Genomic DNA, 284,620 nt, shown 5'->3' on the forward strand with positions numbered 1-284,620 from the left:
TGACTATAACGTTAACATGGTATGAAGGTTTGGCTTGTAGAGGTTTTTGTGACTGGTCACAGACCGCTGTTGTCTTGTGCACTGAAGTCTACAAGCGAAGGGAAAAGGTGAGAGGAGAACGTGTAGGTGCGAGAAGGATTATGCTGTATGTGTCTGCTATGAAAGTGAATTGTGTGTGCGGGTGATCAGAGGTTTATTCATTCCTCCAATTCTGTTGCAAAACATTTCTTAAATGGAAGCAAACTGAATGAAACTGGGAGAGATGTACCTGAATTTGTCCAATAGAAACTCAAATTTTAGTTGCAACTGTGGACTAATGATTAGACCCTAGATCAGCTAGATTCAGGCAAGAGTGTGCAAGGCGATATTGAATGTCTGTCTCACCTTGATTACTCCAATTTGCCTCTCGACCTGTTTATTTATTTTACTAGGCAAGTCAGTTAAGAACAAATTCTTATTTTCAATGACAGCCTAGGAACAGTGGGTTAACTGCCTGTTCAGGGGCAGAACAACAGATTTGTATAACCCTTCCGGGTTGGAGCGAGCGGTCGCATCGCACTTCGCTCCGCAGGTAGTATAACTTTTTCATTACATTTCATTACATTTCATTATAGTACAACGGTTGATTTGTCTAATCTTAGCAATTTCTTCTTAGCTAGCTACATAGCCGTCCTTGTACCAGAGATAATTGCATAATTATCGTATTTCGTCGCCCTAACGTAGCCTTCACTGCTATTCGCCCAGCAGCTAGCCAGCTAGCACACGCTAGCAAACGCCCACAGATTAGCAGCACTGTAGTACTATCACACTCAACTGAACGACTTGATTAGTTTAGTGTTAGCTAGCTACATAGCTGTCTTTGTATCCAAGATAATTGTGTAGTTTAGAGTGTGTAGTCTTGGAGTGATTATCTTAATTTACCGAGGTTAGCTAGCCAGCTATTTGTCGTCCTTAACGTAGGAGACTCTGCTAGCTAGCCAACAGCTAACAGCTAGCCAACGTCTACTGAATTGAACTCAACAATCCGGTCGCACTCACAGGTAGTATCACATTTTCATTTCATTTCATTACAGTACAACGGTTTGATTTGTTTGATCGTAGCTAGCTACATAGCTAGCTACATAGCCGTCTTTGTATCAAAGATAATTGTGTAGTCTAGAGCGATTTTCTAGGTTAGCTAGCCAGCTATTGTCGTTCTTTTAACGCAACGTAACGTTAACAACACTGCTAGCTAGCCAGCTAGCCCCCGAATAGCAGCACTGCAGAAACTATTACACTCAACGGAACGACTTGATTAGTGTAGTGTCAACAACGCAGCTACTGCCAGCTAGCCTACTTCAGCAGTACTGTATCATTTTAATAATTTTAGTCAATAAGATTCTTGCTACGTAAGCTTAACTTTCTGAACATTCGAGACGTGTAGTCCACTTGTCATTCCAATCTCCTTTGCATTAGCGTAGCCTCTTCTGTAGCCTGTCAACTATGTGTCTGTCTATCCCTGTTCTCTCCTCTCTGCACAGACCATACAAACGCTCCACACCGCGTGGCCGCGGCCACCCTAATCTGGTGGTCCCAGCGCGCACGACCCACGTGGAGTTCCAGGTCTCCGGTAGCCTCTGGAACTGCCGATCTGTGGCCAACAAGGCAGAGTTCATCTCAGCCTATGCCTCCCTCCAGTCCCTCGACTTCTTGGCACTGACGGAAACATGGATCACCACAGACAACACTGCTACTCCTACTGCTCTCTCTTCGTCCGCCCACGTGTTCTCGCACACCCCGAGAGCTTCTGGTCAGCGGGGTGGTGGCACCGGGATCCTCATCTCTCCCAAGTGGTCATTCTCTCTTTCTCCCCTCACCCATCTGTCTATCGCCTCCTTTGAATTCCATGCTGTCACAGTTACCAGCCCTTTCAAGCTTAACATCCTTATCATTTATCGCCCTCCAGGTTCCCTCGGAGAGTTCATCAATGAGCTTGATACCTTGATAAGCTCCTTTCCTGAGGACGGCTCACCTCTCACAGTGCTGGGCGACTTTAACCTCCCCACGTCTACCTTTGACTCATTCCTCTCTGCCTCCTTCTTTCCACTCCTCTCCTCTTTTGACCTCACCCTCTCACCTTCCCCCTACTCACAAGGCAGGCAATACGCTCGACCTCATCTTTACTAGATGCTGTTCTTCCACTAACCTCATTGCAACTCCCCTCCAAGTCTCCGACCACTACCTTGTATCCTTTTCCCTCTCGCTCTCATCTAACACCTCCCACACTGCCCCTACTCGGATGGTATCGCGCCGTCCCAACCTTCGCTCTCTCTCCCCGCTACTCTCTCCTCTTCCATCCTATCATCTCTTCCCTCTGCTCATACCTTCTCCAACCTATCTCCTGATTCTGCCTCCTCAACCCTCCTCTCCTCCCTTTCTGCATCCTTTGACTCTCTATGTCCCTATCCTCCAGACCGGCGCGGTCCTCCCCTCCCGCCCCATGGCTCGACGACTCATTGCGAGCTCACAGAACAGGGCTCCGGGCAGCTGAGTGGAAATGGAGGAAAACTCGCCTCCCTGCGGACCTGGCATCCTTTCACTCCCTCCTCTCTACATTTTCCTCCTCTGTCTCTGCTGCTAAAGCCATTTTCTACCACTCTAAATTCCAAGCATCTGCCTCTAACCCTAGGAAGCTCTTTGCCACCTTCTCCTCCCTCCTGAATCCCCCCCCTCCTCCCTCTCTGCAGATGACTTTGTCAACCATTTTGAAAAGAAGGTCGACGACATCCGATCCTCGTTTGCTAAGTCAAACGGCACCGCTGGTTCTGCTCACACTGCCCTACCTTGTGCTCTGACCTCTTTCTCCCCTCTCTCTCCAGATGAAATCTCGCGTCTTGTGACGGCCGGCCGCCCAACAACCTGCCCGCTTGACCCTATCCCCTCCTCTCTTCTCCAGACCATTTCCGGAGACCTTCTCCCTTACCTCACCTCGCTCATCAACTCATCCCTGACCGCTGGCTACGTCCCTTCCGTCCTCAAGAGAGCGAGAGTTGCACCCCTTCTGAAAAAACCTACACTCAATCCCTCCGATGTCAACAACTACAGACCAGTATCCCTTCTTTCTTTTCTCTCCAAAACTCTTGAACGTGCCGTCCTTGGCCAGCTCTCCCGCTATCTCTCTCTGAATGACCTTCTTGATCCAAATCAGTCAGGTTTCAAGACTAGTCATTCAACTGAGACTGCTCTTCTCTGTATCACGGAGGCGCTCCGCACCGCTAAAGCTAACTCTCTCTCCTCTGCTCTCATCCTTCTAGACCTATCGGCTGCCTTCGATACTGTGAACCATCAGATCCTCCTCTCCACCCTCTCCGAGTTGGGCATCTCCGGCGCGGCCCACGCTTGGATTGCGTCCTACCTGACAGGTCGCTCCTACCAGGTGGCGTGGCGAGAATCTGTCTCCTCACCACGCTCTCACCACTGGTGTCCCCAGGGCTCTGTTCTAGGCCCTCTCCTATTCTCGCTATACACCAAGTCACTTGGCTCTGTCATAACCTCACATGGTCTCTCCTATCATTGCTATGCAGACGACACACAATTAATCTTCTCCTTTCCCCCTTCTGATGACCAGGTGGCGAATCGCATCTCTGCATGTCTGGCAGACATATCAGTGTGGATGACGGATCACCACCTCAAGCTGAACCTCGGCAAGACGGAGCTGCTCTTCCTCCCGGGAAGGACTGCCCGTTCCATGATCTCGCCATCACGGTTGACAACTCCATTGTGTCCTCCTCCCAGAGCGCTAAGAACCTTGGCGTGATCCTGGACAACACCCTGTCGTTCTCAACTAACATCAAGGCGGTGGCCCGTTCCTGTAGGTTCATGCTCTACAACATCCGCAGAGTACGACCCTGCCTCACACAGGAAGCGGCACAGGTCCTAATCCAGGCACTTGTCATCTCCCGTCTGGACTACTGCAACTCGCTGTTGGCTGGGCTCCCTGCCTGTGCCATTAAACCCCTACAACTCATCCAGAACGCCGCAGCCCGTCTGGTGTTCAACCTTCCCAAGTTCTCTCACGTCACCCCGCTCCTCCGCTCTCTCCACTGGCTTCCAGTTGAAGCTCGCATCCGCTACAAGACCATGGTGCTTGCCTACGGAGCTGTGAGGGGAACGGCACCTCAGTACCTCCAGGCTCTGATCAGGCCCTACACCCAAACAAGGGCACTGCGTTCATCCACCTCTGGCCTGCTCGCCTCCCTACCACTGAGGAAGTACAGTTCCCGCTCAGCCCAGTCAAAACTGTTCGCTGCTCTGGCCCCCCAATGGTGGAACAAACTCCCTCACGACGCCAGGACAGCGGAGTCAATCACCACTATTCTACTGGATGTCATAAGGTGAATGCACCAATTTGTAAGTCGCTCTGGATAAGAGCGTCTGCTAAATGACTTAAATGTAAATGTAATGTTGTCAGCTCGGGGATTCGAACTTGCAACCTTTCGGTTACTAGTCCAACGCTCTAACCACTAGGCTACCCTGCCGCCCCATGTGCACCTACATTTTAAACTTTAATTTGTAGGTTAGGTTGTAGCAACCTCGTGATAGGTATTATATAGAGAAAATTCAATTACCATGTAGTAACCGAAACCTATTGATGTTACATTTAGCTAAGTGAATAGAATATGAATGACAGTCATCTAATATGCTGCAATAGAAATAAGGCCATGCTTATATAAAAAAATACTTCCTCCCTAATCTTGAATGGCATGAGCCGCAGCTGTAGTCCAATAGGCCAGAAATGAGTCTTGAATATGTAGCTACAGTGTGTGTGTGTGCATAGGTGGAAGTTTGTGATTATGTCAGTGTGTGTGATTATGGGTAGAGGAGTGTGTGAATGTTTCTTTGGTAAGGTTTCTTTTTGAGCATGTAAGGTTTGTCTTTGGTGGTGTCCATGTTCTCTTCTCTGTGGTGGGTGGTCTGTGCATTTGCATTAGTAAAGAGCTCCGTCTTCAGTCTTATTTGTCCCTCATTGCTGCCCTAAATTAGGCTGATGAGAGGCCCTCCTATCAGGTGACATATTAATTGGGTCATACTGCATCCCATACGAAATCCAAACAATGGCCTCCCAACACTAAACCTTTCTCTTCGGGCTGGTTGCTCTCCTCCTCTCTCTCTTCCACCAATTAGACTCAGAATGAATCTGTTTCCTGTCCCCCCACCCCACCCCCATCCCAAGATTCAGGGCACCACCAGGCAGTCACTGACCTCCTAAGCTCATTTTATGTAAGCCAATACAGGCATGTGGATGAGTTAGGAGCTGGATAATGCTTTTCAATTAAGGTGTGGCAGTGGGCTAGTGGTAGCCAGAGATAAGGAGAAATTACAACCAATCAGCTGTGAATTTCGTAAGCTAAATAAATGATTTATTGTACAAAATAAGACAGAAAATAAAACAAAATAACAATGGAACAGTTATTCATATATGCAAAACCATTAAACTACAACATTGGGTTGAATTTTATCTACATAACGTGAACAAATGAAAGAGAAATAAAAGTGGGCAAAAACATTAGAAGCGGAGAACCTGTCCAAAACATTATAAAATGTTAACATTTGGGTATTTATTTACATAGATTTTTTCCTCTCATATTTAAATATATGAAAACACTTTCTCATACAGAGCCTTCAGAAAGTATTCACACCCCTTGACTTTTTTCCACATTTTGTTACAGCCTGAATTTAAAATTGATCAAATTGAGTGTCATTGGCCTATACGCAATACCCGTTTTTTTTGTAGAAATTAATTAAAAATGAAAAGTTGAAATGTCTTCAGTCAATAAGTATTCAACCCCTTTCATGGTATGCCTAAATAAGTTCAGGAGTAAAAAAGTCACATAAGTTGCATGGGTTTTACATGATTTTTGAACGACCACCTAATTTCTGTACCCCACATACAATTAATTATCTGTGAAGTACCTCAGTCGAACAGTAAATGTCAAACACAGATTCAACCATGAAGACCATGGAGGTTTTCCAATGCCTTGCAAAGAAGGACACCTATTGGTAGATGGGTAAAAATTTAAAAAGGCAGACATTGAATGTCCATTTCAGTATGGTGAAGTTATTAATTACACTGGGTGGTGTATCAATATACCCAGTCATTACAAAGATGCAGGCGTCCTTTCTAACTCAGTTGCCGGAGAGGAAGGAACCCGCTCAGGGATTTCACCATGATCAACAACTGTAGTTACTCCACAACACTAACCTAAAGGACAGAGTGAAAAGAAGGGAAGCCTGTACAGATTTTTTTTTAAACAATCCAAAACATGCATCCTGTTTGCAATAAGGCACTAAAGTAAAACTGCAGAAAATATGGCAAAGAAATTAACTTTATGTCCTGAATAAAGTGTTATGTTTGCTGAAAACAAAACATTTTCAAGCATTGGCGGTGGCTGCATCATGTTATGGGTATGCTTGTAATCGGCAAAGACTAGGGAGTTTTTTTCCCCAATAGACACTGGGAGACAAATTCACCTTTCAGCAGAACAATAAACTTAAACACAAGGCCAAATATACACTGGAGTTGCTTACCAAGACAACATTGAATGTTCCTGAGTGGCCTAGTTAGTTTTGACTTAAATCAGCTTGAAAATCTATGGCAAGACTTGAAAATGGCTGTCAAGCAATAATCAACAAACTTGACAGAGCTTGAAGAATTTAAAAACAGAATGTGCAAATATTGTGCAATCCAGGTGTGCGAAGCGCTCACTCACAGCTGTAATCGCTGCCAAAGGTGATTCTAACATGTATTGACTCTGGGGTGTGAAATACTATGTAAATTAGATATTTCTGCTTTTCATTTTCAATAAACATTTTTTCACTTTGTCATTATGGTGTATTGTGTGTAGATGGGCGAGGAAAAATAGATTTGATATATTTTGAATTCAGGTTCTAACAATGAAATGTGGTATAAGTCAAGCGGTGTGAAGACTTTCTGAAGGCACTGTACATACCAGTATACATACACAAAGTCAAGATGCAACTTTATCCACTGCATTAACCAGAGTTAACCAATGGTCCTGGGCACAGATATTTATTATTCATTTGTCAGCACAAATTACCTTTAGTTATTTGCTTCAGTCACTCTTTTGAACTCCACTGTAAATGTCTCAATCTGGATCTGAGATCAAGGTGACCCTGTGGCTTTAGTCTATGTTTTGGGGTTTACTATTCTGGTTACATGTTTGTACATATTAACTCATAACAAAACCTAACTGTCAATTTTTTTAAGCAAGGTTTCACAATGCTAAAGTGAGGTAGACATACTTTGAAATTCATTGATTTGATCTGAATAAATATACACTTGACCAGTTGAATTGTTTCCAACCACTGCCCATACCACATTTTTTTCTCCCTTTGAAATTGTTTAGCATATTCCTGCAGTTACAAAAGTTACAGCACACAACATGTCATCCTCTACTTTGGCTAACGATCCCTGGATACCTTTTCCCATTCTAATATGGGCACTCTCACTCAAAACACACAAAGGCAAAACGTGTCTGTGTTAGACAGTCAACACAAAAAGTAGCTCAAATTCAAAAGGACAAAAGTCTGTCAAAGTTGATAACAAATTGATTGAAGTTGATGGAGGGGCATTTCCAGTTTAAAGCGTTCTATGTTCATCAGTCCAGACACTTGTTACACACATGACTTATCACCTCGGTAGGGCGATGAGGCCTTTTGGCCGCTGGTCAGTCCAGGTTTCTGGGTGTAGGAAGAGCGTGAGAATATGGACAGGCCTCCGCTTCAGACAAAAAGGAAGTCAGGAAAGCGTGATGGTAACAAAAGAAGTGAGAGGCTGACTAGTTTATCCACACGGTGCCAGAAGCTTGAACAGTTCTTTTTTCAATTGTAAACGCTCGTGCTTGATTAGGTAAAATACAAACACAAACAACAACATGACTCCTCACGCTATGAACGTCCCATAGTGCAAAATTTATTGTTGGTAAGGTAGTGCCCAGAAAGGATTTTTTGTATCCCTTTTAATTATATACATATATTATTTATGTCAAAAGGCTCTTCCTTTTCCCAACAGCGTAGTGCTTTCGTTTACAACAAAGGGATATATTCACATCCAGGAAACAAGACAGACTTCAAGCTTCTTATCTACAGTCTTTCAAGCACGTTCAATATTTACTGCATATTACAGGTGGGGATAGGGGCTCTGGGATATTCAATCAAAATATGTTCTCTAAACTAGAAATGGCATTTCAGCTGTATTATCTGTATCAGTGTTTTCCTTATCTTTATGATGCACAACCTAGCTCTTCTTCCCTTAGTAGCACAAAGGCCTATATCAATCAAGCAGTTTAGTTTCTTTCCAACACAAGGTTGTCTTCTTTGTCACAACCATCATAACATTCCCACCATAGCAACTTGGCAGAATACATTTGGTCCTCTACTCATTGGGTTTGTTTGTGTAAATTAATGTGAGAGGATAGTAGTGGGAATGGTAATTGCACAGTGTGCAGAGTGAAAATGACAAAAGTATATAAGTAGGCTATATTCATGTGGACCACATTTGTCAAGGTACTTGTGGGGTTCCCTTTCACTCGGAATTTACTCCATACAAAATAATCTGACAATTACAGTAGTGTAAACTGGCACCCTTGCATGACTCACATGTTGTTGATTTTAAAATGCTCTTGGATTTAGTCTATTACATATAAAAGATGATCTATACAAAGATCTAACAAGCCAAAACCTGATTTTTTTTGTGTGTTCTTAATCTAGACCACACACAGTTTTAAGAGTTACTTTGACATGTCTTAGTTCATCTAAACTTTGTGCACAGGTTGATATTGGAGGTCATCTAAACTGTTATGTGAGCTTCTGCAGTAAAACATAGGGAGAAAGTGTAAACAAACCCTTTGCTGTTCACTTTACGGTAGTGAAAACTATTTTCGTATGTTAACGTTTTACAAGATTACAGGTAAAATAAGATCAAAGTAACTGTGAAAGGGTTCTTGGATTCTCAAGAATGTCACACTGGGGTGGTAGTTACATCTACAGAGGGCACAGAGTTTGCTTTTGGATTTCAACACAATCTCTAGAACATTACTATTTTTTTTAAAACAACATTTTGGATTCATTTCATGAACTTTTAGTCTAAAAGTAGACAAGGGATTTTTTTGTTGTAATGATGCTAAAAGTGAAAGTTGTGGAAAAATGATAATATACTGTAACTGCTTAGAAATGTCTCCCTCCATCAGTCTGGATCCACTATTCAGGACATCTCAATAAAGACACCATCTTTTCAAAGAAAAAAAGAAAAACTAACAAAAACATAGTTGTCTTATTTACCATCAATTTCTTAAGCTGCTCCACAGATAGACCCCCTTCATAATCGTCAATATATATATATTTCTACCACTCAGCCTCACTCCTATCTTCATTTCATATGAACTTTTTACATGTTTGACTAAAATCAATAACTAAGAGAATGTAGGTCCAGTGGGATGTTTTGTGGCGGAGTGAGAGGGGAGTGAGAGTCTGGGGAGAGGGGATTGAGAGGGGAGGGGGTGAGAGGGGAGGGGAGTGAGAGTCTGGGGAGAGGGGAGTGAGAGTCTGGGGAGAGGGGAGTGAGAGTCGGGGGAGAGGGGATTGAGAGGGGAGGGGGTGAGAGGGGAGGGGAGTGAGAGTCTGGGGAGAGGGGAGTGAGAGTCTGGGGAGAGGGGAGTCTGGGGAGAGGGGAGGGGAGTGAGAGTCTGGGGAGAGGAGAGGGGAGTGAGAGTCTGGGGAGAGGAGAGGGGAGTGAGAGTCTGGGGAGAGGGGAGTGAGAGTCTGGGGAGAGGGGAGTGAGAGTCTGCTGCCAGAGGAGGTCTCAGTCAGGGTTCTGGGTGGAAATAATGCAGAGTTGGGTGTGCATGAGTATGCATGACTTCCGTTGGACCTAAGAGCAGCCACACCTGTCTACCACCATACCAGGGATCTTGCCGTGGATGATCTGCTGCTTGTCGTTGAAATAGAGCATGTTGATGGGTGACATCTTGGTGGGGGTGCAGCAGGGCCCTGCTGAGCCTCTGGGGTTGGCGTGTTGTACCAGGTGGGTGTGTGGGTACTTCTGCATGAACATGTATTCACACTGGCCCGAGCAGTAGTTGGCCTTATAGCGCTTAGGAGCAATGATCCAGTCCCAGCCGAAGGCCTCAAAGTCCACCGTCAGCGGGTAGCGGCAGCAGCGGGACTCGGTGGAGTGCTCGTCACAGTCCAGTCCCAGGTTACGTCGGGAACGTTTGGTCGTCTCGAGAACCTTAACCTCCAGGAACGGCTGCTGGAGTCAGGGGAGGGGGGAGAGGGGGGAACAGGAGGAGAATGGAGGTGATTAAAAGAGAAATCAAAACAGTGAGGCGAGTAATGCTTCTAAAAAAAATATTGAGGTACTGTGACCAATTAACATCACTGGAGGGAAAAAAAGAAGATGCACTCTAAATACCCCTTACTAACTTTGGTTTCAAAGCAGAGTACTGAGAGGAAGATGTGAGTAGTATCGGTTGATGCAAAGCTGACCTTTTAACATCAATGGAAATGCCAACATTCTATATGGTTAGCTTGATCTATGACTTCTGAGGTGATCCGCAAGTTACCATAACCTTGACCCTTGTGCACTGCAAGAGCAGTGAATATTTTACTCCAGCATTGTAACGTGTACGCTGGCAGCCGGGAAGCAAGTTCAGGGAGTGACTTTAATAATAAAAGGAACAAAACAAGAAACACGCGTACAGACATGAAACAGAACAGAAACAATAAATCCTAGGGAAAGAACCAAAAGTGACATATGTAGGGAAGGTTTACCATCAATTTCTTAAGCTGCTCCACAGATACACCCCCTTCATAATCGTCTATATACACACACACACACATATATTTCTACCACTCAGCCTCACTCCTATCTTCATTTCATATCACCGTTTTACATGTTTGACTAAAATTAATAACTAAGAGATGGAGGTCCAGTGGGATGTTTTGTGGCGGAGTGAGAGTCTGGGGAGAGGGGAGTGAGAGTCTGGGGAGAGGGGAGTCTGGGGAGAGGGGAGTGAGAGTCTGGGGAGAGGGGAGTGAGAGTCTGGGGAGAGGGGAGTGAGAGTCTGGGGAGAAGGGAGTAGTGAGAGTCTGGGGAGAGGGGAGTGAGAGTCTGGGGAGAAGGGAGTGAGAGTCTGGGGAGAGGGGAGTGAGAGTCTGGGGAGTGAGAGTCTGGGGAGTGAGAGTCTGGGGAGTGAGAGTCTGGGGAGTGAGAGTCTGGGGAGAGGGGAGTGAGAGTCTGGGGAGAGTCTGGGGAGTGAGAGTCCGGGGAGAGTCTGGGGAGTGAGAGTCCAGGGAGAGTCTGGGGAGTGAGAGTCCGGGGAGAGTCTGGGGAGTGAGAGTCCGGGGAGAGGGGAGTGAGAGTCCGGGGAGAGGGGAGTGAGAGTCCGGGGAGAGGGGAGTGAGAGTCTGGGGAGGGGAGAGGAGAGTGAGAGTCTGGGGAGGGGAGAGGAGAGTGAGAGTCTGGGGAGGGGAGAGGAGAGTGAGAGTCTGGGGAGGGGAGAGGAGAGTGAGAGTCTGGGGAGGGGAGAGGAGAGTGAGAGTCTGGGGAGGGGAGAGGAGAGTGAGAGTCTGGGGAGGGGAGAGGAGAGTGAGAGTCTGGGGAGGGGAGAGGAGAGTGAGAGTCTGGGGAGGGGAGAGGAGAGTGAGAGTCTGGGGAGAGGGGAGAGGAGAGTGAGAGTCTGGGGAGAGTCTGGGGAGAGTCTGGGGAGTGAGAGTCTGGGGAGAGTCTGGGGAGTGAGAGTCTGGGGAGAGTCTGGGGAGAGGGGAGAGGAGAGTGAGAGTCTGGGGAGAGTGAGAGTCTGGGGAGAGTGAGAGTCTGGGGAGAGGAGAGTGAGAGTCTGGGGAGAGGAGAGTGAGAGTCTGGGGAGAGGAGAGTGAGAGTCTGGGGAGAGGAGAGTGAGAGTCTGGGGAGAGGAGAGTGAGAGTCTGGAGAGGGGAGAGGAGAGTGAGAGTCTGGAGAGGGGAGAGTCTGGGGAGTGTCTGGGGAGTGAGAGTCTGGGGAGAGTCTGGGTAGTGAGAGTCTGGGGAGAGTCTGGGTAGTGAGAGTCTGGGGAGAGTCTGGGTAGTGAGAGTCTGGGGAGAGTCTGGGGAGTGAGAGTCTGGGGAGAGTCTGGGGAGTGAGAGTCTGGGGAGTGAGAGTCTGGGGAGAGTCTGGGGAGTGAGAGTCTGGGGAGAGTCTGGGGAGTGAGAGTCTGGGGAGAGTCTGGGGAGTGAGAGTCTGGGGAGAGTCTGGGGAGTGAGAGTCTGGGGAGAGTCTGGGGAGTGAGAGTCTGGGGAGAGTCTGGGGAGTGAGAGTCTGGGGAGTGAGAGTCTGGGGAGAGGGGAGTGAGAGTCTGGGGAGAGTCTGGGGAGTGAGAGTCTGGGGAGGGAGAGGGAGTGAGAGTCTGGGGAGAGGGGAGTGAGAGTCTGGGGAGGTCTGGGAGAGTGAGAGTCTGGGGAGAGGAGGGGAGTGAGAGTCTGGGGAGAGGGAGGGAGAGTGAGAGTCTGGGGAGGGGAGAGGAGAGTGAGAGTCTGGGGAGGGGGGAGAGTGAGAGTCTGGGGGGAGAGGAGAGTGAGAGTCTGGGGGGAGAGGAGAGTGAGAGTCTGGGGAGAGGGGAGAGGAGAGTGAGAGTCTGGGGAGAGTCTGGGGGGAGAGTCTGGGGAGTGAGAGTCTGGGGGAGAGTCTGGGGAGTGAGAGTCTGGGGAGAGTCTGGGGAGAGTCTGGGGGAGAGTCTGGGGAGTGAGAGTCTGGGGAGAGTCTGAGAGTCTGGGGAGAGGGAGTGAGAGTCTGGGGAGAGTCTGGGGAGTGAGAGTCTGGGGGGGAGTCTGAGAGTCTGGGGGAGGAGAGTCTGGGGAGTGAGAGTCTGGGGAGTGAGAGTCTGGGGAGGGAGAGTCTGGGGAGTGAGAGTCTGGGGAGTGAGAGTCTGGGGAGTGAGAGTCTGGGGAGTGAGAGTCTGGGGAGAGAGAGTCTGGGGAGTGAGAGTCTGGGGAGAGTCTGGGAGTGAGAGTCTGGGGAGAGTCTGGGGAGTGAGAGTCTGGGGAGAGTCTGGGGAGTGAGAGTCTGGGGGGAGAGTCTGGGGAGTGAGAGTCTGGGGAGAGTCTGGGGAGTGAGAGTCTGGGGAGAGTCTGGGGAGTGAGAGTCTGGGGAGAGTCTGGGGAGTGAGAGTCTGGGGAGAGTCTGGGGAGTGAGAGTCTGGGGAGAGTCTGGGGAGTGAGAGTCTGGGGAGAGTCTGGGGAGTGAGAGTCTGGGGAGTGAGAGTCTGGGGAGAGGGGAGAGGAGAGTGAGAGTCTGGGGAGAGTCTGGGGAGTGAGAGTCTGGGGAGAGGGGAGGGGAGAGTGAGAGTCTGGGGAGAGTCTGGGGAGTGAGAGTCTGGGGAGAGTCTGGGGAGTGAGAGTCTGGGGAGAGTCTGGGGAGTGAGAGTCTGGGGAGAGGAGAGTGAGAGTCTGGGGAGAGGTCTGAGAGTCTGGGGAGAGTCTGGGGAGTGAGAGTCTGGGGAGAGGGGAGTGAGAGTCTGGGGAGAGTCTGGGGAGTGAGAGTCTGGGAGAGTCTGGGGAGTGAGAGTCTGGGGAGAGTCTGGGGAGTGAGAGTCTGGGGGAGTCTGGGGAGAGTCTGGGGAGTGAGAGTCTGGGGAGTGAGAGTCTGGGGAGAGTCTGGGGAGTGAGAGTCTGGGGAGGGGTGAGGGGAGTGAGAGTCTGGGGGGGGAGGGGAGTGAGAGTCTGGGGAGAGTCTGGGGAGTGAGAGTCTGGGGAGAGTCTGGGGAGTGAGAGTCTGGGGAGAGTCTGGGGAGTGAGAGTCTGGGGAGAGTCTGGGGAGTGAGAGTCTGGGGAGAGAGTCTGGGGAGTGAGAGTCTGGGGAGAGTCTGGGGAGTGAGAGTCTGGGGGAGAGGGGTGAGGGGAGTGAGAGTCTGGGGAGAGAGTCTGGGGAGTGAGAGTCTGGGGAGAGGAGAGTGAGAGTCTGGGGAGAGGGGGGTGAGAGTCTGGGGAGAGGGGAGTGAGAGTCTGGGGGAGAGGGGAGTGAGAGTCTGGGGAGAGGGAGTGAGAGTCTGGGGGAGAGTCTGGGGAGTGAGTCTGGGGAGAGTCTGGGTGAGAGTCTGGGGAGAGTCTGGGGAGAGAGTCTGGGGAGAGTCTGGGGAGTGAGAGTCTGGGGAGAGTCTGGGGAGTGAGAGTCTGGGGAGAGTCTGGGGAGTGAGAGTCTGGGGAGAGGTCTGGGAGGGGTGAGAGTCTGGGGAGAGTCTGGGGAGAGTCTGGGGAGGGGTGAGAGTCTGGGGGGAGAGTCTGGGGAGTGAGAGTCTGGGGAGAGTCTGGGGAGTGAGAGTCTGGGGAGAGTCTGGGGAGTGAGAGTCTGGGGAGAGTCTGGGGAGAGTCTGGGGAGTGAGAGTCTGGGGAGTGAGAGTCTGGGGGAGAGTCTGGGGAGTGAGAGTCTGGGGAGTGAGAGTCTGGGGGAGGGAGGAGGGGAGTGAGAGTCTGGGGAGAGGGGAGTGAGAGTCTGGGGAGAGTCTGGGGGTGAGAGTCTGGGGAGAGTCTGGGGGAGTGAGAGTCTGGGGAGAGTCTGGGGAGTGAGAGTCTGGGGAGAGTCTGGGGTGAGAGTCTGGGGAGAGTCTGAGGAGTGAGAGTCTGGGGAGAGTCTGGGGGGGAGAGTCTGGGGAGTGAGAGTCTGGGGAGAGGGTGGGGGGGAGTGAGAGTCTGGGGAGAGGGGAGTGAGAGTCTGGGGAGAGGGGAGTGAGAGTCTGGGGAGAGGGGAGTGAGAGTCTGGGGAGAGGGGAGTGAGAGTCTGGGGAGAGTCTGGGGAGTGAGAGTCTGGGGAGAGTCTGGGGAGTGAGAGTCTGGGGGGAGAGTCTGGGGAGTGAGAGTCTGGGGAGAGTCTGGGGAGTGAGAGTCTGGGGAGAGTCTGGGGAGTGAGAGTCTGGGGAGAGGGGTGAGGGGAGTGAGAGTCTGGGGAGAGAGTCTGGGGAGTGAGAGTCTGGGGGTGAGAGTCTGGGGGTGAGAGTCTGGGGGGGAGTGAGAGTCTGGGGAGAGGGGGGAGTGAGAGTCTGGGGAGAGGGGGAGTGAGAGTCTGGGGAGAGGGGAGTGAGAGTCTGGGGAGAGTCTGGGGAGTGAGAGTCTGGGGAGAGGGGAGTGAGAGTCTGGGGAGATGAGGGGGGTGAGAGTCTGGGGAGAGTCTGGGGAGTGAGAGTCTGGGGGAGAGTCTGGGGAGTGAGAGTCTGGGGAGAGGGGGTGAGAGTCTGGGGGAGTGAGAGTCTGGGGGAGTCTGGGGAGTGAGAGTCTGGGGAGAGTCTGGGGAGTGAGAGTCTGGGGGAGGGGAGTGAGAGTCTGGGGAGAGGGGAGTGAGAGTCTGGGGAGAGTCTGGGGAGTGAGAGTCTGGGGAGAGTCTGGGGAGTGAGAGTCTGGGGGAGGAGTGAGGGAGTGAGAGTGGGGGGGGAGAGGGGGAGTGAGAGTCTGGGGAGAGGGGGAGTGAGAGTCTGGGGAGAGGGGAGTGAGAGTCTGGGGAGAGGGGGAGTGAGAGTCTGGGGAGAGTCTGGGGAGTGAGAGTCTGGGGAGAGGGGAGTGAGAGTCTGGGGGAGGGGAGAGTGGGGAGTGAGAGTCTGGGGAGAGTCTGGGGAGTGAGAGTCTGGGGAGAGTCTGGGGAGTGAGAGTCTGGGGAGAGTCTGGGGGGAGAGTCTGGGGAGAGTCTGGGGAGTGAGAGTCTGGGGAGAGGGGGGAGTGAGAGTCTGGGGAGAGTCTGGGGAGTGAGAGTCTGGGGAGAGTCTGGGGAGTCTGAGAGTCTGGGGAGAGTCTGGGGAGTGAGAGTCTGGGGAGAGTCTGGGGAGTGAGAGTCTGGGGAGAGTCTGGGGGGAGAGTCTGGGGGGTGAGAGTCTGGGGAGTGAGAGTCTGGGGAGAGTCTGGGGAGTGAGAGTCTGGGGAGTGAGAGTCTGGGGAGAGAGGGGGGAGTGAGAGTCTGGGGAGAGGGGAGTGAGAGTCTGGGGAGAGTCTGGGGAGTGAGAGTCTGGGGAGTGAGAGTCTGGGGAGTGAGAGTCTGGGGAGAGTCTGGGGAGTGAGAGTCTGGGGAGAGTCTGGGGAGTGAGAGTCTGGGGAGAGTCTGGGGAGTGAGAGTCTGGGGAGAGTCTGGGGAGTGAGAGTCTGGGGGGAGAGAGTCTGGGGAGTGAGAGTCTGGGGAGAGGGGGGGAGAGAGGGGGTGAGAGTCTGGGGAGAGGGGGTGAGAGGGGGAGGGGGAGTGAGAGTCTGGGGGAGAGGGGAGTGAGAGTCTGGGGAGAGTCTGGGGAGTGAGAGTCTGGGGAGAGTCTGGGGAGTGAGAGTCTGGGGAGAGTCTGGGGAGTGAGAGTCTGGGGAGAGTCTGGGGAGTGAGAGTCTGGGGAGAGTCTGGGGAGTGAGAGTCTGGGGAGAGTCTGGGGAGTGAGAGTCTGGGAGAGTCTGGGGAGTGAGAGTCTGGGGAGAGTGAGAGTCTGGGGAGGGGGGGTGAGAGTCTGGGGAGAGGGGGAGGAGAGTCTGGGGGAGAGGGGAGTGAGAGTCTGGGGAGAGTCTGGGGAGTGAGAGTCTGGGGAGAGGAGAGTCTGGGGAGAGGGGGAGTCTGGGGAGTGAGAGTCTGGGGAGAGGGGAGTGAGAGTCTGGGGAGAGAGGGGGTGAGAGTCTGGGGAGAGAGGGGAGTGAGAGTCTGGGGAGAGGGGGGGTGAGAGTCTGGGGAGAGTCTGGGGAGTGAGAGTCTGGGGAGAGGGGGGGAGAGTCTGGGGGTGAGAGTCTGGGGAGAGTCTGGGGAGTGAGAGTCTGGGGAGAGGGGAGTGAGAGTCTGGGGAGAGGGGGAGGAGAGTCTGGGGAGAGGGAGGGGAGAGGGGGGAGAGTCTGGGAGAGGGGGAGGAGAGTCTGGGGAGAGGGGGAGTGAGAGTCTGGGGAGAGGGGAGTGAGAGTCTGGGGAGAGGGGGAGGAGAGTCTGGGGAGAGGGGAGTGAGAGTCTGGGGGAGAGTCTGGGGGAGTGAGAGTCTGGGGGGAGAGTCTGGGGAGTCTGAGAGTCTGGGGAGAGTCTGGGGAGTGAGAGTCTGGGGAGAGTCTGGGGAGTGAGAGTCTGGGGAGTCTGGGGAGTGAGAGTCTGGGGAGAGTCTGGGGAGTGAGAGTCTGGGGAGAGGGGAGTGAGAGTCTGGGGAGAGGGGGGTGAGAGTCTGGGGAGAGGGGGAGAGAGTCTGGGGGAGAGGGGGGAGTGAGAGTCTGGGGGGGGGGAGGAGAGTCTGGGGAGGGGAGTCTGAGAGTGAGAGTCTGGGGAGAGGGTGGGGGAGTGAGAGTCTGGGGAGATGGGGGAGTGAGAGTCTGGGTGGGGGAGTGAGAGTCTGGGGGGGAGAGGGGGAGGAGAGTCTGGGGGAGAGTCTGGGGAGGAGAGTCTGGGGAGAGTCTGGGGAGTGAGAGTCTGGGGAGAGGGGGAGTGAGAGTCTGGGGAGAGGGGGAGTGAGAGTCTGGGGAGAGGGGGGTGAGAGTCTGGGAGAGAGGGGGAGTGAGAGTCTGGGGGAGAGGGGGGTGAGAGTCTGGGGAGAGGGGGTGAGGGGGGAGTGAGAGTCTGGGGAGAGGGGGTGAGAGTCTGGGGAGAGGGGGAGTGAGAGTCTGGGGAGAGGGGGGGTGAGAGTCTGGGGAGAGGGGGAGTGAGAGTCTGGGGAGAGGGGGAGTGAGAGTCTGGGGAGAGGGGGGAGTGAGAGTCTGGGAAGAGGGGGAGTGAGAGTCTGGGGAGAGGGGGAGTGAGAGTCTGGGGAGAGTCTGGGGAGTGAGAGTCTGGGGGAGAGTGGAGGGGAGTGAGAGTCTGGGGAGAGGGGGGAGTCTGAGGGAGTGAGAGTCTGGGGAGTGAGAGTCTGGGGAGAGTCTGAGAGTCTGGGGAGTGAGAGTCTGGGGAGAGTCTGGGGAGTGAGAGTCTGGGGAGAGGGGAGTGAGAGTCTGGGGTGAGAGTCTGGGGAGTGAGAGTCTGGGGAGAGGGGAGTGAGAGTCTGGGGAGAGGGGGGGGGGGAGAGGGGAGTGAGAGTCTGGGGAGAGGGGAGTGAGAGTCTGGGGAGAGGGGAGTGAGAGTCTGGGGAGAGGGGGTGAGAGTCTGGGGAGAGGGGGGGAGTGAGAGTCTGGGGAGAGGGGGGGTGAGAGTCTGGGGGGAGGGGGGGGGTGAGAGTCTGGGGAGAGGGGGAGTGAGAGTCTGGGGAGAGGGGGGGGTGAGAGTCTGGGGAGAGGGGGGGTGAGAGTCTGGGGGAGGGGGGAGTGAGAGTCTGGGGAGAGGGGGAGTGAGAGTCTGGGGAGAGGGGAGTGAGAGTCTGGGGAGAGGGGGGGAGTCTGAGAGTCTGGGGAGGAGAGTCTGGGGAGAGGGGAGTGAGAGTCTGGGGAGAGGGGAGTGAGAGTCTGGGGGGAGAGGGGAGTGAGAGTCTGGGGAGAGGGGAGTGAGAGTCTGGGGAGAGTCTGGGGAGTGAGAGTCTGGGGAGAGTCTGGGGGGGAGTGAGAGTCTGGGGGGAGAGGGGAGTGAGAGTCTGGGGGAGAGGGGAGTGAGAGTCTGGGGAGTGAGAGTCTGGGGAGAGGGAGTGAGAGTCTGGGGAGAGGGGAGTGAGAGTCTGGGGAGAGGGGAGTGAGAGTCTGGGGAGGGGGAGTGAGAGTCTGGGGAGAGGGGGAGTGAGAGTCTGGGGAGAGGGGAGTGAGAGTCTGGGGAGAGGGGAGTGAGAGTCTGGGGAGGGGTGAGAGTCTGGGAGGAGGGGGAGTGAGAGTCTGGGGAGAGGGGGAGAGAGTCTGGGGAGGGGGAGAGAGTCTGGGGAGAGGGGGGGGGAGGAGAGTCTGGGGGGGGGGAGAGTCTGGGGGAGTGAGAGTCTGGGGAGGGTGGGGGAGTGAGAGTCTGGGGAGAGGGGGGGAGGAGAGTCTGGGGAGAGGGGGAGGAGAGTCTGGGGAGGGGGGAGTGAGAGTCTGGGGAGAGGGGGAGTGAGAGTCTGGGGAGAGGGGGAGTGAGAGTCTGGGGAGAAGGGGGAGTGAGAGTCTGGGGAGAGGGGGAGTGAGAGTCTGGGGAGAGAGGGGGAGGAGAGTCTGGGGAGGGGGAGTGAGAGTCTGGGGAGAGGGGAGTGAGAGTCTGGGGAGAGGGGGGTGAGAGTCTGGGGAGAGGGGGGAGTGAGAGTCTGGGGAGAGGGGGAGTGAGAGTCTGGGGAGTGAGAGTCTGGGGAGAGGGGGGAGTGAGAGTCTGGGGAGAGGGGGGGTGAGAGTCTGGGGAGAGGGGGAGTGAGAGTCTGGGGAGAGGGGGAGGAGAGTCTGGGGAGAGGGGGAGTGAGAGGCTGGGGAGAGTCTGGGGAGTGAGAGTCTGGGGAGAGTCTGGGGAGTGAGAGTCTGGGGAGGAGAGTCTGGGGAGAGTCTGGGGGAGTGAGAGTCTGGGGAGAGTCTGGGGAGTGAGAGTCTGGGGAGTGAGAGTCTGGGGAGTGAGAGTCTGGGGAGTGAGAGTCTGGGGAGAGGGGAGTGAGAGTCCGGGGAGAGGGGGGTGAGAGTCTGGGGAGAGGGGGGAGTGAGAGTCTGGGGAGAAGGGGGGAGTGAGAGTCTGGGGAGAGGGGGGGAGTGAGAGTCTGGGGAGAGGGGGGTGAGAGTCTGGGGGAGGGGGAGTGAGAGTCTGGGGAGAGTCTGGGGAGTGAGAGTCTGGGGAGAGGAGTCTGGGGAGTGAGAGTCTGGGGAGTGAGAGTCTGGGGAGTGAGAGTCTGGGGGTGAGAGTCTGGGGAGTGAGAGTCTGGGGGAGAGAGGGGGAGAGTCTGGGGGAGTGAGAGTCTGGGGGGAGAGTCTGGGGAGTGAGAGTCTGGGGGGGAGAGTCTGGGGAGTGAGAGTCTGGGGAGAGTCTGGGGAGTGAGAGTCTGGGGAGAGGGGGGGAGTGAGAGTCTGGGGGAGAGGGGGTGAGAGTCTGGGGAGAGTCTGGGGGGGTGAGAGTCTGGGGAGAGAGGGGGGAGTGAGAGTCTGGGGAGAGGGGGAGTGAGAGTCTGGGGAGGGGGAGTCTGGGGAGTGAGAGTCTGGGGGAGAGGGGGGAGTGAGAGTCTGGGGAGAGGGGGGAGTGAGAGTCTGGGGAGAGGGGGGGAGTGAGAGTCTGGGGAGAGTCTGGGGAGTGAGAGTCTGGGGAGAGGGGGGAGTGAGAGTCTGGGGGGGAGAGTCTGGGGAGAGTCTGGGGAGAGGGGGAGTGAGAGTCTGGGGAGTGAGAGTCTGGGGAGTGAGAGTCTGGGGGGGAGAGTCTGGGGAGAGTCTGGGGAGAGGGGAGTGAGAGTCTGGGGAGAGTCTGGGGAGTGAGAGTCTGGGGAGAGTCTGGGGAGTGAGAGTCTGGGGAGAGTCTGGGGAGTGAGAGTCTGGGGAGAGTCTGGGGAGTGAGAGTCTGGGGAGAGTCTGGGGAGTGAGAGTCTGGGGAGAGGGGGGGAGAGTCTGGGGAGAGTCTGGGGGTGAGAGTCTGGGGAGAGGGGGGGAGTGAGAGTCTGGGGGGAGAGGGGAGTGAGAGTCTGGGGGAGGGGGGAGTGAGGGGGAGGAGAGAGTCTGGGGAGAGTCTGGGGAGTGAGAGTCTGGGGAGAGGGGGAGTGAGAGTCTGGGGAGAGGGGGTGAGAGTCTGGGGAGAGGGGGAGTGAGAGTCTGGGGAGGGGGGAGTGAGAGTCTGGGGAGAGGGGGAGTGAGAGTCTGGGGAGAGGGGGGAGGAGAGTCTGGGGGAGGGGAGTGAGAGTCTGGGGAGAGGGGGAGTGAGAGTCTGGGGAGAGTCTGGGGAGTGAGAGTCTGGGGAGAGGGGAGTGAGAGTCTGGGGAGAGGGGGAGTGAGAGTCTGGGGAGAGGGGAGTGAGAGTCTGGGGAGAGTGAGAGTCTGGGGAGAGGGGAGTGAGAGTCTGGGGAGAGGGGAGTGAGAGTCTGGGGAGAGGGGAGTGAGAGTCTGGGGAGAGGGGGAGTGAGAGTCTGGGGAGAGGGGGGAGTGAGAGTCTGGGGAGAGGGGGTGAGAGTCTGGGGAGAGGGGGGTGAGAGTCTGGGGAGAGTCTGGGGGGGAGTGGGGGAGGAGAGTCTGGGGAGAGGGGATTGAGAGTCTGGGGGAGAGGGGGATTGAGAGTCTGGGGAGAGGGGGAGTGAGAGTCTGGGGAGAGGGGGAGTGAGAGTCTGGGGGGGAGAGTCTGGGAGAGTCTGGGGAGTGAGAGTCTGGGGAGAGTCTGGGGAGTGAGAGTCTGGGGAGAGTGGGGGGAGTGAGAGTCTGGGGAGAGTCTGGGGAGTGAGAGTCTGGGGAGAGTCTGGGGAGTGAGAGTCTGGGGAGAGGGGGGAGGAGAGTCTGGGGAGAGGGGGAGTGAGAGTCTGGGGAGAGGGGGTGAGAGTGGAGGAGAGTCTGGGGGAGGGGAGTGAGAGTCTGGGGAGAGGGGGGAGTGAGAGTCTGGGGAGAGGGGAGTGAGAGTCTGGGGAGAGGGGGAGTGAGAGTCTGGGGAGAGTCTGGGGGGGGAGTGAGAGTCTGGGGAGAGGGGGGAGTGAGAGTCTGGGGAGAGGGGAGGAGTGAGAGTCTGGGGAGGGGGGTGAGAGTCTGGGGGGGGTGAGAGTCTGGGGAGTGAGAGTCTGGGGAGGGGGGTGAGAGTCTGGGGAGAGGGGGGGAGTCTGGGGGAGTCTGGGAGAGTCTGGGGGAGGGGGTGAGAGTCTGGGGAGAGGGGAGTGAGAGTCTGGGGGGGAGTCTAGGGGGATTGAGAGTCTGGGGAGGGGGGAGAGTCTGGGGAGAGGGGGAGTGAGAGTCTGGGGAGAGTCTGGGGAGTGAGAGTCTGGGGAGAGTCTGGGGAGTGAGAGTCTGGGGAGAGTCTGGGGTGTGAGAGTCTGGGGAGAGTCTGGGGTTGGAGAGTCTGGGGAGTGAGAGTGTGGGGAGTGAGAGTCTGGGGAGTGAGAGTCTGGGGAGAGGGGGTGAGAGTCTGGGGAGAGTCTGGGGAGTGAGAGTCTGGGGAGAGTGAGAGTCTGGGGGAGGGAGTGAGAGTCTGGGGAGAGGGGGGTGAGAGTCTGGGGAGAGGGGGGGGAGAGTCTGGGGGAGGGGGGTGAGAGTCTGGGGAGAGGGGAGTGAGAGTCTGGGGAGAGGGGGAGTGAGAGTCTGGGGAGAGGGGGGGAGAGTCTGGGGAGGGGGAGTGAGAGTCTGGGGAGAGGGGGGAGGAGAGTCTGGGGAGAGGGGGGAGTGAGAGTCTGGGGAGAAGGGGGGAGTGAGAGTCTGGGGAGAGGGGGGGAGTGAGAGTCTGGGGAGAGGGGGGGAGTGAGAGTCTGGGGAGAGGGGGAGTGAGAGTCTGGGGAGAGGGGGAGTGAGAGTCTGGGGAGAGGGGGAGTGAGAGTCTGGGGAGAGGGGGAGTGAGAGTCTGGGGAGGGGGGGAGAGTCTGGGGAGAGAGTCTGGGGAGAGTGAGAGTCTGGGGGGAGGGGGAGTGAGAGTCTGGGGAGGGGGGGAGGAGTGAGAGTCTGGGGAGAGGGGGAGTGAGAGTCTGGGGAGAGGGGGGGGTGAGAGTCTGGGGAGAGGGGGGGGTGAGAGTCTGGGGGGAGGGGGGGAGTGAGAGTCTGGGGAGAGGGGGAGTGAGAGTCTGGGGAGAGGGGGGTGAGAGTCTGGGGAGAGGGGGAGTGAGAGTCTGGGGAGAGGGGGGAGTCTGGGGAGAGTCTGGGGAGAGGGGAGGAGAGTCTGGGGAGAGTCTGGGGAGTGAGAGTCTGGGGAGAGTCTGGGGAGGAGAGTCTGGGGAGAGTCTGGGGAGTGAGAGTCTGGGGAGAGTCTGGGGAGGAGAGTCTGGGGAGAGGGGGGGTGAGGGGGGGGGGGGGGGGTGAGAGTCTGGGGAGAGGGGAGTGAGAGTCTGGGGAGAGTCTGGGGAGTGAGAGTCTGGGGAGAGTCTGGGAGTGAGAGTCTGGGGAGAGTCTGGGGAGTGAGAGTCTGGGGAGAGTCTGGGGAGTGAGAGTCTGGGGAGAGTCTGGGGAGTGAGAGTCTGGGGAGAGTCTGGGGAGTGAGAGTCTGGGGGAGGGGGGAGAGTCTGGGGAGAGGGGTGGGGGAGAGAGTCTGGGGAGAGGGGAGTGAGAGTCTGGGGAGAGGGGAGTGAGAGTCTGGGGAGAGGGGAGTGAGAGTCTGGGGAGAGGGGGAGTGAGAGTCTGGGGAGAGGGGGAGTGAGAGTCTGGGGGAGAGGGGGAGGAGAGTCTGGGAGAGTCTGGGGGAGAGGGGAGTCTGGGGAGAGGGGGGTGAGAGTCTGGGGAGAGGGGGGTGAGAGTCTGGGGAGAGTCTGGGGGGTCTGAGAGTCTGGGGAGGGGGAGAGGAGAGGGGAGTGAGAGTCTGGGGAGAGGGGGAGTGAGAGTCTGGGGAGAGGGGGTGAGAGTCTGGGGAGAGGGGGAGTGAGAGTCTGGGGAGAGGGGAGTGAGAGTCTGGGGAGAGTCTGGGGGAGTGAGAGTCTGGGGGAGAGTCTGGGGAGTGAGAGTCTGGGGAGAGTCTGGGGAGTGAGAGTCTGGGGAGAGTCTGGGGAGTGAGAGTCTGGGGAGAGTCTGGGGAGTGAGAGTCTGGGGAGTGAGAGTCTGGGGGTGAGAGTCTGGGGAGTGAGAGTCTGGGGGAGGGGGAGAGTCTGGGGAGAGGGGAGTGAGAGTCTGGGGGGAGAGGAGTGAGAGTCTGGGGAGAGGGGGGAGTGAGAGTCTGGGGAGAGGGGGGGAGAGTCTGGGGAGAGGGGAGTGAGAGTCTGGGGAGAGGGGGGAGAGTCTGGGGAGAGGGGGGAGAGAGAGTCTGGGGAGAGGGGGAGGAGAGTCTGGGGGTGGAGTCTGAGAGTCTGGGGGAGTGAGAGTCTGGGGAGAGGGGGAGGGGGGAGAGTCTGGGGAGAGGGGGAGTCTGGGGGAGAGTGAGAGTCTGGGGAGAGGGGGGGTGAGAGTCTGGGGAGAGGGGGAGTGAGAGTCTGGGGGAGAGGGGGGAGTGAGAGTCTGGGGAGAGGGGGAGTGAGAGTCTGGGGAGAGGGGGGAGGGGGAGAGTCTGGGGAGAGGGGGAGTGAGAGTCTGGGGAGAGGGGGGTGAGAGTCTGGGGGGAGGGGGGTGAGAGTCTGGGGAGAGGGGGAGGGGTGAGAGTCTGGGGAGAGGGGGAGGAGAGTCTGGGGGAGGGGGGGAGTGAGAGTCTGGGAGGAGAGTCTGGGGGGAGAGTCTGGGGAGAGGGGGAGTGAGAGTCTGGGGGGGAGGGGGAGAGAGAGTCTGGGGAGAGAGGGAGTGAGAGTCTGGGGGAGGGGAGTGAGAGTCTGGGGAGAGGGGGAGAGTCTGGGGAGAGTCTGGGGAGTGAGAGTCTGGGGATGAGAGTCTGGGGAGGAGGGGGAGTGAGAGTCTGGGGAGAGGGGGAGGGGGGGAGTGAGAGTCTGGGGAGAGGGGGAGTGAGAGTCTGGGGAGGGAGAGGGGGAGGAGAGTCTGGGGAGAGGGGGAGTGAGAGTCTGGGGAGAGTCTGGGGAGGGAGAGTCTGGGGGAGAGTCTGGGGAGGAGAGTCTGGGGAGAGGGGAGTGAGAGTCTGGGGGGAGGGGGTGAGAGTCTGGGGAGAGGGGGAGTGAGAGTCTGGGGGAGAGGGAGTGGGGAGTGAGAGTCTGGGGAGAGGGGGGGGAAGAGGGGGGTGAGAGTCTGGGGAGAGGGGGATTGAGAGTCTGGGGAGAGGGGGGAGTGAGAGTCTGGGGAGAGGGGAGGAGAGTCTGGGGAGAGGGGGGAGTGAGAGTCTGGGGAGAGGGGAGTGAGAGTCTGGGGAGAGAGTCTGGGGGGAGTCTGAGAGTCTGGGGAGAGGGGGGTGAGAGTCTGGGGAGAGGGGGTGAGAGTCTGGGGAGAGGGGGGAGAGAGTCTGGGGAGAGGGGAGTGAGAGTCTGGGGAGAGGGGGTGAGAGTCTGGGGGAGAGGGGGTGAGAGTCTGGGGAGAGGGGGTGAGAGTCTGGGGAGAGGGGAGTGAGAGTCTGGGGAGAGGGGGAGTGAGAGTCTGGGGAGAGGGGGGAGTGAGAGTCTGGGGGGGAGGGGAGTGAGAGTCTGGGGAGGGGGGGGAGGAGAGTCTGGGGAGAGAGTGAGAGTCTGGGGAGAGGGGGGAGAGTCTGGGGAGAGTCTGGAGTCTGGGGAGAGGGGGAGTGAGAGTCTGGGGAGAGGGGGGAGTGAGAGTCTGGGGAGAGGGGGGTGAGAGTCTGGGGAGAGGGGGAGTGAGAGTCTGGGGAGATGGGGGGGGTGAGAGTCTGGGGAGAGGGGGAGGAGAGTCTGGGGAGAGGGGGAGAGTGAGAGTCTGGGGAGAGGGGGTGAGAGTCTGGGGAGAGGGGAGTGAGAGTCTGGGGAGAGTCAGATGGGAGAGGGTGAGAGTCTGGGGAGAGGGGAGTGAGAGTCTGGGGAGAGGGGGGGTGAGAGTCTGGATGGGGGAGTGAGAGTCTGGGGAGAGGGGGGTGAGAGTCTGGGGGAGGGGGGGTGAGAGTCTGGGGAGAGGGGGAGTGAGAGTCTGGGGAGAGGGGGAGTGAGAGTCTGGGGAGAGGGGGAGTGAGAGTCTGGGGAGAGGGGGAGTGAGAGTCTGGGGAGAGGGGGAGTGAGAGTCTGGGGAGAGGGGGGAGTGAGAGTCTGGGGAGAGGGGGAGTGAGAGTCTGGGGAGAGGGGGGGGTGAGAGTCTGGGGAGAGGGATGGGAGAGTCTGGGGAGAGGGGGAGTCCGGGAGAGTCTGGGGGAGAGGGGGAGTGAGAGTCTGGGGAGAGAGGGGTGAGAGTCTGGGGAGAGGGGGAGTGAGAGTCTGGGGAGAGTCTGGGGGGAGTGAGAGTCTGGGGAGAGGGGGTGAGAGTCTGGGAGAAGGGGGAGAGTCTGGGGGAGGGGGGGGAGAGTCTGGGGAGGAGGGGGGAGAGTCTGGGGAGGAGAGGGGGAGTGAGAGTCTGGGGAGAGGGGGAGTGAGAGTCTGGGGAGAGGGGGGAGTGAGAGTCTGGGGAGAGGGGGAGTGAGAGTCTGGGGAGAGAGGGGGGTGAGAGTCTGGGGAGAGGGGATGAGAGTCTGGGAGATGGAGGGGTGAGAGTCTGGGGAGAGGGGAGTGAGAGAGTCTGGGGAGAGGGGGAGTGAGAGTCTGGGAGAGTCTGGGGAGTGAGAGTCAGGGGAGAGGGGGAGTGAGAGTCTGGGGAGAGGGGAGTGAGAGTCTGGGGAGTCTGGGGGGGGTGAGAGTCTGGGGAGAGGGGGGGGTGAGAGTCTGGGGAGAGGGGGGTGAGAGTCTGGGGGGAGAGGGGGAGTGAGAGTCTGGGAGAGGGGTGGGGGAGTGAGAGTCTGGGGAGAGAGAGTCAGGGGGAGGGGGGTGAGAGTCAGGGGGAGGGAGAGGAGAGTCTGGGGAAGGGGTGAGAGTCTGGGGAGAGGGGAGTGAGAGTCTGGGGAGAGGGGAGTGAGAGTCTGGGGAGAGGGGGGAGGAGAGTCTGGGGGAGAGGGTGAGAGTCTGGGAGAGTCTGGGGGAGTGAGAGTCTGGGGGGGAGGGGTGAGAGTCTGGGGAGAGGGGGTGAGAGTCAGGGGAGAGGGGGGTGAGAGTCTGGGAGAGGGGGGAGTGAGAGTCTGGGGGAGGGGGGGTGAGAGTCTGGGGAGAGGGGGGTGAGAGTCTGGGGAGAGGGGTGAGAGTCTGGGGGAGGGGAGAGGGTGAGAGTCTGGGGAGAGGGGAGTGAGAGTCAGGGGAGAGGGGTGAGAGTCTGGGGGAGAGGGGAGAGGGTGAGAGTCTGGGGAGAGGGGGTGAGAGTCTGGGGAGAGGGGTGAGAGTCTGGGGAGGGGTGAGAGTCAGATGGGAGGGGTGAGAGTCAGGGGAGAGGGGGGGTGAGAGTCAGATGGGAGAGGGGTGAGAGTCAGATGGGAGAGGGGGTGAGAGTCAGGGGAGAGGGGAGTGAGAGTCTGGGGAGAGGGGGGTGAGAGTCAGATGGGAGAGGGGGGTGAGAGTCTGGGGGAGAGGGGGGAGTGAGAGTCTGGGGAGAGGGGGGTGAGAGTCTGGGGAGAGGGGAGTGAGAGTCAGGGGAGAGGGGGAGTGAGAGTCAGGGGAGGGTGAGAGTCGGGAGGGGGTGAGAGTCAGATGGGAGAGGGGTGAGAGTCAGATGGGAGGGGGGTGAGAGTCTGGGGAGAGGGGGGTGAGAGTCTGGGGGAGGGGGGTGAGAGTCAGATGGGAGAGGGGGTGAGAGTCAGATGGGGAGGGGTGAGAGTCTGAGATGGGAGAGGGGAGAGGGGTGAGAGTCTGGGAGAGGGGGGTGAGAGTCTGGGGAGAGGGGTGAGAGTCAGGGGAGAGGGGTGAGAGTCAGGGGGAGAGGGTGAGAGTCAGGGGAGAGGGTGGGAGTCAGATGGGGAGAGGGGTGAGAGTCAGATGGGAGAGGGGTGAGAGTCTGGGAGAGGGGTGAGAGTCAGATGGGAGAGGAGTGAGAGTCTGGGGATGGAGGGAGAGGGGAGAGGTGAGGGAGAGGGGGGTGAGAGTCTGGGGAGAGGGGGGTGAGAGTCAGGGGAGAGGGGGGTGAGAGTCTGGGGAGAGGGGGTGAGAGTCAGATGGGAGAGGGGTGAGAGTCTGGGGAGAGGGGGGTGAGAGTCTGGGGATGGGAGAGGGGTGAGAGTCAGATGGGAGAGGGGGGTGAGAGTCAGATGGGAGAGGGGGAGTGAGAGTCTGGGGAGAGGGGGTGAGAGTCAGATGGGGAGAGGGGTGAGAGTCAGATGGGAGAGGGATGAGAGTCAGATGGGAGAGGGTGAGAGGGATGGGAGGGGGGTGAGAGTCAGATGGGGAGGGGGTGAGAGTCAGATGGGAGAGGGGTGAGAGTCAGATGGGAGAGGGATGAGAGTCAGATGGGAGAGGGGTGAGAGTCAGATGGGAGAGGGGTGAGAGTCAGATGGGAGAGGGAGTGAGAGTCAGATGGGAGAGGGGTGAGAGTCAGATGGGAGAGGGGTGAGAGTCAGATGGGAGAGGGGTGAGAGTCAGATGGGAGAGGGGTGAGAGTCAGATGGGAGAGGGGTGAGAGTCAGATGGGAGAGGGTGAGAGTCAGATGGGAGAGGGGTGAGAGTCAGATGGGAGAGGGGTGAGAGTCAGATGGGAGAGGGGTGAGAGTCAGATGGGAGAGGGGTGAGAGTCAGATGGGAGAGGGGTGAGAGTCAGATGGGAGAGGGGTGAGAGTCAGATGGGAGAGGGTGAGAGTCAGAGTCTGGGGAGAGGGGTGAGAGTCAGATGGGAGAGGGGTGAGAGTCAGGTGGGAGAGGGGTGAGAGTCAGGGGAGAGGGGTGAGAGTCAGATGGGAGAGGGGTGGGTCAGATGGGGAGAGGGGGTGAGAGTCAGATGGGAGAGGGGTGAGAGTCAGGGGAGAGGGGTGAGAGTCAGATGGGAGAGGGAGAGTCAGATGGGAGAGGGGTGAGAGTCAGAGATGGGGAGATGGGGTGAGAGTCAGATGGGGAGAGGGGGTGAGAGTCTGGGAGAGAGTGGGAGTGAGAGTCTGGGGAGAGGGGTGAGAGTCAGGGGAGAGGGGGTGAGAGTCTGATGGGAGAGGGGGTGAGAGTCAGATGGGAGAGTCTGGGGGGTGAGAGTCAGATGGGAGAGGGGGTGAGAGTCTGGGAGAGGGGGAGAGGAGAGTCTGGGGAGTGAGAGTCAGGAGAGGGGTGAGAGTCAGATGGGAGGGGAGAGTCAGATGGGGAGGGTGAGAGTCAGATGGGAGAGGGGTGAGAGTCTGGGGAGAGAGGGAGAGAGGGAGGAGAGGGAGAGAGTCAGATGGGAGAGGGGGATGAGAGTCAGGGGAGAGGGGGAGTGAGAGTCTGGGGAGAGTCATTTTTGGGGGGGTGAGAGTCTGGGGAGAGGGGTGAGAGTCTGGGAGAGGGGGAGTGAGAGTCTGGGGAGAGGGGGGTGAGAGTCAGATGGGAGAGGGGGGTGAGAGGGATGGGAGAGGGGGTGAGAGTCAGGGGAGAGGGGTGAGAGTCAGGGGAGAGGGGTGAGAGTCTGGGGAGAGGGGGTGAGAGTCTGGGGAGATGGGGGGGTGAGAGTCAGATGGGAGAGGGGGGAGTGAGAGTCAGATGGGAGGGGGGGTGATGGGAGAGGGGTGAGAGAGGGAGGGGTGAGAGTCAGGGGAGAGGGGGGTGAGAGAGTCTGGGGAGAGGGGATGAGAGTCTGGGAGAGGGGGAGAGTCAGATGGGAGAGGGGGGTGAGAGTCAGATGGGGGATGAGAGAGATGGGAGAGGGGTGAGAGTCTGGGGAGAGGGGGTGAGAGTCTGGGGAGAGGGGGGGTGAGAGTCTGGGGAGAGGGGGGTGAGAGTCTGGGGAGAGGGAGTGAGAGGGGGGGAGGGGGATGAGAGTCTGGGGAGAGAGGGGAGTGAGAGTCTGGGGAGAGGGTGAGAGTCTGGGGAGAGGGGGGGGGGAGAGGGGGTGAGAGTCTGGGGAGAGGGGTGGTCAGATGGAGAGGGGGAGTGAGAGTCAGGGGAGAGGGGTGAGAGTCTGGGGAGAGGGGGTGAGAGTCTGGGGGAGAGTCTGGGGGAGGTGAGAGTCTGGGGAGAGGGGGGGAGAGAGGGAGAGGGGGAGTGAGAGTCTGGGGAGAGGGGAGTGAGAGTCTGGGGATGAGTCTGGGGGAGGGGTGAGAGTCTGGGGAGGGGGTGAGAGTCTGGGGAGAGAGGGAGTGAGAGTCTGGGGGAGAGGGGGTGAGAGTCAGATGGAGAGAGGGGTGAGAGTCTGGGGAGAGAGAGGGGTGAGAGTCTGGGGAGGGGGGGTGAGAGTCTGGGGAGAGGGGGGTGAGAGTCTGGGGGGGAGAGGGGTGAGAGTCTGGGGAGGGGGGGTGAGAGTCTGGGGAGAGGGGGGTGAGAGTCTGGGGAGAGGGGGGGTGAGAGTCTGATGGGAGAGGGGGTGAGAGTCAGGGGAGAGGGGTGAGAGTCAGATGGGAGAGGGGTGAGAGTCTGGGGGAGAGGGGAGAGAGTCTGGGGGGGGGGGTGAGAGTCTGGGGAGAGGGGGAGTGAGAGTCTGGGGAGAGGGGGAGTGAGAGTCTGGGGAGAGGGGGGAGTGAGAGTCTGGGGAGAGGGGGGAGTGAGAGTCTGGGGGAGAGGGGGAGTGAGAGTCTGGGAGAGGGGAGTGAGAGTCTGGGGAGAGGGGGTGAGAGTCTGGGGAGAGGGGGTGAGAGTCTGGGGAGAGGGGGTGAGAGTCTGGGGAGAGGGGGGGGTGAGAGTCTGGGGAGAGGGAGGAGAGTCAGAGGGAGAGGGGGGTGAGAGTCTGGGAGAGGGGTGAGAGGGGAGAGGGGGGGGGTGAGAGTCTGGGGAGAGGGGTGAGAGTCTGGGGAGAGGGGTGAGAGTCTGGGGAGAGGGGGGTGAGAGTCAGATGGGGAGAGGGGTGAGAGTCTGGGGAGAGGGGGGTGAGAGTCAGATGGGAGAGGGGGAGAGGGGATGGGAGAGTCTGGGGGGAGAAGGGGTGAGAGTCTGGGGGAGGGGGAGAGAGGGGGAGTGAGAGTCTGGGGAGAGGGGGGTGAGAGTCTGGGGAGAGGGGATGAGAGTCTGGGGAGGGAGGAGAGTCTGGGGGAGGGGAGTGAGAGGAGAGGGAGGGGAGAGGAGGGGGGAGAGAGGGGAGAGGGGGAGTGAGAGTCTGGGGAGAGGGGAGAGTGAGAGTCTGGGGAGAGGGGAGAGAGTCTGGGGGAGAGAGGGGTGAGAGTCTGGGGAGAGGGGGAGTGAGAGTCTGGGGAGAGGGGGGAGGAGAGTCTGGGGAGGGGGGGAGAGGGGGGAGGAGAGTCTGGGGAGGGGGGTGAGAGTCTGGGGAGAGGGGAGGGTGAGAGTCTGGGGAGAGGGGGAGTGAGAGTCTGGGGAGAGGGGAGTGAGAGTCTGGGGAGAGGGAGAGGGGAGGAGAGTCTGGGGGAGAGGGAGAGGGGAGTGAGAGTCTGGAGAGAGGAGGGGGAGAGGGGGAGGAGAGTCTGGGGGGAGAGAGTCTGGGGAGAGGGAGTGAGAGGAGGGAGAGAGGGGAGTGAGAGTCTGGGGAGAGGGGGAGTGAGAGTCTGGGGAGAGAGGAGTGAGAGGAGAGGGAGTGAGAGTCTGGGGGAGAGGGGAAGAGAGGAGGGAGGAGGAGGGGAGAGGGGAGAGGGGGGAGTGAGAGTCTGGGGAGAGAGGAGGTTGGGGAGAGGGGGGATGAGAGTCTGGGGAGAGGGGGGTGAGAGTCTGGGGAGAGTCTGGGGGAGAGTGAGAGTCTGGGGAGAGAGGGAGGGGTGAGAGTCTGGGGGAGAGAGGGTGAGAGTCTGGGGAGAGAAGGGGGTGAGAGTCTGGGGGAGAGGGGGGTGAGAGTCTGGGGAGAGGGGAGTGAGAGTCTGGGGAGAGGGGGGGAGTGAGAGTCTGGGGAGGAGGGGGAGTGAGAGTCTGGGGGGGGGGGAGAGTCTGGGGAGAGTCTAGGGGGGAGTGAGAGTCTGGGGGAGAGGGGGGTGTGAGAGTCTGGGGGAGAGAGAGGGTGTGAGAGTCTGGGGGAGAGAGAGGGTGTGAGAGTCTGGGGAGAGAGAGAGTCTGGGGAGAGGGGGGAAAGTCTGGGGAGGGGGGGAGTGAGAGTCTGGGGAGAGGGGGAGTGAGAGTCTGGGGAGAGGGGGGAGTGAGAGTCTGGGGGAGAGGGGGAGTGATAGTCTGGGGAGAGGGGGAGTGAGAGTCTGGGGGAGGGAGTGAGAGTCTGGGGAGAGGGGAGTGAGAGTCTGGGGAGAGGGGAGTGAGAGTCTGGGGGGAGAGGGGAGTGAGAGTCTGGGGAGAGGGGAGTGAGAGTCTGGGGAGAGGGGGGTGAGAGTCTGGGGAGGGGGGAGTGAGAGTCTGGGGAGGGGGGGAGTGAGAGTCTGGGGAGAGGGGGTGAGAGGGGAGTGAGAGTCTGGGGAGAGGGGGGGGGGGTGAGAGTCTGGGGAGAGGGGGTGAGAATCTGGGGAGGGGGGGTGTGAGAGTCTGGGGAGAGGGGGTGTGAGAGTCTGGGGGGGGAGGGGGGAGAGTCTGGGGAGAGGGGGAGAGTGAGAGTCTGGGGGAGAGAGGGGAGGAGAGGGGAGTGAGAGTCTGGGGAGAGGGGTGTGAGAGTCTGGGAGAGGGGAGTGAGAGTCTGGGGAGAGGGGGAGTGAGAGTCTGGGGAGAGGGGGGTGAGAGTCTGGGGGAGAGGGGGAGTGAGAGTCTGGGGAGAGGGAGTGAGAGTCTGGGGAGAGGGAGTGAGAGTCTGGGGAGAGGGGAGTGAGAGTCTGGGGAGAGGGGAGAGAGTCTGGGGAGAGGGGAGTGAGAGGGGAGTGAGAGTCTGGGGAGAGGGGAGTGAGTGGAGAGGGGAGGGGAGTGAGAGGAGAGGAGAGGGAGGGAGTGAGAGGAGAGGGAGAGGAGAGTCTGGGGAGAGGAGAGTCTGGGGAGAGGGGAAGGAGTCTGGTGAGAGGGGAGTGAGAGTCTGGTGAGAGGGGAGTGAGAGTCTGGGGAGGGGGGGGTGAGAGTCTGGGGAGGGGGGGGGGAGCGAGAGTCTGGGGAAAGGGGAGTGAGTCTGGGGAGAGGGGAGTGAGAGTCTGCTGCCAGAGGAGGTCTCAGTCAGGGTTCTGGGTGGAAATAATGCAGAGTTGGGTGTGCGTGAGTATGCATGACTTCCGTTGGGCCTAAGAGCAGCCACACCTGTCTTCCACCATACCAGGGATCTTGCCGTGGATGATCATCTTCCTCTATTCAGCCAGGTGATTGAGTCCAGGTGAGTCTGATGAGACGCTGATGCATATAACGATGTTGACAGGTGTGCGTAATAATGAGCAGCCTGATGACCTTGAGCGTCGGGAGGGGGAGTATACGTGACAGTACCCCCTCCCTGACGCATGGCTCCAGCTGCAGGACGCCGACCAGAGAGATGATCCCGGGGACCTGGCGAGGTGACCTGGCGAGGCCGGCCAAGGCGCGGGGACCTGGCGAGCCAACCGAGTCTTGGGAAGCCTGTCGTGCCAGCCAAGGCATGGGAGCCTGACCAGCTAGCTGAGGAGTCCTCAGTAAACACGGCAACAGACACTTGACAGGGCAACCGAGTCTTGTAAATCTGATGAACTAGCTGAGGCATGGAAGCCAGCTGAGGCATCCATGGTTGCGGCATTCGGACCCAACATCACCTACAGTCACAGAAAAAAAATAACTCCCTGATGCTCCCCTTTGGTGAGGCGTTATTCTGTAATGTGTACGCTGGGAGCCGGGAAGCAAGTTCAGGGAGTGATTTTAATAATAAATAAAACAAGAAACACGAGTAGTGTACAGACATGAAACAACGGAACAGAAACAATAACGCCTTGGGAAAGAACCAAAGGGAGTGACATATATAAGGAAGGTAATCAGGCAGGTGATTGAGTCCAGGTGAGTCTGATGAGGCGCGTAACGATGGTGACTCGTGTGCGTAATAATTAGCAGCCTGATGACCTCGAGAGTTGGAGAGGGAGTATACGTGACAAGCATGTTCATTTTACAAAATCCTCATCTCTCCACAGAAAACCCAGCTGGACTTGAGCACAGTTTTTTGTGACGCTTTCAACAGAAGAAATAAGCTTAGAGGCCAGAAGGGTCAACCCACGTCAGCTTAGGGCTTTCTTTGGGGGGCAAAGGATCGGGGGGTTAACCTTGTTCTTAGATTTGTGTTTTGTTTTATTTTTGTACACGGGCCTCTGTATCTCTGATCTTTTCTTTCTTCTCCTGAAGGAAAACAGAGCTTGCTGCTGTGCAAGGATTCATTGGCCGACAGGCCAGAGTCAACCCCTGGGCCGTGCTGTGAAGAACTGACCCAAATGAAATGACCAGTGGGATACCATTTCGTAATGCTTAATGGGAACAATCATGTGGCCTATAAAGTGGGGTTTTAGAAAGGTTTCTGATTGACACTCGGGGGTGTCCACTGAAAGTTGACTAGCAACAACAACTGGGATCTAAGACACCCACCATGAGTGTCTTTCAGAAACCTTTCTAAAACCCCACCTATTTCATTTTGGTTGTTGTCAGTGACTCTTTGCTAGTTCCCCCTTTGCCCAAGAAGATGCAAACTAAATAAAAACCCACACCAAACTTAAAGACAGGACGTGGAGCAAAACAAAACAGGGAACATCATATAAAGGATTATTTATCTAGAAATCAACTAGGGAGAGCCAACTAAAAGCGTTAACCCTCCGCATCTCTCAAGCCAACTGGAGCGCTGGGCCAGCCCCTGTTAAATATCACCTGGGACAGCACAGGTGAAAAAGCTTCCGAATAACAAGGTTCTAAATAACAAGCTGAGGCGTCCTCAGTAAACACGGCAACAGCTTCCGAATAACAAGGTGATACCCACGTGCACATGTCCAACCTCGAAATAGAAATGAAAAAAACGGAAGCCTGTTATTTTTTGTTGGACAATTAAATACAAGACAAAACTGCCACTTATTTTATATATACATTTTATTTTTACAATCTTACTGCCTAAAACTCTAAAGTTGAGAAACATAGGTAAAATCACATACATTTCTATAACTCTCATCCCCTTGGAGCAAGCCCAACCAAAATGGCAAAGCGTGCAGTCAAAATAAATTGTGAGCCAGGGTTACACACTGGCTGAATACAAAACGTAATGACTGCCCACCCTCGAAAGACAATCAGCAATGAAGTTGTCCTTACCACAGACATGTCTGATTTCAAGGGGAAACTCCTGCATTATCCACAGTAACTTTCCCCTCGTGATTTTTCTCAGTGGATTGGCCTCAAGGAAATGATTGGCAGCACACATGATGGTTAAGAGAATCTGGTTACCACTCTTGGCTTTGGGTGAAGGACCAACGCAGACCACCAGAACCCTGCGGAAAGGATTGTCAAAAGCAGGAATAGGCTGCAAAGGTGCAACCAGTGCAGTTTGGTTCAGTTTACACATCCGCTGGTAAACGTGACAGGATTTACAGTAAGACACAACATCATGTTTTAGACCAGGCCAGAAGAAGTTACGCAAGATACGGTCATACGTCTTTTTGACCCCAAGATGACCTGCCATACTACCATTGTGAGCCAACCTCAGTATCTCTTGTCTAAGCATAACTGGAACGACAATTTGAGGTACACTGGGCCAATCGTCTTGCCCAGAAGTGGTGCGAGAACACCATTTCCTCATTAGAACACCATCTCTGTCAAAGTAACCCCCACAAACTTCATCAAGCTCCTCCTCTGGATGTATCTCAGCAAAAAGAGAGGAGAGGGAAACTGCGTTTCTCTGTTCAGCAATCAGCTGCTTCCTAGACGTAAGTGTCAACTGTACAAACTCACTCACCTTTAGAGTTTTCAAAGGAGAGGTCAGGAGAAACTCAGGAAACTCAGGAGTTTTACTGAAATCAGGATCACACATAAATGTCTCAGAGAGATCAACCATGGTGGGATCGTTGACAACCTCCTCAATACTAAACTTTCTCCCAGCAACTTTCTTAGACATAACGAGTGTAACGGCACACGCTGGGATCATGCTAGGGTACTTTCCTGATAACCCATTAGGTTCCTCTACTTTGTGTTCCTTACAAATGACAGGTTTTGGCACAACCTTCCCTCCAGCCAAATTATTTCTCAAAATGAATGAGACCCCTTCACCGGTAGGCTAGAACTCACTCCAACGGAACCAGAAATAAGATCCGACTTGAATTCCACATTATACAAAGGACCTTCCATGCAACCAATCTCCGCACCTTGTCCTAACACACTGTAACCAGTTGCTGAAGTATCAGACAAAGGCAAAACACCCTCCAAAATGAAGGACTGGGCTGTCAAAGTATCTTCACTGGCTGCTTAACAGCATTGCTACTCGACAGAGTCAGGAACACATCTGAAACAAAGGGTTTCACATCTGATCCAAAATCTTGTTAAGGAGATACACCAGTCCCAACTGATCTAGCTCTTAGTTGAATGGCATGCTCACATTCCTGGTCCCTTTCCTTATGCTTAAACTCATATTTCTGTTGCTCCAATCTCTTCACAGTCACTTTCATTTTCCTTATGCTCAAGCTCTCAAGCCCCCATTTTGCTTTTAGTTCTACCTCTTGCAGGTGCACATCTATGGGGTGTACTCTACCATCTTTAGGACATATTTCATCATCCCCCCTCTCCGGACAGATTTCCTCCTCCACCAAAGCGGATTACTGCTTTTGAATCAGCATGTGCAACTTTTATGTCATAATGCTTTGCAATGACGAGCTGATTCGCCTTCGTACATTTACCTAGCATCTCCCATGTAGAGTTTTCCACAAACACTTCCAACTTAAAGTCCATGGCTATTTTTTTAATAATCTTGTGTGTTTATGCAACTTTCAAAATTATTCCATCAATCTTAACCCTTCGGGGTTACCCCTCAGTGACACTTAAATATCTGGACACAGCAGAGCTTAAGAGTAGGTGATTAGAGAGACTACCATACTCATGGGAAACAATATCCTGGATGAGCCCACATTTTGTTACTTTCCCCAGCAAGGAAATCAAAAATTGAATTGTCACTCAAACTGAAAGGGGAGCTAACAGAGTCACTAACAACCAAAACAAAACAGGTGGGGTTTTAGGAGGGGTTCAGAAAGACACTCATGGGGGTGTCCACTGAAGTTGACTCGCAACAACAACTGGGATCTAAGACACGCACCATGAGCGCCCACAAAGAAGAGGCAAACCCACACCAAACTTAGTCAGGAAGCAAAAGGAACACAGGGAAGATCAGATAAAGGATTGTTTTTCTAGAAATCAAGTCAGGAGCTCCAACTAATGGTGTTAACCCTCCACATCTCTCAAGCCAACTGGAGCACTGGGCCTTACATATCACCTGGGACAGCACAAGTGAAACGCGCTCCAGCAGGTGTATCTCACTGATCATCCCTAAAGCCAACACCTCATTCGGCCGCCTTTCGTTCCAGTACTCTGCTGCCTGTGACTGGAACGAATTGCAAAAATCGCTGAAGTTGGAGACTTTGATCTCCCTCACCAACTTGAAACATCAGCTATCTGAGCAACTAACCGATCGCTGCTGCTGTACATAGTCTATTGGTAAATAGCCCACCCATTTTCACCTACCTCATCCCCACAGTTTTTATTTATTTACTTACTTTTCTGCTCTTTTGCACACCAATATCTCTACCTGTACATGATCATCTGATCATTTATCACTCCAGTGTTAATCTGCAATATTGTAATTATTCGCCTACCTCCTCATGCCTTTTGCACACATTGTATATAGACTCCCCTTTTTTTCTACTGTGTTATTGACTTGTTAATTGTTTACTCCATGTGTAACTCTGTGTTGTCTGTTCACACTGCTATGCTTTATCTTGGCCAGGTCGCAGTTGCAAATGAGAACTTGTTCTCAACTAGCCTACCTGGTTAAATAAAGGTGAAATAAAAAAATAAAAAAATTTAAAATATAAAAAACAGCTTCCGACTAACGAGGTGACACCAATCTGTGGGCCCCACGTGCTAATGTCCAACCTCTAAAAAATACATGGATAAACCAAAGCCTGTAACAGACAGTTCATGTGTTTGTATTGCTAGCATAAACTTTACATACTGTATGTAGTAATTTGGGTTTGAGATTGGCTAGCTCATATCAAATAAAATTGTATTGGTCGTGTAAGCATATTTTTAATATGGAATCGCAGGTGAAGCAAAATTAAAGAATGAGCAATGTCCAGAATATATACATTGAAAAAAAATATAAACACAACATGTAAAGTGTTGGTCCCATGTTTCATGAGCTGAAATAAAAGTGTATTTCTCAATTTTTGTGCACAAATTTGTTTACATCCCTGTTAGTTAGCAGTTCTCCTTTGCCAAGATAATCCATGCCACACTTGACAGGTGTTGCATATCAAGAAGATGACTAAACAGCATTATCATTACTGAGGTGTGGCATGGTAGCCTAGTGGTTGGGCTAGTAACCAGAAGGTTGCAAGTTCAAATCCCTGAGCTGACAAGGTACAATCTGTCATTCTGCCCCTGAACAGGCAGTTAATCCACTGTTCCAAGGCCGTCATTGAAAATAAGAATTAGTTCTTAACTGACTTGCCAAGTTAAATAAATAAAAAGGTGCAGCTTGTGCTGTGGACACAAAAATGTGAAGTTTTGTCACACAACACAACGCCACAGATGTTTTGAAGGAGCGTGCAATTGGCATGCTGACTGCAGGAATGTCCACCAGAGCTGTTGCCAGAGAATTGAATGTTAATTTCTCTACCATAAGCCGCCTCCAACGTCATTTTAGAGAATTTGGCAGTACGTCCAACCAGAGTCACAACTGCAGACCATGTGTATGGCGTCATGTGGGCGAGCGGGTTTCTGATGTCAACGTTGTGAACAGAGGTGGGGTTATGGTATGAGCAGGCATAAGCTATAACCAACTCAATTGCATTTTGTCGATGGCAATTTGAACACACAAAAGTACCGTGACGAGATCCTGAGGCCCATTGTGAGCCCCATTTCAAGGTTTCTGTGACCAACAGATGCGTATCTGTATTCCCAGTCATGTGAAATCCATAGATTAGCGGCTAATGAATTTATTTAAATTGACTGATTTCCTCATATGAACTATAACTCAGTAAAATCAATGAAATTGTTGCGTTTATATTTTTGTTCTGTGCATTCAGAAAGTATTCAGACCCCTTGACTTTTTCCACATTTTGTTACATTACATCCTTATTCTAAAATAGATTCAATAAATACAAATCCTGAGCAACCTACACACAATACCCCATAATGACAAAGTGAAAACAGGTTTAGAAATGTTTGCTAATTTATTACAAATAAAAAAATGAAATACCTTATTTACATAAGTATTCAGACCCTTTGCTGTAAGACTGGAAATTGATCTCAGGGGCATCCTGTTTCCATTGATTATCCTTGAGATGTTTATACAACTTGGAGTCCACCTGGGGTAAATTCAATTGATTGGGACATGATTTAGAAAGGCACTTTTCTAAACTCAGCAAAAAAGAAACGTCCTCTCACTGTCAACTGCTTTTATGTTCAGCAAACTTAACATGTGTAAATATTTGTATGAACATAAGATTCAACAACTGAGACAAACTGAACAAGTTCCACAGACATGTGGCTAACAGAAATGTAATATGTGTCCCTGAACAAAGGGGGGGTGGGGGTCAAAATCAAAAGTCAGTATCTGGTGTGGCCACCATCTGCATTAAGTACTGCAGTGCATCTCCTCCTCATGGACTGCACCAGATTTGCCAGTTCTTGCTGTGAGATGTTACTCCACTCTTCCACCAAGGCACCTGCAAGTTCCCAGACATTTCTGGGGGGAATGGCCCTAGCCCTCACCTTACATTTAAGTAATTTAGCAGACGCTCTTATCCAGAGCGACTTACAAATTGGTGCATTCACCTTATGACATCCAGTAGAATAGTCACTTTACAATAGTGCAACTAAATCTTAAAGGGGGGTGAGAAGGATTACTTATCCTATCCTAGGTATTCCTTAAAGAGGTGGGGTTTCAGGTGTCTCCGGAAGGTGGTGATTGACTCCGCTGTCCTGGCGTCGTGAGGGAGTTTGTTCCACCATTGGGGGGCCAGAGCAGCGAACAGTTTTGACTGGGCTGAGCGGGAACTGTACTTCCTCAGTGGTAGGGAGGCGAGCAGGCCAGAGGTGGATGAATGCAGTGCCCTTGTTTGGGTGTAGGGCCTGATCAGAGCCTGGAGGTACTGAGGTGCCGTTCCCCTCACAGCTCCGTAGGCAAGCACCATGGTCTTGTAGCAGATGCAAGCTTCAACTGGAAGCCAGTGGAGAGAGCGGAGGAGCAGGGTGACGTGAGAGAACTTGGGAAGGTTGAACACCAGACGGACTGCGGCGTTCTGGATGAGTTGTAGGGGTTTAATGGCACAGGCAGGGAGCCCAGCCAACAGCGAGTTGCAGTAGTCCAGACGGGAGATGACAAGTGCCTGGATTAGGACCTGCGCCGCTTCCTGTGTGAGGCAGGGTCGTACTCTGCGGATGTTGTAGAGCATGAACCTACAGGAACGGGCCACCGCCTTGATGTTAGTTGAGAACGACAGGGTGTTGTCCAGGATCACGACAAGGTTCTTAGCGCTCTGGGAGGAGGACACAGTGGAGTTGTCAACCGTGATGGCGAGATCATGGAACGGGCAGTCCTTCCCCGGGAGGAAGAGCAGCTCCGTCTTGCCGAGGTTCAGCTTGAGGTGGTGATCCGTCATCCACACTGATATGTCTGCCAGACATGCAGAGATGCGATTCGCCACCTGGTCATCAGAAGGGGGAAAGGAGAAGATTAATTGTGTGTCGTCTGCATAGCAATGATAGGAGAGACCATGTGAGGTTATGACAGAGCCAAGTGACTTGGTGTATAGCGAGAATAGGAGAGGGCCTAGAACAGAGCCCTGGGGGACACCAGTGGTGAGAGCGCGTGGTGAGGAGAGAGATTCTCGCCACGCCACCTGGTAGGAGCGACCTGTCAGGTAGGACGCAATCCAAGCGTGGGCCGCGCCGGAGATGCCCAACTCGGAGAGGGTGGAGAGGAGGATCTGATGGTTCACAGTATCGAAGGCAGCCGATAGGTCTAGAAGGATGAGAGCAGAGGAGAGAGAGTTAGCTTTAGCGGTGCGGAGCGCCTCCGTGATACAGAGAAGAGCAGTCTCAGTTGAATGACTAGTCTTGAAACCTGACTGATTTGGATCAAGAAGGTCATTCAGAGAGAGATAGCGGGAGAGCTGGCCAAGGACGGCACGTTCAAGAGTTTGAGAGAAAAGAAAGAAGGGATACTGGTCTGTAGATGTTGACATCGGAGGGATTGAGTGTAGGTTTTTTCAGAAGGGGTGCAACTCTCGCTCTCTTGAGGACGGAAGGGACGTAGCCAGCGGTCAGGGATGAGTTGATGAGCGAGGTGAGGTAAGGGAGAAGGTCTCCGGAAATGGTCTGGAGAAGAGAGGAGGGGATAGGGTCAAGCGGGCAGGTTGTTGGGCGGCCGGCCGTCACAAGACGCAAGATTTCATCTGGAGAGAGAGGGGAGAAAGAGGTCAGAGCACAGGGTAGGGCAGTGTGAGCAGAACCAGCGGTGCCGTTTGACTTAGCAAACGAGGATCGGATGTCGTCGACCTTCTTTTCAAAATGGTTGAAGAAGTCATCTGCAGAGAGGGAGGAGGGGGGGAGGGGGAGGAGGATTCAGGAGTGAGGAGAAGGTGGCAAAGAGCTTCCTAGGGTTAGAGGCAGATGCTTGGAATTTAGAGTGGTAGAAAATGGCTTTAGCAGCAGAGACAGAGGAGGAAAATGTAGAGAGGAGGGAGTGAAAGGATGCCAGGTCCGCAGGGAGGCGAGTTTTCCTCCATTTCCGCTCAGCTGCCCGGAGCCCTGTTCTGTGAGCTCGCAATGAGTCGTCGAGCCATGGGGCGGGAGGGAGGACCACGCCGGCCTGGAGGATAGGGGACATAGAGAGTCAAAGGATGCAGAAAGGGAGGAGAGGAGGGTTGAGGAGGCAGAATCAGGAGATAGGTTGGAGAAGGTATGAGCAGAGGGAAGAGATGATAGGATGGAAGAGGAGAGAGTAGCGGGGGAGAGAGAGCGAAGGTTGGGACGGCGCGATACCATCCGAGTAGGGGCAGTGTGGGAGGTGTTAGATGAGAGCGAGAGGGAAAAGGATACAAGGTAGTGGTCGGAGACTTGGAGGAGTTGCAATGAGGTTAGTGGAAGAACAGCATCTAGTAAAGATGAGGTCGAGCGTATTGCCTGCCTTGTGAGTAGGGGGAAGGTGAGAGGGTGAGGTCAAAAGAGGAGAGGAGTGGAAAGAAGGAGGCAGAGAGGAATGAGTCAAAGGTAGACGTGGGGAGGTTAAAGTCGCCCAGCACTGTGAGAGGTGAGCCGTCCTCAGGAAAGGAGCTTATCAAGGTATCAAGCTCATTGATGAACTCTCCGAGGGAACCTGGAGGGCGATAAATGATAAGGATGTTAAGCTTGAAAGGGCTGGTAACTGTGACAGCATGGAATTCAAAGGAGGCGATAGACAGATGGGTGAGATGTGCTCAATGGGATTGAGATCCGGGCTCTTCGCTGGCAGAGCACGGACATTCCGGTCCTGCAGGAAATCACGCACAGAACGAGCAATATGGCTGGTGGCATTGTCATGCTGGAGGGTCATGTCAGGATGAGCCTGCAGGAAGGGTACCACATGAGGGTAGAGGATGTCTTCCCTGTAATGCACAGCGTTGAGATTGCCTGCAATGACAACAAGCTCAGTCCGATGATGCTGTGACACACCGCCCCAGACCATGACGGACCCTCAACCTCCAAATCGATCCCGCTCCAGAGTACAGGCCTCAGTGTAACGAGCAGTCCTTCTACAATAAACGCGAATCCAACCATCACCCCTGGTGAGACAAAACCACGGCTTGTCAGTGAAGAGCACTTTTTGCCAGTCCTGTCTGTTCCAGCGACGGTGGGTTTGTGCCCATAGGCGACGTTGTTGCTGGTGATGTCTGGTGAGGACCTGCCTTACAACAGGCCTACAAGCACTCAGTCCAGCCTCTCTCAGCCTATAGCGGACAGTCTGAGCACTGATGGAGGGATTGTGCATTGCTGGTGTAACTCAGGCAGTTGTTGTCATCCTGTACCTGTCCCGCATGTGTGATGTTTGGATGTACCAATCCTGTGTAGGTGTTGTTACACGTGGTCTGCCACTGCGAGGATGAACAGCTGTCCGTCCTGTCTCCCTGTAGCGCTGTCTTAGGCGTCTCACAGTACGGACATTGCAATTTATTGCCCTGGCCACATCTGCAGTCCTAATGCCTCCTTGCAGCATGCCTAAGGCACGTTCACGCAGATGAGCAGGGACCCTGGGCATATTTCTTTTGGTGTTTTTCAGAGTCAGTGGAAAGGCCTCTTTCGTGTCCTAAGTTGTCATAACTTTGACCTTAATTGCCTACCGTCTGTAAACTGTTATTGTCTTAATGACCGTTCCACAGGTGCATGTTCATTAATTGTTAATGTTCATTGAACAAGCATGGGAAACACTCCATGAATATCCTTGAGTGGCCAAGTCAGAGACTGGACTTGAACCTGATCGAACATCTCTGGAGAGACCTGAAAATACCTGACAGCGCTTGAGAGGATCTGCAGAGAAGAATGGGAGAAACTCCCCACATACAGGTGTGCCAAGATTGTAGTGTTGTACCCAAGAAGACTATGCTGTATTTGCTGCCAAAGGTGCTTCAAAAATGTACTGAGTAAAGGGTCTGAATACTTATGTAAATGTATTTCATTTTTTTTGTAATAAGATTTGAGATTTGAGATTTGTAATAAATTAGCACACATTTCTAAACCTGTTTTTGCTTTGTCATTATGGGGTATAATTTAATACATTTTAGAATAAGGCTGTAACGTAACACCTGCAAGCCAGGCCTAATCGCCCACCATCAGGGCCCGACCTCACCAATGCACTTGTGGCTGAATGGAAGCAAGTCCCCGCAGCAATGTTCTAACATCTAGTGGACTCCTTCCCAGAAGAGTGAAACCTATTAATGGCAGCAAACTGAATGGACAGTTTATGAACAGTAAAGCTGACTTCAGATGCATAATGCACATCAGATAATGAAAAATGTTTTGCATTGATAAAAGGATTGGGTATTATAGAGAGCAATCGTAATGGTTTTTGTAGGCACTATGCCATGGTTCGTTGAACAAAGCCTATGGGGAAATTAATGTCATTTTTGTAGGGTTATTTGATAAACGCCGAAAATAAGGTCCGTGGTAAACATGGGCTTCTTTATACGTTTTGTTCTATGAGATAATCTTCAACAGCTAATGTCACTTTTTGTGAATTTTGAATATTTTATGTAATAAAATAAACATGCACATAAAGGCTTCATAATGCATAAAGGTCATGTTAAGCCTGTTATTCGCAGACCTTTTCGGCAATTATTCCAAAACCCTATTCTTTCCCCATTAATTTTGCCAATGTGAATGGCTGAACAACCAGAGAAAAATTATTTGTTTTTTTAGGACTACAAGGTGGCGAGTTCTATAAAGACAGTTTGCAGGCTGGATTTTGCATCATTCAAGTAAACTGTTACTTTAAATTGTCATGTAAAATAACTTGTTTGCTGGCATTGGCTTGTGTTGCCCTTAACAATGCTAATGCTAAGCTATATTTGAGTAGACAATACCAAGTCTTGGATACTTTTTTATCCAAGAAAAGAGGTGAATTTGTTGTTTGTTTTAATAGTTAGAAACAACCATTGGATGGGTCAATCTAATTTTAACAAACCAAATCACTCCATCAACACACTGTGTTGTTGATGAAACGTGTTTTGCTAACCTGAGTTATAAAACTCTAAACTGCCATTCATTTTTCACATCGTCAATGTAAAAACAAATTATATTAATTGTGTAGGCTTACCTTGGCCTGACGTTTTTAATAGGAGTGTGGTTCTCTCTCGGATAAGTTGAGAATTCCCTGTCAAGACGAGAGACATGTAGGCCCGGGTGGCTTAACTAGCCTAGCTAGCCTGGAGCCTCAAATGGAGGATACTAACAAACATTTTAAAAGCTGCAGGATCTGTGTTTATTTTGCTTTATTCTGAGACAATGTGGACTGCCGTGACTTACAATGTAGCAACTGTTTGCTGGCAGAGAACTACAGGGGTAAAGTGGATACTCTCAGCAAACAAGTAGCGAACCTACACAAGCTACAGGAGAATCCACACCTGCCTACCTTTCTTTTCCACCCCAGTAGCCAGACGCCGCTCTGGCCTCGTGGAAGTGTTGCCACCGTGTCAGATCTCCGCAGCCAACTGGCCGGTACTCTGCATGTATCCCTCCCCGAAGGGGTCCCCCCTTCCCTGGAGAACGGAGCTAGTAGGATGTTCCTTGATGACTTGGTGTATGTTCCTGTTCTCGATCCTACCAATCAGCCATGGAAATATGTCACCTGCCGTGGAAGTCGAAAACAGCGTCCTCTGGCAACGGAGGCCTCCTTGGAGATGTTAAGCCCGGAGTGGACACAGACCAGAAATAGCTTCTCCGTCCTGGATCCTGAGGTTCCAGCACCTTCTTCCCTGGGTGCTTCCGATTCGAGATCGTATCCAGAGGTACCTGCGCCTTCGTCATCTGTTCTGTTCCCCTCTCCGGTGGCTTCTACCTCGGGTTCAGATCCTCAGAGCTTTCACCCTCATCAGACCGTGAGGCTGTCCAAGACTCTGGCCAATTCACCATCCATGGTGGATACTACAGCTGGCCCAGGTCCATCTGGCCCCACCGCCCTTCGGTCCTCGAGGGGTTTTCGAAACCACTTGAGGCGAAACAACGGCTGGACCTCCTCTGCCATTGCACCAGCTGTCATCATTGGCAGTTCTATGGTAAGAAACATCATGGTTCCTGGGGCAAAAATCCTGTGCTATCCTAGAGCACAAGTACAGGATATTACAAGGCTGCTTTCGACCGTTCTATGACTTATGCCGGGAGCTGATGCTGTCGTAGTCTATGTGGTGTCAAACGATATTAGGAGGACTAGCTCGGAACTTAATTTTTTATTTTTTTTAACCTTTATTTAACCAGGCAAGTCAGTTAAGAACACATTCTTATTTTCAATGACGGCCTGGGAACAGTGGGTTAACTGCCTGTTCAGGGGCAGAACGACAGATGTGTACCTTGAAAATTGATTTTAAAGTACTGATTCTAGCAGTGAAAGATTTTTAAAAAGCGGCCAATTATTTCAGGTCCGGTACCATCGTTGGGCCGTGGGTGTGAAATATTTACTGGCTACTGGCATTACACACCTGGCTAAAAGATTACGCTAGCTCTGTTGGAATCACTTTCATAGATCACTTTGACAGTTTCTGAAAACAGAAGATGCTCTACAGGAATGACGGAGTCCATCCAAATCATCTTGGCTCCTGTCCACACATTTCAAGGCTGCGTTGAGACAAATGACCCAAGCCCAGCTCAGATGATCCCTACCGTTGTGTCGCTAGGTTGTTGTAGTGCTGCTGCTAATGTACATTGTCCCAGGAGTGTTGGCAGACACAATGTAAGTAACTTCATTTATGTCCCTCTAACTGCCCTGAATGCCTCTGTTGATCCTACAGCTATTGTACGCAGTAATCATGTGCCTATAAACCAGAGTTTTACTAATACCACGGATGTGGTGTGCCCTACTAGGAAGTCCACTGTGTGCCGCTCACCCTGCACTATCAGCTCGAATATAAATAACATTGTCATGTCTACTTCTGATAAGCTTCCCAGTAAAGCAATAAAAACAAGCATCCCAGAAAAATTCTAAAAATAGGCTACATCTGTTAACGTGGGCTATGAAATCGATAACTTGCTCGTAAAATATGACATTAATATATATTTCTGAAACTCACTTGGATAATACCTTTGATACAGTGGTAGCAATACATGGCTTTAACATCTACAGACAAGACAGAAATGCCAATGGGTGAAGTGTTGCAGTCTATATTCAGAACCACATTCCTGTAAAGATTAGAGAGAATCTCATGTTAAATACTGTTGAAGTAATATGTTCATCTGCCTCACCTAAAACCCATTCTTGCTATAGACCACCAAGTGCTAACAGTTAGTATCTGGATAATATGTTTGAAATGCTTGATATGTGATTTCAACGAAAGTACATTTTCTGGGTGATTTTAAATATTTACTGGATTTCATCACGCTGCCCACTCAAGAAAAAGCTTCAAAATGTAACCAGTGCCTGCAACCTGGTTCAGGTTCAGTCAACCTACAAGCGTAGTTACAAACCGCACAGGAATGAAATCATCAACATGTAATCATCAACATCTTTACTAATGCTGCTGAAATTTGCTTTAAAGCCATCGGCTGTAGCAATCACAATATAGTAGCCATATCAAAGTTCCAAAGGCTGAGCCTAATATTGTCAGATCCTGATCTGTTTCACCAGTCTTTGTGATTGTCTCCACCCCCTCCATGTGTCACCCATCTTCCCCATTATCCCCTGTGTATTTATACAGTGCCTTGCGAAAGTATTCGGCCCCCTTGAACTTTGCAACCTTTTGCCACATTTCAGGCTTCAAAAAAAAAAAAAGATATAAAACTGTTTTTGAAATGTTAAAAGAGTTTGAAATATCCAATAAATGTCGTTCCACTTCATGATTGTGTCCCACTTGTTGTTGATTCTTCAGAAAAAAATACAGTTTTATATCTTTATGTTTGAAGCCTGAAATGTGGCAAAAGGTCGCAAAGTTCAAGGGGGGCGAATACTTTCGCAAGGCACTGTACTTGTGTTTTCTGTCTGTCTGTGCCAATTTGTCTTGTTTGTTCAAGTCAACCAGCAGTTTGTATTTCTGTGCCTGCTTTTTTCCCCAGTCTCTTTTCTTGCCCTCCCGGTTATGGCCCGGAGCCTGCCTGCCTGACCACTCTGCCTGCCTGCCTGACCACTCTGCCTGCCTGACCACTCTGCCTGCCTGCCTGCCTGACCACTCTGCCTGCCGACAGGTACCTCTGCCCCCCTCTGGATTACCGATCTCTGCCTTACCCTGAGCCTGCCTGCTGTCCCACCTCTGGTTCTGACCCCTGCCTGCCTTGACCTGTCTATTGCATGCCCCTGTTTGGAACATTAAACTATTGTTGATCTGGGTCTTCCCTTCATACCTGATAAATATAGTGTATAAGAGAGAATTCAATACATTTTGTAGTGATTTCTATGTTGATGTAAGTAATATTTTCTGCTCTGATGTCATGAGGTGCAACCAGATGCTGCACTTGACATTTATGAAATTGCTTATTCCAGTTACTAATAAGCATGCACCCATTTAAGAAAATGACTGCAAACTGTTAAATACCCTTGGATTTATGAGGAATTGAGAAATTGTATGGTTGAAAGGGAAGAGGCAAAAGGAATGGCAAATAAGTCTGGCTGCACAACCGATTGGGAAAACACTGCAAATCGAGAAATCGTGTGACTAAACTGACTAAAACAAAAATTATACTATGAAGCAAATGATAGCAAAAAGCTTTGGAGCACCTTCAATTACATTTTGGGCAAACTCAGCTGCATCATTCATTGAATTAGATGGCTCATCCATCACACAACCCATTGATATTGCCAACTACTTAAATTGGCAAGATTAGCAAACTTCCACTCCTGAGTGGGGCAGCGCATCAGTGCTGCGGTGTCACTACAGCCTCTGGCTACAGGAGACCCATGAAGTGGTGCACAATTGGCCCAGCATCGTCCGGGTTAGGGGAGGGTTTGTCACATCGTACTCTAGCAACTCCTTGTGGCGGGCCAGGCACCTGCAAGCTAAACTCTGTCATCAGTTGGATAGTGTATCCTCCGACACATTGGTGCGGCTGGCTTCTGCGTCAGCTTATGTCAAAAGTAGCGTGGCATCGCAGTGTCGTGTTTCAGAGGACGCATGGCTCTCAACCTTCGCCTCTCCCAAGTCCGTAGGGGAGTTGCAGCGATGAGAGACTAACTATCAAATGGATACCACGAAATTGAGAAAAGGGGTAAAAGTAATAAACAAATATTTGCAAACTTAGGCATGACATGCCAGCAACAAACGCACACACTATACATCCAAGTATAACTGACCATATTATGAAAGACAAGCATCGTAATTTTGAATTCTGTGTGGAAGAGGTGAAGAAATTGTCTACCAACAATGACAAGCCACCGGGGTCTGACAACTTGGATGGAATATTGCTGCGGATAATAGTGGACGATATTGCAACTCATACTTGTCATATCTTCAATTTAAACTTACTAGAAAGTGTGCCCTCAGGCTTGGAGGGAAGCAAAAGTAATTATGCTACCTAAGAATAGTAAAGCCCCTTTACTGGCTTAAATAGCCATCCAATCAACCAGTTACCAACCCGTAGTAAACTTTTGGGAAGGACATTCAACAAGCACAACACTTACACTGATTGGCTGAGACAAATTGATGAAAAGATTTAGACTTCAGTGCGGCTTTTGACATCAGTCTGCTGCTGGAAAAACATATGTTATGGATTTACACCCATCCACTATATTGTGGATAAAGAGTTACCTGTCTAACAGAACACAGAGGATGTTATTTAACGGAAGCCTCTCCAACATAATCCAGGTCGAATCAGGAATTCCCCAGGGCAGCTGTTTAGGCCCCTTTTTTCAATCTTTAATGACATGCCACTTGCTTTGAGGAATTATAAGTATTTGGGACAAAATATTTCCCTAAACCTCAACTAAATCTTGTAATGAATAATGTGTAAATTTAGCACGTTGAGGTGACTAAACTGCTTGGAGTAACCCTGGATTGTAAACTGTCATGGTCAAAACATGTTAATACAACAGTAGCTAAAATGTCTGTTCACCACAGAGGGATGGTGAATTGGCTTACACTTGGCACAGAAGAGGGTAGCACAGCTGGCCCTTAAATGTAAACAGGGAGCTAACATTAAGACATGCATGTCAATCTCTCATGGCTGGAGTGGAGAGATTGATTTCATCTCTACTTGTTTTGTAAAAAGTGTTGACAAGCTGAATGCACTGAGCTTTCTGTTTAAACTAATAGCACACAGCTCAGACACCTATGCGTACCCCACAAGACATGCCAGACATGTCTCTTCACAATCCCCAAGTCCAGAACAGACTATGGGAGGTGCACAGTACTACATAGAGCCATGACTACATGGAACTCTATTCCACATCAGGTAAAAACAGATACAAATGGAACAGTGGGGACTGTGAAGAGACACACACACAGGTACAAACACACACATACATAAGCTAGCACACACGTACATTGAAATATTGTATGGTGGTATTATACACTTTATGTAGTGGTGTAATAATGTTATATGATGTACTGTTATCTTTTGTTTTATGTGTGATGTAAGTGCCTAAATGTTTTTGGACCCCAGGAAGAGTATCAGCTAATGGGGATCCCTAATAAACACAAACGTCAATAACTACAGTTGAAGTCGGAAGTTTACATACACTTAGGTTGGAGTCATTAAAACTCGTTTTTCAACCACTCCACAAATGTCTTGTTAACAAACCATAGTTTTGGCAAATCGGTTAGGACATCAAGTAATATTTACAACAATTGTTTACAGGCAGATTATTTCACTGTATCACAATTCCAGTGGGTCAAAAGTTTACATACACTAAATTGGCTGTGCCTTTAAACAGCTTGGAAAATTCCAGAAAATGGTATCATGGCTTTAGAAGCTTCTGATAGGCTAATTGGAGGTGTACCTGTGGATGTATTTCAAGGCCTACCTTCAAACTCAGTGCCTCTTTGCTTGACATCATGGGAAATCTAAGGGAATCAGCCAAGTCCTCAGAAAAAAAATTGTAGACCTCCACAAGTCTGGTTCATCCATAGGAGCAATTTCCAAACACATGAAGGTACCAAGTTCATCTGTACAAACAATAGTACGGAAGTATAAACACAATGGGACCACGCAGCCTCCATACCACTCAGGAAGGAGACGCGTTCTGTCTCCTAGAGATAAACATACTTTGGTGTGAAAAGTGCAAATCAATCCCTGAACAACAGTAAAGGACCAAGTGAAGATGCTGGAGGAAACAGGTACAAATGTATCTAGATCCACAGTAAAACGAGTCCTATAAATGACATACCACTCAGCAAGGAAGAAGCCACTAATCCAAAACCATCATTAAAAAAAGCCAGACTACGGTTTGCAACTGCACATGGGGACAAAGATTGTACTTTTTGGAGAAATGTCCTCTGGTCTGATGAAACACAAATAGAACTGTTTGGCCATAATGACCATCGTTATGTTTGGAGGAAAAAGAGGGAGGCTTGCAAGCCGGATAACACTTTCCCAACCGTGAAGCACTGGGATGGCAGCATCATGTTGTGGGGGGGCTTTGCTGCAGGAGGGACTGGTGCACTTCACAAAATAGATAGCATCATGAGGCAGGAAAAGTATGTGGATATATTGAAGCAACATCTCAAGACCTCAGTCAGAAAATCAAAGCTTGGTCGCAAATGGGTCTTCCAAATGGACAATGACCCCAAGCCTACTTCCAAAGTTGTGGTAATATGGCTTAAGGACAACAAGGTCAAGGTATTGGAGTGGCCATCACAAAGCTCTGACATCAATCCCATAGAAAATTTGTGGGCAGAACTGAAAAAGCGTGTACAAGCAAGGAGGCCTACAAACCTGACTCAGTTACACCAGCTCTGTCAGGAGGAATGGGCCAAAATTCACCCAACTTATTGTGGGAAGCTTGTGGAAGGCTACCAAAAACATTTGACCCAAGATAAACAATTCATAGGCAATGCTACCAAATACTAATTGAGTGTATGTAAACTTCTGACCCACTGGGAATGTGATGAAATAAATCAGATGAAATAAATCATTCTCTCTACTATTATTCTGACATTTCACATTCGAAAAATAAAGTGGTGATCCTAACTGTCCTAAGACAGGGAATCTTTACTATGATGAAATGTCAGGAATTGTGAAAAACTGAGTTTAAATGTATTTGGCTAAGGTGTATGTAAACTTCAACTGTATCTCAAGTGGTCTTTCCTCAATTCCTTGCATCCTATCTCCCTGCATAATTCTCAACCGTATTGGAGGAGAAGGTCCAAGGTCCCTCCCTTTGGACCGACTTCTCCAATGCATTTTGAATAGGAGGTGTGGAGAGAGGATGCCAGGAATCGAGGACAGATTAGTTGACAAAGTGTCTGTGTGTGATGCGACAGGTCTGAGGGTCCTTACCAGCCCTTCCTCTCCTGGTCTCAGCGAGGTCACTGCCAGGTCGTTGCCGCTCTCGTCGAAGGCATTGATGTCGATTCCCCAGTTGGTGTGCGGCTGCTTGAACCAGTTCTGCAGCACGTGCTTGAAGTCGATACTCTGCCAGTGGCCCACACGTGAATTGAGCTCGATCTTCAATGAGCGGATGCGGATGTGGCGGCTGCCCTGCTCCGTGACAGGCTTCAGCCTGAGGATCTGCAGGTAGACGGTGGAAGTCTGCTGCAGCGGCCGAAGGTACACCCACAGCTGAGCCTTCAGCACCTTGGTGAACATGAGTTTGGGGCTGAACTTAAAGAAGCAGCAGCTGGGCTTGCCGTCCACCTGCACCAAGGGCTCCGCTGTGGGATAGAGAAAGAGAGACAGGGTTTCTACATTAATAAAGGTTTAAAACCTCTACAGGATCAGTGTCCCCCCACGGGACGGATGTGCTAACGTAGGCTAATATGATTAGCATGAGGTTGTAAGCAACAAGAACATTTCCCAGGACATAGACATATCTGATATGGACAGAAAGCTTAAATTCTTGTTAATCTAACGGCAAAAAGCATTGTCCAATTTACAGTAGCTATTACAGTGAAATAATACCATGCTATTGTTTGAGGAGAGTGCACAGTTATGAACTTGAAAATGTATCAATAAACCAATTAGGCACATTTGGGCAGACTTGATACAACATTTCAAACAGAAATGAAATGGTTCATTGGATCAGTCTAAAACTTTGCACATACACTGCTGCCATCTAGTGGCCAAAACCAAAATTATGCCTAACCTGGAATAATACATTGTGACCTTTCTCTTGCATTTTTTTCCATATTGTATCAAGACTATGCATATCCTTGCTTCATGTCCTGAGCTACAGGCAGTTAGATTTGGATATGTAATTTTAGGTGAAAAATTAAAAAGATATCTGATCCTTAATATCTGTAGAAATATAGCTCTACATAAGAGATCAAACAAGTTGTCAATACAAAGGATGATCAATGGGGCAGCAGGTAGCCTAGTTGTTAGAGCGCTGGACTAGTAACCGAAAGGTTGCAAGATTAAATCCCGAGCTGACAAGGTGAAAATCTGTCGTTCTGCCCCTGAACAGGCATTTAACCCACTGTTTCTAGGCCGTCATTGAAAATAAGAAATTGTTCATAACTGACGTGCCTAGTTAAATAAAGGTAAAACATGTTTTTTCAAATGACACTGGACTGGAGCATGACTTTACAAATATATCATTATAGCATTGTATGCTTCAATTGTAAATTACCTCAATAAGAAACAATATTGTTGCTTTGATCACATCAGAAGACATCCGTCTCGTAATCTCCAAAATACAACAACTTTGTTTGGATGTTGTAAAGGACCATTCACCGAAACTGAAGAGATATAGCTAGCTAACTAACTCCTTTTGCATGTGGAAAAAACAGTGGACAGAGACTTGCTAGCATGGAATCTGCCTCCAGAAAAAAGCTTCTCCCAAGTGGGTGTGACACCTACTCCCGTTGCCTGCTGCACTGCTGCTTGGATTCCACCTGGCGATCTGACCACCGCCTGCCTTGGCTTGTCTGATACAGATACCCCGCCACCCTCCTTTCCCGCCTACTGATCAGAATTTTATGTAGGCTAATTAACTTGAAGCTTATTATGTGAGCTTACTCAGAAATGCTTGAATTAACTAGTATAGGCCTACTATTTATTTTATCGCATACTTTTATAGCCTACTGGACTCAGAGAGCTACTCTCTCAAGTTATCTTGTTGGGGCGAGTGACTCTTTGAACTTACAATGGCTAGCCCCAAGTCATTATATTTTTTATTGTTTTATGCTATTTGCCTCATGACTCCTGCGTGCCTTGTTGACTATGAACGTGCTTGTTTACCCAACCGTGGCACAGACTGTTTGGTCCCATCCTCGGGACTCTGACTCTATTGGTTACACAGACTCTTGCCCTCCCATCCCATTCTAACCACCTCTCACCGGCTTTGTATTCATGTTACCTGATGAAATTGCTGTACAATATGATATTGTTGCCATCTGATGCACATTCAAATGTCATTAAAAAACACTGCAGTGCTCTCCTTGTCCTTTGCCGTAGCCTGATTGCATTACTGCTGATTATATCTTCAAATGTGCATATACACTCTGGCCCCAATTCTGACTTGTCCTCTGAATCTGTTTCACAGATTTCTGCTCTCGTAAAAGCCTGAGTTTTCTGCACGTTAACACTAGAAGCTTATTACCTAAAATGTATCAATTGAAAGTGTGGGTCCACAGCTCCAATCCAAATGTGTTGGTCATTACTGAGATGTGGTTAAGGAAGAGTGTTTTGAACACTGATGTTAACCTTTCTGGTTATAACCTTTTTCGGCAAGAGTGATCATCCAAAAGTGGTGGAGTGGCAAACTTTATCAAGGAACACTTTCACTGCTCGGTTGTCTCTGCCAAGTCTGTCCCCAAACAACTTGATTTGCTGGTTTTAAGCACTAAACTTTCAAATAGCTTTTTGTTGGCTGGGTGTTATCATCACTGGCCTGTACCCTAAATTCTCTCCTGGCCCCTTACACTAAGTCTGAATTTGTCCCGCTAGGTGACCTGAACTGGGACATGCTTAAACCCCTGACCAAGTCCTAAAGCAATGGGACTCCCTAAAATTCTCAGATTATTACCAATCCCACAAGGTACGACTCCAAACACCCAGAAAAGGATACTCTCCTTGACGTTATCCTCACAAATAATCCTGATAGGTATCAGTCTGGTGTTTTCTGTAATGACCTTAGTGATCACTGTTTTACAGCCTGTGTTCGTAATGGCTGCTCAGTGAAACGACTTGTCCTGATTTGTCATAAGCGCTTGTTAAAAAACTTTAATGAGCAAGGCTTCCTTCATGACCTGGTTTAGAATTGGTATAGAAGCTTGATCCCCTCTGTCGAAGACGCTTGGACCTTCTTTTTTTGCTATTTTCACTGGTATTGTTAACAAACACACCCCCATAAAGAAAATGAGAATTAAAAACAGGTTCAGCCCCTGGTTCGACTGTGATTTGGCAGAGTTACTCCACCTCAAGAATTCTATTTGGCGAAAGGCTCAGCACACGCATACTCAGGCTGACTGGATCCGGAAGGCCAAAGTTAGTTACTTAAAGACATGGAGAATAAACCCTCTTCCTCACAGCTGCCCATGTCCCTTAATGTTGATGATGTGGTTGTTACTAACAAGGAGCACATGGCTGAGCTCTTTAATCACCACGTCATTAAGTCAGGATTCCTATTTGACTCAGCCATGCCTCCAACATTTCCTCATCTCCCACCCCTTCTAATGCGACTGACTACCTCTTTTTCCCCTGTCCCGCTACAAAGCTTCTCTCTGCAGGCATTCACTTAGTCTGAGGTGCTAAAGGAGCTCCTTAAACTTAACCCCCAAAAAACATCTGGGTCAGATGGTTTAGATCCTTTCTTCTTTAAGTTTGCTGCCCCTATCATCACCAAGCCTGTCTCTCCTCTCTGGGGAGGTTCCCACTGCTTGGAAGGCAGCCTCAGTGCATCCTTTGTCAATAATCAACTGACTGGCTTTCTTGATGTCTATACTGTTCTCTCTGGTATGCAATCTGGTTTTCGCTCAGGTTATGGATGTGTCACTGAAACCTTAAAGCTCTTAAATTATGTCACCATTGCTTTTGATTCTAAGCAGTGTTGTGCTCTATTTTTATTGATTTGGCCAAAGCTTTTTATATGGAAGTCCATTCCATTCTTGTGGGCTGGCTAAGGAGTATTGGTGTCTCTGAGGGGTGCAATGTATAAAGTCAGAACATCTGCTGTCTCAGCCACTGCCTGTCATCAAGGGAGTACCCCAAGGCTCGATCCTAGGACCCACACTTCTCAATTTACATCAACAACATAGCTCAGGCAGTAGGAAGCTCTCTCATCCATTTATATGCAGATGACACAGTCTTATACTCACCTGGTCCCTCCCTGTATTTTGTGTTAAACGCTCTACAACAAAGCTTTCTTCTTTGTGTCCAACAAGCTCTCTGCCCTTAACCTTGTTCTGAACACCTCCAAAACAAAAGTCATGTGGTTTGGTAAGAAGAATGCCCCTCTCCCCACCGGTGTGGTTATTACCTCTGAGGGTTTAGAGCTTGAGGTAGTCACCTCATAGAAGTATTTGGGATTATGACTAGACGGTACACTGTCCTTCTCCCAGCACATATCAAATCTGCAGGCTAAGGTTACATTTAGACTTAGTTTAATCTATTGTAATTGCTTCTCTACAACCCCAGATGCCAAACTAACCCTGATTCAGATGACTATCCTACCCATGCTTGATTACGTATACGTAATTTATACGTCTGCAGGTATGGGTTCTCTTGAGCGGCTAGATGCGCTTTACCATTTGGCTATTCGATTTGCCACCAATGCTCCTTATAGGACACATCACTGCACTCTATACCGTCGCAAGACCCACTGGTTGATGCTTATTTATAAAAGCCTCTTAGTAAGGCCTCACTCCCCCCTATCTGAGATACTTACTGCAGCCCTCATCCTCCACTGCAGTCCTCATCCTCCACATACAACACTCACACTCTGTTAAAGGTTAAAGGTCCCCATAGTACACACATCCCTGGGCCACTCCTCTTTTCAGTTTGCTGCAGCTAGCGACTGGAACTAGCTGCAAAAAACACTCGAACTGGACAGTTTTATCTCTGGACAGTTCTCTCTTCATTCAAAGACTCAATCATGTTCACTTACTGACAGTTGTGGCTCCTTCGCTTGATGTCTCTACCTCTGTCTTTGTGCTGTTGTCTATGCCCAATAATGTTTGCACCATGTTTAGTGCTGCTACCATGTTGTGCTGTTAGCATGGCAGCAACACATGACATATTGTCTTAGGTCTCTCTTTATGTAGTGTTGTGGTGTCTCTCTTGTCGTGATGTGCATTATGTCCTATTCGTTTTTATTTTTAATCCCAGGCCCAGTCCCAGTAGGAGGCTTTTTACCTTTTGGTAGGCCATCATTGCCAATAAGAATTTGTTCTTAACTGACTTGCCTAGTTAAATAAGGGTTAAACCTTTTTTGTCTATGTTGTCAATATCTTTTATACTTTAAGATGAAAAAACAGTATAAAAAAAAACAGCTTCAACGAAACATTTGAGAGACTACAAAATGTAGTAAATGTTACAACTAACTAAGAGGACTGGTCAAACGAAGCCTCTAAATCTAATGAGTGGATTTGCCAGAAGTCATAATGAAGATATCAGATATCATTGTGGAGCACGGGAGATATTATCGCATTGCTTTATACCTATCCAATCCTTTCAGTTCTACACGGTGCCTAGGGAGAATTGGCTAGGGTCGATTTAACATTTTGCAACTGACTTATATCACCGAATGATATAAGTTCTCCACTCTCCAAACCCAAGAGCTGCCATTGGTTTACATCAGTAAATGTCTGATGCAGCATGGAGATCCAGCCTAATGTGGGGTTCACAGGTCAAAACCGATCTCTGCACAGCTGCCACCAAAATCACAGGCAGGAGGAGTGGGGGGGAGTTAGCTATTTTCCTGCCTCTTCTGACTCTCATCTAAGCAGCACTAACCATAAAATGGTTACTAGATCCCCTGAGCAAACTCATGATGGAGCCATCAGTTCGAAATAATTCGCCGTTTTGGAGCCACTACCAGTCTAGATTAACTAACATTTGTGGAGATTTTAAATGGGCTCTGTAGAGCTGAGCTGTATGATAAAGTCCTTTGGGGACATTACATACTCTCTGTAACACCCAAATGACAAGTTATGGTTATTGTTGCAGTCTCAGACGCAAAAAACAAAAAAAATTTGAAAGAAGAGTGAGAAGCTTTTAAACCATTGGATATCCATTGACTATTCATATCTTAGTATTTGGCCTTCATTCAGAGTATTTTACTGATGTAGGCTACCACTTATGTGACTGGCTGTGGCTGTGTACAACATATGTCATTCGCATTCTGACTTATTTGCATAGACTGCCCATCAAGAATAATGACATGCACCGAATGCCTATTTCAATGTAAAGCATTCTATCTATCATGAATTAGGTGAAAATGTATGTGTCAAGATTTATTAGCAGATAATCTTGTTTTTAACAACACCGGGGCGGCAGGGTAGCCTAGTGGTTAGAGCGTTGGACTAGTAACCGAAAGGTTGCAACTTCATCATTCATCATTGGCCGTCATTGAAAATAAGAATTTGTTCTTAACTGACTTGCCTAGTTAAATAAAGATAAAATACCAGATAACGTATTTTTTATTTTATCTTTATTTAAGTAGGCACACCAGTTAAGAACAAATTCCTATTTTCAATGGTGGCCTAGGAACAGTGGGTTAACTGCCTTCTTCAGGGTCAGAACAACAGATTTGTACCTTGTCAGCTCGGGATAATCGATCTTGCAACCTTTCGGTTACTAGTCCAGCACTCTAACCACTAGGGTACCCGCCGTCCATAAATGGAAGCACGTTGTTTTTAAGAGGCATGCATATTTTAAAAAATGCATTTATTCTGTTGACATATTTATTTCAATGCATTGAAGGGCCCCTTCCTAAATCCAGTACTTACATTTAAATGGAGCCAAATATTATCAATGAGGTACTATACATTCAACATTAACAGCAACTTTCCACTGAATTCACCAGTTGGTAGACTGCCGATAGTTTGGTTTTGAAGCAGACAGCCGAGAGTGTTAATGATCTAGACTGAGCTGAATGGAGGCTTGTGTTCCCGCTCATTGTTCTCTGCTGAGAAGTGTGTTGCTGCCTCATTTTAAACAGAAAGCGCAGGGACCTGTCAATCATTGTTAAATCGGAGGTTGCTCAGGCAACCTGCAAAGGCTTCCTGGGTCAAAAGGTCATTTTGGCACCTCGGCCTAGTTAAGAAATGGGATCAGGGGTCAAAACCGTCAGCCTTTTACATCCCGGGGTGCTGGGGAGGGGCAGTCCTAATAGCCAAATTGAGTTTGAAGGTCAAGGTCGACCCTATGGCGATGGTAATATATGTTTTTCTCCACAACAGTCCTTTCACCTATTCACACCCATTTGATATTTCAAAGATATACAACTCAGCTTACTCAGCCGTAATTTGTTTTTGTTGTGTTTGGGGCAGGGTTTTAGCAGCCAATGGTGATTTGTTTACCAAAGTGTTGTAATTGATTTAGCCGGCATGCATAGAGGGATATGAATTCAATGAGGTAAAGATAAAACCATATCCATTAGAAGAGTCCAGAGGAACATTGAATGAGTGCCAAGGTCCTTCAGCCTGTATTATGAGGGCCAGTCATTAGTGAGTGTAAATTAAACAGTGTCTCACGCTGGACAAACAATATGTCAATGTTCCTTTTGGTAGGTTGCTGGGGTCACAGCAATTAACGTGTTGTTGTGTTTGCTCATCAGCACCAAACCGGGAATGAATGATTCTGCACTTTTCTCCGGGTTGAGATGACTATTTGTTGTTGTTTTTCTGCTGCATAGTGAATGATGAAACTATGACAATGCCTTTCCGCACTTTCTTTTATCCACATGAACAACTAACCAACAGCTGAATTGAAAGACTCACTTGAAGCAACCAGTTTGAGATGCTTTGGCAAATCACTTTCTCTAATATGTTGCCTGCAATAAGACCTACAGTTTCCTACGTAATCTGAGATGCAGGTTTCTGCTGGTCATGCTAAATATAGTGCCATATAACAGTTATAAGTTATTAAACACACATGCACAACATCATGCTAAACAATGAGAGCATCGATGGGTAATATCAATGTGCCTTCATAGAGAGTGAATGGGAATAAACTGGAGGGGAACTCAGTGGAACGTGCATACCTGCAGCCTAATTATGCCATATATCTTGGCAGAACTTTCCACCCATATTAAATGGGGGAGGCTTGTAAAGATCACTCAAAACCAAGGGGATTTTAAGCCCTGACCTGAAATGGCTCAATCCCCGTTGCCAGGAAATATTACTGATGAAAAGAGTTTAGTATTTTCCTGCCCGTGGGGTGTAGTAACATTTATGTGTCTTCATTTCCTGTACCCATTTCTTTAACACAGAAGACCCCTCCCCAATCCCCCAGTACCTTTACCCCTTTATCCAAACCTGGGGGTACAAGCGCAGGTTTTGCATACAGCACCACCTACTGGTGCAATGACAACCCCTCTCTCATCAGGTCCCTCCTACCTACCTCCTCTCAGAAACACAATTCAATTGCTGACTGAGATATCAACCTTCACCTACTTCTGGTTACAAAGACAACCAAGAAGGATTCATACATGTGAGTGTGAGCAAATGTTTTTCCTATCGGACATGTGCCTGTTTTGTTCTTCTCTCCTGTTTCCACTACTGCAGTGTGGAGTGCTGCTCTGCTTCATTACTGTCACAGCTTATTTCCCTACGGTGTGATGGGAGCATATGTAGCACATGAGTTTTAACTGCCAAGGCACAGCAGGTCTGCAGGTGGGACTACTGAACATCTGGCCCACTCCCTGGGTACATGTTTTCCAATGCTAGCTTGAGGCGCCCTATGTGTTCATGTAAGGGAACAATTATTAAGTGTAAGGGTTTATTCACCATTGTCATCTGTTCATTCAAATACCTCTGAGGCCATTTCAAAGCATGCCATGTTTTAATGGTTGGCAGTAATACTACCAGGTGGTGCTGCGTGAATATGGCAAGAGAAGAATGAATGTGATGACCACACACAATATATATGTTTTACACAGAGTGTAAGCTATATTATTCACACCATATGCTGTGTTGCAAAACACAACAACACATCAGAACATTTCACCATATGAGCTGACCTCAGAGAGAGTGTCCCCGAACCAGACACAAAACAACGAGGCTGACATTAGATTGAAAGATGGCAAACAGACAATCCCATTGCTTTGTTATGCACAGTTCACAATGGAGCCTTCTGCTTGGTCTGATAGGAGGCACATTGAGAATGTAAATTAAGTTGATGGAATATTTGATGGAGACACCACATCCAACCTCTTCAGTCCTATTTGTATGAAGGCACTCTGGGCTGTGTGAGAGTGTGTCCATGTCCACACATGCAGTAAAAAAGGAACAGCATGCCAATCAGGTTCAATAGATAGACTGCCAAAAAAATTGTGAAAAAATAAAGAAAAACGGTCATCCATTGTGAATGTCCGAAACGATAGAGCATAATGGCATAAACCAAGACGGGGATTGCATTTGCATATATATATCTGTATTTTCTTTTCTTAATGGGAAATGCAAATGTGCCATTTTGTGGCGAGTTTGCGTTTGGGAGCCCTGGCGTTAGATAAATGTGACTCTAGGGTATCCCTGCGCACCTCAGCAAATTAATCATTGTGACACGTTCACGACCCTTCTAATAAGACAGAGGCCACAGTGCACCCCCTCAACCATCCCAGCCTCACTCCCTCTTTGTCTCTCAGCCTGTCCCAAAGGGGGAGGAGAGTGGGGGGTGGGGGGGTGGGGTGAAGTTGGACCCCTCATTCAGACCCCCTCCCCTGGGACAACGGCAGGCACAAGACTCCTATTAGGACTGAGCACAGAAGCCCCCCAGGAGCAACAAAAGACACCTCCTAATACTCCCTGTTCCAACCCAGTGAGGGCACACACACACACACACCACACACACACACACACAAACACAACACACACAGAGGCCCCAAACAGACTCTCTCCTCAAGACAGCGATAGGAGTCTTACAATAATAATATAACCCTTACACAGAAAAGAACTGAACCATAGAAATGCATGTAGAACTGCAGGAGGGAGAAAGAGAGAGAGAAAGCAGTGAGCTGAAATAAGCCGGACAGCTGGACAGCAGGAAACAACCAGGGTTTTGTGTGCGTGCGCGCGTGCGCATGTGTGTTCTAATATATTCTGACTGAGAAGGGATATTATGATCAATTCTGCAAAGCAACTGATTACAAAGAAAAATAGCTTGGGTTTTTACTGCCAAATCCTTTAACACCACAATGTCCATTCATTTCAGCTACATTCTGTCTCCTGACAGAAGCGTGGTGTCCTGAATGACATCTTTTTAATCTCTCCTACATTATACCCTGCATTATGTCGTCATGGCGTCCTCTATGGTGTTAGTAAGATTAGCTGTTGAATGTAACCCATAAACTCCTGCATGGAGATTCTCACCTAAGTGAATCACACCAGTAGTGTAGTGTCACTAATGAAATGAACACTTTGAGCCCACAGGCAATCTGCGTCATATACAGCATCATACTTAGAATTAGAAAGTATTCTGCAACAAAATCCATAATTCATTAAATTGTATTAATTTAGCAGACACTCTTATCCAGAGTGACTTACAGGAGCAATTAGGGTTAAGTGCCTTGCTCAAGGGCACGTCGACAGATGTTTCACCTAGTCAGCTCTGGGAGTTGAACCAGCAACCTTTTGATAACTGACCCAATGCTCTTAAACTAGACTACCTGCCACCCTACTGCATGAGATGATATATCAGTTAAAGTCCCTTACATTTACATTTAAGTCATTTAGCAGACGCTCTTATCCAGAGCGACTTACAAATTGTGAGTGCATGAGGTGAGCTAAGTCAGTGTACAACACAAACAGCACAGAGAAGGACTGATGACATAGACAAAGCTTTGCTTTAGTGTGTGTCCTTTGACCCCTTTGCTCTCTCCCCACATCCCTCTATCAATCCCTCTCCCCATCCCTCTCTCCTGCACCCAAATGGGCTGAGGGGGTGCAGAGGGACCCACAAAGGGCAAGATGTTTTGATGCACTCCCTCCTTGCCCCGTCTTTGGGTGATGATGCGAGTTTGGCCTCTCTGTTTGCCTCCCTGAAACACACTCAAAGCCCAAAGCCTCGGCCAAGAATTTTCACTGTGGACAAAGTCAGTGTGACCAGGCCTTGTCAGCCAGAGTGACGTTCCCCCCCTCCTTTGAATCCCTTTTCGGTCCATACTATTCACTCGACAATGTCCGTACAATGTGGGAGTATCTGTTATCCCATTTCAAATCTGTCACAGCTCTTTTTTTCTCTACCAGCACTGTACATTAATAGAATCAAACTTGGCTCCAGGCCTAAAGAACATTTTGACGTTTGGACAATGTGCTGCTTAAATATAATGAACTTCCTGAGTTGATCTCGGCTCTTAGCATACTGAAACTGATGTGCAGGCAGCCATAGGCGATGGATGAATATAGTAACTCTCAGGGCCACTTAGAAGGGCTCTAATTAACATTTAATTTAAATATTCATCAGCTGTGGTGCCGGCGATCCACTCAATGCACACCGTCCAAACCTCTTTCAGGCACATCGGAATCCTGGTGGGATCCGACGTTGTGTCCACAATGTATTTCCTCTGATCAGAGACTCCTTCATTTAGGATTAATGGGCTCCTCCATAAACGTCTCCGCAACACAGCCCGACTCGCCAGCCAGTAATTTCCCCTCAATGCTCTCCATTTTATATTTTCTCTCCTCCTCTCCTTTCTTCCCTCATGTCCCTCCTGTACACAGTGCTTAATTACTGGTGGGAAGTAATTATTTCCTTTATTAGTGAGACATAACATCTGTTTCAGGTCTTTTTAAGTGTACCTATAAAAGCCCCTCCGTGATTTTGTCCCTTAAGAATAGGACTAGGCTGCTTGTTGCTCCCTGTGGACCCCCTCCCCATCACTCCTCCATCACTGCATACCCACGCACTATGGGGCACATACAGCGCAGCAAGCTGGATGCTAGCTCCCTGAATCCCTTTTAACAGGCACTCAGCAGCATTCCAGCTCACTACACACACACACGGCAGGAGGAATTTATGCATTTATTGGTCCATAATTGTGACAATGATCCAGGATCTCATAAAAATGTCCCTTTTTATACTGCTATGCACATCGAACTCTTAATGTATAGTTGATATTGGTGCAATGTACTGTAACATGTTATCTGCTGAGGTAAGGAAGGTGTATTATAAATGTGATTCCTGAATGTATAGTGTGTGTACATGTGTGCATGCATGCACATGTGCGTGTGTGTGTGTGCATGGGAACCACGTTTTAAGATAAGTCTCTCAGAGAAAGGGTGGGCACTAGTTGGTGTGGTGGGGACATGGGAGCGTGGGAATACGGAATGAAAGGTGGAGAAAGTGAGATTCCTGAAAGTGCTGGTGAAATTTCGCCCCTCGTATTAAGACTTTGGCCCTTTGTAATTTTATTAGCCATATAATTGACAGCGTGTTGTGCTATTTCAACAGGCCTAGACATTTTTATTTTCTTCTTAAACAAACCAGTAATGACCAGGCGTCCCAACAAGTCATCACCAAAGTTTCTTTCCCTTCTGTGGCTCCCTCAGTGGTATGTCTTTCCCTTCTGTGGCTCCCTCAGTGGTATGTCTTTCCCTTCTGTGGCTCCCTCAGTGGTATGTCTTTCCCTTCTGTGGCTCCCTCAGTGGTATGTCTTTCCCTTCTGTGGCTCCCTCAGTGGTATGTCTTTCCCTTCTGTGGCTCCCTCAGTGGTATGTCTTTCCCTTCTGTGGCTCCCTCAGTGGTATGTCTTTCCCTTCTGTGGCTCCCTCAGTGGTATGTCTTTCCCTTCCGTGGCTCCGTCAGTGGTATGTATTTCCCTTCTGTGGCTCCCTCAGTGGTATGTCTTTCCCTTCTGTGGCTCCCTCGGTGGTATGTATTTCCCTTCTGTGGCTCCCTCAGTGGTATGTCTTTCCCTTCTGTGGCTCCCACAGTGGTATGTCTTTCCCTTCTGTGGCTCCCTCAGTGGTATGTCTTTCCCTTCTGTGACATGTCTTTCCCTTCTGTGGCATGTCTTTCCCTTCTGTGGCTCCCTCAGTGGACGGGAACAGGTGTCACCATCAAATATAGTCTTCCATGGAATGGATAAAAACCTCACATACTCATCGACTTCCCGCAATCACTGGCCAGTAGGCTGAAGGCAGTCCAGCTTCTGCTGGCCTGTTCTTTTAGCGCTCTCCCTCTTAATGTTTATGGTTCCTGCACCTTCAGGAAATGACCCTTTTATAGGGTCAACACTATAAAAGACTTGGGTTTTTGGTGGGAGTGGTTGGTGTGTGTGTGTGCATGGGGGTGGGGGTAAATGCTGTGTAAGCTACTACCAGGTTCCTTTGCTGCCAAAGAAAGAGGCCCGGTGAGGTTAATTGGCTTCTCGTCCAATATATCACATAGCTGTGAACTCTGATCCTTTTTGTCAAAAGGGAGACAGTTGTCCAGTGTGTGTGTGTGTGTGTGTGTGGGGGGCATATGTTTACCTGCATGTGCCCACACGTGTGTAGACCAGATTACCAATTTTCTTATGTTTCTCCATTGTTAATACTCACTGAACAAAAGTATAAAACACAACCATTTCAAAGATTTTACTGAATTACAGTTCATATTAATTTATTTTATTGAACCTTTATTTAACTAGGCAAGTCAGTTAAGAACAAATTCTTATTTACAATAACAGCCTACCCCGACCAAACCAGGACGATGCTGGGCCAAATGTGCGCCGCCCTATGGGACTCCCAATCACAGCCTGATGTGATGCAGCCTGGATTTGAACCAGGGACTGCAGTGACACCTATTGCACTGAGATGCAGTGTTTTAGATTATATGGGCTCCCGAGTAGCGCAGCAAAGAAATCAGTCAATTTAAATCTACGGATTTCACATGACTGGGAATACAGATATGAATCTGCTGGTCACAGATACCTTTAAAAAACGGTAGGGGCATGGATCAGAAAACCAACCAGTATCTGGTGTGACCACCATTTGCCTCATGCAGCGTGGCACGTCTCCTTCACATAGAGTTGATCAGGTTGTTTATTGTGACCTGTGGAATGTTGTCCCACTCCTCCTCAATGGCTGTGTGAAGTTACTGGAAGTTCGTGGGAACTGGAACATGCTATCCTACATGTTGATCCAGAGCATCCCAAACATGCTCAATGATCATGCTGAAACATGAGGAGAAGGTGCCTGAATGGCACGACAATGGGCCTCAGGAGCTTGTCACAGTATCTCTGCGCATTCAAATGGCCACCTTTAAAATGCAATTGTGTTCGTTGTCCATAGCTTATGCCTGCACATACCCCACCATCACCATGGGGCACTTTGTTCACAATGTTGACATCAGTAAACTCGCACATATGATGCCATACAAGCTGTACAGTTGAAACCAGGATTCCATCGTGAAGAGCACCCTTCTCCAGCATGCCAGTGGCCATCGAAGGTGAGCAATTGCCCACTGAAGTCGGTTATGACGCTGAACTGGTCAAGACCCAGGCGAGGACGACGAGCACGCAGATGACCTTCCCTGAGATTGTTTATGCAGAAATTCTTCGGTTGTGCAAACCAACAGTTTCAGCAGCTGTCAGGTGGCTGGTCTCAGATGATCCTGCAGGTGAAGAAGCCGAATGTGGCGGTCCTGGGCTGGCGTGGTTACACGTGGTCTGAGGTTGTGAGGCTGGTTGGACGTACTTCCAAATTCTCTAAAATGACATTGGAAGTGGCTTATGATAGAACAATTAGCATGAAATTCTCTGGCAACAGCTCTGGTGGACATTCCTGCAGTCAGCATGCCAATTGCACGCTCCCTCAAAACTTTGGACATCTGTGGCATTGTGTTGTGTGACAAAATTGCACATTTTAGAGTGGCCTTTTATTGTCCACAGCACAAGGTGCACCTATGTAATGATCGTGCTGTTTAATCAGCTGCTTGATATGCCACCCCTGTCAGGTGGATGTATCATCTTGGCAAAGGAGAAATGCTCACTAACAGGGATGTAAACAAATTTGTGCAATCTTCTGTTTCAGCTCATGAAACATGGGACCAACACTTTACATGTTGCGTTTATATTTTTGTTCAGTGTACAAAAATTTAAAGAACTTAACATTACTAATACGGCAACTGAAAATGCAAGTGTCAAATGAGAGAGAGCGAGAGAAGTTCTGCACTGCTGGATCCCCTGTCAAAAAGCTCTGATGAAACTTGTGTCATGGCACTGAGGATAACTCCATTCAAATAACTCCATTCAAATGTTTGATGCACAGATGCTAATGAAAAGAATGAAGAGGATTGTTCGTCATATCCACACATACTCTCTACACGCGCACACTCTTTCCATAACAGACTGACCAGGTAAAAGCTATGATCCCTTATTGATGTCACCTGTTAAATCAACTTCAGTCAGTGTAGATGAATGGGAGAAGACAGGTTAAATAAGGATTTTTAAGCCATGAGACATGGGTTGTGTAGACCGAGTGTACAAAACATTAGGAACACCTTCCTAATATTGAGTTGGACCTCCTTTTGCCCTCAGAAGTGCCTCAATTCGTCAGGGCCTGGACTCTACAAGATGTGAAAAGCAATCCACAGGGATGCTGCCCCATGTTGACTTCAATGCTTCCCACAATTGGCTGAATGTCCTTTGGGTGGTGAACCATTCTTGATACACACAGGAAAGTGTTGAGCGTGAAAAACCCAGAAGCATTGCAGTTCTTGACACCTGACACCTGCGCCTGGCACCTACTACCATACCCCATTCAAAGGCACTTAATAAATAAATAAAACTTTGATTTGATTGTTCTGGAGTCAAAGGAGAGAACCTGTTTAAAACGCAAACGGTTTGCTCTGTGGTTGTGAACCCTGCTTAAGACTAGCGCTAGAATCGCAACTTAAACAGATGTTGGACTTAAGTGTTCAAATTGCAGTAAGATGGGCCAATTACTAAAACAATTCAGATACGGGGAATGACAAATTATCAACAAATATTTTCCAAATGTACACAGTTTTAGAGCGACAGAGAGATCTTGTCTCAATGCCATGGACAGGCAACAAATGAGGGCCTATTGGGGTCAAACCTTACCCCTCCTTGGCCCAGGCAGACCACACACACACACACACACACACACACACACACACCCTGTTTTTACAGGCCTCAGCTCAAGTACAAAATCAGACAGCTTTCTGTGTATCAAACAAACATATACAAACAGTTTCAAATCCTTTGCACTGTGATTCGCAATTTTGTGATACAAATGAACCACACAGGACCAATGCAGCTTCTATGTGTGCAGCTTCGCTCCACGTACATGGGTAGTGCACTGCATCGATATTCTTTCCAACACACGGTATGCGGAGGGAATGCTACAATACGTTACAGTGCCGCACTGGGATATAAATAGCTTTTCCATTAAATTTCAGTGTAATTAGCGACCAGAAAGCATGGACCCTCTCAACCCCCACTGCGGCACCCACGTACCTTGAGCGAATACTAAGAAGCAACTCTGGCACCGGTCCAGTTAAGCATGTACTGTGTGAACCTACACGGCCCATCAAAGGCAGTGTGCACGCCCATGTGAGGGTGATTGGGTTCGAGGTGCGCAGGGAATAGCGTTTGAAGTCCTCCCTGGCTTTATCTGAGACGGAAAAGGGGCTTTTCATCTTGTGGGATTGCTGAAGCGCCACAGGCAAGAGAGACGCAGTCCTTCTCCTCTCAATGTGAACACCAGAGGAGAAGTGATGATGGAGGGAGTTCAGAGGGAGAGGTAAAGAGATGAGGAATAAAGAAAGAAGAGAGCGAAGTGAGAAATGAGAAAGGATAAAATGCAGAGTGGGAGGAAGAGGAGAAAACCGAGGAGAAAAAAAAGAGGGGGAAAGATGCTAATGTAGCCCCATGGCATCCTGCTAACTGTGCAGAGCAGAGCAGCACAGTACATGTTTCTTGCACCAGTGTCAGTGAGTGCACTCCCATTCATTCAAAACAAAGCAGCAGCTCCCACGCCTGACATTTTAATAGAGATATCTTATGGACCTATCAATAACCATGGCCCACAACTGTCTAAAAAACAAGCCATTGAGAAACAGAAACATGGGGTTTACATCCATCCCGCTCAAAGCCCATTCCCCAGCAAAATAAAAGCCTCTGCTAAATGCCCAGTCCCATCATATCATATCTCTCTTCTAACGGGCAGGAGCAGCTGTGTCATGTCATCCGACCCGAGGAAGAGTGCAGAGACAGGTTCAAAACGTCCATACACAAAAAGAGAACAACCCTGGATAGAAAATACTGGAAGGGAGCTATCTAACACAGCTATCTAACCCTCAAACACAAGATACAATGTTACGCAGGTTCGGTCATGAGAAGAGGGGAAAAAAACCTTGGCGGTTTGTCTCACTAACAACATACATGCAGAGTGATGGGGAAAACAGCTATGTTGTCAACTGGTTGAGACAGCTGGACATACTAATCCCGGAGGAGAGCCTACATTGACCATTCTACATCACATTATTGACCTCAAAAACCTGAGCCATGACAATCACATAAGTCATATCATTATATCGATAAATGCTTCTATCCTACAACTTTGATGCTCTGCATGAGGATCAGTCTGTGTAAATGGTAATGCATAGGATTTGATAAAGGCTTCAAAATGTGATACCGCTCTACAATTGTGCATGTTTCCTCCACATCTCCATTCTCTAACATAAACTATAGGCACTACTTGTTTAAACAAAAAACATTGCCCTTGATCATAGGAATCATTTTCCACAATGGTGAGCTGCCTGCCAGCATGCAACAGCAGTCAAGATCTCATGCCTGGCAAGAACATCTATGCATCCCTCAGAGGACCAAACCAAAGGCTGAACTTGCTTAGAGGGTTGTCAATAGCAACTGACACTGAGATATTCATTACCATGGGCCACAGTTGTTTTGGTAGCAGATATTCAAGAATAGGTCATTCATCACAAAGTAGGCTTATGTGCATAACGAGGATCATTCATGAACGATCAGCTACCATCACAAGGAGTTTTGATGAGTAAAATTGGCGATTAATTGGAGGGGACAGTCTTTACCCTAACGGATAAGGGCGATTAGAAGTAATTTCTTGACGTTTAAACCACTGCTTATTTGAAGAACGAACATCTGACAATAATAGGCCACAGAAAAATCATCTCACATGCGTTTGGCGCTCACCAAGCAGCAGTTAAACTGGTGAAGTTCATTACGAAAAGAAAGGGCACGGCGTGGGCTGTATGACAATTGACGGAGAGGTTAGTTAAGGCAACACAAACATATATTTGGCTGCGTCGACACAGGCAGCCCAATTCTGATATTTTTCCACTAATTGGTATTTTGACCAATCACATCAGATAGTTCACATCAGCTCTCGTTCAGAGCTGATCTGATTGGTAAAAAGGCCAATTAGTGAAAAAAAATAGCAGAATTGGGCTGCCTGTGTAAACGCATCCTTTGTTCCCTCTTGGAAAAAAACGGATTATTTGCACGGCTTTTCGTCCGCCTTGTGCGGAATACATTACGTGTGTAAATGTTGTTGAACCCTAGCAATTCGCAGCGAAAAGGTCACACACTCCCCTCGACCCCAACTGTTTCTCTGGCTTTGTGTTCTCACAGAGAAAAACGAGCTGTGCCTATAAACCTCGCATTTAAAAAGGCAAGTGCGGTCGTGGGGGATTGCTGCATGCGGGACACAATGGCAGCTTTTTGGACACACTTTTTCTCACTGCGATGAACAGCAGGGAATCCGATGGAGCCCTCATATAAAGGACCGATAGAGAACAGCTGCTGTGGCTCTATAATTTTAGGGAATGTTGTTAGGGTTTGTTCAGTGGGCTAGAGGCCTGCCTTCCTGTCCACATTGAACGTGATATTTAATACTTATTTAATAGGGCATATTAGGCCTTAACGGTCCCTCTGCTATGTAAACCATATAGGCCTATTAGGATTGCCTATACTTTGGCCATACAAATGCAGGATATGTAAAGGGATCATGTGCATAGGCTCGGTGCAATGCATCTGCCTACCAAATGTTACATTATCATTATTGATTTATGCACTCCAAACGCTTAATAAGTGAAATCACAAAACATGACTGAAATTTCAAATAGAAGTCACCGAAATATACGAACATGATACAGAGTTACTTAAAAGTATACCACAAGAAGTATGGCCCTGAAATAATACGAAAAGTAAGAACATATGCTATCATTTCGGGTCGGCTATACTTCCGCGGTCTATGTTCATGGGCACACCGTGGGCTAAAGCCGCGTACGAACTGTCAGTGCAGGCTATCACAGCTGTAGCCTAGAAGTCCATCCTCCAACAAATCACCCTCTTCGTGCACATAGGACTAGATAGAATGAGCAAGAGAGTTGCATTCATGCATCATATCAATAATAATAACAATAATAATGGCTTGACTTACTCAAAGTGAATTACTCTGGTTCTGTCATATAGTGACGAGGCCTTTTATTGACTTGAGTGATTTATCAAATTCACACTTAATCCATTGGGATATTTTGACAGCCGTAACAAACAGCTGACACTGCATCATTTGTCCTATTTAAACGGTTCTGTGGGTGGATTGTCATATTTTACTTGAGTAAAAAGATGGTCATAAAATCATCAGCAGTATGTTCAGAAGTCCAAAGTGCCGATGTTACCAGGATATCCTCTGTCCAAGCATGTCAATAACCATAACAATCACCACACATTTGACAGCAACTTTCTGCTCACTCTCAGTATTGGTTTACAAACGAATTAATAATTTTCAGCAGCTATGGGGCAAAGTTGCATTACTCACGCTCCGAGGCCATAGTGATGACGGACTCTGTAGTGGCGTGATATTCGTCCTCCTCCATAAACTCATCCTGGGAGGACGCGTCTCCCTGGAAGTCGTGATGGTCCAGAAGCTGCTGGAGCGGGGGCGCCTTTGGGAGCAGCTGGTTCACCACCTCCCGACTAATGTTAGGAGCCTGCTTGAGCCGCAGCTTGCTCAGGATCTGAGATTTGATGGTTTCCAGCCTCAGGACTTTACTTTGCTCTCTCCAAACACATGCTGAACATTCGTGAGCGCCTGCCTCCTCATCAAGGAGCGACAGCCCAGCGTCGGTGGGCATCTCGCTCGTTGGTGGCAGAAAAAGGTTAGGTTCGTCACTCCCAGACAGTCCCAGACAAACATAAACCATCAAACACATAAAAAACTTATACCTCGGCATAATGATGACTGGTGAGGCTATAGAACTTTCTGCTCGCGTTATCCCCTCCCCTGAAATGTTGCTTGTCTTAACCTGTGTTTCCTTACCTTGCAAAGGTACCAATGATATGCAACTACTCAAATAGTCGCCTCTTAAAACGGTTGTAATTGCAGGACAGCAGTAAACGTAGGAAGGTGCGTCCGTCCTAGTGGGTTTTCTCAGTATTTTACTTTAGCCTATCTATCGATTTTAAGCATACCCCGTTTTTATGCTATGGTTGTTGTTTTGGTTGCCATATCTGATAACAATTAAGTCCATAGGTGCGAATGAGAAGATGTGTCATTGAAAAGTGTGCAAGTACGTCCTAAAAGAGCTCTTTATATATCTCTGCTCCTCCGTGTCGTAATCTATCTCCATTGGCTAAGATTGCAACAAAAGGCTTTTAGGTCTGTCACCAAGTCAAGAGAGAGAGGGAGCAAGAGGGAGGGCACAAGGGAGAATGCAGAATGGACTGGAGTGTAGTTTGTCCAGTTTGCATTTTATTACTATATTCAGACAAGGTTTCGAACCTGTAAGAGGCCATTTCAAGTCATTACATATCATTAGTGATATGGAGCTTACATTTATTTTTTATTTTGATGGTGTTGTTGATAAGCAGTGAATGGACATTTCCACAAGGAATTATCCTCCCTTTTCTCTTCTCTCACTTCTAATATGCCCCTATTTTATATTATGCGTAAAAGGAGTCAGATGTATGCATAAAAGGATCAATGGAATCTGTCCTGCACCCATAGAATTGTGAAACCTTCAAAATTGACTGATGAGTGACAGGTTATCCTAAATGACATTGGCAGGGGTGGACATTTCGGGCAAATGCCAGATGGGCTGGTCCATGTTTAACCCGGCGTTCCTGTGTAACTAGGGTATTTTGCACAAAATGATCATTATCTGGCAAAAAATGGGGTTCTCAAGAAAAAAAAAATTCCGGTGTAGGGGCCTTGAGGGAAAAAAATGGGCTAGTGTGGGGGCCTGGGCCAGTGTGGGCTGGTGTGTTAGAAGTGCCAGGGCCAATTTCTGGTCCCAGTCCGCCCCTGGGCATTGGGGTCCGTCTTTGGAATTTAAGAAGCATTCATTTGACAATAGTGACACTCAATTTGTGTTAGAATCCCTGGACTTTTAACGGAATGATTTTCACATCCAGATGTACAAATGTAGCAGCAACAACATGCAAGGCAATGCATAATTTATCATTTAGACTGTCAAACATACAGGCACTTATGATAAAACAGTGGAATATTTCAACAAAAGAAAACAATGGAGCAAATGCATCCCATAACATTTTCAATTGCACCTAAAAAGTTGACATTATGGGAGTAATGACATTAAGGGAGTAATATGCCATTAGTGCTTTTGTTATTGAGATAACTGGAAATATCTGTGGTTTTAACAAAATGAATGGTCAAGTAATGTGGGTCTGGCTATTAGTGATCTATCACTGACTTTTGTTGTAGCCTAAAAATGATTTGCTGTCAAGCCTTACCATATCCAATAAGACAATCTATGATTACTTGAACCATTATGTGCATGGTCAGTACAATAGGAACAACTGTTAGATTTAAATACAGGATCTCAATTTGAGTGAAAAATGCCTGTTGTCAATGTTTTGGTCTTTCTAAAGAATAATCCAAACTAGCAATGGCGCTAATCAACCAAACCACATCAATCAATAAGTCAATCAATCTATATACTTTATGCATCATTGTTTTTAAATGAATCCCTTTCATTATTTCTAAAGTCCTAATTTTCTCAATAAACATTAAAGTTATATTGTTACTCAATCCTGGAATACACAACTGATAGTTGTGAGTGAGGGCTCTATGTGAAGCCACACAATTGAACGTCTACAGCAGGCTAACTTCAATTCACTTGTAAATTAAGAGCATTACCTCTGCCTGCCATAAAGAACCCCCAGCTATTACATGCTAAATTATCTGAATCAATGTAATGACTCTTAATTAAGTTTGTAATTATCTCTGGCTAATTCCTAATGGTAAGTATTGCACCACTTATGGTAATGACTTGTTCATCAGTTGAGTCGTCAAGCATGTAGTATAGTGCAGAACTAGCTTACTACTGTCACCTACTGGTTGAATATACAGTTGCAGTTGAAGGTTCAGTTGAACAAGGTATATTCACAACTTAGTAAGATTCCATATGCAAACGTATCCTTGGTAGAGCATATTCACCATAAGTCTTCTGTAGAATTTTGGATTTCTGACACTTTAAAGAATTGTACACAATAGGTAGAATTCTACATGTAATGGGGCCTAGTGGCACTTGTTTTAATGAATCCTAAATTAACCAACAAGTAATTGATAGATTAATACGGTAATTTTACCATGTACATTACATTTACATTACATTTAAGTCATTTAGCAGACGCTCTTATCCAGAGCGACTTACAAATTGGTGCATACACCTTATGACATCCATACATCCATACATTCTTATTAAATACATGGCCATTTCAATATCATGACATAAAGTGCTATCCAATTATTTTCCTCAAAACGGTCTCTGGTAATGTATTTATTGGTTTGCATGTGAAAGTAGTAAAGGAGTCACTGTATTTCAGACTTCCTTAAAAATTGTCACAGGTGAACTGCACTGAGTGTACAAAAGATAAAGAACGCCTGCTCTTTCCATGACATAGACTGGCACCTACTACCATACCTTGTTCAAAGGCACTTAAATATTTTGTCTTGCCCATTCACCCTCTGAATGGCACACATACACAATCCATGTCTTGAGGCTTGAATCCACTTCAATCACTGTAGATGAAAGGGAGGAGATAGGTTAATGAAGGATTTTTAAGCATAGAGACAGTTGAGGCATGATTTGTGTATGTACGTCATTCAGAGGGTGAATGGGCAAGACAAAAGATTTTAAGTGCCTTTGAACAAGGTATGGTAGTAGGTGCCAGGTGCACCAGCTTGTGTCAAGAACTTCAATGCTGCTGGGTTTGCTCAACAGTTTCCTGTGTGTATCAAGAATGGTCCACCACCCAGACAACTTGACAAGCAATGGAGTCAACATGGGCCAGCATCCCTGTAGAACGCTTTCGAACACCTTGTAGAGTCCATTCTCTGGCAAATTGAGGCTGTTCTGAGGGCAAAAGGGGGGTGCAACTCAATATTAGGAAGGTGTTCCTAATGTTTGATATACTCAGTGTATAGTGGTGATTGAAAGTATCTACCTGCTCATTTAATCGCCTACATGATCAAACTAGTAACTACACCAGTGCTGATACTGGTGTAGTTGATACAGTGCAGATACTGCTGCTGCGCAATTCCATGGTAACCGAATGATGCAGAGACTCAGATTTCTCACTTTAAAATGTCAAACAAAAACCAATGACTGCAAAGTTAAACCATACAACTCTATGAAGAAGCACTACTTTTAACAATTTCCACAGTGCCATAGGGCGGTGCACAATTGGCCCAGTGCTGTTAGGGTCTGGCCAGGGTAGGCTGTCATTGTAAATAAGAATTTGTTCTTAACTGACTTGCCTAGTTAAATAAAACATTTGGAAGCTATAGAAATTAATTTACTAATGTCTACATTTGTTTTTGCCATGTTTATTATATTACAGACACCTTAATGCATACTTATACATTATATTATGTGAGCTAACATTAAACAAATATGAAACATTTTCCTTCAAGTATAATTTTACTGTCTCCACTACAACAACAAAAATACTTGCATACATGTAATTTTGTCCTTGAAACATTAAAATGAAATACTGTAGAATTCCATTCATTTCTATGGAAGACTGCTTTTCCGAAGAGTGCCAATACAGCCGACCATTGGTTTCATAGCCTCAATGTCCTAAACATGCCGTGGGGAATAGCAATCCAAGATTTATGTACGTCATTGGGAGGCAACCCAGAGAGAAAAAAACATTCCGCTCACATTACAGTTAGTCCTCCGCCCACAACCTGGGCGTCAGTTCATTCTGTCGCGATCCCTTCATCCGCACAAAACAAAACATTACTCGTTGACTACAGTACTCATGTCACCTAGTTCTAATAAAAGGATTTATATTTTTTGTGTATCGTAGGTTACTATAAAAATGCATTCCGGGACTTTGGAAAGAATCGGGTCGCCGATAAAAAGGACGCTTTCTCGGGGTGTGAGTGAGGACGAGTCACTTCGAAATATTATCAAAGAGGTGAGCGTCGAGCAATCATGTCGTTATTGTATATTGCGACATTTACAAGAGTCATGCAGTCTATTATCTGTAGGCTATTATCTACTTTTATAGAGTCTAATTTGACATTACTAGGCTACAGTCGAGAAGATTCATCCTCGAGCGTTACAGTAAGCCACTACATATGTTTTATATTTTTAAGATGTTTACTTTGTTTTTACTGTTGTGTAGCCTACTCATTTTCATTTAGACTCTCACCTCAATGTTACTGTAGCATGCGGTTTTACATTGTTTCAAGTTCACTTTCGAGCAGTGTTACATTGTAGCCACTCTACCCACAACTGAATTGCCTTCAAATGACTTTACTTTTAGCTAGTTACTTAAAACACCAGAGAAAAGTGGCTTCTAATCTCTGACAAACCTTAGTGTCTCCCGTTAGGGCACAAGTAAAACAGAATGGATACTTCGTTACAGTGTGCATAGAATATGGACATTGCATGACTAATGTAGTTAGAATTCAGTCATCAGTGGTTCATCATAAGTTAATAAAAAAAATTGGTAGAGTACAGTAAACTTTACAGTCCATGAGAACCTAGAGGTTTGCCAAATTGTGTTGATATGTAGCCTAAGGGTAGGCCTAAATCCATTTTTAATTCAATTTAAACAAAACTTTCCATACATGTCTGTCCATGGAAGTGGTTAGAAAGTCCCTTTTTTGGACCTGAATGTCAAAACATTCACGAAATAAATGTGCTCAAAGCATACCCCTCCATACCATAGTCATCCATGTCTTCATCACTGGAAAATATAAATGTTTGATATAAATGTTTTCAAACTGTTTTATTTGAAAAAATGAATTTTAAACCTTTAATGTCAATTAACTAAACTGATTTCTGATTGTTTTCATATTCACATGTTGTAGCTTAGACCCTATTTCACATCATTTGAGTTTGTTATGCCATTGGTTGAGACGCATGCTCTTGAATACAGGGTGGGTGACATTTCAATCATAGAAATATAATTTATAGAATGGGCCTATCCCTTCAGACCACTGCAATTTAGCTAGTACACAATTGAAATTCAATTAAGATTGTAACTTTGAATTATTACCACAAAGATGACTGTTTCAGTATGATATGTTAGATCAAGGAATAACGACAGACACCAATGTCAGGTTCAATAGCCTTGTTTGTGCATTGTACGAATGGCTACAACTGGAGTCCGGGGAACAGTCCGGCTAGTCGATTACCTATCAACTAGACTCCATAACATTATCCTTTTCAATAGAAAGTGCAAACATAAAGGCATAACATTAAGTTCTTAACAGTCAGGTCATAACAATAGAAAAAGCATTACATTTTCTTTTTTACTTCAGTTGTCATCTTCCTTTTTTAATTTCAATTTAATTATTTAAGAACAAATATATATTTTAATTAACCGAGGGCAAGTTAACTGTCCCTTGCTTACAGAGTAAGCCTGTCCGGTGGCTTGCACAGCCCACCCACCCGTGAGTAAGTATTGGCTCTGACAGGGGTAGGATTAGGGGCACGAGCTGGAGAGCTTGGTGGGGTAGAAGCCTCACCTTCAGTTGGCCCATGTCTCAATTCTGCACCCCTTACCCTTAGGGCTGGACTGTGATCCAGCTCATCTAGGTGAGTGTATGGCGTGTTCTGGTTTGTCTGCTCTGCTACGCGCAGATCCACCCGATTGCAAAGATAGAGGGAGCCACCAACATCCACCAGGTAAGAACGTGGTGCAACTCTCTACAGGCATGTGCCCAGCCTCCAAAGTCCTGTGTGGTCTCCCGGCAGCGGTTTCATCCTTATCGTTTCACCCACCTCCAGCTCTGGTAGGTCCCGAGCAGTCCGGTCGTAGAAGCACTTAGCGAGCTGCTTTCTGTGACGCAGTTTGTCCGTGACGCCAACCATGACGCAGGGCTCAAGTAGCTTGTTAGCTACGGGGATGGTAGTCTTCAGACGTCTGGACAGAAGCCGTTGTGCTGGGCTGCTGTCCATGTTTTCAGTGGGTGTGTTCCTCCACTGTAAGATCGCTTTCCATGAGTCGTTGCTGTCGCACAAGGCCCTGCTTAACAGTTTTTTTGCAATCTTGACAGCTGATTCTGCCTTGCCATTTGCTTTTGGGTGTCTTGGAGAGGAGGTCACGTGGTCAAACTCCCATTCTCAGGCGAAACACTTGAACTGTGCAGTGAATTGTGGGCCATTGTCCGTGATTACCTTGTCAGGCTGACCTTGCCTTGCAAACTGCGCCTTCCATCGCTTTATGACCGTCTCTGCAGACAAGTCAGGGAGCAGTTCAATTTCCCAACGATGAGAAGATATTCAGCCACAGACAAAAGGACTAAGTCCATGCTGACGATTTGCCAGGCCCTTGTGGACAGTTCGTGTGACATCATGGTTTCCTTTTGCTGTTCATGAGTGTACTCCTTGCATGTGGTACAGTTGTTGACAAAGTCTTTAATTTCTGCTTGCATGTTTGGCCAGTATAATGTTTCACGAGCCTGGCGGTAGCATGCATCACCTCCAACGTGACTGGAGTGTATGTGGGTAAGCATCTCTGGACGTAGTGATTTGGGAATAATGACCTTCTGACCTCTGAACAAGACGCCATTTTGCACGCTGATCTCATCTCGAAAGGTCCAGTATTCTCTCACTGTGAAAGGTGTCTCCTCTTTCAGGTATGGCCAACCTGCGAGAGCCATGGACTTCAGTGACTGTAGGCATTTGTCCTTGTCAGTGTGTTGCCTTACCTGGGCTAGGCGGTGATCTGTGACGTTTAAGTAGTCTGCCTGATTGATCTGTTGAACATCTTGTTGTTCCTGCTGTAGCGAACAGATGGCCTGCCGCTGATAGACAGTGCCTCTGCCTGTACATTGTGTTGTTGCCCTGCTCAGTGTGTCGCTGATGTACATCTCTGGTCCTGGCTTGTAAATGACCTTCAGGCTGTAGTTTTGCAGAGTCGGGAGCATGCTTTGAAGCCTCTTGGGCGCGTTGAGGAGAGGTTTACTGAATATGGCAATGAGTGGTTTGTGGTCAGTTTCAGCGATGACCAGGTCTAGCCCATATAAGTAGTGATGGAATCGCTGGCAGGAGAAGACTATGCTGAGGCACTCTTTCTCAATTTGTGCATAGTTTTGTTCGGTGGGGGTGAGTGCTCTGGAGGCAAACGCAACGGGCTGGCCTTCCTGCATAAGGCAGCATCCAAGTCCCCTTTGGCTGGAGTCGCTCTGGATTGTGACAGGCTTCATGACGTCGTAGTAGCGCAACACTGGCATGGATGAAGCCAGAGATTTCATCTCCTGCACTGCAGCCTCGTGCTTGGGTAGCCAGTGCCATGGTGGGTCTTTGTCCAGCAACCGGCGCAGAGGCTCACAGACTGCTGATCGGTGTGGCATGAACTTTGCAAGATAGTTTGCAAAGCCGATGAGACGCTGTACTCCTTTTGCATCAGACGGGTTTGGCATGTCGAGGATCGCTCTGACCTTGTCTGGGTCCGGCTTCAGGCCTTTTGCAGAGAGAATGTGGCCATGGAAGTGGACGTCTTTCACCTTGAACTGCAGCTTCTTCAGGCCAAGGCGAAGCTTAACTGATCGGCAGCGCTCCATCAGTGCCAGGAGCTTCACATCGTGGTCGCGTACTGCTTCTTCGTCTGTGTCACCACAGCCTACGATCAGGACATCATCTGCGATGGGTTCAATGCCCTTGAGCCCAGCCAGTAACTTGTGCTGCTTATGTTGGTATATCTCAGGCGCCACCGAGACACCAAACGGGAGCTTGAGCCAGCGTTTCCGACCCCAGGGGGTCCAGAAGGTAGTCATGAGGCTGCTTTCTTCATCCAGCTTGCATTGAAGGAATGCATCTCGGGCATCCACCAAGGTGAAAATCCTGGCCGTGGGAAGCTTTATAGAGGACATCCTCTAGTGTCGGCATGATGTAGTGGGATCGTTTCAGTGCTTGGTTCAGATGCTTTGGGTCGATGCAGACCCTCAGCTTCTCTGGTTTTTTCACTATGACCATATTGCTGATCCAGTCAGTTGGTTCAGTCACAGATGTCATGTGGCCATCGGCCTCATACTTGTCCAGCTGGGCCTTCACAGCCACTTTCATTGCAATGGGCACATTGCGAGGAGCACACTGGACTGGATTGATGCTCTCATCCACTTCAAAGTGTAAATCCCCAGGCACAGATTCAACGGGCATGTTGAATACATCATCATATCTGCTAAGCAGTTGTTCTTTGGACAGGGGTCCATGCTGGACATGATCCACAATGTGCAGGTCATTTGGTACAGTGAACTGCATCAGTCCCAGGCGTTCACATGTAGAGCCTGAGAGGAGAGGATGTTGACTGGTTTTTACAATCTCAAACTCCAGCTTGTGTTTGCGTCCCCGAATAACACATTCAGTCTCAAAGGAGCCCATAGAGCTCATGAGCTCTCCTGAGTAGAGCTTTAGTCTAGTATCGCTGGGCAATAGATGTGTGTCAGGTGCCAAATTGATTTTGTCTTTGTAGCTCATTACGTTGCATGTAGCACCAGAATCCAGTTGACATTGTTGTTGCTTGTTGTGTAATCGTAGTGTCACAAACCATTTCTTCCCTCTTGAGTGTACAGCCCCAATGGATTCATGCATGTAAATGTCACTTTTCAGCTCTGAACATTGAATGACATCATCAACACAGTGAATCTTGCCCTCACTCACCCTTCTTTTGCTTTTGAGACACACTTTTGCAAAATGATTATTAGTTCCACAAGCTCTGTATGGTTTTCCGTAGGCAGGGCAGTGCTCTTTGCCACGTGTGTGTGTATTCCCACAATATTTACATGCTACGGGGCTCTCTGTGTTCACCGTTCGTGGTGAATTGCTCTGCCTCGATTGGTTTAGTCTGAATGTCTGCCTAGCAACAGCGTGAACGGTATCAACGTCTGAGCGTGGGGTTTCGATTTCCATTGCTCTCATTCTCATGTCAGTGACTTCAGCAGTGCGGCACATTTCAATGGCAGTTACTAATGTTAAGTCTCTCTCTCTCAGTAGACGCCGGCTTGTATCCTCATTTGCAATTCCCAGCACTATTTTGTCACGAATCAATTCATCTTTCAATCCCCCGTATTCACAAGTGGCGGATTTCTCTCTCAAACGGGTTACAAAGTTGTGTACTGACTCACACTCTTCCTGTTTACAGCTTCCGAAAACGAACCGCTCATAAATGACGTTTCTGGCGGGTTTGAAGTAATTCTCCAATGCATCCAATATAGCCTTTGCATCACACTGTTGACGTGCTGTGAGGGTGAGATTGTGCCGGTAGATATGCCTGCATTCGCTGCCCATTAAACTCCTCAGAGTTGCCGCTTGTACCTCGTTGGGTTTATCATGTAGACCGGTCGCCAGCGCATAGTCCTCGAATTCATCCCTGAAGTTGTCCCAATTAGTATTCCAGTCCCCTGTGAGAACCATGGGATTTGGTGGTGGAATGTTCGCTGCCATAGCAATGGAATATGAGATTTCTTTGCCTTCAGTCATTGACGTAGGTAGTGATGCTAGCTAGCCAGCTAACAACGAGTTGATCAGTGTTGTGAGTAGGAAAGGGCGTGTGTTCGCATATGGAACGTAACTGCGCCTATACTGTACTTAGCTACAAAAATAACAAACGTGTGTTTTCCGAGCCACTTCTGATACCATGTTTCAGTATGATATGTTACATAAAGGAATAACGACAGACACCAATGTCAGGTTCAATAGCCTTGTTTGTGCATTGTACGAATGGCTACAACTGGAGTCCGGGGAACAGTCCGGCTAGTCGATTATCTATCAACTAGACTCCGTAACAATGACCGCCAGTCCAGCTTCTGTTGAATGTTAACTTAAATGGTAAGGTCTATTCTATTATTTATATTTCTATGATTGCATTAGGTTTCCTATGGAGGGTTGCCAGTATGATTTAAAACAAATATTCCCATTTAAAAGTCAACATTCTCATCTTTGCGGTACCATTTGAAAGTTTACATTTAAATTGTATTTATGAATCCCCATTAGCTGCTGCCAAAGCTGCAGCTGCTCTTCCTGGGGTCCAGAAATTAAGGCAGTTTATACTATTTTGAAAACATTACAATACATTCACAGATTTCACAACACACTGTGTGCCCTCAGGCCCCTACTCCACCACTACCACATATCTACAGTACTAAATCCATGTCTATGTATGTTAGTGTCTGTGCCTATGTTTGTGTTGCTTCACAGTCCCTGCTGTTCTATAAGGTGTTTCTTGTATCTGTTTTTTTTTAAACTAATTGTACTGCTTGCATCAGTTACATGATGTGGAATAGAGTTCCATGTAGTCATGGCTCTGACCACACGACTGAACAGTCGTCAAGGTGCGATCAGCCCGACTAACCGGTGTCGGTATGTAGCCTCGCTACTTTTATAGCCTCGTTACTGTACATAGCCTGTCTTTTTACTGTTTTATAACTTTACCTACCTATTGCTCACCTAATACCCTTTTTGCGCTATTGTATTCAGCACACGTGGCAACTTGGATTTGAATTATATGAAAAAAAGAAGACTTTACACGTTTTTTTGATAATTGAGTTTAAGGTATATAAAAACAAAAATACCCTTTTCAGCCGTTTATCTTTTCCAGTGATGAAGACATGGATGTCTCATAGTATGGTGGGGTATGCAAAATGGGTCAACTTTAAGCATCTTTATCTCTTGAATGTTTGGCATTCAGGTCCAAAAAGTCATTTTCTGAGCACTTCTACAATGGGAACTCTTCGTTCAACTCAAAAGGGGTGCTGTCAACCTGATTTTAATTCAAATTGATTTACCCATAGGCTATTAACCCACTCATTTGATTGCGCTTCATTCATGAATCCATCTGTAAAACAATCATCCGGCATCGTTATCAAGCCTTTCTCCGAAATGCTAATATTCTGTAACAGTGGGTAGGCCACTCATTAGATTGACCATCACGGAAGACTTCATACCTTAGCAAGTGATAATTCCACATCAATCAGTGTAGATGAAGGGGAGGAGACAGGTTAAAGAAGGATTTTTAAGCCTTGAGACAGATTGTGTACAGTATGTGTGCCATTGAGGTTGAATGGATAAGACAAAATATTTAATTGCCTTTGATCGGGGTATGGCAGTAGGTGCCAGGAGCACTGGTTTGTGTCAATCACTGCAACGCTGCTGGGTTTTTCATGCTCAAATTTTCCATGTTATTCAATAAGGGTCCACCAACGAAAGGACATCCAGCCAACTTGTCACAACTGTGGGAAGCATTAGAGTCCACATGGGCTAGCATCAAGGTTTCCGTTAGGAAAATACGGCACCGGGCAACGTGACTGGACAGATTTTAATTTGCCAGACATTTGAGAAATTAGCCAGATACCCATATGCATAACGCATTAGGGCGTCCACCCACTGTGCTCAAAATCACATTTAGGTTATTGTAATTCATTTTAACAGAATATAATTTAGTCTGTAAAGTTGAACGTTCTTGTACCAAAATTAAGTCTTATTGAAAACGTTACCCGTTGCGGCGTCATCCCTGCTATAAATGATATATTTGTATAATATAATTTGCGAGAATTAACGTAGCAGGTTAGGAAAATTAGGTTATGGTTAGCTAAAATGCAAAAAAAATAAATGGGTCCCTTCTAGCCATGACTGGGCTGGCCTGCCCCTCTCCCCCTTCCCCCTGCGATTCAGCACCAAAGCAGTGGAAAGAGGACACTCTTTGGTGGCTACAAAATTAAGAAATTATAGAACTGATGTTGGACAATCAAATTCGATATGTAAATTAACTAAATTCAGCTGGTTCATTGAGAGAGAGCTTATTTTACAATGCTCCTGTGAAACGGGGCTGCACAGTGCATTTATGAAAGCACGTGCCTCTTGTCATGTGTGATGTACATAACTTATTGATAACAACTCTGTGTCCTACTATAGGCAGTTGGCTGCCAAGTGCTTGGTAACTGTCTGACGTAAATAGTTGGCAATGCAGTTTAGAAGCTCAACTAAAATGCACATCATTACTCTACTCTATCAATCCATTCCATATCTAGATACTATACATGACACATGGGCAGCATTTTGGTGATCTTGCCTAGGGCTGTAGCATAGCTGCTTGGACCATGCGAGATGAACACAATTTGCCTCGAATTTACTTGCGTCTGCGGCGGACCTTGGTCTGCTCAAAGTGAGCTGTCAGGAAGTCAAAACTGTCCAACTCCTTGGAGCAGCTTGTTATGCGCATCAGCCTTGTCACTTTGTCTTCGAGGCCGTCTTTACTCTGTTTTGGAGAAAGAATCCCCTTCTGGCAGGCACACTGGAAACTGGAATAATCAACACAATCTTTGCCAATTTTCACAACTTAGCTGTAGTCCCTTACATGCTAACCAGACCGGACACGTCGCAAAATAAATGTAGAAATCCATGTTATTAATTTATTGCACCCACACTGCTCGCACGCGCCAACGACCGTTTGCGTTGCCAAGGGCTAAAATAGAAGTCATTCCTATTTCTGACGCAGATCGTGCTGCAAGTCCTGCCTCTCCCATCTCCTCATTGGTTTATAGAAGCAGGTACCCATGTACCATCTCCTCATTGGTTATACCCACGTGGGTGAATGAAAGATGAAATGTTTTGCCGGTTGTTGTGGTAAAAGTGTAGATGCCAATCACAATATAAGTTCAAAGATGAAAAAGTCTGGAAGGCGAGATGACTAGCAACGATTCGGTTGGCCGTTTTATGTGTGGATTAATTGTCGGAGTAGAAGACCTTGTGCATTCCATGTAAAAAAACAACTCCATGTTTATATCCAGGACAAATTAGCTAGCAACAGCAAGCTAGCTAAATAGGACAAATTAGCTAGCAAGCTAACTAGCTAAATTGCCATACATGTTTACTGCTTTTCGACCTGTCCCCGAATTGTCATTGGTTCAGAGTTTGTTTTGATATTTTAACCTGCGTGTGGTGATAGTGTTTGGTGTAGGTGGACAAAATAAATTTGTGCACAATGGCGCACACGCACAGCCGGTTTGGGTTCTGTGTTATAAGGACCTCGTGTCTTTTGCGTGAGTAAAAATAAACACACATCCGACACTAATTTTCAAGCAGCTTGAAGTATATTTGCCTTTGAAGTTGGAGCACATTGACTTGTATTTCCAGCAATGAATAAAAACATGATTTTGCCAATTGGCTGGAAATAGTTTTATTTATTGGCTTTTCATTTTTTATCGGCCAAAAGCCATCGTTTTTCGTCACCTTGTAGAGTCAATGCCCCGATGAATTGAGGCTGTAACTTTTCCTAATGTTTGGTACACTCTGCGTGTACCAGCTGACTATGGGATGTGGGAACCATGTAAAAGGCATGCAAACAGTTATTCCCACATGTTTTGTAGACATTATTATGGCTCTGTCTTTGTTATTTTGTTAGACGGAGAGTTCGGCCAGGCGTCTGACACGCAGTGAGAGCAGAGGGGGGACCCTCAAGAGGAGAAGTGGGAGTCAGGTATAATAAGAGCAATGGATGAAGCTACTGGTATATTTAGTATGTGTCCTAAATGGCACCATATTCCCCACAGGGCAGCCCTACACTACTGATCTGACATTTAAACATGATTACCTCTGATTCTATGGACCATACTAAGAGTATGCTAGAACTTCTTATTATATTACTTGCTTGAGTGTTGTTGACCTTTGTCTTGTTCCCTCCAGCAGTCTGAGGATCAGGAACTAATATTGGAACTCCCTGAGATGGTGATTATCTGCGCAAGCTTTTTTTAAAAATTTCAGAATAGCTTTTCTCATATTTGAGCAGTATAACCAGTTCTACTGGATGTCAACCTTCTCACTGCCTGTGCTGCATATTCAGAGGGTGCATACTCTTTATGAAACTCACACAAAATAACCCAGGAAGAAAGAATTTAGCTCCAGTGCAATTATGGGTTGTCATGCCAGTAACTTGTTGCTTTATAAAGAACCTGGTATGACTCAAATAAGGACCATAGACAAGCAATAGCTATCAAAAACATTACATCTCCATGAAGCAATATCCAACAGTTGAATTTCAAATTACATGTTAATTAAACCAGTATTGTTGTTTGTGTGACTAGATGAAACTGCCATGTCTGTGTTTGTTGGGAGCGTGATGACTAATTGGATCTTCCCACGGATATGCCTGTGTTTGTCAGCTTGATCTGCAGGCGAGCTACGACGATGTGTTGCGAGAGCTCCGTGGGCTGGAGCTGCAGCGGGAGACTGTGTTGTTCCAGGTGGACGTTCTGCATGACGCCCTGGAGGGGGCTGAGGAGATGCTGGCCGAGGCTCAGAGAGAGGCCAGCCATGCCACCATGGTACAGTCATACACACTTGCAATGACTGAGATATGTGGTTATGACCTACCTTAGTGAAATGCACTGACTGTAAGTCACTCTGGATAAGAGTGTCTACTAAATAAACAAAATCTAATGAACATGTAAAAATATCCTGGAGGAGCAAAACAATGTTTATAGTAGGAATGTGTTATTAACTGTGACCCAAATGTGGTTCTCCTACTGTTGAAGAATCACTGCTCTAAAACAATTCACAACCCTCAGCTGCATTGAGTCATAAATGGATGTGTCTTTCTGTATTTGTAGGAGTTGGAGCAAGAGAGAGAAGCCAAGAGGAAGTTGGAGGACATGGTCAGCTCTCTGATGCAGGAGGTGGAGAGGCTAAAAGAGGTAATGAAGTATGAGGAGGGGCTTACATAATCATACAGAGAGAGGCACAAGTACAGCATGATTCCTGGTTTTGGACATCCACGGCAGGTAGCGTAGCAGTTAAGAGTGTTGGGTCAATAACCTAAATGTCGCTTGATCTAATCCCTGAGCTGACTTGGTGAAAAAATAGTATGTCCTCTTGCGCAACCCTAATTGCTCTGGATAAGAGTGTCTGATAAATTACTCAAATGTAAAAATAAAGAGTGACTAATAGATTGTAGCTTCATGCCAGCTCTGGTTTATTGCGTATCTCTGTCCTTTGTCAGGGGAGTGTTCTCTCTTTCTCTCGGCTCTGTGCTTTGCTGAACTTGACAGAATGAAGTGTTTCCACTGCTGGGAAACTTCAGCCTGGGGGACAACCTCTCACCATGCATGTTATTCTCAGTGTGTGTTGTGTACATTACCTTTCCTAAAATAGGGCATGTAAATGATTGATAGATATTTGTTCTGTCCCAAATGATATGTTTGATAAAGGTGTTATGCTTGCTACATGTTGACTAATGTCATGTGGAGTACATTTTGTGTTCTAATGAGAACAGCACATTTCACTCGGTTACATTTACATTACATTTTAACATTTACATTTTAGTAATTTAGCAGACACTCTTATCCAGAGCGACTTAGTTCGTGCATTCATCTTAAAACAGCTAAGTGGGACAACCACATCACAGGCATAGTAAATACACTTTTCCTCAGAATAGCTATCAGCAAAGTCAGAGCTATCTGCAACTGAGGCTTGTGGCAGGTTAGAAGGGAGTCGTTTGTTTGCAATTAAATGGGATAATCCACCTCAAACCTACGAAAGTCCAGAGGGCATATGGAAGAAAAATGTATTCCCTTGTTATGTCGAGCACAATTTATTTATCTCATGGTCACTTCATAACAAAAGTTGTTTTGTTGACCATGAGATGATTGTCTCATGGTCATGACATTTAGGGCTCCCAAGTGGCGCAGCGGTCTAAGGCACTGCATCTGTGTCACTGGTTCGATTCCAGGCTGTGTCATAGGGTGGTGCACAATTGGCCCAGCATCGTTAGGGTTTGGCCGGGGTATGCCTTCATTGTAAGTAAGAATTTGTTCTTAACTGACTTGCCTAGGTAAATAAAGGTTCAAATAAAACAAAGTTGTTTTGTCTAGGTCAACTATATAAATAGGAATGTACTTACTAAAGAGAATGACAGTGGTTGAGGCAGCAGAGCTCACGGTGGATCAGTTCATACATTTTTATTGATTGCCACATTTCATGCTTTCATTTGTGTTTGGAGCTCATTATCAGTTTATAAATTAGAATGTTAAATGTCCATTACCTAGCGCTAAGAGTTTGTGGGGGATTTAAGCCCTGAATGATGCCTGACAAGCAACTTGATCGCTCAGGCTGTATGCCACCCCCAGGACCACAGCCAATCGCATGCAAGCAACAACGCAGGTAACTTTGCTGGCTAGGTAGATAGTCTTGCTAGTTGTCTTTGCTGGTTGTTAGTTTGCATAACTGATATGTGTATAATTGCAAGGGACACTTCATGTTTTATGGATAATATAAAAATGTACAGAGTTCCTGACAGGCTGATCAGATTCAATAGCAGCCTCTGAGGTTGATATGTTAGGATTCTGCCTTGTAGGCTGTTTCATAAGTAAAGCTCCTTGCAGGCAGATTAGCAGTCCGTGCATCATGTAGATGATCATGAGTGGGTGAGCTCTATTCCTGACAGGCTGCTCAGATTCAATAGCAGCATCAGAGGCTGATGTCAGAATGCTCTATATATTGATAAACGTCACATTGTATTTACCCCTCCCAAAAAGGAAATGCTTATGTGGCTATCCTACAGAACTACAAATGCCCGTCTCAAGCTTCACGTCATTTGCCATGATGATCTGGACGAGACTGACGAATCGAGGCAAAAGTAAGTTTATCCAATGTTGGCTAAATATGGTCATTTATAATTTGTTTAAACGAAGAAGTCTGAACTGTATTGGGCAAGTAAAAAATAAAAACACACCTGATAAATGCATGAGAAGTTCATAACTAGTTAAGCTTGCTACTGAACTAGCTAGCTAACTTAGTTTCACCATATAACATTCTAGATTATGTTTGTGTCTGTGGGTAATAATTGACTTGCAGCTATCCTAGGCTAGCAGTATTATTTTGGTCTGGCTTTTTAGAGGTTTCAGAGATGGACTGATTAGCATCCTAATCATTAGCAAGTGTATGTACTTTACTGCGAGGAAACCTGTTTGCTGTTCCACCTCTAGACAGCATATCATTAGTATAGCTAGTAGGGAAGGTTATGTAACTCTATTTAGTCCTACCAACTATGGTGGGTTTTAAATGAATATTTTTTTTTTCAAGTGTGTGTGTGTGTATATACTTTCTACCCCTTTTACTCCCCAATTTTGTAATATCCAATTGGTAGTTAAAGTCTTGTCCCATCGCTGCAACTCCCGTACAGACTCAGGAGAGGCGACGGTTGAGAGCCATGCATCCTCGAAACACGATCCCGCCAAACCGCACTACTTCTTGACACACTGCCCGCGTAACTTTGAAGCCAGCCGCACCAATGTGTCTGATGAAACACCGTACAGCTGGCAACCAAAGTCGGCGTGCACTGCGCCTGGCCGCCTCAACGAGTCGCTAGAGCAAGACGGAACAAGGACATCCCAACCGGCCAAACCCTCTTCTAACCCGGACGATGCTGGACCAATTGTGCACTGCCTCATCAGTCTCCCTGTCACGGCCGGCTGCGACACAGCTCGGGATCGAACATTGATCTGTAGTGACGCCTCTAGCACTGTTAGACCGCTGCTCCACTCTGGAGGCCCCTAAGTATAATTATTAACCTTATTTGCACCTTCTGTATTCCAGAATCAGTAGGTCTTATCACCTCTCAACTAGGCAAGCTGTTTCGACCTGCTTTGGTCTGTTTCAGTCATTGCAGCAATTCCTGAAGAGCAGGAGTGTGTGTGTGTGTGAAGGGTTTTGTTCCAGCCCGGCCCTAACACCTGACTTAAATGATCAACATGACGAATCACAGCGATAGGCTATGATTTGTAATCAGGCATGAGCTGGGCTGGAACAAAAACTTATACACCCTCTTAAGTCATTATTCAGTACGGGTACAATCGGGGAGGGGGGTTCAATTTCCCGGTATTGATATATAACGCATACTCCACCCTCAACTTTTTGACTAATGCCAACGCGGCGGCTGCTAAGAAGAAGGTAGCAGCTGTGGACCAGAAGACTACAGTCAAGGCAGCACTGGTCCACACCTGCCCTGTCTATTGGGAAAGTAGTATTGGTTGGTACTGTATGTGCCTTTAGGTTCCTCTCCATGTGTATGCTGTTGTACTGACCTGTGTGGTGCAGTCTTTCATATGTGTAGTAGTGTGGCATCAAATTGCTTAGTTTATCATTTGTGTCGACTTTGAATTCAATCTAAACCACAGATTAACTTCCTCCATTTTGTCTTTCACCTTTTTATAGACGCAGACCTGAAGACATTCAAGCAGCACTTTGAGAACAAGCATCCCAAGTCTCCAAAGTTCCCCGTACTGGTTGATGTGCAGGCCTAAGTGACCACACACTCAAATGGACCTACAGCTGGGATAAGATTCGTCCATCGTTCACAGACAGTAGACATAGTATAACCCATGTTGTCAACAGTGTTGTCCTCAATGCATAAGTTGTATTGTGTATGGCTCAATTGGTGGAAATGCTGTGATCACTCATTGTCTTTAATTGTGATTCACAGACACAAATTGACCACGATTTGAAATCTGCAACTGAGACAGAATGATGTCGAGGCACCCGCTGAGACCCCATGTGTAACTGGACCTGGGCCGGATATTTGTGGCAACAACCTATAAGTGATGCAGAAGCACACCAGCACCCAATTTTATATTTATTCCATGGCCAACCATCCCTCTAGCAACCCCTTATTCCACACTGCCTTTTATGCCCCATGGTCCCTCAACTTTGGACACTTTGGAACTCTCCATCTCATCTACCTTCATCCATTTTCCCTATGCTGCTTCCTTCACTCCTCCTGATTTGATCACATCTAGACTCGGTAACACGTTTAAAAGTGTTGTTGTGTACTGTTTTTGGCAGCTTTTTTTTACTCTGATGCTGTCTTCCTGCTTATTCTGAGGTTCAGATTGAATGCAGTGGTAAATGTGCTGCTCACAATTGATAGCAGCAACATTGACTTGTTAAATTGACAAGAAAGCTGTTGATATAGTTGCGTTTCGGCATGTCTTCCTTGTTTTGAGTGTGTTTCTCATTCTGCTGGAGTTGACCTAGTATTTATATTAAACCTGCCTTATGCATTCAGTTGGTTCTCCGTTTGTAACTCACCCACCAAAAATCACTGCTGTTTTACATGTTTTGCTGATCTAATTTCTAAAATAGAAAAGCAGAAGAATCTGTGTGCGCTCTGGTTGAAGAGCACCATATGAACTATTATTACTATGTCCCAGGTTTGTGGCATTGCTTAATATAATTATATCAAGTCAGCTGTCTATATGTTGTGTTTACAAGGCATTGTTTGCTATTTTGATTTCTTTAAAACTATGTGATTGCTGGAGTTCGGGTGATTGATGGAGGACTAGGTGCGTTCTTGTCAAATAAATATGCTTATTCATTCATGATTGTGGATATATTCTGCAATTAGTTAATCTGGCTTTGAATCTGCAACTGAAGATGTCAACAAGTTCTGAATTGCTTTAATACAGCAGTGCATTCTGACATCATACATTTAAATAGGTTTCACCACATTCATCTAGTTGGCAGAAATTACAAGGTATTAAATATATCCCTTCACTGTCTGTAGGAGAAGCGCATCTGGCAAAGTAAGGGTATGTTGCTAATATCAACTAGCCTGGTATTCATGGCACATCGCAAATATCTGACTGCTACTAGGATAGTATTTTGTACAAGACACCACCAGATGCATAAATAAGCCACAAATATTAGTTAAAATATGGAAATGAAATGTTAATTATATCTTGTTTTGGATCAAGGTAGCTATAGCTAGCTAGCTGACAGCAAAGGTGTCAGCTAGAGATGAAATTAGGAGATTTAAAAAAAAAAATGTATTTCACCTTTATTTAACCAGGTAAGCTAGTTGAGAACAAGTTATCATTTACAACTGCAACCTGGCCAAGATAAAGCAAAGCTGTGTTACACATGGAATAAACAAGCGTACAGTCAATAACACAACAGGAAAAAGTCTATATACAGTGTGTGCAAATGGCGTGAAGAGGTAAGGCAATAAATAGGCCATAGTAGGGAAGTAATTACAGTTTAGCAAATTAACACTGAAGTGATAGATGAGCAGATGATGATGTGCAAGTAGAAATACTGGTGTGCAAAAGAGCAGAAAAGTAAATAAAAACAATATGGGGATGAGGTAGGTAGTTGGGTGGGCTATTTACAGATAGGCTATGTACAGCAGCAGCAATCGTTTAGCTGCTCAGATAGCTGATGTTTAAAGTTCGTGAGGGAAATATAAGTCACCAGCTTCAGCGATTTATAATTGTTTTTGTATTTTTTTAGTATGTATTTTTTGCAATTCGTTCCAGTCATTGGCAGCAGAGTACTGTAAGAGAAGGCGGCCAAAGCAGGTGTTGACTTTGGGGACGACCAGTGAGATATATCTGCTGGAGCTCGTGCTACGGGTGGGTGTTGTTATCGTGACCGGTGAGCTGAGATAAGGCGGAGCTTTACCTAGCATAGACTTATAGATGCCCTGGAGCATACAGGTCGCAGTGGTGGGTGGTATAAGGGGCTTTGGTGACAAAACGGATGTCACTGTGATAGACTGCATTCAGTTTGCTAGAGTAGAGTATTTTGTAAATGACATCGTCAAGGATCGGTAGGATAGTCAGTTTTACGAGGGTATGTTTGGCGGCATGAGTGAAGGAGGCTTTGTTGCGAAATAGGAAGCCGATTCTAGATTTAATTTTGGATTGGAGATGTTGAAAATGAGTATGGAAGGAGAGTTTACAGTCTAGCCAGACACCTAGATATTTGTAGTTGTCCACATATTCTAAGTCCGAACCGTCCAGAGTAGTGATACTAGTCGGGCGGGCATGTGCAGGCAGAGAACGGTTGAAAAGCATGCATTTGGTTTTACTAGCGTTTAAGATCAGTTGGAGGCCACGGAAGGAGAGTTGTATGGCTTTGAAGCTCGTTTGGAGGTTAGTTAACACAGTGTCCAAAGGAGGGCCAGATGTATACAGAATGGTGTTGTCTGCGTAGCAAGAGCGACATCGTTGATGTATAAAGACAAAGGAGTCGGCCCTAGAATTGAACCCTGTGTTACCCCCATAGAGACTGCCAGAGGTCCGGACAACAGGCCCTCCGATTTGACACACTGAACTCTGAGAAGTAGTTGGTGAACCAGGCGAGGCAGTCATTTGAGAAACCAAGGCTGTTGAGTCTGCCGATAAGGATATGGTGATTGACAGAGTCGAACGCCTTGGCAAGGTCGATGGCGGTTATGATATCGTTTAGTAGCATGGCTGAGGTGCACCCGTGATCAGCTCGGAAACCAGATTGTACAGCGGAGAAGGTACGGAGGGATTCAAAATGGTCAGTGATCTGTTTATTAACTTTGCTTTCAAAGACTTTAAAAAGACAGGGCAAAGGGGCTGCACTGCAGCGCTAGCTGTGCCACCAGAGACTCTGGGTTCACGCCCAGGCTCTGTCGCAACCGGCCGTGACCGGGAGGTCCGTGAGGCGATGCACAATTGGCTTAGCGTCATGCGAGTTAGGGAGGGTTTGGCCGATAGGGATATCCTTGTCTCATCGCGCACCATCGACTCCTGTGGCGGGCTGGACGCAGTGCACGCTAACCAAGGTCGCCAGGTGCACGGTGTTTCCTCCGACACATTGGTGCGGCTGGCTTCCTGGTTGGATGTGCGCTGTGTTAAGAAGCAGTGCTGCTTGGTTGGGTTGTGTTTTGGAGGACGCATGACTTTTGACCTTCGTCTCTCCCAAGCCCGTACGGGAGTTGTAGCGATGAGACAAGATAGTAGCTACTAACAATTGGATACCACGAAAAAGGGGGTAAAAAAGAAAGGCAGGATGGATATAGGTCTCTGACAGTTTGGGTCTAGAGTGTCTGACCGCGGCAGCTTTCCAATCTTTAGGGATCTCAGACGATACGAGAGGTTGAACAGACTGGTAATAGGGGTTGCAACAATGGCGGCGGATAATTTTAGAAAGAGAGGGCCCAGATTGTCTAGCAAAGCTGATTTGTACTGGTCCAGGTTTTGTAGCTCTTTCAGAACATCAGCTGTCTGGATTTGGGTGAAGGAGAAGCGGGGAGGCTTGGGCAAGTAGCTGCGGGGGGTGTGGGGCTGTTGGTTGGGGTAGCCAGGAGGGAAGCATGGCCAGCTATAGAGAAATGCTTTTTGAAATTCTCGATTATTGTGGATTTATCAGTGGTGACAGTGTTACCTAGCCTCAGTGCATTGGGCAGCTGGGAGGAGGTGTTCTTATTCTCTATGGACTTTACAGTGTCCCAAAACGTTTTGGAGTTAGAGCTACAGGATGCACATTTCTGTTTGAAAAAGCTAGCCTTTGCTTTCCTGACTGACTGCGTGTATTGGTTCTTGATTTCCCTGAAAAGTTGCATATCGCGGGGACTATTCGATGCTAGTGCAGTTTGCCACAGGATGTTTTTTGTGCTGGTCGAGGGCAGTCAGGTCTGGAGTGAGCCGAGGGCTATATCTGTTCTTTGTTCTACATTTTTCGAAAGGGGCTTGCTTATTTAAGATGGTGAGGAAATTCCTTTTAAAGAACGACCATGCCAACAACACATTTTTTCAGATACCTCCAAATCAGGAATTCCGTAAGGACACATATCCCACAGTATGGCATGAAGCCAAATAGTCCTACATTAGATAGCTTGATCCTTGTCAAACCCCATTCAAAAGGGTCGGTCTCTAGACTGTATGATGTGCTACAGGCCCACATAGAGGTATCCACAGACACCATTAAAAGGGCTTGGGAACAAGAACTTGGGTCAGAAATCTCAGATGAGAACTGGGTAGAAGCTCTCAGGAATATAAACCACAGTTCAGTGAATGCCAGACACAACCTTGTACAGTTTAAGGTGATACACAGGTTACATTACTCAAAAGTGAAACTGCATAAAATATTCCCGGACACCTCACCACTGTGTGAGAGGTGCAAGCAGGATGAGGGGACGTTGACCCACTTATTCTGGACATGTCCCAAGTTACATGTTTACTGGGCTCTCATTTTTGATTACTTATCTAGAGCCTTTGATAGAGTTCTAGCCCCAAACCCATTGACCGCTCTGTTTGGTACAGTTGATGGGAATAACCACGAAGGGAAAGCTATCTCTCTTTGTACTCTATTAGCCAAAAGGCTCATATTGCAATTTTGGAAACTGGAGACTGTAACTACCTTTGAAATGTGGTTACGGGATTTAGGGAACGTAATACATATGGAAAATATTCGATACAATACCTCCAATAGAAGTTCAATGTTTTACAAAATATGGCAGCCGATACTGGATAAATGGTCTAGTCCCGCTTCATAACTGGGTTGTCGATCTGCTGCTCCTCTATTCAACAGTACAATGAATGTCATTGTTAGTATTGCTGTCTTTTTTATTTGATTTTTTTATTGTAAAATAATAAACATAATATAAAAAATAAATTAAAAAAAGAACGACCAGGCTTCCTCGACTGGTCAGGATAATATCTATGAGGGTGCCCATGTTTACGGATTTAGGGTTGTACCTGGTGGGTTCCTTGATAATTTGTGTGAGATTGAGGGCATCGAGCTTAGACTGTAGGGCTTCCGGGATGTTAAGCATATCCCAGTTTAGGTCACCTAGCAGAATGAACTCTGAAGATAGATGGGGTGCTTGCAAGGATTTGTAGTCTTGCATGATGTCTACTTTGATAATTACAATTTTCTAATCTGCGTTAATAGAGATTAATATATTTATAAAAGTTATGTTGTTCGATAAGTGTAAATCTCTATGAAAACATCATGGCAGGGAAAGCCTACATGAAACACAGACCTTGTTTGAAGTGGTTCTGAAATCCCCTATGGAAAAAACGTTTGGAACCATTCCTGTGTTTCACCGCTATGTTTTATGGTTATTATGACACATCCACTGTGGAGCTCCATTGAGATAACCCCCTGGATCAGGTATGCATCTGCCTATAAAGCACTTTGACAGCTAATCTGCCTGCAAGGAGCCTTGCCTATAAAATGGCATGCAAGGCAGCATCCTGATTTATCAGAAATTGAATCTGATAAGCCTGTCAGGAATGGAGGTCACTCACTTCAAATTGTTATATCCACAACACATGAAGTGTCCCTTAATTATACACATATCAGTTATGCAACGCAGCTAACAACCAGCATTGATAACGAGATCGCTTGCTTGCCAGCTAGCTAACAAGACTACCTAGCTCACGAGACTAGCCCAGTTAGCTGCATTGATTCTTGCGTGAGATTGGCTGTAGTCTTGCGGGAGGCACACAGCCTGGGAGACCGCACTGCCTGTCAAGCATTGTTTAGGGATTAAATGCCCCACAAGCGCATGTGTTTATTTTTTTTTTTTATTTTACCTTTATTTAACCAGGCAAGTCAGTTAAGAACAAATTCTTATTTTCAATGACTGCCTAGGAACAGTGGGTTGCAACCTTCCGGTTACTAGTCTAGCGCTCTAACCACTCTAGGCTACCCTGTGTGATCAACGCAGCCACAGCGTCTCTTAACAAATTAATGGATGATCCGTGGTGCTTAGATTTTCTTGAAATCTTGACAAAACTTTTATGTAGTGATCATGAGATAAATAAATTGTAATCTCGACATAACAGATTTCCATATAAACCACATTGTTATGATTAATAATGTTAAACAGTGTTAAATAACCATAAGAAACTGTCAACTGCATATATTTTCAGCAAACTTAACATGTGTAAATGTTTGTATGAACATAGGATTCAACAACTGAGACATAAACTGAACAAGTTCCACAGACATGTGACTAACAGAAATGGAATAATGTGTCCCTGAACAAAGGGGGGGTCAAAAGCAAAAGTAACAGTCGGTATCTGGTGTGGCCACCGGCTGCATTAAGTACTGCAGTGCATCTCTTCCTCATGGACTGAACCAGATTTGCCAGTTCTTGCTGTGAGATGTTACCCCACTCTTCCACCAAGAAACCTGCAAATTCTGACATTTCTAGGGGGAATGGCCCTAGCTCTCACCCTCCGATCCAACAGGTCCCAGACGTGCTCAATGGGATTGAGATCCGGGCTCTTCGCTAGCCATGGCAGAACACTGACAGTCCTGTCCTGCAGGAAATCACGCCCAGAACGAGCAGTATGGCTGGTGGCATTGTCATGCTGGAGGGTCATGTCAGGATGAGCCTGCCGGAAGGGTACCACATGAGGGAGGAGGATGTCTTCCCTGTAACACAGTGTTGAGATTGCCTGCAAAGACAACAAGCTCAGTTCGATGATGCTGTGACACACTGCCCAAGACCATGACGGACCCTCCAACTCCAAATCGATCCTGCTCCAGAGTACAGGCCTCGGTGTAATGCTCATTCCTTCAACAATAAACACGAATCCGAACATTACCCCTGGTGAGACAAAACCGTGACTCGTCAGCGAGAGCACTTTTTGCCAGTCTTGTCTGGCCCAGCGACTGTGGGTTTGTGCCCATAGGCGACGTTGTTGCCGGTGATGTCTGGTGGGGACCTGCCTTACAACAGGCCTACAAGCACTCAGTCCAGCCTATTGCAGATAATCTGAGCACTGATGGAGGGATTGTGCGTTGCTGGTGTAACTCGGGCAGTTGTTGCCATCCTGTACCTGTCCCGCAGGTGTGATGTTCGGCTGTACCGATCCTGTGCAGGTGTTGTTACACATGGTCTGCCACTGCGAGGACGATCAGCTGTCCGTCCTGTCTCCCTGTCGCGCTGTCTTAGGCGTCTCACAGTACGGACATTGCAATTTATTGCCCTGGCCACATCCGCAGTCCTCATGCCTCCTTGCAGCATGCCTAAGGCATGTTCACGAAGATGACCAGGGACTCTGGGCATCTTTCCTTTTGTGTTTTTCAGAGTCAGTAGAAAGGCCTCTAGTGTCCTAAGTTTTCATAACTGTGACCTTAATTGCCTACCATCTGTAAGCTGTTAGTGTCTTGTTTCAAGGACAAATGTACATGTATTTTTGTTGTTGTAGTGGTGACAGTAACATTAGAACTTTGGACATTTTATTGTACTTTAAGAAATGTATACTTTAAGGAAAAAATATACTTTGTTTAGCTCACATAATACAATTTAAAAGTATGCATTACATTGTCTGTAAAAGAACAAATTTGGCAAAAACCAAATATTTCTTACTATGGTGGTGGGGGGGAGGTCAAAATGGTGGCACGCTGGCTTTAGAAAAGCGCCCCCTTCTGTCATCTAGTTTATATATAAATCATTGGTAGCAACATGTGAAAATTATTGTGGAAATCTGTTGCAGCTCAAGTCAACTACAAAACCCACAATAATTAGGTAGTTAGCTAGCAAATGTATCTACACACAATAATACCAAAGTCAATATTAGCATGTGAATTAGCTGGCTAACTGCACTATCAATTTAGGAATCTTATCTCACCGAGTCAAGCTTGCAGTTCCTCTCTGCCCAGAGCGAGTGCAGAGTATGTTGCTTTTCGGCTACTGTCCCAACGATCTTACCGCTAGGCTGTCTGCCGCCCTTATAGAACTTTTCTACATGATTTCATAGATGGAAGTACAATTTTACCCACTGATAGAACATAGGTTTTCACCAAATTGACAGGACTTTCATGATTTTTATTTCTGGGGGTGGATTATCCCTTTAAAGCCCTAAGAAGTGCTAAACATTGTATTCTAGCTGGCAGTCTATATCCTCCTCACTTTAAGAAATCTCAGTAGATTTACAAACAAATAAATATTTCCAGTGACTCAGAGACTGGTTGTAATAATTTGGTAATCTGATCATCAGCATGGTCTTGTGGTTGGGCAAGTCCAATGTGACCCAAGGCTGTGTGTGTGTGTGTCTTGTCAAATGGCATTGGCCTTGTAGCCAGAACGCACTCTGCTCTGCAGTAGGATGGCTTGCACACAGCCCACTTACTGACAGATATGCAGATGCTGTCTGTTTCCTTTTGTAATCGGGAAACGGTAATGTGACAATTGGCCTGGCTACTTTCCCAGCCCATGCCTCAAACCTGCATTGAAGAAATACAGGTGAAGACAACGGGATTCCAATATCCCATAACTTTGCAACAATGGGACTAACTATGCTAGTTAACAACAGCGCTAGTAGTTAGCAACTGCACTGGTCCGAGATTAATGACGACGTTGTCTTAACCTGTATATTTTCGATTTAGCCTCAAACCATGCAAATAGAGCTATTAATATATTGATAGTATAGCACAAAATGTACTACAGGCTATAAAATGTATTTGACAGAGATTTGGACTCATTCGTAATAGTAACAGCCCAGACTGTGTAAGTCATTATATGACTGTTCTTGTTGAATTTGGTTTTCATATCACCCACTTCTAGCCTGGAGTGTCCTGTTGACATTTGCATCTAGTTTTACAGTATGAAAATCAAGATGTAACACCTGCCTGTTTCCCTGCTGTAATGAGGTCTGTTCAGGGTTTGCGTCCCTAATGGCGACCTATATAGTGCACTATGTGAAAATGGTTAATATAGATGTTATATCATCCTGTTCCACAGGAGAGGAAGACCATTCCAGCAGTACCAGTGTACACACTCGTCAAGGAGCAGGAGATGGAGGAGGAGATGGCTAGACAACAATCACAAGAGATGAAAATAAAAAAAGAAGCACAGGAACAAGTCAGTGATACACCAGGGGATGAGGACAATTCTACCAAAGATGCGCCTCTCTCTATTATCCGATTGGACAGTGAGAGCCCCGGGCCCAACAACGGACTAACATTGGAGACCAGCGCTGGAGGGCTGCTCGCCGCCTCCTTCAAAAAGGAGAGGGAGGAGCCGCCCTCTGACAGTCCAAACCGGCCCCTTCCTCTCCATGTCGCCCGGCTGTGGTCCTCTGTGGACTCTGAGGACATAGAAGAAGGAGCAGAGGACAGCTTCACCAAGTTCACTAAGATGGTCAACAAGACCTTGGGACCGTTGATGCTGGGTAGCCAGACCCCAGGTAACAGTCAGGTGGAGAACAGGCGTGACATCTCTCCAGATAGGAACAACGACACCGACAGCATCAGCGCCTACGAGGATGCCTGCGCTGACACACCCAAGCTGGATGAGGGAGACGGGCCAAGGCTGCCCCATGATGAAGGATCCCCGGTGGATGATGATGAGGGAGAGCCGTCGAATGGCAACGATCCCAAGAACCCCAAAAACACCAATGATTCTTGCATTCTGTCGTAAGAGCTGCAGAACTGTTGTGGTACGAAAGGTCAAATGTGCTCTCACTCTGTCTGCCCTCTTGATAATATATGCAATTTAGCTTTTATTCAAAGCAACTTAGTCATGCGTGCATACCTTTTTTTACATCTTGAAAAAGGGTTAAAAAAATCTGTTATTGGATCAGTGCGCTCATTGACACCTATTTTTATATATATATATATATATTTTTTTTTTAAATGTACCTTTATTTATACAGGTTTTTCTCATTGAGATAACATCTATTTTCCAAGAGAGACCTGGTCCAATAACAGCGGGGGAACAACATTTCAGACAAAACAACTTACTAACACAACATTAAACAAAACTGTAAACACACATACAGTACAACAAAAACATTTTAAATTAAAAACACGAAGGTCTTGACTAAAAACAGCTGGCCTAAAGACAATTACACTCTTCTATGATATATACATCAATCAAGTGTTTATAAAAGAGTAAAGTCAACATTGAGAGTTGTTTTAGCGCAATCCGGCACGGTGGAATTCCAGTAATGTCTACAGATGTCTCTAGTCAATCTTTCTCCATCGGCATGACTTGCAAGGTCGCACTTAAGTGTTTAGTTTTCCTGCCGTTTGGCACAAAATGCAAATTACCTCCCTCTGTTTATTAGTGACTGATGATCACTTAAGACTGTTTGCGTACACTGGACTATCAGATATGTTTCAGGACACACCACAGACCTCTAGCATTCTAAACAGTCATTTTTGTGATTTATAGATCACATACTGATAGTGCTGAGCGATTAACAAAAATGTTTAAGGTTCAATTATTTGAATTCCATTTAATTCTGTTTTTTTCCCTATGAGCTCAATGCGCAGTTTCTCTAGAGATAAATCCGATCAAGCTGAACTGTGCGATGTAGTAGGGAGTTGTAGTTTCCAACAGGCCAATATACTACTTAGTTTTGCGCAGAACATGTGATTGAGAGTGATAGAGCAGTTGTTTCGCGAGGTATCTCTAACTGAAAATACATGATCTAAGCGATTGATAGTTTGTATTCAGCAGTCATAAAAATATGCCTTATTTACTTTGAAGAACTACTAAAATAGTGATTTTGTCAGACTGCATATACAGCAGCTCTATAGAGATGAGATGATGACATGGAATTAAATAATAATAATCTTGTAAAATACACAACTGAAATATTTTATGAAAGTCATGTGAATAAATTATGGATAAGCAGTAATGGGCAGTCACTACCATCATGGGACTTTATTCATAGTATTTTTCTGTGTTACAGAATTCAACACACACAGTGCATTTAATGTCAAAAAAAGAAATTATCTAAACCAAAATCAAAAACCGTGATTATTTTTTAAATAATTGAACCAAAACCAAACCGACCTTAAAAAGCACTAATTGCTCAGCTCTACATACTTTAGATTTGTAAGATGATTATAGCTGTTTTTGTGCTCTTATAAGATCAGATGCTGGCAATATTGTAATAACAATAGCAGGCAGCCAAGGAGCTAGCTACTATACTACAGGGAATGTTTTTAGGGAATTTATGGGTGTTAAACCATCATTGTCTCACTTCAACAGTTATTTTATCTAAGAAGTACTTGGTGCCTTTCCTGCCTCACCTTAAGGCATTTTATAAACATGAAAGATGAACTTGAAAGATTTAATATGAATTTACTGAATCTAATCTAGCTTTAGTTATTATCAGACATCCATCATTTGAAGTTAATATGATACTAGCATGATTGACAAAGGGAACAATCCATTTAATTGTAAAACTTTAATGATTCCTGATAATATTTTCTACTGACACATACAGTAACAGTACTGTATGCTACTCAGTGCTTTTAAGGTCATGCTTGCGTGGTTGCAGTGAAACTACTGAATTGGGAGAAACTTGTTATCTTTTTGTATCTGACATTGCTGGACAATATATCCTTTGTTTTTATAATTTTTCTAACCCTAACCATTAACACAAGACCTGATGATAATCTTTTGACTTGGAGTTGCTACCTATACATTTTCTTATGGCTAAGTTTCCATGGCTACCTAGGAGTCTTTTTTTACTGCGTGTGTAATATGAATGTGAACTTGGGTGCAAATCTTACACTGCCTTCAACACTAGGTTTTGTGTATTGTTGGGGCTTTGTGTGTATCTCAAGTCAGAATGTAGCTCTTAATGGAAGGGATGTGAAGTTAGGAATAAGATTTAATTATGTTACTTTCTAACTTTGATACTTGTGATTTACATGTTTACTACTTCTATTCTGTTTCTGTTGCCTGAATTTCTGTTTCTGCTGGAGATATACTGAACAAAAATATAATTGCAACATGCAACAATTTCAAAGATTTTCCTGAGTTACAGTTTATATAAGAAAATCAGTCAATTGAAATACATTCATTAAGCCCTAATTTATGGATTTCACATGACTGTGCAAGGGTGCAGCCATGGGTGGGCCTAGGCCAACCTACTTGGCAGCCAGGCCCAGCCAATCAGAATGAGTTTTTCCCCATAAAAGGGCTTTATTACAGACAGAAATACTCCGTATCTGATGTGGAGGTCCTGGTCCTATCGTGGTTACATGTGGTATGCGGTTGTGAGGCCTGTTTGATGTACTGCCAAATTCTCTAAAACAACATTAGAGGCAGCTTATGGTAGAGAAATGTAAATGATATTCTCTGGCAACAGCTCTGGTCGACACTGATGCAGTCTGCATGCCAATTGCACCCTCCCTCAAAACGAGACATATATGGCATTGTGTTGTGTGATAAAACTGCACATTTTAGAGTGGCCTTTTATTGTCCCCAGCACAAATCAGCGTATTGATATGCCACTCTTGTCAAGTGGATGAATTATATTGGCAAAGGAGAAATGCTCACTAACTGGGATATAAAGACATTTGTGAGAAATAAGATGTTTGTCCGTATGGAACATTTCTGTGATTAAAAAAAAATAATCTCATGAAACATGGAACCAACACTTTACATGCTGTGTTTATATTATTGTTCAATATGTACTTAAGGTTTCTAAACAACCAATACAGTACCTGTTATGTTGATGAACGGTTGTGTCTTATATCTCTAATGCAACTTGATGTCACAATTTATCTTGAGGAACAATTTAAGTATTTTCTGAAAAACTACTGATTTAGAGTTGAAGTCGGAAGTTTACATAGACCTTAGCCAAATACGTTTAAACTCCGTTTTTCACAATTCCTGAGATTTAATCCTCGTAAAAATTCTGTGTCTTAGGTCAGTTAGGACCACCACTTTATTTCTTGAATGTGAAATGCCAGAATAATAGTAGAGAATGATTTATTTCAGCTTTTAATTATTTCATCATATTCCCAGTGGGTCAGAAGTTTACATACACTCAATTAGTATTTGGTAGCATTGCCTATAAATTGTTTAACTTGGGTCAAATGTTTCGGGTAGCCTTCCACAACCTTCCTACAATAAGTTGGGTGAATTTTGCCCCATTCCTCTTGACAGAGCTGGTGTAACTGAGTCAGGTTTGTAGGCCTCCTTGCTCCCACACACTTTTTCAGTTCTGCCCACAAAATTTCTATAGGATTGAGGTCAGGACTTTGTGATAGCCACTCCAATACCTTGACTTTGTTGTCTTTAAGCCATTTTGCCACAACTTTGGAAGTATGCTTGGGGTCACTGTCCATTTGGAAGACCCATTTGCGACCAAGCTTTCACGTCCTGACTGTTGTCTCGAGATGTTGCTTCAATATATCCACATAATTTTCCTGGCTCATGATGCCATCTATTTTGTGAAGTGCACCAGTCCCGCCTGCAGCAAAGCACCCTCACAACATGATTCTGCCACCCCCGTGCTTCACAGTTAGAATTGTGTTCTGCAAGCCTCCGCCTTTTTCCTCCAAACATAACGATGGTCATTATGGCCAAACAGTTTTATTTTTGTTTCATCAGACCAGAGGACATCTCTCCAAAAAGTGCGATCTTTGTCCCCCTGTGCAGTTGCAAACCGTAGTCTGGCTTTTTTATGGCAGTTTTGGAGTAGTGGCTTCTTCCTTGCTGAGCGGCCTTTCAGGTTATGTCGATATAGGACTCGTTTTACTGTGGATATAGATACTTTTGTACCGGTTTCCTCCAGCATCTTCACAAGGTCCTTTGCTGTTGTTCTGGGATTGATTTGCACATTTCGCACCAAAGTACGTTCATCTCAAGGAGACAGAACGCGTCTACTTCCCGAGCGGTGTGACGGCTGCGTAGTCCCATGGTGTTTATACTTGTGTACTATTGTTTGTACAGATGAATGTGGTACCTTCAGGCATTTGGAAATTCCTCCCAAGAATGAACCAGACTTGTGGAGGTCTATAATGTTTTTTCTGAGGTTTTGGCTGATTTCTTTTGATTTTCCCATGATGTCAAGCAAAGAGGCACTGAGTTTGAAGGTAGGCCTTGAAATACATCCACAGGTACACCTCCAATTGACTCGAATGATGTCAATCAGTCTATCAGAAGCTTCTAAAGCCATGACATAATTTTCTGGCATTTTTAAGCTGTTTAAAGGCACAGTCAACTTAGAGTATGTAAACTTCTGACCCACTGGAATTGTGATACAGTGAAATATAAGTGAAATAATCTGTCTGTAAACAATTGCTGGAAAAATGACTTGTGTCATGCACAAAGTAGATGTTCTAACCGACTTGCCAAAACTATAGAAATTTGTGTAGTGGTTGAAAAACAAGTTTTAATGACTCCAACCTAAGTGTATGTAAACTTCCGACTTCAACTGTTTCTTTTTTTCTTTTTTTAAATACATTTTTACCCCCCTTTTTTCTCCCCAATTTCGTAGTATCCAATTTTTAGTAGTTACTGTCTTGTCTCATCGCTATGAGACAAGAATATCCCTACCGGCCAAACCCTCTCTAACCCGGATGACGCTAGGCCAATTGTGCGTCGCCCCATGGAGCTCCCGGTTGCGGCTGGCTGCGACAGAGCCTGGGCTCGAACCCAGAGTCTGGGTGAGAGGCTCAGAAAAGATACAGTTGAAGGCCTCCCGGGTGGCGCAGTGGTCTAAGGCACTGCATCGCAGTGCTAGCTGTATCTTTAATACAAACTTATTTCTATACTTGGCACAAATTGTGTGATACATTAGCAGAAGCATGCTGCAGTAGGTTTGCACAACTAGTTTTGTGGTTTGCACTTGCAAACAGGATTTACTGGATTTACTGCTAACTACTAGGTTGCCGAGATCGAATCCCGAAGCTGACAAGGTAAAAATCTGTCGTTCTGCCTTTGAACAAGGCAGTTAACTAACTCACTGTTCCTAGGCTGTCATTGAAAATAAGAATTTGTTCTTAACTGACTTGCCTAGTTAAATAAAGGTTCAATAAAAATTCATAAAAATCATATGACATGCTCTAAAATGGCACAAATAAATGTTTCACAAAAAAACAGCTATATTCCTTCCTGAGAGGTAATGCTTATGCTTTATCATCATGTTTTCACCAAATAGTTATCTAATAAGAAATTGTATGTATTTTTAGAATGAATTTGATTATTTTAAAGGAGAAATAGAGAAATGTGCAGGTGTATAAAATATTTAATCTTACAACATGTTATCTTATCACATCAATGATGTATTATCAAACTGCACATGAATAGACCAACAAACAATTACAGATAAAAAAGAAAGGCACTTATTTGTAAACACTTTAAAACAAGACATTGAGACTGCGATATAGGATATGCATACATGGGCAATGCACATTGTTATAAAAAGCTTGATAATACAAGACTTGAAATGAGATCCAGTGGGCATATAGTGCCTTTTATGATGGTATATTGGAACACCATTAGACAAATATATACTTTGTGTTTATAAAACAATACACAGCCAGGGAATTCTACGAAACTATAACACAGTAATATTTGCAGTGGGCAATGCGTCATAATTAAAACAGGACAGAAACAAAAGAGGCAAATCGGATAAAGGACATTGATTTTGTCAAACCACAAGAAATGATCTTCTCATTGTCTTAGTTCCACTGTTTTTATCACCATCTCTATGCAATTGGCCAATAGTTTTGTTCAACCATCACTGGTGAACAGTCTGTAACATTAGGGTTACCTGTACTGTACATGGTTCTATACATTCTATTTCAAACTTCAACATAGAAAACGTTCCTATAGTACAGGCCAGCTGAGTACACCTTAGTATTGCACATTTATTAGTAAAGGAGATCTGGTAAAAAAAAGTTTTTTTTTTACATTTGATGTCACTTCCTCTTTTAGGGACAACATAGTACTGGTGAGAGGCTCAGAAACTGTACAGCAGAGCTGATAATATAAATGTCCAACTAAGATTGAGAGGCAAATGAACATGGATAAAAGCAATTTGATATGCAGTCATAAGAGGGACTGCTGGGAGCTTTGACCATGTTCATTTGACCATGTGTTCTCAGAAATGATCTGTGCTTTGTGCAAACAGACATTTGGCCTCCGCCTCTTTTAATCGCTTTGGCCTAGTGTGACCGCACTGCCTGAAAGACCAATGTGATGTCACTTCCTGTTTGTGTCCTCAGATTGGCAGCATTTGCCAAGAACTTCATAACCCCACACCACGTGTTCAATTGGCCTTAGTTTCTAGCCTACTGGGATAACTGCTGAGTGTAAACACCGAGGTGGGACAACGCAGTCTGTATATCAACATCATTTAATTTATTTTCATAATATCAAATAAACCCACGAAAATGTGGAAAGGTACAGACCATACAGTAAGTGTATTTTATCTGGCTGTCCAGTAGTGCCGAGTTGACAAAAACATGTAGGGAAGTGATAACTTTAAGAGAAGTTAATCTTATTGTAGTGTGTGTTTTTCTCCCATTGATCTACATACACTGAGTATACAAAATATTAAGAACACCTGCTCTTTCCATGACATAGCTTGGGTGCAACTCAATATTAGGAAGGAGTTCCTAATGTTTTGTACACTCAGTGTATTTGTCCCTTATCATTCCTTTAACTCATTTGCATGCTACACTTCTCTCTTTTACACTCCTGTCTTTTCTCTGGAAAATCTCTTTAAACTTCCCTCCTCCCTCAGATGTGAGCTTGCTTCTCTTCTCCCCCATCCTTCCTCAGTTTCCACAGCACTGGGCAGGGCTGGTCTGGGTAGGCTGTCTGAGGTCCACTGGAGGTCCTCCTCGAACCCCAGCACTGCCAGCTACTCCACCCAATGGCTCACTCTTGGGCAGTTTCTTGGCTAGAAAAAAAGAGAGACAACAAATCATGGTACTGTATACCACTTAGAACAATTATAGTATCTGTTGCTTATAGTTGAAATGGCAATGGTATACACAAGGAGACCGCTGCTCATATTTGGGTGTACAGCGAGGTTTTATCACCCTCTTGTGGATACAGAGGGACATTATCCCTTAGATGTGTCAAGGTAAAGTAAACTATCCATAGCAAAAACAAATGCTCTGTTAGGAATTGTGTTATGATTAGTTTTGACTGATAACGAGTACATAACATTAAATATGGAAGCCCTCGAGAAAGAAAGTCAGTGACATCTCCAACAGCCCATTTCAACACTATGAATTTGGATGATGGCGTGTCAGATGTGACTCACCTATGGCCAGGAAGAGGTTGTTGACATTCATGGCTGTCTTGGCAGAGGTCTCCATGAAGAGAAGACTGTTGTCAGCAGCATAACCCTGACCATCCTGAAAAAACACAACAGACATACAGACCTGCTACACACACACATCACTGCACAAGCATTTGGCCATTATCTCACTATCTTGGGTGTGAGGTATACACACAGGAGCCTACCGTATACTCCACCGCTCTGTTAGCAGACCAATCGGCTTTGTTGCCCGCTAAGGCTATCACCATGTTTGTACTGGCCTGTTTCTGGAGCTCGCTCACCCAGGCTTTGGCTCGTACAAAGGTCTCCTATCCAGAGCAGAAAATAAAGATCAGATATGGCTAGAAGGAACAGGGAAGATATACTAGCCTGAAATGCATGTCCTTCTCAAACATCTGGCTCAAACCTGTGCCCATGTGGTATAGTGTAAATGTAGGATATTGCGAAATTTCTGGCGAGAATAATTAACTGACGCTAATTAAAGACTTCACTACATATGAGTGGAAAAAGTGAGAGGAAGAGATTGGAGTCATTGTGCAGGAAGGAGATGGGCTGGACAGGAGGATTGTGAGAGGGGATGAGAGCGAGAGCGAGATAAAGGGGGAGATGGAGCATTTGATAAAGGAGAGAGATATGTTATCATCTAAGATGTACATACTGTGTTGGTAATGTCATAGACCACTATGGCTGCCTGAGCTCCTCTGTAGTACATAGGTGCCAGGCTGTGGTAGCGTTCCTGACCAGCCGTGTCCCAGATCTCAAACTTCACCATGGCACTGTCCACACTCACCATCTGAGTCAGAAAGGCCGCTGAGAGAAGAGAACATGGGAGATGCTTTAGCCTACAAAATAGTAGTGAGAGGAGTTAACGGATAAGTAGATTGAGGAAAAGGAAAGAAAAGAACGATAGAGGAAAAGTGTGCAAAATGTGAAAAAGTCACTGTGGAAAATGTTATCATATGGACAAACAGAAAGGAGGAGGTCAGATGACCAGATGTAAAAGTCTGAAAAAAATGTCCTGAAGAAGTCATATTGGTCTACAGAGGAGAGTATTCTGGTATATGGTTGGTACTCTACCCCCAATGGTGCTCTCCCCGAAGTCCTGGTACTGGCCTTTGACAAACTGCAGCAGCAGGCTCGACTTCCCCACTGATGTCTCCCCCAGTAGAACCAATTTAAACTGGCTCATCTTACTGGACTGGGGCTGGCCACTGGGTCGGGATGGGCGCCCTGCCATCGGGGCTGTGTATCTGTGAGGGGGTTGTTGGGGAAATTGAGGGTGGGGGTGTTGAGAGTGGGGGGACAGAAGGAAAAGGAGGTTCAAGTGACAGCTGGAGAGAGGAGCAGTGTGCGGCGGGGGAGGGAGGGGGTACCGCTCTCAAGGACAATGGAACACGTCTGCCAGATGAAAAATTGAAATCGATAAGACAAATAATACAAAAAAAAACAACAGATGTATCCCAGAATCTGGACTTTTATCATAATGGCAACCTGTCACACAATCACCCGTGAAACACATATTAAATCAAAATATATCTACACTCTAGTTTGCATGCTGCTGTAATCAGTTTTCATCTAGGGAATAGCCACTAGTATTTAGGAAGCATTAAAAGTCTGGGCTACTTACTAAAACCTGATTTATAAAACCATCTCTTATTTGTTAGCCTATAACTGAACAATGAGTGAAAATACAATAATTCAATAGCATCAATAATTACGTGGCAAATGTAGCAGACAATAACTTTCAAAACAGACTTTCTCTTCTCATCTTTTTCTGCAACACTGAGTTGACCATTAGGCTTATAGGTACCTCCGCCTGCCCTCGCCTCAAAGACTAATTTACGTTGACTATAGGCCCCACGTCGGCCGCGGAGTCCAGGTTGGCTACCCCGCAACAATGTAACATGTTACTTACTATTCCCTACTAGGAATAGGCCTACAGATGGTTGATTGACATAAAGCCTATATGCTATACATATTTAATAACCATTTAATAAGTTATCAATCCCTCCCCCACTTCTTCAGTCCACTCATTAGTGGTAAACCCCGTTCCTGTCCCTAGGTCATATACCGCAAGTCAACACGACCCCGTCCGTAAGGAATCTGTCGACAGCGCCCCAAAGTGGTCACATCAGAGCGTCGTTCCACACAAAATAACTTGTTTGTTTGTTTGTTTTAAATTCCGTTGCGACTATACCTGGCAAATGTTGCTGTTTATCCTTTGTCTTTTTAGTTGAGATACAGTCTGCGTTGTCCCATCTCGTAATTCCGGTGTTTTGGGGCGGTAACAGATTGACAGTTTTTTACCCAATTGTCTACTGGTAAAAGTCTATCCTTCCTCCACAGAAACTTTCGGGGAAGAGATGCAAAGTAGTCTCGTCCTCCAGAGTAGTGTTCTGAAATGAAACCCCCAGCACAAAACTCCTATGGTCGAGGCAGTGAAGGTTTTGGTGGGCAAAAATGATAAAATGCTCTACAATAGAATAGATCTGAGCAGAATATAATAAACTATCTATAAACTCTTATTCGCATCATAAACGTTTGTCCTTTGAAACAGTTCTCAAAATGCCATCACTTAATAGTGAACGAAAACGCTAGAACAGAATAGGACTACGTCTGAGCATAATAAAATAGAAGAGCTACGCAGAATAGAGCTGAGCAAAGAATAGAATAGGCTAGATATGAGCAGAATAGAGCTGAGCAAAGAATAGAATAGGCTAGATATGAGCAGAATAGAGCTGAGCAAAGAATAGAATAGGCTAGATATGAGCAGAATAGAGCTGAGCAAAGAATAGAATAGGCTAGATATGAGCAGAATAGAGCTGAGCAAAGAATAGAATAGGCTAGATATGAGCAGAATAGAGCTGAGCAAAGAATAGAATAGGCTAGATATGAGCAGAATAGAGCTGAGGAGAAAAAATATATAATATAATTGCTTCTTTTTGTCTTTTGACATCAGTTGAAACTAAAAATTTAAGTCCTTAATTTGTTTCTTATGATGTGGTAAGACAGTTGTAATAAACTCATAAAGGCATTAAAGGGGCAATATGGGTTTAACAAATTACAAAGTGGACACCCCACCACTGTTCTGGTAAACAGCTGCCGGCTGGGACTGGAGAAATGTAACCACTCTCAAATCATGGGCAGAGCTATGGATAAAAGGGCAGACCATCCCCATGATATTAAATTATAGTTTTAACCATGTTTTGATTCTCTACAGGGTAGGTTTACACTTACATTGTTTTCAAACAAATTAACAAGTTTATGTAAATGTAAAAATGTTTATATTTTGGGTTCTGATGGCCTGCAACAGTAGAACTAAGCTTATGAGGCATCTTGAAATGATATTCTTTAAGAATCAATGGGTACACTACTGGTCAAATGTTTTAGAACACCTACTTTCTTTTTTATTTTTTTATTTCTTTTTTACTATTTTCTACATTGTAGAATAATAGTGAAGGCATCAAAACTGTTAAATAACACATGGAATCATGTAGTAACTAAAAAAGTGTTAAACAAATCTAAATATATTTCACCCTTTGTCTTGATAACAGCTTTGCACACACTTAGCATTTTCTCAACCAGCTTCACCTGGAATGCTTTTCCAGCAGTCTTGAAGGAATTCCCACATATGCTGAGCACTTGTTAGCTGCTCTTCCTTCACTTTGCGGTCCGACTCATCCCAAACCATGTCCATTTGGTTGAGGTCGGGGGACTGTGGAGGCCAGGTCAATTGATGCAGCACTCCATCACTCTCATTCTTGGTAAAATAGCCCTTACACAGCCTGGACGTGTGTTGGGTCATTGTCCTGTTGAAAAACAAATGATAGTCCCACTAAGCCCAAACCAGATTGGATGGCATATCGCTGCAGAATGCTGTGGTAGCCATGCTGGTTATGTGTGCCTTGAATTCAAAATAAATCACAGACAGTGTCAGGAGCAAGCACCCCCACACGATAACATCTCCTCCTCCATGCTTTACAGTGGGAAATACAGATGCAGAGATCATCCGTTCACCCACACCGTGTCTCACAAAGACACCAAACCCCAAAAATCTCACATTTGGACTCCATACCTAAGGACAAATTTCCACCGATCTAATGTCCATTGCTCGTGTTTCTTGGCCCAAGCAAGTCTCTTCTTCTTATTGGTGTCCTTTACTAGTGTTTTCTTGCAGCAATTTGACCATGAAGGCCTGATTCAGACAGTCCCCTCTGAACAGTTGATGTTGAGATGTCTGTTACTTGAACTCTGTGAAGCATTTATTTGGGCTGCAATTTCTGAGGCTGGTAACTCTAATGAACTTATCCTCTGCAGCAGAACTAACTCTGGGTCTTCCTTTCCTGTGGCGGTCCTCATGAGAGCCAGTGTCATTATCGCGCTTGATGGTTTTTACAACTGCACTTGAAGAAACTTGAAATGTTCCATATTGACTGACCTTCATGCCTTAAAGTGATGATGTACTGTCGTTTCTCTTTGCTTATTTCAGCTGTTCTTGCCATAATATGGACTTGGTCTTTTACCAAATACGGCTATCTTCTGTAAACAAAACCCTTCTTTGGTTTTGTTTAACTGGCCACTGTCATTTAACTTTGGTATTTAACTTCAGATGCCTACCTAGCATATTTGTAAATTAACATGTACAATGATGTCAGGACAGTGTAATGCACTGTAGTAGCACAATGTCCTAATTTCCTGAAGTCAGGTATTTTTAGGCCTCAGACAGGGGTAAGTGTTGACCCTGTCGCTCTGAGAGGAAGCCAGAATACAGTGTATCTGTTTCCTGTTTACGGAACCTTGGGACATCTGTCCTACTTATGGAAATCACCATTATAAACATCAACCACTACTCACATTGGATACTGTGAAAGACTGCTACTGTGTCCATCACAGCCTTACTGTGTTGCAAACCTTGGTACTGATAATATTTGAAATAATAACAAATATTTTAGCTGTGCTTCATTTGATCTTGCCTGTTGCAATGGAACAATAGAAAAGTATTAAAGGTAAAAACCCTGCTCACCTGGCACTCCAGGCAGGCTCAAAGCTTTTAAAAGATTTCAAATAATATTTGAACTGAGGTCTGCTGTGATGTTGGTGTGTCGGAGCCTGTTCTCTTTTACGTCACATGAGGTCGCCTTAACAAAAACAGCTCAGGACTGTACCATTTAGACTCAGGACATATTCCATGCATGCTGGACCTGTTGTTAACAGTTGTTGTGAAAGTAAGCGGTATCTGGGAAGTTGATGTACTTCCCTTGTTTTTATTCCCTTGAGGTTGATTAGACACATATGCTGGGTAATGTTTATTAGTGGTTATTCTGGAGATGAAAGGATGCAGGATGGGAATAAGTGTGTCCTGTTATTGTATGGGGAAGATGCCATTAGGGACTAACTAGCCCAGTGGAGGCTGCTGAGGGGAGGACGGCTCATAATAATGGCTGGAATGGAGTCAATGGAGTGATATCAACCACATGGAAACCACGTCTTTGATGTGTTTGATGCCGTTCCATTGTCTCCATTCCAGACATTATTATGAGCTGTCCTCCCCTCAGCAGCCTCCACTGGACTAGCCATAATAAAAACCTTATCCTACCTCTTATATCTCCTCCATTTCTAACTCTCTCAAAGCAGTCAAGGGATGTAGCAAACTCCCTTGAGGCTTGAGTAGGTTCATAAGGTACATGATATACAATTGTGCATCTACATCAAATCAAATTTTATTTGTCACATGCGCCGAATACAACAGGTGTAGGTAGATCTTACAGTGAAATGCTTACTTACGAGCCCCTAACCAACAATGCAGTTAAAAGAAATACGGATAAGAATAAGAAATACAAGTAACAAGTAATTTAGAGCAGCAGTAAAATAACAATAGCGAGACAATATAAAAAAGGGGGTACCGGTACAGAGTCAATGTGCAGGGACACCGGTTAGTTGAGGTAGTATGTACATGTAGGTAGAGTTATTAAAGTGACTATGCATAGATGATAACAACTGAGAGTAGCAGTGGTGTAAAAGAAGGGGGGGCAATGCAAATAGTCTGGGTAGCCATTTGATTAGATGTTCAGGAGTCTTATGGCTTGGGGGTAGAAGCTGTTTCGAAGCCTCTTGGACCTAGACTTGGTGCTTCGATACCACCTGCCGTGCGGGAGCAGAGAGAACAGTCTATGACGAGGGTGGCTGGAGTCTTTGACCATTTTTAGGGCCTCTCTCTGACACCGCCTGGCATAGCGGTCCTGGATGTCAGGAAGCTTGGCCCCAGTAATGTACTGGGCCGTTCACACTACCTTCTGTAGTGCCTTGCAGTCAAAGGCCAAGCACTTGCCATACCAGGCAGTGATTTGACCAGTCAGGATGCTCTTGATGGTGCAGCTTTAGAACCTTTTGAGGATCTGAGGACCCATGCCAAATCTTTTCAGTCTCCTGAGGGGGAATAGGTTTTGTTGTGCCCTCTTCACCTGTCCTGGTAATCCGTCTGGCCCTGCGGCCTTGTGAATGTTGACCTGTTTAAAGGTCTTACTCACGTCGGATGCGGAGATCATGATCACACAGTCTCCTGGAACAGCTGGTGCTCCCATGCATGTTTCAGTTTTATTTGCCTCGAAGCGAGCATAGAAGTAGTTTAGCTCATCTGGTAGGCACTGGGCAGCTCGCGGCTGTGCTTCCCTTTGTAGTCTTTAATGGTTTGCAAGCCCTGCCACATCCAACGGATGTCAGAGCCAGTGTAGTACGATTCGATGTTTGTCCTGTATTGACGCTTTTCCAGTTCGATGGTTTGTTGGAGGGCATAGCGACATTTCTTATAAGCTTCCGGGTTAGAGTCCTGCTCCTTGAAAGCGGTAGCTCTAGCCTTTAGCTCAGTGTGGATGCTGCCTGTAATCTATGGCTTCTGGTTGGGGTTTGTACATACTGTCACTGTGGGGACGACGTCATCGATGCACTTATTGATGAAGTCAATTACTGATGTGGTGTACTCCTTAATGCCATCAGAGGAATTCCGGAATATATTCCAGTCTGTGCTAGCAAAACAGTTCTGTAGCTTAGCATCTGCTTCATCTGACCACTTTTTTATTGATCTAGTCCCTGGTGCGCCTGCTTTGATTTTTGCTTGTAAGCAGGAATCAGTAGGATAGAATTATGGTCAGATTTGCCAAATAGAGGGCGAGGGAGAGCTTTGTATGCGTCTCTGTGTGTGGAGAAAGGTGGTCCAGAATTTTTCTCTGTTTGCACATTTAACATGCTGATAGAAATGTGGTAAAATGGATTTAAGTTTCCCTGCATTAAAGTCCCCGGCTACTAGGAGCGCCACCTCTGGGTGGGCATTTTCTTGTTTGATTATGGTGGAATACAGCTCATTCAGTGCTGTCTTAGTGCCAGGCTCTGACTGTGGTGGTATGTAGGTATGTAAACAGCTATGAAAAATACAGATGAAAACTCTCTAGGTAGGTAGTGTGGTCTACAGCGTGTCATGAGACACTCTACCTCAGGCGAGCAAGAGCTTGAGACTTCCTTAGATATCGTGCACCCGCTGTTATTTACAAAAATACATAGTCCGCTGCCCCTTGTCTTAATAGACGCCGCTGTTCTATCCTGCCGGTACAGCGTTTAACCAGCCAGCTGTATGTTGATAGTGTCATCGTTCAGCCACAACTCTGTGATTCATAAGATATTACAGTTTTTAATGTCCCGTTGGTAGTTTAGTCTTCCGCGTAGGTCATCGATATTATTCTCCAAAGATTGCAGGTTTGGTAGCAGAATGGAAGGAAGTGGGGGTTTATTCGATTGCCTATGAATTCTTAGAAGGCAGCCCGCCCTTCGGCCCCTTTATCGCTGCCTCCCCTTCGCGCAAATCATGGGGATCTGGGCCTGTTCCCGAGAAAGCAGTATATCCTTCGCGTCATGCTCATCAGACTCGTGAAAGGAAAAAAAGGATTCTGCCAGTCCGTGGTGAGTAATCGCAGTCCTGAGGTCTAGAAATTATTTCCGGTTATAAGAGTCGGAAGCGGCAACATTATGTACAAAATAAGTTTTAAAAAAAGTTACAAACAACGCAAATAAACAAAAACAAAAAAACACAATCGGGTGGGGACACATAAAACATCTGCCTTCCTCTCCAGTGCCAATTTAGTTCTATATGTGCACAGGGTCAAATGATCAAACCACAGACTTCTATTTGTCAAAAGTACACCAATGTTCAAAAATTTGGGGTCACTCAGAAATGTCCTTGTTTTTGAAAGAAAAGCACATTTTCTGTCTATTAAAATCACATAAAATTGATAAAAAATACAGTGTAGATATTGTTAATGTTGTAAATGACAATTTTTGCTGGAAACGGCTGATTTTTTATGGAATATCTACGTAGGCGTGCAGAGGCCCATTATCACTCCTGTGTTCCAATGGCACATTGTGTTAGCTAATCCAAGTTTATCATTTTAAAACAGCTAATTGATCATTACAAACCCTTTTGGAATTATGTTAGCATAGCTAGTAGTACCTGCAAAACACCAGTCTCAACGTCAACAGTGAAGAGGTGACTCCAGGATGCTGGCCTTCTAGGCAGAGTACCTCTGTCCAGTGTCTGTTCTTTTGCCCATCTTAATCTTTTATTTTTATTGGCCAGTCTGAGATATGGCTTTTTCTTTGCAACTCTGCCTAGAAGGCCAGCATCCCGGAGTTGGTTTTCTAATGTTCAATTAGCCTTTTAAAATGATAAACTTGGATTAGCTAACACAACATGCCATTGGAACACAGGTGTGATGGTTGCTGATAATGGGCCTCTGTACGCATATGTAGATATTCCATTTAAAAAATAAAACATCTGCTGTTTCCAGCTACAATAGTCATTTACAAAAGTAACAATGTCTACACTGTATTTCTGATCAATTTGCTGTCATTTTAATGGACTTTTTAAAATATATTTTTTAATGAGGACATTTCTGAGTGACCCAAAACTTTTGAACGGTAGTGTATGTCTGGAGGTTAGACACAGGGAATTACCTGGTAAAACAGATCATTACATAGTGAGAAATAAATCACAATGACTGGAGCACAGGACTTTCTTAGCATTTACCCCACTTGGATATCATCTCAAAGGGGACAAAATAGTATAGTATAGGCTAGTATTCTTTTTAGTAGGCTGTAATAGAGTGTACATATAGTATAGGATAGTAGTCATGAATTTAGTATAACAACATAATATTGCAACGGGATGTACTGTCATTTTTTTTTTAATGGACTAAGATGGTTAGTTTTGGTTAGTTTTCAAAATAAGATAAGGACCACGCGGACATTGGCTGCCCCAATGAGAGCGCGGGTACTCGGAGGCGAGAGCAATATAATGCCATGACATCACATTTCCTGACTACGGCTTCCAAATGCGAAAAGATCTCGGAGAGTGACTTTTTTCAAGCTTGCTCCGTCCGAGGAAAATAATGAATGCAGCTTATTTCATAAGCAATACGGATTCTCTCTTGACTTAAATATGAATTTTAAGACGTGCCCTATTTAACGTTGGTTCTACATTACTGTCCGTGTCTCTCCCTATGCACCATTTTTCTAGGTAAGTGAATGTTATTTTCACCACCGTGTACCGATGTGCTGTTTAGAAAAATACTTGCGAGTACGGTCGTGGGACAAACCTTAGACTGGGTATTTAATGTAATGAACGTTGCAAACAATGGTGTGCAAACAGGTTTGTAGTAGGCTACCGATACTCCCATGTACTTGGCGGTGCCTGTCGTACGCGGTGGCAATATGTAAACACAATGAACCGTTAACTGTTAATATGTGACGTTCATGTCGCTGCATTAATTTAAACGTGAGCATGAAACCGGTTAGTCAGCGAACACTAATTATCGCGCCCAGACGGTCATCACGATATTATACCAAATTAAAATCTTGCTATGTATTGGACATCACCTAATATTTGTTTCAATAACAAAAGACCTATTCAATACCTAAACATGTAGCATTTGCTATAGCCTAAGTGCATGTAAGTGCCAGCATGGATAGGATACTGGCTGTCATTAGTAATAAGTCGTTTGCTGTTTTTTTTTCTTCTTATTTTTGGAACATGATACAAACGTGATCATTTTCTGAGGCTATATAACATGAAGGACTACATGGGTGGCTGTTAGTCTAGGTGTTAGAGCGTTGGGCCAGTAACAGAAAGGTTGCTAGAAATCGAATCCGGAGCTGACAAGGTAAACATCTGTCGTTCTGCCCCTGAACAAGGCAGTTGAGCCACTGTTCCTAGGCCGTCATTGTAAATTAGAATTTGTTCTTAACTGACTTGCCTAGTTAAATAAATAAAAATATATAGGGCACAACATCTGCTCAAACTACCAGCCTTGATTCTCTACGGTTAGTACTCTAAGGCATGCCACATTTTACAAGTGTATCTGCCTTTACTTACACAGCTACATTCTTACACTGAACAAAAATATCAATACAACATGTGAAGTGTTGGTCCCGTGTTTCATCAGCTGAAATAAAAGATCCCAGAAATGTTCCAATACGCTCAAAGTTTATTTCTCTCAAATTTTTGTTCACAAGTTTGTTTACATCCCTGTTAGTGAGCGTTTCTCCTTTTCCAAGATAATCCATGCACCTGACAGGTGTGGAATATCAAGAAGATGATTAAAAGACATGATCATTACACAGGTGCACCTTGTGTGGGGGACAAAAAGTACAAATGTTTGGTTTTGTCACACAATGTCACAGATGACAAGTTAGGGAGCGTGCACTTGACATCCTGAATGCAGGAATGTCCACCGGAGCTGTTGTCAGATAATTTTGTATTAATTTCTCTACCATAAGCCGCCTCCCACCGTCATTTTAGAGAATTTAGCAGTACGTCCAACCTGCCTCTCAATCGCAGATCAGGTGTAACCATGCCTGCTCAGGACCTCTACATCTGGCTTCTTCACCTGCGGGATCATCTGAGACCAGCCACCCGGACAGCTGATGAAACTGTGGGTTTGGACAACCTGAAGAATTTCTGCACAAACGTCAGAAACCGTCTCAGGGAAGCTCATCTGCGTGCTTCTTGTCTTCACCAGGGTCTTGACCTGACTGCAATTTGGCGTCATAACCGACTTCATTGGGCAAATGCTCACCTTCTATGGTAGAGGTCGACCGATTTTATGATTTTTCAACGCCGATAACGATTATTGGAGGACCAAAAAAAGCAGAAAGTGATTAATCGGCAGATTTTTATATATATTTGTAGTAATGACAATTACAACAATACTGAACACTTATTTTAACCTGTTACTCCTACCCCCTACTTTTTCGAACATTCTGTTAAAAATCGCAACATTTCAGTGCCCTGCTACTCATGCCAGGAATATAGTATATGCATATGATTAGTATGTGTGGATAGAAAACACTCAGACGTTTATAAAACTGGTAAATCACAGCTGTGACTATAACAGAACGTGCGTTTCATCGAAAAGTGCAGGAAAATCTGATCACTGAAAATGGGAAAATATATCCATGCGCCACTTCAATCAATTGTTAAACGTGAACCACATTAAATGGGGCCGAGGTTGCAATACCTACAGCTTCCACACGATGTCAACAGTCTTGTCATTTGCCTACGATTTGTTACTTGGTCAAACAGACACAAGGCAGCGCAGTTCTTCCGGTCTCCGACAGGATATTTTGGTTGCGATTTACCCGGACATTATTTCCAGACGTACAGCTATAGAATATACATCGCCTCGTGATCAATTTGATCGCTTATTAACGTTTACTAATACCTAAAGTTGCATTACAAAAGTATTTCGAAGTGTTTTGTGAAAGTTTATCGTCAACTTTCTTAATTAAAAAAAATGACGTTACGTTATAAAACACAATTTTTTTTCGTTGATCACACAGTCTTCATAGATCGATATCTAGGCTATATATGGACCAATTTAATTGAAAAAAAGACCCAATAGTGATGTTTATGGGACATCTAGTAGTGCCAACAAAGAAGATGGTCAAAGGTAATGAATGTTTTATATTTTATTTGTGCGTTTTGTGTAGCGCCGACTTTGCTAATTATTTTGTTTACGTCCCCTGCGGGTCTTTTGGGGTGTTACATGCTATCAGATAATAGCTTCTCATGCTTTCGCCGAAAAGCATTTTAAAAATCTGACTTGTTGCCTGGATTCACAACGAGTGTAGCTTTAATTCAATACCCTGCATGTGTATTTTAATGAACGTTTGAGTTTTAACGAGTGCTATTAGCATTTAGCGTAGCGCATTTGCATTTCCAGATGGGACGCCTGCGTGTCAGGTAGGAGCAAGAGGTTAACTTAATATAATATATAAATAAAATATATTTAGTCTCAAATAAATAATGAAATATGTTGAATTTGGTTTAAATAATGCAAAAACAGTGTTGGAGAAGAAAGTAAAAAAAAAAAAAAAAAAAAGCTCCTTGCTCAGAACATGAGAACATATGAAAGCTGGTGGTAGTTATTATAGGACTATTTCTCTCTATACCATTTGTATTTCATATACCTTTGACTATTGGATGTTCTAATAGGTACTTTGGTATTGCCAGCCTAATCTTGGGAGTTGATAGGCTTGAAGTCATTAACAGTGTAATGCTTGAAGCACAGCGAGGAGTTGCTGGCAAATGCAGGAAAGTGCTGTTTGAATGAATGCTAGCCTGCTGCTGCCTACCACCGCTCAGCCAGATTGCTCTATCAAATCATAGACTTAATTATAATAACACACAGAAATACGAGCCTTAGGTCATTAATATGGTCAAATCCGAAAACTGTCATTTCGAAAACAAAACGTTTATTCATTCAGTGAAATACGGAACTTCAATGTTTTGTCATTATGTACAATTCTGGCAAATTAATTATGTTCTTTGTTAGGAAGAAATGGTCTTCACACAGTTTGCAACGAGCCAGGAGGCCCAAACTGCTGCATATTCCCTGACTCTGCTTGCACAGACCGCAAGAGAAGTGACACAATTACCCTAGTTAAAATAAATTAATGTTAACAGGCAATATTAACTAAATATGCAGGTTTAAAAATATATACTTGTGTATTGATTTTAAGAAAGGCATTGATGTTTATGGTTAGGTACATATTGGTGCAAAGCCAGTGCTTTTTTCCCCGCAAATGTGCTTGCTAAATCACCCGTTTGGCGAAGTAGGCTGTGATTCAATGATAAATTAACAGACACCGCATCGATTATATGCAACGCAGGACAAGCTAGAAAAAATAGTAATATCCTCAACCATGTGTAGTTAACTAGTGATTATGTTAAGATAAGTTTAATGCTAGCTAGCACCTTACCATGGCACCTTGCTGCACTTGCATTACAGGCCTGCCACGCAGTCTCCTCGTAGAGTGCAATGTAAACGGCCATAATTGGTGTCCAAAAATGCAGATTACCGATTTTTAAATCTGTCGACCTCTATTCTATGGCCACTGGCAGGCTGGAGAAGTGTGCTCTTGACGGATGAAGGCCGGTTTCAACTGCACCAGGCAGACGGCGTAGTGTGGGCGAGCGGTTTTCTGATGTCAACATTGTGAACGGAGTGCCCATGGTGGGGGTATGGGCAGGCATAAGCAGGCATAAGCTATGGTCAATGAACACAATTGCATTTTATCAATGGCAATTTGAATGCACAGATGCTGTGATGAGATCTTGAAGCCCATTATTGTGCCATTCATCCGCCACCGTTCCCTCATGTTTCAGGATAAAGCACGGCCCCATGTCGCAAGGAGATCCTGATGATGTACACAATTCCTGAAAGCTGAAAATGGAAAATGGCCCAGTTCTTCCAAGTCCTGCATACTCACCGGAAATGTCACCCATTGAGCATGATTAGGAACCTCTTGATCGACGGGTACGAAAGCATGTTCCAGTTCTCGCCAATATTCAGCAACTTTGCGCAGACATTGAGTGGGACAACATTCCACAGGCCACAATCAACAGTCTGATCAACTCTATGCGATGTGTTACGCTGTATGAGGCAAATGGTGGTCACACCAGATACTGGCTGGCTTTCTGATCCACGCCCCTAACTTAAAAAAAAAAGATCTGTATTCCCAGTCATGTGAAATCCATAGATTAGGGCCTAGTTAATTTATTTAAATTGACTGACTGACTTATCTGAAATGCAATTCAGTAAAATCTTTGGAATTGTTGCGTTTATATTTTTGTTCAGTATAGAAAAAGGTTCTATCTATAACCAAAAAGGGTTCTTTGGTTGTCCCCATAGGATTACCCTTTGAATAACCCCTTTTGGTTCCAGGTAGATCCTTTTGGGTTACACCTGACAGGTGTGGCATATCAAGAAGCTGATTAAAACCTGTTGTGACTAGGGGGCAGTATTTTCAGGACAAGATGCTAGAATATGCATATAATTGACAGCTTAGGATATAAAACACTCTAAAGTTTCCAAAACTGTAAAAATATTGTCTGAGTATAACAGAACTGATATTGCAGGCGAAAGCCTGAGAAAAATCCAATCCGGAAGTGACTCATGTTTTGAAAGCTCTGCGTTCCGATGCGTCCCTATTGAGCAGTGAATGAGCTATCAACCAGATGACTTTTTCTACGTATTCCCCAAGGTGTCTACAGCATTGTGACATAGTTTTACGCCTTTATGCTGAAGAATACCCGTAAGTGGCTACATTGTGTAAGTGGTCACCTGATGGCTCTGAGTGATTCTCGCGTAAAATAGAGGTAAATACATTTTCCTTTCGCTCCTACTGAAAAACCAATTGTCCCGGTGGATATATTAAAGAATAGATATTTGAAAAAGACCTTGAGGATTGATTATAAACAACGTTTGCCATGTTTCTGTCGACATTATGGAGCTAATTTCGGCGTTGTCGTGACCGCAATTTCCGGTCAATTTCTCAGCCAAGCGTGAAGAACAAACGGAGCTATTTCGCCTACAAGAATTATATTTTTGGAAAAAAGGAACATTTGCTATCTAACTGGGAGTCTCGTGAGTGAAAACATCCGAAGCTCATCAAATGTAAACTATTTAAATGGATTGCTTTTCTGATTTTCGTGATCAAGTTTCCTGCTGCTAGCTGAACATAATGCTATGCTAGGCTATCGATAAACTTACACAAATGCTTGTCTTGCTTTGGCTGTAAAGCATATTTTGAAAATCTGAGATGACAGGGTGATTAACAAAAGGTAAGCTAAGCTGTGTTTCAATATATTTCACTTGTGATTTTCATGAATAGGAATATTTTCTAGTAATATTTATGTCCGTTGCGTTATGCTAATTAGTGTCAGTCGATGATTACGCTCCCAGATCCGGGATGGGTGGTATCAAGAGGTTTTAAACATGATCATTACACAGGTGCACCTTGTGCAGGGGACAATAAAAGGCCACTCTAAAATATGCAGTTTTGTCACACAACACAATTCCATATGTCTCATTTCTACAGAGAATCCAAAAGAGTTCATTGCGACAGCTGCAGAAGCCTTTTTTTCTAAGAGGGTCATTTCCATGTAAAAGGACACATGATCACCAACATTTTGAAGATCAAACATATGTATAATCTTAATTTGAACTAGTTTGCTACATCAGGAAAATAATTCTGCAGCAACAGGAAATGGCAATTATGTACACTAAAGCATATCAGAATCAATCGATATTTGCTAAAAATGCCAACATCGGCCCGATGTCTAGTTTTACACCAATGTGCAAAACCGATGTCAAAGCTGACGTGCATACCTATATGACGTAATTTCAAAAAACTTTAGGTATTATTAAACGTTAATAAGCGATCAAATTGATCACGAGGCGAAGTATATTCTTTAGCTGTCCGTCTGGAAATAATGTCCGTCTATTTCTCAACCAAAATATCCGGTCGGAGACCGGAAGAAATGGGCTGTCTCTTGTTCGTTTGACCAAGAAACAAATCCTAGGCAAATTACAAGACTGTTGACATTGTGTGGAAGCTGTAGGTACTGCAACCTCAGCCATATTTAATGTCTTTCACCCATAACAATGGGTTGAAGCAGCAGATGGATATATTTTTCCACTTTCAGTGATCAGATTTTCCTGCACTTTTCAATGAAACGCACGTTATGTTAAAGCCACAGCCGTGATTTAACCCATTTTATAAACGACTGAGTGTTTTCTATCCACACATACTAATCATATGCATATACTATATTCCTGGCATGAGTAGCAGGGCGCTGAAATGTTGCGCGATTTTTTTTTAACAGAATGTTCGAAAAAGTAGAGGGTAGACTGAAGAGGTTAAGACAATTTGGCAGTACTTCCAACCGGCCTCACAACTGCAGACCAAGTGGATGGCGTCTTGTGGGCGAGTGGTTTGATGATGTCAACATTGTGAACAGAGTACCCCATGGTGGCGGTGGGATTATGGTATGGGCAGGTATAATCTACGGACAACGAACACAATTGCATTTTTTTGCCGGCAACTTTTTTTTTTCAATGAGTCTTACACGAAGAATATACTGTTGGACCCGGGTCAGGCCCAAATCCCTGTCATTCGCACGAAGAACTTACAGTGATACAGAGGGAGCAGAGCCAGGTGCCTGGTGAGAATTCATTGTTGAGTGGGTAACCCGCCTCTACCATTCGTTCTATTTGCCAAAGTGCAATCACTGGAGAATGAACTGGATGAGCTCCGTTTAAGACTATCCTACTAACGGGACATTCATTTTTTTATTTAATTTTACCTTTATTTAACCAGGCAAGTCAGTTAACATATTCTTATTTTCAATGACGGCCTGGGAACAGTCTGTTAACTGCCTGTTCAGGGGCAGAACGACAGATTTGTACCTTGTCAGCTCGGGGGTTTGAACTCGCAACCTTCCGGTTACTAGTCCAACGCTCTAACCACCAGGCTACGCTGCCGCCCCATTAAAACCGTAATATGGTAAACTAAAGCAGAAAGTGTCAGACTCACTCAATACGGAAGTGTCAGATGACGTGGATGCTACACTACCGGACTGTTTTGCTATTACAGACTGGAATATGGTCTGGGATTCATCCAATTTGTATTGAGAAGTAAACCAAATCAAATGTATTTATATAGCCCTTCGTACATCAGCTGATATCTCAAAGTGCTGTACAGAAACCCAGCCTAAAACCCCAAACAGCAAGCAATGCAGGTGTAGAAGCACGGTGGCTAGGAAAAACTCCCTAGAAAGGCCAAAACCTAGAGAGGAACCAGGAACCAGGCTATGTGGGGTGGCCAGTCCTCTTCTGGCTGTGCCGGGTGGAGATTATAACAGAACATGGCCAAGATGTTCAAATGTTCATAAATGACCAGCATGGTCAAATAATAATCACAGGAAGAACAGTTGAAACTGGAGCAGCAGCACGGCCAGGTGGACTGGGGACCGCAAGGAGTCATCATGTCAGGTAGTCCTGAGGCATGGTCCTAGGGCTCAGGTCCTCAGAGAGCGCGAGAATTAGACAGAGCATACTTAAATTCACACAGGACACCGGATAGGACTGGAGAAGTACCCCGACACAAACTACTGCAGCATAAATACTGGAGGCTGAGACCGGAGGGGTCAGGAGACACTGTGGCCCCATCCGATGACATCAAACCACCTCAGTCACTGGCGTCATCAATGAGTACATCGACAATGTCGTCCCCAGAGGGACCGTACGTACATATCCCAACCAGAATCCATGGATTATACAGGCAACATCTGCACCGAGCTAAAGGCTGGTGCTGCCGCTTTCAAGGAATAGGACTCTAATCCGGATGCTCATAAGAACTCCTGCTATATGCCCTCTGACAAACCATCAAACAGGCAAAGCGTCAACACAAGACTACACCGGTTCTGATGCTCATCGGATGTGGCAGGGCTTGCAAACTATTGGACTACAAAGGGAGACCCAGCCATGTGCTGCCCAGAGACGCAACATTTACATTTAAGTCATTTAGCAGACGCTCTTATCCAGAGCGACTTACAAATTGGCAAGCCTACCAGATGGGCGAAATGCCTTTTTTACGCTTGTTTCGAGCAACACTGAAGCATGCATGAGAGCACCAGCTGGTCCAGACGACTGTGATCACGCTCTCTGTAGCCGACGTGAGCAAGACCTTTTTAAACAGGTCAACCTTCACAAGGCCGTGGGGCCAGACAAATAATTACCAGGACGAGTACTCAAAGCATGCTTGGACCAACTGGCAAGTGTCTTCACTGACATTTTAGAAATCTCCCTGACAGTCTAATACATACATGTTTCAAGCAGACACCCATAGTCCCTGTGCCCAAGAACACAAAGATAACCTTCCTAAATGACTACCGTCCCGTAGCACTCATGAAGTGCTTTGAAACGCTGGTCATGGTTCACATCAACACCAATACCCGGAAACTCTAGACCCACTCCAATTCGCATTCCCGCCCCAACAGAATGCTGGTAATTGACTACAGCTCAGCGTTCAACACCATTGTGCCCACTAAGCTCATCTCTACGCTAAGGGCCCTGGGACTAAACACCTCCCTCTGCAACTGGATCATGGACTTCCTGACAGGCCACCCTCCAGGTGTAAAGGGTAGGCAACACATCTGCCACACTGATCCTCAACACTGGGGCCCTTCGGGGTGTGTGCTTAGTCACCTCCTGTACTCCCTGTTCATTCATGATTGCATAGCCAAGCACGACTCCAACACATTAAGTTTGCTGACGACACAATGGTGGTAGATCTGATCACTAACAATGATGAGACAGCCTATAGGGAGGAGGTCCGAGACCTGGCAGTGTGGTGCCAGGACCGCAATCTGTCCCTCAACGTGAGCAAGACAGAGGAGCTGATCATGGACTACAGGAAAAGGAGGGCCGAATTACCCCCTCCCATTCTCATCGACAGGGCTGTAGTGGAGTGGGTTGAGAGCTTCAAGTTCCTTGGTGTCCACGTCACCAACAAACTATCATGGTACAAACACACCAAGGCAGTCGTGAAGAGGGTACGACAATGCCTATTCCCCCTCAGGAGACTGAAAAGATTTGGCATGGGTCCCCAGATCCTCAAAAAGAGGATTGTGCGTGCGGCCCAGTACATCACTGGGGCCAAGCTTCCTGCCACCCAGGACCTCTATTCTAGGTGGTGTCGGAGGAAAGCCTAAAAAATTGTCAGACTCCAGTCACCCAAGTCCTAGACTGTTCTCTCTGCTACCGCATGGCAAGCGGTACTGGCGTACCAAGTCCAAAGGCTCCTTAACAGTTTCTATCCCCAAGCCATAAGACTGCTGAACAATTAACAAATGGCCACCCTGACTATTTGTATTGACTATGCATAGTCACTTTACCCCTACCTACATGTATCAATTACATCAATTACAATTACACATTGGCTCGGTACTGGTACCCCCTGTATATACAGTGCATTTGGGAAGTATTCATACCCCTTCACTTTTTTGCTACAGCTTTATTCTAAAATGGATTTTAAAAAGAACTCAATATATGGGGTATTCTGTGTAATGAGAAAGTGAAAACAGAATTTGTAGAAAGTTTTGCAAATGTATTAAAATAAACTGTCACATTTTACTTAAGTATTCAGACCTTTTGCTATGAGACTCAATGGAGTTCAGGTGCATCCTGTTTCCATTGTTTCTCCAACTGGATTTGAGTCCACCAAGACACACACCTGTCTATACAAGGTCCCACAGTTGGCAGTGCATGTCACAGCAACAACAACAACAGGCCTTGAGGTCGGAGGAATTGTCCGTAGAGCTCTGAGACAGGATTGTGTAGAAGCACAGATCTGGAGAAGGATACCAAACAATTTCTGCATCATAGGTCCCCAAGAACACAGTGGCCTATCATTCTTCAATGGAAGAAGTTTGGAATCACCAATACTGTTGCTAGAGCTGGCCACCCGGCCAAACTGCGCAATCGGGAGAGAAGGGCCTTGGTCATTGAGGTGACCAAGAACCTGATGGTCAGTCTGCAGAGCTCCTCTGTGGAGATGGTATTAAGATGATGGTACAGTAAGTACAAATGTAATTTTATTCAACATTCCAGCATGTAGAAGACTATTTCCACTTTACATTTAGTTGGATTGGTGTAGTCCTTTCTCTATTTGATCAAAAGCGGAGTAACTCAATTGGTGATCTTGTGCTTGCATACATTATACCTATATTGATATAAGAAGTTCATAAATGTATTTACTTTGATATTTGTGCCGCTGATTAACTAAGTTATACTTTTTTCCCCTGAGTTGGCGTGCAACTACATTTCATAGACACTTTTAGAGTCGCTAAGAGTGATTTACGTCTTGGTTTCATTAGTTCAACGAGAGGGCGTAGAGAGGAATTACAATGTCCAAAAGTAATCCTTCTAGTCATGTAGTTACAGTAACTCAACCAGGGTTTCCGTTAGCTGGTAATAGCTGTCTTTTATCAGATTAAAATAGAAAAGCCAATTTTTAAATAAAATTTGGTGCCAGCCAATTGTCCAGGAGAAGAAAATCCCATTGCGAAATAATGCCTTTTAGCCTATTAATTGATGGGAATACTTTGTCATGTAGTGTATGTGGACACCTGCTCGCCGAACATCTCATTCCAAAATCATGACAATTAATATGGAGTTGATCCGTCCTTTGCTGCTATAACAGGCCTCCACTCTTCTGGGAAGGTTTTCCACTAGATGTTGGAACATTGTGGGGACTTCCATTTAGCAACAAGCATTCGTGAGGTCAAGCACTGATGTTGGGTGATTAGGCCTGGCTTGCAGTCTGCGTTCCAGTTCTTCCCGAAGGTGTTTGACGGGGTTGAGGTCAGGGCTGTGTAGACAAGTCAAGTTCTTCCACACCGATCTCGACAAACCATTTTTGTATGGACCTCGCTTTGTGCACAGGGGCATTGTCATGTTGTAACAGGAAAGAGCCTTCCCCAAACTGTTTCCACAAAGTTGGAAGCACATAATTGATTAGAATGTAATTGTATGCTGTAGCGTTAAGATTTCCCTTCACTGGAACTAAATCAAATCAAATCAAATTTATTTATATAGCCCTTCGTACATCAGCTGATATCTCAAAGTGCTATACAGAAACCCAGCCTAAAACCCCAAACAGCAAGCAATGAAGGTGTAGAAGCACGGTGGCTAGGAACTCCCTAGAATGGCCAAAACCTAGGAAGAAACCTAGAGAGGAACCAGGCTATGTGGGGTGGCCAGTCCTCTTCTGGCTGTGCCGGGTGGAGATTATAACAGAACATGGCCAAGATGTTCAAATGTTCATAAATGACCAGCATGGTCGAATAATAGTAAGGCAGAACAGTTGAAACTGGAGCAGCAGCATGGCCAGGTGGACTGGGGACAGCAAGGAGTCATCATGTCAGGTAGTCCTGGGGCATGGTCCTAGGGCTCAGGTCCTCCGAGAGAGAGAAAGAAGGAGAGAATTAGAGAACGCACACTTAGATTCACACAGGACACCGAATAGGACAGGAGAAGTACTCCTGATATAACAAACTGACCCTAGCCCCCCGACACAAACTACTGCAGCATAAATACTGGAGGCTGAGACAGGAGGGGACAGGAGACACTGTGGCCGAGGTCCTTCACAGTTTTATTTGAGACGACTGTACAACCATTAAGATTAATTGTCAGATTCAACAGAAGATCTCTTTGTTTCTTGGGACCTAGAACAAGCATCTCTGTTTTGTCCGAGTTTAATAGTAGAAAGTTTGCAGCCATCCACTTCCTTATGTCTGAAACGCATGCTTCTAGCGAGGGCAATTTTGGGGCTTCACCATGTTTCATTGAAATGTACAGCTGTGTGTCATCCGCATAGCAGTGTAAGTTAACATTATGTTTTCGAATAACATCCCCAAGAGGTAAAATGTATAGTGAAAACAATAGTGGTCCTAAAACGGAACCTTGAGGAACACCGAAATTTACAGTTGATTTGTCAGAGGACAAACCATTCACAGAGACAAACTGATATCTTTCCGACAGATAAGATCTAAACCAGGCCAGAACATGTCCGTGTAGACCAATTTGGGTTTCCAATCTCTCCAAAAGAATGTGGTGATCGATGGTATCAAAAGCAGCACTAAGGTCTAGGAGCACGAGGACAGATGCAGAGCCTCGGTCCGATGCCATTAAAATGTAATTTACCACCTTCACAAGTGCCGTCTCAGTGCTATGATGGGGTCTAAAACCAGACTGAAGCATTTCGTATACATTGTTTATCTTCAGGAAAGCAGTGAGTTGCTGCGCAACAGCCTTCTCTAAAATTTGAGAGGAATGGAAGATTCGATATAGGCCGATAGTGCCTGAACCATGAAACAGCCTCAGACCATTATTCCTCCTCCACCAAACTTTATAGTTGGCACTATGCATTGGGGCAGGTAGCGTTTTCCTGGCATCTGCCAAAGCCAGATTCGTCTGTCGGATTGCCAGATGGTGAAGCGTGATTCATCACTACAGAGAACGCGTTTCCCCTAGTCCAGTCTAATTGCAGCGAGCTTTACACTACTCCAGCCAACGCTTTCATAATTCTCCTAACGAACAGTTCTTGTGCTGACATTGCTTCTAGAGGCAGTTTGGAACTCGGTAGTGAGTTGCAACCGAGGGCAGATTATTTTTTACCCCCTACGCACTTCAGTGGTCCTGTTCTGAGCTTGTGTGGTGTACCACTTCGCAGCTGAACCGTTGTTGCTCCGACGTTTCTACTTCACAATAACACTTGCAGTTGACCGGTGCAGCTCTAGCAGGGCAGAAATTTGATGAACTGACTTGTTGGAAAGGTGGTATCTTATGACTGTGCCACGTTGAAAGTCACTGAGCTCTTCAGTAAAGCTGTTCTCTGCCAATGTTTGTCTATGGAGATTGCATGGCGGTGTGCTCAATTTTATACACCCATCAGCAACAGGTGTGACAAATACTTTTGTGTGTATACACTGCTCAAAAAATTAAAGGGAACACTTAAACAACACAATGTAACTTCAAGTCAATCACACTTCTGTGAAATCAAACTGTCCACTTTGGAAGCAACACTGATTGACAATAAATGTCACATGCTGTTGTGTAAATGGAATAGACAACAGGTGGAAATTATAGGCAATTAGCAAGACACCCCCAATAAAGGAATGGTTCTGCAGGTGGGGACCACAGGCCACTTCTCAGTTCCTATGCTTCCTGGCTGATGTTTTGGTCACTTTTGAATGCTGGCGGTGCTTTCACTGTAGTGGTAGCATGAGACTGAGTCTACAACTCACACAAGTGGCTCAGGTAATGCAGCTCATCCAGGATGGCACATCAATGTGAGCTGTGGCAAGAAGGTTTGCTGTGTCTGTCAGCGTAGTGTCCAGAGCATGGAGGCGCTACCAGGAGACAGGCCAGTATATCAGGAGATGTGGAGGAGGCCGTAGGAGGGCAACAACCCAGCAGCAGGACCGCTACCTCCGCCTTTGCAAGGAGGAGCACTGCCAGAGCTCTGCAAAATGACCTCCAGCAGGCCACAAATGTGCATGTGTCTGCTCAAACGGTCAGAAACAGACTCCATGAGGGCCCGACGTCCACAGGTGGGGGTTGTGCTTACAGCCCAACACCTTGCAGGATGTTTTTCATTTACCAGAGAACACCAAGATTGGCAAATTCGCCACTGGCGCCCTGTGCTCTTCACAGACGAAAGCAGGTTCACACTGAGCACATGTGACAGACGTGACAGTCTGGAGATGCCGTGGAGAACGTTCTGCTGCCTGCAACATCCTCCAGCATGACCGGTTTGGCGGTGGGTCAGTCATGGTGTGGGGTGGCATTTCTTTAGGCGGCCGCACAGCCCTCTATGTGCTCGCCAGAGGTAGCCTGACTGCCATTAGGTACCGAGATGAGATCCTCAGACCCCTTGTGAGACCATATGCTGGTGTGGTTGGCCCTGGGTTCCTCCTAATGCAAGACAATGCTAGACCTCATGTGGCTGGAGTGTGTCAGCAGTTCCTGCAAGAGGAAGGCATTGATGCTATGGACTGGCCCGCCCGTTTGTTCCCCAGACCTGAATCCAATTGAGCACATCTGGGACATCATGTCTTGCTCCATCCACCAATGCCACGTTGCACCACAGACTGTCCAGGAGTTGGCGGATGCTTTAGTCCAGGTCTGGGAGGAAATCCCTCAGGAGACCATCCGCCACCTCATCAGGAGCATGCCCAGGCATTGTAGGGAGGTCATACAGGCACGTGGAGGCAACACACACTACTGAGCCTCATTTTGACTTGTTTTAAGGACATTACATCAAAGTTGGATCAGCCTGTAGTGTGGTTTTCCACTTTAATTTTGAGTGTGACTCCAAATCCAGACCTCCATGGGTTGATAAATGTGATTTACATTGATAATTTTTGTGATTTTGTTGTCAGCACATTCAACTATTTAAAGAAAAAAGTATTGAATAAGAATATTTCATTCATTCAGATCTAGGATGTGTTATTTTAGTGTTCCCTTTATTTTTTTGAGAAATATAGACAGGCACACAGACTATGGTTGTTCTCATACAAACAGACCCTCACTCACAATTACTAGTTAACGTGTACTTTACCCATTTCATTACATCTTTATATATTGCAAATAAAATGTAAAAACAATCACAAATAATGTTATGTAAATTTCAAACAACTGCATTAGCATGAGAGCAACTTACCAGTCCAAAACAATGTCCTCTCCGTTAAAAAAATATGCCTCAGTTTCAGAGGCTTCAAAAAGAGTCTTAAAAAAATTCACAATGAATTTCCTCAATTGTTTCCACATTCGTACATCTAGTCCTAGAATTAGCTTTCCTTGACTTATTCGCCATGATGTTGGATAAATAAACAGCTGAAGATGCAAGTCACCGAAATACTGCTGTGCGTAATAAGCTTTGCTCCTTCACGGTTGAATTGGCAATGGTGAAAGAGCGGTCCTTACGCCAGCGTTCAATGGAAAGGTTTGTCTTACAAAAAGAATCATGGGATATTGCCGTTTACCTCTGCTCATTGGCTATCTACCCAGCTATATTTCAAGACTATCAGTGGTCATTGGGTTAAAATACAGTCAATCAACGAGACAGTGGTCATTTAATCGGTGCACAATGGGCTCTTGGGCTCTTCCAATGGGCTCTTCCAATCGGTTTATCCGGGTCAATACGTCCTGCAAAATGACCCATCAGGTTTGGTTGTGTTTACAAACAGTTGATTGCAAGGAAACCAAACATGACTGGATAAAGTCAGGGAAAGTCTGTCTATTTTACGTTGGATGTTACTTCAGAAATTGAATGACACGAAATTCAACGAGATAAGCGTTCACAATGTTTTGTGTTAGGCTATAAAAAATGGATTTAACCGATTTTTAACCTTGGGATTGCAACCAGAGCAAGATCTTCAAAGGTAAACTTTATTTCAATGCAATCTGTGATTTTGTTACGCAAGTGCTGGTTGAATAAGTAGTTTGATATGGGGTTCTGTGCTCAGATAATCGCAGCGTATTCTTTCGCAATAAATAATTTTTTAAAATCTGACAATGCAGTTGGATTGGCAAGATTCTAGGCTTTCGAACCATGTGAGACACTTGTATTTTCATGAATGTTTAATATGACTATATTTATGTAGCGATCATCGTATGTTGTCGAATTTAATCTGTGCGCAGAGGTTAAACCTGTCAAATTTCAAAAATGCTTTTACAGCGAAAGCATATCTTACAATTATTTGAGAACAGCCCAGCAGACAAATCATTACAAACAGTAACCAGCCCAAGTAGAAGTTACACAAGTCAGAAATCGAGAGAAAATTAATCACTTACCTTTTAATCTTCATATGTTTGCACTCAAGACATTTGTTCAATAGTCTCTTTTTATATCCGAAAACTTTTTTTCTTCTTCAGTTTTTCTTCAGTAATCCACAGGCTCAAACGCAGTCACAACAGGCAGACAAAAAAATCCAAATTGTATCCGTAAAGTTCATAGAAACATGTCGAACGATGTTTTTATTCAATCCTCAGGTTTTTAGCCTAAATAATCTATAATATTTCAACCGGACCATAACGTCGTCAATATAAAAGGTCAACAAGAAAGGCTCTCTGTCGTGCTCATGAAAAAGCTCTGACATGGCAGGGTCCACTCATTCAGACTGCTCTTACTCACTCATTTGTCAGAGTACAAGCCTGAAACCATTTCTAAAGACTGACATCTAGTGGAAGGCATAAGAACTGCAATTTGAGTCCTAAGTCAATGGATACTGTAATGGCATTGAATAGAAAACTACACACAACAATCCTTCTTCCTGAATGGATTTTTCTCAGGTTTTTGCCTGCCAAATCATCAATTCTGTTATACTCAAACATTATTTTAAAAGTTTTGGAAACTTTAGTGTTTTCTATACATCTATGAATTATATGCATATCTTATCTTCTGGGCCTGAGTAGAAGGCAGTTTAATTTGGGCATGCTTTTCATCCAAAATTCCAAATGCTGCCCCCTACCCTAGAGAATTTAAGTTACAATAAGTGTAAATTCAGTATTGTTGTAATTGTCATTATTATAAATAAAATAAATCGGCCGTTTTTTAATTCTTTTTTTAAAACATTTTTTTTTTTAAATCAGTATCGGCTTTTTTTGTCCTCCAATCATCGGCATTGAAAAATCATAATCGTCCGACCTCTAACCTGGACTGTAATTCTATACCATACAAAAAAGTATCCATATCTATTGTGCTCGCTGAACAGGATGTATATAAATCTTCATAACATTGAAACACACTTTCTCTTTGGAGGAGATCACCATCTTATTGTCCATCTTAATTGCTGGAATTTTTTTATTTAACCTTTTATTTAACTAAGCTAGTCAGTTAACAAATTCTTATTTTCAATGACTGCCTAGGAACAGTGGATTAACCGTGTCTGAGTCATGGCTTAGGAAGGCCACGAAAAATCCTGAATTCCATCCAACTATAACATCTTCCAACAAGATAGAACTCCGCCCCCTTCGGCAGTGCCATCTACTGCAGAGTTCTGTCATACTATCCACGTCTGTGCCCAAACAATTCAAGCTTCTACTTATAAAAATCAACCTTTCCAGAAAAGTCTCTCACCGTTGCTGCTTCTTATAGACCTCCTTCAGCCCCCAGCTGTGCCCTGGACACCATTTGTGAATTGATCGCCCCATCAACCATCTTCATAGTCTGTACGAGTTAGGTGACCTGAACTGGCACATGCTTAACTTCTTGCGGCGACCCATCCCGGATCCGGTATCGTGACTACGGCTCAAGCTCATTACCATAACGCAAAATGCAAAAAAATATTCTTAGAAAAATTTAACCTCCACACATTAACAAGTCCAATAGCTCAAATGAAAGATAAACACCTTGTTCATCTACCCAGCAAGTCAGATTTCTAAAATGTTTTATGGTGAAAACATGGCACATATTTATATTAGACCACCACCGAAACAAAGGACGAGAGGCAGCCATTTTGTCACAGAAAATATAAAATTATAAAAGCAGGATTAAAAAATAAATCATTCACTAACCTTTTGAAAATCTTCATCAGATGACAGTAATAGTACATGTTACACAATACATTTTTTCCCCTAATAATATGCCATTTATATCCATAGATCTCTGTTTACAATGACGACATTTAAAAAATGCTACTCAAATGTCCGGAGAAATGATGATGATAGCTCCGACAGATAACGTCAGATAACAAGCAATAAACATGACTAAATATACATGTTCTACATATAGTTACAAAGATACACTTCTTCTTAATGCAACCGCTGTATTACATTTATTTTTAACGTTACAGAATTCGTTCACTGGCTATACAATGAGACGGCGCTCAGATATTAGCAGTATGTCTCCTCTACGTTTGGAGTCCACAGAAACCCAAAATAACCACAAATATTCCCTTACCTTTGTTCTTCGATCAGAAGACGTAGGAGTCATACTTACCCAATACATTGTTTGGTTTCACGTTGTGTGTCTCTGTATTAGCATATGCTAACAGCTTCAGCTGAAATGCACCCAAAATGACTTCTGGTCCCGCACTCTTGCGCATCAAAACTTCAAATTTACATATTATATGTCGACTAAACTGGTCAAACTATGTGCAAAATCGAGCTTTATGATGTTTTTAACATGTAAAACAATGATCAGCGCGAACAGACAAACCGCCTTCAATTGGTGTTTCTTGGAAAAGAATGTGCCCCAAATCGGCCGCGCGCAATAGAGTGCGTGTATTTGAGAGTGACCCGAACATTTTCGCCCGCCAAACGACGAGGGCTTGCGCGATTCTCACAATGAACGCGCCATTTGAAAGCAGGCATCGCGCTGAACACATACATACTGTTTGTTCCCAGATCGGTAGCTGCCTGGGAAGGGTGGGGGCGATGACGTCAAAGTTAACCCCACTTTTCTCTTGACAAGAGAGTTTGGGAGAAAGGCTGCCCTGAGAGTTCTGCTTTACATACAGACATAATTTAAACGGTTTTAGAAACTTTAGAGTTTTCTATTCAATAATAATAATTATATGCATATATTAGCAATTTTGGGGAAAAAATATTTTCAGTTTACTATGGGCACGCACTTCCTCCAAAGGGGGCAGTATTGAGGCCTAGTCTTAAGAGGTTAACACCCCGGCCATCCTACAATCTACGCTAGATGCCCTCAATCTCACACAAATGATCAAGGAACCTACCAGGTACAACCCTAAATCCGTAACCATGGGCACCCTCTTAGATATCATCCTGACCAATTTGCCCTTGAAATACAACTCCGCTGTCTTCAACCAAGATCTCAGTGATCACTACCTCATTGCCTGTGTGGGTGATGGGTCCGCAGTCAAATGACTACCCCCTCATCAGTCAAACGCTCCCTAAAACACTTCAGTGAGCAGGCCTTTCTAATCGACCTGGCCCGGGTATACTGGAAGGGTATTGATCTCATCCCGGGATCTGAAATGGATGTTTCTTGCGTTGTGGTGCGAGTCATCCGGGATCATAATGTTGATTCCTAGACATTTTTGTGTAGTATTTTGTTGTATTATGATGTGTTAATGCTTATTGGAATGAGCTTTGGTTGGTATTCACGGCATATTCCAAAGTGTTCGGTATAGTGCCTTAGATACATGTCACCGGACAAACAAAACCACTGATGTCATTAAACAAGTGTGTTGCCTGGTAGAGTATGCCAGTGGCCTAATACGAGTGTTGGGGCTTACTGGTATTTGTGTTTTGGGAGAAAACAACTGAGTTAATGTTAAACTCTGTAGGTGTGTTGTTTGCATCTGTGACAGCTTTTTAAATTTGTAATGTTTGGTTGGCCCATTTATTGGTTGCCTTTGTTTGGTAAACTTGCCACTGAGGTGGATAGTTGGTTGTGTGCTGTGTTAGAGCGTACATTGGTTAGTTTCCAGGCCCCTGCCCAGGCTGGAACCTCTTGCTCTACTCGCTGTTGGGACATCGGTCTGAGGTGCATAGATTTGGGTAGGGTAGTGCCATTTGCTACCCGGAGCTATATCCTTTTTTTTCCCCCTGTTAGGCTTTGCAATGTGTTTCACTTTGGAATACGTTGGGCATGGTTGTTATTTTTGTGTGGTGTCCGTGGACTGAGCAGTTGTCTCGTGGCACATCTGTGGCTTGGGGGTGTGACGACCCTCCCTCTCTGTCTGCCGTATTCTCTCTTTGTTGTTTCCTTATTAGGATGCTGGTGGGTGGAGTTGGGAGGGTCGTCAGCTACATGGGAACCACCTGGGCCCAGTGTCTCCCAGGATAAATACACCACTTCCTCATTCATGGAGGAGACTTTTATAGATTTGATTGTGTTTCTTGGTGTTTTTTTTGGTTGTTTGCTTCAGCACCTTTCAACACCCTGCATTATCACATTTATGCATGCAAAACACTCACTTACACTACTGATTACACACTATTGTATATCATACTTATTTAATAAATATATATTTTGTTACTCCTTATCTCCACGTTGTCTCCCTTTTTGTTACGGGCTTTGAGCCGGTTCGTGACAAGTGGGGGCTCATCCGGGATATTTGAACTATTGGTTTGGGAGACCGTGGAGGTACGTGTTTGGTTTGCATATTTTGTTTGAGTTTGATAGGCCCAGTATTGGTTGCCTTTGTTGTTTGGTTTGTGTGCTGTGTTGGAGAGAGTATAATGGTTAGTTTCTAGGTCCTGCCTAGCCTGGAAACTCTTGTTCTACTTTCTGTTGGGACGTCAGTCTGAGGTGAGTAATCGGCTGTGTACCTCGGTGGGAGATATGGGTAGGGTAGTGGAACTTACTACCCGGAGCTATAGCCTTTTTCCCCTGATAGGCTTAGCGACGTGTTTCATTTTTTGGAATATGTTGGGCATGGTTAATGTTTGTTATTTTTGTGTGGTGTCTGTGGACTGAGCAGTTGTCTCGGGGGCACATCCGTGGCTTGGTGGAATTTGCCAGCATGCTGGGGAGTTTTCCTTGCCAGCGGGCTACAGTGTGTAAATTCCCACTGCAAATCTGCACGAAGACTAGGGTTGAGTTATTGTAGGTTTTGGGGAAGCTCTGTATCATCTCTCTTCTGTGGTGCTCAGGGTGATTGTCAATTCTCGGGTTGTGGTCTGGTGTGCTCAGCAGAGGGGAAGAGCGAGAATTTTTTGTGTGATTATGGTGTCTTATTTAGATGAGTTCATTCGCTTTCCATCGGAGTTATTGTTAGATTTAGGTACTAAAAAACAACTGTTGAAGGTCGCTGAACACTACAAGGTTGAGATTAGTGATAAACGTCTAAAGAATTCTATTAGGTTGATATTGAAGGCCAATCTGATGGAGAGTGGTATTCTTGAAGTTACCACTGGGCCAGCCTCTGCTGAGGATTTGTCGTCTCCCCATAACGTTACAATGGCCATTCCATCGGTTAGTCCTAGTAGCCTTCTTTTTGAACAGCAGAAAGAACTGCTTCTGTTACAGCTGGAGCATGATCGTGAGAAGAGAGCATGATCGTGTAAAGTATGAAAAGGAATTGGCATTTAAACAAAGATATGGAGCGTGCTAAAATCAAGTTGCAACAAGAACGTATAGAGTTGGTTAGGGAAGGAAAGATCTCAGGGGAGAGATTGTTTTGGGAAGGTGACCCAGATTTACCTAGGGGTAGTTCCGCTTTTGGTCGTGCCCCAGAGACATTTGATATTGTTGAACTTACGGTTATTGCCTCAGTTTAATGAAAGGGACCCGAGACATTCTTTTCGTTGTTTGAGCGGGTTGCTGACGTTAGGAGTTGGCCTGATTCTGACCGCACTTTAATGTTGCAGTGGGTGCTGACTGGTAAAGCGCAGGAAGCATATTCAGCTCTTAGTGTACACGGCAGTGCCAATTATGATAAAGTTAAAACCGTTGTGTTACAGATTTATGAATTGGTCCCGGAGGCTTACCGCCAACGATTTAGAACTTTAAAAAGGGATGATAAGCAGACACTTGTTGAGTTTGCTCGACAATTATCTTTACAGTTTAATCGCTGGTGTTTCGCCTCTGCAGTTGTGACTTTCCAAGGGCTGTGTGATCTGACTATGTTAGAGCAATTTAAGGACACAATTCCTGATCGTATTGCCACGTATATTAACGAACAAAGTAAAGAATGTCGCTGAAACTACGGTTTTGGCGGACGAGTATGTGTTTACTCACAAGTGTCTTTGCAGAGCCCCGTATTCGGAAAGAGTGGGGGCGTTCGGATAGATTTGGGCTTCGCTCACAGAGATACTTTGGTTCACGGGCAGAGTTCTATTCAACTAGGGTTGAGCCTGACTCCCATGGTAAAGCTGACTTTGGGCAGGAGTGTCACTACTGTCAAGGTTCAGGTCATTGGAAAAAACAAATGTCCACTTCTCGGGTCAAAGGGTGCTTACGCTAAATCTAAGCCTACCGTTAGCTGCACCTGTTCCACATCAGTTCACTCATGACTCATTTCCTCAGGCACAGGAGAATGTGAAAGTCCATATTGATCCAGACTATTTACCTTTCATTACGGAAGGTTTTGAGTCAGGAAGTAAAGACCTAGTGCCAGTGAAGGTCCTGAGAGACACAGGTACCTCTGAATCATTTGTGTTGGAGTCTGTTACCCTTTTCTGCTGAGACTGATTCGGGGAATAGTGTTCTATTAGAGGGGAATAGGTTTGAACACTCTGTCAGTTCCATTGCATAAACTGATGTTGGATTGTGCGCTGGTGAAGTTGTTGTGGGGGTGCGTCCTTCGTTGCCTATTGAGGGTATCGACGTTATCCTTGGGAATAACTTGGCTGGTGAGCGTGTATGGCCTGTCGTGTTTCCATCTCTAGTGGTTTCCACTAAGCCGTCATTGGTTAGGATTCCTGATGAGTGTACAGATTTTCCCAGAGGTATTCTCTGCTTGTGCAGTGACACGTTCTATGAGCCGTGGCGAACTGGTCACTGCGCGACTAATGATGATAATAATACAAAGTATGTCACCGTTTTCCCTGTTATCCCGTCATCTGTAACCCGCTCAGATCTAATCAATGTGCAACGGGATGAACCCACGTTGGAAGAGTTGCGTGACCAAATTGTGCCTGTAGAACAGTTGGGAGATGTTGCCCATGGCTATTTTCTCCAAGAGGATGTCCTAATGAGAAAGTGGGTGTCTCATGATAGTGGTTTTCTGGGGGAGGCAATTAGTCAGGTTGTTGTACCAGTTAAGCTTTGTGAGTTGGTGTTGGAAACTTCTCACAGCGACATTGCTGGACATATGGGGGTGAGGAAAACCTACAATCTCATATTAAGACATTTTCTTTTGGCATAGATTAAAGAGGGATGTTTCTGATTTTATCAACATTTGTCACACCTGTCAATTAACTGGTAAGCCTAAACAAGCTATTAAACCTGTACTATTGTTTCCTATTCCTGTACTCAGCCAACCTTTTGAGTAACTGATTATTGACTGTGTGGGTCCTCTGCCTCGTTCTAAAAAGGGTAGCAGTTACCTGTTCACTGTGATGTTTCAGACCACTAGGTTTCCTGCTGCCTATCCTCTCCAATCTATCACAACTAAATCTGTGTTAAAAGCTTTGACTCCGTTTCTCTCATTGTTTGGAATCCCTAAGATCATTCAGAGTGATCAATGATCTAATTTCACCTCTAATCTGTTTAGTCAGGTTCTTCAACAGCTCCATATTAAACACAATTTGTCTAGCGCCTATCACGCGCAATGTCAAGGAGCACTGGAACGTTTCCATCAAACACTTAAGTCTTTGTTGAGAGCTTATTGTACTGAGATGGATAAGGATTGGGAGGAGGGGTTGCCTTGGTTACTGTTAGCCGCTAGGGAGGTTTCACAGGAGAGCATGGGTTTCAGTCCAAATGACCTTGTGTTTGGGCATAGGGTGCGTGGACTGTTATCTGTTCTCCAGGATGACTGGAAGTCTCCCGAGCCTCCTCAGTCCCTGTTATCGTATGTGCGTGTGATTTCCGGCGACGGCTGTAAGCCGCTGGTGAAATGGCTAAAGAGAAGTTATCTTCACAGGAGGGGATTAAGGGCATATTTGATCGCCGAACTGAGCCTCGTCACTTTAGTCCGGGTGACCAGGTTCTTGCTCTGCTGCCAATTGTTGGTTCTCCTTTTCAAGCCAAGTTTCAAGGTCCATATACAGTGGTGTGCCAGTACACTGAGCAAAATGATCTAGTTGCCACTCCAGAACGGAGGGAAGCACACCAGTTGTGCCATGTAAATCTGTTAAAACCCTATTATGCACGTTCCTCTGAGACTGAACAGTGGGATTCTACAGAGGACGGCAAACCTGTTCTTTTGTCTGATACCGTTGTTTCCTTGGGTTCTTGTCGTGCTAGATCTGTGCATGAGGATGAAGATGTTCCTGGTCCTGACAATTGTATATTGCAGGGTAGATTGAAAAATTCAGAAACACTGGATATTTTAGACAGTCTTCTCACTCACCTACCTGTTGATGGGCGGAAAGATGGTTGGTCTGATTCAGAGATTTCCAGGTTTGTTTTCTGATACACATACAAACTTAATAGAACATGATATTGACATTGGAGATGCTGATCCCATTCGTCAGCGGTTCTATAGTGTTTCTTCAGAGAAACTATGTTGTCTGGATGCTGAGGTCAAGTACATGCTGGAGAGTAAGATAGCAGAGCCTTCTTTCTCCAGTTGGGCTTCTCCCTGTATCTTGGTCAGTAAACTGGATGGAACAAACCGATTTTGTACAGACTACCGGAAGGTAAACTGTCACAAAGCCAGATTCATTTCCTCTTCCTCGGATGAAGGACTGTGTTGATCAAGTCGGTGCAGGTAAGTTTGTGAGCAAATTTGACCTGTTAAAAGGCTATTGGCAGGTGCCACTGACGACTAGGGCACGTGAAACCTCTGCCTTTATTACACCCTTTGGTCTGTACTCGTATTTGGTTATGAGTTTCGGTCTGTGTAATGCACCTGCCACTTTTCAGCGAATTATGAACAGGTTTGTCGCCGGTCTGACCGGGTGCGCTGTTTATTTGGACGATGTAGTGATCTATGCAGATACTTGGGAAGAACATCTGTCCCGTATTCAAGCCTTGTTCGAACGTCTGGCTACCGTTACATACCTTGGAAAAGTGGTTGGGCAGGGTGAAGTGTGTCCTGTTTGGGCTAAAGTGGTGGCTATTGATGCTTTTCCACCACCGAGTACTAGAAAGGAACTGATGCGTTTCTTGGGCATGATTGGTTATTACCGTAGTTTTTGTAATAACTTCTCTACTGTGGTCGCTCCCTTGACAGATATGCTGAAAGCTAAGGCTGTTTACGTTTGGTCTACTCGTTGTCAACACGCTTTTGAAGATGTAAAAAGGTTGCTTACCTCAACTCCGGTGCTGGCCGCTCCTCGCGTGGATTTGTCATTTACCTTGCAGGTGGAAGCTAGTCATGTGGGGGGGGCAGGTGCAGTTTTGTTGCAAGCCGATGTGTCTGGGGTTGAGAGGCCTGTTAGTTTCTTTTCCAAAAAGTTTAACGATTATCAGTTGAACTATTCGGTTATTGAAAAGGAAGCGCTAGCACTCATTTGGGCGCTACAACACTTCGAAGTGTATGTCGGGTCGGGGGTATTACCTATTGTGGTCTACACCGACCATAACCCCCTCACTTTTTGAGGTCCATGATTTGTCCAAACCAGAGGATAATGCGATGGTGTTTATTTTTACAATCATTCCATCTCGATGTGCGGCACATCCGGGGGACTGAAAACGTAATTGCGGATGCGCTCTCTCGTGCGCTCAGTTCCTAAATGTTTATGTGACTGACCATTGTTTCGTATTGTCATGTTGCTTCCTGTGCGAAGGTTGCTGAGTTCTGGGGAGGAGGTTGGCTGGGGCAAATTGTAAGTGTGAACACGTAAACCCTCATCAATTTGTGGCGCAGAAGCTGTGTAAATTTGGAACTCAGAAACTGGTATTTTGTTCCGGGGTCCTTGTTGGTCCCCGGTTTTATGGGGGGGATGTGACGACCCTCCCACTCTGTCTGCCGTATTCTCTCTTTGTTGTTTCCTTATTAGGATGCTGGTGGGTGGAGTTGGGAGGGTCGTCAGCTACATGCGAACCACCTGGGCCCAGTGTCTCCCAGGATAAATACACCACTTCCCCATTCATGGAGGAGACTCTCCATGCAGACATCTTTACAGATTTTGTTGTGTTTTTGGGTTGTTTGCTTTAGCATCTTTCAACACCCTGCATTATCACATTCATGCATGCAAAACACTCACTTACATTACTGATTACACACACTTTGTATATCATACTTAGTTACTTATTTAATAAATATATATTTTGTTACTCCTTATCTCCACGTTGTCTCCCTTTTGTTACGGGCTTTGAGCCGGTTCGTGACAGGGGTAATCTGCCAGCGTGCTGTTTTTTCCCCCATGCCAGCAGGCGACAGTGCGTATTTACCGATCGCAAATCCTCGCAAATCCGCACAAAGACTATGATTGAGTTATATGGCGCTTCCCCAAATCCTACAATATCTAATTTCTCTTGTTGTGGTCTGATGTGCTCAGCAGAGGGAAGAGCAAGATTTGTGTTTGTATTTACTTGTGACTATGGCGTTTTAATGTGTAGACAAGTTAATTCGCTTTCCATCAGAGGAACTGTTAGAATTATGTACTAAACAACAGCTGTTGAAGATCACTGATCACTACCAGGTTGAAATTTAGTGACCAATGTCCCCAAAAACATTGGCCTTTAATATCAACCTTTCTGATGGAGAGTGGTATTGTTGAAGTTACCTCTGGGGCAGCCTGTGCCGAGGACTTAAAAATATAAATAATAATAATTGGCATTTAAACAGGATTTGGAGTGTGCTAAAATCAAGAGTGGCTAGAGTTAGTTAGGGAAGGAAAGCTCTCAGGGGAAAGTTTGCTCTGGGAACGTGACCCAGATTTACCTAGGGGTCGCTTCTCTGTCGTGCCCCTCACTCATTTGATATTGTTGGAAACTTACGGTTGTTGCCAAAATTGAATGAGAAGGACCCTGAGATGTTCTTTTCGTTGGGAGCTTGTTGCTGACGCGCTCTCCCGTGCGCCCTGTTCCTGAATGTCTGTGATTGACCTTTTGTTTGGTATTGTTCTGTCGCTCCTGTCTGTTCCCTTCTAGTCTCGTTTTCTTTTTTCCTCTTAAAGGTTGCTTTCTGTGTGCAAAGGTTGCTGAGGTCTGGGGAGGACGAGGTTGGCTGGGGCAAGTGGAAGTGTGAACACGTACCCCTCATGGATTTGGGATGCCGGCTGGGCCATTTGGGACGCCGGCTGCGTCATTGAGGCAGTATTTTGTTTGTGTGATTGGTGTGGTGTTCCAGGGTCCTTGTTGGTCCCTGGGTTTTATGGGGTGGAGTGTGACGACCCTCCCACTCTGTCTGCCGAATTCTCTCTTTGCTCTTGTTTTCCTACATTAGGATGTCGGTGGACGGAGCTGGGAGGGTCATCAGTGAAATGGGACATACCTGTCCCGGAATAAATACACCTTTTTCCCATTCATTGAGGAGACTCTCTCCATGCAGACACTGTTTGATTTTGGTTGTGCCATTTTTGTGGCCGGTTTGTTTGCGTGATTTGGCACCTTTCAACACTCCTTGTTATCACATCTATACATGCAACCACTCACACTACTGATTACTGACTACACACACCATTGTTTATTTGTACATAGGTTACCTCTGTTAAGGAATAACACAAATATATATTTATTATCTCCACGTTGTCTCCCTTTTTTGTTATGGGCTTCGAGACTGTTTGTGACAATATCATTATGTAACTCTAATCTAGTATGATCTGTGAGGGCAATAGGCCCAGTCTTGCAATCAATCACATTATTAACCATGCAATTATATATCAATAAATCTATTCTGGAGTGTGTCTTATGACACTGGGAGAAAAGGTATTCTCTATCATTCGGATGGACTAATCTCCTTATGTCTGTAAGGCCCATATCTTCTGTTAGCAAATGTATTGCAAGTCTATACTTTGGTGTGGAGTTACCTGTAAATGTACTTACATCAATCATCTTGTCAATCACTTGATTGAAGTCTCCAAGGATGATCTGCCACTCCATATTTCCTAGTATATCGTTGACCTCATGGAAATTGGTGTCCTCCTTGTTGGAGCATACATGTTGCATAATACTACCTTCATCCCATTTTATAAGAGCCTCAATGCAGATAAGCCTGCCAAACTCAGTGTTGCTTCAACTTTACAAAATTATGAATTTTCACCCCATTTTGTTTGGAATTAGAAGAGCTATGATACATTTCTGCAACACAGCCTCTCCTAAATTTCAGTGCCTCTCTGTTAAATATGATTCCTGTATAAACACAATATTTGCCATTTATTTTAAATGTCAATCTTTTTCCTCTTCACTTGGTTACCACAACCATTTTATATTCCAAGAGTGTTTACATGACCATTAGCCATATTTGCGCTGAGTAGTTATAGCCTGTGAACGTCATAACACTTCACATATATATATATATATATATATATATATTAATATAATATACTCGAGCAGTACAATAAAACCATGTAAATAAACAGAAAACCAATCCCAAAATGAATCTCACCTGGGAACGTAACGTTGCTTCTCAATGATTCAATCATCACAGAACGGTCTTTGCTGCTGCAGAATAACTTAGTCAACTCAAAATGACTTATGGTCCGTGAGGTGCTTGAGAGCCAAGGCTAAATTGGCAACACTCCCCAGAGTCCTGCAAACACAGGCTACCTTCATTTGTATAGTAAACAGCATACAATTCAACTTTGTATTTTTACCTTGTCTCATCTTTATCTAGGCTAAACAACTTGCTCTAGCAAGAATCTCTCTACCTCCATTGTCCATAAAATAATTTTCTTTCCCTTCCAAGAAAAGAGCAAGGTCTCTAGGAATGCCAGTGTGTGTGCCTGACATTCTTCTCGTGTAGTTGTTTCTTCACCGTTGCAAACTTCTTCCTCTTCATTGCCAGTTCCTTGGACAGGTCTGGGAAAAAAGACATCCGGCAGCCTCCCCACTGAATGCCACCCTTTTATTTTGCCGCTATTAGTACTTTGTCCCGGGCTGTAGATTGTAGGAAGCGGATGACAACTGTTCTCTGGGGCCTATTCTCGTCAGGCATGGTTAAACTGCGATGAGTTTGTTCAATTTCAAATTTGTGCCTGTCATAAAATTATTCTGCACACACGAGATTAGTCCACCGCCAGCCTCACTCTCCTCTTTCAGATTAACAGATCTCACTGTATTGCTCCTACTTTTGTACTCAAATTCTTTGACACGATTCCACAATATATCCAGCTTTTTCTCATGATTCTCATTACCCTTCTCCAGATTGTAGATAGCATCCTCGACTGTCAAAATCTGTCCTTCCCCATCCATCCTCTTGTATCGCATCAACTTTTTCCTTTATCTTGGTAGTTGTTTTTATCGTGGAGACATGGGATGCAACATCCAACAAAATTGTGTTCATCTGTCCTATTTGTCTCAAATAGATCCTACAGATTTCTCTGGGTCTCCGTGTTTATCCATGTCTTGGTGGGGGGATTCGGGAGGATTTGCTGTTTGTTTGCTAGTCGGTGGCTTTCTGTGAATACCGTGTGTTAGGCAGAAAGTTTAGCGTGTGTTGACGTTCCAATAACACCACTTTAGCGAGATATTTCAAAATGTAAATTCATTATATTAAACTGTACTTCAGGTCAATATATTAAGATAAATGAAAGTGTATGCCGTTGAATTTCAGTATTTACATTCGGGTATTAGGAGCTGTCTAACGTGCTGCAGTCTTTTTCGGCTATCCCACGTGACTCTTGTGTTCTAATTATTGAATGCAAGGGTTGTTCTTATTTAGGGTTGGCTCTGTAATTGTATAACCTTGTAGCCTTACCGATGATTATGGATGAAGGCCGTGATTAAAATAACCGTCATAATCCAATATATTTACTTGAATTTATATTTTTATCAATATAACCAATAACAGTAGTGTAAATGACAATTGTTTTTGTACCTTAATCCATCAAACTGTCTCCATCTCCTCCCTCCAATGTCCTTAATGTGCTCACCTTTTTAACATTGACGTAGGGAGTCAGGAAGCAGGTGCAGTTAGTGAGTGTTTTTAATATTAATGAACAATGCCTGACAAGGAAACAACCAATACTACCTGAGGGTTGAATACAATGGCGTGCTGGATAAAGGGGGAGTAATCAGGAAGTGATGATGTCCAGGTGTGACTGAGGTGCCGGCGTGCGTAATGGGTTGCGAGGATTGGTGGTAAGTAGACCGGCAAAGTCTCGTGCCGGAGAGCGGGAGTAGACATGAGTTTTGTTGATGTTGTAACATGATCTTTATCTTTACTACCTTTTAGCTGACTAAACTCCAGTGAAGGATGTTTCTGATGAACTCGACCAATGGAGTGGAGCAGAGACCAGGCTTTGGAATTCAGCCCTGACTACATCGATTTCGCCCAAAATCAATTATTATTATTTTTTTATTCTGAAAAGCTAACCTTGTACCTATGTTTGTCCTCTGTAGTTGCATGCCTATTTGGTTGCTGAAATCCATACTTTTTCAAATAACGTTATTCAAATACTGTACAACCACTGACTGTTTCCTTGTTGTGATTCAATTGGCACATGCATTTGCGCTGATTTGCCATCTGAGAGCAACATTAATGAGCAAACATTCGGTGGTTGTATTTGATTAACATTTATTGATAAAGTATGGATTTCAGGAAACAAAGGTACAAGGTTAGCGTTTCATAATATTGTTTTTTGAAAGTATTGATCTTGGCCGAATTGATGTAGTCTGAGCTGAATTCCACAACCCCTCATCTCTCCTCTACTTCGTTGGAATTAATTAAACTTACTTCACGTGGAGTTTAGTCCGCTATACTACTTTATGCATAGTGCTCTGGCTATACATTTTATTTGGTTTTTAAAGATGCAAAAACAATGCTAAAAGCCACCATATCTACTGAATGAACTACCAAATGTCATTCTTGGTGTGTGGACATTTATAAATCAATGTGAATCCGAGACAAAGTGATGAAAACCGAAGTTGAAATCTATGCTAGGCTAGCAGGCGTAATATGTGTGCAACTGCTTGATTACTTTTTTACTGCGGTTGCTAGGGTTTGTCGCTATATTTAGCAAGCTTTCAGACCCCTCCAGCGACTTATTGGTAAGAGGTTAGCGATTCGGCTACTTTTCAAGCTACCTTTTGAGTTTTGACACTGAGGATTTCTATCATTTTTATAGCATTTAGGCAGAGAAGCGAGAGGGGGTGAATGCTACGTCGAGGACCGCCGTTGTAGCCTCTTACTAACATCCCGATCTTGCGAAGCAGAATATAAACTAGTGAGAACAGGATGCTTCATATGAGGCTCACGCAGTTGTACATCAGCAAGCGTCGTCATCTAGCGACTTCTATCGACAAATCGAGGAGCCAATAGCGATTCTCACTGAAAAATAGTTGGCAACACTGGCTATAAACGGTGAAGGGGGACATTCCGGCGCTTCCGGCGCCGAAGGGGGACACCTTCGGCGCCGACAGAGATGGCTGCCTCGCTTCACATTCCTAGGAATCTATGCAGTTTTTTGTTTTTTTACATGTTATTTCTTACATTAGTACCCCAGGTCATCTTCGGTTTCATTACATACAGTCGAGAAGAACTACTGAATATAAGAGCAGCGTCAACTCACCATCAGTATGACCAAGAATATGACTTTCGCGAAGCGGATCCTGTGTTCTGCGTTTCACCCAGGACAACGGAATGGATCCCAGCCGGCGACCCCAAAAAACAACTTCGTAAAAGAGGGAAACGTAGTGGTCTTCTGGTCAGACTCCGGAGACTGGCTCATCGTGCACCACTCCCCAATATACTTCTCGCCAATGTCCAGTCTCTTGACAACAAGGTTGATGAAATCTGAGCACGGGTAGCATTCCAGAGGGACATCAGAGACTGTAACGTTCTTTGCTTCACGGAAACATGGCTCACTGGAGAGACTCTATCGGAGTCGGTGCAGCCAGCTGGTTTCTCCACGCATCGCGCCGACAGAAACAAACATCTTTCTGGTAAGAAGAGGGGTGGGGGCGTATTGCCTTATGGCTAACGAGACATGGTGTGGTCACAAAAGCATACAGGAACTCAAGTCCTTCTGTTCACCTGATTTAGAATTCCTCACAATCAAATGTAGACTGCATTATCTACCAAGGGGATTCTCTTCGATTATAATCACAGCCCTATATATTCCCCCCCCAAGAAGACACATCGATGGCTCTGAACAAACTTTATTTTACTCTTTGCAGACTGGAATCCATACATCCTGAGGCTGCATTCATTGTAGCTGAGGATTTTAACAAGGCTAATCTGAAAACAAGACTCCCTAAATTGTATCAGCATATCGATTGCGCAACCAGCGCTGGCAACCTTGGATCACTGCTATTCTAACTTCCGCGACGCATATAAGGCCCAGCCCCGCCCTCCTTTCGGAAAAGCTGACCACGACTCCATTTTGCTGATCCCTGCCTACAGACAGAAACTAAAACAAGAAGCTCCCACGCTGAGGTCTGTTCAACGCTGGTCCGACCAATCTGATTCCACACTCAGACTGCTTCCACCACGTGGACTGGGATATGTTTCGTATTGCGTCAAACAACATTGACGAATACGCTGATTCGGTGTGCGAGTTCATTAGAACGTGCGTTGAAGATGTCGTTCCCATAGCAACGATTAAAACATTCCCAAACCAAAAACCGTGGATTGATGGCAGCATTTGCGTGAAACTGAAAGCGCGAACCACTGCTTTTAATCAGGGCAAGGTGACCGGAAATATGACCGAATACAAACAGTGTAGCTATTCCATCCGCAAGGCAATCAAACAAGCTAAGCGTCAGTATAGAGACAAAGTAGAATCTCAATTCAACGGCTCAGACACGAGGTATGTGGCAGGGTCTACAGTCAATCACGGATTACAAAATGAAAACCAGCCCCGTCACGGACCAGGATGTCTTGCTCCCAGGCAGACGAAATAACGTTTTTTGCCCGCTTTGAGGACAATACAGTGCCACTGACACGGCCTGCAACCAAAACATGCGGCCTCTCCTTCACTGCAGCCGAGGTGAGTAAAACATTTAAACGTGTTAACCCTCGCAAGGCTGCAGGCCCAGACGGCATCCCCAGCCGCGCCCTCAGAGCATGCGCAGACCAGCTGGCTGGTGTGTTTACGGACATATTCAATCAATCTCTATCCCAGTCTGCTGTTCCCACATGCTTCAAGAGGGCCACCATTGTTACTGTTCCCAAGAAAGCCAAGGTAACTGAGCTAAACGACTACCTCACTTCCGTCATCATGAAGTGCTTTGAGACTAGTTAAGGACCATATCATCTCCACCCAACCTGACACCCTAGACCCACTCCAATTTGCTTACCGCCCAAATAGGTCCACAGACGATGCAATCTCAACCACACTGCACACTGCCCTAACCCATAGTACCCTCCAAGCTCGTCATCAAGCTCGAGACCCTGGGTCTCGACCCCGCCCTGTGCAACTGGGTCCTGGACTTCCTGACGGGCCGCCCCCAGGTGGTGAGGGTAGGCAACAACATCTCCACCCCGCTGATCCTCAACACTGGGGCCCCACAAGGGTGCGTTCTGAGCCCTCTCCTGTACTCCCTGTTCACCCACAACTGCGTGGCCACGCATGCCTCCAACTCAATCATCAAATTTGCGGACTACACAACAGTGGTAGGCTTGATTACCAACAACGACGAGACGGCCAACAGGGAGGAGGTGAGGGCCCTCGGAGTGTGGTGTCAGGAAAATAACCTCACACTCAAAGTCAACAAAACTAAGGAGATAATTGTGGACTTCAGGAAACAGCAGAGGGAACACCCCCCTATCCACATCGATGGAACAGTAGTGGAGAGGGTAGCAAGTTTTTAAGTTCCTCGGCATACACATCACAGACAAACTGAATTGGTCCACTCACACAGACAGCATCGTGAAGAAGGCGCAGTAGCGCCTCTTCAACCTCAGGAGGCTGAAGAAATTCGGCTTGTCACCAAAAGCACCAACTTCTACAGATGCACAATCGAGAGCACCCTGGCGGGCTGTATCACCGCCTGGTACGGCAACTGCTCCGCCCACAATCGTAAGGCTCTCCAGAGGGTAGTGAGGTCTGCACAAAGCATCACCGGGGGCAAACTACCTGCCCTCCAGGACACCTACACCACCCGATGTTACAGGAAGGCCATAAAGATCATCAAGGACAACAACCACCCGAGCCACTGCCTGTTCACCCCGCTATCATCCAGAAGGCGAGGTCAGTACAGGTGTATCAAAGCAGGGACCGAGAGACTGAAAAACAGCTTCTATCTCAAGGCCATCAGACTGTTAAACAGCCTCCACTAGCATTGAGTGGCTGCTGCCAACACACTGACTCAACTCCAGCCACTTTAATAATGGGAATTGATGTCAAATATATCACTAGCCACTTTAAACAATGCTACCTAATATAATGTTTACATACCCTACATTATTCATCTCATATGCATACGTATATACTGTACTCTATATCATCTACTGCATCCTTATGTAATACATGTATCACTTGCCACTTTAACTATGCCACTTTGTTTACATACTCCTCTCATATGTATATACTGTACTCGATACCATCTACTGCATCTTGCCTATGCTGCTCTGTACCATCACTCATTCATATATCTTTATGTACATATTCTTTATCCCCTTACACTTGTGTGTGTATAATACAGTAGTTTTGGAATTGTTAGTTAGATTACTTGTTGGTTATTACTGCATTGTCGGAACTAGAAGCACAAGCAGTTCGCTACACTCGCATTAACATCTGCTAACCATGTGTATGTGACAAATAAAATTTGATTTGATTTGCCTGACAAATAATTCCATGACCGTCACAGCCCTATTTTGATTAACACACAAGCAATATATACTGAGTTGAGATGCACCCCCTTTCTTGCCCTCATAACAGCCTCAATGTGTCAAAAGCATTTCACAGGGATGCTGGCCCATGTTGACTCCAATGCTTCCCACAGTTGTCAAGTTGGCTGGATGTCCTTTGGATGGTGCACCATTCTTGATCCACACTGCAAACTGTTGCGTGTGAGAACCAGCAGTGTTGCACTTCTTTACACACTTTTAAACCTGTGCCCCTGGCACCCTATTCAAATCCACTTACATATTTTGTCTTGCCCATTCACCCTCTGCACAGCACACATACACAAGCCATGTCTCAAGGCTTAAACACCCTTCTTTAAAACCGGTCTCTTCGCCTTCATCTACACTGATTGATTGAAGTGGCTCAATAAAGGATCATATCTTTCACCTGTATTCACATGGTCAGTCTGTCATGGAAAGAGCAGCTGTTCCTAATGTTTTGTACATTCAGTGTATATTCTGAACTTTCACATGCCCATCACAGCTGGTTCTCCATAGAGTGAAATTGGTTTCCATATTCTCTCCTCCTCTCCCTGATCTGCAACTCTTTTCTAATCTTGCTAAAATCCCAAATCCTGCTTAAGGGATCTGCCCCAGCCCTCGATGACAACAGAAACAGCCCTCCTTGCTGCGTGTTCAATGGCCTGGGTGGGATGGATGGAGTGAGTGTTGTTGTTCAAGAGGTTTATTCAAACCAATGCTTGATTTTCTTCTCATACTGAAGGCACGCTATAATGTCGACCTGTAGACTGTCTTTTGAAAGGGTTCTCTCAGTGTATGAATATGTATTCCAGATATTCCAAACGTATAGTGTGTCCCCTAAATGGCACCCTATTCCCTACATAGTGCACTACTTTTAAACAACTCTGATCTCAAGTAGTGCACTATGTAGGGAACAGGGTGCCATTTCGGATGCTCTCTCCGTCGACATGGTGGTCGCAATAATGAGGTCAGCTGAACTGATCAGAGTGTTGTTGAGAGAAATGTTCCCCATAGGCTAGCTGCAAACAGATTGAACTTTGAGCCTCCTGTGCTAGCTTGAGAAAATCCACGCCAAAATTGAATGTCATCACCCCATCCTATGCATGGATAGCAGAGCTTGATTTAACCACAGTGGGCGTTATCATTCAAAACATTTGTTACAGATTTTGTAAGTAAGTTGCAATAAAGAATGGGGTCTTGTTAAAATTTCCAAGTGCACTGCATGTCTGTCTGCCAGGGCACTTTGCACACTGAATCGTCTCTTGTCAGGATTTGTAGTGAATGTGAGCAGCAATTTGAATTTGGCTTACAGCATGCTTGGTAATGTAACAGACCAGATTTCTGACTTTACAGGAATGTGCTTTGTTTGGCCGTGACTCAATAAATCATCCTCATTATCCAGCAGCCATGTTGAATGAGCCATTCCATGAAACATCATCTGCTCGGCACATTTCCCTGAGAACACGTTTGAATGCGTGTTCTCTGTGACTCTGGCCTGTTGGATTTCATATGAAATATCCAACAGCACATCCACTGGATTCATCCATTTGATTTCACATCTGGAATGTGTAAGCTGCATTATTGGAGGATGGCAAGGCAATGGAGTTGTGCTCTGCTTTGTCCCCAGATAGAGGTTTCCTGTGTTCAACTTGCAGGAAGGTGATATGAAAGACCCAAAGCCTCTGATTACAACACTGTTTGCCTCCTAAATGGTACAGTATTCCCTACATAGATCCATATGTGTCCTGGTCAAAAGTAGTGGACTATATATAGAGAATAGGGAGCCATTTGGGACGTAATTCAAGTCTCTCTGCCCAGCTCCATCACGTCAGATTACACATAACTAATGTATATTTCATTCTTTCTCTGCTCTTTTATTATTAGTGTGTCTTTCTCAACCTGGAGCTGCTGTGCTGTTACATAAGGCTGTGTGAAACGCAAAGGGACCAGAGTTATTTATAGACAGGGTTTGTTCTTGATGTGCAGAAGGCACTGTGTCTGTGTTGACACCTTTTAGCACATCATCTTTGATGTGCAGTAGATGTGGTCATAAAGAGCCTTTTGATCAGTTTTGTTTCTCTATGCGAGGAGCCTGTTTGCCTCCCAATATGGCACCTTATTCCTTATATACTACCTTATTGCTTATATAGTACACTGCTTTTGACCAGAGCCCTATAGGCCCCATTTAAAAGTAGTCCACTATATATGGAATAGGGTGCCATTTGGGACGCATTCCCTGTTTGTTAGGCTGCACATCGAGGACTGATATGATCTCTGGATCAGTTGGCGACGTGCCGACACACATCCTTATGAGGAATGTCACAATGACAAAACCAAGTAGGGGTGGTGCGCAAGGGGTGTGCACTCATTCCAGGTTTTTTTCTTTATTTGTACTATTTTCTACATTGTAGAATAATAGTGAAGACATCAAAACTATGAAATAACACACATGGAATCATGTAGTGACCAACAAAAGTGTTAAACAAATCTAAATATATTTGAGATTCTTCAAAGTAGCCACCCTTGGTCTTGATGACAGCTTTGCAAACTCTTGGCATTCTCTCAACCAGCTTCATGAGGTAGTCACCTGGAATGCATGTCAATTAACAGGTGTGCCTTGATAAAAGTTAGTTTGTGGAATTCCTTTCCTTAATGCGTTTGAGCCAATCAGTTGTGTTGTGACAAGGTAGGTGTAGTATACTGAAGACAGCCCTCTTTGGTAAAAGACCCAAGTCCGTATTATGGCAATAACAGCTGAAATAAGCAAAGAGGAATGACAGTCCATTACTCTAAGACATGAAGGTCAGTCAATCCTGAAAATGTCAAGACCTGTGTGAATCAGGCCTTCATGGTCGAATTGTTGCAAAGAAACCACTAAAGGACACCAATAAAATGAGACTTGCTTGGGCCAAGAAACATGGTCAATGGACATTCGACCGGTGGCAATCTGACCTTTGGTCTGGTTAATCCAAATTTGAGATTTTTGGTTCTAACCGCCGTGTCTTTGTGAGAAGCAGAGTAGGTGAATGGACGATCTCTGCATGTGTGGTTCCCACCATGAAGCATGTAGGGGGTGTGGGGGTTCTTTGCTGGTGACACTAATTTTATTTAGAATTCAAGGCACACAAACAGCATGGCTACCACAGCATTCTGCAGCAATACTCCATCCCATCCGGTTTGCGCTTAGTTCCACTCATTTGTTTTTCAACAGGACAGTGACCCAAAACACACCTCCAGGCTGTGTAAGGGCTATTTGACCAAAGAGAGCGATGGAGTGCTGCATCAGATGACCTGGCCTTCAGTCACCCGACCTCAACCAAATTGGTTTGGGATGAGTTGGACCGCAGAGTGACGGAAAAGCAGCCAACAAGTGCTCGGCATACAGTGGGGCAAAACAGTATTTAGTCAGCCACCAATTGTGCAAGTTCTCCCACTTAAAAAGATGAGAGTCATATGGTCAGATGAAACTCCCACTAAATACTAAATACTTTTTTGCCCCACTGTATGTATGGAATGTCTGTGGCAGAATGAAAAGGGAAGGGTCGTCTGTCAGAGCACAGTGGTCTGGTAATCAAGGCCAAAGCATTCCCTTAAGAAGATTAACAGCCTCTGGTTTCTACCCCGCCTACCCCAACGTTAATACCAGTGTCTCTCTGCGGTTACTGTGCTTTTAAAACAACAGGCCTGCTAATCCAGCCCACAAGCATTCATAGTATAGATTATTACTTGCAGATGTGAGGAAAGCACTGGTTCTCCCTCCCTCCTCCACCCCTCCCCCTCTCCTGCCTCAATCATCCTGGTCAACAGTGTACAAGCGAAGGGAATGTTTTTGTATAGGTGTGTGCCATGACCTAATGGGTGGAAGGGAAGGGTGGGGTGGGAGAGCAGTGCATTATGGGGAGTTCTCAGATATACACTCATTTCTGGGAGAAAGTCCCTTCTTTCTTTGGTTCTATATTTGGTGGCATATACAAACGATAAATCATTGGTAGTCGTATAAACCATATTTAGAACTCTTTAAGATCACCTCTGATATCACAGTACGAGTCTTCAACTGACAAAAAGTAGCCGTTTTGGCATATTTGCACATTTTGCGGCATGAATAAGGAAAAAAGCTTAAACATTGGGAAAGCAGGTACAGTAAAAGCAAAAATGCCTTTTTCAATACATTTCTTAAGGCATCAACTGAGTGATAGAATTTGATTGTCACAGGAAAGGGGGACCATTTTCTGACAACACAAATGTTATATAAACAGATATTGGAAAATGTAAGTGTGTATATTAGTAGTCTAAAACCTTGTGACTCAAATAGAGTTTTAGGAACAATAGCTGTGTTACACTAAGGCAGGCAGTTTTTGGGATGTGTGACCGACCGTTGAGCCCCACAGTATTTTAGGCCTCATATATGACTGCTTGCTCAGAAACAAGCGATTTGATCTAGTGGACTTGGTGCACGCACACATTGCCTGCTCCACTACCTTTTGGATGGTTAGTGTGTGTGTGTGAGCTTGAGCAGCAGTGTGAGCATCAGTGTGTATGTTTCGGTGGGGGCTAGCTCAACCAGATTACAGGGCATTGAAGCACACTCAATGCCAAGTTGCAAAGTCTTCCATGCAGATGTAACCAGCTGTCTGTCCCTCTGTCAAGGTACTTCTCCCTCACTCTTTCTTGGGCCCTACCCTGACTCATTCACTCCTTCACTCTTTCTTGGGCCCTACCCTGACTCATTCACTCCTTCACTCTTTCTTGGGCCCTACCCTGACTCATTCACTCCTTCACTCTTTCTTGGGCCCTACCCTGACTCATTCACTCCTTCACTCTTTCTTGGGCCCTACCCTGACTCATTCACTCCTTCACTCTTTCTTGGGCCCTACCCTGACTCATTCACTCCTTCACTCTTTCTGGGGCCCTACCCTGACTCATTCACTCCTTCACTCTTTCTGGGGCCCTACCCTGACTCATTCACTCTTTCTTGGGCCCTACCCTGACTCATTCACTCATTTCTTGGGCCCTACCCTGACTCATTCACTCATTCACTCTTTCTTGGGCCCTACCCTGACTCATTCACTCCTTCACTCTTTCTGGGGCCCTACCCTGACTCATTCACTCCTTCACTCTTTCTGGGGCCCTACCCTGACTCATTCACTCCTTCACTCTTTCTGGGGCCCTACCCTGACTCATTCACTCCTTCACTCTTTCTTGGGCCCTACCCTGACTCATTCACTCCTTCACTCTTTCTTGGGCCCTACCCTGACTCATTCACTCCTTCACTCTTTCTTGGGCCCTACCCTGACTCATTCACTCCTTCACTCTTTCTGGGGCCCTACCCTGACTCATTCACTCCTTCACTCTTTCTTGGGCCCTACCCTGACTCATTCACTCCTTCACTCTTTCTTGGGCCCTACCCTGACTGTCACTCTTTCTTGGGCCCTACCCTGACTCTCTCAGACCATCTCTTTCTTGAATGCATATATGTGTGTGTACAAAACAGTAATAACACCTGCTCTTCCTATGACATAGACCGAACAGGTGAATCCAGGGGAAAGCTCTGATCCCTTATTGATGCCACTTGTCAAATCTACTTCAACCAGTGTCGATTAAGGGGAGGAGACAGGTTAAAGAAGGATTTTTAAGCCTTGAGACAATTGAGACATGGATTGTATATGTGTGTCATTCAAAGGGTGAATGGGCAATACAAAATATTGAAGTGCCTTTTGAAAGAGTTATTGTAGTAGGTGCCAGGCGCACCGGTTTGTGTCAAGAACTGCAGCGCTGCTGGGTTTTCACGCTCAACCGTTTTCCGTGTGTATCAAGAATGGTCCACCACCCAACTCAATATTAGGAAGGTGTTCCCAATGTTTGGTATACTCAATGTATATGGAGTGCATGTAATGTATTACATTTGGTCATAATCATAACGTAGATGTTCTAATTTAATGTAGGTGACAGTCAAAAAGTCATATGGTATCTTGTATTAGCCTTGGGAGAGTGGCAGAAACTGTCAGGAAAGCATTGCTTAATTAAAATACCAAATGGTAAAGAGTGGGGATCAGTGACAACTTGACAAGTCTCTGGTGTTGCTGCAGGAATATAGGTCATAGAAGATGCTTGGGTACTTGATCATGCATTCATTGCCTACAGGGAAGAGTTGCGTTGGTGGCAGTGGGCTGGAGATAGAGGCAGAGCGAGAGACACTCACATTGGTTTACCAGATGGAGAAACTGGTGCTTGATAGCGAGACTATTCACAATCATGTTGTTTTGTATTTTTTACAACTGTAGAGAAGCAGAGCGAGAGACACTCACATTGGTTTACCAGATGGAGAAACTGGTGCTTGATAGCGAGACTATTCACAATCATGTTGTTTTGTATTTTTTACAACTGTAGAGAAGCAATCAAAACAGTTTATTATTAATATCATCTCTTTTGCCAGTTACACAGCCGACAGCGCGTCTGAAGTTCCACAACTGGTTTGCACTGTGATATTTCTTCAGGATGTGGATTCTCACAGGAAACGTGTGGAGTGAGGCAAAGCAATGTTCAAGAGCTTAATGAAGTCTTTGGGCTAAATGGAAAACCAGACGTGGAGGGTGTGAAGGTTGCTAACTGGGACCACGTCTTTTTTTGGTCTCTTCCTCTCAGGGTTTTCCTGGACACAGTGGCGCCATGGGTCAACCAGAGGACCACAGCCAACTAGCTCCTGGTGTCTCGAAGTTGGGTTCCTCGTCAAAGGTCTTGACTTGTCATCACCAAAGTGATGCTTTTGGTCCTTTTTTTTGTTTTTAAATTATGCGCTTTTGATCAGAGACGGACGACGGTGTCACCTTTGGTTGATTGATGAGGAGTGAAGGCAGAAGACCCATTAGCTACTGGTAGAGATACATGAGCTTTGTGTTTGAAAGGTAACCATTGGATGTTGTTGTTGTTTCCTCCCCCGCAATAGTCTAAATCTAGCAGGCTCACACTCAGTTGACGTGAGTGAGTGTGTCAGGCTGAGGCGAAGTGTACTGGTTATGTCTTCCGATAAGCTGACTGACGGTATACATAACTGTTGTATTGCATTGACTTTCCTTAAACAGGAACTGTATAGAAGATATTGATCAGCTGAGCAGTATGGTGTTGAATTAAATCATCTGAACTAATAATGCTCCAGGCTATGTCACTTCTTTGACTAAGAAAGCAGAAAGGAAAATTAATATTCAGATTCAGAGATAAACATTCAAAACAGAGGTTTGAAAATGTAAAGATGGCATTTCCACATCCTTGTGCAATGGTTCTTGGCAGTGATAGTCATTTATTTACATAGACATTCCTATTCAACTGTAATCATCAGAGCCTGGGGTATCGGCAACTTCCGTACCAAATTAGTGTCAGCGTTGAATATGCTACATTTATATCAATTCTGATGCCAGCAGGCTGCCTACTGCCTCACTTTATGGGAAATGCGCATTCTTCATAAATAGGCCATAGTGACTCATCTATCTGTCTTTGTCAACAGGATTCACACCCTCCATCTTCTCTCATCCCTGGTGATTTCAACGCGTTATGATGTGATACTGGAACATCAGTGAGCCAGTGTCTGTGAGAGTGGGATAGAGCATGGGATTGGCCCCCGGAGACAGGAACCATACTCTTATTCCTGAGGCTCCCAGGTCTCTGGCCCCTTAGGGCACACAATAGACAGCGAGCAGCTCTGAGGTGAGTGGGCTAAATGATGTGTGTTACTGCTATCTGAAATGAACTGTTAATAACAAGTGTATTACTGGGGGATAACCTTTTTGACGTTGCTTTTAGTGTAGTTGTCGCGATGTTGCACACATGCTCCTATTGGTTAATGTCAACATTCACTTAGCAGTGCATGTCATTGCTCCCTATAGAGAAAATGGTCAATATGAGGACAAGTGATTTGATCAAATCCTTTGTTTGTTGAAATTGGGGTTTAGAAAGTGTGCAGTAGGAGCATTTTCCAGCTAATATTGAGAAGGAGCTTTTCCTAGCTAGCTGATGTTGACCATTAGAATTAGCTAGCCTGACATCTGTGCCGTAACCTTAAGTGTGTCCAGCTAATGACTTTCCATTGGTGTTGATTACAACAGTGGGCCATTCCTGAGAGTTGAGTGTCACAATGCTATAAAATAAGATGGATTAGACCCTCCAAGCTCATGTTGATCTGGGAGATTTACTGGCCACTGAGACCCTCCATTGTGTCTCCATTGAGGCTGGCCTGCAAAGGAGAGTGAATGGAGTCTGTCCAGGGTTCCAGGGTCAGTCTGTTGCACGGGAAGAAGAGTGGGGGGCAAAGCAAGGGGCTTCTCTGGACACACAAAGCCAAGATTAAGTGAAGGATAGAGCTTGGGAGTGGAGAAGGGAACGAAACAGGAGTAATAGAGAGACCATCTGTTGATTTAATTATTTTCCATTTGAGATTCACCTTGATGAATTATTGAAGTATTCTTCAAAAGTATGCAGTTTTTGCTCCCTGTCTTTTATTTGCTCTTTTCTTTCTCTTCTCTGGTCTTTAAGGAGTATATTATTGCTCTGTGCGGTTTACTCTCTCCCATGTTAATTAATGGACACTATTGATGCCAAACGGCACTATTCTGCTGCAGTTGTAAATGAGATTATTTAAATGCATGCGAGGAGGTTAATGTCTGGTTGGGGAAATGCTTTTTCATCAGCAAGACGGTCTATTTCTGCCGCCGTGGTAAAATTACTTTTTAATTTCCCTTTGATTTCATATACATCTCTGTGCAGGATTCTGATCCACTCGGCTGTCCATTTGTCTGTGGTTCATTACTATATTTTCAATCCATTCTTGGATATCATGTTGAGTCTTTGGTTTTTATTCAACAGAGGTTTTACTGTATCACCAAATTATTTTAACACTGTTTTTGTCGCAGTTTTGGAAAAGAGGTGAAATTACTGGACAGAGTCTACTATCAGTCTTCCCTAACAGCAGTAACGGGTGTAAAGGGATATTTTGAAAAATGTCTGTGTTATAGGGACAATATTTCTGACCAGGTGCACAAACAGAGCTGGCACTTGCAGCCGCACACGCCCGCTAACAACTAGCCCCCCAGAATGGCACACATTCCAATGGAGAGAGAGAAGGGGTGGATGACTAATGTTTCTTTACACCATGGTGACATGATTTTTAAAATTCAAATCTTGGAAATAGTTAACACATTTTCACAGGCCACAAAAATAAAGGAATGTCCCCGGAAATCAGGGACATCTGGTCACCCTATTCACCATCTTCAAAGTCAGCGAGATTAGGAAAAGATAAATGTAGGCTAGGTGACCAAATGTGATATGAATTCAATACGCTTTGACACACTTTTGTCAAGTTGGTTTCTGTAGACATCGGTTAGATCTAGTTCAGTCTGTTGGTAGTCTAATATAAGTTCTCTAACCCTAGGCAAAGATGATACGCTCAAAATATTACCATAAAAGACGAATGAAGGAAAAACTTGCTTGTTATCAGACCTCCGTGACATTATTATTTTCACATCCATATCCCATTAGAGGGTGTCTACTGTATGTGAAACTGTGCCGTGATTCTCCATAATGGCCGTCCCTGTGGGACACACTCGGAGCCCCTGGAGGGTCCCTGTAGCACATGCTACTCCTATTGTGTGGGTGTTCATGAGGATTAACGTCCTATGACAAGTGATCTCACATTCCTCAACTCTCTGGGGACAAGTGTATGTAATGTGTATGCATCTTTGTTTGAGTGTATACTATACACTATGAGGGGGGAGTTGAGGGGTTTGTGGTGTGTGTGTCTATGTATGCACGTTCGGTAGTGTGTGTATGAGGGTGTCTGTCTGTCTATCTATCTATCTATCTATCTATCTATCTATCTATCTATCTATCTATCTATCTATCTATATATATATATATAGATAGATAGATCTATAGATAGATCTATAGATAGATAGATAGATAGATAGATATATAGATAGATAGATATATAGATAGATAGATCTATAGATAGATAGATCGATAGATAGATAGATCTATAGATAGATAGATCGATAGATAGATCTATAGATCTATATAGAGATAGATAGATCTATATAGATATCTATCTATCGCAAGAGACAGACACCCTCATACACACACTACCGAACTTGCATACATAGACACACACGCCACAAACCCCTCAACTCCCCCCTCATAGTGTATAGTATACACTCAAACAAAGATTCATATATATAGATATACCTTCCTGTATTATGCTAAAATGTTTATTCTATTTTACTGAGACATTTACTTTGTTCCTGTTCTGTTTTATTATCTCTTGTTGTTGCATTGTCGAGAAGGAACCTGCAAGTAAGCATTTCGTTGGATGGCGTATACTATGTGTATCCTGTACATATGACTAATAAAAACTTGAAAGTGTGTGTGTGTGTGGACACACGCAACGCATACACACAGTAATGTACGGTGCTCCCCTTCCAGCTTCCCCCTTCCCTTTGATGTGTGGGGTGTTAATGGAGCCCCTCATATTTTAATTAATGAATTTATTCATACTCCCTCCCTCTCTTTCTCAAAATAACCAAACTGGAATCCAACCGACTGAATTGGACAAAATTAAACAGCATGGTCCTGGCTGGTTTGGGCGCCTAATTGATACAGATATATTTGCCACAAAAGCAAGAGATTTTTAATAAAGCACGTCTTCAAAACAGAAGGACACCCAAAATGTCCCTCTCTGGGGGTGGTCCTCAAAATGTGTGTTTGTTTAAGAGTCTAATGCAAAACCTTTGGGCATGTATCCACTATCATTCTCTCTTGAAATTAGCTTATATTTTCCTAAATAAGAGGAATTCTGAAAATCTTATTCTGGATGGTTGACTCTGTGTAAGAACATCTGCTAAGTGAATATATGTATGAAAATAGCTACACAGGGGCATGTCGTCATGTACATGAAATTGTCTAACCCAGGTAGTCAGGCATTCCCCAGGACAGCTGTCCTGGCCCCTTTTACTTTTTTCAATCTTTAGTAATCATCTGCCTTTGGCACGGAGTAAAACCTGTGTGTTTATGTATGCTGATGATTCAACACTATACATGCCAGCTACCATAGCAAGTGAAATCACTGCAACACTTAACAAAGAGCTGCAGTAAGTTTTAGAATGGGTGGCAAGAAATAAGTTAAGTCCTAAATATTTCAAAAACCTAAAGCATTGGACAAATCATTCACTAAACCTCAACTAAATCTTGTAATGAATGTGGAATTTTAGCAAGTTGTGAAGACTAAACTGCTTGGTGTAACCTTGGATTGTAGTAAACTTTTATGGTGAAAACATATTGATGCAACGGTAGCTAAAATGGGAAGAGGTCTGTCTGTAACAAAACACTGCTCTTCTTGACATCGCTATCAACAAACCAAGTCCTACAGGCCCTAGTTTTTTTCACACCTGGACTACTGCCTAGTCCTGGTCAAGTGGAACAATGAAGAACAGAGGCGGATTAGTTGGCCCAGAACAGCACAGCTGGCCCGTAAACTAACATATTAGATTGAGTGCATCGCTACCCGTCTTTATAAGAGGTTTTGAAAGCACCGAGCTGTCTGTTCAAACGCCTAGCACACAGCTCAGACACCCATGCATACTCCTCAGCAGAGGTATCTTCACAGTGCCCAAGTCCAGAACAGACGATGGGAAATGCACAGTACTACATAGAGCCACGACTACATGAAACTCTCTTCCACTTCAAGTATCCCATGCAAGCAGTAAAGTCAGATTTAAATACAGATCAAACTACACCTTATTGAACAGAATTGAATGTGAAGAGATGCACATGCGCACACAAGAGCATAAGCACACACAATCTAAAGCAGGGGTGTCAAACTCAAATACCCAGTAGGCCAAAATGTAAAACCTGAACAAAGTCACTGGCCAACATTGAACAAATGAACCTTTTAATATGGACCCAAACAAGTTTTGCTTTAACATTGAATATGGAACAAGCATCGCTTATTACCATACAATATATAATTTAACAGTGGAGACATGCAAAAGCGAATTTCAAATGAAAAAAACACATCAATGGCATTCATTTATTAAATAAATAAAATTTAAATAAAAATTGTATTTATTTTTATTTTTTTATTTCACCTTTATTTAACCAGGTAGGCTAGTTGAGAACAAGTTCTCATTTGCAACTGCGACCTGGCCAAGATAAAGCATAGCAGTGTGAACAGACAACACAGAGTTACACATGGAGTAAACAATTAGCAAGTCAATAACACAGTAGAAAAAAATGGGCAGTCTATATACAATGTGTGCAAAAGGCATGAGGAGGTAGGCGAATAATACAATTTTGCAGATTAACACTGGAGTGATAAATGATCAGATGGGCATGTACAGGTAGAGATATTGGTGTGCAAAAGAGCAGAAAAGTAAATAAATAAAAACAGTATAAAAACAGTATGGGAATGAGGTAGGTGAAAAAGGGTGAGCTATTTACCTATAGACTATGTACAGCTGCAGCGATCGGTTAGGTGCTCGGATAGCTGATGTTTGAAGTTGGTGAGGGAGATAAAAGTCTCCAACTTCAGCGATTTTTGCAATTCGTTCCAGTCACAGGCAGCAGAGTACTGGAACGAAAGGCGGCCAAATGAGGTGTTGGCTTTAGGGATGATCAGTGAGATACACCTGCTGGAGCGCGTGCTACGGATGGGTGTTGCCATCGTGACCAGTGAACTGAGATAAGGCGGAGCTTTACCTAGCATGGACTTGTAAATGACCTGGAGCCAGTGGGTCTGGCGACGAATATGTAGTGAGGGCCAGCCGACTAGAGCATACAAGTCGCAGTGGTGGGTGGTATAAGGTGCTTTAGTGACAAAACGGATGGCACTGTGATAAACTGCATCCAGTTTGCTGAGTAGAGTGTTGGAAGCCATTTTGTAGATGACATCGCCGAAGTCGAGGATCGGTAGGATAGTCAGTTTTACTAGGGTAAGCTTGGCAGCGTGAGTGAAGGAGGCTTTGTTGCGGAATAGAAAGCCGACTCTGGATTTGATTTTTGATTGGAGATGTTTGATGTGAGTCTGGAAGGAGAGTTTGCAGTCTAGCCAGACACCTAGGTACTTATAGATGTCCACATATTCAAGGTTGGAACCATCCAGGGTGGTGATGCTAGTCGGGCATGCGGGTGCAGGCAGCGATCGGTTGAAAAGCATGCATTTGGTTTTACTCGCGTTTAAGAGCAGTTGGAGGCCACGGAAGGAGTGCTGTATGGCATTGAAGCTCGTTTGGAGGTTTGATAGCACAGTGTCCAATGACGGGCCGAAAGTATATAGAATGGTGTCGTCTGCGTAGAGGTGGATCAGGGAATCGCCCGCAGCAAGAGCAACATCATTGATATATACAGAGAAAAGAGTCGGCCCGAGAATTGAACCCTGTGGCACCCCCATAGAGACTGCCAGAGGACCGGACAGCATGCCCTCTGATTTGACACACTGAACTCTGTCTGCAAAGTAATTGGTGAACCAGGCGAGGCAGTCATCCGAAAAACCGAGGCTGTTGAGTCTGCCGATAAGAATTTGGTGATTGAAAGAGTCGAAAGCCTTGGCGAGGTCGATGAAGACGGCTGCACAGTACTGTCTTTTATCGATGGCGGTTATGATATCATTTAGTACCTTGAGTGTGGCTGAGGTGCACCCGTGACCGGCTCGGAAACCAGATTGCACAGCGGAGAAGGTACGGTGGGATTCGAGATGGTCAGTGACCTGTTTGTTGACTTGGCTTTCGAAGACCTTAGATAGGCAGGGAGGATGGATATAGGTCTATAGCAGTTTGGGTCCAGGGTGTCTCCCCTTTGAAGAGGGGGATGACTGCGGCAGCTTTCAATCCTTGGGGATCTCAGACGATATGAAAGAGAGGTTGAACAGGCTGGTAATAGGGGTTGCGACAATGGCGGCAGATAGTTTCAGAAATAGCGGGTCCAGATTGTCAAGCCCAGCTGATTTGTACGGGTCCAGGTTTTGCAGCTCTTTCAGAACATCTGCTATCTGGATTTGGGTAAAGGAGAACCTGGAGAGGCTTGGGTGAGGAACTACGGGGGGGGCGGAGCTGTTGGCCGAGGTTGGAGTAGCCAGGCGGAAGGCATGGCCAGCCGTTGAGAAGTGCTTATTGAAGTTTTCGATAATCATGGATTTATCGGTGGAGACCGTGTTTCCTAGCCTCAGTGCAGTGGGCAGCTGGGAGTAGGTGCTCTTGTTCTCCATGGACTTCACAGTGTCCCAGCACTTTTTGGAGTTGGAGCTACAGGATGCAAACTTCTGCCTGAAGAAGCTGGCCTTAGCTTTCCTGACTGACTGCGTGTATTGGTTCCTGACTTCCCTGAACAGTTGCATATCACGGGGGCTATTCGATGCTATTGCAGTCCGCCACAGGATGTTTTTGTGCTGGTCGACGGCAGTCAGGTCTGGAGTGAACCAAGGGCTGTATCTGTTCTTGGTTCTGCATTTTTTGAACGGAGCATGCTTATCCAAAATGGTGAGGAAGTTACTTTTAAAGAATGACCAGGCATCCTCAACTGACGGGATGAGGTCAATGTCCTTCCAGGATACACGGGCCAGGTCGATTAGAAAGGCCTGCTCACAGAAGTGTTTTAGGGAGCGTTTGACAGTGATGAGGGGTGGTCGTTTGACTGCGGCTCCGTGGCGGATACAGGCGATGAGGCAGTGATCGCTGAGATCCTGGTTGAAGACAGCGGAGGTATATTTGGAGGGCCAGTTGGTCAGGATGACGTCTATGAGGGTGCCCTTGTTTACAGAGTTAGGGTTGTACCTGGTGGGTTCCTTGATGATTTGCGTGAGATTGAGGGCATCTAGCTTAGATTGTAGGACTGCCGGGGTGTTAAGCATATCCCAGTTTAGGTCACCTAACAGAACAAACTCTGAAGCTAGATGGGGGATCAATTCACAAATGGTGTCCAGGGCACAGCTGGGAGCTGACGGGGGTCGGTAGCAGGCGGCAACAGTGAGAGACTTGTTTCTGGAGAGAGTAATTTTCAAAATTAGTAGTTCAAACTGTTTGGGTATGGACCTGGAAAGTATGACATTACTTTGCAGGCTATCTCTGCAGTAGACTGCGACTCCGCCCCCTTTGGCAGTTCTATCTTGACGGAAGATGTTATAGTTGGGTATGGAAATCTCTGAATTTTTGGTGGCCTTCCTGAGCCAGGATTCAGACACGGCAAGGACATCAGGGTTAGCAGAGTGTGCTAAAGCAGTGAGTAAAACAAACTTAGGGAGGAGGCTTCTGATGTTGACATGCATAAAACCAAGACTTTTTCGATCACAGAAGTCAACAAATGAGGGTACCTGGGGACATGCAGGGCCTGGGTTTACCTCCACATCACCCGCGGAAAAGCATGCACTCTACACACACCTATATTGTTATATTGCTGTATAATAGATTTTACTGTAGATATATTGTACAGTAGTGTGTAATGTGTTGTGTTGTGTGATGTACTATTTAATTTTTTATATAATCTCCTTAATCTTGTTTGGACCCCAGGATGAGTTGCTGCTGCCTTGGCAGCGAGAGCATGGTTAAATGAATGCTTTTATTGATTAATAAGCTATTTCACAAACGTGAACTTTTGCAACTCTGGAGGAGTAGTGTCGCTGATGGTTAGGGGGTTTGAATGAACAAGACCCATGATCGGGGTTTCTCCTACTGTAGTGTTCAGGTAGATGTACATACAGTACCCGTCAAAGGTTTGGACAAATGTTGTATTATACCTACTCATTCAAGGGTTTTTCTTTAATCGGACTATTTTCTACATTGTATAATAATAGTGGAGACATCAAAACTATGAAATAACACAACACCAATTCTTCAACGTAGCCACCCTTTGCTTTGACAGCTTTGCACACTCGTAGCGTTCTCTCAACCAGCTTCATGAGGTAGTCACCTGAAATGCATTTCAATTAACAGGTGTCTCTTGTTAAAAGTTCATTTGTGGAATTTCTTTCCTTCTTAATGTGTTTGAGCCAATCAGTTGTGTTGTGACAAGTTAGGGGTGGAATGCAGAACATAACCCTATTTGGTAAAATACCAAGTCCATATTATAGCAAGAACAGAACAAATAAGTAAAGAGAAATGACAGTCCATCACTACTTTAAGACATAGTCAATCTGAAAAATTAAGAACTTGAAGTTTTTTCAAGTGCCGTCGCAAAAACCATCAAGAGCTATGATGAAACTGGCTCTCGTGAGGACTGCCACAGGAAAGGAAGATCCAGAGTTACCTCTGCTGTAGAGGATAAGTTCATTTAGAGTTAACTGCTCCTCAGATTGTAGCCCAAATAAATGCTTCAGTGTTCAAGTAACAGAAACATCTCAACATCAACTGTTCAGAGGAGACTGCGTGAATCAAGCCTTCATCATTGAATTGCTGCAAAGAAACCATTATTAAAGGACCCCAATAATAAGAAGAGACTTGCTTGTGCCAAGAAACACACGCAATGGACATTAGACCGGTGGAAATCTATCCTTTGGTCTGATAAATGTGTCTTTGTGAGATGCAGAGTAGGTTGATCTCCGCATTTGTGGTTCCCACCGTGAAGCATGGAGGAGGTGGTGTGGGGGTGCTTTGCAGGTGACACTGTCTGTGATTTATTTAGAATTCAAGGCACACTTAACCAGCATGGCTACCACAGCATTCTGTAGTGCCATCCCATCTGGTTTGCACTTAGTGGGGCTATCATTTGTTTTTCAATAGGACAATGACCCAACACACCTCCAGGCTCTGTAAGGGCTATTTGACCAAGAAGGAGAGTGATGGATGTTTGCATCAGATGACCTGGCATCCACATTCACTCAACCTCAACCCAATTGAGATAGTTTGGAATGAGTCGGACCGCAGAGTGAAGGAAAAGCAGCCAACAAGTGCTCAGCATATGTGGGAACTCCTTCAAGACTGTTGGAAAAGCATTCCTCGTGAAGCTGGTTGAGAGAATGCCAAGTGTACAAAGCTGTCATCAAGGCAAAGGGTGGCTACTTTGAAGAATCTGAAATATAAAATATATTTAGATTTGTTTAACACTTTTGGTTAATACACGATTCCATGTGCTATTTCATAGTTTTGATGTCTTCACTATTATTCTACATTGTAGAAAATGGTACAAATAAAGAAAAACCTTTGAATGAGTAGGTATAATACAATACAAAATTTGACCTGTAGTGTATTTAGATTTTGATCTGAAAAGGACAAGTTTTTAAATGTTTTACCAATTTATCTTTTGTTGATAAAAAAAGGGTATTCAATGAGGATATTCCTCCTCTGAGGAGCGGCCAATGATGTACATCTACCGGATGTGCAACAACTAAGTACTGTCTCTGTGTGAATTAGAGTTAGTGAAAATCTAGCTTTAGGCTGTTCAGCTTGAAACACCCTGTCCTGTTCCTCTGTGAGATGCAGGAAGAGGGCCAATGTATAATTCAGATGGTAGATCTCTAATTGAGAGGGGAGCTGTAAACCCTCATTGATTTTGTCACCAGTGTCTGTGTCCTTGTTGGTCCCTGGAGGGTCTTCATTACACCAGGGCAGATGAGGCTGAACAGGGAGACTAATTGTGGGTGTTCACATTGAAATACTTGTCCTGTAAGGTACACTATATATGCAAAAGTATGAGTATGTGGACACCCCTTAAAATGAGTGGATTCAGCAATTTCAGCCACATCTGTTGCTGACAGGTGTATAAAATTGAGCACACAGCCATGCAATCTCCATAGAAACATTGGCAGTAGAATGGCCTTACTGAAGAGCACAGTGACTTTCAAGTGGCATTCCAACAAGTCAGTTTGTCAAATTTCTGCCCTGCTAGAGCTGTCCCAGTCAACTGTAAGTGCTGTTATTGTGAAGTGGAAACGTCTAGGAGCAACACATGCTCACAGAACGGGACCGCCGAGTGTCCTCGGTTGCAACACTCACTAGCGAGTTCTAAACTGCCTATGGAAGCAACGTCACCACAACAACTTTGCTGGGAGTTCATGGAATGGGGTTCAATGGCCGAGCAGCCGCACACAAGCCTAAGATCACCATGTACAATGCCAAGTGTCGGCTGGAGTGGTGTAAAGCTCACCGCCATTGAACACTGGAGCAGTGGAAATGCATTCTCTGGAGTGATGAATCACGCTTCACCATCTGGCAGAGGGGAGTCACTGTCTTGTCTTATTTATCAGATGACTGGCTTGATAACCCCTCCAGGGATGATGTGCCGGATGGGAATCCCACCCCACAATTGGTAAACCCCCCCCCCAAGCTAAGAAACAGTTCTCCGGTCAGTAGTATCAGTAAAGGGATGCAAAAGGGAGCTATACTGTAGTACCAGAGAAGTGTAATGATTACACTTTGCAGTTTTATCACACAAATGCACACGCGTTTAGTGCTATACAAACATTATGATGAAACAAAATTTGCAGATGGATGTGTTTTTTTCCAGTAACGTAATGAAGCAGTTGTGTGTTATTGTTACTGATGTTCATTCTAAGAACTGATGAGTCACCCATTTTGGGGGAAATTTGCTGATATAGGCAGAAATATATTTAATTGTCCATTTCGATGATGAATACCTCGTACGTGGTAAGCTATAGAAATGCCATCGGCAGCTGGTTAATGTGGCTGAACGCTTCAGTAATGATAGTGTTAGCATGGGCTTGTCTGACTCATGGGTTGTGTCTGAACAAGTGTATGGGTAATGGAGCTTATACAGCCAACTTCAGTGACTAGCGTAAGACCCAGAGCCACACTGTGAATGCGTCCCATATATAGTGCAATACTGTTAACCTTGTCAAATGTAGTGCACTATAAAGAGAGTAGGGAGGTATTTGACACGCAGCCTGCATGTTTTAGAGCCACAGTGTTTATTCGCCGCTCAGGCTCGGAACCCTTTAGCTTTACATGGCTAAATGTGTCTTTTCCATTAAGAGGCTATTCACTAGGGGCATCCAGAGTGGCACAGCGGTCTAAGGCACTGCATCTCAGGTCCTACTTCAGTCTAATCTTCAGCTGATTTATCACCTTATTTACATAACAAAAGGCACATCTCAATAGGTGGTCCTCAAATGACAGTGTGAAGTTTGCATGTGTCTGAAAAACGAGATTTTGCTTAAAACATATATATTTTTGTGTGCATTAATGTATTTAAATATCAGATATTGTTTTCTGCCAGGAAAAGTTCAAAAATAGCTGGGGTGTGTCTGTCTCTGCGGTGTGTCTACTGTCTACTCTAACTGTCAACCATTTGCCCTGGGGTAGTGAGACGAACCACAATGCACAGTCGACAGCGAGGACCTTTGAGCATTATGACAACGCTAGTCACACGCCAACCATATACAGTAGGGGAGACAAAACATGCACTGTTTCAACTCTTCAAGAACACATGAACCTTTTGAGTTTATAAACGTATTCTAGGTTGCTTCTTTTAACTACAGCGCACACAATGTAAAACATTCCCCATCTGACCACACTATCACCCTCTTCCTCTCCCCCAGAGTCCGCTCTCTCACCCTGAGAGGTGCTTTAGTCACGGGAGGAGGTTATGTACAGAATTCCACACACCAAGAATGTTGTGAAGGGGGCACGACAATGCCTTTTCCCCTTCTGGAGACGGAAAAGATTTGTCATCGGTCTCCAGATTCTCCAAAAGTTATACAGCTGTACCATCGAGAGCATCCTTAACGGTTGCGTCACCGCCTGATATGGCAACTGCTCCGACTGTAAAGCACGACAGAGGATAGTGCGTACGGCCCAGTACATCACTGGGGCCAAGCTTCCTGCCATCCAGGACCTATATAAAAATACCAGGCGGTATCAGAGAAAGTCCAAAAAGTTGTCAAAGACTCCAGTCATCCAAGTCATAGACTGATCTCTCTGCTACCACACTTACGGCAAGGGGTACCAGAGCGCCACGTCTAGGTCCAAAAGGCTCCTTAATTAACAGCATGGTCCCCAAGCCATATGAATGCGGAACAATTAATCAAATGGCTACCCGGACTATTTGCATTGACCCTAGTCTTTGTTTTTACACTGCTGCTCTCGTTGTTTATTATCTATGCATAGTCACTTTACTCCTACTTCCATGTACAAATTACCTCGACTAACCTGTACCCACACACATTTACTCAGTTACTTTTTTATTTATAAATGTTTTTTTGTTTGTTTTTTTACTGCATTGTTGGTTAAGGGCTTGTAAGTAAGCAGTTCACGGTAAGGTGCAGGTTGTATTCGGCGCATGTGACAAATCCAATTTGATGATCTTTTCCACCACAGGGAAGGAGATGTATAGAGGGTAGTCTAAGAACAGCCATGCTCAAAGACATTACTTTCCCTCCCCTTTCTAATCCCAACATGCCCCATAGACTGTAAATCAATGCAAAGATTCCAACCCAACCCTGCTGTCTAACAACAGGGCAAATATAGGGTCACAGTAGAATAAATGGTCTTTTAAAAGAAATGTAATATCTTTATATGGGGGTGGTTTGTCCGTGTGGTATGACCGTTTATGTGAAAGGTAGATTCCAAACATTGAGTGCTGTAGTAGAGTTGCAAATTCCCTATTTGACATAGTTCCTAGGGAGGAAGGGTAGTCATGTGGTTGTGACAGCAGCAGGGTTGGCCCAGGATTCAGGACCACATAGCATCAATGAATAACCAGCATTCCAGATATGTAATTAGGCTATAGTGGTGGGGGTTTAGTGTGTGGTGGGGGTTTGGTAGGCATGTTCCATGTTTAGGGGCTGGTGGTGATGTGGGTGTTCTCTTCCAGGCACTGACAGGCTGACAGTGTGTGGCCGTGACAGACAGACACACACACACATACACACTAAGGTAAAGATGGTGACAGGTTGTAGCCTACAGCCTGCCACCATTTTTACCTTAAGTGTGTCGTAGCCACCTGTCTTGGTGGGGAGGAAATGTGTCTCTACAACAGAACATGTCTCTACACCAGTCTAAATCCATCTCTGCACCCTCAGCGTATGGTCCATGGAAAAACATTCTGCGGCCGGTAGCTTATTCACCTTTCACCCCTCATCTATTTTTAACATTCCCTAACCAGAAACCGTGGATTGATGGCAGCATTCGCGTGAAACTGAAAGCGCGAGCCACTGCTTTTAATCAGGGCAAGGTGTCTGGTAACATGACCGAATACAAACAGTGCAGCTATTCCCTCCGCAAGGCTATCAAACAAGCTAAGCGTCAGTACAGAGACAAAGTAGAATCTCAATTCAACGGCTCAGACACAAGAGGCATGTGGCAGGGTCTACAGTCAATCACGGACTACAGGAAGAAATCCAGCCCCGTCACGGACCAGGATGTCTTGCTCCCAGGGATACTAAATAACTTTTTTGCCCGCTTCGAGGACAATACAGTGCCACTGACACGGCCTGCAACGGAAACGTGCGGTTTCTCCTTCACTGCAGCCGAGGTGAGTAAGACATTTAAACATTTAAATGTTAACCCTCGCAAGGCTTCAGGCCCAGACGGCATCCCCAGCCGCGCCCTCAGAGCATGCGCAGACCAGCTGGCCGGTGTGTTTACGGACATATTCAATCAATCCCTATACCAGTCTGCTGTTCCCACATGCTTCAAGAGGGCCACCATTGTTCCTGTTCCCAAGAAAGCTAAGGTAACTGAGCTAAACGACTACGGTGCGTAGCACTCACTTCCGTCATCATGAAGTGCTTTGAGAGACTAGTCAAGGACCATATCACCTCCACCCTACCTGACACCCTAGACCCACTCCAATTTGCTTACCGCCCAAATAGGTCCACAGACGATGCAATCTCAACCACACTGCACACTGCCCTAACCCATCTGGACAAGAGGAATACCTATGTGAGAATGCTGTTCATCGACTACAGCTCGGCATTCAACACCATAGTACCCTCCAAGCTCGTCATCAAGCTCGAGACCCTGGGTCTCGACCCCGCCCTGTGCAACTGGGTACTGGACTTCCTGACGGGCCGCCCCCAGGTGGTGAGGGTAGGCAACAACATCTCCTCCCCGCTGATCCTCAACACTGGGGCCCCACAAGGATGCGTTCTGAGCCCTCTCCTGTACTCCCTGTTCACCCACGACTGCGTGGCCACGCACGCCTCCAACTCAATCATCAAGTTTGCGGACGACACAACAGTGGTAGGCTTGATTACCAACAACGACGAGACGGCCTACAGGGAGGAGGTGAGGGCCCTCGGAGTGTGGTGTCAGGAAAATAACCTCACACTCAACGTCAACAAAACTAAGGAGATAATTGTGGACTTCAGGAAACAGCAGAGGAAACACCTCCCTATCCACATCGATGGAACAGTAGTGGAGAGGGTAGCAAGTTTTAAGTTCCTCGGCATACACATCACAGACAAACTGAATTGGTCCACTCACACAGACGGCATCGTGAAGAAGGCACAGCAGCGCCTCTTCAACCTCAGGAGGCTGAAGAAATTCGGCTTGTCACCAAAAGCACTCACAAACTTCTACAGATGCACAATCGAGAGCATCCTTGCGGACTGTATCACCGCCTGGTACGGCAACTGCCCCGCCCTCAACCGTAAGGCTCTCCAGAGGGTAGTGAGGTCTGCACAACGCGTCACCGGGGGCAAACTACCTGCCCTTCAGGACACCTACACCACCCGATGTTACGGGAAGGCCATAAAGATCATCAAGGACAACAACCACCCGAGCCACTGCCTGTTCACCCCGCTATCATCCAGAAGGCAAGGTCAGTACAGGTGCATCAAAGCTGGGACCGAGAGACTGAAAAACAGCTTCTATCTCAAGGCCATCAGACTGTTAAACAGCCACCACTAACATTGAGTGGCTGCTGCCAACACACTGACACTGACTCAACTCCAGCCACTTTAATAATGGGAATTGATGGGAAATGATGTAAATATATCACGAGCCACTTTAAACAATGCTACCTTATATAATGTTACTTACCCTATATTATTCATCTCATATGCATACGTATATACTGTACTCTATCATCGACTGCATCCTTATGTAATACATGTATCACTAGCCACTTTAACTATGCCACTTTGTTTACATACCCATCTCATATGTATATACTGTACTCGACACCATCTATCTCTGTATCTTGCCTATGCTGCTCTGTACCATCACTCATTCATATATCCTTATGTACATATTCTTTATCCCCTTACACTGTGTATAAGACAGTAGTTTTGGTATTGTTAGTTAGATTACTTGTTGGTTATTACTGCATTGTCGGAACTAGAAGCACAAGCATTTCGCTACACTCTCATTAACATCTGCTAACCATGTGTATGTGACAAATAAAATTTGATTTGATTTTGATTTGAACTGTTATTATATTTCGCAGCCGTATTTTAATAGATCTAAGGATAAAGTAGCCTGGAGCTTGCTCAATAGATGAAAGACAGTTTAATCTACAATTGTAGAGTTTAGAAAACCTCCACTCTGTGGCCTCTCCCCCTCAGTTTATAATTCCTCTTATTCCTTACAGATTAAAAACAGAAATGTTACATTATCGATTCACATTTAGGAGCGCTCCACTTGGCCCATTTATTGCCTTTCCTCCCTCATCCTACCTCATTTGCACACACTGTATATAGACAGACTTTCTCTATGGTATTATTGACTGTATGTTTGTTTATTCCATGTGTAACTCTGCCAGGTCACAGTTGTAAATGAGAACTTGTTCTCAACTAGCCTACCTGGTTAAATAAAGGTAAAAATACAATTGTCAATAGCTAACCCCCTTTTCTTTCTTTGACTTCCCCCTTCCCTACCTGCTCCCTCCCTTCCTGCCCCCCCCCCAGCCAGCCAGCAGTTAAGAGTTAATTCTGGGCTCAAGGAGAGGAGGAGGAGCAGCACACAGGGGCTTGTCCACAACTGTTGTAGTTGGCAGGGTTTGTCTGAGTGGAGGAGGGCCTCTCTCTCTCTCTCTCTCTCTCTCGCATGCTCTTATGTGCTTTAGCGCTGGTGAGTGTTCTCTCATGGCTAGGTCTCTGGAACAATGGCAGTCGCTACTGCAGACACGTATAATAGGTCAGCATTGCTACTGCTGCACTAGGATGGCCCTGACGTCTCAGCACTGAGCCTCAGTTGGAGAGATCTAGAAACAACACACGTCCCCTCCTCCTGCTCCTCCTCTCTGGGTGAGAACAGAGGGAGAGAGGCTGTCACTGCAGCACGAGGCTGGCCCAGCTGACACTGTGACTGGAGCAGTGGCTGCCTGGCAGAGGCATTCTGTGCTGTGGATATTATCTCATTCCTGTACGTAGGGTTTATTCCATATTGATCCCAGTCATTCCCCAGTGGAGGAACAGGAGCTCTGGAACGTCTAGTGACCTATGAGGTGATGATGGGGGAAGAGGGGCGATGAACTGGAAGAAAGGAGGGAGATATTAATTTTGTGTGTGAGTATTTTATAGTGTATTTTCAGAAGAGGATGGCATTGTGTACTTCTGTGTTAATGTGCATTTGTGTATGTGTTTATTAGATTGCTATATACAAATTTTTTTCTAGAACACACAAAAATGTTTCCCTGTACTCTTATACATGAGTGCTTTTATTTGCTTTGTTGTTTTCTCTCTCTGTGTGCATCTAATTTTGTCAGCGGGCTGCAAACCCGCGGGTTGGCAGGTTTTTGCCTGGGTTTTGTGGCGGGTGGGGATCAGAATCTCTGTACATGATGAGGGGGAGCAGGATGTTAGGCAGAACAGCTGGGCTGCTGTGGAGAGGGGCAGGCATGAGGGGTCACTCATTGGCATGGATCAGCTACTAGCCCCTAATACTCAATTTGGCGTAGTCATAACCAGACGCCCTCAGGGGGACTAATTCATCTTTGGGTCGGTGGAAAGGGGGCACTGCAAGCTACATTTGATATTGGTGCTCTACTTAGTCAGCAGTGTGATATTATACTGTGTGTAAGTAGTGTCAACAAAGCTTCAAGCAACTGTTTATAGAGTAGAGCTGGCTTGGGCATGCTTAGTGTACACTACAGGCACATGGTACATTATAAGTACAGCTCTATCACTGTACTTAGAGAAAATATTACCCCCATCACCATAAAGCATTGACTAGAGTCAGATTAACCTGGAGTTTGTGGTGAAACAGTGTCCTGCTCTCGCATTCTGTTTGTTTTACATGGTCAAGCTTTATATCATATTTCCATATTAATATTTAACTTTGGTTAAACAAACGATCCAGTGATTTTTAAGTGTTGTGGGTGCCTCCATACTGCTTAATTAACTGTCATAAGCACTGGGGAAGTGGTACTCTGGTGTATTGACACAAGGCTTAGCAATGAGAGTAGTGTTGTGTGCGTGTTTGTGCACATATAGTTAGTATGTGCCTTAGTATTTTGAACACTGGATTTTCCTCTGTCCTCACTAGGTATTGAGTGTGCTGATTTTTACTAGTATTGCTTGCTGTTTTCACATACTGAGAGAGGTTCACATTTAAAAACAGATATTTTAATGGACAAACTCTGGTCTCGTCAAAGTGACCAGGAAGAGACATTGAGTTCTTGTTAACGTGTTTGTGTGAGAGCCAGTCCACAGTATTTGATCTTGTTTCAGGAGTCCTCTAAGCATGCGATATTCATGCCAGTTGGCTGGCCAGTGTTGGTAGATATGCCATGCATTTGGATGTGGTCAAAGAGCTAGACATCTTGCTCATTGACCTTGATGACAAGTCCGTGACTTTGAGTGTTGTCAGCAGAGTTTGATTCATGCCAACTAACTGTCATGTGCCTCAACGAACGGCCAACCAACCTTCACAGAGACCGAAGGGCTCAAAATAAAGTGAAAACCTAACACCATGATGAGAATGGTGAATTTACAAGACTCTCACAAAGCCTCTAAAATGTCCTGTATTTTTAATGTCTCTTCTAGGACACAGTGAGTCCTCCACTAAAATGCAGACAGATGCTGTTTCTGTTGATAAGCCAGTTTGAAGTATGAGGTTATCTGTCTCCTTAATGACCGGCTGGGATTTTCTAGCTCCTCAGCAGCACCAGCCTAAGTTCTGTTCTGTTTGCTACGCTCTGTCTGGTGACTTTGCTGACTACTGCAATGTCACAGCACTGAGTCAGTCAGAGATAGACTGTAACTCTCAGAAGAGATCAAACTCTTAGGAGTTTGAGGTAAAGTTGATCAAGATGGTTGCGCTTTAGACTTGGCTGGTGAGTTTGAGGATGCGTCCCAAATGGGACCATATTCCCTATATAGTGCACTACTTTTGACCAGGTACCATATGGGTCTGGTCTTAATGTGTGCACTATAAAGGGAATAGGGTGCTGCATCCTAAGTGAGTCTACTCTGTGTCTGGCTGAGGTCTGAGAAACATGGATGTGGGGGTTGTCTGTCTGTTCTGCCGAGTTGGCCAAAATGATTGCAAAGGGGGGTTGATGAGTGATGTCTGGCTCTTTGATGAGCTTGTAATTCTTTGTTAATGTTGGCATCTGTATTTTGTTTAACGATGGGAAAGATTTAGTGTACATGTTATCCAAACTTTGCAGTTCACCCTGTGACTTATAACAAACTGGCACAGCTCTTTTATTAGAGTAGTGATGCACAGTTTTCTTAACGCTTGCATAGCTTTTTCTCTGTAGCTGTACCCTACGGACTCAGTTCCTCTATGCCCTTTCCACGAGTTTCTCCCATTGCCATGACCAATCAGTTTCAACAAATGGTGGTTTGTTTCGGAGAATGTGCAGATTCTTACTCTGCCATGTTCAAAGGGCCCTTGGATCAAATGTATTATTGTTTGACTGATTGATTGTTTCATCTGCTCTATTTTGAACCCCTATAGGCACCAGATTTTTTTTAGCACAGCTAAGATCACTCCCCCTCCCTTTCCACCCACCCGGCACTCGATTAATTAACATTTGCATATATTTGAGTTCTTTTGATGAGCTAATTATGGTGGAATGGGACTTATCATGCATGTGAGTGTGGATTAATATTCAAGTTTCTGTGATCGTACCCTAACCCAGTCTTTGGGGAAAGGAGAGATCCCAAACAGGGGTGGGTGGGGTAGGGGGATGGGGGCTCTTGGCAAGAGCATAGAAATGCCCCAAGGGTAGAATTCTTTTTGATTGCGGGTAGACGATCCACCCCCACAACCTCCCCCTCCTTCTCCATCTCTATATGGGTCTGTCTCCCATCTTTCTTTCTCTCGTGCCACCTTTCTATCCACTCATCTAGGGCTGGGCGATATGGCCTAAACCTCATATCTACATTTTCTTTTATAACTTATGGGCAGTTCACGATATACATCAACATTTAAAAAAATATTTTCTTTAAATAAGCTTTGTTGAACAGTTAAAGGTCAAATACACTGTATTTAAAACAGTCAGCAATAATCTAATGAATTCTGAGCTCGTGGAATTATACCTAGGCTGGATATATGCCTTCCACAACCAAAAGACCCACTAATAATTTCATTATTTTATCAAAATTGTTGTGCCTGCTTTGTTGTGTGTGCAATAATCACTGATCTGGCTTTCAGGTCTGTTTTTATAAAAATGTCCTTTTTGTTATTTTTTTTATAGAAACATGCATAATGCACATCCAATAATAATGTAGCAGGCATTATAGAAAATGTATTTATATAACAGTAAACTGCTAGTATAACAATCTTTATTTGACTTAAATGCAGCTAGCGATACGTGGTATGTGATGAACTGCGCATACATTTTCCATAATGAATGTTAATTTGTACATTCGTTTTAGCAGTGTCTGCTCGAAATTTGAGGAGTTGAAACAAACTGGGTATTGTTCGAAAAGTTAACAGTCAAATAATGTCTCCATGTGTTTCGGTGTCCATATGACCGATTCTGTTGGACCAAACCTCAAATGCAAATAGCGAGTTGAAACCATTTGTCAGAGAGGAAGAAGTAATCGCTCATCTTTGTCGTTGTGAGAGGTAGGGTGGAGGTGCTCGGGAGAAAGAGGCCAAGCGAGAGGTTTTACTCTCGCCTAAATCTGTCCAAAATATGCCCAATGCGCAAAATATGCCCAACCTTGTCGCCTACCTTCCCGGCTTTGGGACAACGACTCCCATTGTTAGAGTGGAGACATGAGCATTTCGTCATTATATAGATCTCTGGTGTAAAGGAGAAGGTGGACAGCACAGAAGGAGTGAACGAGACAAAACCAAAAAGACAACATGAGAACAAGCAGACATAAACCCTCATAAAAACCAAAAAAAAAAAAAAAAAAATGGATTCTGCGACAGGCATTTGGAATATTGCGCAAAAACATACATTCAATATATCGCCCATCCCTACTGTCATCCTCTCTGTGTATAACTCTTTCGCTTCCTCTATGCCTTATTTATTTTTTGTGTGTCGACTCCACATACCGACTCTCTCCAAAAAACCTTCAAACCCACTGAGCCTCCAACTGTGAGGCCAACTCCTGGCAGACAATTACCCTCCCTGACACTCATCCTGAAAGAATGTCCCGCCTCCTGCCCGCCCGCCTGCCTTACCCCCCCTTACCAGCCTCCAGGTGCACAGTGACAGAGTGGTTTTAGACTGTCTAGCCCAGTGTTGCTGAGGCTGCTGGTGAAGGCAGGCCTCATAGGTCTGGCCCTCATTCCCATGCATTGTTAGCTGATGCCTCAGGGCATATTATCATTGCAGTGATTCACAGGATCACAGCATTGGAATCAGCCCATACATAGTCTTGTTCAACAGCCATGTGTGTTGGGGAAAAACTGGCACGTTAGGCTATAGCCCAACCCTTGTAATTGTTGTCTGTATTTGCCAGATGCAGACACACTGTAGACTTTACCTTGTAGATTAGAGATTAGATTAAATATATGTAGAGCCCACTGTAGATAGAACACTGTTATTAGGTAATCTACTGCAAGATAGCATTCTGCTGCATAGATATATCAATACTATTCAATTATGTTATTAGCACCTTTGCATTATCTATTTTGATATTGATGTGTTGGATTATCTCGATTAGGTTTGAAGGTCTCCCTTATCTTTTTAGGCATTCCCCTAACATTTGACTGCTTAATTAACAGTACTGTATGCCACTGCAGTCTTTTTGGTTTTTGGCGGCAGCAGCACCTGATGTCGAGTCTGAGACAAGTGAGGAGCTCCTCTGAAGCACCTGTTTGGTGGTGTGAACTTCCATCCCACCTGGCAGCCCTGCCTGTCTGTGCTGTCTATAGAGGGAAAATCTGGGTGGATATGGAAGATGCTCTCAAGTGCTAATGTAATTCTGGTAAGGGTTGACATGATTTAACAGGATTAAGTATTGGCCCCTGAAGGGGTCTTTGGGAGTCCAGGGTGGCTGGGATGGGGAACTGCCTGTCAGAAGTGATGTGGCAGACAGTGTGGGACATGGTCTGGAGAGGGGGGAGTGGATAAAAATGCTTGACAAGCATCTTTCATTGCAGAGTTTTTTTGTTTGTTTTTGCCTTTGTTTCTCTCCTCGCTTTTCACACTCGCTTTTCACACTGGTCTATCAGCTTTCACTCTGTTGATGAATCAGCTTTTTGCTCTCAATCGGTAACATAAGCTTCCATATTTGGCAATGCTTTCTGTCCACAAATGAATCTTTCCTGACGTGTGAACGCTATGCATTACATCGGACCGAAACATCTGATCTACTCCCAATGAGATCTCAGACCGCAACCACATCTTTGAACTTACCACCCCACATAACCATTCGTTCACTAACCACTTAGAATTTTGCCCTGCAGGTAAAGTGCAAACCCTGAGCTTTGAGTTAGGTACTGCTTTTACAGGGTTCGAGCTAATGTGAAACAATGCAATGTGGTGTCCTGCTTTACCATCTGCGGTACTATTAGCTTCACGCATACAAACCTGCTGTGATTTACGCTCTGCAGTGTCTGTTGTTCCACCGACCAAAACATAGTGGGAAATGGGCGGGAGCTTTTATTGCTATAACGTTTTTATTTGGAGAAGGTTACTCAAACTAAACCTTGGATAAAATAGTTAAAGATGTATCACTTATCTGGTGATTTGGAAATGCCAGAGAAGACCAGCATAATGGATGGATCAGTTAAGTGAACGTAATATCACATAGTGTCTCATGTCTGTAGCTTTATTTCAGTTATTTATCTGCCCGGTTGGATAGAGGATATCGTGTATGTTTATATGGCTAATATAGGGCACTGTAAATGTCAATGACGTGGACTGGCTGTGATAGGCTGTTTTTGGTGTGTCTTGTTTCACATGTTAAATGCCACATGCTATGGCAAACACTCAACGAGGATCGCTGCGAAGATGGTGAAAATATTAGGGCTGTCCCTGAAAAGAAAATCTTGGTCGACCGTGTAATTTTCTATGTTTGAATAAATTCAACTATATGTAAGCTACTGAGCTTGTCTGATGCTTTAAGCACTGAGATTTAACATTTAAGACACAAATTACTAAAGAGGGAGCCAGAGATCAATATAGCCTAACCAGAAGGAAAAAACCTGTTCCCGACTCACCTCCCGCTGCTGCTGGCCTCTGCAGATTCTGCCGTTACATACACCGTAGCTAAATACATTTAAACTCAGTGTCAATTCCTGACATGTAATCAGAGTTAAAATTCCCTGTCTTAGGTCAGTTAGGATCACCACTTTATTTTAACAATGTGAAATGTCAGAATAATAGTAGAGAATTATTTATTTCAGCTTTTATTTCTTTCATCACATTCCCAGTGGGTCAGAAGTTTACATACACTCAATTAATATTTGGTAGCATTGCCTTTAAATTGGGTCAAATGTTTCAGGTAGTCTTCCACAATAAGTTGGGTGAATTTTGGTCCATTCCTCCTGACAGAGCTGGTGTAACTGAGTCAGGATTGTAGGCCTCCTTGCACACACACACTTTTTCAGTTCTGCCCACACATTTTCTATAGGATTGAGGTCAGGGCTTTGTGATGGCCACTCCAATACCCTGACTTTGTTGTCCTTAAGCCATTTTGCCACAACTTTGGAAGTATGCTTGGGGTCATTTTCCATTTGGAAGACCCATTTGTGACCAAGCTTTAACTTCCTGACTGATGTCTTGAGATGTTGCTTCAATATATCCACATAATTTTCCTTTCTTCATGATGCCATCTATTTTGTGAAGTGCACCAGTCCCTCCTGCAGCAAAGCACCCCCCACAACATGATGCTGCCACCCCCATGCTTCACGGTTGGGATGGTGTCCTTTGGCTTGCAAGCCTCCCCCTTTTTCCTCCAAACATAACGATGGTCGTTATGGCCAAACAGTTCTATTTTTGTTTCATCAGGCCAGAGGACATTTCCTCTGTACGATATTTGTCCCCATGTGCAGTTGCAAACTGTAGTCTGGCTTTTTATGGCAGTTTTGGAGCAGTGGCCTTTTCCTTGCTGAGCGGCCTTTTAGGTTATGTCGATATAGGACTCGTTTTACTGTGGATATAGATACTTTTGTACCGGTTTCCTCCAGCATCTTCACAGGGTCCTTTGATGTTGTTCTGGGGTTGATTTGCACTTTTCGCACCAAAGTACGTTCATCTCTAGGAGACGGAACGTGTCTCCTTCCTGAGCGGTATGACTGCTGTGTTGTCCCATGGTGTTTATACTTGTATTCTATTGTTTGTACAGATGAACATGGTACCTTCAGGCATTTGGAAATTGCTCCCAAGGATGAACCAGACTTGTGGAGCTCTAATTTTTTTTTCTGAGGTTTTGGCTGATTTCTTTTGATTTTCCCATGATGTCAAGCAAAGAGGCACTGAGTTTGAAGGTGGACAAGAAATTCTAATGGGCTACATGGACAAACTTGTCATTCTCAATGGATGTAAAAACAGACTTTGTTTACTTGCTGTTTGAGGTGAAGAAACAATAACTTTGAGAAGCTCTGCAGTGATGGGGAGTTAAGACAATCAGAAATAGTATCAGATCCCCAACCATGCACATTTATAGGCCAACATTTGCATGTAGGCCAGGTAGCTTATGCCTACATTTGCATGCAGGCCAGGTAGCTTATGCCTACTTCAATGCAGAATCAGGTGCGTGTCCTTACTCAAGATTGACAGGAGCGCTTCAAACAAAAGACCAATTAATAAATTGACAACTTCTAAATGGAATGAAATAAATCAAAACTGTTTACTCACAAGTGTAACCTAGGTTGTGTGCTCTGCAAAAAAATATGTCCACTCCTACAATGACAACGGTAAGACTGTAACAATAAAATATTGTAATTAACAGAAATTACCGTAACCAAACAAAAGTAGGTGAGAAATGATGGTAATTAAAGGTAAATGTACTACTGGTGATACTGGTGTGCCATCCACAGTGTCTGAAATGGATTAGTTCACTATTTTGATATATTTGTCACTGCTCTAGTAAAAGATCTGTCCACCAACAGCATATCTACCAAACAATCAACCAGTTGACTACATGGGATCAGCCCTAGAAAATAGTTGTAGCTTTTTTTGTGACACAAGTTAATGCAATTCTTGACCTTTGGGGAATTACAATGTTGTTTTGGTGTGTATTTTAGGTACGATGTTAAACTAAATGATTTACCCTGGGAATACTGTGAGACTAACATTTTGTCTTTTTGTGTGTTTCTCAGGTAAATTGCGGAGCGGGGCTGAACGACATCATTACTGACCTTTCTGCACATTTTTTAGCCAGCCTCACCGGTGGGTACCCCCTCCTACACACGTACACCAGTGGTGGTGGGTACCATTTAGGATTAGGGAGGAGGATTTTTTTTTATGAGCATGGCCTTATTTCTATTACAGCATATTGGATGAATGTTATTCATATTCCGTCCACGCCGCTCAATATAACATTGATAGATTGAATTTTCCTATACCCGTCATGAGGTTGCTACAGCCTACGAATTAGTTTACAACGTAGGTGCACAAACAGTGACACATTCATTACATGCCTTACACAATCTTGCCTGCATCTAGCTGATCTAGGGTGTAATCATTAGTCCAACAGTTGCAAACGAGAGTTTCTATTAGACAAATTCAGGTATATTTATCCCAGTGGCGGTCAGTGCTGTTTAAAACCTCTTAAGCCCACCCGACACGCAGGCGCCCCATCTAGCCATCTGGAAATGCAAATGCGCTACGCTAAATGCTAATAGCACTCGTTAAAACTCAAACGTTCATTAAAACACATGCAGGGTACTGAATTAAAGCTACACTCGTTGTGAATCCAGCCAACAAGTCAGATTTTTAAAATGCTTTTTGGCGAAAGCATGAGAAGCTATTATCTGATAGCATGCAACACCCCGAAATACCTGAAGGGGACGTAAACAAAATAATTAGCATAGCCGGCGCTACACAAAACACAGAAATAAAATATAAAACATTCATTACCTTTGACGAGCTTCTTTCTTGGCACTCCTATATGTCCCATAAACATCACTATTGGGTATTTTTTTTTGATTAAATCGGTCCATATATATAAGTGACTGTTCTACTGGATGTCATAAGGTGAATGCACCAATTTGTAAGTCGCTCTGGATAAGAGCGTCTGCTAAATGACTTAAATGTAAATGTATACCCAAAATATCGATCTATGAAAAGTGTGTGATCCGGAAAAAAACAGCGTTTTAAAACGCAATGTCATTTTTTAAAATTAAAAAAGTAGACGATAAACTTTCACAAAACACTTCGAAATACTTTTGGAAATCAACTTTAGGTATTAGTAAACGTTAATAATCTATCAAATTGATCACGGGGCGATGTGTATTCAATAGCTCCACGTCTTCAAATCATGGTGTAAGTCGCTCTGGATAAGAGTCTGCTAAATGACTTAAATGTAAATGTAAAAACGAAAATCCTCTTCCAAAACATCCCGAGAAGGAATGGGATCTCTCTTACTCGTTTGACCAAGAAACAACTCCCAGGCAATTGACAAGACTGGTGACATTGTGTGGAAGCTGTAGGACTTGCAATCTCAGCCCCATCTAATTTGCTGTCCCATAGACAATACATGCAAGTGGCGCATTGATATTTTTTCCAGTTTTTGGTGATCAGTTTTCCTTGCGCTTTTCGATGAAACACACGTTGTGTTATAGTCACAGCCGTGATTTAACCAGTTTTAGAAACATCAGAGTGTTTTCTATCCACACATACTAATCATATGCATATACTATATTCCTGGCATGAGTAGCAGGACGCTGAAATGTTGCGCAATTTTTAACAGACTGTTCAAAAAAGTAAGGGTAAGCTTAAGAGGATGCGGGAGGAAGATAATTTTTTTTAATGAGCATGGCCTTATTTCTATTACAGCATATTGGTTGAATGTCATTCATATTCCATTCATCCAGTTACATGTAACAGCAATAGGTTTAGGCTGTTACATTTTCCCTATACCCATCATGAGGTTGCTACAACCTAGCCTATAAATGAAAGTTTACAACGTAGGTGCGCACAGGTCGAGAGAAATTTGAGGTGATCGACACATGGACAACACCACCTTGCACACTCTTGCCTGCATCTAGCTAACATAGGGTGTAATCATAGTCCAACAGTTGCAAGCGAGAGTTTCTATTGGACAAATTCAGATATGTTTATCCCCATTTGTTTCAGTTTAAGAAACATTTTAACAGAATCGGCAGGAATGAATACACCCCTGATCACGTATAAACACAGTTCACTTTCATAACAGCCGCATTGTATTCCTTCTCGCAACTATGCTCTCTCCTCATCTTTTCCCTTCATCATGTGTGGACGTCAATGCACAACACATCAGCTGTATGTGACCAGGCAAAAAAATAAATCCAAACCATATCAAAACTGCTACACACAGCCTACATCATAGTCAACATAGCTAATAGAACTAAGGCATTAGTGAACCTGCTGCAATAATACAGTAATGTTAGTGTACAGTCAGTAAGCCGTTTTGCACCTAAACCCACGGGCCACAGTGGCAATACATTTGTAAAACCAAAAGCTTACCTTAACACTGCAACTCTTCCAAGTCGTGTTGGATAGGCATAGCCAGCTAGCTAACATAGCATCCCTCTGTCTGATCAGGGTGTTTGAGTAGGCTAAACTAGATAGCTGCATTTGCTAGCTAAGTGGGAAAAAAATAGACTATCTTGCTTCTCCTTCATTTTGGAAGAAATTAATTTAACTGTTCAACTATTGTCTTTCTCTCTGAGTCAACTACTCAGCACATGTTATGCACTGCAGTGCTAGCTAGCTGTATCTTGTGCTTTCAGTACTAGATTCATGCTCTGATCTTTTGATTGAGTGGACATGTCAGTTCATGCTGCATGAGCTCATAATTACTGTAAGTCTGTGGAAGGGGATGAGAACCATGAGCCTCCTAGGTTTTGTATTGAAGTCAATGTACCTATGGTGCTACCCTACAGTGACGTTGAGCCTACTGTAGACCTTCATTGCAACATATTATGTTTTAATAGATTTTTTGGTGACATGATTATATTTAGTATAGTTTTATCTAAAAAGTATAACTAAGTGTTTTTTTTAATCACTGAGGAGGATGGTCCTCCCCTTCCTCCTATGAGGAGCCTCCAATGATGTGCACATGTTCATCACCATGAGTCTAATTTGACTGAATCTACTAAGTCTATTTGAGTTATTCTTCTCTTATTTATATATATATTTTGTTGTTGTTGTGGGTTTTATTTATTTTATTAAGATAGGAGAGATTGAGAGTCAGAAGGGTAGTGGGTCTGATACGAATCCATGACTACTCTGGTAGGATATACAATATATGTCTGCTGGGGTCCACGACACTAATCGCTGAACCACACCGGCCATATCGATTTATATTCTTAGCTGAATCAAAACCCGAAACCTAAGCTCTCTCAAGTCAGTCAGACATCCATCACAAAATAAGAAGGGAACAGCGCACTGATCTGCGGAAAGATAGGAAAAGGGGAAAGACAGATAGGAAAGGTGAAGGATGGTTAGGAAAAGGATGGGAAAATGGGAAGGAACTGTAGCTGTTAGTAGAGCATGGCTCTTGCAAAACCAAGATAGTGGGTTTGATTCCCGGGATCTCCCATATATAACAAATGTATGCATGCAAATGGAATATATGACTAATTTATAAAATGTCAGTGTTCTCTTTTTACCTTTTTTTATGTGGCTTGGTGAAAATAAGCCCCTACCTACCCAAGTCTGGATATACAACTGCCCTGTTTATTTTGGATTCTCAGAAAGAGGGATACATGGGAGAGGAGGAGGCTGCAGCGCCATCAATGTATTGATCCAAGCCAGCATGTGGCACAAATCACATGTCCCTGAGAATACTTTATCTGTTTGGCCTAGATAGAGTGCGTCCCAAATGGCTCCCTACTCCTTATAATAGTGCATCTTCAGACTCTGGCATGCAGCCTCGTTCTCTTTGATCCTACCTTACATTAATCCCCTGTTCAAAGAATCCGTTACCTCCGCTCTAAACAGCTGCACTGGACAATAAACCAACAATTACTGCTGGCTGTCGCAACCCTGGCAGTCATGCAAAGGAAGAACTCTTGCCTTGAACCGACCCGAACAGTCTCTCTGAAGTGTGCTTCAAAGCGGCACCTTGTGCACTCTTCATCTGAGAGAGTTTCTCTTTACTTCTCTCTGGCACCCCATACCTTTTTTTTATGAGACTCATGTGTTCTCCATCATTATTAAGCTTTTTGTGACTTGTTCTAATATATTATCGGCATAAATATTGCTTTGTATTGCAACACCCACTAGTCATGTTGGGTCGTTCCACGAAATCAGTCCCTTTTGGGTAGTGTAATTTGGTGGGGAAAACAAATAAATCTTCGCATAATTTTAAAATTGTACTTTTCTATCTCAAGGTTAAAATTAAAAAATGACTATAGTAAGTGCCTATTAAGTGCCAAATAAAGTATCAGAGTTGACAGATTGATGTAATTTTAAAGGCCCAATGCAGCCATTTTTAATTCAATATCAAATAATTTATGGGTAACAATTAAGTACTTTTCTATAATAGATTTAAATGAAAATGGACTGTCTGGGAGTGGTCTGAGTGGGGAGGGGAAAACTAAAAACTAGCTATTATTGGCAGAAAGGCTTGGAACAAAAATAATGTATTGGTCTATTAACCAATTTACCAGATGGTGATGTCACCATGGAAAGCCAAAACTACCACCCCATGCGAACCTGCTGATTTAGAAGCTCCTGTGTAGATTGTATTTTCAAGCAGCAACTATCGGAAAATAACACATACTTTTACAATGTGTGTTTCATCTGTTGTGAACAATATGATACAAAACACAGAAATACAATATGATACAAAATGCTGAAAAAATGCATTTTGACTGCACTGGGCCTTTTAAATCAGCCATAAATCACCTTGTGACAGGGGGAATGGAAGCTTGTTTTGTGTAACAGGGAGGGGCAATTGAAGGCAAGCTTTGCAAAATATTTCAAATGTCTATCTATGGGTAACAGGGTTGACATGTTATGCTTGACCCACTCAGTTGTTCCATCACAAAACACCAGAAATTGCCAAAAAGAGTAGAACCAGCTCACTTGCTTTTACACTATGATTTAACTATTAGATGTTCAATGTTTCTTTTGGGATTTTTTTTCTCAAAATGAATCATTTCACCGTATTAAAAATAGAGTTAATTTTATGTAAGGGTTGAACTTAAAATGTTTGTTTTTTTACCTAATAAAATGATTAACTAATCACATTAAATAAATAATCATCTTCAGAAATTACTTTGTTAAAGCAACAAAAGGAACTTTATAACTTGGGCAAATGTTGGAGTTAAGTGAGTTAAAAATCTTCCTAGACATCAGAGTGCAGAGGGACATGCCAGAATTTTTGCACATTAGCCAGTCCGTATTCATGATTTATTGGATTTTCTATGTTTTACACATGAAAAAAAAATGTGGGGTTCAACAAGGGTTCTTCTAAGTTCCTCAAAGTTCTTCGAAGAACCTTAGGGTTCTTGACACTGAAAATGGCATCTAAAAGGTTCTTCCAAGAACCCCATAGGGTGGGGTTCATCGAGGAACCTCCTTAGTTGGTGGGGGTTCTTGCAGGAACCCAACTGAAACATTTTGATTTGAAAGGACAGCATGTGCAGGCACTTAACTGAAAAATGTTTTTTTCTCGCCTGAGTAGCCTCGTTACACTGCCAAAAATCAAATTAAACCACCTAGTGTTCAGCGAAATAACAACACAATGTCAAATACAGGTAGCCTAGACCAAATAATGAACATCCAGTCACATTCTGTTAAAGGTCCCCAATGCACGCACATCTCTGGGGGTCTTCTTTTCAGTTCACTGCAGCTAGCGACTGGAACGAGCAGCATAGCATCAAACACTCAAACTGGATGGTTTTTTTATCTCAAACTCTTCATTCAAAGACTCAATCATGGACACTCTTACTGACAGTTGTGGCTGCTTTGTGTGATGTATTGTTGTCTATCTTCTTGCCCTTTGTGCTGTTGTCTGTGTCCATTGTGCTGTTGTCTGTGCCCAATAATGTTGGTAGCGGCACAAAACATGGTACAATGTTGTGTTCCTACCATGTTGTTGTCATGATGTGTTGTCATGTGTTGCTGCCTTGCTATGTTGTTGTCTTAGGTCAATCTATATGTAGTATTGTCTCTCTTTTCGTGATGTGTGTTTTGTCCTTTATTTATTTTGTAAATCCCTGTCCCCGCAGGAGGTCTTTTGGCTTTTGTTAGGTCGTCATTGTAAATAATAATTTGTTCTTAAAAAACATCTTAGGGCTAGGCGTCCCACTAGCGGGACAACTTCCGGTTAAACTGGAGGGCGCGCAATTCAAAGAAATAATCATAAGAATTATGGATATTAAACATGTAGGTACATACAATTGTCTTATCGGTTGAAAGCTTATATTCTTGTTAATCTAACTGCACTGTCCGATTTACAGTAGCCATTACAGCGAAAGCGTGCCATGAGATTGTTTGAGGACGGCGCCCCACTTCAAAATATTTTTCCACCGGCAGAGGTTTCATAAATTCACAAATAGATCAAATCCTTCTTTATATCCTTAAAACTCATTCAACATGCAAAGAAAGGAATCCAAAAATCTACCGCTATACTTTGTTAAAACAAGTCAAAATAGGTTTCTATTGACTCCTCAGATACCCTAAAATGTAATCAAACTATAATAGTTCATATGGAAAGAAGTATGTTCAATAGGAAACCGATATTAGCAGGTGCGTCTTCCTCGGGCACCCAAACACGAATTTCCAATAGTGTGTCCCAGTACTAAAACTCATTATTACTCGTTTTGAAAGAAACCAGCCTGAAACCTTGAACATAGAGTTCTGACACCCTGTGAAAGCCAATGGAATTGCATACTGGGAGCTAGATTTTATTATTTCCCAATACCTTCCATTGTTCTCAAAAAAGAAAACAATTCTGGTTGGTTTTTCTTTCGATTTTCTTCGACCATATCTATTGTTCTATTGTGTTATTGTCTCCTACATTATTTTAACATTTCTACAAACTTCAAAATGTTTTCTTTCCAATGGTACCAATTATATGCATATCCTGGGTTCAGGGCCTGAGCAACAGGCAGTTAACTTTGGGCACGACGGAAATTGAGAAAGAAGGACTCTAGCCGGAAGTTTTTAATTTGAACTGACTTGCCTAGTTAAATAAAGGTTAAATAAATAAAATTAACTGTCACTCTCTCACGGGAATTCCACTAACGGCCCCGTATGAAGCCAAACGTAGCTGCTGTTCATGTTCTGTACTGATGCTGCAAAAGCCATGACAGGGAGACATAGTGGAGTGGTAACGTCACTTGAGTGGGTTGAGTCACTGATGTGATCTTCCTGTCTGGGTTGGCGCCCCCCCTTGGGTTGTGCCGTGGCGGAGATCTTTGTGGGCTATACTCGGCCTATCCTCAGGATGGTAAGTTGGTGGTTGAAGATATCTCTCTAGTGGTGTGGGGGCTGTGCTTTGGCAAAGTGGGTTGGGTTATATCCTTCCTGTTTGGCCCTGTCCAGAGGGTATCATCGGATGGGGCCACAGTGTCTCCTGACCCTTCCTGTCTCAGCCTCCAGTATTTATGCTGCAGTAGTTTGTGTCGGGGGGCTAGGGTAGTTTGTTATATCTGGAGTACTTCTCCTGTCTTATCCGGTGTCCTGTGTGAATTTAAGTATGCTCTTTCTTTCTCGCTCTCGGAGGACCTGAGCCCTAGGACCATGCCTCAGGACGACCTGGCATGATGACTCCTTGCTGTCTCCAGTCCATCTGGCCGTGCTGCTGCTCCAGTTTCAACTGTTCTGCCTGTGATTATTATTATTTGACCATGCTGGTCATTTATGAACATCTTGGCCATGTTCTGTTATAATCTCCACCCGGCACAGCCAGAAGAGGACTGGCCACCCCACATAGCCTGGTTTCTTCCTAGGTTTTGGCCTTTTTAGGGAGTTTTTCCTAGCCACCGTGCTTCTACACCTGCATTGCTTGCTGTTTGGGGTTTTAGGCTGGGTTTCTGTACAGCACTTTGAGATATCAGCTGATGTATGAAGGGCTATATAAATACATTTGATTTGATTTGGTAACGCGAGTGCAGGCAGTTGCTCTTGACGCAACTTGGGTACACTGCAGCATCTACCGAGAAGCTCTTGCTGCCTAGGGAATGCCTGACAGCTTGAAAGACGTTTTGGACACTTTGTTAAAGCAAGGCCCCTGAACTGTTGTGTATTTTCTGCACTGTGCAATATGGGCAGCGACCATGTAACTCTTTTACAACATACAGAGTGTGCTGATTATCAAGAGGCAAAGCATTGACACGTTTTTTTTAATTGGGAGACGGCTTAAAGTTTATTTTACTGACCATAATTTTCACTTGTCTGACCGTTTCTCACACGACTGGCCTATCTGGGTGATGTTTTTTCTCGCCTGAATAATCTGAATCTAGGATTACAGGGACTCTCCGTAACTATATTCAATGTGCAGGACAAAATTGAGGCTATGATTTAAGAAGTTGGCGCTCTTCTGTCTGCATTACAAGGACAACACAGGTCTTTACATCATTGAATTATATTTTTGTGTGCAAATTAACTCATGCTTACGGACAATGTTAAATGTGATATAGCGAAGCACCTGAGTGAGTTGGGTGCGCAATTACACAGGTACTTTCCTGAAACGGATGACACAAACAACTGGATTCGTTATCCCTTTCATGCCCTGCCTCCAGTCCACTTACCGATATCTGAACAAGAGAGCCTCATTGAAATTTCAACAAGCGGTTCTGTGAAATTTGAATTTAATCAGAAGCCACTGCCAGATTTCTGGATGGGGCTGCGCTCAAGAGTATCCTGCCGTGGCAAATTGGCTGTTAAGACACTGTTGCCTTTTGCAACCACATACATATGTGAGAGTGGATTCTCAGCCCTCACTAGCATGAGAACTAAATACAGGGACAGATTGTGTGTAGAAAATGATTTAAGACAGACTCTCTCTCCAATACAACCCAACAGAGTTATGTCCATCCTTTCAAGCACACCCTTCTCATTAACCTGTGGTGAGGTATTCACAATTTTCGATGAACAAATAAGGTTTTATATGGAAGATGGTTAAATAAAGAGCGAAAGTATTGATTAGTATATAATTATTTGTGCCCTGGTCCTATAAGAGCTCTTTGTCACTTCCCAGGAGCAGGGTTGTGACAAACTCACTCGTACTGATGTTTAATAAATGTATCGTATAGTGTGTGATTGTTTGTGGTAGGCCTACAATGATGGCAAATAACATTTGAGTGTGCTGACCCTGGTGCTAGAGGGGCTATGCAGCTGGAGGTTGAATATTTGGAGGGGTACGGGACTATAAAAAGTTTGGGAACCACTGCCCTACACCATTACTAACCGTATCCCCGACGTCCTTTCTGCACCGCAGGTGGTGATGGAGTCTGAGGAGCCAGAGCTGAGGGAGTGTGATGAAGCCTTTGAGTCAGATGAAGGCAATGTAGAGTCTTACCTGGAAGAGCCAGAGAGCAGCAGGGAGCTCCTGGAGAGGCTCAAGGAGCTGGAGGTGAGGCCCAGGGAGGGGGAATTCAGGGCTCGTCTAGGCTATATCTCATTTTGTCTGTCTTTGATTCCTCGCACCTTGTCTCCTCACCTCCTCCTCAACCATATTGGAGGAGAAGGTTCAAGGTCCCTCCACTCTGACCTTCTTCAATGGGTTTTGAGAAGGAGACAAGATGAGGATGAATTAAGAAAGAGCTCAAGTCTTGACCCCTGGAGCTGTTGACCCTCTGGGTACACGCCTTTTCTCATTTGGGCAAAAGTCTGTCTTCCACCCTCTCTCCTCCATCTCTCCTCCATCCTATCTTCTTCATGACCCAGAAACCGATAAGTGGTCGAGGAGAGTGTCAATTAGGCGAACGGAAGAGTGTCTTCCCCTCCTCGATGGCCACTTTTCATCAAGTATAGTCATGTGCATCCTACCGGTGTCCTTCACCGAAGAGTTTTTAAATCTGTCATACCCCATTTGAATCAGCTTTTGTTTTGCCGGAGGAGAAGAGCATGCATACATTTAAAAACAATATTCTACTTGTTGTTTTATCTATAAAATGTCTTGCACAGCTAACTTCCTTTTAGTTTTTATCACTTTACAAATTTATTTTTGGATCCACCCCTGTAAAAGTAAATTGCCTGAGTGAAAATTCATTCAACACATTCGGCACACAGTCTGGTGAACTTGGATTGGTCCAGAATAATAACGATGCTTAAAACAGTCACTCAATATTACATCACCCAGTACTTTTGAATGATCTGCAAATGGAGGAGTCTCATTTTCGTCCATGTTCCTTCCTTGCCGCCTCTCCTCGATTACCTTTGATATTTTTTCAAACCGAGGCATGAGAGGACGGAGGACGCAGGAGTTGAGCAAATCTAGTTGAGAAAACACCCTGGAGACAGAGCTGCATCAGACAAAGCAATCAATGAAAACTAATAACCGTTTGATTGATGCAGTTGGTTGTTTTGACTGATAACTGCACCTGTCAAAACGATTACCTGCTTCAGTCCAAACAACCAAACTCAATCAAATAATTAAAGTATTTGATTCATCCTAGGGATGGAGCAGCCATGATACTATTTACTATTAATATCATCACTAGTACTTTATTTTTAATATTAGTAGAATTTGTATTTCACTATTTCAAAATGTATGCCAATTTGATAGATGTGAACCTGAATCAAGTGTCTCAGTGTAGGAGTGCTGTGTAGGAGTGCTGATTTAGGATCAGTTTTGCCTTTTTGATCATAATGAATAAGATTACATGGACTAGGAGGACCTCCTAGATCAGCACTCCTACTCTGAGACTCTTGATACATACAGACCATGATTTCATGATTTCAGGGCATCTGACTGTATTATAGTCCACCAGGTGTCTCCCTCCTCCTGTGAAGGAAGTGGTTTTGAGAGTCTATCATGGCAAGTGAATGTCATTTTATATGCTGAATAATGGTATTGGATTTGAATGATTTTGTCAGTCAAGGATCCCTCCCTACATTTGAATAATTAAACATGTTTGTTTCTTCTGGTGATTAGGGTATTTTGGAAGGGATGTTTTGCGAGTCAAGGGCCACTCCGTATGACTTGCATCCACTCTCCTTTCAGCTTAGTACCAAGACAGATATCCAGTGCTTAATTTGTAAATCGGGAGGTGCTGAAAGAAAAAGTGATCGCGAGAGGGGGGTAAACTGGGGAGTTCTGAGGTACCGGAAAGCATGGGAAAAAAGACATCACCTCTATAATAAAGCATTGGATGCAAATCATCACATTTGCGTAGTGGCATAGAACAGTAGAGTAGAGGCAAAAAATGTGTGGCCTAGGGTCTGGGAAATGTTAGGCCTTTTTATAAACACATTTCGTCCAATTCTACATTTTACATGACTGAAGACTTTAGCATAATATTTTGCCACGTTCAAAACAACTGGGAAGTCGAAGCTGGGAAATCACAGACTTCAGTGCATTCAACACAACTGGGAAATTATGAAAACTAGATCTGACTGGAAAAATGTGTTTTTAATGGTCATCCAACTCGGAATTCCAAGTGGGGAACTTTTGCCTCTTTCTAGAGATCGGACTTTCTGATCTGAAGATCACTGACGTCAGGATTCAACCTCGTTTTTTCAGAGTTCCCAGTTGTCTTGAAAGCGCCATAATACCGCACAAGTGATCGAAATGACAGGCTACTTTGACACTGACAAACTAAGAATTTGAGATCAATAAAAACAACCTTTGTCTTGAATCCATCAATAGCCTAGGCAAAGCTAGGCGAGACACCTATTGTAGGATACAATCTGAGGAGGAAATTATAGTCCTAAAAATGCTTTCCAGTTTCACTGACTCACACAATGATGTGCAGCTCATTCGCTGGTGATGGCTGATGCGCTCCTGACAAAGCGTAATATTGCAGATAGATTTTGTATTCATATAGATTGTAGCTTCCATCAATGTAATTGCATAATTTCCAATCCCCCATATATTTTGGGGTAAATATATACAGTACAAGTCAAGTTTGGACACACCTACTAATTCTCAGGTTTTTCTTTATTTTTTACATTGTAGATTAATAGTGAAGACATCAAAACTATGAAATAACACGTATGGAATCATGTAGTAACCCAAAAAGTGGTTACCTCATGAAGCTGGTTGAGAGAATGCCAAAAGTGTACAAAGCTGTCATCAAGGCAAAGGGTGGCTACTTTGAAGAATCTGAAATATAAAATGTATATATTATATTTAGATTCGTTTTAACAATTTTTTGGTTACTACATGATTCCATGTGTTATTTCATAGTTTTGATGTCTTCACTATTATTCTACAATGTAGAAAATAGTACAAATAAAGAAACTCTTGAATGAGTAGGTATGACCAAACTTTTGACTGGTATTGTGTATATATATAAAAACATATTGGGTATCTTAATTTCCACAATTAACAAATAAAATGCTTAATAATGTAGGCAGTTCATGTGAAGGATTGTTACATATAACCAGGATTTCCATTACAAAATGTACCTTTTTGGCAAGTTATTATTATTTTAGCAAACAATTATTGTGATTCATCCTATATTTTCCCTAACATAATTACCCCATAGCAACAGATATGGGACACACACACACTCATACACACTTCCCACCCTTCCCCCACAAACAACCACAAGCTCAGATGTTCAACAGTTGTTCCATCCCTGAGCCCAACTCAAGAAAGGACGCATATACAGTTGTAGCTGTTTGAGATGGCATGCAAAATTGAGCAAGAATGGGCAGATTTGATTAACCAATGTCAAGTCCTAGCTGATGGAGCTCAGATACATCCCCATCCCCTGAAACACACACGCTGGTCCTCCGTTGTGACCATTTTCCCAAGCATCTCTGTGCAGTCAGACCTTTGATTATTTGGTGCCATCAGGGCCACAATTTGCCCCCTCTGATTTGTCTGAGTGTGACCCCCTCCCCATGGGTTACTGCAGCTAGTGTTGCCAGCACTGCCACAACCTGGGTGGGGCACCCCACCGGAATCGTACAAGGTTGTCAAGGTTCTCATTAGCAGCTTTGAGAAATTCCTTGTATATTATGCTCACCCGGGCCTCCCGAGTGGCGCTGCGGTCTAAGGCACTGCATCGCAGTGCTAGAGGCGTCACTCCCGGGCCGTGTCGCAGCAGGCTGAGACCACGAGACCCATGAGGCGGCACACAATTGGCCCATTGTCGTCCGGTTTAGGGGAGGATTTGGCCGGCCAAGATGTCCCATTGCGCTGTAACGACTCCTGTGGCTGGCCGGGCGCATACACGCTGACACGGTCGCCAGTTGGACGGTGTTTCCTCCGACTTATTGGAGCGGCTGGCTTTCGGGTTAAGCGAGCAGTGTGTCAAGAAGCAGTGTTGCTTGGCAGGGTCGTGTTTCGGAAGACGCATGGCTCTCAACCTTTGCCTCTCCCAAGTCCGTACGGGACTTGCAGCAATTCGACAAGACTGTAACAACCAAATTGGGGAAAAAGAGGTATGAAATTATTTCAAAATATTATGCTCACCGATCAGGGGGCTTTGGCTTCGTAAGGCCAACCCTGGCAGGCTCAGAACCTTCAGAGGGTGGTGCTGATTTAGTAGGTCTCTGAATAAAATTAACGAAGAGGCAACTCGAATGAGCTTTGATCCCATTTAATTAAATTTTTACATTGCAAATAGTGACAATTATTTTTCATGCCACGAGCTACCGGATCCAGCCAAATAGGTTTCGGAATGAAACAGTCCAAAACAAAACTGAGGTGCCGGATCCTGTTAAGCACTGCGGATATCACGTGGCTGAGTAACCTGCAGCTTCTCTTAGGCCTTTGATTTATAAAGCAATTTAAAAGGCTCTTCTATTAGAGACTGTGTTAAATCTCCTAACTCAGCACAATGGACCATTGCGGCACCTTTTCAGGTGTTGTGAAAACTTTTAGTCTCCCAGCTCTCCCGGCCATCATCTCCTGAGCCCTAGTGGCAGAATGAGAGGTGGGAAAGAAAGTGTGTTTATAATCATGCCACTGATGGAGAGGGCTCTTAATGTTACTGTGGTTAAATTCCCTTGGCTGAGGCCTTACAGCACTTATGTTGCAGAATCAGGCCAAGGTCTTCTGCCTTTGCCAGCCCACACTTTGTATAGAGTACACTATTGAAACGTAATGCACGTATTGCTCTCAGATTGGATAGTTGAGTGACAGATTGAGTTTCACACGTGACATTAGGATCACACACATACATGAACACACATGAACAGGCACACAGTCAATTCCATACACACACTCTACGAAGATGAAACCTTCACAAAATGTCACACACTCTCCCTGTCCCTACTGTATACACATGCAAACACCTTCACCCGTAGCGCAGCTGCGTATTGATGTGTGAATCAGGCTGTAATTACTGCTGCGTCTCTTCACTGTGCTGGGGTGTTTCTGGGTAATATCTCTGTAAATATATTCATTGTGATCATCTTGTTCTGCTCACTGAGGGCCCCACCACGCTCAAATCAGGCAGAACCAAATCTCAATAAGATTATACAATGACCTGGTAGGTGCTGCAGGTCACTGACCACCAAAACAGAATGTTTTTAAAACCGTTTTCCCCCCACAGCAGTCATTCACTAGCCCCCCCACCCCCTCCCTATGGCTGCTCTAGGGATCCCGGACTTTATGGATTGTTGATATTTATGAATTGTGGTGATGCTATTCTAGCTGCTTGGCACATTTGTGAATGTAAATCCTGTATATGTCAGTCGAGGCTGTTGAGGGAGGACGACTCATATTAATTGTTGGAATGAAGCTTATGAAATGGCATCAAACGAAACCATGTTTGAGATGTATTTGATACCATTCCACTGATTCCGCTCCAGCCATTACCACAAGCCCGTCCTCACCAATTAAGGTGTGTGTGTGTGTGTGTGTGTGTGTGTGTGTGTGTGTGTGTGTGTGTGTGTGTGTGTGTACAGTGGGGAGAACAAGTATTTGACACACTGCAGGTTTGCAGGTTTTCCTACTTACAAAGCATGTAGAGGTCTGTTATTTTTATGTGATTTTCTGGATTTTTGTTTTAGATTCCGTCTCTCACAGTTGAAGTGTACCTATGATAAAAATGACAGACCTCTACATGCTTTGTAAGTAGGAAACACTGCCGATTTTGCAGGTTATCAAATACTTGTTCTCCCCACTGTATATATATATGTGTATATTACTTACTTCAGAGCTACAGTACTGTAAACAAATACCACCAACCTTGGTTGCATGGCAATAAAGTATCTGGTTTACAGTGGTGTAAAGTACTTAAATAAAAATACTTTAAAGTACAACTGAAGTAGGTTTTGGGGGAATCTGTACATTTTATATTTTTGACAACTTTTACTTCACTCCTAAAGAAAATTATGTACTTTTTACTCCATAAATTTTCCCTGACACCGAAATGCTTAGCAGGACAGGAAAATGGTCCAATTCACGCAGTTATCAAGAGAACCTCCTTGGTCATCCCTACTGCCTCTGATCTGGCGGACTTACTAAACACAAATGCTTATTTTGTAAATTATGTCTGAGTGTTGGAGCATGCTCCTGGATAGCCGTAAATAAATAAATGAAAGAATTGTGACATCCTGTTTTTCTTAATCTAAGGAATTTTAAATGATTTATACTTTACTTTGGATAATTATGTATATTTAAAACCAACTACTTTTAGACTTGTGTTTTACTAGGTGACTCCATTTTTACTTTCAGGTATCTTTAGTTTTACTCAAGTATGACAATTCGGTACTTTTTTCACCTCTGCATGTTTCTCTTTAGGTGGTAGGCTATCCACAGTCCAAAACTGAAAATCTTAGAAACAATGTTGCAACTGATCTGAACTGGCCTGACTTGCCCACACACTCTCCCTCTTTCTGTCTTACACACACACCCTCCACTGGAGAATGCAATGATTACTGACTAAGCGACAGTCATCGAGCCTCAAGCTAGACTGTTTGATTCCTATTCTACTTCGAAACCTCGTAGACAAGCAAATTGAAAACTCTGTTCTCTGCTCGGTTGCGATGGGAATCGATGTTGCCAAAATAATTTGGTCTCCTGTCCTCCCGTTCCCCTCACCATCCACCATTACCTGATCATTGAACACTTGGGACCATCACAGCTTCCGTGACGCACTGTAGAGGGAGCGTTAAATGTGTTACTGCTGTTTTTATGTGCAATCACTGGTGGCTTAGGTGCCTCTATTTCTATGAAGACATGTTTTGTTCTTTTGCACCTTCTCTCCCTCTATTGCCTCACTCCCTTTTTATTCCAATCAGCATGTTGTTCTTTGTCATTCCTCCTACTGACTCTCTCCGTCTTGTCTCTGTTTCCCTCCCATTTCATTCTTTCAATCTTTCAGAAACGATGATTCTCTTTTTAATGAGTTCACCAGTTTACACCTATTACAGCAAGGATATATATCTATATTTTTTAGAAACAGTCCTTGTTCAGATGTATCAAACCCCTTTGGAGATCTACCTAATCTTTTGCTCTTTCGTTTATTCTTTCGCATTGTCAAATTCTCCATGGGGATGATTGTGAAATCAACTGATTTTGTTCATTATCGGCCACAAAGAAGCTTGCTCTTCGAGGTGTAGACATTGAAATGCACTGTGATCATATGAGACTGGTGGGGATGAATCTCCCGAGGTTGATCTTTGTTGTCAAATTTATGCTTTCGATAGATGTACGTATGTAATTGGTCTCCCCCTCTCTTTTCTCTGTCTTTGTCCTTTCTCTCTCCTTTGTAGGCAGAGAATTCAGCCCTGGCCCTTGCGAATGAAAGCCAGAGAGAAGCCTATGAAAGGTGTCTGGATGAGGTGAGTTTCATATAGAGAAGGAGAAGGGCGTCCTGACAGTGTCACACTATGTTTTGTCTGTCTCTGTAACCACTACATAAGTTCTCAGCTTTTATACACTGCTACGTTTACTATTCTTAAGACTCCAAAATCATTCTCCATTTATGACCAAAGACTGTAGTAAAGATAACTTTAATTCTATCTTTTTCAGGTGGCCAACCATGTGGTACAGGCCCTTCTGAATCAAAAGGTAAGACATAGTTCATGAAGACAAATCGATGACGTTCAGACTCAACAGTCTAACAAGTTAATGAGCAGTTAATTTACACAACACGTTTAGTGTGTGTTCGTGTGTGCATGCCTGCGTGTGTAAATGTGAAGGTTTGTTGATTTGTTTTGTGTGTGTGTTTGGTCTAGGACCTGCGGGAGGAGTGTATTAAGCTGAAGATGCGTGTGTTTGACCTGGAGAGACAGAACAAAACCCTGACTGAGCTCTTTGCCCAGAAACTACACCCCCAAGCCAGCCATCTGCAACAGGTACAGAATGTGTGATGTGTTCATGAAATTGATTTCTCTGTGAAGATTTAGAAATTACACATAAATGAACAAGTTGCTTTTCATTTTATTTTGGTTGCTTAGTTTTTGCAAAACTGTAATGAATTTGACAAGATAATGGATAATTAGGCATGAGTTAATTATCTGCCAAAATTGTTGCAACCCCTATTACTAGCCTATTCAACCTCTTTCGTATTGTCTGAGATCCCCAAAGATTGGAAAGCTGCCGCGGTCATCCCCCTCTTCAAAGGGGGAGACCCTCTAGACCCAAACTGCTACAGGCCTATATCTATCCTACCCTGCCTTTCTAAGGTTTTCGAAAGCCAAGTTAACAAACAGATCACCGACCATTTCGAATCTCACCATGCCTTCTCCGCTATGCAATATGGTTTCCGAGCTGGTCGTGGGTGCACCTCAGCCACGCTCAAGGTCCTAAACAATATCATAACCGCCATTGATAAGAGACTACTGTGCAGCTGTATTCATCGTCCTGGCCAAGGCTTTCGACTCTGTCAATCACCACATTTTTATCGCAAGACTCAACAACCTTGGTTTCTCAAATGACTGCCTTGCCTGGTTCACCAACTACTTCTCAGAGTTCAGTGTGTCAAATCGGAGGGCCTTTTGTCCAGACCTCTGGCAGTCTATGGGGGTGTGTTAACTAACCTCCAAACGAGCTTCAATGCAATACAACTCTCCTTCCGTTTAGTTTATTAATTCGACCATTTAAAAAAAACAAGCACACATAAAACTTAAAAGCCATACATGCACATGAATAAAATCATTGAGGATAACACACAAAGTCTGGGACTTATTTCCATTCATAGGAGCTTCCCCTTAATAAGTGTAGATAAGCCCCCAAACCAGGAAGTACTAGCATAGTCAAAATGGCATTGAATGAGGGCAGTAGCTAGCACTTTCCTTATCAAGCATCTTGGACTTTCTAGCCAAAAACTTAGTCCTGGCATTAACCTTCCCTAGCACCTTATTGCCCATGCTCACACCCCCCAAGCTTCCATCAAGGATACATCCCAAGTAGCTAACAGAGGTTTTCGTAGTCAGCACCTCACCCCCTAACTTCACTCTGATTTCAGACAACCTACACATTTTGGGCCTAGATCCAAAAATATTTGCTTCAGTTTTCCCTAAGTGCAGAGATCGCTCATTATCTCCAAGCCATTTGCTAATGTTAGTAAGCTCTGTGCTAAGTATGCTCTCCAACATAGTTTAACTTTTGTGAGACACCAGAAGTGTAGAATCATCCACATAAAGAAATAGAAGGCAAGAACAAGCCTCTTTCATATCATTAATATACAATAAAAACAGCAAAGGCCCAAGCACGCTTCTCTGCGTAACGCCCCAACTGATTGGTTTTTGCCTGAGACAGTGAACCATTAACCTTTACTACTTGCTCCCTTCCTGATAACTGGGACTTTACCCAGCCTAGAGGGATACTACTTAACCCCAGTGCCTCCAGTTTGGAGATTAGGAGACAGTGGATAACTGTATCAAAGGCCTTCTGTAGGTCAAGCCGTACCATTCCAGAGATTTCCCTCATCAATCTCTTTCCTGATGAAGTCAGTCAAGTAAAGTAGACATAAATCAGTGGAGTATGTTTTTCTAAAACCCGACTGAAAATCATACATTAGACCCTGTTTGTTAACACATTCATACATTTGCTCATGTACAACTCTCTCCAGGATCTTTGATGTTACACAGAGGATAGATACAGGCCTACAGTTCCCAGGGTCAGACTTTATCACCTTCTTATACAGAGGTATAACATTAGCTTGTTTCATGTCCCTGGGAAAGGTGCCTTGTTCAAGAGAGATTAACAATATGCGTAATACAAGGGCCAATTTGCTCAGCAGAATCTATTAGAAACCTTGCAGGAATATTATCCAGGACTGTGGCTTTGGAGCATTTAAGCTCTGCCAGCATATTGACTATTTTGGCTGTTGCTACCTTTGCAAAAGAAAAAGAGTTTGGCTGAACCCCTAACTCTACATAATACTTCTTGACTTGGTTGCTTCCATACAAACCATAACTGGTGGGCAGCTTGCTAACCAGCTTGCTGGCAACATAAGTAAACAAAGAGTTGAATTCATTGGAAACCTCTGCTTTTTCATATACCATCTCCCCTTTGATGTTCAGTCCGATACTGTTTAGTTTGTTTTTGGTAGTACTACTACAGCCCAGTTCCTTGAATGATTTCCAACGCTTTTAAATGATTTTCTCAGCAAAGTAACCCCTCTTAGCTTCATCCATCCTGCTTTGTGCTTCATTTCTGTGACGTTTATATAGGACAAAATCATGCTGCTCTTGATAGTTCTTAAATTTCTTAAAGGCCTTATTCCTTGCTTGGAAAGATTCTTGAATCTCATGATTAAACCAAGGGCTAGATCTCTGCTTTACCCTGACCCGTCTAATGGGAGACATCACATTCACCACATCAATGAATCTACAATTAAAGGCTTCACAAGCATTGTCTACCCCTACACTATCTAGCGCAGGTGACCAGTCAATTTTACCTTCTTCCTCCCTAAACTTTTCTACACAGTATTTTTTGAGTCCTCTGATTCTAACGCTTTTGTGACACTTAAATATATCTTTAAAAGTCCTCCTCGTGCAAAATGTAATAAAATGGTCACTGATTCCATAGACTATTACTCCACTCTGTGATATTTTAGATTTATCAGACACCAATATTAAGTTAATTGTACTTTGCACTGTTTCACATATCCTGGTGGGATCTTTTATTATTTGGGTCAGAGCAAGTGATCTACAAAAGTGCAGAAATACATTGTGGGTTGGGCTATTCTTTTTGCAGACATCAGTATTGAAATCCCCTAACAAAATGATTTCCTTCAAGCGAATCATTACAGTTTGACAACACAATTTCAAGACCTTCATAGAATGCATTCTGCTTGGGCGGCCTATAACACACCCCCAACAAAATCGGCTTGGTTTTGGGAAGGCAGATATCCAGCCAGACAATCTCCAGATAAGCGTTTAAATCTGATCTCATGTTAAAAGCAATGTCTGATCTTACAAACGCATATATTCCCCCACCGTTCCGATCCTTCCTGACAACAGAGTAATTACATATCTCAATTTCTGAGTCACAAACAGATGAATCCAACCATGTCTCAGTAAAACATAAGACACCCAGACTCACATTAAGCATCTCCAATCCAAAATTAAATCTAGAATCTGCTTCCTATTTCGCAAACAAAGAATTCTTCACTTATGCTGCCAAACATAGCCTCGTAAAACTGACTATCCTACCGATCCTTGACTTCGGCAATGTCATTTACAAAATAGCCTCCAACACTCTACTCAGCAAATTGGATGCAGTCTATCACAGTGCCATCTGTTTTGTCACCCAAGCCCCATATACTACCCACCACTGCGACCTGTATGCTCTCGTTGGCTGGCCCTCGCTTCATATTCGCCGCCAAACCCACTGGCTCCAGGTCATCTAGAAGTCTTTGCTAGGTAAAGCCCCACCTTATCTCAGCTCACTGGTCACCATAGCAACACCCACCCTTAGCACGCGCTCCAGCAGGTATATTTCACTGGTCACCCCCAAAGCCAATTCCTCCTTTGGCCGCCTTTCCTTCCAGTGCTCTGCTGCCAATGACTGGAACAAACTGCAAAAATCACTGAAGCTGGAGACTCATATCTCCCTCACTAACTTTAAGCACCAGCTGTCAGAGCAGCTCACAGATCATTGCACTTGTACATAGTCCATCTGTAAAAAGCCCATCCAACTACCTCATCCCCATATTGTTATTTATTTTGCTCCTTTGCACCCCAGTATCTCTACTTGCACATTCATCTTCTGCACATCTATCACTCCAGTGTTTAATTGCCATATTGTAATTCTTTTTCCACTATGGCCTATTTATTGCCTTACCTCCCTTATCCTACCTCATTTGCACACACTGTACAGTTGAAGTCGGAAGTTTACATACACTTAGGTTGGAGTCATTTAAAACTAGTTTTTCAACCACTCCACAAATGTCTTGTTAACAAACTATAGTTTTGGCAAGTTGGTTAGGACACTTTGTGCATGACACAAGTCATTTTTCCAACAATTGTTTACAGACAGATTATTTCACTTACAATTCACTGTATCACAATTCCAGGGGGTCAGAAGTTTCCATACACTAAATTGACTGTGCCTTTAAACAGCTTAGAAAATTCCAGAAAATGATGTCATGGCTTTAGATGCATCTGATTAGGCTCTCGGATCATTTTGGGCTGTTAATGAGAATTTGGATATGAATGTTTTTTTCTATAATTCCTCACATCAGAATACCCACAGAGAAAATAACGTCTATCCCATCAAATTGGAGAGACTCATTTTTGCCTGTGTGTGATATGCTTATATAAACCACTGGGGGAGAGGGAGAACCTCTTTTCTGCCTTGCTTGTCTCCTGTTCATTATGATTATATTCAGAACACGATCAAAGTATGGTCCTATGTGTCATCCTGTTTCTGTTTACTACTTAATAAGAATGGTGTTTCTGAGGTAATCTGCTTTCATTTGGTAGGGAGCTGAGAAGCTCTCCCACATCTCTGTCACGCTGATCTCATTATTGTTGTTGCTTAGGTGATTGTTGTCAAGGTGAAATGTGGAACTGTTATATGAAGGCTAGTTTTAGAATTCTGTCACATATCGTCCATAGTGTGTAGTGATCTATTCTGTGTTGATATAGTCAGATGTGAGATTGAAATATTAAAGCGAGGACTATGATGCCTTGCTGCTCTTTGGATTTACAGTGGGGCAAAAACGTATTTAGTCAGTTGTGCAAGTGCAATTGTGCAAGTTCTCCCACTTAAAAAGATGAGAGAGGCCTGTAATTTTCATCATGGGTAGAATCATAAAACACGGGACGAGATGTTAAAAACTGTCCATTGTGCCAATAGATGGAATGCACTCACATGAGATTTGCCGTGATGTTGACAGAGTGGCATGGGAGGTTTATTTCTAAGACTGGGGTAAGATGTCAATTTTGGGACACATCCTCAGTAGTGTGCCTTTGAATCAGTGGGTGTTTCGGCCTTTAATCACTAAACACCCTCATCAAAGGTGGCCAGCTAAAGGGTAATCAAGCCTTAGCTTGTGTCCCATGCCCAATTAAGATGTCCCACGGGACTATGCAAGGCAGGGGCGTCCTCTTCCCTGAGCCAGCCATACAGCTGACCGCATACCTCATATGCCCTCCTCAAGTTGGAGGGATCTGAATTGGGTTCTCAGGTGGGGGTGGGGGGTCATGAAGTTATAGCCCAGCAAGGGTCCTTCCGTTTGATCCAGATCCACTGGCTGCCTCTTTCAGCTGCTTGAGAAACTGCTCTGACGGTCTGCCGCAGAGCCTGTCCATGGATTCCAAGTTCTTTCACTTCAACTCTTACACTTCAACTATGACAGAGAAAATGAGAAAAAAAAATCCAGAAAATCACATTTTAGGATTTTTAATGAATTTATTTGCAAATTATGGTGGCAAATAAGTATTTGGTCACCTACAAACAAGCAAGATTTCTGGCTCTCACAGACCTGTAACTTCTTCTTTGAGAGGCTCCTCTGTCCTCCACTCGTTACCTGTATTAATGGCACCTGTTTGAACTTGTTATCAGTATAAAAGACACCTGTCCACAACCTCAAACAGTCACACTCCAAACTCCACTATGGCCAAGACCAAAGAGCTGTCAAAGGACACCAGAAACAAAATTGTAGACCTGCACCAGGCTGGGAAGACTGAATCTGCAATAGGTAAGCAGCTTGGTTTGAAGAAATCAACTGTGGGAGCAATTATTAGGAAATGGAAGACATACAAGACCACTGATAATCTCCCTCGATCTGGGGCTCCACGCAAGATCTCACCCCGTGGGGTCAAAATGATCACAAGAACAGTGAGCAACAATCCCAGAACCACACGGGGGGACCTAGTGAATGGCCTGCAGAGAGCTGGGACCAAAGTAACAAAGCCTACCATCAGTAACGCACTACGCCGCCAGGGACTCAAATCCTGCAGTGCCAGACGTGTCCCCCTGCTTAAGCCAGTACATGTCCAGGCCCGTCTGAAGTTTGCTAGAGAGCATTAAGGATGATCCAGAAAAAGATTGTGAGAATATCATATGGTCAGATGAAACCAAAATATAACTTTTTGGTAAAAACTCAACTCGTCGTGTTTGGAGGACAGAGAATGCTGAATTGCATCCAAAGAACACCATACCTACTGTGGGGCATGGGGGTGGAAACATCATGCTTTGGGGCTGTTTTTCCGCAAAGGGACCAGGATGACAGATCCGTGTAAAGGAAACAATGAATGGGGCCATGTATCATGAGATTTTGAGTGAAAACCTCCTTCCATCAGCAAGGGCATTGAAGATGAAACGTGGCTGGGTCTTTCAGCATGACAATGATCCCAAACACACCACCCGGGCAACGAAGGAGTGGCTTCGTAAGAAGCATTTCAAGGTCCTGGAGTGGCCTAGCCAGTCTCCAGATCTCAACCCCATAGACATTTTTTGGAGGGAGTTGAAAGTCCGTGTTTCCCAGCAACAGCCCCAAAACATCACTCTCTAGAGGAGATCTGCATGGAGGAATGGGCCAAAATACCAGCAACCGTGTGTGAAAACCTTGTGAAGACTTACAGAAAACGTTTGACCTCTGTCATTGCCAACAAAGGATATATAACAAAGTATTGAGAAACTTCTGTTATTGACCAAATACTTATTTTCCACGATGATTTGCAAATAAATTAATTAAAAATCCTACAATGTGGTTTTCTGCTGTTTTTTTTTTATTTTGTCGGCCATGGTTGAAGTGTACCTATGATGAAAATTACAGGCCTCTCATCTTTTTAAGTGGGAGACCTTGCACAATTGGTGGCTGACTAAATACTTTTTTGCCCCACTGTATTAACCTAAACTGATATCTAATATCAATTGTAAAATAGATTATAGCCTGGAGCCTGAAAGCTCCTTGGAGCTCTTACTGTCCATTTTGGCCTTGTTGAAAGAAACCAAAAAAACGCTACAGGGTTTTAGAATCCCCTGCTGAGACTTTTATTTAACCTTTCTTTAACTAGGCAAGTCAATTAACAAATTCTTATTTTACAATGATGGCCTACCCCGGCCAAACCCTCCCCTAACCCAGACGACACTGGGCCAATTGTGCGCCGCCCTATGGGACTCCCTATCACGGGCGGTTGTTATACAGCCAGGGATCGAACCAGGGTCTGGAGTGACACCTCTAGCACTGAGATGCAGTGCCTTAGACCGCTGCGCCACTCTGGAGCTTAAAGATGATTATACAACGACTGAAGTTTCCGTGAATTTGGCTTCAAAAGAACAGATGCAGAGATCATCTTGTCTTTGATAAAGATGTTCAGTGACCTTGGTCATCATTTTTCTTCTTCTTTGAAGTGTATGACACTTGGCACCTCTCTCTCCAGTGCCACTTCTCCATCTCTATCCCTTTCCATTCCTCTCTTTTTTTCACCTCTGTTTGTTTACACCAACTCCCTCTCTCTATTTTCTATTAGTATTTCACCCACTCCACGGTAGAGGGGATAGGAGAGAGAGAAGCCATCTGCTGCAGAAATATCAATACAGCATTTCATCTAAAATAAATTGCCTTGTAATTCACAGGAGGGCAAAGTGGCACATTCTATTACTGTAAATGGAAGCTGTCCCCAACTCCCCCAACCCCCTTCTTCCCCATGCCTCCATTTTTCTGTATTCTTCTGTCGCTTTCTTTGCCTCTCTCTTACCTGTCAGGGGAAAAAACCTTTTCCCCTCACATGCAGAGTGAATGCCTCTTCCCCCGCCATCGCCTTTCTTTGTGATGAATATTATAAGGAAACCTGATGCCATCTCAATGCCGAAGCAATTTAATTACTCAGCGCTAGGATAGAAATGAAGTGAGGCTGGCCCACTCCGGTAATGCCATTTTCTCTGTCTATTAGGAGGCAGGTTAAAGGAAATCAGGAGAGGGTGCAAATAATGACAATAGTCGAAATGGTGCCGTTACTGACATTCTTCTTTCTCTGTCCTCTCTCCTGTTCCAGTTGCAGTTGGTGTCTGTCACAGAGCCCAGCACAGAGCCCAGCACAGAGCCCAGCACAGAGCCCAGCACAGAGCCCCTGACCATGGACAGTGACAAATTGCTGGTGTCCAAAAACGAGGGGGAACTCAAGGTGAGCAGCTAGCCCACACACAAACCTTAACCCCCAACTAAAACTTCACTGTGACCATAGAATTACAAATGTATATATGTAGGATATATATACACTGAGTATACCAAACATTAGGAACAAGAACACTTTCCTAATATTGAGTTGCACCCCCCAGAGGGATGCTGGCCCATGTTGGCTCCAATGCTTCCCACAGTTGGGTCAAGTTGGCTGGATGTCCTTTGGGTAGTGGACCATTCTTGATACACACGGGAAACTGTTCAGCGTGGAAAACCCAGCAGCATTGCAGTTATTGTCACAAACTGGTGCACCTGGCACCCATTACCATACTTTGATCAAAGGTACTTAAATATTTTGTCTTGTCCATTCGCCATCTGAATGGCACACATACACAATCCATGTCTCAATTGTCTCAAGGCTTTAAAATCTTTCTTTAACGTGTCTGCTCCCCTTCCTCTACACTGATTTGAAGTGGATTTAACAAGTGACATCAATAAGGGATCATGGCTTTCACCTGGATTCACCTGGTCAGTTCTGGTCAGTTTTTAATGTTTTGTATACTCAGTGTATTTGTATATTTATAGGATCTCTATGACTGTGACCCTTAACCCAGATCTCAAAGCCAATCGTAAACCCCATTCCACTATCGCATAGGATACAGTCACAATGTCAATCAGCCCTCTGTGCCACCTGATGCAGCTCAGCAAAGTCATATTTGGTTTACCTCTGCTTCACCAGCTTTGGACCCCTGCTGTTAGTAATCACAATGTTGATTTTCATACTCATATGTTCCAAGGAGGTATCATCCCAGTATCAATTGAACCACAAATCAATATAATTGAAAGGGGCTTGGCTTGCTCAATGTTCTAGCGCCACCATTCAATTTTCTGCTGTGAAAGTTCCACCTGTTTTTTCCCCTACACTCACCTAAGTACCCCCAACGGCTCTCACCAAGCCCCTCTAATGTTCTCAAAATAGGCCGCTGTAATCACTGCCCGATGAGCAGCACTAGACTCCTGCTGACAAATGACTGGGAAACAAGTGGAAGGAAGGAAAGAAGGAGAACCAGTTGTTTCAACACGGAGGGAAACTGATTGGTTTTTCATTGTCAGGCAGGTACAGAGGTGTCAAATTGAATTTAGATTTGTTTCCCTCTGAACAAACACTCAACCTATGCACTCCTTTCTTTCTCTCCATTTATTTTCATCAGACATCCTTGGTTTCTCTCTGGCCCCAAGTCTCAAAGCAACCAAGCCATCATCCCATAGTCTTCAGATTGCATTTTGTATACCCTTCATATATCCCTGGGGTGTTACACAATAATGTAGTGAGGGGGAGATTTTGGGTCAATTTATAGTTAATGCAATATCCCTTTAGTGGACCCATTAACACAAACCTGTGAAGTCCACTGTTGAAATGCTGCTTTAGAATATAAAGGCTCTCACAGGGATAATGGGAGCTGAAAAGGTGTTGTTTAGCTTTATCTCAATCCAAATGCTATTTCTTCTCTATCCAGAGCTTTGGATAACCAGCTAATGTAATGCAGAAGCCCCTTGTCTCTGTGGTCTTAATGAACCATGGTTAGAGTAGACACATTTATTTACTGACTGAATACAGTTACATCCTCAGCTAAGCTCTGCACTGCTCCCAACTCCCCCTAGCTCCACTGATCCAGGTGCAGCTCCCATCCAGATTGTATATACAGTGCCCTGAAAAAGTGTTTGTCCCCTTTGATTTTCTTTTTTTCATATATATATTTTTGACACGGAATGTTATCAGATCTTCAACCAAAATATAATATTAGATAAAGGGAACCTGAGTGATCAAATAACACAAAAATGTGATACATTTGTTTATCAAATAAATGAAAAAAGTATACAACACCCAATGTGATAAAGTAATCTTCTGTTCTCTATCCATGGAATTAGTCCTCTGCACCATGTTTTTTTTTACCAATACCATTTCAAAGGAAACAAGCACTCATTAAGATCCGGTGTGGCCAATTAGTGGGTACAGCCAACACACTTAACAAGATCGAGGATGGAGAGTTTTGTTGATGCTGAGAATGGAATGTCTGTTTTTAAATAACATTCTTAGAACATTCTCTGAACGTTAAAGGTTTTCTTGTGGTTTTTATGGAACATTTTCTTAACTTTCTCGAAGTACTGAAATTCCCACAGAAATGTTGTTTGTGTTAACATTCTTGGAACAATTTGAGAACATTCCCAATGCCAAACCAGTTAGAGAATGTTCATAGAGCATTACCAAAATGTGAATGAAATGTAACCATGTTTTTAGGAATTGCTCTGTTAAAGTAATGAAATAACAAGACAAAAGTTTATTTTAATTTTTTTATGGTAAAGTTCATTAAATGTGCTGAGAATGTTCCAAAGCCACTATCTTGCACCATTCCCAGAAAGTTGTGGGAAGGTTTCATGTAGAGTATGACAACCACACTTTCACCAAGCTCTAAGAAACAAATGGTTCTCTGAGTGTTATGTGCTAGCTGGGTGGCTACTCACACTGAGTGGAGACAGCCAAGCAGTTAATGGAAGAATTTATTTCTGATTTCTGCACAGGATGGGAGCCATTTTTATTGGGCGGGACTGTAAAGTTCCGTGGTTAGGGAACTGTTGCGGGATTAGGATAGTACGGGGGGGGGAATAATTCACTCCTGTGTCGACCTCTAATTGCCACTTCAGGAAGAGGTAATGAGGCGGGCGGAAGAGAGCAGAATACATTTTCTCACTGATTACAGAATTAATTGCATCTTTAATTAAAGATAAATACAGCTTCCTAAGGTTGGCATGCCATGTGTAACCAAAGTAGCTTCAGTCGCCTCTCCAGTCTTCTCTCCTTCCCAATCTGTCGTTCATTTATTCCTTCCCCTGTCAGGACTAGTGTGCTCAGAATTCTCAGGATGTCCTCTGTTGCTGTGACATAGTCATTGGTGACTTGGACTGTTAACTTGAAACAAGTACATTCACTTGAAACATGAGTTGCAGGCTCTCTAAGTCATTACTTATCCAAGAAAAAACAGTAAAAAGGAACCTCCACAATCGAGTGTCTGCGTGAAATCAATGCATATAACTCCTGGTGCACCGTGCATGCAATGTGTTAGATGTTGGAGGCATTGTGCACATCTTCAGATAGCAGTTGTACTGTACTTAACTTGAAGTGTTGTTCTTAGTTTGTTGTTTGATGAAGATGTAACAAAGTTCCATCCTGATGTCCTTGTTTATGCAGAGCAATGGGGACCGCACACAGAACGGGTCAGCCACATCGGCCCGGGCCACTGCCACCTCCATGGAGGCCCTGTCTCCGTTTTTCAAGAAGAAAGCACACATCCTAGAGGTCCTGCGCAAGCTGGAGGAGTCAGACCCACTCAAGTTCCACCCCTCCTTCTGCCTGTCCCCCCACCATGACCTGGGCCAGGCGCCAGTCTCCATGGAGAGAGACCAGATATCCCTGATGTCCTCTGAGGCGTTACCTGCCCCACAGCGCCCGGTGGCACACCCATCATCACGCTGCCACCACTCCAGCTCTGACTCGGACATTCACGATTATGCCAATGGAGAAGGGGCTCTCCAGGAGGACCATGCCCAGCTTCAGCAACAACAACACGGGAGATGTCAGTCCTGCCACATACTCTCCCAGAAGAGCAGCCTGGACAGCATGCTGAAGTGTGCCCAGGGCCACAGTGCCTCACACCAGGCCAGAGTGGAGATCCTTAACAGGCAGGCCTGTGCAGAGGACCAGGGAGCATCGGCACAGAGCACAACCCCTCCCCAAGCAGCGGCTATTTCCTACCTCCTCTCTGCTGACAGCACAAACCAGTGCTACATGCGCAAAACAGCTTTGGACTTTCTAGAGCGCACTCCAGAAGGTTATTCTGATCCTTTCCTCTCCTTGCTAATCCAAGCCAACCTCAACGGGATGCTAGGGCAGGAGCCCAGGAAGTTACAAAAACACACAGACAAGCATCCATCCAGCAAACCTCCGCCACAGGCGGAGGTACAGCCCTCTCACGGTGAGAATATAAAGCACATAAAGGCTGTCATGGCAACGTCACAGAGCCAGAACGAGGACAGTCTGGAAGAGTGCTGCTACCTCGAAGTAGAGGCAGCGGCACACAATGTGAACAACAGCCTGCACTCTTCTACCTCGCACACAGACCATGTTGAGGCGGAACCAGAATATCCCAAGGAGCAGGAAGTGAGTGATCAGATCTGCAACGGGCTCTACTTCTCCAATGAAACATCCGTCTCCAAGAAGGTGGCGGTGGAATCTTATTCTCCAGCCCCAGTGCCTGAGAGGAACAGCTCAGCTCAGGCCCTGAATCCCTCTGGGAAGAGCAAGCTTGCACTCAGCCCCACCTCTCCCTCTTCAGGTCTGAGTGAAGTCAAGCCCTCCCCTATCTCCTCCCCGTCCCGGCTGCTCAAGTTCCTGAAGATCCCTCCGGGGATCAACCAGGCACAACCAGGCAACCCCCTCCGTCTAAGTCCCCAGCTCACCCGCAGCTCCAAGATCCCCTGCAGGAACAACAACAACTATGAGGTGTACCACTCTCCCGTCCTGACCCGCAAAGCCACCACCACAGAGAGGGAGAAGCAGCCATCCTCATCCTCCTCCAAAACAGACCCCTACCCTGCCACACACTCCGCCCCCACCTCCCCACCCAAATCAGAGGACATTGTGGACACCCGTCCCATGGCCAAGGAGATTGTTTTCAGCAGCCACTTTGCGTCCAAACCCAGCGACAGCACAAAGGCACCCCCCTCCTCTCATGCACAAAGGGGCTCTCAGAAGGTACACCAATACGAGAATGTCTGCCCCTCAGATGGGACGCCCCAGTTCCTGGAGGGTCTTAAGAAGTCCCAGTACCTCCCTTACCCGCAACACGAGGGTCCTGTAGAGAAGCATTGTCAGCCAGATGAGAGCCGCCTCAGCCCCCCGTCTTCACAGCACCCTGACTCGTCCCCAGGGACGGCTGACCAGGACTTCTCTGACCAGGACACTGACTCAGAAAGCCCCGTCTGGCACAAGCCAAACCAACACTTTAGCCTCCCCTCCTCGTCCTCCTCCGCTGCCAGTAAAGCACAAAGTAGTCACCCCAGCTACTCCAGCATGAGGGACAGGCACCAGGCGCACCGTGCAGCTCCAGAGCCCTGCCAACAGAACTGTGAACCTGCCCAGCCAACTCAGTCTTCAGCCAGGCGAGGTGACCCCAAGAGACTGGTGCAGGGCAAGACTTCCCAGAGTGAGTCCAGTCACCACCCCTTCAAAGAGCGCCTGGCTGCTTTGGGGAAACTGAAGAGCACAGAAGATCTGCCAGTAGGTGCACAGTCTGTGGACAAGAAGGATGTACAAAGTAACCTAGGCAAACCCCCCACCAACAATATTGAGAAAAGCAAGACCGCTGAAAGGCAAGTTGAGCGAACTGGAGCAGAGCAGCACAGAAATCAGAAATCCACCGATTCCCTGGATGGGAAGCCCTACCCCAAAACCAGCCTCTGCAGTCACACTAGGGTGATAGGTCCAATACATGAATCGGGCACCAAATCCTCAGCCACCCCATCAATGATACCCAAGGGAGAGCAGGAGACACTGTTTTCTCCCAGGATATATGTAGCAAAAGCAGAAGGTCCAAAGATCAAGATGGGCACATCATCCTCCAACACAGAGACTCCTCCAGTGGTGCGGAGCTATGGGAAATGCCCCATCACCCAGAGCCACCACAGTAAAACTGCCCCCAGCCCACAAAACAGCCCCACTAAAGTCCCGTCAAAGTCCCCTTCAAAGTTAGGTCAAGCTTCCTCTTATCCCAGAGGGGTCAAACCCATTCCTGAGGACCGTGCCATGGCTCAGAGAAACCCACTTCGGCCAGAGGACAAAACCAAGCTCCCGGCCGGCAAGAAAAAGACCTTTGGCCATGCAGAGAGCTTCCCGCCTCCCCCTCTGCCACCACGGCCGTCTACTGAAGCCATCGCAAAAGAGGTCAAAAAGCCGTATTCGTCTGGCCCATCCGTGCTCCAGTCTGCCATTGAGCAGAAGGTAATGCGTGGCATCGAGGAAAACATGCTGAAGCTGCAGGAGCAGGACCAGGGCCAGGTGGCCGAGCCAAAGCAGAAGGCCTCCAATGGCATCGCCAACTGGTTCGGCCTGAGGAAGAGCAAGCTCCCCGCCCTCAACCGCAAACCGGAAGTGTCCAAGTTCAAGATCAACGTGTCATCGTCTGCCTCTGGCGGAGGGGCTAAGGACCATAAGACAGGTGGTCCCCAGAAGGTGGTAGAGAGCCTGAACATCTCAAAGCTGATGGAGAAGGCAGAGGACCTGCGGAAGGCGCTGGAAGAGGAGCGGGCATATGTGAACAGGGTCGGGATGGACTGCTCTGGCAGAGGCCACTCATGTGAGGTGGTGATGGACCAGGCCCAAGGCCAACTGTCACTCATGTGCAGAGGATTGACCGCAGAGAACTTCATGCAGCAGCTCCTCAACAGGTAATAATGATATGTATTCCTAAATAACCTGATCATTTACCTGAGAATGAATGACATACAGTGGGGCAAAAAAGTATTTAGTCAGCCACCAATTGTGCAAGTTCTCCCACTTAAACAGATGAGGCCTGTAATTTTCATCATAGGTACACTTCAACTATGACAGACAAAATGAGAAAAAAAAATCCAGAAAATCACGTTGTAGGATTTTTTAAATGAATTTATTTGCAAATTATGGTGGAAAATAAGTATTTGGTCACCTACAAACAAGCAAGATTTCTGGCTCTCACAGACCTGTAACTTCTTCTTTAAGAGGCTCCTCTGTCCTCCACTCGTTACCTGTTTCAACTTCTTGCGTCGAGCCATCCCGGATCCGGTATCGTGACTACAGCCTCAAGCTCATTACCATAACGCAACGTTAACTATTCATGAAAATCGCAAATGAAATGAAATTAATCTATTTGCTCTCAAGCTTAGCCTTTTGTTAACAACACTGTCATCTCAGATTTTCAAAATATGCTTCTCAACCATTGCAAAACAAGCATTTGTGTAACAGTATTGATGGCTAACGTAGCATTTAGCGTAGCATTTAGCGTTAGCATTCAGCAGTCAACATTTACACAAAAAAACAGAAACGCATTCAAATAAAATCATTTACCTTTGAAGAACTTCAGATGTTTTCAATGAGGAGACTCTCAGATAGCAAATGTTCAGTTTTTCCTGAAAGATTATTTGTTTAGGACAAATCGCTCTGTTTTCTGCGTCATGTTTAGCTACGAAAAAAAACCTGTATCCAGGATTGTAAATCTATCCACAAGCTCATTAGCATAACACAACGTTAACTATTCATGAAAATGAAATGAATCTATTTGCTCTCAAGCTTAGCCTTTTGTTGACAACACTGTCATCTCATATTTTCAAAATATGCTTCTCAACCATTGCAAAACAAGCATTTGTGTAACAGTATTGATGGCTAACGTACCATTTAGCGTTAGCATTCAGCATGCAACATTTTCCACAAAAACCATAAAAGCATTCAAATAAAATAATTTACCTTTGAAGAACTTAAATGTTTTCAATGAGGAGACTCTGTTAGATAGCAAATGTTCCGTTTTTACAAAAAATATTATTTGTGTCGACTAATCGCTCCGTTTCGTTCATCACGTTTGGTTAAGGAAAAAATAAAGTCATTAAAACACGAACTTTTTTTCCAAATTAACTCCATAATATCGACAGAAACATGGCAAACGATGTTTAGAATCAATCCTCAAGGTGTTTTTCACATATCTATCGACGAAAAAAATCCATCGTGGCAGTTTACTTTCAATTCTGAAGAAATGGAACGCGCATGGACATACATACAGATTACGCACACAGGACACCGGGCGGGACACCAGGTAAATGTAGTCTCTTATGGTCAATATTCCAATGATATGCCTACAAACACGTCACAATGCTGCAGACACCTCGGGGAATAGACAGAGAGCGCAGCCTCATTCCTGGTGCATTCACAGCCATATAAGGAGACATTGGAACACAGCGCCTTCAGAATCCAGGGCATTTCCTGTATGAAACTTCATCTTGGTTTCGCCTGTTGCATTAGTTCTGGGGCACGCACAGATAATATCTTTGCAGTTTTGGAGACGTCAGAGTTGTGTCTTTCCAAGGCTGTCAATTCCATGCATAGTTGAGCATCTTTTCGTGACAAAATATTGCGCTTAAAACGGGCACGTCTTTTTATCCAATAATGACACAGCGCCCCCATAGGTTCAAGAGGTTAATGGCACCTGTTTGAACTTGTTATCAGTATAAAAGACACCTGTCCACAACCTCAAACAGTCACACTCCAAACTCCACTATGGCCAAGACCAAAGAGCTGTCAAAGGACACCAGAAACAAAATTGTAGACCTGCACCAGGCTGGGAAGACTGAATCTGCAATAGGTAAGCAGCTTGGTTTGAAGAAATCAACTGTGGGAGCAATTATTAGGAAATGGAAGACATACAAGACCACTGATAATCTCCCTCGATCTGGGGCTCCACGCAAGATCTCACCCCGTGGGGTCAAAATGATCACAAGAACAGTGAGCAAAAATCCCAGAACCACACGGGGGAACCTAGTGAATGACCTGCAGAGAGCTGGGACCAAAGTAACAAAGCCTACCATCAGTAACACACTATGCCGCCAGGGACTCAAATCCTGCAGTGCCAGACGTGTCCCCCTGCTTAAGCCATTAAGCCAGTACATGTCCAGGCCCGACTGAAGTTTGCTAGAGAGCATTTGGATGATCCAGAAGAAGATTGGGAGAATGTCATATGGTCAGATGAAACCAAAATTGAACTTTTTGGTAAAAACTCAACTTGTCGTGTTTGGAGGACAAAGAATGCTGAATTGCATCCAAAGAACACCATACCTACTGTGGGGCATGGGGGTGGAAACATCATGCTTTGGGGCTGTTTTTCTGCAAAGGGACCAGGATGACTGATCCGTGTAAAGGAACGAATGAATGGGGCCATGTATTGTGAGATTTTGAGTGAAAACCTCCTTCCATCAGCAAGGACATTGAAGATGAAACGTGGCTGGGTCTTTCAGCGTGACAATGATCCCAAACACACCGCCCGGGCAACAAAGGAGTGGCTTCGTAAGAAGCATTTCAAGGTCCTGGAGTGGTCTAGCCAGTCTCCAGATCTCAACCCCATAGAAAATCTTTGGAGGGAGTTGAAAGTCCGTGTTGCCCAGCAACAGCCCCAAAACATCACCGCTCTAGAGGAGATCTGCATGGAGGAATGGGCCAAAATACCAGCAACGGTGTGTGAAGACTTACAGAAAATGTTTGACCTCAGTCATTGCCAACAAAGGCTATATAACAAAGTATTGAGAAACGTTTGTTATTGACCAAATACTTATTTTCCACCATAATTTGCAAATAAATTCATTAAAAATCCTATACTGTGATTTTCTGGATTTTGTTTCTTGTTTTGTCTGTCATAGTTGAAATGTACCTATGGTGAAATGTACCTATGGGAGAACTTGCACAATTGGTGGCTGACTAAATACTTTTTTGCCCCACTGTACATCCAAACCCTGTCTAGGATGTATTGGACTGGGGCTGTCAGTGTACTAAATTTGTGATCATAAGATAATTATAAAACTTGGCCAGAGGGTAAACTCTTTCTCTTATGATTTATATCTGATCAAATTGGATTTGTAAATGGAGTTTAAGTCGAAAGCTAGTTCCCCTATGATTTTGTTGTAACGTCTTCCTCCTTAAGTCCCTCGACGTCTTGTTCTGGAAACAGGGTGGACGAGAGGGGAGCTATACCTACCACCTTTGGAATGACACACAGACGCCTCTCCTTTGACTCTAAGAGGTCGCGGCCCAACTTCAGTCACCAAAGGAACGGGATCAGCCACACCAAGAGCAGGGACGAGATAGCCCAGGTAAACTCTTTTCTCTCTGTCGTATTCCTCTGATACACTATAGAAAGATTAATAAACTACACATGTAGTGTCAGTGATATGATTGTCATTAACCCTTGCTGTTTTAGGGTTCGGTTATGATCGGCAAGGGTGAGGTCACATCAGAAGACAGCTTGGCAGAGTCCATTAGTGCTCAGCATTTTACAGGTAGCATGATGCTGAGTCATAATAATGCCAGTCGTCTATTTTCCTTGAGTAGCTCTGACTCTAGTCTCACTTGATTGTTCCTTCCTCACTGTTTAGGTTCTGGGGCCTCCATGCGCACCCTCGACAGTGGCATTGGCACATTCCCCATGCCAGACTACGCCAGTAGCATGGCAGGGAAGAGCATCCCTAAGGGGAAGCCACAGGGAGAGCAAGGGTTTTCTTGCTCCCAGGGTAAGCATGGGGCCATGATGAAGGTTCCGCGTAAGGCCCATACACTGGAGAGAGAGCTGTCATCTCTGGATGAAGTCAACCCGTTTGTCCTGTATGGCTCAGGGCTGGAGGGAAAAGGTACCAACATGCACCTGTCCAGTACAATCCACAAGGGTAAGCTTAGACTTTTTATTACCATAGGACTTGTGTTCCCATGTAGACCATTTCAATGCCGACATTTTACACAAAAAGAAATATGGCGAAAGTTCATATTTTATCAGTTGTGTTAATATAATGATAAATCCTGCAAAACAAATATGTTGTGGCTCATTAAAACTGAACCAACTTTACACACAAGTTTAAACCTTCAACAAAACACCTGAGGTACACTATTTTCCATTTTGAATTTAATTTGCTCTTATGCAGATATAGATGCCTATGGAGCTCATATGCAAAATCCCCTCACCAAGAACTGGACCTTTCCCAATCTGAAAGGCTCTGCGGAAGCCACTGATGTTTACCTGGATGTGCAGGGAGACCTGGGGACCCCATCCAGAAGGGTGAGTGAGTCAGTCATCTCCATTCTTATGAGAACTTTCGAAGAAGACCACATCCATTTACTCTGTGCTGACATGTTACATCTTAATAATCTATGTACAAATGATGAAAGCGCAGCTCTTTATTCATATTTGAAGAGATAAGGCTGATAGAAAGATAGCTGGGGCCTTGAACACTGTCGCCTGTCAGTTGTTATCCCTTGTCAGCACCAGAGTCCCATTAGCATTGTGAGTGAGTGAGAGCTCATCCTGCCTTTTCTCGGGTATGGGGGCGTTGCTGTGAAAACGAGAGGGGTTTTGACTAACTTGTTTTTGACTCTCTCCCTTTGAATCAAATGTATTTATATAGCCCTTCGTACATCAGCTGATATCTCAAAGTGCTGTACAGAAACCCAGCCTAAAACCCCAAACAGCAAGCAATGCAGGTGTAGAAGCACGGGCTGAATGGGCTGCTTTAATGGTAGACCGGAACTGAAATGCACAGAAAGTCCACAGCTTTTAATGCCAAGTTCTACCTTTTTTTGAGAAATTTGAAGTTTATTGAGGGGAAAGAGTGCACAAAGAAATATGTGCATTTTAACAGCAGTGTTTCCATCAAACTGGCTTGTTACGAATGAAGAGCTGTGCGTAATGACGTGGTGCACATAAGTATAACTTTTAATTCACCAAATTAAAAAAAATAGAAGTTATGTTTCCATCCCATTTGGCATAAAAAGTCCTGCGAAAACAGCAAATGTGGCCACTTGGCACAGGTACTCTAGCAAACAGCTCATTGATACAGTGTAGAGGGTACATGATGAGATTATGAATAAACAGCAAATGTGCCCACTTTTAATTGTCAATTAGCAGCTAAGCACTCATCATCATCATCATCATCATGTCACCAGCATACAAATTAACCCTTTACAGTGGCATATTTGGTTTGGGCACTAATAGGCACCTAAATTGGAATGTAGTGGCTGTACAGTAACATGCTATACATGACATCAGAGCTCTGGCTCTGCACTTCACAGCACAGCGCAGTATTGGTTTTTCCTGGCAGCCGTTGTGAACTTGAGCACCGCACGTGACAACAAGTTGCCCCCATCCCTCCCGGTAATTGGGCAACTTTTGCAACAACAAAAAAATATGTTTGTGTGCGGGAAATGTTGATTAAGATGACTCAATGTATTTTGAAAGATACATACAAGCAAGCCAAAGACCCGTGAGTCCAAATGTGCACTTCACATTTCCAAATCATAAAACTCCTATACATATAGTGTCAAATGTTTTTTATGATCACTGTCTGATGTAGTTACAAGATGACATGGCGTCATACCCTGGGTTGTTCTGAACAGAATGAGCTAATGTTTGTTTATTCTTGAAGAGAATCTGCTGCAGCACACGAACCTGAATGCACTCATGACTCCTTTCTATACCCACCAACATTACCATCTGTTTCTCTGAACTGCCTTGTGAAGCCGAACACTGTAAGATCATGTTTTATAACTTCGCTAGTCCTGTTGGAAATAGAACAAGCTTTCGAATCATTCGCACCTGACCCAGATTGCTATTTATAATGGGCTGTTTCTGGATTGCGTAAACAACAACAGTAATTGTGTGATGGTGGGGATGCAGGGTTGTCTTCAAAATGAAGTGTGCTCTAGATCCTTAACAGCACAACTAGGAGAGCTAAAAAAAAAGTTTTTTTAATTAAAGTACCTTCTAGTTGAAGACTTCTTTGAGTCATTAAAGTGCATTGAAATTGCACACTTTGGAGAGGTTAGTCCTCTCACTCAAACCCTTGACATTTGTTGTCTTATGTTGGACCTAACCCACATTTTCCAGGAATAGTCTTATCATGCTACTGAAAGTATCCAGAGTATTTATAAACAAATGTGGCAAAGTACAGTAAATGTAAAATCAATAATGTAATGTTTGGATTCAGTCTTGTCAAGTGAACTGTTGTATTATTACCTTTGATCTAATAATTTTCCCATTATCTCCAAACTGTCCCTTTCAATTGCTAACATGGTTATGCATTTCATATTTCTTCTATAAGAACATTTTCAATTTAGCCCTATCCATATAGACCAATTCTAACGAGTGTAAAGGGTAAAGACCTTCGATATTTATTAGAAAGGAAAATCAAACTTATCGCCGTGCACATTCACCACCCTGTGAAATTCATCAGAACTCATTTAATCCGTAGCCTAATAAACTGTGCATGCTTTTCCATGTCGTTGTGAGTTGAATGGAAGCATGGTTACTGACTGTCGCGGAAATTATCACCAGGGACACCTGAAGTCAATATTAAATTAATAATTCTTTATTATCAGAAAGCTGGAGAGGTTCCAACAAACTTAATGCACAAAGTAGTACTTGTCTGTCAAATGCTCCCCTGGGGCAGTCCCGTTAGTTCTCTTATACTGCTTACACAGACAAGTTATATTTGCATGATTTAGCTTAGTTATCATTCATAATTTATTATTCATTAACATTTGGTTCATGCATGTGACCAACCAATGCCCCAATACGGGGCTTCTTCTCTCCAAGCTGAGACCTTGAAACTGGGACACCCATTTCGGTTCCCCAAACAATGTTCTGGGCATACTGCCAAATTGCATTATACTGATAGTGAGGATTTCTCCCAGGCATGATCAATCAATAACTTGCATGAACCCAGTCAAATGCAACGGTGCACATGTTGCCCTAGAACCTGTTAAATCTCACCTTGTCCTAAAATAACTAACTATAGCATCAATCTGTCCCCCTGTCCCTCCCTACCATCCATATCCTCGCCTGTTCCCCTCCACCCTCCCCCTTCTTCATGTGCCCACATTTCCTCTCCCCCAAGAGTTTGAAACAGTGTTCTCCCCAGCACCCTCTGGCCACTGACCCAGGCAGCCTCCCCCTGCCACTCCAGACAGGGCTCAGCCAGCGGGGTAAGGGGCGGACGCCCAGCGCCTCTGAGGTGGGGAAGGACGGAGGGCTGGAGCTGGTGAAGGAGAGACCAGAGGACCTCCTGTCCCTGAGAGAGACGCCTGAATCCCTCAGTGACTCCCTCTATGACAGCCTGTCCTCCTGTGGCAGCCAGGGCTAGGACCCAGGGACAGATAGGGGAACAGAGGGAGAGATGGACCAACCGACACCCTTTAAACCACGGCTAATGATGCACATCCATCCCTCCTTGTAATGGTGGCCCAGCCCATAAGGCAGACCAAGTTGAAGTACCCCCTTCCCTCTTCCACACACACAGCTCTCTCTGCTGACCCGGTCTACTTTGCTGAGATTTGGTTAGTACTGCTGGAAAACTCACTCTCAGGTTGACTGATGTTCACACACACACACATCATTTGTGGAACTAGACTGAGAATTGGGCACTGTTGTTCTCCAAGCAACAAGCATCTGATGACAGACCAGCTCAACTCAAATGTGTACACACACCGACGAGATGCATGGGAAAATAACACTTTCAAGACAGCCACACGATCACCATGGTCTGGATAATCTGAAGAATTGTTGTTAAATAACTTAACCAGGCTCCTGAGGTCGGCCCCAAGAAGTGGCTGGTATCAGGGGTTTTTCAAGTCTGTCCTGGATGTGGACATGTTTCAGTCTAGGAAAATTGGGCAGCCATTAATGCCAGAAAACAACCACATTTTACTGCCCACTAAATATGTCGCAATGCGTGGATCGACTATAATAAACTTCCCTGTTTTCAGTTATGTTTTTTTTTTTTTAACTGTTGTGCTTTGTTACATGTTATGTATCATGTAATTTAATTTTAAGTTAAATAAAAAAGTGTGGGTATGAATGGAAGGATGTGTGTATGTGTGTGAGACTTAATGCAGGGTCTCCACACTAGCTATGACTATGTCAATGAGCTTCTGACCGGGGAAAAGAATTTCACACTTTCTCTGAAGCTGCCATATAGTGTACTGTTTCACAACCTACTGTAACACATAGTGGCAAATCATGACAACAGCCATTATATTACACTTATGACCAGACATTACCTAGTACTGTATGTGTTATGGACTATGAAATGCGAAGAATCTCAACCAAGAGTCAAATGTTTTACATGTGTTTAATCCATTGTCAGACTGTTTTACGTAGTGAAACATTTATCAGGAATAATGCCATTATAACAGCATTATATAGGCAGCCTGTGAATGCGCCATTAACAATGAAGTTCTAAACTGAGCTGCTATTTAATACTCTAAATAGTTTGACAAGCTGAAAGAGTGAGTAAGTAACACGATCCATCCACCTTTTATGTACTGTAAACTGAGTTGGCATACATGAGCCAGGATTCAATTTAAGACAAGTTAAAGAACAGCGTACTTTAACAGACTTTTTAAAGGTAATTTGTGCTTAACCTGTCATGCACAGCGTTTCCCATGAATGCGACCTATGTGAATGTCTGGGGAAAATGCCTTTAAAAGGCTCATTGTCGGCTGTTTAGTCCACTGCTCTATAACGCACCCTGCCAAAAATCTCGTTTGGCACAGGTTTCATATTTATCCTGCCAGAAACGATTTGAACCGATAACTCTACTTTGTCTAAAATGCTCCACTAAAGCAAAAAGATGGATGTAGGCCTTCCTTGTGAAGAAGTAACGATCCAGCCCCACTGAACAGAGTAGTTGCTTACTTCTGCAATATGGGCCAATGTTTGCCTTTTATAGGCACAGACAGACACGTATTCAATCAATTTACTGTTGTACAATTAAGAAAGACAAAATGTCTGTGCTATAGGAATGTTAGACATGGATCATTGTACAATCACCATTGCTGTACTGCAGATGCTACACCATGATGTACACGCAAGTGTTTTGGCAGGCTTACAGATATGTTGCAGGAGGAAGAGTATGGTTTCTAAACACATTTAGCATTCGTAAGAATCAGAGGTTATCCTAATGGAGAAGTGCTGTATTTAAATGTATTTCCTAAAGTGCACTACTCTGGTTAAAAGTAGTGCGCTATATAGGAAATGTGGTTCCATTTGGAATGCACCCCTTGTTTAAACAGCCACTTCAGAACAGCACCAAGAGACACTAAGAAGGACATGGACTCCTCCCTCCCAGCCCATGTACTTGATTATGTCCTCATAAGTAGTTCCATCCGCTTCATAACTCCCCACAAACTTATTCAGGGATAAGACATCCTTGTGCTTCCAAACTCTGCTTTCAGAACCATGTGATCTTTCCAAACTGACATGGATTTGACTTTTCTCGAGTTCACATTTTTTCATAATCCCACTTTGAACATTGCTTGTCCTTCAGCCCCCCTGGAGTTAACATAATAACTACTGTGTTATACCATGGAAATGGAGATCTGACTGTTACTGTATATACCCTTCTCTGTGAGAACAGATAGATTTGAGTTGAAGAGGTTGTCTTCCAGAATATCTGCTACCGTTCCAGCCTTTCAACCCCATCTGAATCATAGCTAAATGAAAACAAGTCTGTGACATGAAGCCCATTCTCTTTTACAATCATCTCATAATAAAAAATGTTTCCATGGGACATATTTAACACAATCTTTTTGTCTTGGATTACTGTGTTCTACGTTGCGACCAAACCATATACAACTAAATAATAACTAACCAACTACAGTACTTCAGATGGTAGCATTTTTCATTCCACCAGATTCCATTGGAAGTAACTGGGAGATCCATAGGTAGCTACATGTTAACACCATGGTAACACACGTAATCTATCTGCAGGGAAGCCTTTATGGACTCCCTCTCTGTCAGTCAAACATGTCTTAGCAACACCATACACCTTAACTATGGCAATGCTGACCAGGATGGAGTGGCATAGAGGTGAAATCTTTACTTAATATGTTTGCTTTATGGACTCAATTTATCTCACTTCATTCAAAGAGGTTGTTGCAGCTCTATCTATTTGTTGTATTTATTTATTTATGTTTGAGGGCAAATCATAATCAATGAACTTTTTGTTATTGTTGATGTTGTTGACATTGTTGTTATAGACGTTTTTATTCTGATACCGATTTATTTTTGTACTATACTCCTATTTAATTAAAGTTATTTTTTTTCCATGAGAGGTCTGTGTTTGGTGTTCTGTTTCCTGGGGTAATCTCATGTTATTACTCTGATTTGGTAAATAGTATTTCAAGTGATGTATATACCATTTCCACTTAAATAAAGCTTCATAAAGCTTAAACTTCATCTATTTTACGGTTTATGGCTTTATTTATCAAGATTGTAAAAACAAAATTATGCTGATTGTTAATTTATGGCTCTAAACAAATGCAAGAACCCAACAAATAAAAATCTGAGCTCGCTTGCCATTCTTAATTTATTCATTCAAGGCTCTTGATTGAACACCTCTTTCTAAAAGCTCGCAATATCCATGAAACATCAGAGCATGCTATGATTTTGAAACAAACAAGACTCTCTTGCTGTTTCAGTACTCTGCAAATGCAATACTCTGGATTAGAGTTAGGGTTATGCCAAATTAGGGTTGAGGCAAGAGTTTGGGTTAAACCAGGTTGTGGACATGAAGCTAGGGTTGTGTTAAGGCTAGGGTCTGTTGAACCGAGTGTAGACATGAAGCTAGGGTTGTGTTAAGGCTAGGGTTTGTGTTGAACCGAGTGTAGACATGAAGCTAGGGTTGTGTTAAGGCTAGGGTTTGTGTTGAACCGGGTGTAGACATGAAGCTAGGGTTGTGTTAAGGCTAGGGTTTGTTGAACCGGGTGTAGACATGAAGCTAGGGTTGTGTTAAGGCTAGGGTTTGTGTTGAACCGGGTGTAGACATGAAGCTAGGGTTGTGTTAAGGCTCGGGTTTGTGTTGAACCGGGTGTAGACATGAAGCTAGGGTTGTGTTAAGGCTAGGGTTTGTGTTGGACCGGGTGTAGACATGAAGCTAGGGTTGTGTTAAGGCTAGGGTTTGTGTTGAACCGGGTGTAGACATGAAGCTAGGGTTGTGTTAAGGCTAGGGTTTGTGTTGAACCGGGTGTAGACAGGGTTGTGAAGCTCGGGTTTGTGTTGGGTTAGACATGAAGCTAGGGTTGTGTTAAGGCTAGGGTTTGTGTTGACCGGGTGTAGACATGAAGCTAGGGTTGGGTTAAGGCTAGGGTTTGTTGAACTGAGTGTAGACATGAAGCTAGGGTTGTGTTAAGGCTAGGGTTTGTGTTGAACCGGGTGTAGACATGAAAGCTAGGGTTGTGTTAAGGCTAGGGTTTGTGTTGGACCGGGTGTAGACATGAAGCTAGGGTTGTGTTAAGGCTAGGGTTTGTGTTGAACCGGGTACAGACATGAAGCTAGGGTTGGGTTAAGGCTAGGGTTTGTTGAACTGAGTGTAGACATGAAGCTAGGTTTGTGTTAAGGCTAGGGTTTGTGTTGAACCGGGTGTAGAAATGAAGCTAGGGTTTCTTTCAGAGGGAGGGTATATTACTGGAAATTTTACCAGTAAACTACCATCATTTGTATTTTTACTTTTTATTGCATTTTATCAGATGACATCTAGTGGTATTTTTGGGTACCTCGGATGATCACATGTGTCTGTGTGGCCTTATCCCATGTAAAATATATAAAATAATCAAATAAGATGATTTTACATTATCCTAATTACAAACCATCAACTTGGTGAATACCAGTGGTGTTTTAATGAGTTTCAGAATGAAATGTCCTTGATATACTTTTTACACAGTTATTTATTAGGACAGTCAATATCTTTATAAATGTTTTAGCTCCAAACTAGTGTCCATTGTAAAAAATAAAATAAAGTCAATCGTTGGAATAGTTGCAGAGTTAATAGAAAAGAATGCCATTGTTGATTAGATGCTTTTTTTCATTAATTAAGCTATTTTCTCTTGAACCATATGATCTATCCACCAGACACTCATGGACACATAAATTATTCAAGTATAAATTACCTAAATTACAAGTAATTAGTAATACAAAAAAAAAAATGTTGTTACCAAATTTACAGAATATTTGATACATTTGGTCAATTTACTGGTAGCTTTGCAACCCAATTTAGGTGTACACTGGGATGTGGACATGAAGCTAAGGGAGTGAACGTTATTTATAATAAGGGTTACATGGACAAAATCAGACCTCTCTGAAATTAAAATGGATGACCCTCCCTTCAACATAATATATTTGACCCAGCGCTGTAGGAGCTGTATCTACTACACTTTGTTTCGGGACAAACTGGATCACACAGAGTTCCAATGCGGTAATTGTTCGCTTGCCGAGGATTAAAGGCTTGTGGTGGCTTCCTTGATCGCGCAGGTTGCCAGCCTCCATAGACAGTGGAAGCCAAAGACAGCGGCCTCCCGCAAAGCAGTCTACACTCCCAACGAGAGGCCCGGATCGGATACAAACGCCCTGGAGCCTGATCTTCCTGCACCTTTGTCGCTGCTTGTACATGTGTCTGTGGCCGCTGTGCCTACTCATACTCTTTCCCCTATGATTTTGAAGTCTACGTCCTGCTCTGGATTGAGCGGGGATTCTCCATCTGTCGGAGACCTGCACCATCCTGTGAAGAGTGGGAGTGGGTGGATTTCCTCGTCCTTCTCGCCTGCCGTGATTTTGGGCAGCTCCATGGTAAGAAATGTGACTGTTCCTGGTACAAAAACAATGTCCTATCCCGGAGCTGGAGTAAATTACATTACTATGCAGCTCCCGAATGTACTGCGCCAGGACATGGACATTGATTCTATCGTAGTCTATGTGAGTTTTAATGACATTATGAAGGGCAGCTTTGAACAGTTGAAACTGGATTTTAAAGAGCTGATTGACTCTCTGCTAGACACTAATAAAAGTCATATCTGGCCCTCTACCCTCTCTGAATCATGGCATTGAACGCTTTAGCAGGATTCTTTCTCTTCACAACTGGCTACATGATTATTGCAGCTCAATGAGTAACTTTTGTTGACAATTTCTATACCTTTTGAAAACAAAACACGTTTTATAAGGAAGATGGGATCCACCCAAATCACTTCGGTTCCGGGGCCCTTTCACAGCATTAAGGCTGTGTTGAGACAATGACTTATCAATGACCCCAGCTCAATTAATCCCTACCATTGTGTCGCTGAGTCATCATAATGCTTTAGCAAATGTACATTATACCAGGCGCATTGGTAGACACAATGTAAGTAACCTAATTTATGTCCCTCTAACTGCCCTTAATGCCTCTGCTGATCCAACAGCTATTGTATGCAACAATCATGTGCCTATGAACCAGATTTATGCTGTTAGCACTGAGGCGGTGTGCCCTAGTAGGAAGTCAACTGCACTGTGGGAAGCTGCTATAGACCACCAAGTGCTAACAGTCAGTAACTTGATAATGTGTGAAATGCTTGATAATGTATGTGATATCAACAGAGGTATGTTTTCTGGGTGATTTAAATAATGATTGGCTTTCATCAAGCTGCCCACTCAAGAAAAAGCTTCAAACTGTAACCTGGTTCAGGTTATCAGTCAACCTACCAGGGTAGTTAAACAGCACAGGAGTGAAATATTCAACATGTATTGATAATACCTTTACTAATGCTACAGAAATGTGCTTGAAAGCAGTATCCAGATCCATCGGATGTAGCGATCACAATATAGTAGCTATATCTAGAAAAAACAAGTTCCAAAAGCTGGGCCTAATATAGTCTATAAGAGGTCATACACATCCAAGTATATTCAATTTTGAATTCCATAAAGTGAGTGTGAGGTGAAAAAAGTATTATTGTCTATCAACAATGACAAGCCACCGGGGTCTGACAACTTGGATGGAAAATGACTGAGGATCATAGCAGACGATAATTCCACGTCTTCAATTGAAGCCTACTGGAAAGTATGTGCCCTCAGGCCTGGAGGGAAGCAAAAGTCATTCCACTACCTAAGAATAGTAAAGCCCCTTTAACTGGCTCAAATAACCAACCAATCAGCCTGAAACCAACCCTTAGTAAAGTTTTGGAAAAAATTGTGTTTCACCAGATAAAATGCTATTTTACAGTAAACAAGTTGAGAACAGTTTTTCAGCACGCTTATAGGGAAATACAATCAACAAGCACAGCACTTATACAAATAACTGATGATTAGCTGAGAGAAATTGATGATAAAAAGATTTTGACATTATCGATCATAGTCTGCTGCTGGAAAAACGAACAGTACCAGTCAAAAGTTTGGACACACCTACTCATTCAAGGGTTTTTTTAAACTATTTTCTACATTGTAGAATTATAGTGAAGACAAAAACTATTACATAACACATATGGATCATGTAATAACCAAAAAAAGTGTTTAACAAATTTATTTAGAATTCAAGGCACACTTAATCAGCATGGCTACCACAGCATTCTGCAGCGATACGCCATCCCATCTGTTTTGCGCTTAGTGGGACTATCGTTTGTTTTTCAACAGGACAATGACCCAAAACACACCTACAGGCTGTGTGAGGGCTATTTGACCAAGAAGGAGTGATGGAGTTCTGCATCAGATAACCTGGCCTCCACAATCACTTGACCTCAACCCAATTGAGATGGTTTGAAATGAGTTGGACCGGAGAGTGAAGGAAAAGCAGCCTATAAGTGCTCAGCATATGTGGGAACTCCTTCAAGACTGTTGGAAAAGTATTCCAGGTGAAACTGGTTAAGAGAATACCAAGAGTGTGCAAAGCTGTCAGCAAGGCAAAGGGTGGCTACTTTGAAGAATCTCAAATATAAAATATTTTGATTTGTTTAAAACTTTTTTGGTTACTACATGATTCCATATGTGTTATTTCATAGTTTTGATGTCTTCACTATTATTCTACAATGTAGAAAATAATAAAAAATAAAGAAAAACCCTGGAATGAGTAGGTGTGTCCAAACTTTTGACTGGTACTGTATGTGTTATGACTGTACACCCCCTGCTATATTGTGGATAAAGAGTTACCTGTCTAACAGAACACAGAGGGTGTTCTTTAATGGAAGCCTCTCCAACATAATCCAGATAGAATCAGGAATTCCCCAGGGCAACTGTCTAGGCCTCTTAATTTTCTAAATTTGTACTAACGACATGCCACGACATGCTTTGAGTAAAGCCAGTGTGTCTATGTATGCGGATGACTCAGCACTATACACATCAGTGACTGAAATGACTGCAACACTTAACAAAGAGCTGCAGTTAGTTTCAGAATGGGTGGCTAAGAGTAAGTTTCCTAAATATTTCAAAAACTAAAAGCATTGTATTTGGGACAAATCATTCCCTAAACCTCAACTAAATCCTGTAATAAATCATGGAAATTGAGCAAATTGAGGTGACTAAACTGCTTGGAATAACCCTGGATTGTAAACTGTCATGGTCAAAACATAAGATGGGGAGAAGTTTGTCCATAATAAAGTGCTGCTCTACCTTCTTAACAGCACTATCAAGGCAGGTCCTACAGGCTCTAGTTTTGTCACACCTGGACTACTGTTCAGTCATGTGGTCAGGTGCCTCAAAGAGGGACTAAGGAAAATTGCCATTGGCTCAGAACAGGGCAGGGCGGAGAGCAAACATTAATAATGTAAATATCTCCTGGCTCAAAGTGGAGGAGAGTTTGACTTCATCTCTACTTGTATTTGTGAGAGGCACATGTTGAAAGCACCAAGCTGTCTGTTTAAATTACTAGCACACAGCTCAGACACCCATGCATACCGGCAGCGTAGCCTAGTGGTTAGAGTGTTGGACTAGTAACCGGAAGGTTGCGAGTTCAAACCCCCGAGCTGACAAGGAACAGTTAACCCACTGTTCCCAGGCCATCATTGAAAATAAGAATATGTTCTTAACTGACTTGCCTGGTTAAATAAAGGTAAAATTTTAAAAATTAAATTAAATACCCCACAAGACATGCCACCAGAGGTCTCTTCACAGTCCCCAAGTCCAGAACAGACTATTACATTTACATTTAAGTAATTTAGCAGACGCTCTTATCCAGAGCGACAGTACTACATAGACCCTTGACTACATGGAACTCTATTCCACATCAGGTAACTGATGCAAGCAGTAGAATCAGATTTAAAAAACAGATACAAATACACTTTATGGAACTGTGAAGCAACACAAACATAGGCACAGACACATGCATACACACACATGATAACATACGCACTATAAACACACTGCCTTGACAGCAGCTAATGGGGATCCATAATAAATACAAATACAAATTGCCACCTTAGGCCTAGACAGCACAGCCATTGGTTAGGCAGCACAATAAAACATGTTTTTTTTATCAGCAAGAGCAGAGCAGGGCTAAGGGTTGGAAAATCCATTGCAGTGTGTAATGCAGCCTAGTTGTATTTATACCATCTCAGCAGCTGTTAGAAATATAACTTTGCTCTGTGCTTCTCCGAGCATGCTCTTTGTAGCCTATAGCCTATAGGCTATGGCTCATTTGATTGAGACCACACTAAGTAGCCTATAGGCACACTGGATACTGCACACCTAGCGGAGAATCAGAGATGAGGGACATCAATTTATAGCCTAATAAGCCGTGCTTGACTTGGGCAGGAACTCTCACCGGAGCGGAGTACCGGCACCTCAAATATTCTACTGCTTGAGCTCCTGTTCCTCTTATAGAATATTAACTCAAAGGTTTTGTGGAGCTGCTGCACCTAAATATAAACAGTACCAGCACCCAAATTGAGTATCGGTACCTATTTCAGTTCAAGTCAAGCACTGCTAATAAGCAACTCATTCTAAAACACTAAGAAATATTGATAAACTGGAAAAACCGCAGAACGTTGCCTGTAGTTATGGCATTGAAGGAGTACTGTTACAAGAGCATGAATGGAAAATGCTGCCTGTAGCCGTCTGCTCACGTACCCTCTCTTCTGCTGAGAGAAGACATGTCCAGATATAGAGGTAGTGCTTGGCATCAGTTTGGGCTTGTGAGATGTTCTCACGATACCTGTGCGGCCTGGAATCATTCAAACTGCTAATAGACCACAACCGTTGGTGGCGTTGTTTAACTACAAAAACCTGGATGAGGTCCCTCTGCGCTGCCAGCGGTTGCTTATCAGAATGATGAGGTTCAGCCCCAAAGCTAAATATACCCCAGGCAAAACGCTGCTCATTGCCGACACAATCTCAAGAAACCCGTCGGTCCGCCTAGAGAGCTCAGACCTGGAAGAAGAGGTCGCAGCCTTTGAAGCTTCATCAGATTGCGCAAGCAAACAGTGAAGATGAGGAAATACAGGCAGCACTGAAGTACACAAGGCACGGAGGGCCGAAGCACATCAAAACAGTTCCTGAGACAATCAATACCTACTTTAGCGATCAAGGGTTCCCAAGTGAATCAGATGGGCTACTGCTGCATGGAGATAGAATCGTGATTCCAAAGGTCCTGAGAAGCGAGATTCTCAGCAAGATCCACAAGGGTCACCAGGGCTTCACAAAGTACAGAGAACATGCTCGACTTTGTGTGGTGGCCAGGAATCAGCATGGACATAAAGGACAAAGTGAGGCAGTGCAAGCAGTGTCAGGCTACCAAGCCAACGCAAAGAACCGTTGATGACGACCGAGTTGCCAGACAGACCTTGGAAACGCATTGCAGCCAGCCTATGTGAGGTTGACAGACAGCAGTACCTGGTTGTTGTCGATTACTTCTCAAGATTCATAGAAGTGGGACACATGCCAGATACATCAAGCAAAAGAGTGATCAGGAAGCTGAAGAGCATGTTCCTGCATTTAGGAATAGCTGAGGTCTTGGTGTCCGATAACACAAGGCAGTTCACATCTTCCGAATTCCAGTTCTTCAAGGAAGAGTATGACTTCGACCACGTGACCTCCAGCCCTCACTTCCCACAAGCTAATGGAGAAGCTGAGAGAGCTGTCCAGACTGCTAAGAAAATCTTAAAGCGAGAAGATCCCTTTCTCGCTCTTCTTACCTACATAGCGACACCGATTGCGGCTACAGGCTGTAGCCCAGCACAGCTACTCATGGGTTGTCAGTTACGGACAACACGTCCAAACCTAGCGAAGAACCTATAACCTAGGTGGCCACACTTGAAGACGGTTGCCAAGCAAGACACTGAGGCAAAAGCATCCTACAGGACCTACTAAAACAGGCGTCACGGAGCCAGACCCCTGCCACTGTTACAGCTGGGTGACTCCGTGCTTGTGAAGCTCGACCAAGACAAAGGCTGGATGACCACAGCAACAGTGAAAGGTCAAGCTGAACAGGCCAGATCATACATTGTGGATACTGAGCGTGGCGAGTTCAGAAGAAACCGGAGACACCTCCAAGCTGCTCCTGAGGACAGACACCACACAATGGAAACCCCAAAAGGTGAGTCTGGTGTTATAGTGGAATGTCTGCCATCTGCTACCCCAGAGCCAGAGTTGGAAGCAAACCACACTGGTGATCCTCCAACCACACCAAAAACCCTAGGTCTACAGAGTCACCAAAAGTTACCGGGACGACCTGTGAAAAGACCCGTCAGATACCAGTCAAAAAGAAAACCAACAAGGAAAGAAAAGGAACACTGACAGTTAAATGGACAATTGAAGGTTGAATGTTGGGACTTTTAATTAGGGTTAAGTTTAGGAGTTAGGTTAAGGTTAGGGGAAGTGTTAGCTAAAAGGGTTAAGGTTAGGGGAAGGGTTAGCTAACATGCTAAGTAGTTGCAGTGTAAATAAAACGTAGTACATAGTTGAAAAGTTGCTAATTCGTTCAATGTTAAAGTTGTCAGTGATGACATTCGAACTCGCAACCTTTGACTTTGCATTTTTTGTTATGCTTGAGCTGAAAAAGTGGTCTGGGGCTTCTTATGGAGGAGGGTGCAATGCGAAGTCGGTGGAGGCATGCAGAGGCCAAATCAAGCTCCTTATTGCATCACCGTGCGCCTCTCAAATTTTGTAACAATGCGGAGGGCTCAGTATAGCTCCGCATTGACATGATTGGTTGACGGTAGTTGGGGGTGGGAGGTCCAATATAAGAGACAATTTATGTTTGATCCGAAAATGTGGTCGGCGATGCTGTATGGATGGTGTGATGCGTTCGTGGGGCCTACGGAGGCACGCAGAGGCCAAACAGTATCCCAGTGCTCCTCTCAAATGTTGTGACAATGTGGAGGGCAATTGGTGGTGCCAAAATGGCGGCTTGAACAGACGCTTTTTTACCGAGCTCCGTACCGAACTTCAGAAAGATTGTGAAAAAAACAAAACAAGTTTACAATCATTATTATTTTTATTTGTTCAAGATATAAGACCTTTCCTGTGACTGGAATAATAATTGGATCATTTATTTCGGCATGTCCATGCAAAGTCGTGACAAAAAAAGAAAGAAAGAAGTTAGCCGTTCTATTGCTAATCAACAAGAGAGAAACGTACTTACAGACAACTGCCATAACTACGCTTGGCCTATGGATAATATCATGCTTTCGAATGCTGTTGAATATGACGAATTCCCCTCTTTACCGATTACTCCGTGCAAACCTCCATCCTCCAAAAAACCCAACATGAACTCTGACATCGTGGCTACCCTCTCCTTACTCATCAACTCCAGGTGTGACGCCATTGAGAAAATGGTTGGCGCGAACACCATGGTTATCGAAGGCTTGAAAAAGACTGTGGAGTTTGCATGTGGTGAAATCAAGGATGTGAAAACGAGAGTGGCAAGTTGAAAAAAAACTTTGGCAAGTTGAAAAAAAAAAAGTTGAAAAAAGGATGGAAAGGGTGGAAAATAATAACAATGAATAACAATGTCTCACTGATCTGGAACAATACACAAGAAGATGGAACCTGAGACTCTCGCCTCAGCAAGAAGCAACAGCAAAACGATTCAAGACCAAGGGGTATCATCATCCTATTCACTGCCAGATTCTACAGGGATGCTGTCTGGAAAGCTGCTAGGAAGAACGCCTTCCTTCAGAACCATGGTATGCGTTTCGCCGAGCATCTCAGCCCTGAGGACATAGAAAGAAGGAACAAGTTGTGGCCAACGATCAAGAAAGCACGAAATGAGGGTACGGCTGCTTATTTCGTCAGAGGACGAGGCTTCATCAACGGTTCAGAAATCCATATTCCTCCCTAAAATCTCACTAGAAGGAACAGGTTGATGGTTTCAGCCATGGTATTCTCATTTTCCTTATGTGGTTTACCTAACAAGCATCAGGTGACTATTTTTCAGGAATACTCAGGTATTTCAATTTATTAGTTTGTTCTTGTATGACCAGAAGACCTATTTTGTTTACAAACTTACGAAGAAGATTGAAAGTTGTATTTATTTTTTATGTATACAGTAACTAAGATAGTGTTTTAAATGGCATACAGGTCTGCTCTGACTTTACACGGTTATTGTTCTATTTAGTTATTAATACTTATTTCCAAAAAAGGTCTTAGGAACGTTTATATGTAAAACATTCTTTATTCAATTATTTTATGATCAGTTTTCATATGCACTTAAAATAGTAGGTACCCTTTTATTTAAATTATTATTTGTTATTTTATTTCTCAGAATAGTTCCTAATTACACTAAAGAGGGTTTTTAGTCTCTCTTTCTACAAGAACCCTTGGTTTGGTCTTGAACATAATTTTCAGTTGAGTTGAATTTCAAAGCCGGATAATGTCTAGCTCAAAGGTTATGGAATAAGCTATTTTCACTTTAAATTGACTTAAATGGTGCAGATCTCGGTTCCTTATCGTTTACGTTCACTGCTCCTACGTCTTTGACTCATCCTACTACAGTTTATACTTTGATATAATCTTTGTTGTTTCGTCTATGTCTATAGTTTCTCTTAATGCTAGGGGGTTACGAAACAATGTGAAGCGCAAGGCCTTATTTTTATTTGCTAAACAATTTTGAACAGATTTTTGCTTTTTTCAAGAGTCTCACTCAATTTCGGCTGATGCCAACTTCTGGAGTTCACAGTGGGGCAACGATATTTGGCTTTCCCATGGATCTGAACGCTCCGCTGGTGTCACTACAATGAAAAATACCTTTGGTGGTAATATTCTACATACATACATATTGGTCACTTTATTTGTCTTGTGATCAGTTACAATGACATTACGCTCATTACTGTAAACTACTACGGGTACAACGCCAAACATAAGAATGAGCAGTTACAATGACATTACGGTCATTACTGTCAAATTCTACGGGTACAACACCAAACATGAGAATGATGAGTTGCTTCAATGTATAGAGAAACATATACTTAATTGGTTATATAAATTTCCCAAATTGTTATTATTGATAGGAGGGGACTTTAACATTACTATAGATAATTCAACTGATAGATGGCCCCCTAGGTAGGCCAACCAATCAGAATTTGGGTTTAATACTTTTTATGGAAAAGTTTGATCTTACTGATATATGGAGAGAGAGAGAGGTTTCCGGCCGACAGATAATTCACTTGGAGTAACAAAACAGGTTCCAGACAATCCAGAATAGATTTTTGGCTTTATATCCAAATGTATTGATAGTGAGTGTGTTACTACAAATATTTGTACTACTCCCCTCAGACTATAGGGCCATTTACATTGACATCAAAATATTTACCCCCTAATATTTACCTTGGTAGAGCATCATACTGGAAGCTAAAATAGCTCATTATTAAATAATGATATCGTTAAGTTTGAGGTTAGAAATCTGCTCTCACACTTTCGGGAAAGGGCTTGTGAAGAAAAATCTTATCGCAAGAACTAGGAGCTCTTTAAATTTGAGGTGTTCAAATACCTTAGGAAATATGGTAGTAATCTCGCTAAGACCAGAAGAGCGGAGGAGGAAAAGGTGATCAATTAAGATAACTTCCCTTTTTCAGAGGTGCCCAGCCAACCTCTCGGGGGATGAGAAGATGGAACTAATTGAATGACAAAATAAACTGGATAATATATATAAATTAAAAGCAGAAGGAGCCTTTATTAGATCTAGGAAAAATGGATTGAGAACAGAATTAATCCTATTTCTTTAAACTCGAGAAATTTCACTCTAAAAATAACACTATCCATAAGTTAAACATTGATGGTGTTATTACATATGACCAAAAATTAAATCGCTAAATACTGTAGCAATTTTTACAGAAAATTGTATAGCTCTCTACATACTGTCAGGAATCCACAAATATGTTTTTTTTTAACTCACTGAATAATGTTCACTCTATCAGTGATGTGGAATCTAAACTGTGTGATGAACCCATCAAAGTTGAAGAGATTATAGAGTCTATCAAACATCTAAAGAACAATAAATCACCAGGTGTTGATGGAATTACATCAGAATTGTACAAATTATTTTCTGAACAAGTAGCTCCCTTCCTATTGGAAGTCTTTTTAGAGAGTATTAAAAACAATGTTCTCCCTCCTACAATGAGTCAGAAGTGCTGCTCATCGATAACTGGCGTCCAATTTGTCTTCTTAATAATGACTATAAGATATGAGCCTTACTACTTGCAAAAATAATTTAAGAGGTCCTGGATGCAATCATTGATGAAACACAGTCTGGCTTCATGAGGAACAGACATATTTCTAACAATGTCAGGCTAGTATTAGACATACTTGACTACTCAGACCTAATAACTGAGGATAGCTTCATATTATTTTTAGATTTTTATAAAGCATTTGACACAGTAGAGCATCAGTTTCTCTTCCACTGCCTTGAGAGACTTGGCTTTGGGGATTTTTTCTGTAAGGCTATTAAGACTCTCTATGCAAATGGTAAAAGCTCTATCAAATTTAAATATGGCACCTCACCTAGATTTGAGTTAAAGAGAGGAATTAGGCAAGGTTGTCCTGTCTCTCCGTACCTGTTTTTATTAAATCACACAACTTCTTGCAAATTATTTAAATAATAGTCCTGTACAAGGTATTTCCATAGCTGGTAAAGAAATTATTATAAGCCAGCTGGCTGATGATACTACACTTTTTCCGAAAGACGCTAACCAAATTCCCATATCGATCAATGTGATACAATCCTTTTCCAAAGCGTCTGGTCTATATCATAACATTAATAAATGTGAACTCATAGCTGTCAAAGATTGTGTGACACCTTCATACTATGGTATTCCAGTAAAAGAAGAACTTACATATTTAGGCATAACCATTACAAAGGATCAGAAGTCTAGAGGCTTACTAAATTTTAACCCTCGTATTAAAAACCCCCAGAAAAAGCTAAATCAATGGCTACAGAGGGACTTATGTTTAAAAGGTAGAGTCCTAATAACCAAGGCTGAAGGTATCTCTGGACTAACATATGGCACTCTATCTTTATATCTTGACAGTAAAATAAGCAAGGAGATGGACCAGATGCTTTTCAACTTTCTGTGGAGAAACCGTACCCATTACATTAGGAAAACTGTTGTAATGAACACTTATGAGAATGGTGGACTGAATTGTCTGGACTTTACTACTTTAAAAAATACTTTTAAGATCAATTGGATAAAACAATTCCTAAGACCCACTTCTATCTGGAATTTTACTCCTCATCATGTCTTCTCTACTTTTGGTGGCCTTAACTTCATGTTGTTTTGCAATTATAATATTGACAAAGTTCCAGTGAAACGTTCTGCTTTTCATCGGCAGGTTTTCTTGTCATGATCCTTAATTTATAAACACAATTTTTATCCACACAGATATTATATATGGAATAATGGGGATATATTGTATAAAAATACGTCTTTGTTTTTGGAATATTGGTTCCGAAATAATATTGGCTTTGGGGATTTTACTCAGTTATAAGGAATTCTTATCACTTTACAAGGTCCCTGTAACACCTAAAGATTTTGCAGTTGTTTTAGATGCCATTCCCTCAGGTGTTGCTATGTTATTCAGGAACGTGTCAAGACCTAAACCTCAGAGCCTACCTTCTATTGACTCATCAGTAGGAAAGATTTGTTTCTCTTTTGGTCCATTCAACAACAGAGCGATACGAACCTTGTTTCAGCAGGATGTTGTATGCGAACCTTATGTCATGCCTTATTGGAATGGATTTATTGATATTATCTGTTGGAAAAAAGTGTGGATGTTGCCACACCTACCTACCTGTTAACAGAATTAAGAAAGTTCCCTTTAAAATTATTCATAAATATTATCCTGCCAACCACTATATGAAGAAGTTTAAGGAAAACATCAACTCAAATTGCTCCTTTTGTAATGACCACCCTGAAACAGTGTTGCATCTTTTTTGGCATTGTATGCATGTAAGAAAGCTGTGGCAAGACATCAGTAGGTTTATAATTGAACACATTTATGAAGATTTTACACTATTGTGGAGAGATGTACTGTTTGGATTATTTACATACAATAGAAATAAACTGAAACATTTTTATGTAATTAATTTCATTATTCTTTTGGCCAAATTTCATATACACAAATTTAAATTTACAAACAGAAAACCACATTTTCTTACCCTACAAAAATAAATTGAACTGTATTTTAAGACGGTTAAATTCTCTTCTAACAACAAAGCTGTAAGAATTGTAAGTATATGTATATCCCTTAAGGTCCTTGTGTAATTGTAATGTGATATTGTACCCCCTCGATCGATTGTCCATTGTTTGTCATCTATGTATGCTTGTGTTCCCTCATGTGCTTTATGTATTGATTTGTTGTTCAAAATAACAAATATTATTTTAAAAATATTATTTTTTAAATGTAGAGGGCAATAGCGCTGCATTGACATGATTGGTTGACAGTAGGTGAGGGCAGGACGTCCTGTATAAACATAAACTCACTTCCTTGACAACTTCATTCACAACAGCTCTGTGGTGCTCGGCGAAGTGTCACAAGTATGAATATGCCCTGACTTCTGCATAGGCAGTGTCACCCTAAATGCAGCAAACCCAATGCAGACGACAGATTGACCATGCAGCGCTTTTGAACACAAACTCACTTCCTTTGCAATAGCGCTGCTCCACTAAGCGCAAGAAGTATGAAAGCCCTGATGTCTTTGGTGGCTGTATCACGGTAAATTATGTACGGCCACTTCAGACGTCGGATTGATCATGCAGAGCCCTACAACATTTAGGAGCTGCACAGCGATGCAGTACAGAGCACAATTTGGCCTCTGCATGCCACTGGAAGCTTCGCAAATTGCGTCACACCCTCCAAATGGAGTCTCCGGACACATTTACAAATCAAGCATACATTTGCTCTTAATCCTCCTGTAGGGCCCATTGCGACCAGCACTAGCAGGTCAATGTACGACTAAAATGAACGAGTCACTCAGAAAAATGTATCATGACTCTCGAGGAACGAATCGTTTGGGAATTGTACATCACTACACACAGCACTCTGAGATTGATTGCCCACAAGAGCGCACTCACCGCATCCAAGTTAGGAAACGCAAGCCTACCCACTGGAACCAATTTCGGCTACTGGACGCTTACTGGTGATATTGCTGCTTCCACTATACTTTATCAGGCGTGAATTAAAGTCTAGCCTAACCTTACACCTGGGTAATATTTTTTGGGAGACACAGTAACCTTTTGATGGAGTTTATGGAAGATGCAATCGTTTGTTCTCCTTGCTTCTCTATGTGGATGCGTCCTCTGCTCAGGTACATATCTACTGTTTCTATTTTCTACAGTTCAGTGTAGGTTTATTTATATTATGTATAATATTTTCAATCCCCAGTATTGATTATTTTCTCAATTATTGCCTCGGTGCCCTAAAATCTTTCAAATTAAGAATATAGCCTTTAGGCGTGGGAAGGCTTCTCACAAATGTATTTTATTTTACTCTCTAAACTAAAATTTTGACTAAATATGTATGCTATCGTTTTAAATGTAAGGTAACCCTGCACACTTACGAACATTGACAGAAGTGAATTATTTATTTAACTTGTTTTACCTTTGAAGTCTGAGACAACCTGTCATAAACACAAAATCGTGAAACCAGTCTCTGTCATTTAGACAGACGCATGAATAATTTCTGCTCCAACAGCATTAGCCTATAGTTAGACCAGTTAATCTCTTTGTTTGAAATATGGATCATGCAATAATAATACTGTATGTGTGGCCACTTTGGGTTATTCTTTATGGTAGATGACCTTACAGACAGAGACAGACAGACAGATCAATGTTGAACCATGCATATAGGATGCAACCACACAGAAAAATAGTAATACGATTTCAAAATAGTGGAGCTGTATAGAGATATGTGTTTTACAACGTGCTGCTATAATGTTTTTCATGAGTTGCTAGCTATACCCATCAGATCATGCTGGCATAACAGATTGCATTAGCCTCTACTCTTAAACATTTGGATGCCGTCTACCATAGCGCCATTCGTTTGACCACTGGTGACAGTTTTAATACTCACCGCTGCATCCTGTATCAAAAGGTAGGCTAGTCCTCATTAAAGTCCCGTAGATCAACTCAATACTCTCTTTCTGTTTAAAAACCCCTACTAGACAAGCTTCCAATTGACTTAACTTCGTTGTTAAAGTTTTTTTTTAAACATGAGAAACCAAACCCGCTCCCAGGATTGGTTAACTCTTGATGTTCCTTGGTTTTCCACCGAAATACGTCATTTTTGTTTTGTTTTAATCCCCCTCATTGCTGGAACCAATTGCAAAATGCACTGCAATTGGATGCTCTGATAACACTTGGGCAATTTAAAATATTGATTGGGGAACTATTTGCCGAGGAATGTGGCTGTTTTTCTTGATTGTTTGTTGTACTGTATTTAGTTCGTTTTTATGTATGTGTAGCTCTCCGTTGCGAAAGAGACCCTGGTCTCATTGGTGACACCCTGTTTAAATAAATGTAAAATAAATAAACATCAATCCAGCCCAGATAGTCAGAGGATGAACAACAGATCAACTCCAAACATCTATGTTGATCAGAGCTGGGTGACTACTGATTGCCAAGGATTCGTAATACTAATGATTATCTGTATCGTGGCAGGGATTGGATAGCTTTCAAACTTGAAGGTGCATGTGATGATCGCTCCCTTTTTTGCTGAGACAGTGGTCATAATAATATGGTGTTAAACGAGAAACAGTGTAAAAACAATAGCTGTAGCATTTTTAGAGGGTTTAAACCCATGCTAATTGAAAAGGGTACTAGCAAATGGTCATGTCTTCGTATTGGCGAAGGAATAGAGGCATCAACAGAAGGAAATAGCTCCCTCTTGTGGATATTCTGCACTGGATTTATCTCCATGGACGTTGCTTGGAAACACGTGAATGCGCTTCCATATTGTATTGCACCATAACTAATGTTTCCTTCCATGTATTTTACGCGTGCGTGTGTGTCAGGCTGGCCTTTTCAGATGCAGTGTTACCACTGTGAAGAGACTCTGTTGGACAATGACTGTTCAGCTCCAAAGTTCATTGTCAACTGCACAGCAAACATCCAGAATGCCTGTCAGAAGGAGGTGATTGTGGGTGAAAATGGTGAGCCTGGTGGACTTTTTTTGCTGTCAAGTCTGAATACATCCATTCTTCTTGTTTTACAATAACAAACAAAATTGCACCCTTTGACTTGTGTAATGGTTCGCGCTTTCAGTTTCACGGTTATCACTGCATTGTCGGAACTAGAAGCACAAGCATTTCGCTACACTCGCATTAACATCTGCTAACCATGTGTATGTGACAAATAACATTTGATTTGATTTTGTTTGGCTAAGGTTTTGATGTTTCAGTGTTCTCTCTCTCCAGGTGTGTCCTACAGGAAGACCTGTGCCTCTTTCTCCACCTGTCTGATCGTATCAGCAGGGTATCAGTCCTTCTGCGTCCCGGGTCGGGTGGGCTCTGTCTGCATCAGCTGCTGTAACACCCCCCTCTGCAACGGACCCCGCCCCCCCAGGATTTCCCTGGCCCCCACCCATCCTCCCACTAGACCCACTACTCTCCTCATCATCACTGTTGCCATGGGAACACTTCCCTGATGTGGACACTAGTATTGGCTGGATTGGATAGAAGGTTCTCAGATGTGGAGATGCCTTGCGTTGGAGCCAACAGACACTGCCCTGAGAGATGACTGGAAAAACAAGGTCTACTGTGGACAGAGATTCTACAATCTACCAACAGGGCTGACTGACACATATGGCTCCATTGACCAAAAAGAGTGACAAACAGAAGTGAAATTGGTCTACAAAGATAACATATATAATTGTTTTAAGATGCTCAAACCATGGATCATTAAGCAATTTGATTTTGAATTTTAGAACCACTATGTATCAAAAAATATATTAAAAAAATAAAATAAATATTGAATTTGGCCTTTACTACTATAGCCCATAGAAACACATTGAATAACACATTCATACATGGCAAAAAAAGATAAATAAATCATAAGGAATATGGTTTAAGTGTCTGTCCTAATATCTAGGAGATAAGAAAGCTTAGGAAATTATTATTTTTTTTTTTACATATTTAACTGCTTTTTTGTTGCCACAAAACTACCTCCATTCATTTGTACGGGTTACCTTGAGACAAGTCCCATGACATTTGTATGGGTTACCTTGAGACAAGCCCCATGACATTTGTATGGGTTACCTTGAGACAAGCCCCATGACACTCGTGGGGGTTACCTTGAGACAAGCCCCATGACATTTGTATGGGTTACCTTGAGACAAGCCCCATGACATTTGTATGGGTTACCTTGAGACAAGCCCCATGACACTTGTGGGGGTTACCTTGAGACAAGCCCCATAACACTCGTGGGGGTTACCTTGAGACAAGCCCCATGACATTTGTATGGGTTACCTTGAGACAAGTCCCATGACACTTGTGGGGGTTACCTTGAGACAAGCCCCATGACACTTGTGGGGGATACCTTGAGACAAGTCCCATGACACTTGTGGGGGATACCTTGAGACAAGCCCCATGACATTTGTATGGGTTACCTTGAGACAAGTCCCATGACACTTGTGGGGGTTACCTTGAGACAAGCCCCATGACATTTGTATGGGTTACCTTGAGACAAGCCCCATGACACTTGTGGGGTTTACCTTGAGACAAGCCCCATGACATTTGTATGTCTTTTGACCACTCTTTCCATAGTGGTCAAAATAGTTAAAGGCCAAACTGTTAGGATGCTACAGAGGTTTTTGTGAGAATACCGACTTTTGGGATGTCTCCTGGTCTGACAGTCCTGTAGCCACTTTCCACCGCAGATTTGGAAGGCTGACAAAGGCTGATGTGTTGGATTGAGATGAAGCCCATGCAAAAAATAATCATCTTAAACTGACAGATTTTGTATGGGATGTTTTTATCATGTTAATTAGATTGATGCACAGGTGCGTCAATAGACTAAGGATTAAAAGACCCTTGGGATGTGTGTGATACTTTGCAACCCATAAAAAAAAATCATAATGAACATAAATTACAAGTCCTATTGATTTAAACCTTATTTTAACACGTTTTTATTCTTACATTAATTTAGGAGATTTACAACAGCAATTCCTGGAAAAGCAAAAGTTTTCACAGTATAAGAGAGCAGTTATTTAATTTTTGAAACCGTAAAATCCTCAGATGAGAAGTAATAGTTTGGTAAACCTGTATTGTTATTGGCACTTTAAGAAAATAAAGCCTAGCAGGGAGGATCTTTGACTGTTCAATTTCATTCAACCAATGTTGAAAACCTAAGGAATATGACACATATCAGAATGGAAACCGTTAATTTCCCTGCATCTTGATTCCCCTCAACATCTAGGAAAAAACATTCATAGCAGCTCATCCTTTAGCCAAGGACGCAGAATTAATGGGTAGAAGAGGACTAGTTCTGACTGGTAATTGGATGCTATGCCATGTGCTTCAGTGACTGAATTGACTGAAATAGTTTGAATTTGGCAGAAATGCCATACCTTCTCAATTAATCCCATAACCCCTGTCACAAGAGATTACTTCTCAATTAATCCCATAACCCCTGTCACAAGAGATTACTTCTCAATTAATCCCATAACCCCTGTCACAAGAGATTACTTCTCAATTCAACTGTAAGTGCACCTTGTAAATCAATTTTGTTACTCCTGGACATTCTTTTAAGATGAGTGGGATATATTTATTTCATTTCACCTCAATACATAAAATAAAATCCATAGCACATGAAATACAGGTTCTCTACTGTTCACCCGTTTCAAGCACCAAATCTTTTTTTAAGGAAAAGACAGAACAAGCTTGACAAAAGAAATATCTGGAAAATATATCACACTTCTCAACACAAGTCAATCAATATATATATCACTTTCTAGACACCATAGCGGACAACACCACCAGCAATTACCATACAACTCCTATAGCAATCATTTGTTATGTTGATTGAGGTGCTTTGGGCCAGGTCTGGATATTTAACATGATTAAAATCCTCGAATGCAATCGCTTGCATCTTATAAAAAAAACTGATAACATCCCCTAAATGACAACCTACAAAATAAAAATACTAATATAAGAGCATCCTCACTTTGAGAAAAACAATGTCTTAAATGAAACCAGTAAATTACTCTGATCAGTTAACAGACATAAAATAAATGTCCGAGAAAGGGATTGTACTGTAATAGAAGTAGTAATATTTCTTATACCGGTATGCTAATAACAATGATAAACCATGTAAATGACCACCCTACGAACTCATGTTCTTCATTCATCACAACGCTGAAATCCTGCGATGTCATTGTTATGAGACTAATATGGTGTGGGGGGTTATTTAAGTGGCAGAATTCCCAACTGAACAGATAATATTCACAGAATTGTCATCCTCTTTGCAGTAAATGTATCCATTTCCATTATATTAACAGCTGCTGAAGAGGTCCCACAAATGCAAACTGTCATTGTACTTATCATTAGGTATATAAAAAGTGGCCTTTAATAATTTGAGGCATTGTTCACATGGAAAATATATATTGTTTTATAATCGTCTCCTCAACACAATGTGAAAATAACTATCAAAATAAGTCTGTGTTAATTACTTCAAAGCAACTACACGGTCCCTTCAAAATGGGACTTCTAGACCTTTAACATCAAAGCTCAAAGACATCAAACCTTACGCCAAAGTCAAATTCCAAATGCAACCAATCGGTTCCTAAAAATTAAGACAATATACCAAAGAACAAAATCAAATCATGGTCTAAATAATTCATAATGATCAAGCAGTTAAGGCGAATGCACCAGACGCACTCCTGATGCAATTCCAGGTCACAGATCTTTCCTCCACTTAATTTACTTCTTCTTCTTGTTGTCCTGCTAAATAAATAACATATTTTCAATACATAAAACAGACAAATTCTCACCTAACTAACCTCAAACCATTATTAACCTGGCAGGGCAAAGTACAAGATTATTATAAGGTACACTATGCTGGTTAATCATACATAGTATTTAAGATGCTTTCTGGTCCTATGTGCATGTTATTAGATTGTTCAAAACATAGCAATGTGTATAAGAGTTAGTGGAAGTATAGTATAGTTGGTATACTATATCAAAATGCACTGTGTTAGAGCACCATTGCCAGTATTGTACCTTCTCATTCATGGCCAGAATAACCATTAGCTTCCTGAAGATAGTCACAAAGTCCAAGAAGAGATCCACAGAGTGCCTTCAATAGGGTGAAGAGAGAAAAGAGTTAACAAATATCTTATAAAACTCTTGAAAAGCTCATTATAAAAGAGCCAAGCTATTGACAGTCTACATAATACCAAGTCCGTACCAATTGCATTGTATACCCTACTCTACGTTTTACTATGTTAGATAAGGAAAGATTGCATGGCCTGAGAGACACCCATGCACATTTGTAAATTCCAGATCACAATGGCAAAAGACTGTTTCAACAACTAGTCCCCCACCCTCTTCACCAGGTCCAGAGAGTGTGTCCCCATTACCATATGTAGTCTTTGTCTCCCATCTCAGCCTTCTCAATGATGAGTTGAGTGTCAAATAGCACAAATCCACACATGATGGCCAGGCCAAGGTATATGTGAGCCTACACACACAAAAACGCTTGATTGGGTAAAAATGACAACTAGCACACATTCTGTAAGTCATACTATAACTAAGTCCATGAAGAGTAGTGTTGGACAGCACTGTGTATAGTATTATTATTATTCAAAACAATGCAAACTTGACTATAGTAGGTTGTTTTCCTCTTACCTTGAACAACATGACAGACCCCAGGAACATGTTGAGGAAAGAGACCAGGAGCAGGATGGACAATCCCGATGTCAGAGTACCTGAAAGGCAGACATGGGGTATTTTAATTTAGTAACATTTATTTTGTACAACAGTACAGTTTCACTAAAACCGGAGTGATTAGTTTCAGTCCCTTAATAAAAAAATCCAACTCCAGGACACTGGTAATGACTAGACTATTTTCTCCATGCATCTGACCTAGTAGCACGTCAAGGTGTGCAAGTTTACGTTCTATAGTTTCAATTCCTTCACATTACAATGTGGTTAGCAGCAGACAACACTTTACCCCAGAGGAAGAGGAAGCTCCTACGCTGGGCGTAAAGAGCACTCAGTGTGAAGCACACAAAGATGATGGAGGTCCCCAGGAAGGCTGTAACTATGATGCTGGTTGGAGAAGGAGAGTAGATATGAGAAACATTTAGAAAAAACCTTCAGTCAAAAGGAAACTAGCTACTTACAGATCATTATTGTCATTTTACCTAGGGTTAATAGAGATTATGTAATCCATGGTTGGGCCCAAACCAACACCTGGAATGGAGAAGAAAACAAAACAAAATATCAGCACATGACCACTACAATAGCTAAAAATACATAGGCTGCGTTTAGATTCTCTACCCTTCTTTGGAAGTGTGCACTCGTACCCTCCCCCTCAAGGATTTATTAAAAAGAATGGACTGGTGTAAGGAATATGGTGGCAACTCCCTCCAGCCATGTTTGCACCAATCCAAAGCTTTTAAAATGCATGAGGGTGAGTGAAAAAGTACACACACACACACACAGTGTAGGCCCTTTTCTGACAGCGCTAGGAGGCAGATGTCAAGTAACCTTGGTAACCAGATGTCAAGTAACATTGGTTAACCCAGAACTAAAATCTTGTGTAATTGCTCAGCTACTCAATTAAGTTCTGGGCCCATAGGTGTTAAGAGAAGAGATCAAGAGATGCTAAAACAGAGCGGAACTGGAACGAGGAGCTCCACCCCCTCTTTGCAAGTTACGGGGCTGAATGTCCCCTCCCCTTCCAAGAAATGCTAACACCTGCGAAATCGTGATTGTCCAAATAACCAGTGACGGAAAACCCAAACAATGAAACTACTGCTGCTCGTTATCCTACGCGTCCCATTCCTTCCCGACAACCTTACCAGTTATATTTACGTAGATCTGTCCACAAGAGATTACCTGTGAAGAAGGCAAAGCCAGAGAGGATAGCCAGTCTCTTCTTCTCCGTCTGAGGGCAGTGGGGGGTCATCATCAGCCAGACCATCATGGCCAGGGAGCCCATTATTGTCAACAGCCCACCCTAATGGACATAAAACACACAGCAACAGTTATTATAATGTAATAAGATAAATGGTGATTGTCAATTACCAGTTAATGCGAAACATTACCACACAATCATGTTATATGGCCCTCTTTTGTGAAATCTACCCCAAACATAAGTGTTCTTCATAGTTACAACACTAATAGAGTGCTTCAGTTTGGTTGTACTTGTTCCTATGGCTACCATTATCTCCATTTACCTGGAATAGTCTGGTGATGACGTGGACGTAGGCTCCAGCTGCAGCCACAAACATGCACAGGGCCAGGCTGGAGTAGACATTCTTCAGGTGCAGCTGAGTGGAGCGGGAGCTGAGACAGAAGGGAGAGTTGTACTGTATGAGGAACACACAGACACGTACGTGTGTGTGTACACACACACACACACACACATTTAAACTCAGTTTCACAATTCCTGACATTTAATCCTAGTAACAATTCCCTGTCTTAGGTCAGTTAGGCTCACCACTTTATTTTAAGAATGTAAAATGTCCAAATTATAGTAGAGAGAATTATTTATTTCAGCTTTTATTTCTTTCATCACATTCCCAGTGAGTCAGAAGTTTACATACACTCAATTAGTATTTGGTAGCATTGCATTTAAATTGTTTAACTTGGGTCAAATGTTTCAGGTAGCCTTCCACAAGCGTCCCACAATAAGTTGGGTGAATTTTGGCCCATTCCTCCTGACAGAGCTGGTGTAACTGAGTCAGGTTTGTAGGCCTCCTTGCTCACACACGCTTTTTCAGTTCTGCCCACAAATGTTCTACAGGATTGAGGCCAGGGCTTTGTGATGGCCACTCCAATACCTTGACTTTGTTGTCCTTAAGCCATTTTGCCACAACTTTGGAAGTATGCTTGGTGTCATTTTCCATTTGGAAGACCCATTTGCAACCAAGCTTTAACTTCCTGACTGATGTCTTGAGATGTTGCTTCAATATATCCACATAATTTTCCTTTCCTCATGATGCTGTCTATTTTGTGAAGTGCACCAGTCCCTCTTGCAGCAAAGCACCCCCACAACATGATGCTGCCAGCCCCGTGCTTCACGGTTGGGATGGTATTCTTCAGCTTGCAAGCCTCCCCCTTTTTCCTCCAAACATAACGATGGTCAATATGGCCAAACAGTTCTATTTCTCCATGGGCAGTTGCAATCCATAGTCTGGCTTTTATTTTTTAATGGCGGTTTTGGAGCAGTGGCTTCTTCCTTGCTGAGCAGCCTTTCAGGTTATGTCGATATTGGACTTGTTTTACTGTGAATGTAGATACTTTTGTACCCGTTTCCTCCAGCATCTTCACAAGGTCCTTTGCTTAAGTTCTGGGATTGATTTGCACTTTTCACACCAAAGTACATTAATCTCTGGGAGACAGAACGCATCTCCTTCCTGAGCGGTACGACGGCTGCGTGGTCCCATGGTGTTTATACTTACGTACTATTGTTTGTACAGATGAATGTGGTACCTACAGGAGTTTGGAAATTGCTCCCAAGGATGAACCAGACTTGTGGAGGTCTACAATGTTTTTTTCTGAAGTCTTGGCTGATTTCTTTTGATTTTCCCATGATGTCAAGCAAAGAGGCACTGAGTTTGAAGGTAGGCCTTGAAATACATCTACAGGTACACCTCCAATTGACTCAAATGATGTCAATTAGCCCATCAGAAGCTTCTAAAGCCATGACATCATTTTATGAAATTTTCCAAGCTGTTTAAAGGCACAGTCAACTTAGTGTATGTAAACGTCTAACCCACTGGAATTGTGATACAGTGAACTTTAAGTGAAATAATCTGTATGTAAACAATTGTTGGAAAAAATGACTTGTGTCATGTACAAAGTAGATGTCCTAACAGACTTATACATGCACATACACACACACATCTCTCTTAATCTTCTCTATGTATCTCATGTCTCAGGCAGAGTTGCAAAGAAAAAGCCATATTCCAGACTGGCCAATAAAAAGAAAAGATTAAGATGGTCGAACAGACACTTGACAGAGGAACTCTGCCTAGAAGGCCAGCATCCCGGAGTCGCCTCTTCACTGTTGACGTTGAGACTGATGTTTTGCGGGTACTATTTAATGAAACTGCCTGTTCAGGACTTGTGAGGTGTCTGTTTCTCAAACTAGACAGTAATGTACTTGTCCTCTCGCTCAGTTGTGCACTGGGGACTCCCACTCCTCTTTCTATTCTGGTTAGGGCCAGTTTGCACTGTTCTGGGGAGGTGAGTAGTACACAGCGTTGTACGAGATCTTCAGTTTCTGGCATGGAATAGCCTTCATTTCTCAGAACAAGAATAGACTGACAAGTTTCAGAAGAAAGTTTTGTTTCTGGCCATTTTGGGTCTAATTGAACCCACAAATGTTGATTCTCCAGATACTCAACTAGTCTAAAGAAGGACAGTTTTATTGCTTCTTTAAATCAGGACAACAGTTTTCAGCTGTGCTAACATAATTGCAAAAGGGTGTTTTAATGATCAATTAGCCCTTTAAAATGATAAACTTGGATTATCTAACACAACGTGTCATTGGAACACGAGTGAAGGTTTCTGATAATGGGCCTCTGTATGCCTATGTACATATTCCATTTAAAAAACTGCCGTTTCCAGCTACAATAGTAATTTACAACATTAACAATGTCTACACTGCATTTCTGATCAATTTGATGTTATTTTAATGTACAAAATTAGCGTTTCTTTCAAAAACAAGGACATTTCTAGGGTACCCCAAACGTTTTAACGGTAGTGCACATCACATGCAACACCCACAAAGCCTAACATCAACAGAGAATTGATCTATCACTACACCCAACCCACCCAGAATCAGGTATGCTTGTAGCCTGAGTGGAGCAGGACGTGAGATCAAGGGGAGAGTTTTATTGTATGAGGAACAGGTTTAGCTCTACAGAAAATGTATTTTAACATAAAATGTCCAACTCATCAATTAGGACTAATCTAGTCATGTTGTAATTTAGTAACACATCAATGCCTGCAACAGTAGCAAAGCCTGTTAGTGACCAGTCCAGACTGCTTCTGTTCAATGACTGACTCATGATGACAACACTAATGATGCCAGTAAGTCTCCTTAATGTTGTCAGATAGTGTGTGGAAATAGTAAACCAAGCAAGTTACTTACATTTGGGAAAATTTAAAAAGGCAATCAAAATGTATATTCCGATCAAACATGTTCATCTTGTCTGGACTTGGTTGGACCCTGTCCCTGGATTCAAATTTCCTGAAACAAAACAAATATGTGATGGATATTAGGTATTACTGTTGATTAGTACAGTAATGGATTGAAATAAAAACAGTCTTCTTAAATTTGAACTAGCTATATGTCCTGGAATGAAAGTGAAAAAAAATATATCTGGCTGAATCACCCGAGGCAAAAGTACTTTTCACTTCTTTCTTTATATTGCGGATCACATACTTGGACAGATCAAATAGACAGCTAAAGTTAACTGTGTGGGTTTGAAATTGAACGAATGTAGCCTCCTGTTATGCAAAGCAATAATTCGTGTAATGATTAGTCTGGCATTACGAAGGTCTGGGAAGGGGTTTAGCTTTTTACTGACTTGGTTGTAAGGGATTGTGGTAAGGGGCTTCCTGAGTTCAATTCTTATATAGCACTCAGTCTCACCATGACCATCTCTGGCTACGTTTCAGATTTACTTAGTTATCGGTAAGCAACTGTTGCTACACACCTTGGCCAAAATCCCCCAGAGTAACAAACTATTACGGGTAATTAGGCCTACAGTAAACAAATAGTCAACACTTTTGTCAAACGTAATGAAACCTTGTCGTAATCGCACAAGAGTCGACAATTGACCTCAGGCCACAAACGCGCTGATTCAAAATGACAGTTGCCATGTTCATTCGCTAGTCTGAACTAGGAAACTCGGAATTGTACGACTTGCCAAATGGTTAAACGCGTCACAAGTATAACGACAACCAATAAGCAAGTCGTACATTTCCGAGTTCCAACTAGTACATGAACGCGGCAAGTGCTTGTAGTGGTGGAAGAGGATAGTGCAACCAGGAAGCTAACTAACTCACTTCAGATTACATTGTTAATGTATCTAGCTATTTAATGTAATCGTAAACTAAGATAGCTAGCGCTTAGATGCTCCCAAACAGATGGCTAGTTGAAGGGGGCGCTGTCATGATAGCCAGACATTAATGCCAGCACGCTATCCTAGACAACTTGGCTAACGAAGGCCCTTACCCAATCATGCGTAACTCAAACAAACTTAGCTTGTTCGCCGTTTCGTGTAAGGTTATCTAAAACTAGCCAACTTCACTCCGATTAATTACAGTTGCCTATTGTAATATAGCTAACCACAACCCTTTACATAAAAACCAGGTAATAGGATAACGTTACATCATTTTTATGGATAAATAAAATGTGAGTAGAAAGTCAACTATTTAACGTTAGCTAGCTAACATTGGCCGTGTTCGAGAGCATCAAAAACGTAATGTAGCATGGGTGAATTGACTGACTGATCTAGACATTTTAATGGGCAGTTATTTAGATCAGTCAGTCAGTCGGTAGCCGCCTACACTGTTGGCTACAATGTCGAACAAGCCCACTAACTAGCCAGTTTATGTTAGCATCGACGTTGGCTAACAACGCTTTTCATTGTCAGACGTCAAAACGAACATAAGGGCAGGTGTCGTTTACAACTTTCTGGATAGCTGCATTTTATATATAATACAAATTACCTGATGGTGATATTTGGACAACGATCAGCAACAGATATATTTTTAAATAGCTAACGAAAGGCAAGCTGTTTCCACAGATGAGCCAGATATTTCACTGTTAGTACAAGTGTGAAGCATCCGGTTGGCGTTTCCGCTCACTACCAAATATGGCGATGAGAGGAAGCCCAGTGGGAGAAGAAGGAGTGAGATGGATTTTGGCCGGAATTATGCAAAGGTTCTCATCGATGAAACATTTAATCTCAATGCCGTTTACTGTTGCCAAAACTAGAATCTGTTACGAACAGAGTGGACTGAGTTTTGTAGATTTTAACCTTTGCAAAAGTTTATTTAAAAATTGCGTTGTTTAGATTTCTATCAAATACATGCGTGCTTGGCTCTGCCCACTATGACTTATTTGTTCCAATTTGAAACGAAATGCTGTGGTCTATCTTGAGTAGAATAGTCTTGCAGCTTCTTTACGTACTTTAGCCAGAGCTACTCCTTTCTTTAATATCATTTCAATTTAAGGGCTTTATTGGCATGGGAAACATATGTCAACATTGCCAAAGCAAGTGAAGTAGATAATAAACAAAAGCGGAAAAAAAACAATAAAGATTAACAGTAATGTCCATTTTTATTGTTGTTTTTTTCACTCACAGAAGACCCAAAATAATAAAGACATTACAAATGTCACATTATGTCTATATACAGTGTTGTAACGATGTGCAAATAGTACAACATGGAAAATAAATAAACATAAATATGGGATGTATTTACAAAGGTGTTTGTTCTTCACTGGTTGCCCTTGTGGCAACAGGTCACAAATATTGCTGCTGTGATGGCACACTGTGGTATTTCACCCAGTAGATATAAAAGTTTATCAAATTTGGGTTTGTTTTTGAATTCTTTGTGGATCTGTGTAATCTGAGGGAAATATGTGTCTCTACATTTGGTAGGAAGTGCAGCTCAGTTTCCAACTCATTTTGTGAGCAGTGTGCACATAGCCTGTCTTCTCTTGAGAGCCAGCTTTCTCAATAGCAAGGCTATGCTCACTGAGTCTAAACATAGTCAAAGCTTTCCTTAAGTTTGGGTCAGTCACAGTGGTCAGGTATTCTGCCACTGTGTACTCTCTGTTTAGGGCCAAATAGCATTCTAGTTTGCTCAGTTGATGTGTTAATTCTTTCCAATGTGTCAAGTAATTATCTTTTAGTTTTCTCTTGATTTGGTTGGATCTAATTGTGTGGCTGTCCTGGGGCTCTATGGGGTCTGTTTGTATTTGTGAACAGAGCCCCAGGACCAGCTTGCTTGCTTAGGGGACTCTTCTCCAGGTTCATCTCTCTGTAGGTGATGGCTTTGTTATGGAAGGTTTGGGAATCTCTTCCTTTTAGGTGGTTGTAGAATTTAACGGCTCTTTTCAGGATTTTGATAATTAGCGGGTATCGGCCTAATTCTGCTCTACATGCATTTTTTGGTGTTTAACGTTGTACACAGAGGATATTTTTGCAGAATTCTGCATGCAGCGTCTCAATTTGGTGTTTGTCCCATTTTGTGAACTCTTGGTTGGTGAGCGGATCCCAGACCTCACAACCATGAAGGGCAATGAATTATATAACTGATTCAAGTATTTTTTAGCCAGGTCCTAATTGGTATGTCGAATTTTATGTTCCTTTTGATGGCATAGAAGGCCCTTCTTGCCTTGTCTCAGCTCGTTCACAGCTTTGTGGAAGTTACCTGTGGCGCTGATTTTTAGGCCGAGGTATGTATAGTTGTTTGTGTTATCTAGGGCAACGTTGTCGAGGTGGAATTTGTATTTGTGGTCCTGGCAACTGGACCTTTTTTGGAACACCCTTATTTTAGTCTAACTGAGATTTACTGTCAGGGCCCAGATCTGACAGAATCTGTGCAGTAGGCCCTCCTTGGTTAGGTCAGAAGCACCAGATCATCAACAAACAGTAGACATTTGACTTCAGATTCTAGTAGGGTGCTGCAGACTCTTCTAATGCCCTCGCCAATTCGTTTATATATATGTTGAAGAGGGTGAAGCTTAAGCCGCATCCCTGTCTCACCCCACGGCCCTGTGGAAAGAAATTTGTGTGGTTTTTTTCCATTTATACAGCACACTTGTTTGTTTACATGGATTGTATAATGTCGTATGTTTTTCCCCCAACACCATTTTCCATCAATTTGTATAGCAGACCCTTTGTCAATTAGGGTGTGCAGGGTGAATACGTGGTCTGTCGTACGTTAATTTGATAAAATAAAATAATGACATTTGCTCAGTACATTGTTTTCGCTGAAGAATTGTACGAGTCTGCTTTTAATGATAATGCAGAGGATTTTTCCGAGGTTGCTGTTGACGCATATCCCATGGTAGTTATTGGGGTCAAATTTGTCTCCACTTTTGTAGATTGGGGTGATCAGTCCTTGGTTCCAAATATTGGGGAAGATGCCAGAGCTAATGATGATGTTAAAGAGTTTAAGTATAGCCTATTGGAATTTGTGGTTTGTATATTTTATAAATTCATTGAGGATACCATCAACACCACAGGCCGTTTTGGGTTGGAGGGTTTGCATTTTGTGGGTTCTGGTAGTCTTTAATAGTTGATTCTAAAAATTTTATTTGATCATGTATATGTTTTTGCTGTTTGTTCTTTGTTATTGGGCCACAACGATTGGAGAAGTGGTTTACCCATACATCTCAGTTTTAGATAGATAACTCTTCGTGTTGTTGTTTGTTTAGTGTTTCCAATTTTCCCAGAAGTGGTTAGAGTCTATGGAGTCTTCGATTACATTGAGTTGATTTCTGACAGTGCTGTTCCTTCTTTTTCTAGTGTATTTCTGTATCTCTGCTTTAGATTCTGTTGTTTCAATATGTACGTAACTATAGGGTACGTGGTGACATCATAGGAATAGACACGCCCCGAATATAGTGCAACGACATGGTACAAAAGTTGCATGCATTGCATTGAACACAACACACCTCCAAAAATGTCTGCTAATAAAAATAGTTTGCCATAAAATATATATTCAGGACTCAAAACAATTCAATCACAATTATGCACGTTTGATTTTGATATTATTAACATCAATTTATTGAAGATGGATTAGGAGAAAGATAATTACACCAAGAAATGAAGACCCTGAAAGCCTCTTGTGAACTACAAGCATGAAACACACATAACAATGATAGACATATCCCCTTTTTTATTTGTATATTGAGTCCTACCATATTACAATCAACTAAACTACAGGATATATGGTAGTTGTGCGTGGTCCGAAGAGGCAATAATATAATAATTGAGAATACACACATTGATGTTTTTATTCAATTGATTGTATTTAACATGGATGTTTGGTTGAGGTAGACATGTACAATCAAAATGTTTTTTTAAGTGCACAAAACATTAATTATCTCAGTTAATGTCTTCTGACATCCATTGAATTTATGACAGTCTTTGAAATTAGAACAAAATAATAAGACACAAATTAAAAGTAATGTTGGAACAAGGTACAATTAGTATGCTTTGCAAATTTAAACATCTGGAAATTGATGCAAAATTATGAGAGATTCAGTCCCCTTAAAATAAGCCTTTGCCTTTTTTAATGCTCAGCTGCTTCCATATAGGCAGGCTGGCAAACAGGTTTTTAGACATTCCAAATATGGCACTGAAGTCTGAGTCTGAGAGATGTTTCTGGAAGACAGAGGAGGGAGAGAGAGGAGACCATTTACATGTTTCAAGGCAACATTCAAGTGTAAAGAATACATTTGTCAAGACACTTAAAACAAGTTGTACTACAGCGTAACTCATATTGAGGAGAGAATATACTTTTCACACTTTAAAAACTACCAATGAATACATCATCTGAGTGTATCAGTGTGGCAGTACTTTGAACACTAGTCACTTCATTATAGCAGCTCAGTACACCTACCTCCTTTTGGGTGGGTTCGACACCCTTAGGCAGCTCATTGGCTAGTTTGTTGATCAGGTCCTTAGGTGGGTAAGACTGGAAGCTCTTGTTGGTCTCAACACCATTCTGCTCCTGAGAGGCAAAGATTAGATTCAGGAGTTTGTCTGACAATTTTGTTTTACACAACGGCTGCCGAAGCATAATGGATGAGTAATCATTTTTGTTCAGACAAACTAAACGATCAGTTGTATCACAACCAAAGTGGGTTGTAAATCTGTTGTAATGGCCTGAGTGTGTACAGGGCCAATACAATTGAGTTATCCCTTCGTCTGTTGGGTTGAGTTCACAGCAAGGTTAGGTCAATTGATTGATCGATTCATCTCATAATTTTCTCAATCCCCTTCTTTACACCAAGTTTTGGTGAATGCATAGATAAGTAAAATTGTGCTTACATTTGTGATCCTTACGAGGAATGTCACCTCCCCCAACTCTTTCTTCAGCTCTTCGTAAGTTTTCCCTCCCTAACACAACAAATGTGTGTACAGTATTATTGATGGAATCTATATACTTAAACAGTTGTGTACAATTTTTGACGCACACACACAGACACACAGACACACACACACACACAGGCCGAGAGTTCAACTGGAAGAGAAGGAGATCACTTGCACTCACGCTCCATTTGGAGGGGTCCCAGGCGTTGAACCAGCCGGTGAAGGTGGGGGGTTCGTACCCCTGCTTGATGAGGAGGATGGGGGTGTCAGGGTCCCGGGACCCTGGGTGGGTTCGCAGGTACTCCTGACTGGTGACCACAGCTTCCTTCCTCTCCAACTCATTGGCCTCATTCCCTACCCAGAGGAAAACCTGGATGCAACATGATCAGATATCTGATGACGATTCACAAATGTAATATAAAATATACAAAATAAAGTAAGCTTCATGTGGCAGTGCTTTGATTGCAGATCTATTACCTTTTTGTTAGTATAATGTTTTATAATTGTGTGATTTACTTTATACCAATTTGGTTAACATTGCAAGTTGTGTTAACAATACACACTGTACCTGGTCCCACGTGTCTAGCAGCATGACATCATCCTCGCTGAGGTCATCCTGTGTGAACTGGGTCACCTCGGTAACGATGAAACGGCCAGTCTTATTGGAGCATTCAAAGAGACGCTGCTGATGATCCAGAGCAGCCTGCTGTAGTCTTTCAGAGACAAGAAACACACTCACACAAATGTAAATACACCAAACTGTTTACTTGAAATCCAACATATCTAGCACAGTGACTCACATCAATCAATTGTACATGGTTTAGGATTGCAATCACTTCACTAACCTAATACAGCTGCTCCAATTTACATTATATGAGAGAATATTTGGTTGAAATACAGATAATGGCAAGGGAACATACTGCCATACTTTATGACCGTTTATTACCTCTTGTCGTTGGCATAAGGGGCCTTCCCTCCAAGTAAATCCCAGAATTCAACAGGCTCCTGACCCTCCGCCACGATCTCTTCAGCAGTTGAGTGCTGTCCAATTACAGAACTGACCTCCTTAGCCATGGCTCTCTCATCCCCACTTGATCCCTGGCCAATCAGAGAGAGACTATTAGACAGAATGTTGTACCATCTCTGTGTCTGCGTCCCAAATGGCACCCTATTCCCTATACCCCACAAACTCAACTCTGGACCTCGAAGCATGTTCCACTTCATTTTATTAATTGTTCCCCTTCAGTCAGGGACTGATTTAGACCCGTCACACCAGGTGTGTGCAATTAATTATCTGGTAGAACAGAAAACCAGCAGATTCCACACCTGGATATATCTATTTATCCTCCCTACAGTACCTTGCCACACCACAGGTGAATCCCGGACTGGCTCCTCAGCAGAAAGACATCGTTTGAGTTGAGCGAGGCTGCCAGGGCCGGCACCTCGATCGCTTTGGTGTTGGAGGCGTCAGAACCGCGGACCTGGAACAATCTGATGGGGGGCTCTGGGTCAGATGTCCCTTTTCTGGAGGTACCACCCTAAGGAACAGAAGATGAGGAGAGCAGGTCAGGTTTGATTTAAATATGTTGTAATAAATTACTTCATGGTTTGAAATCCTAAATCAACCTATAATCACGGATAAACAAAAGACAATCCAGGGATATCAGAAAAGGAAAACCAGTTTCACAATTCTTAAATTGTATCATTGTACCATTAAATCAAAAAATAAAACTGTCTCACCTCAAATATAACCATTTTACCCTTGAACATGGCCATGAAGTGTCTGGGTTCCTTGCCCATGGTGATCCTTACTTGTACAGGCTGGTCACCATACTTTTGATCCAGGGCCACTGCCTGGAAGGCAGATGCCGTTATCTCATCCTGAGAGGCATGACGCCCCTGGAAAAAAATATGAACTGTAATGATGATGTATTTAGGTCTAAAGTAAGGTAATTTTATTTCCATGTTATTCCAAATAAATGGATGAACCTTCATGCGTTCTACAATGGCAGTGAGCTCCTTTACCTGCCACATGTAAAGGAGGTAGTTGAGTTTGTTGTGGACCTCATAAGTGTAGAGGACCAAGTAGCAGTCTCCTCCATAGAAGAAGCCATGCCACTGGGATTCCACTGGGACCAGCTCCAGGTCCTCGATACGCCACACCTGCATGTGTCACAGAGAGTGTATGAAATGTCCACAAGGAACAAACAGTGAGTCAAATGAGAGATATCTTGGAACAAATGACATAAATCAGAGTTAATGTTTTTGTGAGTTTACCTGCAGTTGGCCAGTGCCATCATCCACCATGCGCTCCTGTGCTGCTACATCTGGCATCACATGCATCCGTGTGGCATCAAACTTCTCCTGAGTGACGTTGGCTAACATATATATGTATACAGTATTAGTCAAAAGTTTGGACACACCTACTCATTCTTTATTTTTATTATTTTCTACATTGTAGAATAATAGTGAATACATCAAAACTATGAAATAACACATATATAACACTTATATAAAACTATGATGTAACACAAACAAAAAAGTGTTTAAATATACCTTAGCCAAATACATTTAAACTCAGTTTTACAATCCCTGACATTTCATCATAGTAGAAATACCCTGTCTTAGGTCAATTAGGATCCCCACTTTATTTTAAGAATGTAAAATGTCCAAAATATACTAGAGAGAATGATTTATTTCAGCTTTTATTTCTTTCATCACATTCCCAGTGGGTCAGAAGTTTACATACACTCAATTAGTATTTGGTAGCATTGCCTTTAAATCATTTTACTTGGGCCAAATGTTTCGGGTAGCCTTCCACAAGCGCCCCAAAATAAGTTGGGTGAATTTTGGCCCATTCCTCCTGACAGAGCTGGTGTAACTGAGTCAGGTTTGTAGGCCTCCTTGTTCGAACACACGTTTTCAGTTCTACCCACAAATGTTCTATAGGATTGAGGTCAGGGCTTTGTGATGACCACTCAAATACCTTGACTTTGTTGTCTTTAAGCCATTTTTCCACAACTTTGGAAGTATGCTTGGGGTCATTGTCCATTTGGAAGACCAGTTTGTGACCAAGCTTTAACTTCCTGACTGTTGTCTTGAGACGTTGCTTCAATATATCCACAATTTTCCTTTCCTCATGATGCCATCTATTTTGTGAAGTGCACCAGTCCCTCCTGCAGCAAAGCACCCCCACAACATGATGCTGCTACCCCCGCGCTTCACGGTTGGGATGGTGTTCTTCCTCTTGCAAGCCTCCCCCTTTATCCTCCAAACATAGTGATGGTCAATATGGCCGAACAGTTCTATTTTTTTTTCATCAGTCCAGAGGACATTTCTCCAAAAAGTATGATCTTTGTCCACATGTGCAGTTACAAACCGTAGTCTGGCTTTTATATGGCGGTTTTGGAGCAGTGGCTTCTTCCTTGCTGAGCGGCCTTTCAGGTTATGTCGATATAGGACTCATTTTACTGTGGATATAGATACTTTTGTACCTGTTTCCTCCAGCATCTTCACAAGGTCCTTTGCCGTTGTTCTGGGATTGATTTGCAGTTATCGCACCAAAGTACGTTCATCTCTAGGAGACAGAACGCGTCTCCTTCCTGAGGTATGACGGCTGCGTGGCCCCATGGTGTTTATACTTGTGTACTATTGTTTGTACAGATGAACGTGGTACCTTCAGGCGTTTGGAAATGCTCCCAAGGATGAACCAGACTTGTGGAGGTTTACACATTTTTTTTTAAGGTTTTGGCTGATTTCTTTTGATATTCCCATGATGTCAAGCAAAGAGGCACTGAGTTTGAAGGTAGGCCTTGAAATACATCTACAGGTACACCTCCAATTGACTTAAATGATGTCAATTAGCCCATCAGAAGCTTCTAAAGCCATGACATCATTTTCTGGAATTTTCCAAGCTGTTTAAAGGCACAGTCAACTTAGTGTATGTAAACTTCTGACCCACTGGAATTGTGATACAGTGAGTTATAAGTGAAATAATCTGTCTGTAAACAATTGTTGAAAAATTACTTGTGTCATGCACAAAGAAGATGTCCTAACCGACTTGCCAAAACTATAGTTTGTTAACAAGAAATTTGTGGAGTGGTTGAAAAACGAGTTTTAATGACTCCACAAAATAAAGACAAACACAAAGTGAGCAATTAGATACTAAAGATAGTATTTTCCAAGCACTCATGTCAAACATACATCCAAAAGGGGGAAAGGTAGTCACTTAAAGACAATAACTTTTATCCCATTTCTAGCTATTGATTTGGATCTGGTACCTAACATAGAAACACATACCCACTCTCCCCACACTGTGTGTTTTGCCCAGGCCTACAGTCTGATCCTTCACACTCCAGCTCTGGAACAGCTGCTTAAAGAGGGCAGACTCTGCCCCGTCATTCACTGTCTCCACATTGGTGGTGGTGGGGTAGTTCTTCAGCTTAATGAACTCCTGTTCACAGAGGAAGGAGACAGATTCAGTGCATTCCCATCAGATACTGCAACTGGTTACTTGGCACACAAAACTCAAGCTGCCACTATAGCTGATTTTTTGTTACAAAAGAGGAAACAAAAAGAAGATACCATACAGTATGTACAGTATGTGTGATCTCTTATACCCACCAAAGCTCTGGACATGGCAGCCTGTCTCTCTGCCTTGTTGGCTCGCTTCCCCTTCCACACAAAGATCTTCACCCCTCCCTGGTCTAGGAAATAACAGTCCTGGAGAAAGATTAAGTCACATGAGCAAATGTCTATAACTGGGAGCCCACAACTCTTCATAATGCTAATATCAAATGATGTCCGACTTGTACAATTTTCTGCTCGGCAGACTTACGTCATGATTCAACATGTCCTGAACCAGTGGCCTAGTGGCAACTTCTATGACTTTCATCTGGCCCTCAGCATCAGACACACTGTTGAAGACAGGACATACTTACTAATGACTAAGCATGCTATCATGTCAACTCCTTGTATCTTATTGTCATGCCAAACATGGCTTGGACTAGGCTAACTATGATTCAGAATGAGTTTTAAACTTTTTGGAGTTAACCTTTTTGGGAATAAATGCCTGACACAATCCAAACAGGCAAAAATACAGGACATCTGGGCATGGGCCCTTAGCCACTCACTGGTACAGAGTAAGCTGTGCTTTCTGTTGTTGATCAGCTAATTCATCAGGCGTTCCACTGGGCAGCTTGGAGGTCCGTTGCCCCAGAATGCTATTCAGGATGTCCATCAGTTTAGAGGAATTTGCTTCTGCTTCCCCCTCTATCACCCCTATCTCCGTCCGACCCCCTCGCTCCCTGTCCCGAATGTCTTTAGCCAGCAGCATGCCCTAAGAGTCACAGAATGTAAAGTTAGAGATGTCGTTCCATGAAAAGAGTGGATGTTGCGTCCCTTTGATATTTTCAGTAGAAATTGTTCACCAATATTGCATTTTAAAAGTCTGTTAAATTAAATGAAGTGCCCTTTAATATATACCACCTGGAGAATTCGATAAATCAGACTTTTTTATATGAATTATGGCTTATAAAGTGAAAAACTTCTGCATTTGTACATGTTCCTCTATCAACCCTGTGTCACTTTTAGGAAGATTTCAACCCACCAAACATTTTCCCAAGTTTCATCATCATTGTAAAGCCCTAGTTATTAACTTGATTTGCCAAATTAATTTCTAAAGATTATTTATTTAATTTGATTAGTGGTTCAATTTAAGGTCAACCCTGTTACAATAACTGCATTTTTATTGAGTTTTGGATAATTTTTTCCAAAAGAAACATTGAACATCTAATAGTCAAATCATAGTGTAAACGCAAGTGAGCTGGTTCTACTCTTTTTGGCAATTTTCTGGTGTTTTGTGATGGGACAACTAAACAGGTCGAGCATAACACCTGTCAACCCTGTTACCCATAAGATAGACAGGCGAGATAAACGTTTTTTTGTGAAGCTTGCATTCAACTGCCGCTCTCTGTTGCCCACAACAAGCTTCCATTCCCCCTGTCACAATGGGATTTTATGTCGGATTTAATATGAAATCATAAACCCTGTTATGGTCAACCCTGTTACTTTATTTGGCACTTAATAGGCACTTATTATAGTATTTATTTATTTATTTATTTAACCTATCAAGATGGAAAGATTTGTTTTGAATAAAGTTGAACTGTCACGACTTCCGCCGAAGTCGGTCCCTCTCCTTGTCCGGTCCCTCTCCTTGTCCGGTCCCTCTCCTTGTCCGGTCCCTCTCCTTGTCCGGTCCCTCTCCTTGTCACCGACCTTCTAGCCATCATTGATCCATTTTTCATTTTCCATTGGTTTTGTCTTGTCTTCCTACACACCTGGTTCCAATCCCATTTATTACATGTTGTGTATTTAACCCTTTGTTTCCCCTCATGTCCTTGTCAGAGATTGTTTGTTGTATGTAGGTGTGTTATTTGTTCTGGTGTGCCACGGGTTTTGCACCCAATTATGTTATTTTTGTATACTTTGGTTTTCGGAGGTTTTGATGTTTATTAAACAGCTCCGTTTTTACCAAGTTCATTCTCCTGCGCCTGACTTCCCTGCCAACAGCACCCACCACATTACATGAACATGTGCTCTTTATGACAGAATGTTAAAATTAGGTGAAATCAAATATTTTCAAAAGGCACAGAATTGGTGGAATAACCCAGAGGTGTGTGATTGATTTACTGTGATTCTAATCTAAAGTGTTACTTCTAATGTGTTTCTACAAGGGGTCTCTTCAGCCAATCTTTAGGGGATTGAAGTGGATTTCACTTCAACCACTCTTGGTTTATTGAGCTACCAATATGGAATTAGCTTCATCGTGTCACTGATAGGAGGTAGGTGTAATAAGATTACATTGACTTCACTGTTGATGCACTCCTTGAGAATAGCAATTGCACAGATCGTTACCGTACCTTGAGCCTCTCCTGTCTGTTGCTCTCTGGTCCATTCCACTGAATGATGGTTTTACCAGAGTCCAACAGAAAGACATCCCCAAGATTGAAGCTTTTCCAGCTCATCTCTACCTACAGTATAGGCAGAATTGTGCCAGATACATTACAAGTTCATTTTCAAGCATTTTCAGCAGCACTTCCTGTTGTGTTACACAGAATGAAATCCCCCTGTATCTATGTTTCTCACCTCCATGGCGCTGACCCTTTTCTTCCCTTTCACATGCAGCAGTCTCTGGATGTCATAACTGTTGGTCTCTATGTGTTTCATTCCTGATGCCACCCCACCCTTCTTATAGCTGTAGGAGACAGAGAGGTAAGTAGGCTATAAAATAAATTTCTCTTGGTTTTATTACAGTGTAATGTCTGTATTGCATGCACAATATACATTGTGTTTTTAGTGACGTTGAAATAAGAGCTTTTGCTCAATAATCAAATCTGTATGGGTGGGTACACTAATCACCATTGATAACTATGCTGCTTTGCCCAACCTACACCCACAGAAGAATTACCCACAGTGCCTCAGAATAAGATCAGAATGGGAATACTGAACAGAGTATAACGATGAGATTGTTTGATTTCTCCCTGTCTCTGTCTCTGTGTATATATTTATATATATTTTATGTACAGTGCCTTGCAAAAGTATTCATCCCCCTTGGCGTTTTTCATATTTTGTTGCATTACAACCTGTCATTTAAATGGATATTTATTTGGATTTCATGTAATGGACATACACAAAATAGTCCAAATTGGTGAAGTGAAATTGAAAAAATTACTTGTTTCCAAAAATTCTACAAAATAAAAAAACGGAAAAGTGGTGTGTGCATATGTATTCACCCACTTTGCTGTGAAGCCCCTAAATAAGATCTGGTGAAACCAATTACCTTCAGAAGTCACATAATTAGTTAAATAAAGTCCACCTGTGTGCAATCTAAGTGTCACATGATCTGTTACATGATCTCAGTATATATACACACCTGTTCTGAAAGGCCCCAGAGTTTGCAACACCACTAAGCAAGGGGCACCACCAAGCAAGCGGCCCCATGAAGACCAAGGAGCTCTCCAAACAAGTCAGGGACAATGTTGTGGAGTACAGATCAGGGTTGGGTTATAAAAAAAAAATATCAGAAACTTTGAACATCCCACGAGCACCATTAAATCCATTATTAAAAATGGAAAGAATATGGCACCACAACAAACCTGCCAACAGAGGGCCACCCACCAAAGCTCATGGACCAGGCAAGGAGGGCATTCATCAGAGAGGCAACAAAGAGACCAAAGATAACCCTGAAGGAGCTGCAAAGCTTCACAGTGGAGATTGGAGTATCTGTCCATAGGACCACTTTAAGCCGTACACTCCACAAAGCTGGGCTTTATGGAAGAGTGGCCAGTTAAAGGCCATTGCTTAAAGAAAAAAATAAGCAAACATGTTTGGTGTTCGCCAAAAGACATGTGGGAGATTCCCCAAACATATGGAAGAAGGTACTCTGGTCAGATGAGACTAAAATTGAGCTTTTTGGCCAAAGGAAAATGCTATGTCTGGCGCAAACCCAACACCTCTCATCACCCTGAGAACACCATCCCCAGCATCATGCTGTGGGGATGTTTTTCCATCGGCAGGGACTGGAAACTGGTCAGAATTTAAGGAATGATGGATGGAGCTAAATACAGGGAAATTCTTGAGGGAAACCTCTTTCAATCTTCCAGAGATTTGAGACTGGGACGGAGGTTCACCTTCCGGCAGGACAATAACCCTAAGCATACTGCTAAAGCAACACTTGAGTGGTTTAAGGGGAAACATTTAAATGTCTTGGAATGGCCAAGTCAAAGCCCAGACCTCAATCCAATTGAGAATCTGTGGTATGACTAAAAGATTGCTATAAACCAACGGAACCCATACAACTTGAAGGAGCTGGAGCAGTTTGCCTTGAAGAATGGTGTCACGCCCTGACCTTAGTTCCTTTTTGATGTCTCCATTTTGGTTTGGTCGGGGAGTGAGTTGGGGTTGGCATTCTATGTTGTTTTTCTATGTTTTCTGTGTTTGGCCTGGTATGGTTCCCAATCAGAGGCAGCTGTCTATCGTTGTCTCTGATTCTCAATCATACTTAGGTAGCTCTTGCCCACATCGGTTTTGTGGGGAGTTGTTTCCTGTTTTGTGTTGTCACCTTTCAGGACTGTTTCGATTTTCGTTGTTTCACTTGGTTATTTTGTATTTCGTCTTCAGTTATTAAATTAACATGGACACCTACCATGCTGCGTTTTGGTCCGATCTTTCCTGTTCCTCAGATGAAGAAGATCGTTACAAATGGGCAAATATCCCAGTGGCTAGATGTGCCAAGCTTATAGAGACATACCCCAATAGGTGTGCACCATCAAGTTCTGTTTTTTTGTCTTATTTGTCATTTGTTTCACAAAAATAAATATTTTGCATTTTCAAAGTGGTAGGCATGCTGTGTAAGTCAAATGATACAAACCCCCCCAAAAAATCTATTTTAATTCCAGGTTGCAAGGCAACAAAATAGTAAAAATTCCAAGGGCGGTGAATACTTTCACAAGCCACTGTATATACTTACATGACCCCTTGTTTGAAGTATCCCCGGAAGGCATCCGACTCATGGTTCTGGGCCTCGCGGTGCTGGATGGGCCCTGATCCCAGGAACTCATCCAGCTGGATGGTGTAGACTGCGGCCGCACCCTGTTCATCCTGACTGGACTGGGAGCCGATCCAGTAGTGGATGTCATAGGAGAGAGAGCTACCCACTTTCTGGGTCTGAGATAGACAGTGGGAGATAAAGAGAGAGAGATCAATATGCCCCCCTAGACACAACTACAACAACAGCTCCGTTTCACGCTGGGTTTGTACATAGTCAATGATAGGCTTCGAGGGAACTACATCTATAGGTACACCTATAGCTCATCTCTTGGCAGTAATACTGCAGACCACTTTATCACTGACCTTAACCCAGAGTTTCTCAGAGTGTTCACAGTTAGCCCACTGACACCCCTATCAGATCACAGCAAAATCACAATCTACTTGAAGAGAGCAATACTCAACCATAAGGCATCGAAGCCGAAAAAACTGCATGCTATTGAGAAATGCTATCGATGGTAGGAGGGTAGTGTAGATACCTACCAAAAAACAATTGGCCAAAAACAAAGCCAATCACCCCTAGAGAACTTCCTGGACAAAATGTTTCTCTGCAAATAGTGAAGGTGTAAACTTAGAAGTAGGAAGCCTGAACAATATATTTGACCTATCAGCTAACATATCACATTTTAATTCAGGCAGAAAACCTAAGAAAATGAACAGCAACGAGAAATGGCTTAATGAAGAGCTATCTATTCAAAATTGAGATGTATGGATAAACCACTTATCCAACCTCTTCAGCAATATAACAGTTCTAACATTTCAAAAAAACTGTTTTCACTTTGTCATTATGGGGTATTGTATGTAGATTGATGAGAGACAAATCCAATTTAATCCATTCTAGAATAAGGCAAAGAATAAGAGCCAAAATCAGCTATTAAAGACTACCAGAACCCACTGGATTCTCCAATTACATTGGATGAGCTACAGGACAAATACAAACCCTCCAACCTGAAAAGGCCTGTGTTGTTAATGATATACTAAACAAAATGATAAAATATACAGACCATAAATTCAAATGGGCTATTCTTAAACTCTCCAACATTATTCTTAGGTCTGGCGTATTCCCCAATATTTGTAACCAAAGTCTGATTACCACAAGCCACAAAAGTGGAGACAAATTTCACCCCAATAATTACTGTGGAATCTGTGTTAACAGCAATCACAGAAATCCTCTGCAGTATCAACAACAGCAGACACCAACATTTCCTCAGTGAAAACAATGTCCTGAGCAAATGTCAAATTGGCTTCTTACCAAAAAAAAACATACGACAGACCACGTACACAGTGCATTCGGAAAGTATTCAGACTCCTTGACTTTTCCACATTTTGTTACCTTACAAATCTACGTGCAATACCCCATAATGAAAAAGTGAAAACAGTTTTTTTTTTAATGTTAGAAAAAAAATAATATCGTATGAACATAAGTTCAGACCCTTTGCTATGAGACTCGAAATTCAGCTTAGGTACATCCTGTTTCCATTGATCATCTATGAGATGTTTCTACAACTTGATTGGAGTCCACCTGTGGTAAATTCAATTGATTGGAAGTTATTTGGAAAGGCACACACCTGTCTATATAAGGTTCCACAGTTGACAGTGCATGTCAGAGCAAAAACCAAGCCATGAGTTCGAAGGAATTGAATTTATCACAGGTGGACTACAATCAAGTTGTAGAAACATCTCAATGATGATCAATGGAAACAGGATGCACCTGAGCTCAATTTCGAGTCTCATAGCAAAGGGTCTGAATACTTACGTTATTTACATATATGTTGTTTTTGTAAATAAATTTGCAAACATTTCTAAAAAAAACGATTTATCATTTTCATTAGGCGGCATGTGAAAGTTGAGCTCCTGGCCTAAACACATTGTGTAACGGGTGTCGTCGTCGGAAGAGGAGGAATCGGACCAAAGCGCAGCGTAGTGAGTGAGTGTTCATTACTTTTATTGAACTGAACACATAAACAGAAATAACAAAGTGAATACACGAAACCGAAACAGTCCTGTCAGGTGAAGACCACTAAACAGAAGAGAAAAAAAAACGACCCACAAAACAAAGGTGGGAAAAAGCTGCCGAAGTATGTTTCCCAATCAGAGACAATGATAGTCTGCTGTCCCTGATTGAGAACCATACCCGGCCAAAACAAAGAAATACAAAACATAGAAAAAAGAACATAGAATGCACACCCAAATCACACCCTGACCAAACCAAAATAGAGACATAAAAAGCTCTCTAAGGTCAGGGCGTGACACATTGCTTGACTTCGGCCAGAGCAGTACAGAGCGCCATACCGGCACTTCAAAGTTTAGGGGAACTGCGTACCACCTCCTCTATAAAACAAAGTAGTCTATCGCTGGGCCCAGATTCACACACAGGCAAAAAAATGATTGATCGAAATGGAATGAAGGCGAGATCTGCATTGAATAGCAATGGAGAGTGGGAATTCATTTCCTGATTTCGTTTTGTTCAAGTTTATTTGCTGCTAGTCTGTGAATCTGTGCGTAACAGTAAACTGTTTGAAAGTGCGCAGATTGAATATGTGCCAGCCTGAATGCTGTTCCAAGTTGTCAAATTAGGGATTGTAAGGTCATGAAAAGTCATGGAAATTAGCTGAATAATTTTTGTTATGTAATTCATAAAGGCACATTTTTAAATGGGAATTACCCTCCAGTGCATGTCTGTGTGTGCTGTTTGTGTGCCAGTGCGAGTGGGCTGTTGCCTGAGGAAGAGCGCGACATTTCAGCAGAAGGTATAAAATAATTACAGACAAGACTAACTAGATAGCCAATTCAAAACATAGCTATAGCAAGATAACTTGTAGAAATTAACTAAGCATTGTGTCGTTGTCACATTTCCACCACCACTGTGGAGCCTAAATAAATCTGCAATGTTGGAAAATTGGGATTCCCCTCTACTAGACAGTAGCCATAATTTATGGCTAATGTTAAAACATATTCGAAGAATAGTCTAACAAATAACATGCTGTGCATAGATCTCCCCCAAAACATGAATATTATAGCCTTATATATAAATATGTCTAGTTAGATACCTGGCTTTGAAGTAGCTTACTTTATCCATTTGATCACTGATTCATTGAATGAGGGAATCATTTTATAAAGACAAAAGCATTTTGTTGTAATGTTGCAATATTTTATATCAAGGGTGGTAACCATCCTCCAGGATAGCTACTGAGTGTGCAGGCTTTTGTTCAAGCCCTGGTCTAACCACATAGTAGTCAAAACAGGAGCTGCTCAACAGGGTAGACTTGGGTGTTTCAGGGCTGGATCAATAGCCAAGCCTCCTCACCCAGGAGCTCTCCAGATTGAGGGTTGACCACATGTTGATAACATGTGACAACTGGAGTTCTACTTAGTTGAAGGTTAAGTGCCTTGATCAAGGGCACAATGGCAGGAGATGGTAAGTCTACATGGGATCAGACACAGCAGCCTTCCAGTGTCAATAATGCTTACTTTTCATGTACGCTATAATAATAGTCATGAAAACGTGGTTAAAAATCATGGAGAAGTAATGGAAAATTTGTATAAACCATTAACAGTGAATAATCAGGTCTCTGTAGCATAATGTAATTTGTGAATTTCGGTGAACATAGTCTAATGAACCAACTTGGAAAAAGACAGCTCCTGCACTTCTTTCATCCCAAGTCAAGCATTACTTAAACATCAACACCACAGGTAACTTCCACAAGGCTGTGAACGATCTAAGAGACAAGGCAAGAAGGGCTTTCTACGCCATCAAAAGGAACATAAAATTCGACATCCCAATTAGAGTCTGGATAAAAATACTTGAATCAGTTCTAGAACCCATTGTCCTCTGGTTGTGAGGTCTAGGAGTCCACTCACCAACCAAGAATTCACTAAATTTGAAAAAACACCCATTTTAGACGCTGCATGCAGAATTCTGCAAAAATATATTTGGTGTACAACACAAAACTCAGAATAATGCATGCAGAGCAGAATTAGGACAATATCCGGTAGTTATCCAAATCCAGAATAGAGTTGTTATATTGTACAACCACCTAAAACAAACCGATGCCCAAACATTCCACCACAAAGCCCTCACATACAGAGAGATTAACCTAGAGAAGAGTCCCCTCAGCCAGCTGTTTCTGGGGCTCTGTTCACAAACACAAACAGACCCCACGGAGCTCCAGGACAGCAACACAATCAGACCCAACCAAATTATGAAAAAGCAAAAAGAGAACTATTTGACAAACTGGAAATTAATTAACCAAAAAACAGCAAATTAGAATGCTATCTGGCCCTAAACAGAGAGTAGACAGTGGCAGAACACGTGACCTCTGTGACTGACCCAAAATTAAAGATGGGGCCACAGTGTCTCCTGACCCCTCCTGTCTCAGCCTCCAGTATTTATGCTGCAGTAGTTTATGTGTCGGGGGGCTAGGGTCAGTTTGTTGTATCTGGAGTACTTCTCCTGTCCTATTCGGTGTCCTGTGTGAATCTAAGTGTGCGTTCTCTAATTCTCTCCTTCTCTCTTTCTTTCTCTCTCTCGGAGGACCTGAGCCCTAGGACCATGCCCCAGGACTACCTGACATGATGACTCCTTGCTGTCCCCAGTCCACCTGGCCATGCTGCTGCTCCAGTTTCAACTGGCCTGGGCCCTAGGACCATGTCCCAGGACTACCTGACATGAGGACTCCTTGCTGTCCCCAGTCCACCTGGCCATGCTCCTGCTCCAGTTTCAACTGTTCTGCCTTACTATTATTCAACCATGCTGGTCATTTATGAACATTTGAACATCTTGGCCACGTTCTGTTATAATCTCCACCCGGCACAGCCAAAAGAGGACTGGCCACCCCACATATGCTCTCTCTAATTCTCTCTTTCTTTCTCTCTCTCGGAGGACCTGAGCCCTAGGACAGTGCCCCAGGACTACCTGACATGATGGCTCCTTGCTGTCCCCATTCCACCTGACTGCTGCTGCTCCAGTTTCAACTGTTCTGCCTTATTATTATTCGACCATGCTGGTCATTTATGAACATTTGAACATCTTGGTCATGTTCTGTTATAATCTCTACCCGGCACAGCCAGAAGAGGACTGGCCACCCCACATAGCCCGGTTCCTCTCTAGGTTTCTTCCTAGGTTTTGGCCTTTCTAGGGAGTTTTTCCTAGCCACCGTGCTTTTACACCTGCATTGTTTGCTGTTTGGGGTTTTAGGCTGGGTTTCTGTACAGCACTTTGAGATATCAGCTGATGTACGAAGGGCTATATAAATAAATTTGATTTGATTTGATTTGAAAGAACATCCTTGACTATGTACAGGCTCAGTGAGCATAGCGAGAGTCCGCCATAGCTCCATAGCTCTCGAGAGAAGACAGGCTATGTGCACACTGGCCGCAAAATGTGGTGGAAACTGAGCTGAACTTCCTGCCAAATGCATGACCCCATTAGAGATACATATTTCTCACAGATCACACAGACCCACAAAGAATTTGAAAACAAATAAAACAATAATAAACTCCCATATTTGTTTGGCAAAATACCACAACGTGCAATCGCAGCAGCAAGATGTGTTGCCCGTTGCCATGAGAAAAGGGCAACCAGTGGAGCAGAAACAACACTGTAAATACCACCAACACTTATCTGTTTATTTATCTTCCCTACTATTCCTACTACAACTATTTGCACATTGCTAAAACACTGTACATAGTTGATAATATTACACTTAAAATGTCTTTATCATTTTGAAACCTTTGTGAGTGCAATGTTTACTGTTAATTTCTAATAATTGTTTGTTGATGTTTTGTGTCTTCTCACTTTTGTTTATTGTTTACTTCCCTTGCTTTGTCAATGTAAACATGTTTCCCATGTAAATAAAGCCCCATTGAATTGAGAGAGCGAGAGAAATAGATCCAGGGCCTTTAGAAAGTATTTACACCACTTTACTTTTTCCACATGTTGTTGTGTTACAACCTGAAACTAAAATGGTTTGAATGTAGATTTTGTGTCACTGGCCTACACACAATACCCCATAATGTTAAAGTTGAATTATGTTTTTACTAAAATGTCTTCAACCCCTTTGTTATTGCAAGTCACATAATAAGTTGCATGGACTTACTCTATGTGCAATAATGGTGTTTAACATGATTTGTATCCCACACATACAATTATCTGTAAGGTCCCTCAGTCGAGCAGTGAATTTCAAACACAGATTCAATCACAAAGACCAGGGAGGTTTTCCAATGTCTCGCAAAGAAGGGCACCTATTGGTAGATGGGTAAAAATACAAAAAACAGACATTGAATATCCCTTTGAGCATGGCGAAGTTATTAATGACACTTTGGATGGTGTATCAATTTATCTAGTCACTAAAAATATACAGGCGTCCTTCCTAACTTAGTTGCCAGAGAGGAAGGAAACGACTCAGGGATTTCACCACTAGCCAATTGTGACAGTTACGGAGTTTAATGGCTGTGATAGGAGAAAACTGAGGATGGATCAACAACATTGTAGTTATTCCACAACACTAACCTAAATGACAGAGTGAAAAGAAGTAGGCCTGTACAGAATAAAAAAATATTCCAAAACATGCATCCTGTTTGCAATAAGGCACGAAAGGCCCCAAAAAATTTGGCAAAGAAATTCACTTTATATCCTGAATACAAAGTGTTATGTTTGGGGCAAATCCAACATATGACTACTAGTACCACTCTTCATATTTTCAAGCATGGTGCTGGCTGCATCATGTTATGGGTATGCTTGTCATCTGCAAGGACTAGGAAGTTTTTTTTAGGATAAAAATAAAGAGAATATAACTAAGCACAGGCAAAATCCTAGACTAACCCAGAAAGACTCACAGATTCTAACATGTATTGACTCAGGGAGTTTTATGTAGATCATTGACCTAAAAATGACCATTAAATCCATTTGAATCCCACCTTGTAACACAACAACATGTGGAAAAAGTCATGGGGTGTGAATACTTTCTGAAGGCACTGTAGATAGATTAACAGAGTGACAGATAGGGAGAGGGTGGAGATAGAAAGAGATAAAAAAAGCATGGAGGGAGATTGAAAGAAGAGGAGGTAGAGGCGGACAGACAAACAAACAAACCGACAGAGATAGAAAGAGGAAACATCACAAAGAGCATTTTGTGACTCACAGGCCTTCAAACCAGGACCAATGGTATATAGCCGTTAGCAAGCAAATACTGTCACCACTATGATAATTATGCAAAACAGACTCCAAAGCAAACACACTGATTCCCTCCAGGGCATTAATTAACATGCAGTGCCTAGTGAAAGTCTATACACCCTATGTACAGTCTTCACATTTTGCTGCCTTAAAATTCAATCTAAATATTGATTAAATGTGTGTGCGGGGGGGTGGGGGTTCCCTACAGATCAACACAACATTTTCAAAGTTTAAAGGAAGTTATAGAAAATGTAAAAAATAAACAAATATATCTGGATTGCTTATGTTTTCACAACCCAGAGTTAAGAAATCCCATAGGGCGACGCACAATTGGCCCAGCGTTGTCTGGGTTTGGACTGGGTAGGCCGTCATTGTAAATAAGAATGCGTTCTTAACTGACTTGCCTCGTCAATATGTGGTTAAATAATACAAAATAAAAAAATCTTGGTGGAAGCACCTTTGGCAGCCATTATTACAGCTGTGAATCATTTAGAAAATGATTCTACCAACATATAGGGCAACATATCCATTGTTTTTGTCAAAATTGCTCAATCACATTACATTTGATTGTGAATCATTGATGGACTGAAATATTCAAACCTTGTTTCAGATTTTTCAAGCAGATTTAAGTCAGGACTGAGACTGGACCATTCAGGAACACTCAACACCACTTTGAAAGCCATTCTGGTGTGTCTTTGGCATTAACATTGGTGTAATTGTCTTGCTGTAAAATAAAACTCTATCCCAGGGTATTCAGAAGGCTGAGGCTGGTTTTCCTCTAACTTTTTACCTGGGCTTTGCTCTTTTCATATTTAATTTGATCCTGACAAACTCCTCAGTTCCTGCCGATGACAAGCATACATATAACATGATGCTGCCACTACAATACTTGAAAATAGAGAGGGTTTCCCTCTGTAATGTATTGGATTTGACCCAAACCTGTAGTTTTTATTTAATGTATTCACTGTGTTGTCTTGCAGTATTGCTTAACATCCTTGTTGCAAACAGAATGGATGATTTGGAGTGGATGTTTTACTTTATCACACAGGCTAGTATGGAGTGAATGCAATGTTGTGGATCCCTTTGTATTTTCAAGAATTGTGGTGACAGCATCATGTCATGGGTATGCTTGTCACTGGCAGGGACTGGGGAGTTTGCCAGGGTCAAAATAAATATGAACGGAGCAAATCCCAGGTAAAAAGTTGAGAGAAAAACCTACCATAGCCTTCTGAAAACCTAACCTTGGGATAGGGTTTTATATTTCCGCAGGACAATTACACAAATGTTTATGTAAAGACATCAGAATGGCATACCAAGAGGAGTTGAGTGTTCTTGAATGGTCCAGTCTCAGTCCCGATTTAAATCTATTTAAAAAATCTGAGACAAGGATTAAATATTGCTTTCCATCAATGATTCCCAAGCAAATTTACTGAGCTTGACCAGTTTTGACAAAAATGATAGATATATGTTGCGCTAAGAGTTGTGCAAAGTTGGTAGAATCGTATTGAAAACTATTCACAGCTGTAATGGCTGCCAAAGGTGCTTTCACCAAGTATTAACTCTAGCGTGTGAAGACATGTGCAATCAAGAAATCTTAGGGTTTTTTGTGTTCATTTGGAAATGATTCTATAGCTTTCTTTCACTTTGAAAATGTGGAGTAGGCCTCCCGAATGGCGCAGCGGTCTAAGGCACCGGGCTGTGTTGCAGCCAGCCGTGACCGGGAGACCCATGAGGCAGGGCACAATTGGCCCAGCATTGTCCAGATTAGGGGAGGGTTTGGCCGGCTGGGATGTATTTGTCCCATCTCGCTCTAGCGACTCCTGCGGTGGGCCGGGCACTTGCACGCTGACACGGTTGCCAGTTGTACAGTGTTTTCTTCGACACGTTGTTGCGGCTGGCTTCAGGCTTAAGCGAGCAGTGTGTCAAAAAGCAGGGTGGCTTGGTAGGGTCGTGTTTCGGAGGATGCGTGGCTCTCGACCTTCGCCTCTCCCGAGTTGGGAGTTGAAGTGATGAGACAAGACTGGAACTACCAAGTCGATATCACAAAAAAGGGGTAAAAAGTACCACAAAAAATGTGGAGAAGTTGTGTATATCTGTAGAGGGGAAAAAACTATTGAATCCCTTTTAGATTACATTTGAAGACAGACAAATGTGAAGAGGGGTGTGTAGACTTTCACTTGGCACTGCAAATCATAACTCCCTCATTCAACAAATTAATGTGCTGACATGACATCCCTGATGAGTATCATGGCCCCGAGACTCACAGAGAGTAGGATGTAGCAGTCGCCCTCGTAGAAGTTTCCATGTGATTTTTCAGGGACCTGCACCAGCTCCATTTTCTGTGATGACAAAGAAATGCAGACATCTGTCTTTTTCACAACTGACTTTGTGAAATCCACACCCTGATCATTTTCAAAGAATACACTGACTGACAGCTGCCTTACCTCGATTCGCCAGATTATAATCCCAGGATTGTGGGATACTGCTCTGAATGTGTACTCCATGTTTCTCAGATACAGGCAATCTCAATCTATGAGGGAAAGATCCTTGGACGAAGAAGGAGTATTTCTGTAACCACTGAACCAAATTGCATTATCTGACACAGGAGGTTATTGAGATGGATATTAAAAATGACTTCAATATCAATTTCAGGATTTATGGAGTTTTACTGCAGAACGAATGTATTTGCATCAAAAAATGGGTGTTGTCGGAAGAAGAGGGAGAAGCATTCAAAAGCACTGCGTTGCCATTGATATCCATTACTATACATTAGATTCAGTCAATGTCACAAAGTCCACAACATACTGTACCTTACTGTTCTGATGGTCAAAGCTGTGTACGCCTATATCGATCCAGCCATAAAACATCCTGATTATCTTCTCTCAATACACACCATGAAACTCAGAAATCACAGAGGGCAGATATGATCAAGTCAAACAGTACCTGGAGTTGCTGTTGCAGAGGTAGAAGACAAGGGTGTCCAGCTAGAAAGTTACTTTCTTGATTGTAGGAGTAAGTGTCTCTGTGTGTGTCTGGATGGTTCTTCTGTTGACTCAAGGTTGGACACAGCAGTACATCCCCAGGAGAGCACCAGAGGATTTAGGAGCATCCTTCTTCTCCTCTTCCTCCTCCTGGCCCTTGGACCCTGGGAGATTTGCCTGAGTTTGCATGTTCCAGGACCTCTCCTATCGCTCCATCCAATCGCTGATTCGAGAAAAGGAAAGATACACAAATCAGCAGGGAAATGAGAGAGCAGACACGACTCATATTCAAAAGACCACGGGCTTAAAGGACACATTAGTGATAGTGGAGATGGGAGGGAAGGGGGGGAGAGGAGGTGGAGAAAGAAAGGGAGGGAGGGGGAGTAATAAATAACCCTCCCTTTGCCAGGGAAATGCATCTGGCTGTATGAGAAAGGAAGCCACAGAGCTATAGATGTTTTGATAAATGATGCACTGCACAATGGACTATTGATGCTGTAATGCAGCTGCTGCCTATAATGACTAGGCATTAGAAGGTCCTTCCCAGTAGAAGGTATACTGTAGGAGAGGTCCTAAGAGTCATACCTAGTAGAGGCCAAAACTGTAGGAGAGGTCCTAAGAGTCATACCTAGTAGAGGCCTATACTGTAGGAGAGGTTCTAAAAGCCATCCCCAGTACTGGCCTATACTGTAGGAGAGGTCCTGAGAGCCATCTCCTGTAGAGGCCTATACTGTAGGAGAGGTCCTAAGAACCATCTCCTGTAGAGAACTATACTGTAGGAGAGATCCTTAGAGCCATCTCCAGTAAAGGCCTATCTGTAGGAGAGGTCATGAGAGCCATCCCCAGTACTCGCCTATACTGTAGGAGAGGTCCTGAGAGCCATCCTCAGTAGAGGCCTATACTGTAGGAGAGGTCCTAAGAGCCATCTCCTGTAGAGGCCTATACTGTAGGAGAGGTCCTGGAGAAGAGCCATCTCCAGTAGAGGCCAATACTGTGGAGAGGTCACTGTGGAGAGTCCAGTGCCATCTCCAGTAGAGGCCTATACTGTGGAGAGGTCCTGAGAGCCATCTCCAGTAGAGGCCTATACTGTGGAGAGGGAGAGGTCCTGGAGAGAGCCATCTCCAGTAGAGGCCAATACTGTGGAGAGGTCCTGAGAGCCAACTCCAGTAGAGGCCCTATACTGTAGGAGAGGTCCTCCAGTAGAGCCATGAGAGCCATCTCCAGTAGAGGCCTATACTGTGGAGGCCCATACTGTGGAGAGGTCCTGAGAGCCATCTCCAGTAGAGGCCAATACTGTGGAGAGGTCCTGAGAGCCATCTCCAGTAGAGGCCAATACTGTGGAGAGGTCCTGAGAGCCATCTAGAGGCCAATAGTAGAGGCCCATACTGTGGAGAGGTCCTGAGAGCCATCTCCAGTAGAGGCCTATACTGTGGAGAGGTAGAGGCCAATACTGTGGAGAGGAGAGCCATCTCCAGTAGAGGCCAATACTGTGGAGAGGTCCTGAGAGCCATCTACCAGTAGAGGCCTATACTGTAGGAGAGGTCATGAGAGCAATCTCCAGGAGAGGCCTATACTGTGGAGAGGTAAGAGCCATCTCCAGAGAGGCCATCTGTAGTAGAGGCCCATACTGTGGAGAGAGGTCCTAGGAGAGGCCAGCCCTCCAGTAGAGGCCTATACTGTGGAGAGGTCCTGAGAGCCATCTCCAGTAGAGGCCAATACTGTGGAGAGGTCCTGAGAGCCATCTCCAGTAGAGGCCTATACTGTGGAGAGGTCCTGAGAGCCATCTCCAGTAGAGGCCAATACTGTGGAGAGGTCCTGAGAGCCATCTCCAGTAGAGGCCTATACTGTGGAGAGGTCCTGAGAGCCATCTCCAGTAGAGGCCAATACTGTGGAGAGGTCCTGAGAGCCATCTCCAGTAGAGGCCTATACTGTGGAGAGGTCCTGAGAGCCATCTCCAGTAGAGGCCAATACTGTGGAGAGGTCCTGAGAGCCATCTCCAGTAGAGGCCAATACTGTGGAGAGAATCTCACATGATGACACAGAGCTACGTGACACTCACTTTACACTGATTATGTTTCAAATGGCGTTATTGATTTTTAGAATGCTCTCACTGGATTTCCTTAAAGCCACATCTAGCTGCACTCTAGAAGTACAGGTAACTGCCAAAATAAAGGAAAAATCTAAATAATAAAGTGTACACTGAGTGCACAAAACATTAGGAACACCTTAATATTGAGTTGCACCCCCTTTTGCCATCACAACGGACTCGATTCGTCAGGACATGGACTCTACAAGGTGTCAAAAGCGTTTCACTGGGATGCTGGCCCACGTTGACTCCAATGCTTCCCACAGTAATGTCAAGATGGCTGGATGTCCTTTGACCATTCTTGATACACACAACAAACTTTTGTCTTGCCCATTCACCCTCTGAATGGCACATATACACAATCCATGTCTCAGTTGTCTCAAGGCTTAACAAGGCTCCCTTCATCTACACTGATTGAAGTGGATTTAACAAGTGACATAAAGAAGGGATCACAGCTTTCACCTGGAGGCACCTGTTCAGTCTATATCATGGAAAGAACTGTTTTGTACACTCAGGGTGTTTTAATAGGGCGTTGGGGCACCACGAGCCAGAACAGCTTCAATGCACCCTGGTATAGATTCGAGAGGTGTCTGGAACTCTGTCGGAGGGATGATGCACCATTCTTCCATGAGAAATTCCCTAATTTGGTGACTTGTTGATTGTGGTGGAAAACACTCTCAGGCACCACTTCAGAATCTCCCATACGTGTTCAATTGGGTTGAGATCTGGTGACTGAGACGGCCATGGCATATGGTTCACATCGTTTTCATGATCATCAAACCATTCAGTGACCGCTCATGCCCTGTAGTTGGGGCATTGTCATCCTATGGGGGCATAGCCATGGTAGCCAACATAGTGGCCTGTATAGCATTTTTAACCATGACCCTAAGCATGATGAGATGTTAATTGCCTAATTAACTCAGGAACCACACCTGTGTGGAATTCCCTACTTTCAATATACTTTGTATCACTCATTTACTCAAGTGTTTCCATTATTTTGGCAGTTAACTGTAGCTTTCCATGAAATCTGATGGTTCATACCAGACATACATACCCACTGGGCAAAAACTGGTTGAATAAACGTTGTTTCCACAACATTTCAACAACAACAAAATATATTTTGATGACATTGAATAAATGTGGAAAACTGATTTAACTAACGTCTGTGCCCAGTGGGGAGGCAGTCTGGAAGGTTTGTTCAAGAACTCAAAAGTGTATTTCTCGACCTAGTTGGAAACATAATGCAAATACCAGAGAGCCCTTAACAGCCTGAGAAGTTTGACAGGCAAATTACTTGTGTTGAAGTGTTGTGCTTGTGTTAAGGCCATCACAAACATGTAAACTCAGCAAAAAAAGAAACGTCCTCTCACTGTCAACTGGGTTTATTTTCAGCAAACCTAACATGTGTAAATATTTGTATTAACATTCAACAACTGAGACATAAACTGAGCAAGTTCCACAGACATGTGACTAACAGAAATGGAATAATGTGTCCCTGAACAAAGGGGGGGGGGGGGGGTGTAAAATCAAAGTAACAGTCAGTATCTGGTGTGGCCAACAGCTGCATTAAGTACTGCAGTGCATCTCCTCCTCATGGACTGCACCAGATTTGCCAGTTCTTGCTGTGAGATGTTACCCCACTCTTCCACCAAGGCACCTGCAAGTTCCTGGACATTTCTGGGGGGGAATAGCCCTAGCCCTCACCCTCCGATCCAACAGGTCCCAGACATGCTCAATGGGATTGAGATCCGGGCTCTTCGCTGGTCATGGCAGAACACTGATAATCCTGTCTTGCAGGAAATCACGCACAGAACGAGCAGTATGGCTGTTAGCATTGTCATGCTGGAAGGTCATGTCAGGATGAGCCTGCAGGAAGGGCACCACATGAGGGAGGAGGATGTCTTCTCTGTAACGCACAGCATTGAGATTGCCTGCAATGACAACAAGCTCAGTCTGATGATGCTGTGACACACCGCCCCAGACCATGAGGACCCTCCACCCCCAAATCGATCCCGCTCCAGAGTACAGGCCTCGGTGTAACGCTCATTCCTTCGACAATAAACGCAAATCCAACCATCACCCCTGGTGAGACAAAATCACGACTTGTCAGTGAAGAGCACTTTTTGCCAGTCCTGTCTGGTCCAGTGACGGTGGGTTTGTGACCATAGGCGACATTGTTGCCGTTGATGTCTGGTGAGGACCTGCCTTACAACAGGCCTACAAGCCCTCAGTCCAGCCTCTCTCAGTCTATTGCAGACAGTCTGAGCACTGATGGAGGGATTGTGCGTTCCTGGTGTAACTCAGTCAGTTGTTGTTGCAATTCTGTACCTGTCCCGCAGGTGTGATGTTCGGATGTACCGGTCCTGTGCAGGTGTTGTTACACATGGTCTGCCACTGCGAGGACGATCAGCTGTCCGTCCTGTCTCCCTGTAACGCTGTCTTCGGCGTCTCATAGTACGAAAATGGCAATTTATTGCCCTGGCAACATCTGCAGTCCTCATGACTCCTTGCAGCATGCCTAAGGCACATTCTCACAGATGAGCAGGGACCCTGGGCATCCTTCTTTTGGTGTTTTTCAGAGTCAGTAGAAAGGCCTCTTTTAGTGTCCTAAGTTTTCATAACTGTGACCTTAATTGCCTACCGTCTGTAAACTGTTAGTGTTTTAACGACCGTTCCACAGGTGCATGTTCATTAATTGTTCATGGTTCATTGAACAAGCATGAGAAACAGTGTTTATACCCTTTACAATGAAGATCTGTGAAGTTATTTCGATTTTTAACTAATTATCTTTGAAAGACAGGGTTGTGTTAAAGGAACGTTTGTTTTTGCTGAGTTTATTTTGTACAGAGCTTCATAATGTTGAATCTGGTCACAGTTGTGACTATTATACTACCTCACCCTTGATGAAAACAAATTCAGAGGAACATGGAACAACTATAAGCGATCTGTTCTCAGGGAAACCCCTGCAGAATGGAAATAATGCAAGATTAGTGAAACATAAAAGGATTAGTGAACAACCCAGAGAAGGAGCTATATTTCCTCATGCTGACCTCTGTGATTGGACAATCATATGTGATCAGAATGACCCAATTTCATTATATAAGCCCCACATCTGCCCTAGCTATTGCCAAAGATTGTTATATTGACAAGATAGTCTAGTGACTGCTCTCTAACAATGGAAATACGTCAATCGCATTTACTTATAAAGCCCTTTATACATCAGCAGTTGTTGCAAATTGCTTAAACAGAAACCGA

The 284,620-nt window shown here is 44.2% G+C and overlaps 7 protein-coding genes and 2 long non-coding RNA genes across 29 annotated transcripts; 4 read left to right on the plus strand and 5 right to left on the minus strand.

Moving 5' to 3' along the window:
- Positions 1 to 5,373: 5,373 nt before the first annotated feature.
- Positions 5,374 to 71,959, minus strand: LOC118400390 (growth/differentiation factor 11-like). 3 transcript variants are annotated; one of them, XM_035797211.2, is made up of 4 exons: positions 71,699 to 71,959; positions 71,198 to 71,517; positions 51,570 to 51,943; positions 5,374 to 10,309 (listed from the first exon to the last, which is right to left on the minus strand). In XM_035797211.2, the coding sequence occupies exons 2-4, from the start codon at positions 71,511 to 71,513 to the stop codon at positions 9,929 to 9,931; spliced, it is 1,071 nt and encodes a 356-aa protein (XP_035653104.1). In that variant the 5' UTR covers positions 71,514 to 71,517; positions 71,699 to 71,959; the 3' UTR covers positions 5,374 to 9,928. The 3 variants fall into 3 exon arrangements, with proteins under 3 accessions (XP_035653104.1, XP_035653103.1, XP_035653102.1); XM_035797210.2 differs by having other exon boundaries at positions 5,374 to 10,306; positions 71,198 to 71,958; XM_035797209.2 differs by having other exon boundaries at positions 71,198 to 71,958.
- Positions 71,960 to 75,290: 3,331 nt separating this feature from the next.
- LOC118400391 (unconventional myosin-XVIIIa-like) lies at positions 75,291 to 103,008 on the plus strand. Of its 7 annotated transcripts, none has more exons than XM_035797219.2 (7): positions 75,294 to 75,825; positions 75,940 to 75,974; positions 85,261 to 85,335; positions 85,545 to 85,583; positions 86,018 to 86,179; positions 86,465 to 86,548; positions 99,364 to 103,008. In XM_035797219.2, the coding sequence occupies exons 4-7, from the start codon at positions 85,581 to 85,583 to the stop codon at positions 100,039 to 100,041; spliced, it is 927 nt and encodes a 308-aa protein (XP_035653112.1). In that variant the 5' UTR covers positions 75,294 to 75,825; positions 75,940 to 75,974; positions 85,261 to 85,335; positions 85,545 to 85,580; the 3' UTR covers positions 100,042 to 103,008. The 7 variants fall into 7 exon arrangements, with proteins under 7 accessions (XP_035653107.1, XP_035653106.1, XP_035653112.1 ...); XM_035797218.2 differs by having other exon boundaries at positions 75,295 to 75,825; positions 85,542 to 85,583; XM_035797213.2 differs by lacking the exon at positions 75,940 to 75,974 and having other exon boundaries at positions 75,292 to 75,825.
- Positions 103,009 to 105,601: 2,593 nt separating this feature from the next.
- On the minus strand, positions 105,602 to 110,306 carry LOC118400392 (ras-related protein Rab-5B-like). The gene is made up of 6 exons (XM_035797220.2): positions 109,866 to 110,306; positions 108,746 to 108,918; positions 108,327 to 108,478; positions 107,854 to 107,976; positions 107,651 to 107,744; positions 105,602 to 107,281 (listed from the first exon to the last, which is right to left on the minus strand). Exons 2-6 carry the CDS (start codon positions 108,903 to 108,905, stop codon positions 107,157 to 107,159), a joined length of 654 nt encoding a protein of 217 aa, XP_035653113.1. The 5' UTR covers positions 108,906 to 108,918; positions 109,866 to 110,306; the 3' UTR covers positions 105,602 to 107,156.
- A 6,719-nt stretch (positions 110,307 to 117,025) lies between these two features.
- On the plus strand, positions 117,026 to 226,339 carry LOC118400393 (nck-associated protein 5-like). Of its 9 annotated transcripts, XM_035797223.2 has the most exons (15): positions 117,026 to 117,230; positions 158,730 to 158,819; positions 159,586 to 159,785; positions 184,688 to 184,757; positions 193,966 to 194,100; positions 201,366 to 201,434; positions 201,625 to 201,663; positions 201,831 to 201,950; positions 210,051 to 210,179; positions 213,423 to 216,676; positions 219,946 to 220,114; positions 220,222 to 220,300; positions 220,397 to 220,684; positions 220,937 to 221,070; positions 223,904 to 226,339. In XM_035797223.2, the coding sequence occupies exons 5-15, from the start codon at positions 193,972 to 193,974 to the stop codon at positions 224,147 to 224,149; spliced, it is 4,656 nt and encodes a 1,551-aa protein (XP_035653116.1). In that variant the 5' UTR covers positions 117,026 to 117,230; positions 158,730 to 158,819; positions 159,586 to 159,785; positions 184,688 to 184,757; positions 193,966 to 193,971; the 3' UTR covers positions 224,150 to 226,339. The 9 variants fall into 9 exon arrangements, with proteins under 9 accessions (XP_035653116.1, XP_035653114.1, XP_035653119.1 ...); XM_035797221.2 differs by lacking the exon at positions 158,730 to 158,819; XM_035797226.2 differs by lacking the exon at positions 158,730 to 158,819 and having other exon boundaries at positions 219,973 to 220,114.
- A 9,925-nt stretch (positions 226,340 to 236,264) lies between these two features.
- LOC118400396 (uncharacterized) lies at positions 236,265 to 244,223 on the minus strand. Its single transcript, XR_004829006.2, has 2 exons — positions 243,301 to 244,223; positions 236,265 to 236,948 (listed from the first exon to the last, which is right to left on the minus strand). It is a non-coding gene; the product is annotated as an uncharacterized LOC118400396 (long non-coding RNA).
- Positions 241,753 to 246,316, plus strand: LOC118400395 (ly6/PLAUR domain-containing protein 1-like). Of its 2 annotated transcripts, none has more exons than XM_035797234.2 (3): positions 241,753 to 242,536; positions 244,241 to 244,378; positions 244,643 to 246,316. In XM_035797234.2, the coding sequence occupies exons 1-3, from the start codon at positions 242,485 to 242,487 to the stop codon at positions 244,870 to 244,872; spliced, it is 420 nt and encodes a 139-aa protein (XP_035653127.1). In that variant the 5' UTR covers positions 241,753 to 242,484; the 3' UTR covers positions 244,873 to 246,316. The 2 variants fall into 2 exon arrangements, with proteins under 2 accessions (XP_035653127.1, XP_035653126.1); XM_035797233.2 differs by having other exon boundaries at positions 241,753 to 242,368.
- Positions 246,317 to 246,964: 648 nt separating this feature from the next.
- Positions 246,965 to 255,300, minus strand: LOC118400394 (probable Bax inhibitor 1). 2 transcript variants are annotated; one of them, XM_035797231.2, is made up of 10 exons: positions 255,137 to 255,300; positions 253,551 to 253,649; positions 250,627 to 250,735; positions 250,286 to 250,406; positions 249,589 to 249,637; positions 249,396 to 249,493; positions 249,071 to 249,150; positions 248,803 to 248,903; positions 248,444 to 248,519; positions 246,965 to 248,164 (listed from the first exon to the last, which is right to left on the minus strand). In XM_035797231.2, exons 2-10 carry the CDS (start codon positions 253,604 to 253,606, stop codon positions 248,144 to 248,146), a joined length of 711 nt encoding a protein of 236 aa, XP_035653124.1. In that variant the 5' UTR covers positions 253,607 to 253,649; positions 255,137 to 255,300; the 3' UTR covers positions 246,965 to 248,143. The 2 variants fall into 2 exon arrangements, with proteins under 2 accessions (XP_035653124.1, XP_035653123.1); XM_035797230.2 differs by having other exon boundaries at positions 246,965 to 248,167.
- A 3,004-nt stretch (positions 255,301 to 258,304) lies between these two features.
- Positions 258,305 to 279,415, minus strand: LOC118400397 (advillin-like). Of its 3 annotated transcripts, none has more exons than XM_035797239.2 (20): positions 279,242 to 279,415; positions 278,743 to 278,828; positions 278,563 to 278,637; positions 269,048 to 269,244; positions 266,665 to 266,773; positions 266,439 to 266,549; positions 264,651 to 264,856; positions 264,356 to 264,434; positions 264,142 to 264,240; positions 263,818 to 263,971; positions 261,796 to 261,896; positions 261,544 to 261,681; positions 261,259 to 261,417; positions 260,877 to 261,056; positions 260,465 to 260,616; positions 260,087 to 260,231; positions 259,700 to 259,888; positions 259,477 to 259,545; positions 259,046 to 259,156; positions 258,305 to 258,807 (listed from the first exon to the last, which is right to left on the minus strand). In XM_035797239.2, the coding sequence occupies exons 2-20, from the start codon at positions 278,800 to 278,802 to the stop codon at positions 258,694 to 258,696; spliced, it is 2,448 nt and encodes an 815-aa protein (XP_035653132.1). In that variant the 5' UTR covers positions 278,803 to 278,828; positions 279,242 to 279,415; the 3' UTR covers positions 258,305 to 258,693. The 3 variants fall into 3 exon arrangements, with proteins under 3 accessions (XP_035653132.1, XP_035653130.1, XP_035653128.1); XM_035797237.2 differs by having other exon boundaries at positions 278,743 to 278,844; XM_035797235.2 differs by having other exon boundaries at positions 278,743 to 278,875.
- LOC118400398 (uncharacterized) lies at positions 270,632 to 274,010 on the plus strand. Its single transcript, XR_004829007.2, has 3 exons — positions 270,632 to 270,866; positions 270,957 to 271,051; positions 273,659 to 274,010. It is a non-coding gene; the product is annotated as an uncharacterized LOC118400398 (long non-coding RNA).
- Positions 279,416 to 284,620: the final 5,205 nt, after the last annotated feature.

This window comes from Oncorhynchus keta, chromosome 21 (assembly GCF_023373465.1).
Source record: "Oncorhynchus keta strain PuntledgeMale-10-30-2019 chromosome 21, Oket_V2, whole genome shotgun sequence".
Lineage (NCBI taxonomy): Eukaryota > Metazoa > Chordata > Actinopteri > Salmoniformes > Salmonidae > Oncorhynchus > Oncorhynchus keta.

Coding starts and splice junctions, on each gene's coding strand:
- LOC118400390 (XM_035797209.2), bottom strand. CDS start 71,612: ATGCCGAGGTATAAGTTTTTTATGTGTTTGATGGTTTATGTTTGTCTG. Junction 51,944..71,197: donor CATCACTATGGCCTCGGAGC/GTGAGTAATGCA, acceptor TCTATCCCACAG/CGGAGCCCTTGGTGCAGGTG. Junction 10,310..51,569: donor GACCAGGAGAGGAAGGGCTG/GTAAGGACCCTC, acceptor CCCTGACTCCAG/CAGCCGTTCCTGGAGGTTAA.
- LOC118400391 (XM_035797212.2), top strand. CDS start 75,727: ATGCATTCCGGGACTTTGGAAAGAATCGGGTCGCCGATAAAAAGGACG. Junction 85,584..86,017: donor TATTGGAACTCCCTGAGATG/GTGATTATCTGC, acceptor TGTGTTTGTCAG/CTTGATCTGCAGGCGAGCTA. Junction 86,180..86,464: donor AGGCCAGCCATGCCACCATG/GTACAGTCATAC, acceptor CTGTATTTGTAG/GAGTTGGAGCAAGAGAGAGA.
- LOC118400392 (XM_035797220.2), bottom strand. CDS start 108,905: ATGGCAGGGCGCCCATCCCGACCCAGTGGCCAGCCCCAGTCCAGTAAG. Junction 108,479..108,745: donor CGGGGAGAGCACCATTGGGG/GTAGAGTACCAA, acceptor CTCTTCTCTCAG/CGGCCTTTCTGACTCAGATG. Junction 107,745..107,853: donor ACAGAGCGGTGGAGTATACG/GTAGGCTCCTGT, acceptor GTGTTTTTTCAG/GATGGTCAGGGTTATGCTGC.
- LOC118400393 (XM_035797223.2), top strand. CDS start 193,972: ATGGAGTCTGAGGAGCCAGAGCTGAGGGAGTGTGATGAAGCCTTTGAG. Junction 201,435..201,624: donor ATGAAAGGTGTCTGGATGAG/GTGAGTTTCATA, acceptor TATCTTTTTCAG/GTGGCCAACCATGTGGTACA. Junction 220,301..220,396: donor TAGTGCTCAGCATTTTACAG/GTAGCATGATGC, acceptor CTCACTGTTTAG/GTTCTGGGGCCTCCATGCGC.
- LOC118400395 (XM_035797233.2), top strand. CDS start 242,218: ATGACTCTCGAGGAACGAATCGTTTGGGAATTGTACATCACTACACAC. Junction 242,369..244,240: donor CGGCTACTGGACGCTTACTG/GTGATATTGCTG, acceptor CGTGTGTGTCAG/GCTGGCCTTTTCAGATGCAG. Junction 244,379..244,642: donor GGTGATTGTGGGTGAAAATG/GTGAGCCTGGTG, acceptor CTCTCTCTCCAG/GTGTGTCCTACAGGAAGACC.
- LOC118400394 (XM_035797230.2), bottom strand. CDS start 253,606: ATGAACATGTTTGATCGGAATATACATTTTGATTGCCTTTTTAAATTT. Junction 250,736..253,550: donor CTTTTTAAATTTTCCCAAAT/GTAAGTAACTTG, acceptor CTTCTGTCTCAG/CTCCCGCTCCACTCAGCTGC. Junction 249,494..249,588: donor ATAATCTCTATTAACCCTAG/GTAAAATGACAA, acceptor TTCTCCAACCAG/CATCATAGTTACAGCCTTCC.
- LOC118400397 (XM_035797239.2), bottom strand. CDS start 278,802: ATGGAGTACACATTCAGAGCAGTATCCCACAATCCTGGGATTATAATC. Junction 263,972..264,141: donor CTGCCATGTCCAGAGCTTTG/GTGGGTATAAGA, acceptor CTCTGTGAACAG/GAGTTCATTAAGCTGAAGAA. Junction 261,057..261,258: donor GTAAAATGGTTATATTTGAG/GTGAGACAGTTT, acceptor TCTGTTCCTTAG/GGTGGTACCTCCAGAAAAGG.